The following is a 278,480-nucleotide window of genomic DNA, read 5'->3' as shown; positions in this document are numbered from 1 at the left end:
GAAAGTCTTTTGAGACTCCTATCTTCATAAACCACCAGAAGACCGCAGTAGCCCTGTGGCTCCAGTGGTAGAGCACTAGCCTTGAGCTGATAGAACTCGGAGACAGCACCCAGGCCCATAGTTCAAGCCCCTCGACCAACAAGAAAAGACAAACCGAAAAAGACAACAAAAAGATGACCAATTGTTAAAAAACAAAAGATTTAAAGATTTCTTTTGTCAAAACTACGTGGACCATTCTAGATGCATAAGCTCATTCCTCTCAAAAAATAACCAGACAGGATTGTTATTTTTTATTTATTTATTTATTTATTGCCAGTCCTGGGCCTTGGACTCAGGGCCTGACCACTGTCCCTGGCTTCCTTTTGCTCAAGGCTAGCACTCTGCCACTCGAGCCACAGGGCCACTTCTGGCCATTTTCTATATATGTGGTGCTGGGGAATCGAACCCAGGGCTTCATGTATACGAGGCAAGCACTCTTGCCACTAGGCCATATCCCCAGCCCCAGGATTGTTATTTTTAAAGAAAGTAAAAAGTGGGTCTGGGAATGTGGCTTAGCAGTAGAGTGCTTGCCTTGCATGCATGAGGCCCTGCTTTGGATTCCTCAATACCACATAAGCAGAAAAGGTCAGAAGTGGCGCTGTGGCTCAGATGGTAGAGTGCTAGCAAAAAGAAGCCAAAGTCAGGCCAAGTCCCAAGCCCCAGGACTGCCAAAAAGAAAGTAAAAAGTATACAGGTGCTGGTGCCTGGTGCTTACACCTGTAATGCTAGCTAAAGATAGCGATTTCCAGGAGGCAGGAAAGTCCATGAGAAACAGTTCCAATTAACCACCAAAAAAACAGAAATTATGTTGCGGCTCAAGGTGATAGAACACTAGCCTTGAACAAAAGAGCTGAGGGACCAGCACCAAATTAAAGCCCCACAACCAACCAAAAATAAAAAATAAAATAAATAGTGGCAAACAAGCTAGGTGTCTCACAACTGTAATCCCATTTAGTCCCAGATCTCAGAACAGGGAAAGTGTGGGGAGGAGAGGTGTTTAAGAAGTGACATAATGTATATCTATCATCCTAGAATTACTGGAGGCAATTTCTGAAAAAACAAAAAGGGCCTAGGAATATGGCTAGTGAGTGGGAGGCCTTGAGTTTAAATGTCAATACTAAAAAAGATAAAACAACAGCAAGTACTAAGCTTTAGCAACTGTTTTATAGCCAGGATCAAGGAACTTGTCTGGATATTATAATTAAGTCAAAATTAAGGAGCCAGACAATAATTCTTTCATGCACTGTAGATAAAAACTATTTAGTAGATGGTAGAAAGATATAAGCAGAATTTAAAAAGGAAACCTGACCTAAGTATCAGAAAATAATTTTCTGATATTCTGGACTTTTCCTTGTATCCCAAAGAAAATTATAAAATCAACTTATTATTTACTTGGTAGGCCTATTGTCAAATACTAGAATATTGAGAGAGAGTGAAATTTTAGTATCCCTACACATTGATCTATTCCATTTCAAATTACGTAAAGTATACTAAGCATTGGAAATATAGCTCTTGGTTAAGTGATTAAGTAAAATTAAAGTGTAAGGCTCCGCACAGTGGATAAGGCATGTAAACTTGGTTACACCAGAGACTGAGGTAGGTAGGAGGATCAATTAAGCCAAAAAATTGAATTCAAATTTTTTTCTTTCTCCTTCCTTTTTTGACTGGTCAACTGATTTAGTGATTGGTACTGGGAATTGAACCCAAGGCCTTGCATATGCTGGGCAAGCTGTCACTTGAGTTAACCTGATCTCCTTTTTTGCTTGGTTTTGGTTTTGAGAGAGAGTTTCATCCTTACATTTACACAGGCTAGCCTCAAATTTGTGATCTTCCTGCTTCTGGATTATAGTCATATACTGCTGGGCTTGGCTCCAAAAACTATTTAGAGTCAAATACTCCTTAAAAAAAAAATATTGTTATGAAGGTGATATACAGAGGGGTAAACGGTTACACAGGTCAGGTAAAAAGTACATTTCTTTTTTAACAGTGTCACATCTTTCCTTGCTAATTCCCAGTTTCAAATACTCTTTTTGTGCATCAGTAGAGAAAGGTATAATATCAATTACCAATATAATGGTACCTGGCACATACCATTACTGGCAGGCCATGGAGGCTGTTCCTTGGGGATTTAGGAGGCCATGCCCAAAGCTACACAGACCAGCTAGGTCAAAAAGCAGAGTGAGGCTGGGAATATGGCCTAGTGGCAAGAGTGCTTATTCGTATACATGAAGCCCTAGGTTCGATTCCCCAGCACCACATATATAGAAAATGGTCAGAAGTGGCGCTGTGGCTCAAGCCCTGAGTCCAAGGCCCAGGACTGGCAAAAAAAAAAAAGCAGAGTGAGAGGCTGGAAATGTGGCTTAGTGGTAGAGTGCTTGCCTAGCATGCATGAAGCCCTGGGTTCAATTCCTTAGTACCACATACATAGAAAAAAACCGGAAGTGGTGCCATGGCTCAAGTGGTAGAATGCTAGCCTTGAGGAAAAGAAGCTCAGGGACAGTGCTCGGGCCTTGGGTTCAAGGCCCAGGACTTGAAAAAAGGAAAAAAAAAAAAAAAAGCAGAGTGAGTAAGACACTGGATTGTGGTTTGGGGTGTGGTTTCAAAGTAAGCTGTGTTAAAAATGCTAAATATGATTGGAAGGAAACCGGCAGCCACAGGGTGTGGACTTTCATGTTGGGGAGGTGGAGAGGTTAGATAATCTCCTAGACCTTTTCCTTGAATTAGCTTCCCTTGGAACAACTTAAATGCCACCTGTTCAGTGAGCTCTTTTCTGATACCCAATTAAATCTGAAGACCATCTTCTTTTAATGCCCAAAGAAATAAGTTGTTTTTCTCATTTTGTCACAGCAAGAAAAAGTTAACTAATACACAGGCTTAGAAAAACAACAAATTTCTATTGAAGCTGGGTCAGTGCTCACATCTGTAATCCTAGCTATTCAGGAGGCAGAAATCAAGAGGATGGCAATTCCAGGCCAACTCTTGCAAAAAGTTCAAGAGAGTCAATAAAGCTGTGTATTGTGGTACTTGCCTGTCATCCCAGCTACCCAGGAAACATAAGAAGGAGGATTGTGGTCCAGGCGATCTACTAATAAATACAACATCCTATGGCTCAAATAGTAGAACACCTACCTAAGAATTGTATATTGCTGGGCTGGGGATATAGCCTAGTGGCAAGAGTGCCTGCCTCGGATACACGAGGCCCTAGGTTCAATTCCCCAGCACCACATATACAGAAAACGGCCAGAAGCGGCGCTGTGGCTCAAGTGGCAGAGTGCTAGCCTTGAGCGGGAAGAAGCCAGGGACAGTGCTCAGGCCCTGAGTCCAAGGCCCAGGACTGGCCAAAAAAAAAGAATTGTATATTGCTGAGTTCAAACCCTAGTATAAAAAAAAAAAAGTGGGGGCTAGGAATATAGCCTAGTGGTAGAGTGATTGCCTTGTATTCATGAAGCCCTGGGTTTGATTCCTCAACACCACTTATATAGAAAAAGCCAAAAGTGGTGCTGTGGCTCAAGTGGTAGAGTGCTAGCCTTGAGCAAAAGCTCAGGGACAGTGCCTAGGCAAGCCCCAGGACTGTCAAAAAAAAATAAAATAAAAATCCCAAATAAGAAGATTGGCCATAAAAAAAAAAAAGATTGGCCAAACAGCAGAGCATAGCAGCATATCTCACTAAGGAGGCTGAAGCAGGAGGATCACCTGTTTGGGCTACCTAATGAGTTTAAGGTTGTAATGGGGTCCCAGGGAGGAGACAGTCTCAAGCAAAAAGATGATAAAAAGATGAATTTATTGAGGAAGTAAAAGGCAAACTGAGCAGCCAGGGTCACAGCCCAGACGCGGGAGCTGAAACAGTGACCATACAAAAGCAGCCCAGACCTGGGGTCCGGTTATAAAGACAAAGACCACATGGTCACGCTGCCACACGCAGGTGGCCAATGAGGTTACAACACTTATAGAGCATGCCAGGCCACACGCAAGTGGTCAGTGGAGTTACAACCTGCCTTATAGCAACTGTTTGAGCCAACCTATCATTTTAGTTAGACTTGGCACATGGATTTGGCGGGGCTCACATGATGCAGGCAGATTTGCCTACTCATGGGAGGGCACAGGTTTAACCTTGAAGGTTCCACTACTCAGGTGGTCAAGCAGTTCACACAATCTTATCACAGCGAAGGGGAACTTCCCTGGATAGGGCCGGGGAAATCTTAGTGAAGATGGAGTCGGCTTCTGCTCTCTTTAACTAATCTGAGATGGAGTCAATCTGACACCCCTCAACAACCAATGATGGCGCTGGCCAGATCTGACCTCCAGGCCAACCAGTCTAAGCTACAAAGTGAAATCTTGTAAGGGGGGGCGGGGGCAGAGGTGGTCACTCACTGTTATCCTGTGAAAACCAGGTGAAAGGTGTAGGTGAACCCCTTTTTTGTGTCTCTAGAAACAGCAGGCTTAGACAAAGTAGTGGGCCTGGTGAGGGGCAAACCTAAGCCGAATGACAGGAGCCCAAAGCAGACATAGAGCTCCTGGACCTTGGCAAAAGGAATGAGGAAGACCACTCGGTTCAGGAGAAGTTCCAAGAAGATAAAGATTTAAGGCTAATTAACACCAGTCACACCCAGAACCAAGAATTGTATTGCTTTGATTGCTTTGTTTATGGAGTTTACTGGAATTGTGATTACTAACAACAATTCTGTTTCTGTGTGTCTGCCTGCATGCTTTGTCTAACTTGCCAAGACCACCTGTGAGTGGTACACATGATACTTGTCCTTAAAAGCCCAGCCCTATTTGGCCCCAGTGCTGTTTGTCACCATCCCGGTGGTGTGAGCAGATGACATGCACAGCTAAATAAAGACTCCTAGCCCAAAGAACTCAGTGCTGGTGACTATTGTCGTAGGTTCAAGGCCCATCTGGGTATCCGCTATCCAACACTTTTTTTTTTTTTTTGCCAGTTGTGGAGCTTGAACTCAAGGCCTGAGCACTGTCCCTGGCTGCTTTTTGCTCAAGGCTAGCACTCTGCCACTTGGGCCACAGCACCACTTCTGGCTTTTTCCATATATGTTGTGCTGAGGAATTAAACCCAGGGCTTCATGTGTACAAGGCAAGCACTGTTGCCACTAGGCCATATTCCCAGCCCCAACATTTTCTAACTACTCAAAAGGCTGAGATCTAAGATTCTTGGTTCAGCCAGACCAAGCAGAAAAGTTTATGAAACTCTTATCTCCAGTTAGCCACCAAAAAGTGGGAAGTAGACCTGTGGCTCAAGTGATGAGCAACTAGCATTGAGCAAGAAAAGAAAAGTTTAGGGACAGCTCCCAGGCTCCGAGTTCAAGCCCCAAGAATAGCACAAGAAAAAAAAAACTGACAACGTAAGTACACCACGAGTAATAAGGCTGCCCGGGTAAGCTGGGGTTTGAACTCAGTGTGTTCCTACAGCCCAGCTAGCTCCAAGTGTGATGGCACTGAGGTCAGTCATGGCTGAAATTTGCTTCTCGCCCCTGTCTCTGCCCTCTGCTCCTTTCCTCTTAACTCTGTGGACCTGTCTGGCAGGTCTGATGGCACAAAGTGATGAAATAGTGAAGGGGGGAAATGAAGAGCCAGACTTTGAAGTCAGGCCCCACTTTACCACGCGAACCCCACTTTACCACGTAAACCTGAGATAAGCAGGCCCTGTGAGCAAACCCAGGACAAGCTTATTAGGGCCCAGCCGGTCAAGAACTCTTAACGACTGGGAATGCTTAACTCTAACCACCCCTAGAATGCCTCGAGCCCTGAGCCAATCGGATTTGTACTCGTAATCTTGCTTGCTTAAACTTAAACACCTGATTGCTGTAACTTTGTCTTTTGCCTTTATAAGCTCTGTGTAATCGCAGCTGGGGGCTGCCTCCTAACCTCCATCGTGTCGGTGGGTAGGACAAGGCCCGGGCCACGGCCCCGCTTGAAGAAAGTCTTGCCTTGCTATTGCATTTCGGAATGTCTGAGTCTTGGTGGTCTTCTTGGTGGTGGTCTCACAACTTGGCACAACAATAAGAGGGAGGGAGTCATTCATTTCAGTCATCCATCTCCCTATAAATAATGTCTCCACCTCTACTTATTGTCACCCCCCCTCCCCATCAAACTTACACAGCCTTCCTTATCCATCTCTCCTTGTACCCAGCACCATATCCCTCAAACCCTTTATCTTGTTATTTATCCGTCATCTTCACTCATTTTTTTTCTGAATGCTGCTTATATGTCAGAGACAAAAAAGGCCCCTGGGGGCCTTGGTGCAAGAGCTTAGTCCCTGAGTTTCTCTTAAGGATATATATGAGGTATTACTTGAGGCCAGGGACAAGGAGCAAGGAGAAGCAATAAACCTAATACTTTCATCTTGTTTTACCTCTGTGGTATTTTACCTTTTATCTCTTTCCTCGAATTTGAATCTCAGGATCTGATTTTTTTTTTTTTTTTTGTCATGGGGCTTGAACTCAGGCCCTAGGTGAGCGCTTCAGTTCAAGACTAGTGCTCTACCATTTGAGTCACAGTGTTTTTCTGGTGGTTAATTGGGGAATACGTCTCATGGACTTTCATGCATGAGCTGGCTTTGAACACGATCTTCAGATCTCAACCTACTGAGTAGCTAGGATTACAGAAGTGAGCAACCAGCACCTGGCAGGATCTGAATTTTGAGAAGCAAATAAATCTGGTCCTGAATTCTCCCTTCCAGTTTTCTGTCTTGCCACCTGATTGCAAGAAGATTACAGGCAAGAACTTGCTTTAGATTATCTCTGTATTTGTCTTCTCATCATTCAGCCGTGTCACAGTATGTTTTGGGGAATGTTTGCACAGTGCATGTGGTATGAAGGAAGTTAAGGCATACTAATACCATATTTCTGCTGACTTAGTGGAAAATGATTCCCTAAGCCCAAATACCACACAAAGCTATATTTTGGATTGAATGTATCTATCAGCCTCAGTCAATGACCTTGCTGAAGTGGAAAGAACAGATCTATAGTCTATGGGTACCCTTCGAAGAACAGCTTTATAGATGAAAGAGGTTACATATTTTCTTTTCTTTACCACTCTTTTTTTTTTTTTTTAACACGGAAGCAAAGCAAGCTAGGTGGAACTATCAGGGCTTAGGGCACTAATTCCCCGGAGCAAGACTTTCCTGGAGCTAAAACACATAACATATCTGCAATTCACAGAATGACCTATTTCACCTATAGGGATTTCGAACTCCTCTAGGTGCTTGAACTCAGGACTTGGGTGCTTTCCCTTAGCCTGTTTGTGCTCTAGGCAAGCGCTCTACTACTTGAGCCATAGCACCACTTCTGCCTTTTTCTGAGTAGTCTCCCAGACTTTCCTGCCTGGGATGGCTTCAAATGGAGATCCTCAGATCTCTGTCTCCCGAGTTAGCTAAGATGACAGGTTTGAGCCACCAGGACCTGGCTCCAGTTACACCTTTTCTGCAGGCAGAGGAAGGGTTACTTTTGGTGACTCAAAAGTAATTTTTTGAACTAATCTTTTTCAAGAGAAGAAGGAAAACCACGGAGCCGGGGATATGGCCTAGTGGCAAGAGTGCTTGCCTTGTATACATGAGGCCCTGGGTTCGATTCCCCAGCACCACATATACAGAAAATGGCCAGAAGTGGCGCTGTGGCTCAAGTGGCAGAGTGCTAGCCTTGAGCAAAAAGAATCCAGGGACAGTGCTCAGGCCTGAGTTCAAGGCCCAGGACTGGCCAAAAAAAAAAAAAAAAAAAAAGAAGAAGAAGGAAAACCACAAAGAAATATAATCGGTGGCAAGGGTTCCATATACACCAAAAACGTTTTGTCTAGAGTAGCTAGATTGGTTTGCTAGGGCTTCATAACAAAGCACCAGACACACTGGGTAGTTTAACAGAAATTTGTCACAGCTCTGGATGCTAGAAGTCTTAAGATAATGTGTTGGCAGGTTTGATTTCTTCTGCAACTTTGTGTGTGTGCGCGCACGTGTGTGTGTGTGTGTGTGTGTGTGTGTGTGTGTGTGTGTGTGTGTGTGTACCAATCCTGGGCTTGAATTCAGAGCCTGAGTGCTCTCTAATTTTGTTTGCAAGGCTAGCACTCTACCACTTGAGCCACAGCTCCACTTCTGGCTTTTATTGGAGATAAGCTTCTCACAGACTTTCTTTTTTTTCTTTTTCTTTTTGGCCAGTCGTGAGCCTTGGACTCAGGGCTTGAGCACTGTCCCTGGCTTCTTTTTGCCCAGGGATAGCACTCTACCACTTGGGCCACAGTGCCACTACTGGTCATTTTCTATATATGTGGTGCTGGGGAATCGAACCCAGGGCTTCATGTATGCGAGGCAAGCACTCTTGCCATATTCCCAGCCCCTCACAGACTTTCTTGCTCAGGTTGGCTTCAAACTGCAATCCTCAAATCTCAGCCTCCTGAGTAGCTAGGATTACAGGCATGAGTTACCACTGCCAGGCTCTTCTGCACTTTTCTTTCTTTCTTTCTCTCTCCTTCCTTCCTTGCTTGCTTTCAGCCTGGACACTGTCCTGAGCTTCTTTTGCTCAAGGCTAGCACTCTACCACTTGAGCCATAGCACCACTTCTGGCTTTTTCTGTTTATGTGGTGCTGAGGAATTGAACCCAGGGCTTCATGCATGCTAGGCAAGCACTCTTCCTCTAAGCCACATTCTCTGAATTGCAGATGTGTCAAGTAGTTTAACTCCAGGAAAATTTTGCTCCAGGGAATTAGTGCCCTAAGCCCTGGTAGGTCCAGAGAGCTTGCTTTGCTCCTGTAAATACACTTTTGATAGGTTTAGTTCCCTACCTGAATCATGTGATTTTTGCCTTTATAAGCTGCATTTTGGAGCTGCAGGTTCTCTGGGATATGAGTCCATCTGCAGTCTTTGGCTTTCTAATAAAGGTTCGAGATTTAACCTCTCAAAATGTGGCTTTTCGGTATCTCCCAATCCAATTCTTGTATAACAGTATGAACAATTATTAAGTTGAGGGCTTCCAGAGAAGTTGGGTTTTGCTCTCAATGAATCACCCTAAGAAAGTCACTGTTGTCTGAGGGTCAGTTTCAAGTCTTGTCAGATGTTTCTCCATCATTCTGTTCTACCTGCTTTCCAGGGTGATTGAAGGGAAAATTCAGAGTAGACAAATGTAGTCAAGGAGGCTAGGTTTTTGTCCTGCTTTTAGTTTCCCTTTGGACATTTGGAGCCCACATGAGGAGGCTGTGTTTCAGCAAAAGAAATTTCTATATCTCTGTTATACTATGAAATAGTATACATGTGGAGGAGGTAACAAGTTTGATAAGAAACTGTCTTATGTATGTAACTGTAACTCCTCTGTACATCATCTTGACAATAAAAAAATTTTAATGAAAAAAAATTGTATGCATGCATGTACCAACTTTGTGGGGGTGGGGGTGATGAGGTGCGTCTTTTTTTTTTTTTTTTTTTTTTTTTTTGCCAGTCCTGGTGCTTGGGCTCAGGGCCTGAGCACTGCACCTGGCTTCTTTTTACTGAAAGCTAGCCCTCTAGTTCTTAAGCCACAGAGCCACTTCTGACTTTTTTCTATTTACGTGGTGCTGGGGAATTGAACCCAGGGCTTCATGTATGTGAGGCAAGCACTCTACCACTAGGCCATATTCCCAGCCCTGGGGTGTATCTTTGAGTTTTTCTGCTCAAAGCTATTACTCTACCACTACCACAGAGCCACTTCTGGTTTTCTGGTGGTTAATTGGAGATAGGGTCTTTGAACCAAGATCCTCATATCTCCGTTTCCTGAATAGCTAGGATTACAGCCTGGAGCCACCGGTTCCTGGCACATATCAACTTTTTTTTTCTCTTCTGTGCCAGGCTTGAACTCATGGCCTAGGCACTGTCCCTGAGCTTCTTTTCTTCAAGGCTAGCACTCTACCACTTGAACCACAGCACCCCTTCTGGCTTCTTCTGTTTATGTGGTACTGAGGAATGGAACCCAGGGCTTCATGCATGCGAAGCAAACACTCTACCACTAGGCCACATTCCCAGCCCCGTGTATAAGACAAAAGTTCTAACAAAGTTAAAGATCGTCTTGGCTTTTGAGCTGAGAACAGTTTGGTTTTATAGGCAGAAAGAGGGTAGAAAAAGTAGAGCTAGAATGCGGAGGCAGAGGTAGAAGGAGGAAAAAGTCAGGAGGGGAAGGAAGACTAGAGTGGAATGTGGAGAAGGCCTGGGACCAGGCCGGATGCTTGGTGTGCCGCGGTAAGGGTGCGGTGTCCAAGGAGTTCGTAGGAAGTCCTGGCGTGGTGGGCGGGGCTAGGGAGGGTCGGGGCCCTGGGTGGGCGGGCCCGGCCCGGAGGTGGGCGGGGCCTGCGCCTCAGAGCCGGGGCGGCGGCGGCGGAAGATGGCTGCGGCTGAGGCGACCGACACCCAGCTGATGCTCGGAGTCGGGCTGATCGGTGAGGACGCAGGCACCCTGCCCGGCAGGCCCGCACCCCAGTTCCGTCTCGGTCCCCAGCGCCGCCCGCGAAGGGAGGGTGGGGCACCCTCGTGTTGAGCCGGGGCCTGCCCAGCCTGGGCCGGCCTCCTGGTCTCCCTGGCCGGGGGCTGCGCGCGGGGCCTGCGGCAACTACGGCCGTCCACATGCGGGACGGGGGCTCCTGCTCGCCCGGGGTTGCCCCGCGGAGCCGGAGGCCCAGGGTCTGCCCGAGGCCGAGAGGCTGCGCGGGGCGGCAGCGCCGGCGGAGCCCGCGGCCTCCGGGGAGCGGGGGGACCCCGCGTGACTGTCGCCTCGGCGCCCGCTCGCTCTATTGTGCAACCGGGGTGGGGACCTTGGTGGGGGCTGAGGACGCCGGCCCGGGAAGCGGGGGTAACGTCAGGCGAAGGCCCTGGGCGTCACTCATGCAGGATACACTCTCGGAAATGGCTGAGCCAGGACTAGATCCTTGCGGGGTAACCCCCAAACCTCCACTCCTAGCAGAGGTGAACGTCTGTCAGGTCCCTTTGGAAAAAGTCTTAATTCTCCTGCTACTTGAACACACCCCTGAACGCTGTCCTCTAGTGTACAAGAACATTGCTTAGGCTTAGCCAAACTGGAATTCTCAATGTCTCTAAAGGGTGAATCTGGGAATGGCTTCCTGTGTTCATTTCTGATGTGATTTTAAAACCGCTTCAAAACAGAGCCATGAATCTGAGTCTTGTTAGAAGGTACTCCTGAATTAAGGTCCAGTTAAATTCTGACTTAAGTAACTGAACAAGATGACTTAGTAGTAGTAGTACAAAGTACTTACAATTCCTAAATGCTTCTTGGTCAGTGTTACCCCTTCCTTCATCCTCCTCCATTTCCCCCCTCCTGTCTTTTTTTTGTTGTTGTTGCCAGTCCAGGGGCTTGAACTCAGGGCCTGGGCACTGTCCCTGTTTTTTTTTTGTTTTTTGTTTTTTGCTCAAGGTTAGCACTCTACCACTTGGGCCACAGTGTCACTTCTGGCTTTTTCTGTTTATGTGGTGCTGAGGAATGGAACAGAGAGCTTCATGCATGCTAGGCAAGCACTCTACTGCTAAGCCACGTTCCCAGCCCCACTCCTGTTCTTTTGATGATATATTTTGTGTGTATGTGTGCTGGTCCTGGGACTTGTACTCAGTACTGGGTGCTGTTCCAGTTTTTTTGTTTGAGGCTAGCACTCTACCACTTGAGCCACAGTGAAGTACAGAGGGGTTACAGTTTCATACTAAGGCAGTTACATTAAACATACAGTTTCGTGTAAGGCAGTGATTACATTTCTTGTGCAACTGGCTACTCCTTCATTTTTCCCTTGCCTTCCCCCTCCCCATTTTCCTCTCCCCGTGAGTTGTACAATTGGTTTACACCATATAGTTTTTATAAGTATTGCTGTTGCATTGGTTTGTCTTTTTATCCCTTGTCTCTTGATTTTGGTATTCCCTTTCCCCTTCCTAGTTCCAATACACATATATACAATATCCAAGGTACTAAAATCAGTTACAGTGTTATTAAGGGTAAAACCACCAGAAGGGAATACAGAAAAAAGAGGGAAAAAGGGCATGGTTTCACGTGGCATGTTGAAAATAACTACAACAGTGATATACCACTTGTTTCCATAACTTGAAGTTCATTTCTCTTAGCATCATCCTATGTGTTCATACGGGCATAGCTCTTGAGCTATTGTGATCTTCTGCTAGGACAATCCTAGACCTTCCTTTCTTTTTCTTTCCTCCCTTCCTCCCTCCATTCCTTCCTCCCTTCCATATACATACATATATAGAAAGAAAGATACACACACAGAGATGTTTAATGGCACACATAGGACTGGATAACCTTTATAAATATTTTAAAAGTTTTTAGGGACTGCCTATGTAGTGGTAGAGTATTTGTCTAGTTTGCAGGATGCCCTGGGTTCAAGCCCCCCAAAAGTAAATTAAGGAAAAATTTCAGTGCAGTATTTGCACAATTGATGTGTGACATGTTTTGAAAAAATTTACATCATATCCAATTATTTTGTGTTCCCCCAGCGCTAGGGATGGAAACCAGGGATTGCTTTATATTTGCACTCTGTTGGTAGGCTTTACCACTCAGTCCTCTTTCTTTCTTTCTTTTTTTAATTAAAAAAATTTTTTTTTGCCAGTCCTGGGGCTTGAACCCAGGGCCTGGGCCCTGTCCCTGAGCCTCTCTTTGCTCAAGGCTAGCACTCTTTATCACTTAAGCCACAGCACCACTTCTGGCTTTTTTCTGTTTATGTGGTACCAAGGAATTAAACCCAAGGCTTTATGCATGCTAGGCAAGCACTTTCCACTAAGCCACATTCCCAGCCCTCTTTTTTTTTCTTTAACAAACTTTTCTATATATTTATAACAGATTTTTCTCACAAGATAAAAACTTAGGTAGTTACAAATTAGTAAACATTTATGTGGCAGAAGATAGGGAGGAATTCTATCATATCTAAGGGCTAAAGTGTATATTTTTTCTTTTCTTTTTTCTGGTACAAGGATTTTGAACTTAGTCTTACAGTCTCAGCTTGTTTGGTCAGAGCTGGTACTCAACTACTTGAGCCATACTTCCAGTTCCTCTTTTTGCTGGTTAATTGGAAATAGAATCTGGGAACTCTTTTCTTCCCGAGCTGGCTTCAACCTGTGATCTTCCAGGTCTTAGCCTTCTGAGTATGTGGGAATTCAGGTGTGAGTCACTAGTGCCCAGGTAAGGCTAGATTATCATTTATGGTTTGTTATAAAAACCTATTTACTTAAAAAAAAAAAGCTATTTACTGAAGTGGGCTAAAATTCAAAATCATGGCTTCATGGGATTTGGGGTCTCAAGTACCCTAGGTTGCTTTATAAAATGAGTTATTAAAACTGACTCCACTTAGTGTTTCTCAGTAACCAATCAATTCACTTCCTTGCTGCTGTTTGACATTCTCACAGTGACCATCTTTCCACCATAGAAAAGGACACAAATGGAGAAGTTCTGTGGGTCTGGTGTTATCCTTCCACGACAGCTGCATTAAGGAATCTGCTGCTCAGAAAATGCTGCCTTACAGATGAAAGCAAACTTCTCCATCCCTTTGTCTTTGGTCAGTACAGACGAACATGGTTTTATATCACAACAACTGAAGTTCCAGATTCTTCTGTCTTGCAAAAGGTATTTAAAGTGAGATAAGAGTATTCCCATAACCTTTCGCTGCAGACCTTATGAAATATTAGTTTCAGTATGAATTTTCTTTTGTCACACTCATTCCTTTTATAACTGCGTGGTTGGTAGAGTTGTGATTAGTACAGAAATTTGCAGTGTACTCCCCTTTATCAAGTTTATAGTATGATGAAGTAGAGATGTAAATTTAGCTTAAAGCCATAGCTGATTAAAAGTGACAAGTATTTTCATCATAACTACAAACTATTGTAGCTAGGTGATAGGCTCACATCTGTAATCCCAATTACCCAGGAGGCTAAGATCTGAGGATCAAAGGTTGAAACCAGCCAGGGTAGACAAAACCACAAAACTCTTCTTTCGAACTAGACAGCAAGGGGGCTGGGAATATGGCCTAATGGCAAGAGTGCTTACATGAAACCCTAGGTTTGATTCCTCAGCACCACATATATAGACAATGGCCAGAAGTGGCACTGTGGCCCAAGTGGCAGAGTGCTAGCCTCGAGCATAAAAGGAAGCCAGGTACAGTGCTCAGGCCCTGAGTTCAAGGCCCAGGACTGGCAAAAAAAAACACACACACACACACACACAAAAAAAAAAACTAGACAGCAAAAAGCAGAAATAGAGCTGTGGCTCAACTGGTAGAGAATCAGCCTTGAGCAAAAAAGCTGATTAAGAGCTGAAAGCCCTGAGTTTAAGCCCCAGTATTGGCACAAAATAAAATAACTATTGTAGAGGACGTAATTATTCTTGGCAGAGTTAAGAATTTGTGTGTGTGTGCATGTGTGAGCACATGCGCACACAAGCACACACCAGTTCTAAAGCTTGAATGTGTGTATGTGCACACACGCACCAGTTCTAAAGCTTGAACTCAGGGCATAGGCACTATCCCTGAGCTTTTTTGGTCAAATCTAGTGCTCTACCATTTGAGCTGCAGCTCATCTTCCAGTTTTTGGTGGTTAATTGGACATAAGAGTCTCCTGGACTTTCTTGCCCTGGCTGGGGGCTGGCTTCAAAACATGATCCTCAGATCTCAGCCTCCTGAGTAGCTAGGATTACAGGCAAGAACCACCAGTACCTAGCTAAGAAAAGGTTTTTTATTTGCTTATGAATGATAAGAATTGTAGAAGTTTGAGAGCTACAAATAGCTCTTACCTGTGGTCCTAGCTACTCTGGTAGTTGAAATCTAAGGTTCAAAGTTCATTCAAAAGCCAGCTTAGGCCGACAAATTCTGGAGACTCTCATCTCTAATTAACCAGCAAAAAGCCAAAGTGGAGGTAGATTGCTAGCCTTAGGCAGAAAAGCTAAGGGACAGCGTGAGACCCCGAGTACAAGCCCTAATAATGGGAATGGAGGGAGGGAGGAAGGGGAGTTATACAGACACGTATATATATATGATAGAAGCATGTGAAAATCTAAATTTAGTTTTTTGCTTTTTAGTGCTGGTTATCTTGTATGCGAGGTTTGTTAGAATAATAAAATTACTATTCTATCACAGTATCTGTTAAATTCTATTAAAGTACCTTTAAAAAGTGTACCTTTTTTTTTGTTTGTTTCTTTTGGACAGGTGACTCATTTTTCTATTGTTCTGACCGCCAAAGATTTTAACCCAGAGAAATATGCTGCCTTCACTAGGATATTGTGTAGGTCTGTATAAAACTGTTAAATGCTAATATACCAAAATGGAAATCTCACTCAGTAGTGGCACAACAGATTTCTTCACAGAGGAAGTAGATTTCATCCCTCTGTCTCTCAGCTGTACAGCTTTATCTGTAGCAGCTATTTAGGGCTGTTCTGTAGAGAGAACCTTTTTTTTCTGCTTTGTTGACTTCTGTTCTGATTTGGGAAAGTGGGCTGGGAGAAGAGAAAAAGCAGTTTGCCGGCTGTTATACTTCCTGGGTATCTGGGGCACTTGCCACTTTTGGTCTGTTACTTCTCCTTACCTCCTGTCTAGGAATTTCCCTAGTAAAATGAGTAAGTTAAGTGCCTTAGGAACTGACCAGCTGCTTCATATATATCAAGGTCTGTGTGTGACATTTTGAGTAAACTTTTTTTTTTTTTTTTTTTTGCCAGTCCTGGTGCTTGGACTCAGGGCCTGAGCACTGTCCCTGGCTTCTCTTTTGCTCAAGGCTAGCACTCTACCACTGGAGCCACAGTGTCACTTCTGGCCATTTTCTATATATGTGGTGTTGAGGAATCGAACCCAGGGCTTCATGTATATGAGGCAAGCACTCTTGCCACTAGGCCATATTCCCAGCCCCATTTTGAGTAAACTTAATGGAGATTCAACCATGACTAAAGTAGACTCAGTTTCAGCTGAACTATAAAAAATATTGATTGAGCTCTCTATCTCTTTTATCTCTTTTTCTTCTTCTTCTCTTCTTCCTTCCCCTTTGTCCTCTGAGCGCCTCCATATTGTCTGGGCCAGCAGTTTACTCTCCCCCCAATAAACTCTTTTCTGCCTGAAAAAAAAAATTTATTGAGCCAGGTGCTGGTGGCTCATGCCTGTAATCCTAGCTACTCAGGACGCTGAAATCTAAGGATCATGGTTTGAAGCCAGCTGGAGCAGGAAAGTCTGTCTATGAAGACTCTTATCTCCAATTAACCACCAGAAAACTGTGGCTCAAAATGGTAGAGCATTAGCCTTGAGTAGAAAGCTCAGAGACAGTGCTCAGACTCTAAGCTCAAGCCCTATGACCAACAAAGTGTGTGTATATACATATATGTGTATGGAATATACTAATTCAGTTAGACATAGTTGCTCATGCTTATAATCATAGCTGCTTGGTGGCAGAGATCAAAGGCATTACAACTTAATGCTAGTCCATGTGAGATTCCATCTTGACCAGTGGCTGGATATAGTGGTATGTACGTGTCACTCTAAGGACATGCAGTAGTGCAAATGGGGTGGGGGGATCACAATCCAAGCCAGCTTAAGCACAAAGTGAGACCATATCTCAAGAAATAACCAACACAGAGCCAGGTGTGGTGGCTCATACCTTTAATCCTAACCACTCAGTAGGCTGAGATCTGAGGACCATGGTACAAAGCCAGCTTGAGCAGGAAAGGCCATGAGATTTTTCTCTCTAGTTAACCACCAAAAATCCAGAAGTGAAGCTGTGGTTCAAGTAGTAGAGTGCTAGCTTTGAGTAAAAAATGTAAGAAACAGTACTCAGGCCTTGAGCTCAAGACCTGGTACTGGTACAAAAGTAAAAGAAAGGGGCTGGAATGTAGCTTAGTGGTAGAGTGCTTGCCTAGCATGCATGAAGCCCTAGGTTCAATTCCTTAGTACCACATAAACGGAAAAGGCCAGACGTGGCGCTGTGGCTCAAGTGGTAGAGTGCTTTGAGCAAAAGATGCTCAGAGACGGTGCCCAGGCTGTGAGTTCAAGTCCCAGGATTGGCAGGAAAGGAAAGGAAGGAAAGAAGGAAGAACATAAAAGATCTTGCAGATGGCTCAAGTAGTATAGTGTCCACCTTTCACCAAAGTGTAAGTGTGAGGCCCTAAGTTAAAATCTTAGTACCACCAAAAAAATAAAACGTACCAGTCCACTCTTTTGTCTAATGGGCTTAAAATCTTTTTTTTCCCTAGTACTGGGGGGTTTGGCTTTTAATATTTCCATTAGGTAAAATTGTAATTCTAGATGCTATGTATAACCCTTGACCTATTATTGGTTCCAGTGATTTTATGGGAAAGGAAAGGAATTGTGTACGTTTTCAACACTGTAGGCTTAGGAAATGGATGCCTTTTGTCTTTTTGTAGGTGTGGGTTGGTACTGAGGCTTGAACTTGGGGCCTCCCACTCTCCCTTAGCTTTTTCACTCAAGGTTGGTGCTCTACCACTTGAGCCACCCCTCCACTTCTAGAATTTTTTTTGGATAGTTAGAGATAAAATTCTTACAGACTTCTTCCCTGGGCTAGCTTTGAATCATGATCCTCAATCTCATCCTTCTGAGTAGTCAGGATTACAGGTGAACCACCAACACTCCCAACTTTTTCCCTTTTTTAATACATGCATACTCCCCCACACACACCCACACCCCATGGTACACCAGAGCAGAAAACAAGAAGCAAACAAAATCTTCTCATTACCTAAAAGTTAGATTGTATTTTGAGTAAGCTCTTACAGGTTATGCAGCTAGCACAGTACAAAAACCTTCTTGATATCTGATGACAAATTCCAGGCATGTGGCTCACTTTAGAATATAAACAACTATCTGCTGATGTGGCACTGACACAGGGGAGGTTGTTACTACTTGAAGAGACTCTTTCTAGAAGCCACAAACTAAAATCACAGCAGACGTGTTTTTGAATAAACACTGGACTCCACTGCACTTGATTGCGTCAGGATTAGGTTACTCAGCAGAATTCCCTGGGAAATATTCTGAGCCCCCGAAGGCAGGGTTGCTTCAGACCCTACCTTCTGCCCAGGTGGAAGCCCAGAGGTTTTCTAGCTTCTGCAGAATGCATTATAGTATTCTGGATTCTCCTGTCACAGGGAAGAAATGAGGCCTCTGCTATTGCCACCCTCCTCCTGCCCTTTCTGCCCTCAGCCTGCATGTATATACCCACACGCCCACGCACACCTACACACACAAGCATGTACACACTCAGAGAAATCACTTTTTCATCAGAGAGAGGATAACATGGTGCACCTTTATGGCATGCTGCTCACTGTGATGCACTTCCTCCTCTTCTTCCCCTCCTTCCCTCCTTCCTTCTTTCCCTCCTATCTTCTCCTTCCTTCCTTCTTTCCTTCCTTCTTTTCTTCCTTCATGCTGTGTGTGTGTGTGTGTGTGTGTGTGTGTGTGTGTGTGTGTGTATGTGTATGTGTGTGTATCTCTGTACTGGGGCTTGAACTCAGGGCCTGGATGCTATCTCTGAGTTTTTGGCTCCAGGCTCATGCTTGACCTCTTGAGCCACATCTCCACTTCCACTTTTTGGATAGTTTATTGGAAAGTCTTATGGACTTCAGGCTGACTTCAAACCACAGTCCTAAGATCTCTTTTCTCTCTCTCTCTCTCTCTGTATCTCTCTCTCTCTGCCAGCCCTTGGGTTTGAAAAATATGGTCTGGGCACTCTCCCTGAGCTTCTTTTGCTTAAGGCTAGCACTCTACCACTTGAGCCACAGCACCACTTCCGGATTTTTTCTATTTATGTGGTTCTGAACTGAACCCAGGGCTTCATGCATGCTAGACAAGCACTCTACCACTAAACCACATTCCCAGTCCAGATTTCAGCCTCTTGAGTAGGTAGGATCACTGGCATGAGCCACCAACAGCTAGCTTTCTCTCTTCTTTTTTTGGTGCTGCATATGAAACCCAAGGCCTCCTGCAGGCAAGACACCCTTCCTACCATTGAGCTCCACCACCAGCTCCCAGTGGTATTTGGTTTTATTTGTTCTGACGAATTTTCAAGGGGAAGAGAACAGTGCTACACTTGAGCTATAAATGCGATCAGTTTCCTGTCAGCATTTTTTTTTTCCAGAAGTCTTAACTTGAAAAATGTTTCTACTGTGCATTTATCACTGGAAACTTGAAAGAGCTTGGATTTCTTAATTATCTAAATATAGCTACCTCTGGGAGCTCTGATAATAAGTATGGGCTCTACAGCTAATTACTGCTTTTGCTGTGAACAATGCATAAAACTTCCTGCCAAAGGAAATCGCAGCAGTAAAACAGAGTTGTATGACTAAGAACATTATTCGAGAACATTTGACATAAAAAGACATAATGCAATATTGCTGGGAATAATGAGCCTCAGAAAGCCCATAGTTAATTCTCTTTTGATAGGGAAGTTCTATAGTCTTCTCCATATGTAAAGAGAGAGCTGCCTTCAGAGAATTATGGTAGATCTGGCAGGTGTTTTCTAACTTCATGAGAGAAGAAATACATTTGGGAAGGTTTAGACATGCAGAAGTACATTAGCAGGCTGGCTTTAGACTGTGTAGAAAGTACCACTCCCTAACCTCGCCATGTGATTCACACCAAGGGAAGGCATGGCCACTTCTTACCCTTTCTTACAGAATGTACCTGAAACATGGGAGCCCAGTTAAAATGATGGAGAGTTACATTGCCGTTCTCACCAAGGGGATATGCCAGAGTGAAGAAAATGGGTCATTCCTTAGTAAGGACTTCGATGTTCGAAAGGCATACCTGGCAGGTTCCATCAAAGGTAAGAAAAGGCAAAGAAAGAAGAAACAAAACCCAGGCCAATAACAAAAGGTCTCCTTTTCATCTCCATATTGTGTTTTCTACACAGGAGGACACTTTAACCCCATACATCCCTATCAAAATGTTCTTTCACCAGTAAGCTGAATTTCTTGGCTTGAGGGCTCCCCTGACTTTCATAGTTATTCTTTTCTTCTTAGCAGCTCTTCCATCTAGAGCCCTCAAACTGCTGGTCCAGAGTCCCTAATTGAAAAATCCAACGTGGCAGAGGTTACTCTGTAAATCTAGAAGAAGGAAAAGGGGAACTCTGAAGATGAGGCTGTCCTCCATTCCTCCATGTCCTTCCACAGCACCTGACTGCTTTTATTTGTGTGTGTGTGCCAGTCCTGGGGCTTGAACTCAGGGGCCTTTTTTGCTCAAGGCTAGTGCTCTACTACTTGAGCCACTTCCAGATTTTTGGTGGTTAATTAGTCTTAGAGACTTTCCTATGCAGATTGGCTTTGAACCATGATCCTCAGATCTTAACCACTGATGCCACCACGCTATACCCTACCTGCCATCCTTTGTGTTTTCTGGGAATGTTGAGATGTTTAGTGCTCCTTCAAGTTAGCTGGTAAGGAGCTAAGTAATGTCCCGGGTGGGGGGTTCATGAATTTTTACATAAGGAGTAAGAAAGATATTGGTTCTTCACATCATTTATTTCATTTTACTTCCTTGTTGGTCCGGCTTCTCTGTATATCCATCCTAGAGCCCCTTCTGGGCCAGTTATCAGCAGCTAAGAATCACCTTGGCATGCAGACACATATGGATAATATACCTACCCACAAAATAAGGTCTTCTGTGCTTAACATCTGCTTAAGTCTATCTTCTATATTAAAAATGAGTTTTGTATTTGTATGATGAGAATTCTTTTTGTTAAAAGTCCTGTGCCATTACATAATACTTAATGCAGTAACATGCTAATTTCTGTTTATTTTTAGACATTGTATCCCAATTTGGAATGGAAACTGTTATATTACACACTGCACTGATGCTAAAAAAACGAATTGTCATCTATCACCCCAAAATAGAAGCTGTCCAAGAGTTCACCAGGTATCCTCATTAATTATTTAAACAGTGAATTTTCTTGGGAGATTGAGATACTACATGCTGCTGTGTGCTGTGTTCTATTGCATATTTGGTATAAATAGTGTGTACTAGCCTGGCCCCATGGCTCATACTTAAAATTCTAGCTACTTACATGATTGAGATCTGAGGCTCATAGTCTGAAGCCATCCTGGATGGAAAAGCTTGAGATTCTTTCTGTAATTAACCAGCAAAATGCTGCACTGGTAGCATGGCTCAAGTAGCCGAGCTCCAGTTGTAAGTGGAAAGAAAAGAAACAAATGAGAGCACAAGACCCTGGGTTCAGGCACTAGGACAAGCACACACATACATGTACACACACACACACACACACACCATTTTGGTCTGATGGTTCAGTTTAAATCTAGTGGCTCAAGGTCACTGACTTTGGACTGATTCTTCTTCAGCATTAGAAATAGGGAGTTAGGGGGCTTGGGATATGGCCTAGTGGCAAGAGAGCTTGCCTTGTATACATGAGGCCCTGGGTTCAATTCCCCAGCACCACATATACAGAAAACGGCCAGAAGTGGCACTGTGGCTCAAGTGGTAGAGTGCTGGCCTTGAGCAAAAGGAAGCCAGGGACAGTGCTCAGGCCCTGAGTTCAAGGCCCAGGACTGTCCAAAAAAAAAAAAAGAAAGAAATAGGGAGTTAACAAACTTTTCTTTCTGTAGAATAAATATATAAGGCTTTGAGCTATATGGTCTTTGTCCCAACTTCTTAGCTGCCTGAGTAACAGGAAAGTAACCATATACAATACATATGTAGTGAATGAGTATGGCTCTGTTAATAAAATTTTATACACAAAGACAGACAGCTGGCCCACAGTTCACAGTTTGTTGATCTCTGGGTTTTTGTTTGTTTGTTTGTTCCTATCCTGAGGCTTGAATTCAGGGCCTGCACACTGTCCAAGCTTTTTGTGCTTAAGGCTAGCACTCTACCATTTTTTTTTTTTTGGCCAGTCCTGGGCCTTGGACTCAGGGCCTGAGCACTGTCCCTGGCTTCTTCCCGCTCTAGGCTAGCACTCTGCCACCTGAGCCACAGCGCCCTTTCTGGCCGTTTTCCATATATGTGGTGCTGGGGAATTGAACCGAGAGTTTCATGTGTAGGAGGCAAGCACTCTTGCTACTAGGCCATATTCCCAGCCCCAGCACTCTACCATTTGAGCCATGGCTCCAGTTCTGGTTTTTTGAGTATTAATTTGGGATCAGAGTCAGACAGACCTTCCTGCTTGGGCTGGCTCAAACTGCAGTCCTCTGATCGTAACTTCCTTGAGTAGCTGGCATTCCAGTCAGGAGCCACCAGCACCTGGCCTTAATCTCTGCAGTGTGTTGTTTTCTCGACTCCATTTTACCATACTTTCTCATTATAATACAGTGAGTTTTTATTTACTAAATCTAACTTGTCCTTCAATTCTTTTTGAAAAGTTAAGATGAGTTAGCATTTGTGCTGAGTTTATTGCATCATGAGCATTATCTAAGACATCTTAAATTATTAAGCTTCTTCAAGGAAGCATCATTACTCTGTTTTATGAATGAGAAAATTGAGGGCTGGCAAAGGGTAAGTGGGAAGCTAATAAAAAGGAGAAGGGCTTTATAGACAGAAAGGCCTAGGTATCAATTCTTCAGAGGGAAGTTTGTTAGCTCTGTGACCACGTAAAACAGTGAGTGTCCCTAACCCTCAATGTCTTTATTTATAAAATGAAGATTATAAGACTTGCTTCTTAAGTTTAGTTTTGAGACTAGGAATATGTAATGTGCTTAATCATGTGCTTTGCCCTTAATATCTGTTTTAGGAATGATGGTTAGGATTATAATTGTTTTACCTTAAGTGAGAGCACCAGAATTTTCACCCTCCCTGTCTGGCCTCCAAACTCTGTATTTTGCTACAGCATGACCTAATGCTTTTTTTTTTTTTTTTTTTTGCCAGTCCTGGGGCTTGGACTCAGGGCCTGAGCACTGTCCCTGGCTTCTTTTTACTCAAGGCTAGCACTCTGCCACTTGAGCCACAGCGCCACTTCTGGCCAGTTTCTGTATATGTGGTGCTGGGGAATCGAACCCAGGGCCTCATGTATATGAGGCAGGCACTCTTGCCACTAGGCCATATCCCCAGCCCACCTAATGCTTTTTAAACTGCGTGTTCTTAGCTGCTGAGCTGTTACCTCATACCAGGGATTTCCAGAGCTACAGACAAATTCTGTATATCTTCCTACAGTACCTGTGCTGCCTTTAGAATTTTTATGGAAACTCATGTCTGAAAACAAACATGACATGATTTGCAAGTATGGCCAGAATCTTAAGTATAAATGGGAGACTTCTATAGAATTTCTTGCTCACAGGGACTACTTGGGTTATTAGTAGCTTTTTGTAGCTGATCTTACCCAAAAAGTAGAGTTTAAAATTTGACATTGTTAGCCAGATGCCAGTGGCTCACACCTGTAATGTTAGTTACTCAGAAGCTTGAGGTCTGAGGTTCAAGACTCAAAGCCAGTCAAAGCAGGAAGGTCCTTGAGACTCTTATCTCCAATTAATCACCAAAAAGCCAAAAGTGGAGCATGTGGCTCAAGTGGTAGAGCGCTAACCTTGAGCAAAAAACCCTCAGGGACAATGTGCAGGCCCTAAGTTCAAGCCCTAGTACACATAGATATGACATTTTAACTATTTTTTTTTTGTCTTTTCTTTTTTGGTACTGGGGATCGAACCCAGGATGTTGCACTTGCTAGGCAAGTGCTTTGCCACTGAGGTACATCGGTCTGTCCTCTGCCCCTGAGTAGCCACAGGACTCTACTCCTTTGTTTCCTCTCAGGATGAGGAAGTGAGCACCCAAGGTGTGGGCCAGCAACCATAGAGTTCTTGCTTTGATTCCCCAGGACTCTGCCTGCCTTGGTGTGGCATCGACAGGACTGGACTATCCTGCATTCCTATGTGCACCTCAGTGCCGATGAGCTGGAAGCCCTGCAGATGTGCACAGGTAGGCGGCAGCATCTGGGGGAGGAGAAGCTGTGCTTATTTGTTTGTTTATTTTTATTTTCTGGTGCCAGGGATTGAACTCAAGGGCCTCACACTTGCTAGGCTTGCTTCTCACAATTGACTCTCTATCCCTTGAGCCATGCCTCCAACCTAGCTTTCTGCTGATTACCTGGAAATGAAATCTCAAGGACTTTTCTATTCAGGTTGGACTCAAACTGCAAACCTCTAGAATAGCCTCTCTAATAGCTAGGATTACAAGTGTAAGCCATTGATGCCTAGCTAAAAATACTTCTAACTTAAAATTTGTGGTAAAATTCACATAAAACTTACTATCTGGGATCCAGCCCAGAGCCCTGTGCATGCTAGTAAAGCATTCTACCACTGACCTGGTCCCCACCCCTAAATTCAATCTAAGATTCTTTTTTTTTTTTTTTTTTTTGGCCAGTCCTGGGCCTTGGACTCAGGGCCTGAGCACTGTCCCTGGCTTCTTCCCACTCAAGGCTAGCACTCTGCCACTTGAGCCACAGCGCCCCTTCTGGCCGTTTTCCATATATGTGGTGCTGGGGAATCAAACCGAGAGCTTCATATGTAGGAGGCAAGCACTCTTGCCACTAGGCCATATTCCCAGCCCTCAATCTAAGATTCTTTAGAAGTGATTTGATTTTTAAACTCCAGACATTATCTTAAGCCTTCTCATATTTTTTTCCCCAAGGAAAGCTATTTTTTTTGTGTGTGTGTGTGGCCAGTCCTGGGCCTTGAACTCAAGGCCTAAGCACTGTCCCTGGCTTCCTTTTGCTCAAGGCTAGCACTCTGCCACTTGAGCCACAGCGCCACTTCTGGCCGTTTTCTATATATGTGGTGCTGGGGGATCGAACCCAGGGCTTCGTGTATACGAGGCAAGTGCTCTTGCCACTAGGCCATATTCCCAGCCCTAGGAAAGCTATTTTTAAATGATATTTTTATACTTGTATAATAGTAAGATTCTGAAAATAATGTAGTAATACAGTAGAACTGATAGTGTCTAATACATCCCTCAGAGATTGTGCCAGTTTGCCTTTGGTATAACATAGAGGAGAGGGTCTGGTTTTCCATGCCCCTTAACACCAAGTAGTGTTATCAAACTTCAAACTGTTTGCCAACTTGAATTGTATGTAGGGGTATTCCACTGTAGCGTTAACCTGACATTTCCTGATTCCTAACAAGGTTGTTTTATGTTGCTTATGTATTTGTCATTTGTGTTCCTTTACTGCAACATGACTTTTTTTGTCGGTCGTGGGGCTTGAACTCAGGTCCTGGGTGCTGTCACTGAGCTTCTTTTTGCTCAAGGCTAGCACTCTACCACTTGAGCCACAGCACCACTTCTGTTTTTTTCTGTTTATGTGGTGCTGAGGAATCAACCCAGGGCTTCATGCATGTTAGGCAAGCACTCCACCACTAAGCCACATTCCCAGCCCCTCCTCAGGCATTCTTGACCCAAATAACAATGACAAAAAAGCAAATGCTTTCCTTCAACCCTGCTCTTTGACACTGAAGTCAAACTTTGGAACATTTTGAGCTGTGCAGATTTCTTCCAGCAGTTAACATTAATATAATTTTAATCAGTGCCATAAGGTACAGCAAATATTCCTGCATAAGTAAGACTATGAAGAAAAGTAGATAACCTGTGAGACTCAGTTCTCTCTTGATACATTCAAATCATGATTTCTTCCTGCTCCAATAATTTGATCATCTTTGTAATACAGGTTACATTGCGGGCTTTGTAGATTTGGAGGTGAACAATAGACCAGACCTGTATGATGTGTTCGTGAATCTGGCCGATAGTGAGATCAGCATTGCTCCACTTGCAAAAGGTTAGTTCTCTATTCTATTCTGTTTGTCTCTGTGCTGTTATTGGCATGTATTTAGATACAAGCCAAGCAGTTTTTGTTGTTGTTTTGTTTTGTTTTGGTTGTTCATTGGGCTTGAACTCAGTGCCTGGGCACTGACCCTGAGCCTTTTCACTCAAAGCTAATGGTCTACTACTTTGAGCGGTAGCACCACTTCTGGTGGCTCACTCCTGTAATCCTAGCTACTCAGGAGGCTGAGATCTGAAGATCAAGGTTCAAAACCAACCTGGGCAGGAAAGTCCATGTGACTCATGTCCATAAGAAAACCGCAAGTGGTGCTGTGGCTTAATGTGGTAGAGCACTAGCCTTAAGCAAAAAAGCTCAGGGACAGTGCCCAAGCCCTGAGGTGAGGTCAAGCCCTACCACTACCACCACCAACAATAACAAATGGAGTCCAGTTCTGTCTGGCTTTGAACTCTGATCCTCAGATCTTACCTACCGAGTAGCTATGATTAGAGGCGTGAAGCAATAGCACCTGGCTTATTTTTAGGATGATATTTGGAAACCAGTACTTAAGAGCCCTCTTAAGCTGGTCTGTGGAAGCTGGAGACATTTTTCAGTGTCTAGAACATGTCATTTGTTCTTTCATACTTAGACATGTTTGCAATACAGACAAGATTAATGGTAATAGCTTTGTGTGGTCATCAACTTTTTCCTAAAAGCATGAACAGCTGAACGCTAGCATGTTAGGAATCTGTTTTAGATTCTGGCTCTGTGAGGTTTTATCTAGCAACTTCAAATTAAGAAAGCCAGCATTGGGCTGGGTGCCCATAGTTCATTCTCGGGAGGCTGAGATCTGAGGATCACTGTTTGAAGCCAACCCAGGCAAGAAAGTTTGTGAGACTATTATCTTCAATTAACTACCAAAAGAAAAGCCAGCAGCGGCGCTGTGTCTCAAGTGGTGGAGTGCTAGCCTTGAGCAATAAAAGCTCAGAGACAGCACTGAGGCCCTAAGTTCAAGCCCCAGAACTGGCATGCGTGTGTGTGCGCAAGCGCACACACACACACACATACACACACACACACACTCTCTCTCTCTCTCTTCTCTCTCTCTCTCTCAAAAAAAAAGAAGGAAAAAAGAACAAAAGAGAGAGAAAGGGAAAAAAGGAAGGAAGGACAGAAGGAAGGAAGGAAGGGAGGGAGGGAGAGAGAGAGAGAGAGGGAAGGAGGGAGGAAGAGGAAGGTAATTTTTTTTTTCCAGTCCTGGGGCTTGAACTCAGGGCCTGAGCACTGTCCCTGGCTTCTTTTTGCTCAAGGCTAGCACTCTGCCACTTGAGCCACAGCACCACTTCCTGCTTTTTCTGTTTATGTGGTGCCGAGGAATTGAACCTAGGGTTTCATGCATGCTAGGTAAGCACTCAACCACTAAGCCAAGTTCTTGGCCCAGATTACTTACTTTCTTTGTTGAGACAGGGATTTACTATGTAGTCTAGCTAGCCTCAGATTTTCAATCCTCCTTCCTCAGCTTCTCGGGTACTGGGATTAAAAATGTTACCACATCTGGCTCAGATACTGCCTTTTGTAAAGCCAAAGAGAGAGAAAACTAGCTGTGGCCAAGGCCACTTAAACTGAGGCTTGAGGCCAGAGGCATCTCTTCTCTGCTGGTGTAAAGCAAGCGCATCCCTGTTGGCACCATTTGAATGGAGTTTGTCCCTGGAGGTGACAAGAACTCTGTCAGCCTGTTGCAGACAGCAGTCTGGCTGTGGTTATGTGCTGTTTCCTCCACTGGTGGCAAAGGGCCTGAGCCCACGTGGTTCTCAGCAGTTCCCCGCCACACTGACAGGAAGCACGTCCTTCGCAACCTTCCCCACAAAGATTCGCTCAAGTTCTTCACTGTGAACGACTGGCTCTTGCCTTCCAGTTGCTGCTGATGTGTAGTCAGGGGTTTTTTTGCTCAGTTTTTTTTTCTGGAAAAATAGTAATTCTTGGCCTGGGAATATGGCCTAGTGGTAGAGTGCTTGCCTCATATACATGAAGCCCTAGGTTCGATTCCCCAGCACCACATATATAGAAAAGGCCAGAAGTGGCACTGTGGCTCAGGTGGCAGAGTGCTAGCCTTGAGCAAAAAGAAGCCAGGGACAGTGCTCAGGCCCTGAGTCCAAGCCCCAGGACTGGCCAAAAAAAAAAAAAAAAAGTAATTCTTATCAGGTAGGTGTGAAGGGGAAGTTCAATTCGGTGTTGGTGTATTATTATTATTATTATGTTTGGCCCACGGAGAGTATAAGTTATGCTCATGCCTTACCTCCAGTATGCCATTCCTTTTTATGTTTGTTTGTTTGTTGCCAGTCCTGGGGCTTGAACTCAGGGCCTGAGCACTGTCCCTGGCTTCTTTTTGCTCAAGGTTTGCACTCTACCACTTGAGCTCTAGCGCCACTTCTGGCCTTTTCTATATATGTGGTCCTGAGGAATCAAACCCAGGGCTTCATGCATGCGAGGCAAGTACTCTACCACTAGGCCATATTCTCAGCCCCGTGTCGTTCCATTTGTGTTTAGTAATCAACACCCTGTAGGAATGGTCTTCCGTTTCTAGTTAGACGGCATGGTTATTTCTAATTACGTAAAGTTGTAAATATTCACCCAGCACCTTTTTCTTACTCTCACAGAGGCCATGACAATGGGCAAACTACACAAAGAGATTGGCCAGCTCATTGTTCAGTCTGCAGAAGACCCGGAGAAGTCAGATAGCCAGGTTATTCAGGTAACTCCCTGATCCCATTCGTCACCTTTGTAGGCGTCCCAGCAGCACAGTGCCGAGGCAGAGGGAGGTGCCTGGGACAGGCCACCAGCATGCCGGGCTGTGATGGGCACAGTGATGACGGACACAGGTGCAGGCCAACGTGGGCATGGCTGTCGCTGGCCGGTGCTGAAGCCAACCCCTGGCGGTGAGACACGCAGTTGGACGAATGCTTCTCCAGGCCTGCCCAGAGCACTCTCTGCTAAGAGAGTTTTCACAGAGGCACGATGTAAACAGATTGCTGCCTGAGCCTGAGGAGGTAGATAGGTGGTCATCATCTAGCTTTGCTAGCTGGTCCTTTTCTATAAATACAAGTATAAATACATGCATTTACTTATGTATTTGTGTATATAATCTGAATTTGTGGAGACTAGCTATGCTGTCAATTTTGGGAAAAAAGTACTTGTTTACGATGTTGAGTTGACATGGTCCAGAAATTAATACCATATTGATATAGAAATGGCACTTATTTTTCTACTTGTACTAGAGTCGAGCCCTTTGTTAACAGCTACGGTCTTACCTATGTGGATTTGACTTCAGAAACAAAGTACTCTCTAAGGACTGCTGCCGGGGCTGGGGATATGGCCTAGTGGCAAGAGTGCTTGCCTTGTATACATGAGGACCTGGGTTCAATTCCCCAGCACCACATATACAGAAAATGGCCAGAAGTGGCGCTGTGGCTCAAGTGGCAGAGTGCTAGCCTTGAGTGGGAAGAAGCCAGGGACAGTGCTCAGGCCCTGAGCCCAAGGCCCAGGACTGGCAAAAAAAAAAAAAAAGGACTGCTGCCATGGCCCGCAGGGCAGCGCCTCCTGGAGTCTGTCTGCCAAGCGGACAGAATATCCAAGTGCGGGGCTGGGGATATGGCCTAGTGGCAAGAGTGCTTGCCTCCTATATATGAAGCCCTGGGTTCATTTCCCCAACACCACATGTATAGGAAACAGCCAGAAGTGGCGCTGTGGCTCAAGTGGTAGAGTGCTAGCCTTGAGCAAAAAGAAGCCAGGGACAGTGCTCAGGCCCTGAGTCCAAGCCCCAGGACTGGCAAAAAAAAGAATATCCAAGTACACCTGCAGGCGCCCTCCCTCTGCCCTTGCCAGGCTGGCGGACTGGGCCTTTCCATGGGTATCAGAACCCTTCTGGCTCCATCTCTTCTCTTTGCTGCCCCTATGCCTCTGGCTTGTTCCCAGCTCCTTGTTTCTCTTCTCAGGGGTCCAGCCTTGCCTCTCCCTGCCCATCCAAACCCATCTTAGACACTAGGGCCTGAGCAACTGCCTACTTTGTCTTCACCTATGCCACCAGGGCACTTCTGGGAAGCAGGCTGTCCTCAAACAGTCCTCCCATACATTTCTTCATGTGTGCACTTGCAGACTCAGTGCGCGCTCCATGGGCGCCGGCAGTACAAAACAGCAGGAGCCAAGGCCTGCTGTCATAGGACCTGTTTTAGTGGAGCAGATACATAGATAAGTGCTGTGACAGAAGCAAGGGGTTGAGATGGAGAATGTTGAGGAGGGGTAAAAGAGCTTTCTGAGATAGTGAGATGAGCAGAAGGTCAGGCTTCTGGCAGGGACTGGCTAACAGCACTTCCTGTTCAGTGTAAGTGGCCTGTCTACCCATGGCCAGGGAGAACGGCTAGCATTTCTCCTAAGGATCTGGACATTTGTGTCCATGTAAATAAGAATCACTAATCCTTTGCCCACCCCTTGCCAACATTAGAAAAGAATCACTCATTTTTACAGCGTTGGTCACATATGGAGGTTTGAGTTCCAGATTATTTAGGTTTGGGTTCTGCTTCACAGACTAGAAATGATGACATACGTGGCTGCATAATGTCTGAAATCGTGGGAAGGAATGTGAAGGAGTTAAGCAGGTTGTGGGGTTGAAAAATACTTAAATGAGTAAAGGATGTCAGCCAACCAGGCCCCAAAACATGACTTTGCGAGAGCTCTGGTGAGTCGTCAGGCGCACGCAGTCAGGGGCGGTGCAGTGGGGCTTTTAGGAAGAGAGGCCTTCCAACAGTAAACACCTAGGCATATGCCCACGGCACTGAAGGCAGGCTCAGATGTCTGCATGTCTGTGGTCACAGCAGCATTGATCAGAGTCAGCAAAAGGAGGAAGTCACCCAAGTGTCTAACAAACGAATGGGCAAACAAAACGTAGTGTGCACCAAGACAATAGAAATTATTCAGCCTTAGGAAAATAAAACTGAAGCCGGGTGCTAGTGGCTCACGCCAGTAATCCTAGCTACTCAGGAGGCTGAGATCTGAGGGTTGCAGTTAGAGTCAGCCTAGGCAGGAAAGTCTGTGAGATTTTTTTCTCCAGTTAGCCACCAGAAAACTATAAGTGGTGGTGTAACTCAAAGTGGTAGAACACTAGCATTGAGCAAAAGAGCTCAGAGACAGCATGTAGGCCTGAATTTAAGCCTCATGACTGACAAAAAAAAAAAGATGTTTTATTCATACTACAAAATGAATGGGAATTATGCTAATGATACAATAATGAATGGCATAATGATATTAAGGGTAAGAATGCACTTACTCAGAATGGGCAGATTTAATAGGAAGTAGAGGAAGGGGATTCTGAGGGTTAGAGATGAACAGGTACTGCTATGGTGTAGTTTCTCTTTGGGAAGGTGAAAAGATTCTGGAAATTGGGCTGGGGATATGGCCTAGTGGCAAGAGTGCTTGCCTCGTATACTTGAAGCCCTGGGTTCGATTCCCCAGCACTACATATACAGAAAATGGCCAGAAGTGGCACTGTGACTCAAGTGGCAGAGTGCTAGCCTTGAGCAAAAAGAAGCCGGGGGGGAGGGGGGGGGCTGGGGATATGGCCTAGTGGCAAGAGAGCTTGCTTCGTATACATGAGGCCCTGGGTTCGATTCCCCAGCACCACATATACAGAAAACGGCCAGAAGTGGTGCTGTGGCTCAAGTGGCAGAGTGCTAGCCTTGAGCAAAAGGAAGCCAGGGACAGTGCTCAGGCCCTGAGTCCAAGGCCCAGGACTGGCCCCCCCCCAAAAAAAAAAAAAAAAAGAAGCCAGGGACAGTGCTCAGGCCTTGAGTCCAAGGACCAGGACTGGCAAAAAAAAAAAAAAAAGATTCTGGAAATTGATGAGTTGTTCACACCATGATTACACTCAATGCTGCTTTAAAATGATTTTACAGGGCATTAAAAATACCTGTGATGCTGATTTTTCCAAGTCATTTTGTTTTCATAACTTGTAAAGTTAAGTCTGATTAACAGCTGAATTCTAGAGGAAAAATTTCAGATTTTTAGGTACCAATAACATACTGCTTTGTATTCTGCTCTATTGAAGGATATTGCCCTGAAAACAAAAGAAATCTTCACCAACCTAGCACCATTTTCTGAAGTCTCCAACGATGGAGGGAAGAGAGTCCTCAACTTGGAGGCCCTAAAGCAGAAACGATTTCCCCCAGCAACCGAAAACTATCTATACCATCTAGCAGCGGCTGAGCAAATGCTGAAAATCTGACTGTGAGCCGCACTGTCTGGTTGGCTGACATCAAGCTTTCCTTTCACCCTGATTTTCCATTAACGACGTAAATTACTGAAGATTACAGAGGAAATGTTATATTTTTTAGCCATTTATTTGAAAGTACTGAGATCTGACCCCAAAAGCCCTGAAATCCCACTGTGATTTCGTCCCTGCCTGCTGTCCGTGTGAGAGCGCTGTTTCCACTACACACGGTGTGAGCCAGCACTGTCCGGAGCGAGGGAAGAGCCTCAGTAACGCATTCCCCTGTGCCTCCTCGCGTAGCCATAAACTAACATTGATTTTCAGAAAGCTGCCTGAAGTTTTGGTTTGTATTCTTCCGGGAAGAACTGTAATGCCTCACGAGGAACTCTACTTTCTGAGCCAAACTGCTAAGCTTTCTGCAGAACTGTCTAGATCATTCAAGAGGCTCTGCAGTTGCACTTTCTTGTAAAAGATCCCCCCCCCCACCCCGGGCCTTTGAATGTTTTGCTTATATTATGAGGGTTTTGCAGAGATTTTATACTTTAGACAATTTTAAGAATCCATATTTATACTGCACAGAATGTAGGCATTTGGCAGATTTAAGCCATCGGCACTCTTCATTAGCCCCGCCCTGGCAATATTTAGGAAAGAAACCAGTCCTTATCTGGTAGCATCCATAGACGCCCCTTTCAGTATGAATCTCTGGGCCTTAAACAAAGCCTTCACAGGATTGGTAAGGGAGTGGATCGGCTTCTTGCAGGGGCCTAGACCAGAGAACGTAAGCATCTTGAAAGGCTTCAGTGAAAGTAGTCTGACCATGTGTACCTTTTTCATCGTTGATGTTACAGATGCCTAATAAGCACAGAGGTCTACATTAGATACTCATTTCATTATGTCTACTCATATTAATTAGGAAAGATTACTTTTCACTCAGCACTGCTGTCCTTCAAAAATCTTACCTGGAAACATGTTGGCAGGAAGTTTGTATTGGATCTTTTTTTCCCCTTGTTCTTATACATTTGTTAAGTAAAACAAACAAAATAAGCTTTCCCCTCCTTCCTGGTGGGCACAGTGAGGACCTGGAATGAGATGATGTTTACTGAGGCCAACAAGTGAGAATTAAATTTGCACTTTGTGACAAACAATACTAACGTCTTTTTCTCCATCATTTTTCTCATAATGTCCTTAGCTATTGATCAAGGTTGTTAAAATCACAAAGTTATGATACAGAAATTAAAGTGTTTTCATAGTCATGAAAAAAGAAAACCACCCTTTTCTCCAGCCCTGAAGGCGTCAGGGATCACGTGACCTGAGAGCTAAAGCCTTCTCCATGTTCTCCATCTGCCTGCTCCTGTCCACACACCTATTAGATGATGTCAGCCTTTGCCCATCCTTCTCTACCACTAATTTTGCTTAGTGTAAACCTGTGGCCAGACAAGCCATCTGGTAGATAATTATGGGTTCATTTGGGGCTGCTCTGAAAGTCCTTCTTATGAAAATTGGAAATAACCCTTCATTTGGCCTAAGAAAAACAGAAAGGTTACAAGGTTCAGTCTTTGGTGATATGAGTAGGGTGTATTGGAAACATTGCTCCAGTGTCCAAACAGGGACCCACCTTCTGCTCTGACCTGGAGCTACCTGAAGGGAAAATGCTGCCTTGAAGAGTCTACTGGGGAACTAATGCAGCCAAGGCTATACCTGATGGGGGTTCGGGGTAAAATGGGATCCTATGGCAAGGGCACCTTGTTCAGTCCTGTGAACCCTGGAGACCTGAAAACAATGATTAATGTACAAGTCAGTCCAGAGAAGAAGGGACAGCTTATAGGAAGGCCCGGAGAAGCCCATAGCCTAGGTGTAGATCCAGATGTTGGTTCAGAATGAGGAAAGGGAACTACCAAGGAAGGCCAAGCTCTTCCAGGGCCACGTGAGGAATTGACTTGGTCACCTGGCACCAGGAGTCCATTTCAATCTTGTCCACAGGTTTGTGAAGAGCAGCACCAGCAGGGGGCGCTATTGTGCCGAGCTGGATGGCAGCTAAGGCCATGGTTTTCTGGACAGTTGAGTAGATGAGGCATCCTGTAGATGAGGTGGGGTAAGGGTGTCCCCAACACTGCTCTCTGATGTGGATAAGTAGCACCATTCTGGACAGTGACACCAGACCCAGGGAGCTGAGCCCAGGTTTGAGTGGGCTGGCTTTGTGTCTGTGGGACCTAATAGCCTAATAAGGTCTGTTGCTCAAAGCCAGGGTGGGCCTAGGGGCCCATCGGGGGACCCTGTAGCCTTGGAATAGGGTACAAGTGGGAACAATTCTCTGCAAAACAATGTGGACCAAGCCTGAGGCCCAGTGCTTACTGAGTCTGCCTCTAAAGGGCTTTTGCTGCTTTCTTGATGCAAATGGCTTGGGAGGAACCAACTGAGAGGGAAGCCCTGGGTTCGATTCCTCCCCACCACATAAACAGAAAAAGCCGGAAGTGGCACTGTGGCTCAAGTGGTAGAGCGCTGGCCTTGAGCAAAAAGAAGCCAGGGACAGTGCTTAGGCCCTGATCCAAGCCCCAGGACTGCCCCCCCCAAAAAATTAACATTTCCTAATGTCAACATCTCCAATGCCAAATAGTCCCACAAAAATGGCTGTACTGGCTGACAGGTAGCCAGCCCCTCCTGGCCTTGGACAGAATTATGTCCAAATACAGTTGCTCTCCTTTATAATTTTTACAAACAGATTAAAAATAATTTAGCTGGGCACCAGATGCTCACCTGTGTAATCCTAGCTACTCTAGAGGCTGAGATATGGGTATCATGGTTTGAAGCCAGCCCTGGCAGAAAAGTCTTTGAGACTCTTATTTCCAGTTGGCCACCAAGAAAAGCCATGAGTGGAGCTGTGGTTCAAGTGGTAGTGAAGCAGCCTGCAGTGAAAAGGCTGAGCAAGAGCACAAGGCTCTGAGTTCAAGCCTCGATATGGCTTTTAAAAATTTACTGTAGGTACTGTCTACATATTGTCCAATATCGACATTACATTTAAAGCCCTAAGCGAATTGTCTTGGGCTTGGCCACGTGGCTACTGTATATGTTCTTGATACATTGTATATTGTATATATGTCTACCTGACCTAGAGACGGGAAAGAAAAACAGGGCGTAAGATATCACAAGAAATGTACACACTGCCCTACTATGTAACTGTACCCTTTTTGCACAACACCTTGTCAAAAAAATTTGTGTTCAATTAATAAATAAAATTAAATTAAAAATTTACTGTAGGGGGGCTGGGAATATGGCCTAGTGGCAAGAGTGCCTGTCTTGTATACATGAAGCCCTGGGTTCAATTTCCCAGCACCACATATATAGAAAAAGCCAGAAGTGGTGCTGTGGCTCAAGTGACAGAGTGCTAGCCTTGAGCAAAAGGAAGCCAAGGGGGGGCTGGGAATATGGCCTAGTGGCAAGAGTGCCTGTCTTGTATACATGAGGCCCTGGGTTCGATTCCCCAGCACCACATATACAGAAAATGGCCAGAAGTGGTGCTGTGGCTCAAGTGGCAGAGTGCTAGCCTTGAGCAAGAAGAAGCCAGGGACAGTGCTCAGGCCCTGAGTCCAAGCCCCAGGACTGGCCAAAAAAAAAAAAAAAAAAAAAAAGGAAGCCAAGGGCAGTGCTCAAGCCCTGAGTTCAAGCCCCAGGACTGGCAAAAAAAAAAAATACTGTATCCTTATCAACATGAAATAAAGTCCATTCCTCCTGAGATGAAGGGGGACACTTACCCATCCGACTTGAGGAAACATGCTCCGTCCCGTCACCAGAACAGTACGAGAGAATTTGGCCATCCATATTGACCATGGGGTTTTAACTGTTCTCATGTTTCTCCCTATCTGGGGAAAGAAGGGACACTTCTTTGCCTTTTGTGAAAGTGGGTGAAGACTTCCAGGATCAAAGCTGAGATCCCAAATAATGCCACCCTGGCGCACAGTGTTTCCCTAACAGCCTGGAGAAAATGCAAAAAAAATAGGCAGCTGACTGCATGGAGTGAGATGAAGCCAGGGATCCTACAGCTCCATCCACACTGAGAACATGTGTTGGCCAGAGGTGGAGCTGACATGTCCCAGGGGCCTTTCCAGATGTGGGGCCAAAGGAGGACGGCTGGGGCTGGCACCAAGAGCACCGACTCCACCGTGGTCTCCATCTCCTGTGTATAAGCCCAGGGATCTAGACAAAGCCTTGCTTGGAACCTACAGTCCCTTGGGAGGAGACATGAAATTTGCCACTGAAGTTGGCTCCGCATCTCCTTTCAACTAGGCCTGTGCCACTGGCCTCTGACCGTGACCCTGACCCCAGTCATTCCCGCACTGTCCATGGCGCATTACCACGTGACCTCACTGTCCATACCCAGCTTCCATCTGTGGAGTTAAAGTGGATTGCTATAAAATCGTATTTCGCATAGGTACATATTTACAGTTTGTAACATTCTCCTACCTTTACTAGAGCTTTGTCCATATACTAGGACAGTGAACATCTAACACATCAATTTGCTGTATGAATTATATGCACACACTGTCTCCTCCCCGAGGGCAACGTAGGGATTGTGAATGAAGAGAACGATGTTTTCATTTTGCCGGCACTGACGTTTGGATGCAGGGCCCCACACTTGTCCAGCTTGCTTGGTCAACCTGCTTGCTCCGCTGGTTCTCTACCATTGAGCCATGCCTCCAACCCAGCTTTCTGCTGGTCCCTTAGGAGATGGAAACCACATGGACTTTTCTGTCGGGACAGGCTTTGAACTGTGATCCTTCAGATCTCAGCCTCCTGGGTAGGCAAGATGAAAGGCATGAACCACCAGCGCTTGGCTTGGGACATTGTGACTCTTTTGGCTCACATCTGAACTTTAGACCCCAGCCGAAATAGATATAACTCCACAAGCAAGCGGAACAGGCAGGAACTGGAGGTGTGGCAACTTGGGTCCCAGCCCATCCCTATGGCGGTAGAACATTTACACTGCATTCAGGAGGCCCTGCATTACTAAAGTCCTCACGGGTACCCTTTGTGTTTCCTAGCTCCTGTGACCAGCCCACACTCTCTCGCTTCCTTCCCGGGTCAGTAGCCACGCTGCAGCCGGGTCCTCTGGAGAGAATGCCTTTCCCTGCACAAGAATGGGAAGAGGCCGGAGGAGTGTTTCAAACAAAGCTTTCAGGAGAACAGAGTAAAACCTCTGTGGTTTAGAACCAGAGCAAGGGCTGCCTACAGAGCCCGTGGTGTTTCCTCACGGATGGGCGAGGCTGTGTCTCTGTCTGGTCCATGGGTGAGGGGAAGATTCCCCCCCACCCAAGGGCCCCCTCCCCCTCGTCCGGGGCACTGGGTGGCGCCTGGCCGCTTGCAAGGGCTCACTTGGCTGATGTGGTCAGTGGGGAAAGCCGGCCCACGGTGCCCTATTACAATCAGATACTGCTGGTTACGCACGTTCTGAAATTTTAACCCAAGAAAATAGAGCTTTCAGCAACAGGGAAAAGGGAAAAGAATGCGTATGCTTACGCACAGCCGGGGACACTGCATTCGTAAGAGAAAGACCAACTTTTTTTTTTTTTTTCTAAAGCAGACCATCACCCTAAACTGGCCACCTGCAAGAAACCAGGTTCCCACTGGTGAGAAGGGCCACAGGCTTCACAAAGTTTCTCTGGGGCTTGAGGTGGACTGAGGACGTGGGCAGATGGGAAACTTTTAGGGAAATAAAAATGTTCCAACATTGGGCTGGGCAATGGTCACCCAACCATGGAGCTGTGGGAAATTCATCCAACTATATATACATAAACCTATATATATATACACACATATGTGTATAGAGTGCCAGTTTCACTTCTGGCATTTTGCTGGTTAATTGGAGATAAGAATCTCACGGACTTTTGCTGCTTAGATTGGACTCAAACTGGGATCTTTAGATCTCAGCCTCCTGAGCAGCTAAGATTACAGGTGTGAGCCACTGGCACCCGGCACTAAAACCTTACAATGGGTAAAATTTATAGTATATACGTTTTGTTTTGTTTTGTTTTGTTTTTGGCCAGTCCTGGGCCTTGGACTCAGGGCCTGAGCACTGTCCCTGGCTTCTTCCCACTCAAGGCTAGCACTCTGCCACTTGAGCCACAGCGCCGCTTCTGGCCGTTTTCTGGATATGTGGTGCTGGGGAATCGAACCTAGGGCCTCGTGTATCCGAGGCAGGCACTCTTGCCACTAGGCTATATCCCCAGCCCAGTATATACGTTATTTATCACTAAAACTATAAAAAAAAAGAACCCAATCTTTCTTATTAAGGTCGTTTTTCAGGGCCAGAACTTGCCCATCCATCTCAAGACATTTCCTTCCTGGCTGCAACTCCTCTTCTTGTCCTTCCTGTGCTCTGAGTCGTGCTACTAGATGGCCCAGCGGAAGCACTGCAGCTCGCACCTGCTATAATTCATGCTTATAATTCAGCTGTTGATCACGAGAATGTGTGTTTACCAACTACATGAGTGGCCATCGTGATCTGCTCTCCAACCACCACGATGGTGAGTGGTGTCTCTCCATATAATGACACACGAAGAAGCCTAGTTACTCCCTTTGCTTCCTGAAAGGGTCTGGTCTATGTTGTTCCTCATGTCACAAACATCTGCTCACATACACCTTCAGCTGAAGTCATTTACATAAATTCCATTTAAATAAATACCATTTTAAAAGTTCACAGCCAGCTGGGCACCGGTGGCTCACACCTATCATCCTAGCTACCCGGAAAGCTGAGATCTGGAGGACTGTGGTTCAAGGTTAACCCTTGGGTAGAAAAGTCCTTGAGATTCCATCTTAATGGAAGAAGTTGAGCACTGTGGTGCTCCTTAGAATGCAGCAGGGGTACTCACTGAACACTATGTTGAAATGAACTATACAACTTGTGGGTGGAATGGGAGGGAAAAACTGGGAGAGAATAAGGGAAGGAGTGACACTGTCCAAAAAGAAATGTATTCTTTACCTGACTTATATAACTGTAACACCTCTGTATATCACCTTTACAATAACAATAAAAATATTTCAAAAAAATGCCTGCCTAGAAAATGAGTGGTCCTGAGTTCAAGCCTCAGTACAGCCAAATGAAACAAAAAGTTCACAGACAAAATGAGACTACTGTAGGCTATACAATGATTTCTATGAGAGATCAGAGTATGGGATTTCCTATCTGTACTTGACAAGAAAGTGACCCACCCTCTGAAAGACTTTTTGGAGGAAAACAGGTTTCCTAAAGAAATTTTTCTATGGCTGGGAATGTGGCTTAGCATGCATAAAGCCCTGGGTTTGATTTCTCAGTACCGCATAGATAGAAAAAGCCAGAAGTGGCACTGTGGCTCAAGTGGTAGAGAGCTAGCCTTGAAGAAAAGAAGCCAGGGACAGTGCTCAGGCCTTGAGTTCAAGCCCTAGGACTGGCAAAAATAAATAAATAAATAAACACCACCAGATGGACAGTCTTCCTGGGGGCAGTTCCAGATCCGGTACCAAAATAAATAAAACCAAAAATTATTAGCACAAGTTATATAAATGGTTATAATAGTTACATACAGGTATATAATGTAGCTTAATCAAAGTCACCCATGTATATTACTCTTAACTCTTCTCCCTCCTCCCTCCTCCTTTTACCAATGTTAATGGGTTTCATTATGCTTTCATACATATGTTTAATGTATTTCTATAGTATCTAACCCCACCACCACTCTCTACTACCCCTCTTCCTTCCTCAGATCCCTCTCAACAGTATCCTTTTTACAGTCATGTCACATTATGATTAAGGTTAAACTCTAGGGTCTACACAGGAGCAAAAACATGTGCCAATCTGTTTTTCGGATCTTGGCTTATCTAAACACCATGATCTGTAGTTCCATTTTTCCTATGAATGACAAAATTTCAGTCTCTTTTATTGTCAAATAACAAGCCATACAGATGTAGCACATTTTCTTTATCCAATCATCAGTAGTAGGACGAGGCTGATTCCACAGCTTGGCAATGGTGACAAATTCTACAAGAAATAGGAGTCTCAATGATCTCTATTGTACGTTGACTTACATTCCTTTGGATACGTGCCTGGAGTGGTTAAGAAGGGCCACAGACTAGTTCTACTTTTAGTTTAGTTTTGTTTGTTTGTTTTTGGTGCTGGTCCTTGAACTAGGGCCTGGGTGCTATCCCTGGATTTTTATTTTTTTTTTGGCTCAAGGCTAGTACTCTACCACTTGAGCCATAGCTCCAGTTACAGCTTTTTGCTGCTTCATAACTGGAGATAAGAGTCTCATGGACTTTCCTTTCCAGGCTTGCTTCAAACCACGATCCTTAGATCTGAGCCTCCTGAGTTGTTAGGATTACAGGTGTGAGACACCAGTGCCCAGCTTACTTTTAGTTTCTTCAGAAAGCTCCACATTGGTTGCCATAGTGGCTACATTAATTTGCATGCACCCTGAGCAGTCTTCTCTTCCTCCTCCTCCTCCTCCTCCTCCTCCTCCTCCTCCTCCTCCTCCTCCTCCTCCTCCTCCTCCTCCTCCTCCTCTTCCTTCTTACTTTTCTTCTTCCTCCTGTTCCTTCCCCTCCTCCTCCGCTCTCTCTTTTTTTCTTTTTTGCCAGTCTGGGACTTGAACTCAGAGCCCGGGCACTGTTCCTGAACCTCTCTGTGCTCAAGGCTAGCGCTTTACCACTTGAGCCACAGCCCCACTTCTGACTTTTTCTGCTTATGTGGTACTGAGGAATTGAACCCAGGGCTTCATGCATGCTAGGCAAGCATTCTACTGCTAAGCCACATTCCCAGCCCACAGTCTAACTTCTGATGATACCTTTCTTTGCCTTGCCAGGAAGACAGGACAGACCAGAGCTGTTTTCTACTATGTGGATGGAGCAAATCAAAAGGAATGAATCAAACAGACCAAATAAACAAATGAAGTAATGATAAGAGATGATCCTTATAAAGAAACTGCTCAGAATATTAAAAAGCCCTATATAAACTTGGAATGGACCAACACCTAATTTATCCTTTAGGCAAATCCAGAATCCAGCTTGCTCAGAACGATTCGTGCTGGCTGCATGCACAGTTCACATGGCACCACTGACCACATCATTTGTAACAGAGTCGACCTGTCAGCCCCGAGGCCACAAGAAGTTCTTAGAAAAACCAAGTTAAATACGTGAACTTGCCCTGGGCTCCCTCGAGGGACTGACGTGTGTGAGTTCTGGAAATCTCCCTCTGCTGCCCACAGGCAAGAATATAACCCTGTCCCAGAACACAGCCTGTGATGGAAAATAGATTCTGACTTGAGAGGGCCAGCCTGAATTCTGGAGTTTACCATGAGGTTCCAGGAATCAGCTATAAAGAATTTCACTAATATTCACCACATAGGAAGAATACTTCTCTTGCTGGTTTATGTGACGGAATTCTAACTGCACCTAAAAAAGCCAAACCAGTTTACTAAGCTGTTCCCCTTTACGCAGTATGTCTGTCCAATGACAGGATTATTGCTACCTGGTTTCTCTCCATGCAAAGGAAAACTATCTGATGGTAACTTCAGCCAGCCTTGAACCTGTGCACATCTGCATTCACAAGACATGCCCTTTGCTTATCCAGGTTTGTCTGGCTGCATCTTCATTGGTGAACAATAGTTCTCTTGATTTTTCTATTTTTTCCTATAATCAAATATGGAGAAATCCAGCAACAGTAAGCACTGTTCAGATTTATGCACACATTTAAGAATCACAAGTCAGGGGCTGGGGATATGGCCTAGTGGCAAGAGTGCTTGCCTCATATACATGAGGCCCGGGGTTCAATTCCCCAGCACCACATATACAGAAAATGACCAGAAGTGGCGCTGTGGCTCAAGTGGCAGAGTGCTAGCCTTGAGCAAAAAGAAGCCAGGGACAGTGCTCAGGCCCTGAGTCCAAGCCCAGGACTGGCCAAAAAAATTTAAAAAATAAAATAAAATAAAGTGAGCTTTAAAAAAAAAAAAGAATCACAAGTCAGTCTCCCAAATACACTACTGCAGCTGTAAACCTGATTTCAAGGTTAGCATTGCCTGAAGCTCTCCACTCCCTGAGAATATCCATGAGGAAGCCCCAAGTGGTACATAAACAAGTGAACAAATTCTTCCAGATTCCCCCAGCTCCACTATGACACACTAAAATCACCTCAACCAGAATTAGTAACTGTGAATCTGAATATATCTGCTTCTCAATTTGCTTTTCAGAAGGAACCATTACGCGGTCTCATCCCTTCCCCATCCTACCAGATCTATATCAAGCCTCAGCTCTGTTTCTCCACTGAACACCACATTTCCATTAGTTGCTTGTAACTAGTTCATACATCCAGTGCGACTCAACACTTCACTGTGAGTACATCACCTTACCTATTTTTCTGCTCATCAGCACTGGGTTCTTTTCTAGTTTTTATGATTCCCATAATTGTAAGGACAACCATGAGCAAAAGAAGGACAAGTCCATTACAGTCTGGCCCTAAAGGTTTTCTGGTGGTCAAAGAGCAGCTAGCTCCTCTTCATCCTCTTCCTTTACGGAGAGACTGAGCCACCCCCAATTGAATGTTCTTGCCCAAAGGCAGCTGGTCACTCAGCACACAACTACCGAAAGATTCTTTGACACACAAACAAACCTCAGTATCTCTCTTGGTGAAGACCTGAACCTTCAAGATCGCCCTGGTTCCCTGCCCTAAAACCAAGTGACGGATGGAGGGCCCACTTTCTCACACCTGTCTTTGTTTATCCAATCCCCTTTAGGGCCTCAGTTAAAGTCTCTAATTTGCCATAGGCCCTGTTACAAGGCTTTTGGGGGAGCAGTAATGGGTTTGAGGTCAGGACTTCCCACTTGCTACACAGGCTCTCTATCACTTGAACCACCTCCTCAGCTCTTTTTTGCCTTCTTTGTCAGGTAGTGTTATCAGGCTTTTTGTTCGGGCTAGCCTGACTTCATTCCTTCCATCAGACCTTCTGCATTGCTAGGATGAGAGGCGCATGCTACCATACCCAGTTTCTGTTGTTGTTGAGATCAGTACCAATAACTTCTGCCGGGGCCATCGTGAGCTGTGATCATTCTAGTCTCTAACTTTCAAGTAGCTTGAATTACAGGCCTAAGCCAACATCCTTGACCTTTACTTCTGTTTTGAGACAGGATCTCACTTTTGTAGCCCAGGCTTAGAACTTGCTCCTGCTTCTTACTTCTCAAATGCCAAGGTTATAGATGTACACCACCTTGCCCAACTGAAAAACTGGTTTTTATTCTCTTTGAATCACCAGCACTTAGACTAGGCCTGGAGTGTACACCATGCCCCCTACAGACAGGTACTTTTATAACTCTTCTAACCTAATAAGCTCAAGCAAGGAGAATACAAATATAATTTCTGTTATTTCAACTATGTTCAAAAGGGGCACACAATCTTCAAATTTCAATATCGAATGTGAAATTTTCTCTGAAAACAAGAAAATACTTACAATTGAAACGATCAGATTTGTAGGATCTAATAATTCTGCCCAGTGAAGAAATCTTTGAATAAAAGACTAAAGTAGGAGAAAAGCACCAGAGAAATTAAGAAAACAAGACACACAGCAGTGGTAACAATTCACTTTATTCACTTTCATTTCTAACTTTGAGTGTTTTGGACTTTTTTTCCCCCTGCCTAGCTTTGAACTGCAATTCTGGACTTTTTTTCCCCCTGCCTAGCTTTGAACTGCAATTCCCAGCTCTCAACCTCCAGAGTAGCTAGGATTACAGGTATGAGTCACCAGCTTTTAGAATATTCTCAACAAAGTGTGTATGTGTGTGTGTGTGTGTATGTGTGTGTGTGTGTGTGTGTGTGTGTGTGTGTGTGTGTCTGTCCTGGGGCTTGAACTCAGGGTTTGAGCCCTATCCCTGAGGTCTTTGTTTTGTTTTTTAGCTCAAGGCTACAATCTACTGGAGCCACAGCTCCATTTCTGGCTTTTGGATAGATAATTGAAGATAAAAGTCTCAAGGACTTTCCTGACTGGACTGGCTTTAAACCTTGATGCTCAGATCTCAGCCACCTGAGTAGCTAGGCTTACAGGCACGGGCGACCAGTACTCAGCTTTCAACACACTCAGTTTGCAGGTAAGGAAGCAGAGGCTGAGTGAGAAGCGGACCTAAGTGTGCTCAAGGGGTTCTGGCTTGTATCAGGAGCCATTCAGCCCTCTGTGCTCATTACCAAGCTGCCCTTGAGGGATGTAAGCCCAGTCTTTGGGGCTCAAAGTGCCTATATTCCCATCACTGGAAGCAATGAGCTCCAAAAGCCTCAGACTATTTCCGGGCTCTCAGGGCTAAGTTAACACTAGCAAGGGCTCAGTACTACAGCCCAGCCTGGTTTGTCTCAACAAGCCCCCCACCCCTACACTCACTGGGACCACTGAAGACGCCCATCTCAACATCCTACCCTAGAAAAGGCCCAACCTAAACCATGATCTTCAAAAGAACACTAGAGCTGTGCTGTCCGGCTGAGCAGTTGAGCAGTGAAATGGAGCCAGGCTAAGCGGACACAGGCTGGCTGTAGGTCTATCACACAGGAGGGCCTCAAAGAGCATAGCAAAAGTAGGTGGAAATTATCTCATTAGTTTTTCTAGACTATATGTTGAAATATTACTCTTTGGCAACTGCTAGGCTAAAACAATGTATTGTTAAAATTAATACACTATTATTATTATTGTTTCTTCTTGCCATTTTAGTGTGCGTGGGAGCATGTGTCAGTCCTGAGGTTTGAACTCCGGACCTGGACCCTGTTTCTGAGCTTTTGTGATCTAACACTTAACCAGTAGCTAGGATTACAAGTGTGGGCCACCGGCCTAGGGCGGGCGGTTAGTGGTTCCCAGGGCTCCGCTGCCGGGAGGGAGGCGTGGCCGGCGACCTCAGGCCGAGGTGGCTGCCCAGGGACCCCGCAGTGTGCTTGTCAAGGAGGGAGGCCCGCTCCTCTCCCCTCCCAGCGGCGGCTCAGGCGGATGTACCTGGGAGGTCGGGCCTCCGGTCAGGGCGCCCAGCGAGGGTGGCCTGCGGGAGACCCTCCCCGGCCCAGCCCCGGGCCTGAGGGATGGCGGGCTGCAGCCGCGCCCTGCGCAGGCGTGGTCCCCTCCAAGGGTGGGAGGGCGAGGAAGGCGCTCACCGGAGCCCCCTCTGGGGGATTGGGGGGGGGGGATCGGAGGCCAGGGCCTGTCAAGGTCACCGGGCCAGCCTGACCCCACACGGGGCGCGCGCCCCCGCAGCCCCGCCGCCCCGGCCCCGGGGGCACTTGACGCCAAAGCGCAGGTTGGGTTCCCCATGGCCACGGGCGCCGCTGCAGGCTGCGGAGCGGCCAGCCCTGCACTTCCTCCTCTTCCGGGCGCCTAAGCGAGGGCCGCGGGAGCTGTAGCCACGCCGCCGCGGGGCCAGGAGAAGAAGCGGCCTTGCACCTCGGCTCCCGCCCGCCCGCCCTCCTTCCCTCCGGCCGCCCGGGGTAGGGGTAGCCGCGCGCGCGCCGGGCTCCGAGTCCCAGCTCGCAGACTCCGCCCCTGGCCCTCCCCCGCCCCTCCCCGGAGCCCGCCTTCCGCAGGGGCGAGTTCTTTCGACCCCGTTCTCAGGAGCCGCCGTGGGATTCCCTCGTCACGCGTGGCTCCCCTGTGGAGACCCGGGGCCGCTCCATACTTGGTCCTGACCTCGCGCCTTCCCGTCAGGCACGCAGGGGCTCGCAAGGCTTCTTGAGCAGTACCCTCGAACGAGGCTTGAAAGCTGGGAACGTGGCTTAGGTAGAGCGCTGGCCCAGCACGCATGAAGCCCTGGGTTCGATTCCCCAGCACCACATAAACAGAAAAGGCCGGAAGCGGCGCTGTGGCTCAAGTGGCAGAGTGCTAACCTTGAGCAAAAAGAAGCCAGGGACAGTGCTCAGGCCCTGAGTTCAAGCCCCAGGACTGGCAAAAAACAACATACGGCTGGGCGCGGGTGGCTCACGCTGGGATCTGAGGATCCGGGTGACCCCGGGAAAGGAAAGTTCCCGAGACTCTTATCGCCCATTAATCACCAGGAAACCGGGAGTGGTGCTGAGGAGTTCATGCCCCATAGAAGAAAGAAAAAGAACAGTGTACATAGTTTTGGGTAAAGTCAGAGCCAGCACCATAATTTGCAAGACCCATGGGAAAGCAGAGCTCAACAGTCTTTATTCAGAAATGACCGAAAAGCTTTTAAAGAACACTAAAGTGTCCTTGCTGCCTGCCTTGGCAGCTGCACTGTTGCACTGTGTAGTGTGTCACCCATCAGCCAGACAGGCCCCCCTCCCCCATTTCCTTGTCGAATACTAGATCAATTAGGGGGCATTTGTAGAGGAAAAAATAGGCCTTCCACCCCATCCCTCCAGCATCCAGGTGCGCACAGGGCCAGCACTCAGGAACTTATCCCAGTACTATCTCCCTATCCCATTGCCCTCTAGACTGACTTCCATGGCCGGAGGCAACGCGTGTGTCAGTGCCCACAAAGTGTGGATGGAATCAGAGAAAAGCAGAGCCCAGATCAAGCTGATTCAATAGTGCATGATATGAAAGCTTCAAGTATTTTAAGGTATGTTTATTTTCATGATATGTCAAGCACTTGAATCAAAATTCAATCTCCGGATTTAATATATATCCTTTATAATTACATCTAATCATTATCTGAAAATACACACTGAACTAAGTCAGCTAGTGAAACTGTAAACTATAAACCTCAGGGGCAGGGTCATGCATGATCAGTTCAGTCACGATGCCACCGTGTTTTAGTCTGGATTCACATTTGTTTCCATCACATAGACATCCATTTGGAGTTAGCTCAGACAGCAGAGCCTAACAACATAAAGGTATGTTGTCTTAGAGGAAATTCAGTTTACTACAAAAAACTTCAGGAAGAAAAATCAGGACTCTTGATCAGAAGCATTCGGTGCTTGTGTTACGCTGGTGCAGCAAAGGTCTGGAAGGTAAGGAGGAGGCGTTTCCTTTGCCCACTGAAGACATAATCAATAATGACATTGCCAATAAAGGATTACCTGGACACAGTTTTAGCCAGTGTTACAAAAAGAAAACATTAAGAGTAGTATCACTCCAGGAAATGGAAACAAGAGTTTTCTTTGTTAAAAAAAATAGAGTAATATCTATAAATACAAGCATGATTGGGTTTTTTCCTTCTATAAATAATCTTTGAAATGCTAAAAGGGCGCCAGCTGAGGTTCTTTTCTGTAGTGAAGCTTCTGGTGCACACAGATCATCTACTGATGGACCTTCTCGAAGTATTCTTTGGAAGCTGTCGGACTTGGCTTGATCTGAAAATATAATGCCAGTTAACTAGCTAGTGGTGACTTTGTGATAACAGTTTCACAAGGAAGCTGAAAGTTCCCAATTTTGAACTAAAGTTCCTTTTCAGATTGGTCTGTTTCCTTCAAAAGATATGGAGGGCAAGTTACCCCATACAAAGTGTGCATCACCCTACAGCCCATCCCCGACCCACAACTCACCCATGAGTGCTAGCTGCACCCTTGCTTCGAGTGGGCTCCTCTGGTAGCAGAGAAGACCTCAGACTGTCTACTAAAGTCCTACCGCTTTGGGGAGAACTTACTGTAGGAGAATCTGGTGTCCAGTTTGCTGGGCAGACTTCTCCATGGGCTTCCACAAACTGGAATGCTTTCACCAAGCGGAGGGTCTCTTCCACACTCCGGCCAACTGGCAGGTCATTGACACTCAGATGCTTGATGACTCCATTGGGGTCAATTATGAAGAGACCTCTGTGTCAGATTTATTCTCATTAGTACATCAACAGCGCTGGATGTTATAACAAGTCAACACATACCCTTCTGTTTTTGGTTCTCTTTCAGCATTCATAAAATTAAGCCTTTATTAGAATTGGAGGCTTGGCTCAAGTGTTGAGCCCCAGCCTTGAGTACAAAAGCCAAAAATGGAGTTTTCACTATTTTACAAAAAGCTTACCAGCTCTTATTAATGACAGATGTCTTAATAATGGCAGGATGGGACTAGGCCACCACAGAAAACATAAAATATGGTCACATGTGTAAATCCACCAATGTGCCCCAAATGTCACACATTATCTGAAAGGCATGAACTCAAGAGTAAGACTGGTTGGGGCGGGGAATGTGGCTTTGTGGTAGAGTGCCTGCCTAGCACTCATGAAGGCCTGGGTTCAATTGCTCAGTACCACACAGACAGAAAAAGCCAGAAGTGGTGCTGTGGCTCAAGTGGTAGAGAGCTTCTAGCCTTGAGAACAGAGAGGCTCAGGAACAGACACCAGGCCCTGAGTTCAAGCCGTGGACTGACCAAAAAAAAAAAAAAAAAAAGAGAGAGTAAGACTTCTTTACTCAGTGACTTGGCAAGCATTCTTCGGACTGTTATATCAAAACCTGGCAAGAAACCCTAGGCAAATGAGAAGGGACATGGATGTATCTTATTGTGAGCAATAAATACTTAGAATATGCTGGTCCTGAGTTCACGTAATAGAAACCTGGGTTCACATACCAGCAGTCATCATCTAAGATGACCTGACCCCCACGGCCCCACCCCTAAGCCTGTTCTTCTGGGTAGCTGTTAGACACCAATAGGAATCTTTAGCTCAGAGCTCCCCCGCCCCTCCTCCCAGTGCATGCTCAGCCCATGCTGCTTTACAGCTAAAAGTGCACTCACACACACGTGCAGAGTTTCCAAACTCATACATTTCCTTTTTGCATCAAGGAATACCATTTCTTCATCAAAATACCTGAAGATGCATAGATTAAAAAAGCGAGCTGCCTTTTCTAACACTTCAAACATAACCAATACAATTCATTTAGCATTATCTTCTGTACCAGTGGCGCAAGGGAGAACATGTAGACCAGGTGCAGGCAGCGAGCGAGTCAGTACTGAGAGGACAGTAAATTAAACCTATATGAAAGGTACTCCAGTGTTGATCCTTTGAATTACAGAGAGGCGAGTTGTTTTTTTCTCAAAAAGTAGAATTCCTTTCTTAACTCAGTGAGGACCCATGTTGGGGTCAAACCTATTGCTTTACACATGGAAGGCAGGTGTTCTACAGGTGCACTACACCCCCAGTGCAAAAACATTTTAATTGATGACAACATACTGCCAGCAAAGAAGACAGTGTGTTTTCAAAATGGTAGAGAGACAGCTATGAGAGAGAGAGAGAGAAAAGCCAGGACCGCACACACACAGCTTTAAAGACAAAAAATTGTGCAATCTAACCAATTCATCAACAATAAAGCTCTGGTTATAAAACAAAACACAGTAATGAGAGAAACCAGACTGCAGATGAACCCAGAGCTTTTGTCTCTTAAAGGCTGTGGAAAGGCCTGATGTCAACCCTTCAGGGAAAAGGCAAGTTAAAGGCAGGAGGCACCAGGGCCTCACGCCTGTTATCTTAGCCACTTGGGAGGCTGAGATGGGGAGAATCACAGTGCAAGGCTAACCTGGCAGAGAAGTAGAACGCTAAGGTATAAAGAACCTCTCCCTCTCTGCCTGGCTCTAGTGCTGCTCCAGGAGGGAGCCAGCTGGGTAGATGAGGCAGACATACAAGGAACGGGGTTCACAGACTCCAGAAAGAGACTGAAATGCCAGCCAGACTCTAGACTCAATGTTTCTTCTCCATTAATCCCAATACTAAGACTACTAGGGGTGATTGCAAAATTATTGGGATCCCCCAAGTGGAAAACCTCTTCATGCTTTTCTCTCCCAATGCCAACTCTGAGACATAAGCTTACTAAAGGAAGACAGGAAACAGGTCAACAAAGAACAAGCTCCAACGGGTGTCCAAGTGCTGAGCTCCCAGGGATAGGCCAAGAGGACAGCACAGTGGCCACAGGCAGGGCAGGCGAGCTGGCCCACGCACCCCCAGCAAAACCACAAGGCACCTGAAGTCAGCTTCCACAAATCCCTCCTTCACGTTCATTCTCAGCAAACATCAAGAGCCCAGTGTCACCCTCCAAAGAACGATGGAGTGCGCAAATAATTTTCAGAAACAGAAGGCTTGGGGCTGGGAATGTGGCTTAGTGGTGGAGTGCTTGCCTAGCATTCATGAAGCTCTGGGTTTGGTTCCTCAGTACCACATACACAGAAAAAGCCAAATGTGGCGCTGTGGCTCAAGTGGTAGAGTGCTTTGTGCAAAAGAAGCTCAGGGACAGTGCCCAGGCCCTGGCAAGAAGAGAAAGAAACAGAAGGCTAACTACCTGGAACTTTGGCCAAAACTCTAGCACCTCCACCATTTAATCCTTCCTACCAACCTATAAGGTCCATCTTTACTTGTGTTCTGAGAAAACAGGAGAAAAGTACCTCACTTTTCCCAAATCACCCAGCATCTAAGCAGGAGAGTAAAAAACATAGATCACTAAATCCAAGTCTGTTTGATCCTAAGGCTTGACAGGACCAATACCAATCCAGGAGACGCCTCAGACAGGCCTGAAACCCTCCTCCAAACTGGCTGACTGCTTCCCTGCCAGCAGTGGCCTGAATTGTATGGGGAGAATAGACCAGGGTGACCATCAATACATGAACAGCATTCTGTAAGAGGAGCTGGCGGACAGGGCCCATACATGTTGGCCATTCATGAAAGGTGCCCATGCTCACAGGAGGTATTTCACCAACATCTATACAGACTAAAATTGAGGATGTTTTGTTGTTGTTTCAGGTTTTTTTGGGGGGGAATGGTAGGGGCTCAGGTTTGAATTCAGGCCACTGTACCTGCTATGGAGGCATTTTAGCCCCTAAGCCACCCTGCCAGCCCCTTTTGTGTTGGTTATTTTCAAGAACAGACTCTCTCGGTTTCTCCTGTGGCCAGGCTGGACTGTGGTCCTCCTATCTGTGCCTCTCCTATCATGTTGGCCTCTGCAGCCAGGCCCTGTGTTTTGCCCCGTAGCTTGAGATGACAGACACGCATCACTACGCACAGCAAGCACTTGCTCGCTCCAACTGTAGTCTCCCATTTCTGCTTCCCAGGAGCTTGAGTCACCGCGTACAGCCATGTTTTTTTGCTTTTAAAAATGCTTTGCCTGGAAGTGGCCCTGTGGCTCAAGTAGTAGAGCGCTAACCTTAAGCACAAAGAGTCTCACAGACAGAGCCCAGGCCCTGAGTTCAAGCCCTACAACTGACAAAAATAAATTAAATAAAAATAAATAGGTATTAAAAAAAAATGTTTTCCTAGCCAGGTGCTGGTGGCTCACACCTGTAATTCTATCTACTTAGGAGGCTGAGATCTGAGGATGGTGGTTCAAAACCATCCTAGGAAGACAAATCAGAGATTTAGCTCTAATTAACCAGCAAAATACTGAAAGTAGGAATGTAACCCAAGTGGTAAAATGCCAGCCTTGAGCAAAAAAGCCAAGCAAGAGCATGAGACCTTAAGTTCAAACTCCAGTACCGGCACCAAAAAAACCTTTTCCAAAATAAATTACAAAAATTTCAGCCAGTAGTGGTAGCTCACACCAGTAATCCTAGCTACTAAGGAGGCTGAGTTTGAAGCCAGTCTGGGCAGGAAAATCTGTGAGACTCCTATCTCCAAATAACCACCAAAAAGCTGAAGGTGGAGCTGTGGCCCAAGTGGTAGCAAGCTAACCTTGAGCAAGAAAGCTCAAGAACAGTATCAAGGCCCTGAATTCAAGCCCCAGGATGAGGAAGGAAGGGGAAGTAGGGAGAGGGGAGGGAAGGAAGGAAGGAAAAAAGGAAAGAAGGAAGGAGAGAGAAATAGAGAGGGAGGGAAAGAGGAAAAGGATAGGGAAGGAAACTAATTTAAAAGACGGACTAAAAGAGCCAAAAAAAGAAAAACAAAAAAACAAACAAAAACACCACCACCACAACAAAAAAAGGGTTTCTAAAATCCATACAAGTGCCTTAAGAGGTTGGATAACACTAAATACAGCAAACCATGTTCAGGAGGAACAGGATCTTACCTGAGTGCCAGACCAGGACCTTCTAACAGCACACCGTAGTCCCGGGAAATCTGTTTGGTTAAATCCGACAAGAGTGCGATATTCATGTGGCCCAAGCCTCCATTCTAATAAAAAATGCAAACATAAAATGACTGTCTGGGGCAGTCACACAGCTCTGGACCATGTAACAATGTTTGAAACCAACAATAATGGCAACATGTAAACATGTAACAGTAACTGCACATGTAACAGCAAATGCACACTAAAAAATTCTTCCTGCTAACTAATCATGACCATTTTATAAATAAGGTACTCAGCAGAAAGGTTAAGTTCCTTTTTTCAGTTCACAGCTAGCAAGAGTCAGAGCAAGGATTTAAACCCAGCTGATATTGTTGGCCTTTTTCTAACTTTTTTTTTGGCCAGTCCTGGGCTTGAACTCAGGGACTGAGCACTGTCCCTGGCTTCTTTTCGCTCAAGGTTAGCACTCTATCACTTGAGCCACAGTGCCGCTTCTGGCTTTTTCTATATATGTGGTGCTGGGGAATTGAACCCAGAGCCTCATGTATAGGAGACAAGCACTCTTGCCACTAGGCCATATCTCCAGCCCCAGAATCTTTATTTTTTGTCTGAATGGATCCCAGGCTTGCTCTCTACCCACCTATAGACAACTGTGAGCTTCTCAGCTCTCCCCTTTGCCTTTGCTTTAGAAAATTCTTTTTTTTTTTGGCCAGTCCTGGGCCTTGGACTCAGGGCCTGAGCACTGTCCCTGGCTTCCTTTTGCTCAAGGCTAGCACTCTGCCACTTGAACCACAGCGCCACTTCTGGCCATTTTCTGTATATGTGGTGCTGGGGAATCGAACCCAGGGCCTCATGTATACGAGGCAAGCACTCTTGCCACTAGGCCATATCCCCAGCCCCCATGCCCCCTTTATCTACTTTTTAAAGCATTCTTTGAGTTAAAGATACCTTTCTGAAATTTAAATATGGAAGAGAAATAAACACTGAATAATTTGATATTGATAGTCCTGCAGCATCGCCAGAAACACTGATCATGCAGAACAGTGAAACAAAGTACAGTGCAGTTAACATACACGCAGCGTCGGGGGCGGGGGAAGGGGGCGCACAGGGGAAAATAGACTGCCAGTAGGCACAAACCTACAAATAGTCCACATTAGACTGGTCGTGCTTTGGCAACCTTTAGGTCGGTCTTTCTGGGATCTGTGTGTTAAGTTGCTGGGGAAGGGTGAGGTGTTGGGCAGTAGGTACACAGTTAAAAGCAGATGGGAGGAAGAAGCTTTTGGCTTCCATGGAAAAGCAAGGTGACCACAAAGACAAAAAAGATTTTTTGGGGGGAGGGGGAGGGGGTTGCCAGTCTTGGGGCTTAAACTCAAGGACTAGGGCACTGTCCTTGAGCTTTTGTGCTCAAAGCTAGCACTTTATGAGTCACAGCTCCACTTCTGGCTTTTTTTTTGGCAGTTAATTGGAGATGAGAGTTTCAGACTTTCCTGCCCAAGGCCGGCTTTACACCAGATCCTCAGGCCTCAGCCTCCTAAGTAACCAGGATTTTAAGCACAAGCTACGGGTGCCTGACTAAAAGAGAGGATTTTCAATGCCTACAGCACAAAGAAGTGATCAGCATTTGAGCTGATACAAGTGTCAATTAGTCTAATTTGATCACCTGACAACGCATGTGTCTATTTCAAACGATCACAATGTATCTCATACACAACAGAATGTTTCTACTGCAGATTATACACTATTGGCCAACTAAAACATAAAACAAAAAAGGTCAGGAGTACACAGCGTGGTGACTGGTGATGTACCTTCCTTGGTGTATTGATCCAGGCAAGATGGCTAAAGTGGGAGTCCACCGAAACTGCGATGACCTCACAGTTCACGTCATGAAACTCATTGGCTTTGTCACTAAAAGCAACAATTTCTGTAGGACACACAAAGGTGCTTGGAGGAAAAAAAAAGAGCTTCATCAGATAATTTAGAAATAAGAATCTAAAGTGTGAATATTAAATATACTAAAAACTAGTTCAATTTGCTTAAAGGTGAAAATGCAAACCGAATAAGCATCCTCAAGGGATTCCAGTGTCATGTCACATTAGAGAAACCATTACCTCCTATTACTCGCTTTTTAAAAAATTTTGTGCTCATAGTGGGCCTTGAGCTCAGGAGTTTACAATCTTGCTTAGACTTTTCACTCAAAGTTGTCACTTTACAACTTGAGCCACACCTCTACTTCAGCTTTTTGCTAGTTAACTGGCAATCAGAGCCTCAGTGTCTCATCGATTTTTCTGTCCAAGCTGTCTTCAAACCACAACCCTCTCGAGATCTCAGCCTCCTGAACAGCTAGTTATAAGGCATGAGCCACCAGTTCCCGGCCCCTTTCACACCTTCTTAATGAAAGAATTATACCAAAAAACAAGGAAGGCCATTCTATTTTTTAATCTGTTTACCCTTATTTAAAACAAAACAAAACCATTCAATTTCATATCCTTACTTTTTTTTTTTTTTTTGCCAGTCTTGGGGCTTGAACTCGGGGCCTGAGCACTGTCCCTGGATTCTTTTTGCTGAAGGCTAGCACTCTGTCACTTGAGCCACAGCACCACTTCTGGCTTTTTCTATATATGTGGTGCTGAGGAATCAAACCCAGGGCTTCTTGTATACGAGGCAAGCACTCTACCACTAGGCCACATTCCCAGTCACTACTTTTCTCATTTTTCCCCAAAGTTTCCCGGACTGTTTTAGGGGACCACAGCTGCAGAGTACTGAGACAGGGTCATACTCAACTCCACACATTCTTCCCACTAAATTAATCATTCCTAAGTGATTAGCAAGGTCATCAGTGACAAGGGGTCAGAAAGAACTCCCTCCCTGACTAGAAGATAAAGTACAAATGGGGGGCTGGGAATATGGCCTAGTGGCAAGAGTGCTTGTCATAGAAATCACTTACAAATCCAAAGGATAGAAGAAAAGCACCAAGTATTTCCCCTTAAAGTCATCCAGGCTAAGCTCTTTGAACTCTCCATTGACAACAGCTGTGCCTTTAAAGTAAGGTGCATGTTGGGTAACAGCAGGAGCGTAAGATGAGGAACCTAGGAAAAGTAAAAATAAAGAACACACATCCATAGTAATTTATCATTTGTAAGCACTATGTGACTTTTTTTAAACTCTCATAATCATTAGTAATACAAATTTAGTTCAATTGTCCATTTTTGGTACAGCAATTTTTCTGCACAAGGTTCTAAATTGGGCACAAATTCAACTCAAACTAAAAGAAGATAGTAGGGAGGACTTAAGGAAGTTGTGAGACTTGGAGATGAATTCTAAACATGGTTCAGGTTTTGTCAAGCAGAGACAGGACATGCTAAGAAGCATGGAGGACGGGCAGGAAGAGACAGGGCAGAGAGGTGCTCATGGTACAGTCTGATTACAATGCACAGGACCTTTGAGTAAGGTGGGAAGAGCATAAGACAAAGTAGGTAAGAACTGGTTGAAGGCCAGGCCACACAGGTCCTCCAGTGTCAGACAACAGAGTCTGTACTTCACAGGAGATAAGGGAATCAGGCAGGAGTGGACTTTATGGCTGTTCTGGGGAAGATTAGTAAGGAAGGAGCATAAGACTAATGTCAGGAGGTGATTTCAGTTATCTCAGTGAGTGGTACTTAGGTGTGGCAGGGAACAGAAAGAAAAGAACAGACACAGAGCTGTATCAAGACTGGAAATGAGGGCTAGGATGGTAGACCATTTGCCTAGCAAGTATGAATACCTGGTTCTACCCGAGCACAAATTTCCTACTCTCACCAAAACCAACCAACCAAAAAGCCTGGAAATGAGGGACAAAGGGGTTCAGTATCACACTGCCTAGGACACCCTTTACACACAGCAAGCCTAGAAGGAATCTGACAGGCCCTCTTCCCCCTCCTCCCTCCTAAACAGTTTAAAAATCTCTGGCAACCAATAAAGAAATGAAAGGGGGGGAGGGCTGGGAATATGGCCTAGTGGCAAGAGTGCTCACTTCAGCACCACATATATAGAAAAAGCCAGAAGTGGCACTGTGGCTCAAGTAGTAGAGTGCTAGCCTTGAGCAAAAAGAAGCCAGGGACAGTGCTCAGGCCCTGAGTTGAAGGCCCAGGCCTGGCCAAACTAAAAAAAAAAAAAAGAAGAAGAAATGAAAGGGGTATAATGCAGCTGAGTGATTCTCAACCCTGGCTGCACATTACATTTATCCAGTGAACTTTTAAAAACTGATCCCTGGTTTCACCACCGAAATTGCCTTGCTTGGGATGGGGCATAGTTTACACTTTACCCAGTTTCTTTTCTTTTCTTTTTCTGTTTTGTTTTTTGCCAGTCCTGGGGCTTGAACTCAGAGCCTGAGCACTGTCCCTGGCTTCTTTTTGCTCAAGGCTAGCACTCTGCCACTTGAGCCACAGCGCCACTTCTGGCTTTTGCTATATATGTGTTGCTGAGGAATCGAACCCAGAGCTTCATGCATACTAGGCAAGTACTCTACCACTAAGCCACATTCCCAGTCTTTTTTTGTTGTTGTTTTCTCATGACTAGATCTTAACGTTTTGATGAGGACAACAAAGCGCTATTTGCTGATGATTCCTCATAGAGCTGTTATTTCAGTATATCTTCATTCTAGGTTTCAAAAGTTCCAAGGGAGAGTCAGGATTCAGAGATGCTGTATTGTCCAAAGAAATGTTTCCTTTACATGGGAAGCATAATAACACTTACTAGTACTAAAGGCGAATTTTGCTTGAGTAGAGCCAGACCACAATGTATTTGTCAAGCAAGTTCTTCTAGAAGCAACATGCCTAAGGGCTGCAGAGGCAGAAATGCCCCGAGAGATGGTGCTTGCATGTCGGGTAACCTGTAAAGAGAAGTTTAATATTAGGAAGACTCTAGCAGAGTGACGAGTCTGGCCTATTGAAAGGGCATCAGGCCAATTATGGCCTTGGCTGTCCTAGGCTTTGTAAACCAAATTCCAAATCCCCAAATCTGAGTAAGGATTGGATCGCCCCATTCTTATCATTCCCTTTTGCTTCCTTCTCCCTCAAGATCGCAAGGAGGGCAACTGGAATGACAGCAAGATTCAGTCTCTGTCCCGGAAGCCAACAGAGGAAGACCCGGCTGTCGCAGAGTACAAGCCATTTCCCTGCACCAAGTATCGCCACGTTCCAACCATCAAGGTTTCCTCAGAAACAAGCAAACAAGTAGAGCAAAGTTCACGGTCTGGGAGAGCTTGGAGAGGTTTCAAGGGAAGTGTTTGCTCAACTTTAACGTCGGGCATGACGCAGGAAGCAGAAGGGCCTGCCTTGAACCCCAGGATGAGAAAGGGCTGGGGGGGTAGCAAGGGGGCACTAGGTCGCGCCTTACAGAAAAGCGGGCAGCGGTAGCGGTGCTAGGGAAGAAAGCGGCTTTTGTTACAGTAGCACTGGTTCCACCCGGCATTTAAGAGTGTGCCCAGAGCAACACACCGAGGCAGACATCAATCTTTCCTTAGGATTCGAGTAAATGGAAGCTCAGAAAGGAGAGAAGTCACGGGCAAGGTCAAAGTTAGTGACCGAGGCAGGGTCGGGACGCCCGATTCCAGCTCCAGGACCAGGTGCTTTGGTGGAGATGGGGCACCGGGCACGGGGCAAGGGGCAGAGACTCCGCGGAGGGACGCAGGGATCTGTGGGGGGGGGGGGGGGGGGCGTAGAGAGAGGGAGGGGGCTGATATGCGCAAGCGCACTGGGCGTCCGTGGAGGAGGCCTCTGGATCCGTCACCCGCCCATACCCGCCAAGAAGGGCGAAGAGCCCCCAGGCCCGAGCGCGAGACTGTCTGGGAAGCAGTGCCCACGGCCGTGGCAGTGTTTCCGCGCCTGTGCCCAGCCGACAGCCACTCACCGAGGCCCGGAGCAACCTCCCGGCAGCCGCCGCCATCTTCAAGCGCACGCGGGAACCGCGGGGCGGGGCGGAGACGCGAGCCTCGGAGGGGCGGGGCTTCGGCGGGTGGGCGTGGCCTGCACGGGGCGGAGCCAGCAGCTCCTTTTTCCCCGGTCTTGGGAGGACCCGGGGTGGAAAGTTACTTTTACACTTTCTCAACGAGCAAAATACCGGTCCTGCTTGCTGCCCCCGACCTAAAGATCTAACTGAGCGCTAGGTATAGAGTTGCGTATTTCCTACTACTGATTTACTGTTTCTGTTAACTTTGTTTGGATTATGGTTTCTGCCTGTGGATAAACCCACTTCCTATTTCCGCCCGAGGCAGAGTCTTTTGGCTGCTACATGAAAAGGAACTAATTATTAATTCAGTTTTTAGTCGTTAATAAGCTAAGTGGCTCGGATACATCAAAGCTTTGTTGGCCTGAAAACATTTAGGGATTGTGTGTGGGCTTCCACTTTGGCCTCTCTTCTCAAAATTGGGAAAATTAGGACAAATTCAAAATGCTTGTTTTAATTTTTTTAACCAATTAATAAAACCAAGAGCTTAGTGGTGAGCACAGTATTTTGAAGCAGCACATCAAAGATAAAACTTACATGGTGGTCTCACAGTATATGTGAGAAATTTCCATCTCTACGTTGTTTTTTGTTTTTATTCTCTTATTTTGGTTGTACTGGGATTTGAACCTAGTGTGCTTCATACAACCATTTGAACCACGCCTCCACATCCTCTTTTTGCTAGTTAGTAGATGGAATCCAGGGAACTTTTCTGCCTGGGATGACCTCAAACTGTAATTGTCTAGATCTCAGCTTCCTGAGCAGCTAGGATTACAGGCATGAGCCACTGGCACTAAGCTGTGAGATTATAACATGAATTTTAAAAGACAAAAACTAGCTAGGTGCCTGTGGCCCACACCTGTAATCCTAGATACTTGAGAAGCTGGGGATCAAGGTTCAAATCCAGCCCCAACAGAAAAATCCATGGGAATCTTATCTTCAATTAATTACCAAAAAGCCAGAAGTAAAGCTGTGGCTTAAATGGTAGAGTGCCAGCCTTGAGTGAAAAAGCTAAAGGACAGCATCCAGGCACTAACTTTTTTTTTTTTTTTTTGCCAGTCCTGGGGCTTGGACTCAGGGCCTGAGCACTGTCCCTGGCTTCTATCTGCTCAAGGCTAGCATTCTACCACTTGAGACACAGCGCCACTTCTGGCTTTTTCTGTATATGTGGTGCTGAGGAATCAAACCCAGGGCTTCATATATGCTAGACAAGCACTCTGCCACTAGGCCATATTCCTAGCCCCCAGGCCCTAAATTTAAGCTCCTGTACATCTCTCTCTCTCTCTCTGTCACACACACACACACACACACACACACACACTAACTTCACGATGTTCACCCTTAATATCTATTTTGCTACCCATGCTCCCAGCAGTGTATTTTCCTAAACAACCCCAAGTACCACTATTTGCCACTCTGAATAGGTACCATTCTGAATACCTGCCTGATGTTCTGGGGACAGTCACCTTAGATGCAAAGAGATATGTGATTCTTTATCACTTGTCCTTAGCAACTACTTCATGCTTAACTGGAGCTCATTATGTGTGGGTTGAGCAAAAGCTTAAAAATCAAAGGGGATGGCGCCAGTGGCTCACCCTTGTAATGTGAGCTACTGAGGAGGCTAAGATCAGAGGATCACAGTTTGAAGCCAGCCCAGGCAGAAGAGTCCATGAGACTCGTATCTCCACTTAACCACTCAAAAAACCGGAAGTAGCGCTGTGGCTCAAAGTGATAGAACCTTGAATGAAAGAGCTCAAGGGCACCACCCAGGCCCTGAATTCCTGAGTTCATGCCCCTCCACTGACAACAAAAGGGGATCATAATGTTGGAGCTCAACATCATGAAGGCAAGACACAAGAATACATGCAGGATACAATGTGGATGGATCTTGAGAACATTATTCTAAGTGAAAAAGGCCAGACAGAATGTATGGTTCTTTTTTGTTTCTTCCCATTTTAATGAAGTATCTAGAATAAGTAAGGCATAGAGACAAAAAACAAGAAGTGCTTAGGGGGAGGAGGTATGTGATGAAAATATTTCAGAACTAGATAGAGATGGGAATTGTACAACATTATGAATTTGCTAAATACTACTGAGTTGTACTCTTTAGAGTAGCTAATTTTATGTTATATGAATTTCACTCATCTCAATTTAAAAAAAAAGAAACAGATTTACAACAATAAAATTATATACTGTAGCCCAGACCACTAATTTAATGACAAGAAAATGAAGACTGTTAGAAATGAAAAGACCTTCCCAAAACCACACAGATGGTTAGATACAGAAGAGGACAAGAACTCCTAACTTCCTCTTGTTTGAGAAGCCACTATTTATGGCTGGCTGGAAGCAGCTTCAGCCCCATGCCTGTCACTAGCCACATGTGAGATAAATCAGGATTATTTAGGCTTAATAGTAGCATGGCTCTGCTTTCTGCCTTGCATTTAGCCAGCCCATCCTCCCTCCTGCAGCTACATCTTTGAGCATGCATTCCCTGCGTCTTCCTTTCCTCTACCACTTGAGCTACAGCGCCACTTCCAGCTTTTTCTGTTTATGTGAAACTGAGGAATTGAACCCAGGGCTTCATGCATATTGGGAAAGTACTCTACCACTAAGCTACATTCCCAGATTTTTTGGTAGTTAATTGGAGACAAGAATTGCATGGACTTTCCAGGCTGGTTTGGAACTGTGATCCTCAGGTCTCAGCATCCTGAGCAGCTACGATCACAGGCCTGAGCCACCAGCACCGAACCCAGCTCATTGGCCATTCTTGTCATTGTTTTATTGAGTTCATTGAACTTTCTTTCCCTTCACTACCACGTAAGTCCTTTATTGTGGAGTTGCTGGCTTTTGAGGGAGACATGTTGTCTTGTGCCTGGGTGCTGTCCCCGAGCTCTTCAGCTCAAGGCTGGTGCTCTACCACTTAAGCCACAGCACCACTTCTGGTTGTTCTGATAGTTAATTGAAAATAAGTGTCTAACAGACTGTCCTGCTCAGGCTGGCTTTGAACTGTGATCCTCAGATCTCAGCCTCCTGAGAAGCTAGGATTACAGGTGTGAGCCACCAGCACCCAGCTGGTGATTTCTTTTTTTTTTTTTTAATTTAATTTATTTATTAATTGAACACAAATTTTTTTACAAGGTGTTGTGCAAAACAGCTGGTGATTTCTTAAAAGATTACTTAAGACTGAGTAATGAATTGTAGTGTATTTTCCTGCTACTAGATTGGAGGGTCAGGTCAGTTTCACTTATCAAATGATCGATCTTAATGCTCAAGACACTATGTGTGGGGCTGGGGATATAGCCTAGTGGCAAGAGTGCCTGCCTCGGATACATGAGGCCCTAGGTTCGATTCCACAGCACCACATATACAGAAAACGGCCAGAAGCGGCGCTGTGGCTCAAGTGGCAGAGTGGTAGCCTTGAGCGGGAAGAAGCCAGGGACAGTGCTCAGGCCCTGAGTCCAAGGCCCAGGACTGGCCAAAAAAAAAAAATTAAAAAAAAAAAAAAGACACTATGTGTGGAGCTCTTCTCCAGACAGGGTGGAAAAGCTTGCCTACAAAAGCTATTGTAGCTGATAAACACAACTTTGTACTTGTGGCAATTCCTAAGAAAGACTAGTGACCACTACTGTTCCAGTACTGTTTGATGAATACAGAAGCAAAGATGTGTCTGCATGGTCTCAGAAGACTTTAGTTAATAGATAGATAGATGATAGAAAGGAGGTAGGTGTATAGCAGTGACTAATACAAGGTCTATGATTACAAACTGAAGGGAGAGGTGGCAGCTAAGTTTAATAGAAGAATCTTTTAATGAAAAAGTGGAGCAAGGTAGTAGAAAATAATCTAGCTAACATGTTGGGGTAAGGAAAAAATGGGGGCAAAATGAAAAGCATATAATATATATATATATATATATATATATATATATCAAGTGCATGTGCGTGCACACACAAAATAAACTGAAGAAACTTTAAAAAGAGGTAGAGTGCTAATTTTGAGCAAAAGGAGTTTAGGGACAGTGCCCAGCCCCAGAAATCAAGTCCCAGGACTGGCAACGAAATAGATAAAATAGTGAAGCCAGGCACTAGTGTCTCACTCCTATAATCCCTACTCAGGAGGCTGAAATATAATGACTCTTATCTCTAATTAATCACCAAAAAGCTGGAAGTGGAGCTGAGGCTTGGCTTAAGGCGGTATACATTAGGTTCTTTAGATCTTTGTATAAGGGCTCTGTCTTCCTTGGCCAGCAGCACTTAGAGCCAGGAGCCAGGCTACAGACTTCCCACTCGAAAGGTTCAGGTCTCCACCCTCCAGCTGTTCAGTTCTCTCCTGGACAGAGTAGAGTCCAGGAGTGCTTCCATGTCCCCTCCCTCAAAGTCCCAGCTGCCAGTTATTCCAGAATTGGCTTAACTCATCTGCTATTGTTGGAATTTGTGTTGCTTCAACTTTTTCTTCATATTATAACCAGTGATGGGATCTTTATATATTTTTATGGCCAAATTTTTTGCATACATTTGATCTATTTATAGATGGATAGAAACCTTCTACAAAGATGGTGTTTTCATGATTTTGGATATACATTGCCAAAATATCTTCCAGAAAGGCTGTGCCAATTTACCCTCCCTCCATATGAGTATCAGTGGCAGTTTCTGAGAGATCTTGTCCATACTGCATCCAGTTTTGAATATCCTTCTTACTGCTATCTGTACTTCTCAGGTTGATCTGTCTTCTGTTCTACTGTCTTAGATACGTGACTGGCTGGTCCTAAATGCCCAGAGCTGCTTAAAAAGAAGACTTCATGTCTTACTCATCTTTGTGGTCTCCCCTCATGCCCAACTATGTTTCTTACTAAGCGGTAACTTAATGTCAGAGGAAGTAATGAATGATTGAATAATGACAAATAGCCATGAGATTCTGCATTAACATTCTGGGCTGCTGTCTTAGCTCAAGCTGATAAAACAAAGTACCATTCACTGGGTGACTTATAAATAAAATTTTGTTCCCCACAGTTCTCAGAGCTGAGGACTGAGATGAAGGAGCCAGTGTGGTTGGGTTCTGGGTTGCAGACAGCCAACTTGTCATTGTTTCTTCACATGGCAGAGAGAGGGCAAGAGAACATTCTGGGATCCCTTTACAATGGCAGTAATCCCATTCAGGAGGGCTCTGCCCTCGTGATCTAATCACCTTCCAAAGGCCCCACTTCCAAGTAACATAACATTGGCACTTAGGACTTCAACTTATGAATTGTGAAGAACACATGCAATACACCAAAGCTACCACAAATGTACCAACACTGAGATTCCAAAGCACAACAACCAGAGCCTCTATTAGCCTAGATGGGCAAGTGGCCCAGTATTCCAGAGTCTTCACACCTAGGATCTGCCAAGAGCCCTACAGAATCTTTATTTTATTTTATTTTTGGCCAGTCCTGGGGCTTGGACTCAGGGCCTGAGCACTGTCCCTGGCTTCTTTTTTTTTGCTCAAGGCTAGCACTCTGCCACTTGAGCCACAGCGCCACTCCTGGCCATTTTCTATATATGTGGTGCTGGGGAATTGAACCCAGAGCCTCATGTATAGGAGACAAGCACTCTTGCCACTAGGCCATATCCCCAGCCCCAGAATCTTTATTTTTTGTCTGAATAGATCCCAGGCTTGCTCTCTACCCACCTATAGACAACTGTGAGCTTCTCAGCTCTCCCCTTTGCCTTTGCTTTAGAAAATTCTTTTGGTCTTATACATACCTTAGTGTCCCAGTGTCTCTATCTTCCAATCCCAACTAAGACAGGCAATGATCTTAAACTAAAGAATGTCAATTCAGAAAGTCAAGGTACATAGCAGGATGGCTCTCATACTGTCAGTACTTTCTATAACCTTCCTGGCTTTTTAGGAATACCTTAAAGACCATTTCTCCTCCATAGTGCAGAATGTGCTCACCTGAGACACTGCTATGTGAAGCACCCTGGACATCCCTCTCTGGAGGCATGCTGCTCTTCCTACTCCAATCCTGGAGGAGCAAAACCTCCGGACACCACCCTTCTTCTGATGAATACATACTTTCTAGATTACTCTGTAGCACATTGTTTTTGTGTTCACTGCTATTCTGGGGATAGAACTCAAGCTTTCACATGTGCAAGCAGGAACTCTACCATTGAGCTCTAGCCCTAGTCCTTGCAGCAGTTAAAATCATTATTCCCAACTTCCCCATTTCAGAGTAAGAAGCTGGCTTGATTTTCAAGTAACTAAAAGCACTTAAAATTGTCTTCCCTAAACAAAAGAGCCTTCCTCTTGCCCTCCGAGGACTTTTTTCCTCTACTCCCACTGCTTCAGAAAAAAAAAGTTGGCCTAAATAGTTGACCCCTTTTACATTTCAATATTTCATAATCATGAGCATCTAGTCACAAAGCATGCAAAAGAAACACAAGAAGTTAACAGTTTTCAAAGACACTTTATGGCCTCCATCTCGCTGCTCTAGACTTAAGTGAGGGCCCCAAATGTCAAGCAGGGAAAACTGTTCTCTGTTCCCACAAAGACTGGAGATTCTGGGGCCTGGGAGAGAGGTGAGAAGAGGTTGAGTAAGACACTGTGTTGAAAATGAAGATGTTGTTCAGTTTTGGCCCTTCCCAAGTACAAAATAAAGATGTGTCTCAGAAGCCAAGATGAAAGTGACAAGGTAAGCCCTCCAGGACACTGGGGGTGGCCAAGGCCCTAGTTTGGAACCTTTAAATGGGGAGCACTTACAGTGACTCCTTCCTTCTCAGGATCCTATCCCATTGTGACGCACAGCATCCTGTTTCCCTGGTCCTGTTTCTGTTCTGCATGTGAACACTGGGATCTACCATTTAGCAATTACTTCTCTCTCCTCTGTCTGTCCCTTGGACTCCAAGCCTCCTGCTATATTCTCTCTTTCCAGCAAAAGCAGTGCTAGAGAATAAAAGTGCTATCACTATTCTCATCATTGTAGAATACCTTGCAGTTGAATGGGGACAATGCTGCTTATGGACTCGAGGAATCCTGACTCTGTGACTTTCTGGTTATGGATCTTTTGTTTATTATTTCTTTGACCTATATCCTTATCTTTAAATTTGAATAATACTACCACCTGTTCATCAGGGGGGTCCGTTATTCATCACATTGATATCACCCATTTAGTCTAATGTAAGAATTTAGTCTAAGAGAATTTAGTTAAGAGTTTAGTCTAATGTAAGAATTCCTGGCTGGGTATTGATGGCTCACACCTGTAATCCTAGCTACTCAGGAGGCTGAGATCTGAAGATCACAGATTGAAGCCAGCCAGGGAAGGAAAGTCCACGAGACTCTTATTTCCAATTAACCACCAAAAATACCAGAAGTGGTGCTATGGCTCAAGTGGTAGTGTACTAGCCTTGAGCACAAAAGCTTAGGGATAGCACCCTAGGACCTGAGCTCAAGCTCCAGGACCAGCACCAAAAAGAAAAAGAATCAATAGTGATTACATTATTCTATATCCGAGTGTGCTAGTGAGTATACAACTATATACTTGTGTCTAAACTAAATCAAACACTAAACAGTGTGAACTGTATCTCACCTACCTGACAAGTACAAGGCTCTGAGTTTGGTCCTAAGCTTAAAAAAAAAAAATTAGGGTCAAGTAACCAGCTGCAACCCTAGCTACTCAGGAGGCTGAGACATGAGAATTGCAGCTCAAAGCCTGTGAGGGCAGGAAAGCCCTTGAGACCTCTTTTTGTGTGTGTGTGTGGGGGGGGGGGAAGGGGGTCATAGGATTTGAATTCAAGGCCTGAGCACTGTCCCTGGCTTCTTTTTGCTCAAGGCCAGCACTCTGCCACTTGAGCCACAGCGCCACTTCTGGACTTTTCTATATATGTGGTGCTGAGGAATTGAACCCAAGGCTTCATGTATACGAGGCAAGCACTCTACTACCAGGTCATATTCCCAGCCCCTGCTTCCTTTTTTATAGAGAATATATGCATATGTGTTTGTAAACTCATGGGTTGTCTTTGGGATGATACACAGGAGAGTAAGAAGACAATCCACCCCTGCAGCAGGTAACTGGGCCACTGGAGCTTCTGCCTTCCTCTGTGCTTATACTGTGCACCCTTTGTGCCTTCTGAGATCTGTATCCAGTACTTCTATTACCTATTTAACATGTTATGGTCTAGTCAGGGCTGCTGATACAGACCAATAGTCCCAGCACTCAGGAAACTAAGGCATGATTTTGAGTTTGAGGCCAGCTTAGGCTACACAGAGAGATCTTATCTCAAATGAAACAAGAAAAAATAAAAACCAGGAAAAAAAACACACCCAGAAAACAATGTTAAATCTGAATGGCTATAAACCTTCATGTTGGTATTAAGAGGTGGGGCTTCTGGGGAGGTAACTACGGCATGAGGGTAGGGTTCTCATGAATGGGATTAGTACCCTTATTTAAGAAGTCAGAGCAAGCTTGTGTGTCCCTTCAGCGGTGTGGGGATGCCTACAGAAGTATGGGAAATAATTTTTTATGGTTCACAATTAACCAGTAAGGTGTGTATTTTGTTAGAGCAGCCAGAAGGACTGAGACAAACCATAACCAGTATCTCTTAACCTCTCTCCTAACCACAGAGGCCAGATTCAAGCTGGAGAGGGCAGACTCATGGGCATCCCAGTCAGATCCCGGAGCACATGTGGGTTGTGGAGCTTGAGCAATAAGAGGCACCTCAAGAGCAGAATCTCCTTCTAGTAATTGGGATCTGGCCTATCATATTCATATCCCTAATTTAACTATGATGCCTGAGGTCTGGTTGCCATGTGGGGGCTGGCTGCAGCTCCCAGAGTCCATGCTAGATGGCAATCTCTCTCCATGGAAGAGACTGGCATCTCCAGGGACCAAGAACTCCACTGTACCTGCATGCTCCTGGACAGTTCGTTTCTGTGGCATGCTAGTCCATGCCTTGGCTTTGAGATGTCACTCTAGGAGGGAATGGCTTGCTCAAATCAACTAGATGAATTAAGATACTATAGCCTATTTTATGTCACTATAAAACAAAAAAATCCATCTGTGTAAAGCATTATGTTTTTGCAATGTCCAAGTATTTATTAGATTTCATTTAGTATATAACTAGCTAGATGAACTTTAATGAAGGAAGAGTAGGATCTTGGGGGGGGGGTGGCTCATTTAAATATTCATATATCTGTGATGGCTTGTCTTAAACCTTTATTCTAAGGTTTCCAAGACAATTAGGCCCAGAGGCTCTGGAGCAAGTGTGCTTTACTGCAGCATGAAAGTAGCTGTTCAGAGTCATCTGGTTCTAAGGGTTCTTAGGAGCCTTTGCAACCAGCTATCCTCCTACCCATTTCAGAACACTTCTTTAGCTACTTTTGTCAACACTGTGTCCATTCTGGCTTTACCTTGCTCTCACTCTGGGATGTTGGTCAGCATAACCACAAGGTGGTGTCCTGGATTTTTTTCCTTACCTATATTAAGAGAAAAATCATTGGCTTTTAATTAAATTACTAGGGAAGAGGCTATTTTTCCTTCCCTACTCTGAATGTAGAGAATCTTTATACTTTCACCATGTACCATTCTACACCATCTCAGGACTCTGCCAGCTAGAAGGCCAACACTGAATGCTGCCCCCAACTTTGGATCTCCAGAAGTGGGAGCTGAGATAAACTACTTTTCATTAAAATTTACCCAGTCTGTATAATTGTGTTATTGGCAGAAGAATCTGGACTAATACAGATAAAGGCTCTTTTTTTTAAACTAAATGACTTTAATACTATTGTTACTCGAAGAATGATAGGTGTACCGACACATTTTAAATGTCAAATGTGGTCATCACTGGGACTCATTAGGAAAGGACTTGAGGAGCAGAGGGAATGTTAGTGGGAAGCCTCATGCCTCAACATTCTTCCAGCCTGAAACCACTTCTTTCTCTCTGCTTGCAAAATTCTTTGTATATGTCTTCATGATGGCTTTATTTATTTGGTGGTACTGGGATCAAACTCGGGGCCTCATGTTTGCTAGGCAGGCCCTTTATCACTCTACCACTTGAACCACGGCCCACATCTACACACAATAGTTCTTATTCCAACAGGCAGATGGTTTGCCTCCCATCTTGCTTTCATGCCCAACAAGATTCCTGGGAAACTGCTTGTACTCCATGAAGTGACTGGCATGTAAAGGTAGCCTTTGAAGAAGAGAATGAATGAAAGAATGACATCTCAATCACTAGGTGAGGATGTGCAAACTGAGGGTACACTAGGGGTAAAAACTTTGGCTCTACCAGCATTTGGAAAGCCAATATAATTACTTGGGCAAAAGATTTTAGGATGAAAATAGAGCTTCCTAGATAGCAGGTTTTTACTTACCTGAACTCTGACCAGCAGTTTTATCCATAGGAGATAGAGGTGCCTTGGGAATATAGATTCCTTGTTTGTTTTGCATTTGTGGCTCAGCTCATCCTGAGCATGCTCTGTGTTGGTCTTCCATATAGTCCCATCCCTCTCATCCTTTAGGAGTCTCTATTTGGATTTCTATCCTTGTTCTTAGCTGTTAACCATTCCCTACTCCAATATAGGTACTCAATACCTCCTTTTCCCACTGGTGTAGAAGCTCATGCCTATAATCCTAGCTACTTAGGAGGCTAAAATCAAGAGTATTACAGTTCAAGGTCAGCTGGGGCATGGGGGGGGGTATAAATTCATGAGACCCCATCTCAACCAAATAGCTGGGTATAGTACTGTGCTTGTCAACTCAGTTCTGAAGCATAAATAGGAAGATCAGAGTCCAGGCTGGCTGTAGGCATAAGTGCCAGATCCAAAATGAAAAAAAACTAAAAGCTAAAAGGTCAGTGGTGGCTCATGCCTGTAATCCTAACACTTGGGATGTTGAGATTTGAGGATCATAATTCAAAGCCAGTCTAGGCATGAAAGTCCTGGGACTCTTTTTTTTGCCCCCCTTCGGTTGTAGGGCTTGAATTCAGGGCCTGGCACTGTCCCTCAGTGTTTTTGCTTGAGGATAGCATTCTATGACTTTGAGCCACAGCTCTACTTTTGGTGGTTAACTGGAGATAAGAGTTTCACAGAGACTTTTCTGCCTGGGTTAGCTTCAAACTGTGATCCTCAGATCTCAGCCTCCTGAGTAGCTAGGATTATAGGCAGGAGCTATCAGCGCCTGGCCTGTGAGACTCTTATCTCCAATTAATCACCAAATAGCTCCAGGACTGGTACAAAATAAAATAAAAGGGCTGGTGGAGGGGGCATGAGCAAAGAAGTGGCAGCACATCTGCTTCTTTAAGTGCAAGGCCCAGAGTTCAAAGCCTAGTATTACAACAAAACAAAACACCTCACCATTCTTCCTTGAAATAGACCCTTTTAAAAAGCAGACTTCAAACTACTGTTAATGTAGTTAATTGAATAAGGCTACAGTGATGGAATTATGGACTAGAATGGAAATCCCCCGAAAGTCTTAACCACTATGTCAACCAACTGATTTGTCTTCTTACGAGTTCATTCTGACAACCAAACAGAGCACTCACAACCAAGTCATTCTGTCTAGCCTGGCCAGGCAGAAACTAAGTGCATAAACTCTGAGTCAGCCTGCTGGGTTCAAACCCCAGGTCCTTTACTTGCTGGTTATGTGATCACAGGCAAATTATAAAACCTCACTTTATCTAGAAAATAGAGCTATGTTCCCTATCTCATCCGGATGTTGTGTTCACCAAGATAATCCATGTCAAACAGTTAGCACAGAGCCTGGCCCCCAGTTGGGAGTTGAGTAAATGCTAGCCATTGTTCCATTCTTGTGTTGGAATGTCCTAATTTCCTTACAGAGGCACAGATACTTGACCTACAACTATTTATTTTGTAGGCAGGATGCATCATCCCGTAGTGGATAGAGAACTGGATACCTACCTGCTGCGTGCCCAGATGGAGTCACTGATGCCCTCTGGATCTGTTTCACAGTCCATAAAATGAGGGAGACAGGTTCAACTTTACAGGATTGCAAGTGTCTAGACTTGAGACCAGATAAGTAAAATCATTGGCAGTCTGAACTGGGTATACAATAGTGGCAAGTAGGAGGATCATAGTTTAACTGTAGTGCTTCACTACTTAAGGGACTGTGGTATGTGGACCCTAACTGAAGTTTGTTGTAAATAGGAGAAGCTCAGGACCAGCCTCAGACCTAGGTCTGCACTTTAACCAGAATCTGAATTGCTACAAGATTCTCAGGATTGGTAAGCACAGAAAGGCTGCTTTATAGGATGAGCCATTTAAAGATATTCCAATGTAGTTATTATTACTAAATTTGTACTGGGTTTGAACACAGAGCCTTACATTTGTTAGGCAGATGCTTTACTACTGGAGCAATGCTCCAACCCTTTTTGCTTTCATTATTCTTCAGGTAAGGTTTCACATATAGCCCCCTGAGCTGGCCTGGACTGTCATCTTCTCTTTTCTTTTAAAAATAAGATCTTCCTTTTAATGATTTATTTTTTATACATGGCATGACAGGTGCTTGTCACCATACCCAGCTTTTTTATTGGATGAGATGGGATCACATGCCCTTTTCATTAGGTTTGGCCTCAAACTTGTATCCTCCTGATCTCTACCTCTTGAGGCATAAGCCAATGACCCAGCCTTAGTTATTAGTTTTTAGATGTCAGTCAAGTAAACCAGCACTGAGTTGTATCAGGCCAGAGGCTGCTAAAACTGAACAGTGTAGTTGGGGCTTCCATGATGCTGCTACCTCTAAGAGTCTCCTTCTAGCCAAGCACCAGTGGCTCAGATATGTAATCCTACCTACTCAAGAGGCTGAGATCTGAAGGTCACGGTTCTAAGCCACCTCAGGCAGGAAAATCCATGAGACTTTTATCTCCCATTAATCTCCCCAACAGCTGGAAATGGAGCTGGGGCTCAAGGGGCAGAGTGTTAGCCTTGAGCAAAAGAGCTCAAGGACAGCACCCAGGCCTTGAGTTCAAGCCCCAAGACTCATACCACTCTTTCAGAGACAGGCCTTTTCACCACAGGTTAGGGCTCTGAGCACACACACACACACATACATATGTGTGTATATGTATATGTGTATATACATACACACGGGTTGCTTAGAACAATACATTGTGGAATGCAAGGTGCCTTGGACATTATCTGCTTTGTTCTTGGTCCCACTTTACAGACAATCGAGGTCCAGGAATACCTAAATCCAGCCACTAGGAAGTGGTGGTGGCTGCTATGTCCACCAGAAAAGAAGACAACCCACAGTTGTTGGAATCTCCTGTGTCTAAGGCCTGGAAATAAATTAATTTCTTTAGTCTTCAATGTATAATAACTGTTGAGCATTTCTCCTTGCACCTCTCTGCTACTTCCTGGCAGTCTTAAGGACAGAAGGTTTCCTCCTTTTGAACAGAGAAGGCCTAGAGCTGGATTCAGAAAGGATATCCGGCCTGAATGATGCAGAGGAGGCAAAGGTCTTATTGTTCCTGGGGCCTATCAGCCGCGCCCCACATCCCAGGTGGCCAGAGATCCCATTTCTCAGGAGTGGGGCTTGGGGCATGGGGGCGGGGAGGGCGCTGCTGAACCCAGGTCTGAAGTCTGATATTCTGAGCCTAACAGTGGAAGGAGCTAAGAACCCCATGAGAAACCAGCCCGGAATTTGAACGCATTTCCACGCCGGCTGGGCGCCGGCCAGGCTGTTTCTCATTAAGACTTCCCACCGCGGACTCGAGCGAGAATAACTTAATCCGAATGAGTCGGTTTGGGATGAGGATCGCTGGCTGGGGGCCTCCCGCACCAGGCGGCTGGTGAACAGAGCGCGCGCGGCTTCCCACGCTCGGATCCCCGGCATCGGCGGCGCCGTCCGCCCGGATCCGCCGCTGCTGCCGCCGCCGCCGCCGCCGCCTGGGGGCGCCCGGGCCCCATGGCCGCAGAGCGCGGCGCGGGCTCGCGGACCTTCCCGCCCTCGCGGAAACAAAGTGCACCTTTGTGAGCGCCCTGGCGCACGTGCGCGGGCGCCGGCCGTGGCGGCCCAGAGTGAGGTCGCCGTCCCGAGGCTCCCGCTCGTGGCCCGGCTAGGCCCCCGGGAAGCGAGCTGCAGCCGGCCGGCCGGACAGTTCTCTCACCCCAGCGCCCCACTGCCGTGGTCCTGTGGACTCCGCTTTCCAGGCTCCTGGGGGATCGGAATAGGCTCGAGCATGGCCCACGCCTCGTGATCCCGGGCTCCCACTCGCCAATGGTGAGCCCAAACAGGACTCTCGGGACCGTCCCGGGCGGTTGTGAGGCTTCACAGCCCGGCGGCGTCGGCCCCGCCCCGTGCGACCCTGAACTACAAATCCCAGCAGGCTCCTGGCCACGAGCGCGAGTCGGGAGGCGCGTCCGGACCTGCGCCTGCGTGGTGCGGCGGCCGGAGCCCGGAGTACCACACCCCCGGGAGGGACGGAGGGGAGGCTGAAGCATCCGAGGCATTAAAGCATCCGAGGGAGCCGGAGGGGAGGAGAATGGAGTGACAGAGACACGCGGAGGGTGGGGGGTGGGGGGGAGAGCGTTGAGGGAGGGGGGAGGGGGGACACAGAGGGAGGAAGAAGCGGCGGCGGCGGCTCCTCGGTGCAGAGGGGGAAACTCCGAGGGCTCCGACAGGAATAATGCGGTAGCCCGGCGGGCGGCTGGCTCCCGGCTCCGGCAGCAGCGGCGGCGGCCCGAGCGGCGGCAGCCCGAGCAGCGGCAGCGCCCCGGGCGCTGACAGCCCCGCCGACCGGCCCCCTCCCTGACCGCCGGCTGTCAATGGAGCTGGAAAACATCGTGGCCAACACGGTCTTGCTGAAAGCCCGGGAAGGTAAGCGGCCGGGGCGGGTGCGCGCCGGGCGCGTTCGCCGCGGGCCGGGGTGCGGGTGTGTCGGACGCGGTGCGGCTGGGGCTGTGCGTGTGCAGGATGCCCGCAGTGAGTTGGTCGGGAGCAGGACAGCTCACGGGGCTGTCTGTGAATGTTTGCGTGTTTTGCCCTTATACTCAGAGGATGAAGACTTGGGGGAGAGAAGGTGAAGAAGGTTGCCGAGGTCAGAGTGCTAAAATAAAACAATCCCGCAGTTTCCCAGCTCTTAACCCGACGGAGCGTGCGATCTCCGCCGCTGTTGAAAGGTTAGTTGGAAAAAAAAAGCATTCTTCCAGGGAGAGAGGGGCAAACGTGCTAATAAAATAGCTTTCGGAGTCGGCGCCGGAATGGTTCTGTGAATGCAAATTGTGCGTGTGTGTGTGTGTGTGTGTGTGTGTGTGTGTGTGTGTGTGGTGGGGTGATGGAATTAGCAGAAGCCAAGTCTTTGCCTGCGCAGGCTGAGTTGGTAGAGACTATTGCTGGAAACCATCCTCTGGGAATGTTTCTGAGGGAAATCCCGTCGTGTGGAAGGAAGCCTTTCTAGAGGCAAAGTAAGATGTTGAGGGATTATCCTGTTCACAGAATAATGAAAGGATGGCTGTACAGATCACCTAGGAAATTTAAGCATTTCAGAGCTGGTTGCTTTGCTCCCCTGACTCACACTCACACACACTCGGATTGGAGGCAGATAACTGAACTGTTTGGTTTTGGCTCGGTTAAGCAAGGTAAGTATGTTGGCACTTAGATGCATTTTGGATGCAAACCATTAGAATTCCTGCATTTGGCCTGCAGGAAGTGTCGTCCAAGTGGAGTGAGCAAGATTCTAAATCTTCCCTATAAACACTTATTTTAACTCTTCCTTGCAAGAAAAACAACAACAACAACAAAAAAACCTGACCTAGAAACTTAGATGTTTCCTAAAGGGATTGTGTTGTGTGTATATAAACTCATATATTTAAGAATACCTGGAATTTATGTAACATCTCTTTTGCCAAGATTTGGATTCCTGTTCGCAGTTGTTGTTTTTTTTAAGTAAAAGAAAAAAGGGAGGGGGGAATTCCCTTTCCTGGGAGGAGGCTTTATTTGATACCTAAGGTGGAAGGCAGACTAAAGTTGACTTTAGAAGGATCCTTGGTAAGCAGCCCATGAAAATGCCATAACTACTTCTTAATATTTTCATTCACCCACTTTGATGAATGAGGGAAGAATTTCTGGCTAGCAATAAAACGACTCATGTTTATCCAGCCCATTCCTTCACCTTGCGGCTCGGTACACACTGTGCAGGCCAGTGATGCACAGCCCACCGTGGGCTGAGTTTCAGCAGCTCAACCTAGTGTTCATGATGCACTTTTGGTCACTTGTCATTCTAAAGCAACTACCCGGAATGTTTGTTTTGAAAGCCCAGAAGGAAACACTGAACAGAGTTTAACACACTCCCCCCCACCCCCAATTTGTCATGAACAGATTTTTAGGGAAAACTTTAACTTGGTGACTTCAGTTCCTAAAGCCTGTAGGGTATTCTGTTTCTTTGTTTTCCCTTAACCTGACGTTTTTAGTGAACTGGATCAAAGGAGTTGGTGGGTTCTCTTGTGGGCTGAGCAGGGCAGTCCTGGAGAAAGACCTGGTCTGTAGCCTTCAAAGCAAGCCACCTAGTGGTGGGAAGTGATTGCACAACTCAGGGCCTGGGGGCTGGGAAAGTTGTCCCTCCATTCTGAAATTACTTCTTGGGAAATCTCTGGCCATGATGGTGTTGGAGGCCTGCAAATTTCACTGGTTCCTCCTGTGCCTAGGGAATCTGCTTCCCAGATTTGTTGTGCTAGATATTTGTCTGCCTAGAGGGATTTCTTTTTCTTCCCTCAACATTTGGTTGCTTCTTTTAAAATGTTTTACTTAGACTGGGCAAAGTGGTATCAATTATCTCCCCTTCTCGGTTGTTCTTCCCAGTGCTTTTCACTGAATTGACTGGCTGATGTTTTTGCTTGTCAGGTTAGCAAATGTTTCTTTTTTTTCCAAAGCCTTAGGGAGGAGAGCCCCAGAGTGGAAGTGTGTGGAATGGTGGACTCCCATTAGGGCAGAATTACAGTGACTTAGAAGTGCTCAAGAATGTGCCTTTCACTCTTTTTCCTTTTAAAGGCTTTCCATTTTCTGTGAGAGTTTGGTAGTCATCTGGTGGTGAGAAACAGCTCTTCAGGGTGACTGCAGAATAGGGAGGACTTGACCTGTAAGGAAACATGGAGAGATTGGTACAAGGATGAGAATAAGTCATTTATGTGGACATTATCTTCTTCTTTTTTTTTTTGCCAGTACTGGGGCTTGGACTCAGGGCCTGAGCACTGTCCCTGGCTTCTTCCCGCTCAAGGCTAGCACTCTGCCACTTGAGCCACAGCGCCCCTTCTGGCTGTTTTCTGTATATGTGGTGGTGGGGAATCGAACCTAGGGCTTCATGTATGGGAGGCAAGCACTCTTGCCACTGGGCCATATCCCCAGCCCCGACATTATCTTCTTAAATTTGCATTTCCCCCTTTTCTCTCATGTCTACAGAGAATCCATAATTTTTAAGTCCTACTTAACAAAGAATGAGCCTTTATTAAGGATCTGAATCCATGTAGCCTAATTACTTTGGAAATAAATTACTTTGAAATAAAATAAAATTTTATTTTTATTTCCATTAAGTTTTTTCTTTTCAGTTATCCTCCTGAAATAATCCCCCCCACCTCCAGTCCTTGGGCTTGAACTCAGGGCCTAGGCTTTGTCCCTGAGACTCTCTGTGCTCAAGGTTAGCACTATACCAGTTGAGCCACAGTGCCGCTCCTAGGTTTTTCCTGTTTATGCAGTACTTAGGAATGGAACCCAGGGATCCACACATGCTAGGCAAGCACTCTACCACTAAGCCACATTTCCAGCCTCTTGAAATAATTCTAGTAGAGTCAATTATTCTCTAAATAACTATGAAATGAAAGCCTAAAGAGATTGAGCCATGGCTGGGAATATGGCCTAGTGGCAAGAGTGCTTGCCTCGTATACATGAGGCCCTGGGTTCGATTCCTCAGCACCACATATAAGAAAATGGCCAGAAGGGGCGCTGTGGCTCAAGTGGCAGAGTGCTAGCCTTGAGCAAAAAGAAGCTCAGGGACAGTGCTCAGGCCCTGAGTTCACGACCTAGGACTGGCCAAAAAAAAAAAAAAAAAAAAAAAAGAGAGATTGAGCCATGCCTTTCTTACATAAGGGTTGATCCTCAAGACGGCCCCATCCCCAGAAAAAAGAAAATAAGCTTTAACTAGTGAAGTAGTTAACTTTATGATAAATTTAAAAAAATATGAATTGCTTAACATGTTTAAAAGCACTTTAAAAGATTCTTGTGAATGATTACAGATGAGAAATATAACCGGTGAATGTGAAATTCAATTTAGTTAACAAAATACTTTGTAAACTATTTTTTGTTTTGTGGTACTGGGGATTGACCTCAGGGCCTCAGACTTGCTAGACAAGGGTTCTACCACTTGAGCTATGCCTCTAGTCCTATTGTAAGCAAGTTTAAATGTGGCTTTCAAGTAAAAGTCACATATATCCCAAACAATAGAGAGACAGACCTTGAAGAAACACAGACCTACTTTGTGAATGCTATAATTTATAGTTATCTGTGTTAGCGGGTAACTTGGGGAACTATCATTTGATATTATATACTCTTAAAAGCAGATGGCTTATATATTTATCATACATACAAATTCTTACTATATTAAAGTATGTACGCTGGGTACTGGTGGCTCAAAGTTAACAATCCTAGCTACTAAAGAAGTTGAGATCTGAAGATGGAGGTACAAAGCCCTCCTGTATGGAAAAGTCTGTGAGACTCTTATCTCCAATTAACCACCAAAAAGCTGGAAATGAAGTTGTAGCTCAAATGGGAGAGTACCAACCTTGAGTGAAAAAGCCAGGTGAGACCATGGGACTCTGAGTTAAAATTCTAATACCAGCAAAAACAAACCCCTAAACCCCCAGACAAACAACAAAGCAAATGTATAGGCTTGGAAAACAATGAAATAGAATGAAATGAAATAAAAATGGCTTGTTACAAAGAATTAGAAAATATAGTAGGCAAGTTACACTTTTGTGACAATTCTCTTTAAATAAAAGATGGTGATTTAAAGCTGGGGCCAGTGGTTCACATCTGTAATCCTAGCTATTCAGGAAGCTGAGATCTGAGGATTGCTGTTCTAAGCCAGCCCAACTAGGAAAGTTCATGACACTCTTATCTCCAATTAATCACCAAAAAGCTGGAAGTGGAGCTGTGCCTCAAGTGATAGGGCACCAGCCTTGTGCTGAAAACGCTTAGGGATAGTGCCAAGGTTCTGAGTTCAAGCTGAGGACTAGGGGTAGGGGGGTGGAAATATAGTGATTTAAGTTCAAAATTCTCAACTGCCTGCAGTATATTTTGGAATCTTTATTTGTCTTGATCTCATGAGCAAGCATTAGTTGGTCATTTTTAAGGACATCAGATTACACTCCTAAAAATTATTGAGGAAAAAAGGTTGAGACTGAATTCATGCCAATTTATGGAAATGAGCTAAGTGATTAAGCATTTAATGAAAAGGAGACCCAGACTAACTCTTCTATCTATTTACATTTCAGAATCTCAGGAAATTGGCAGGCAGCTAGTGTTGAAATAAGGGCAGTGAGAAAGAGTGTTTGTAGAGTGCTTTTTGTGAGTTTCTTTTTTGCTTTATTGCTGCAGTTGAAAGTTTTTGACTTCTCTCAGTCTGGATCTGTGGTCTCACTACAGGGAGAATGCTGGTAAGAAAAAATTTTTGCAAGTTGCCAACCTTTCCATTCTTCCCAGGCCAGGAGTAGCTGTATCTGATCAATAAAGACGTCAGAGGGAGTATTTAAGCATATTTTTTCTGAGTTTGAGGCTAGCAATCACAAAGTACAGGAACTGAGAAGTTAGGAACATAATGACTTTGCCATTTGTCACAGTTGTTGAAAACCAGAATGTGCAAGAACCATTTTGTCAGATAACACTGTGACTTGTCTTCCTGATGATCGAGATAGGGGACCTGGGAGAAGGTGAAGCCAGGGCTGTTGGAGGCTGGGGAGGATAGCAGGAGGAAATGAGCTGGCAGCAGCCCTGGGAAGGGCAGGCTTTGCTTTGGCTGGACCTGGCATTCCATAGCAGGTTCGAAGCCAGAGCTCGTTCCACCTCTTTCCCTCATCCCCCTAGTTCACCATACTGAAACTGAAATGTGGCTGTGTTGTTAGAAATTAGCAATGTCTGAAGCTTGCAGCCCTCTTTCTCTGACAGCTCTGGGGAAACTGACTTATTTTGCCCAGAGCTTCTCCCTTTAACTTTAGGGTACCAAGAGTAGCTTTCAGTCTGGAAGAGGCAGGTAATGTGTGGCCTATTAAATACAAGGCTGTTAAAGGAAACTGCCTTTTAGTTTGTGTAGTTTCTTTTTCAGTACTGACAGCACGGGAGTAGAGCAACCAAGAGCTGTATTTCAGAAGGCCTTCTTACTGAAAGTTTTCAAATGATGATAGTAGTTAATCTTGCTGCCTGTTTTTATAATCATCAGATAAATGCCCACAAGACTCTCATCTTTCAGTAGCTTAGCTGCTTCTTGTCAGATCCTGAACTCTAAAGAGCATGATTCTTCCAGTGCCCAAACTAATCCTTGTTTAAATTATGTCTTCAGAAGCCATAACTCTTGTAGTGGCTTGCAAAATAATAGCTTTGGATCGGTGCTGAAGGCTGCAGGAAAGCTCAAGTGAATTTTAGGAACAGGCTCTCCATTTGACTAAGTTCACCTTTAGCAAGGGCCATTTGAAACAGACCCAAGGACTTCTATGTTCTTATGAAACCTCCAGGTCTGCAGGTGATATTTAAAGCTAGTAGGTGTGGCCAATAGATTTGTGGCTCCAGTTAAAACATAATATCTAAATCAGTAATCAGAGTTACAGAAAGGTGGTGTTGTCATACGTCTTATCAGTCACAAGTGAAACCTGAGAAAACAAGTGTTGAGAAGAGCATTGGGAACGTCCTCAGTCCTACCACGCTCAGCCCCCACTTCTCACATCAGAGACAGCAGGTCCTAAGATGTGATTTTAAATAATTAGAATGGATTATATAGACTTAAATCATAGGGGGTGATTTATATTTCAAAACATATCCTATTATATGTAAGCAAAAAGTTTTAGGACTATCTTAAATATTCACAACATTTATTTTTAGAGGGTTAAGACAATGTTGTTCCTTTTACTGCCAATCAGACACTGGGGGAAGCATTCCATTTTGTATAAATCATCCTCCGTTTTAAAGAGAAAGCAGTTACTTTCTGACTGGCCTCTGCCCCCACACCCATTTGTCTTTTGAGAAAATGATTCATGTGTCTTCTGAAACTCTTCCAAGGGTATTCATTCATTCACATTTCATTATTGAAAGATCCTGGGCAGAGGTGATGCTTGCATGTTGGCCTTGGATAGATGCATGGAGATGGATTAAGAGATGGAATGGTATTCCACTATTATCTTTTAAGGCTCCGTTTTTGCTTTTTTGTGGTGGGGGACTCAAACTGAAGGCCTTGTGCATGATAGATAGTTAAGTGCTCTCTACCTGAGTCTTTCTCATGGTTTTTGCTTTTGCTTTTTTTTTTGGCATTGGTCCTGGGGCTTGAACTCTGCCTGGGCTCTCTCTCTGAATGTTTGTGCTCAAGGCTAGTGTTCTACCACTTGAGCCACAGTTCTATAGCCTTTTTGGTAATTACTTGGAGATAAATATCTCGTGGACTTTCCTGCGCAGGCTGGCTTTGAACTGTGATCCCCAGATCTCACATTCTTGAGTAGTTAGGATTAAAGGTGTGAGCCACCAGTGCCTGGGTTTAAGTTTTTTTTTTTTTATTAACTGACAAACTAGATACCAACAGAACTGGATTCTTCCTTCTCTACCTCTCCAAAGAGCTAAGACTGTAGTGTGAGATGGGTAGATCAAGAACAAACCCTGTAGCTGGTGGATTACTCTGTGAACTCCTTAGTTAATGAACTGTGGTAGAATACCCATAACCAGTGTGAATTTCATAGCTGGCAGATCTGTGTGAAACCTAGACCTGGGTAGACTGAGATGGGAACTTATGGCTAGGTGGCCCACAGTGTGACTCCTGAAAACTATTGACTCCAAAGTGCCTGGACTTTGGACTATAGGCTGAGAGACCAGTTTGTGATTGTAAGAATAATTAAGAGGGCTGGGAATGTGGCCTAGTGGTAGAGTGCTTGCCTCGTATATGTGAAGCCCTGGGTTCGATTCCTCAGCACCACATACACAGAAAAAGCTGGAAGTGGTGCTGTGTCTCAAGTGGTAGAGTGCTAGCCTTGAGCAGAAAGATGCCAGGGACAGTGCTCAGGCCCTGAGTTCACGTCCCAGGACTAGCAAAAAAAAAAAAAGAATAATTAAGAGTTTCTACTTGAGAGATATGTCTGGAAGACAGGACAAGTCTGGAAGACAGGTGCTCATTTTTTAGGAAGTGGTGGTGTTTTTATGAATGTCACTTCCTACAGAGGGAAAGCACTAAGGACAGGACAGGAAGAGTCTTTGCCGCTGGAAGACTGAATCCTTCAGGTTTTGCTGTCTTTCCAGAGCAAGATCTGGGCCATTGATGGGCTACAGTTCTGGAGAAGAAAGGCAGGGACTGCTTCCTTGCTGACTTTTTGTTGGGATTGGGTTGTGGTGTCCTCTAACATGGTCTGTCCCTGGGAATGACCTGAAAGGTTGTTTTTTTTTTTTTTTTTGGCCAGTCCTGGGCCTTGGACTCAGGGCCTGATTACTGTCCCTGGCTTCCTTTTTGCTCAAGGCTAGCACTCTGCCACTTGAGCCACAGCGCCACTTCTGGCCATTTTCTGTATATGTGGTGCTGGGGAATCGAACCCAGGCTCTCTTGCCACTAGGCCATATTCCCAGCCCTGAAAGGTTGTTTTGTTATTTAGTTCTCTTAAGGGACTCTAACATGGAAACTGCTGGCTGCACATCACTATTTATATTTAAATTAGTTAAAAAACTTTAGTTTTTGTACATGTAGGCACATTTATTTCATTGATCAAAAGCTAGTGGCTGCTTACTGGATAGTAGAATCTAGAACATTCCTGTCATAGCACGAAGTGCATTCCATCAGAGCAGTTCTGCAGAGTTCTACACAGTAAGTAAGTGCGATACCTCATAATCGCTGACATGAACGATGAGGGGAGTGTGAAAGAAAGGCAGAAGATCAGGAGACAAAGAATAGGGCAGAAAAAGGGAGAGAGGAAGAAAGAAATATGAAACAAAAATGGGTGGGAGGCGCCGGGTGCCTGTGATTCATGCCTGTAATCCTAGCTACTCAGGAGACAGATCTGAGGATTGAGGTTCAAAGCCAGCCTGGGTAGGAAAGCCTATGAGACTCTTATCTCCAATCAACCACCAGAAAACCAGAAGTGGCTCTGTGGCTCAAGTGGTAGAGCGTTAGCCTTGAGCTGAAGAGTTCAGGGACAGTGCCCAGGCCCAGAGTTCAAGCCCCATGATTGAACCCCATCCCCCCAAAAATGGGTGGGAGGAAGAAAGACCCTGAGAGTCGGAGAGGGAAAAGGAAAAGGACCAGGAGAGAGCGATTGATCAGCCCAGGCACTGACTCAGTTTGGTTCAGGGACAATCCTGGATGTTGGTGAGGGTGGTAAGGAGCCAGCATGCCCCTTATTTATATATCTTATTGGGAAATTTGTCTAAATTAAGCAATTGACTTTCCTGATTCAAATTAAGTGCATGGTCCAGACACATATAAAGCCTATATACCTCTTGAAACTCTTAATGTGAGAGTACCTTCAAATATTAAGAAAAAAATAAGTCATGAAAGAATCGCAGATCCACAGAAAGAAGAAAAAGAAACTTCCACAGGCTTCATAAAAGCTTCTGACCTGAGAGTAAAAATAAGCCAAACAATTTGAAGTGTTTCCACTTCTTCTGGACAGAACAAACTAAAATGAGAAAAGATATATTTAAAAATGTCAAAGACAGACTAATTACTTCAACATGGATTCAGCTGTTTCTTGTAAGATTTGAAACATTTTAACAGTAACTGAGTTAGAGCACACTTGTGAAGGAAAGATAGCATTTGAAACAATGAAAGTTAGGTGCTTGCTTGTCCCGGTCTGGAGAAGGAACACTATTAGGCTATTTGAAGTAGCCAGAGTCAGCTGATGACATCCTTCTGACAGAAGGCAGTCATCAGCTACAACAACACTTGTGATAGGGCCAGCTTGGTCTCCAGGAACTTGTAATCTTTGGAGGATCAATCTTTTTTAAAAAGGCAAGAAGGAAATGAATCTCAAAGGATATCTTCCGGGGCCTGTGCAGAAAGCAAAAGAAGCTGAGATAAACAGATAACATTCCTGTGTTGGGAAGTAGGAGAGGCCACAGGCTTGCCAGTGCCTTGATGGAGCCCAGCCTTCTCAGTCTTTCTTCATTTCCAGAAGGAAGATGACCCCTGACTTAATGGCTAGGGAAACTGTGAGGAAAGAAAGGGTAGCATGTGTTCAGGGTCCTTTGAGCTGTGGATTTTGGGGGAGCAATCACAGGTAGATCAGCCCCCTACCCTTCACAGTGTTTTCACATTCCACAACAAGCCTTTCTTCTCCTTTGTAGTAATGGAAACTAGTGCCAGACGTGTTTCTCCGGGTGGAGCGGCTTTTAAATGTGTACACCCATGCGGTAACAGAGAAAGTTTGTCTCTATCAGATAAAAGGGGCAAACAGGGCATTCAACTTCCCTCTCAGACTCTGACTTCAGAGACGTGCCCATTTGACAGTGGTTGAATAGTTGGATAAAGTAATTCCTTTTAGGAGATGAATGACTGATAGGTGAACTTTTTCTGTCCGTGATCCTACTTAACATAATACTGATGTGTCAACTCAGGTGATTGAGTGGCTGAGGGGTGGGTGGGATACGGACCTACTGTGCACATGTCCTTATATGCATGCACCCCCCCCCCCACTTTTTATTATTATTATTTTTTAGACTAACCAAACATTTTATTTACTTGTTGAAGTTTTGTGCCGGTACTGGGGCTTGAACTCAGGGTTTGGATACTGTGTTCATGGTTAGTACTCTACCACTTGAGCCACTGCTCTACTTCTGGCTTTTTTGTGGTTAACTGGAGATAGGAGTCTCATATACTTTCCTGCCTGGGCTGGCTTTGAACCCTGATCCTCAGATATCAGCCTCTTGAGTAGCTAGGATGACAGGTGTGAGCCACTGGTGCCCAGCCTTAACCGAACATTCTTTTTTTTGGCCAGTCGTGGGGCTTGGACTCAGGGCCTGAGCACTGTCCCTGGCTTCTTTTTGCTCAAGGCTAGCACTCTGCCACTTGAGCCACAGCGCCACTTCTGGCCATTTTCTGTATATGTGGTGCTGGGGAATTGAACCCAGGGCCTCATGTATACGAGACAAGCACTCTTGCCACTAGGCCATATCCCCAGCCCTTAACCGAACATTCTAAATATGCTTTTCCCGCCATATTTTTAGAGCTGTATTGAAGACATACTTTCTTGGGAGTTTGCGCGCAAGGGCAAACACGGGCCCAGCAGGCGCTGGCTGCATAAAGATTGACTGACAGCCTGGCACCCGCTGGGTCTGGCTCCCTCCCAGTGTGTGTGTGGCGGTTGGGGGGAAGCCTGGTCCTGAATGCTAGGGGATCCCAGTGCCTGGTGAAAGGTGTTTTCTAGTCTATTCCATTAAAACAAAGACTGCCCATTTTTCCTCAAGAGAGTCAGAAGATTCATGTTACCTATGACGCCTGCTGCGTGACACACCCACTTTTTAAAACTCCCTTCCTTCCTTCCTTCCTTCCTTCCTTCCTTCCCCCCCTCCCCCGTCTCTCTGTCTCTCTCTCTTTCTCTTTCTTTCTGCCAGTCCTAGGACTTAGGTCCTGAGCACTGTCCCTGGCTTCCTTTTGCTCAAGGCTAGCACTCTACCACTTGAGCCTCAGCGCCACTTCTGGCCTTTTCTGTTTATGTGGTGCTGAGGAATCAAACCCAGGGCTTCATGCATGCTAGGCAAGCACTCTACCACTAAGCCACATTCCCAGTCCCACACACCCACTTTTATGGATCCCTGTTACCTGCATTCTCCCCCTCCACCTGTGCCTCACCCACAGACCCATCAAGTGAGCAAAATTAGCCTTGTATTTCCTCCCTCCTCATAGAGATAGTGGACAGAGACTTGTCCCTAAGGGGCAGGATATTAAAGCAAATGGAGGGGGGCGGTTGTAAGGATGGTGACAGGAAGCCCCCATCATTGGGCGTGGCACTACATTTTCTTGGCAGAGCAAGAGCTAGGGAGTAGATGGGCCTATTCCAGCTGTGTTGGCTTTTCCTGTGCAGGGCCTGCATGCTCTGTGCTCCCTTCTTACTCCATTTATCCTTGCTTTCAGGCATGTCTGCTGATGGTGGGACTTCAGTTGTGTGCATCTAGTTCTCTACAGTTTCTTAACACAAAACCGGAGGTCTAGGTCTAAATTCAGGGCACCTTGCCTTCTTTTGCAGATGGGCCATGAAGTGGCATTTTATTTTTCCCCCAGAAAAATCTCTTTCAGGTTAATCCTTTTCCAGTTTTCAGCGAGTGTTTTCATTTACAAACCATGTTAATGTAGGGGTGTGTGTGTGCGCGCGTGTGTGTTGCATCAATTTGGTGATTTTACTTTGGGAGGTAATGGAATCTCTAAGAGCCATGGCTGTACTTGAGGGTCTGCTGTTGGACATGGGCTCCTGGCCAGGAGGCAGCATGATGTCACTTACCGAGAATAAGGGAACAGGAAGCCATGCCTTTGATCTGCTGCTCCAAAGGAGATGTAGCTCTGAACTTACCCATCCCAGGAAGGAAATGGGGGGGGGGGATAGAATTACCCAACTACAGGATGGAGAGAGCCCAGCTAGTGTCATTGGCCTGCATAGTTGATAAAAAGTCTTGTGAAACCTCATTTGAAAATGGAATTCCATCTTGGCTGAGTCTTCGGCAGCACTTCTGGAATGGAAACAAGCTGAGAAGGGTCAGCAAGTGGCCCAGGAAGAGCAGCTTTTAGTAACTAATGCAGAACATGTTCTGCCTTCTCTTAATGTCATCTATTAATGTGCCCGCGATGAGCAGGGTACGATGTGCAGCAACATCCCATGAGAAACAAACTTTAAGAGTCAGGGATGGAGCCGGGACAAAGAATTTGGCCGTTGACTTGAATGGCAAAGGATGCTCCAACAGTGTCATTTTCCCAGGCTGGAGTTGTTGTGGGAATAAATGAGCCCATAGTTACAGATGAAGATGAGTGTCATGGAAGGGTGTGGCTGGAACATCATGGATGTTCATGAGTATTTCTAGAATGAATGGCTAATATTATGTCTATGTTATGGGAAGGAGAGAGGGAGAGCAGAGAAAGCAAGACCTTGATGTCACTGTAGCTGGCAAATTAGGAAATGCTCCAACATGGCTAAGGAAGATTAACTAAGGGTGGAGGGCCAATAGGAAAAAATGTTTTCCAAATGTTTTTCTTAACTGTGAAAAACGTTTGGCAAGCTTCCCCTCCCCCCTAAGTTGGAAGTGGTTTGTTGTCGTTTTGGCAGAAATAAATATTTGCATTAGACCAAATGTTCGGGGCAAGTGCTTCTCTCCAATTTTGAGGCCCAGCCTGTTGGAGGAAATGCTTTGTGTTGAAAACACTCATCCTTTTCTCGCAAACTGAAGGTAGCTAAGGATAAGAGCTCTGCATGCTTTGCTTATCATTAGTAGCCTGAGTAGCAGGTGGAAAGAAAATAAGAAACCAGGCAATGATCTTTCTAGACCTAGGAATGACCTGGTATCTGAAGAGTGCAATCACTAAAGAAAATTTGCCTTTCTGCTCATAGGCAGGGAGGCTGGATCCAGTCAAAACAAAGAAAATGTATGTTACCTTGGAGGAAAACTTTCTAAACAGTCAATTTTGCAATCTCTCTGAAGAGGAAAAGGCGAACCTGCTAGAGCTTTAAGGGTAATGCCAAACCCTGTGATATATAATAATTAGTAACCACTGGTTATTCTGCCACATACTCATTTCCCAAACCACTAACCACCACTTGGGATGGAATGCATCAGGCCTAGATGTTTGCCTCAGATGTCTTCCCATCAGTACTATCTAATTAGATAGGGTTTTCAAAATCGAAGCTTAATTTTCTGTAACAGATTGCAAAATGCAAAATTAAGGAAGAGAAAGCTCAGTATCTTTGAATGATTAAGTCGGTTATCAGGGTGAAGGTTCGTCTTCAGGTACACTCCTTAGTTACCTCTCTGTAACTATTGGGTGGCTGACTGTTTTCTTACACAGAGCCTGGTATTCTTACTATGATTTTTGGTAGCCTGAAAACATTTCAGAAATGACTCTGATGTGCAGAGGATGGAACCAGGCCTATGAAGAGTCAAGTTCTTCCTTGGTAAAGGATCAAGCCCCTGTGGATGTCATTTTGCTTCTTCATTCTGATCCTGTGATTTCTTCTCCATTCCTACTAATGATGAATCTAGGCTAGAGAGGTAAACTACTTACTTGGAGCACCCAGCTGTCTTCATGTCTGATTCTTTCTGTTCCCACACAGCTGCGTTCCTCAGAAATCTGATCGGCTATTTCATCAACACTAACATATATAAGACCTTAAAAATGAATAGAGCATGCAGCTGTGACTCACAGTAAATCGGAGGAATTCTGTCTAATTTTTAAGATTGCAAAAAATGTGCACAGATAACACTTGGTCTTAAGAAAATTCAAACTAGGGACAAAACATCAAGAAAAAAGTAAAAAAAAGAATCTCCCTTTCATGCACACCTGCTACCAGTCTCACCATTGAGATGGTGATTACTGTCTGCATTTAGGTGGCCATTTCCCCAGCTTTTATGTATGTACAAGTGAACTCAGATCTTATTCTCCCTGCCTCTTGTGGAATGAAATGTAAGATCAGGGCCTTGTCTAATGGGCAAGTTTAGAGTGCTTGCTCCCCCTCCAGTCCTGTTTATTTTAGTTATTTTTAAAATAGGGTCTCATGTTTTTGCCCTAACTGACCTGGACTACAATTGTCCTGTTTATGCTTCCCATGTAAGCTAAAGTGACAGATGTGCCCTATCATGCCCAATTTTTATTGGTTGAGATGGGCAGTTGAGAACTTTTTGTTCAGACTGGCCTCCATCTACAATCCTCCCCATCTCTGCCTTCCGAGTAGCTGAGTTGTATACTGGAGCCACCACGCCTGGCTAGAGATCTCATCTAATGTAAGTGGGAGCCTCTTATTTATGTTGTTCTAAGCCATTTTCAGGCAGCACTGTGTGGCAGAGCCTTCTTGTATCTGCTTTTAGTGTTCTACAGAATGTATGGGTGTTAGAGACTTTGGAAGCTGAGTATGTTTCAATGGCATGCTAGGTATTTTCTAGCAGACCCTTAGGGGTTGCATGGTTCTAAAGAGGTCTATGTCTTTGTCTTTGTTGAGTTTTGTATTTAACCAATCCCTTGTTTGAGGACATTTAGGCTTTCCACTGTTTTACCAGCAGTGTAGGAAGTCTATTCCTTGTGTATCTTCTTCTGAACTTAAGGACTTAGTTTTTTTTCTCCTGTGGGAGTGTCTGCCTAGTAACATCCTCCTCCCCTTTGGGAAGAATGGTAATGATTTCTGAAATAGAATTCGGGTCAGCCTTCGTGACCCTAGAGATGTCCCAAGGACATTTTCTTATGAGAAAGGAGCGTGACACATGTGATGTGATGTTTTTTGAGACCTTTGGGATTTAGCATCCCTCTCTTCTGAATTATCAGTCATCTTCCCTAGGCCATTTAAAGCTTGGGGTGGAGAAAAGTTAAGGTTGAGTTCATTATAGACTTTACTTGTCAGAGACTATTTTTGCATGTGTAAATCAGTCCAGAAATAACAGGCTCAGACAAGCTTATATTTTGTGAAGGAAGCACAACTTTTTCTTTGAGATCGGTGTCTCACTGGATAGCCCAGGATAACCTGGAATTGCACATGACTGGCTCATTTGTTCATCACCTTGTGGGATGACCTGGGAGTTGTTCTTGTTACTTTTATGCCAACTTGACAAAAGAATCAGGCTCAGAGAACAAAAGCAAGGACTTACTTCCCTTCTAGTGTTAACCAGTTGCTCCGTTCTCATATTTTAGGGCTCTTGGTTTTAGTTGTGCAGTTCTACAGCACAGGTACTAGTGTGTAATGGATCAGACCTTAGCTCAGAAAGTGTTCTGAGGACCAGAAGCCCTTCTGATCCCCCCAGCTTCCTCCAGCTGCTGCATGGCTTTGGCTCTCTCTACTCAGGATTATTCCCTGCTTTTTTTTTTTTTTTTCAACTCCTATACAGTATTTTCCATGGTGGGGTTTTGTTCTATCACTGGTAACTGCTTTGGTTGAGAGTTTGCATGTGATTTACTCTGGTGAGGCCTGCATGGTTCCCACCTGGAGAATAAAGAAGCTCAAGGACAGTGCACAGCCCTGAGTTCAAGCTCTAGGACTGGCCAGACAAACAACCGGTCCAAAGGCTGATGCTGGTGGCCCATGCCTATAATCCTAGCTACTCAGGAGGCTGAAATTTGAGGGTTGCAGTTTGAAGCCAGCAGAGCAGGAAAGTCCATAAGACTTTTTATAAAACTCCAGTTAATTACAAGAAAGCTGGAAGTGGAGCTGTGGCTCAAAGTGGCAGAGTGCTAGCCTTGAGCATAAAAGCTCAGGGACAGCACCCAGGCTGTTGGAGGGGAGAGTGGTGTTTTCTCCCTAGAAACATTTGTAGGTGTGTGATCTCATATTTGGCACTCACAGCTGCCTAGAAGGCTGTTCTTACCAGACGTGGCCGTACAGCTGCCTAGAAGGCTGTTCTTACCGGACGTGGCCGTGAGTTCCATTGCAGGAAGGATTGTCCCACCCACAGCCAGCACCTTCCTGCCCAGGAGGATGGACCTAGGTCCAAAGGAAACCCACATGGGTGGCAGTGCCAGGGCTAAAACAGCCTCCAATGTTGGACAGTCCCCATGCCTGGATCTTTGAGCTCATTAGTGGCCGACTCCCAGGCTGCTCTGGTATCCTGTGGTTATACAGTGTTCCATAAATGGAGTGGCTTAGAAATTTGTTGTCTCACACTTCTGGAGATCAGACATCCAAAATCAAGGTGGAAGCAGGGTCCTCCTCCCCTGGAAAATGCTAGAACGATCAGTTCCAGACCTCACTCCTTATAGATAATCATCTTGTATCTCTTCATATCATCCATCTTTTTCTGTTTCTCATAATGGTTCTGTACCCTCCACCCTGTTGTAGTTTTATCAAAGTGTTGTAGTTTATCAAAGTGAGACAGGGTCTCACTTTGTAGCCCAGGCTAGCCTGAGCTTTTATTTATTTGTTATTATCATTTTATTTTGCCACCCCTGGGACTTGAACTCAGGACCTGTCCTTGAGCTTCTTTTGCACAAGGCTAGCACTCTACCACTTGAGCCACAGTGCCATTTCTGGCTTTTTCTGTTTATGTGGTACCGAGGACTCGAACCCAGGGCTTCATGCATGCTAGGCAAGCACTCTACCACTATGCTATATTCCCAGCCCTTGCCTGAGACTCCTCTTGATCTTCCTGTCTCTACCTCCCAAGGGCTGTGCTGGGATTACAGGTATACACCACCATGCCTGGGGCATTCTTTCCTCTTGTTTGTGGGTACCAAGGATTTAACTCATTCTTCATGCTTGCTAGTCAGGCACTCTGCTGCTTGAGCTATGCCACCAGCCCTTTTGCCTTTTAGTTATTCTCCAGTTAGGTTCCTATGTTTTTTTCATGGGGCTAGACTTACTTACCTTTTACTTGCTGTCTCCCTTGTAGCTGGGATGACAAGCATGAGCTATCTATCTATCATGCTTGTTGGTTGAGGTGGTGGTCTATTTGCCTAGGCTGGCCTCAAACCATGATCATTCTGATTTCTACCTCCCAAATAGCTGGGATTCCAAGTGTGAGCCACTAAGCCCAGTTGATTTCTCTTTTTTAAAAAATAAGGATACCAGTCACATTGGAGCAGGACCTTCCCTAAGGCCTTATTGGAACTTGATGGCTTCTGTAAAAAAAATCCTATTTTCAAGCCAGGCACTGTGGTTCATACTTGTAATCCTAGGTACCCAGGAGGCTGAGATCATAGTTTGAAGCCAGCTAAGCTGGCTTATCATGAGACTCTTATCACCAATTAACCACCAAAACCTCAGAAGTGGGGCTGTGGTTCAAGTGGCAGAATGCTGTCCTTGAGCAAAAGAATTCAGGGACAGCACCCAGGTCCTGAGTTCAAGCCCCAGGGCTGGCACACAAATCTATTTCCAAACGAGGTCACACTCTAGTGCACTGGAGGTTAGGAATTCAACTTAGGAATCTTAAGGAGAGGGAAACACAGTAGAACCCATAACACAGGCCCTGCTCATGACACACTCCATCAGAAGCTCTTGGGAAAAGTCTGGGAATCTGTGTTTGAGGAACTCACTGAGAGTTCCTGTGTGTGTGCCAGGCGTAGAAACCACAGGACCTAACAGCTTCTCACTCTTCTGCATCTCCTCTGTGATTGTGTCAGAGTCTCCGCTCCAGCCTGGTCCTGAATACAGGACTTCCTCTGCGGCACCCCACAGCTGGTGTCTACTCTCATTGCCACTCATTCCATTCAACTCACTGCATTAAAGAAAAATATATACTAGATAGGCTCCTTGCTCCCCCCCCCCCGCCCCCAGGGCTGGGATAAGGGCTTCACTGGATGCTAAAGGTGCCCCACGTGTCAGCCTGTGAAGGCCAAGTACACTGCCTAGTATCACCCTGGAAGTTCTGTTTCTGCATCTGGGATGAATGCATTCATCTTTGCTGAAGGAGCCTCTAGTATTGGGAGACACTTGTGATGCTCCCTGGGAGGATGGAAGTCAGAACCCAACCCCAAAAGGGAGATGGTGTCACCAACATCCTGTGTGACCTTAGGCATATGGCTTGACCCCTCTGACCCAAAGCTGTGTAAGTGTGTAAGTTGGCCCAGGTTCTCTGAGCTTCTTTTCATCTTCCTAATCTTGAGAATTTGCTGGTGCATTTTCTACTGATAGTAACTCAACTGTGGGCACGTCCTAACAGAATTTGATGTTAATTTGAAGAGCAGGCAGTACACATTAAAATGAAAATTACCCCCAGAGAAAAGAGTTAGAGTCAGGAGGGACTACATGCATGTACAAACAAACAGAACAAAAACCTGCTGCTTCTAATTTAACTGCTGCCTGCAACTTAAGAAAGGGAAATACATGATGCTAGTATTTTCTTTGGTGGGTTATACAAAGGAAAATTAAATAAAAAATAAAAAGTAAACAGTTTGATTGTTCTGTACTGTATTGTCTTTCCGGAAAAAGTTTAAAAATACATGGTTCTCCATCTGGCCAAAGAAAACAATTAAGTGAAGATTGTTGAGAAAATCTAAGAATTTCGCATCCTGACATGACTGCTAGATGTATTGCAGGGTAGGCATGCAGACATTTCCAAGGAGTCAGAGGCCAAGAGGCATCACCTGCTTTTCAAGTAGGACGGATGATGTTGGGATACACTGTTTCCACCCTGAAGGAAAGAAGCAGAGACTTGAATGGGCTCAGCTAGCACTCCAGCGGGGTCCTGGCAGATCCTTGCTGATCAGTTGCTCTGTAGCTGCACTGCTAGGTCTAGATACCTGCCTTATCTGTCTGGATATTGTAGGGTGATCCACAGGCTGCTGCTCTTCCCAGATTACTGCAGTTGAAGTCCCAGAAAGAAGAGATTGGTGATTTGCACCAAGTTAGCTAACTTGTCTGAGGCCAGTATGCAAGGACCTTTATTTCCTAGGTCTCTGGCTGATGGGGCAGTGGTCAGATGTGGCTCAATCTCACTAGTAATCACAGATTACATAATATTGCAGTCTCCTTTATTCCCAAACACTTCAGACATTGATAATGTTCCATTAAGGGGCTAGGGGCTGGTATGGATGAATTTATAATCCCACTTACTTGGGAGGTTGAGGCAGGAAGATTATGAGTTCAAGGTCAGCTTGGGCTAATTAATTAGGGAGACCTTGTCTTTTTAAAAAGTAATAGACTTTTTTTTTCCCTCTCAAACCATACACTTTCATTGCTGATAGGGGTGAAAATGGATGAATCTTTCTCAAGGACAGTTTAGCAATGCAAACACCAAAAAAATGTAAAATTGTAGCCCTTGACCGTGAAACTCCACTTCTAAGACTTTACCTTAAGGAAAGGCCAATGTACAAATGAAATGCAAGATGTTCAGTAGCTGGGGTGTATAATAAAGGTAAGTTAGAAACAAAGTTGGGTGTACTGGCATGCGCCTGTAATCTCAGCACTTGAGAGGCTAGGGGAGGATGAGGAAGAAGAGGAGGGGAGGGGGGGGGATTACGGGAATCTAGATGTGGGAATTTAGCACATTGATAGAGCACTGTTTTTGCTTGACCAGCGGGAAGGCTGCTAGACACAGCTTCTAGAGTCTCTAACTAGGGACAGCTCTGGGGAGTCTGGGTTCCTGTCAGCACTGTCTAGTGAACTCACAATAAGCAGGGCTGCTTGGGGGGGGGCAACCATTTGAGTCCACTGCACCAGTAAGATCTAAGACCTCCTGGAGTGCTAGGAGGAGCAGAACTCTTCTGGAATGCAAAGATTAGAGACACTGCTTGTCCCCCTCAGGGCAGACCTCTACTCTCCTTGAGGGATAGATAGGAATGTGACCCAGTCCGTTACAAGGTGCACTTTAAGAACAAAGGCAGTCTTGATGGGCAGAGAAGTGGCATTGGGGCTGGGTCTTGAAGATAGGTAGCTAATGTGTGAAGTGCCTTTCATGGAGCCAGGCACTGTGAGAGAGAAATGTGTCTTTCCCTATAGCCTGATATATTAAGGATTCTTGTCTTTTGCACAAAAGAATTTGACCAGAGAGGCTGAAGTACTTGGTCAAGGTCTCAGCTAGTAAGTGTTACAGCTTGGACTTGACCCTCCAGCCTGCATTGTGGAGCGAGTTCCCCTGTTTGAGGTTACTGGATAGCCTGAGATGGAGACCCTGTATCTTGGCAGTACAGGAGGGTAGATCCCAGTAGTCACTATAACTGGGGTGGGGAAGCTTGAGGTCTGGAGTATGTAGTTTAGAGGAGAGAGAACAAGGCAGGCTGGAGATGAAGATGGTCTACAGAGAGATCTTCAAATGCTGAGATGTGGGGAATTCATCTGAGCAGAGCTTCTGATACTGGCTGTGATTCAAGATACCAGGCTCTGGGGGCCAAGGGCAGAAATTCTGGGAAGTATACAAGATCCCCAGAGTCCTGCAAAAAGCAAGGTGGGAGGATAGGAGAGAGCACGCTGGGGAAGCTGAATCTATAGAACTTGCACCTTTTGGAGATGGAGATAGGTGGAAGAACCCACTTAGGATTGCAAGGCAGTCAGTCCAGAGATACTTCTGGTTCTGGGGAAAGGCAGGCTTGGTTCAGGCCACTGTGAGTGGCAGATTGGCCAGCATGGAGCCTCAGAGGACACAGGGTTCCTGCAGGCCAGAGATGGGGGCCTAGCAACTGCTCTGAAGAAACAGAGAAGAGGGTGGGGACATGATGTCTGCTGTTTTTCGCTGCCCATCAGACACTTCATCTGCTATCAGCAACCTATTTTGGAGTGCTGCTCCCTCTTATACTGAATTCTCAAGGTTAGGTAGGGGTGACTTCTCATTGGCTCTCTCAGTGACTATGTGAACCACTTCGGGCCACTCAGAGCCCATATTGTCTGACTCCAGGGATGGGTTCAGGGATGAAGAAGTGATTCTTGGGCTAGAGAAGGCTGCCATTCTGCTGCCAGGTTGGAGGAAGGGAAGCCCTGAGCCACTGGAGGTCCTTGCCACAGCCTATGGGAAAATGAAAGGCCAAAGGGGTGGGGATGAGGAGACTGAGACAGAGTGACTGAGGGGCTGGGGATATGGCCTAGTGGCAAGAGTGCTTGCCTCATATATTTGAGGCCCTGGGTTCAATTCCCCAGCACCACTTATACAGAAAATGGCCAGAAGTGGCACTGTGGCTCAAGTGGCAGAGTGCTAGCTTTGAGCAAAAAGAAGCCAGGGATAGTGCTCAGGCCCTGAGTCCAAGCCCCAGGACTGGCCAAAAAAACAAAAAACAAAACAGAGTGACTGAGATTAACTGAGAGATTGAGATTCCTTATTGTATTGTTTGATTGATTTTGGTCTCCAGCCATCCTGGGAGCCAGGTATGCTTCCCTGGTTTCCTCCTTGTGCAAACTGATGTCCTGATTCGCTTAGGAGTAGGAACAGTACTTACCAGGCCAGAAACTGTAGGCCCAAAAAGACAGAACATGGATAAGAGGGAAAAGTCCCTGAGACAAATTTGAGCCTGGATAGGACATGGGTAAGAGGAAACCTAAGGTTCCTTGAGATAAGTGTGAGCATTTGTCTCAGGCTTTGCATGGTCCAGGTGCATTTGATGCTTGCCACAAACAGACAGTACAGTCTCTAGCCTGTCTGCCCTTATGGGACCCCAGCTGTGGCAAAGGAGAAAAAGATTAGGAAATAGATAAACAACAATTTTAGCCCCCATGGAAATGGAAACTCAAGGTGTTAGGAACAATAGCTGGGTGTGAGTCTGGAAGTGGATTCTGTCCACACACATTGGTTTAATCCCAAATCTGTTTCCCCATGGAAGCCTGTACATGTCCATAAATCCATTCCATAGCCAGCTTCTCCAGGGCTGGATGACCCCTCCCCTGGCTTCCTCATGGGAGCCTTGGTCTCACCATAATAAGAAGAGCTATAAACTGAATCCACAGTTTATGTGTAGGGACCTCACAGCCTCCCTTTGGGGTATATGCTATTTTTACCCAGCTCTACAGATAAGAAGATGGAGGCCCAGAGAGACTCTTAACTTTCCCCAAGGTCACAGAAAGGAGTGGAAGAGCTTGGATTTGAACCCAGACCATTAACTGTTAACCACTATGTTCTACTATGTCATGTGGGTGGGAAAAAAATACTAGTACAAGACGTTCATGTTTTACGCATCTGATTTTATTTACCCACTGCCATAAACTTAGTAGGCAAGTACAACTGGCTAATCTCATTTTATAAGTGAGGAAACTGAGGCATTCAGGAATCTTGCCCAAATTCTACTGTCTGTAGGAGGCAGAAATATATTTTAGGATTATCTTTTTCAGATGGATTTGAAATGCTAATGTGCCTTGAGTTTAATTTGGAAGCTTGGGATGGGTGATAACTGTAATGTCTAAATCTGGCTTTCATCAATCATGATGTTCTTCATGTGCAAATTTATATTAGATCAGGAGCGGGAACATGAAAAATGAAGAATGATGGCACCTTGATCGTTCTATTGTTGGAAAGCCATTTTCTGGGGTTCACAGACACCTAAGAAATTGGACAATGTTAGAGCCAAAGATCGAGGTTTAAAAACAAAAATCACACCATTCTCTATGTAAATTGGTTCCTTGGTGAAAAAAGAAACCAAATGTACTACTGTTTGTGGGCTGTCTGGATGTGTTACAAATGCTGTAGAGTGGGAGTGTGTGATAATTTTTTTTTTTTAAATTGAGGGCCCATTACAAGACATACTTGGGTTGTTTCAACTCCCTGAAGCTCATGAATTGGTTCAAGAACAAAAAGCATGAATCACTTTAATGTGGTGGTACAGGGACATCTGCCTGGATAATTTCTGACCTTTTTCTTTTTGGTTGTGGTTATATATAGGAATTGCTGCTTGATCAAAGGTGGGCTTGGGGAACTATAGCCTCTAAGTTTTGTGAGAACAGGATCTGTGTGTTTATTGCTTTTTATTTCATGTATAAACCAGAGGTACACAGTAAATTGTGGGGTATTTTGTTTTTGTTTTTGTTTTGAGACAAGGTTGCTATGTAGTCAAGGCTAACCTTGAACTTGGAGTCCTCTTGTTTCAGCCACTGGAGTGCTGGGCTTACAGGTGTGTGCTACTATGCCCAGCTTGTTATAAATGGTTAAAATTTAACAGTGAACCTAGGAATACTTGAATTCTCTTCCATGCCAGGTCTGTTTCTTTCTTTTTTTTTTTAAATTAAATTTTATTGACAAGGTGGTGTACAGAGGGGGTACAATTACTTAGTAAGGTAGTGAGTACATTTCTTGTCATATCAGGTCTGCTTCTTTCTAGGATGATCCTAAAGGCTTGGGAGGTCGCTAAACACTAATGAGGTCTTTTTTTTTTTTTTTTTGCCAGTCCTGGGCCTTGGACTCAGGGCCAGAGCACTGTCCCTGGCTTCTTTTTGCTTAAGGCTAGCACTCTGCCACTTGAGCCACAGCGCCACTTCTGGCCATTTTCTATATATGTGGTGCTGGGGAATCAAACCCAGGGCTTCATGTATACAAGGCAAGCGCTCTTGCCACTAGGCCATATTCCCAGCCCCACTAATGAGGTCTTATAGCAAGGGTCCATCTGGTTTGGGGCCTGCAACCAGGGTAAAACTCAGCCAGGTAGAGGAAGTAGCCTAGTCTGAGAGTCTAAACAGCCCCGTTCCCTATTGTAGCTCAGTTCTTACCATCCTTCCAGAATGGCAGAGAGTGGCACTAGGCCTGGTGACCTCAGGAGGAAGGTATGAATTGGGTATCATGATGGCCTGTTCAGAAGAGATTCTGCTTTTACTCAGGGAAGACTCAAGGAAAATAGATCCTGGGTAATACAGATCTCCATAGGAGTGTGATTTCTATTTTTGGCAGTACTTTATGGATTCAGGGCTTCATAATTCCTTAGTAGGTACTCTTACTTCTGAGCTATACCTGTTATTTTTCCTGCCCAGATGAGTGCCTAGGCACCATCTATCTGTTAAGCTTTCTTATATTTAGGATGACAGGCCCACACCACAAAGTTTACCTTTTTGTTGAGAAGGAGTCTCACAAACTTTTTTCTGCATAGGCTGGTCTTGAACCATGATCCCAACAATCTCAAATTCAAAATACACGTGTGAGCCATAGCAACTGGCTATGTTCTGATTTTTTTTTGTACTAGTACTGGGGTTTGAACTCAGTGCCTCTTACTCTCATTCACAGCTGATACTCTACAGATTGAGCTGCACCTCCAGCTTTTTTTTTTCCTCCAGTTAATTGGAGATGAAATCTAGTGTGCTGTTTTGCTCAGGCTCACTTTGAACCTCAGATTTCCAGGTTTTAGCCTCCTAAGTAGCTCGGATTATCTATAGGAGCTGCCTGTGACCTGTATAGGCTCTGAGTGTTCTTTTGGCCAGTCCTGGGGCTTGGACTCAGGGCCTGAGCACTGTCCCTGGCTTCTTTTTGCTCAAGGCTAGCACTCTGCCACTTGAGCCACAGCGCCACTCCTGGCCATTTTCTGTATATGTGGTGCTGGGGAATTGAACCCAGGGCCTCATGTATATGAGGCAAGCACTCTTGCCACTAGGCCATATCACCAGCCCCCAAGCTCTGAGTTTTAATTGACTATTTGAGATGTGCATATTGTACTAAGTATTCTGTGCTCTTCACTGGTATTTTCTCTGTTTCCTGTTTCCTTTCTGTTGTACAGGGGATGTTAACAACCCACCCATCGTCTATAGTACACACCATCTATAGGCATAGCATGCTTTGTCTCTTTATCCTTAGACAGTTCTTAGCTGTGTAGCACCATTACCCTCATTTTACAGGTGAGGAAATCAAGGACTCCAGACAGTGTCATGTGACTTCTCAGTTGTCTAAGCTAAATACAGGAACATGACTCCACCTCCCCCTTTTTGGTGCTGTCCTAGGGCTTGAACTCAGGGTCTGGATACTATGCCTGAGCTTTGTTGCTAAAGGCTGGTGCTGTGGGCCACACCTCTACTGCTAGCTTTCTGATGGTTAACTGGTGATAAGACACTCACAGACTTTCCTGGCGAGGCTGGCTTTGAACCAGGATCCTCAGACCTGAGCCTCCTGAGTAGGATTACAGGAGTTAGTCCCCAGAACTCACCTGGAACAGGACTCTTCAACACCTGTTTCTTCTACACTGTGTCTCTGACCCATCCCTGTTTTGAGTTTGGGAAGGAAGGCTTAGACCTTTGTTTAGTGGGCCTGTTACTATTTTAGTTACTGGTTTTGCTGTACTTTGTATATATATTTTGTGTAGTGTTATAACTAGAAAAGGGCTACGGTCCATTGTACCTTTCAACAAGGCTGATAGTAAAGGGAATTTCTGTAAAGTGAGTTTGAATGAAGTGAAACCTATTTCCTGCTTGAAAAATAAGATTGCTTCCAGAAAGCTCCCAGGAGACCATAGCCCCTCAAAGAGTTGGGCTGTAAGGAATGGAGGCCTGAGCCTGCTGTTGGCCATATCCTATCATCATGCCAGGCTTTTCCCACCCACTAGGCCATGGCCATGGATGCTGCTTCTGGCACCGTGTGTGTGTACAGCTGTTGCTGGTGCCTGCAAGTGTAGTCTGGGTGGCAGCATATGCTAAGAGGATACAAACAAATTTCACTTGACCTTTCTGATTTAAGTCTTTTGTTAGAAGATTTCATGTTTTGGCAATAACGGGTGAATTTTTGTATAGTAATATTGTCTACAATTAAAGAGACAAGTCTAATAGTAGTTAGAGCCTGTACTCCCAGCTGTTTAGGAGGCTGAAGCAGCATGATTGCAAGTTCAAGACCAGCTTGGGCTATAGCAACAACTTTATAATTGAATGTTGGTTTATCATTTCTGGGCCAAAGGGCCAGGCTCTTCATTTCACCATACCTCTTGCTGTGCCTTCTTGCATCACACCATGTCTTCTTTTACTCAATTCTGTCACCTGACCGACCAACCGCTGGTTTCCGGGCCAGTCTTCTTCCATAGTGTATTTGCTTTGCAAACTCTGTATGCAAAAGAACACATTCCCTTTTTGACAGGCATAGGACTGACTTGAGATGTCATTTCAATTGATATTAATTTTATTCCCCTAAGTCTGAGAATAGACTAAGGCCTTGTGTGGATACTTGGCAGCAAGAAACATCTGTGGATGGAGTGACCACCAGCCATTAACCAAGTCTCCAGCGGACTAAGTGGATGGGCTGCCTTCAAGGAAGTAATTCACCAAGCTGAATGGTAGAAGCAGTATTAGCTACAGGGAACTTGGGCTCCAAGGAGGTAGGAAGGGTAGAAGAGAGATGGATGGGGGACTAGGTAGGCTAGGGTAGTGTGGAGAGACCCTACTGTCAGTTTTCCCTACCCTCCTAGGACCAAGGAAGTGGAGAGCAAGGAGGTGAGAAATCTCTAGGCTTAGCTAGAAAGGTGCCCTGTGTGTACAGGAAAGACTATTTCTGTCCTTTGGGAGTGCTGGGCACAAGGAGGCTGGGCTAGAGGGTTGGAAATGGCTCTAAACTTTGCTTCTTCCATTTCCTGCCCTTCCTTCTACGATCTGGATTAGAGGCCCTGGGGTAATGTGTGGATTAGGTCTGAAAGGCAGTTTCTTGGGGTGTGTCTCTCTTGTGTATTTGAGTGTTTCCTGAACAGAGAGAGGGTTTCCTGGTCCGCAGGAGACAGGAAGCTTGATCTACCAGGGTCTGCCCTTCTTAGTTCTGCAGGTAGGAGGGCAGACACTCCAGTTTCCTGGGTGGAGAGCCCGCCCTGCAGATCTTAATTGAACTTTGGACTGGCTCATTTTGGGAGGTGGTGAGATTTCCTCTGGAGATTTAAAATAAAGAGTGGAGATTGGATTTCATCTGGAACACTGGGTGTGTCATGCCTGGTACTTGGGTGGGCCCCAAGATCTCTACAGCCTTTTTAGACACTCTACTCCTCCCTCTTGGGTCCTCGGAGGATTCCCAGGACTGGAGAGGTTTCTTTTCACTGCTGTAAAAGAAAGCATCACAGAGCCTTTGACTTCTTGGGCACTAAACAGGAGAACACCAGGCTTCTTGCCTTTCTTATGGTGCTCACATGGTGACTTAAATATGCTCATCAGAGTGGAGCACAGCAGACTCATGCTTCCTATGTAGCTAAGAATTGTGACTTCTCTAGGCCTGAGATTGACATGCCCTGTTTGCTTTCTGACATGGTCAGCTACATCCAGAGAAATAGTGACCATCCTCCCACCCCTTAAAAGAAGGGTGATCTTACACCTGGATTAGGGTTAGTAGTGTCCCCTTCTATTCTTGGAATGGCTCTTGTTTGGGCAATACATAGTCACTATGCCATGAAAGAATGGAAGAACTCAGTAGAACATTTTATTTTGGAAGAAGAAGGACATTGAAACCAAGACATTAAAAATACATTTTAGCCGGGCACTGGTGGCTCATGCCTATGATCCTAACTTCTCAGGAGTCTGAAATATGAAGATCACATTTCATAGCCAGTCTAGGCAGGAAACTCTATGAGATTCTTTTTTTTTTTGGCCAGTCCTGGGGCTTGGACTCAGGGCCTGAGCACTGTCTCTGGCTTCTTTTTTCTCAAGGCTAGCACTCTGCCACTTGAGCCACAGCGCCACTTCTGGCCATTTTCTGTATATGTGGTGCTGGGGAATCGAGCCCAGGGCCTCATGTATACGAGGCAAGCACTCTTGCCACTAGGCCATATCCCCAGCCCCTCTATGAGATTCTTATCTCCAGTTAGCCATCAGAAAACCGGAACTGGTGTTGTGACTCAAAGTAGAGTGCTAGCCTTGAGCAAAAGAGCTCTGGGACCATGTCCAGGACCTGAGTTCAAGCCCCACAACCACCACCACCAACAAAATTACATTTAAATATGTATATAGCCATGTTCTGATGGCTAATGCCTGTAGACCAAGTGGCTCAAGCTACTCAAGAGGCTGAGATCTGAGAATCCCAGTTTGAAGCCAGGCTGGGCAGGAAAGACTGTGAAGACTCAAGAGTTTCTGCTGCCCCTGTTGGAAGGGACTGTCAGCCCCTTGGGAACTGGCTCCACACTGCGTATCTTAAACACCCAGTAATGCAGATGCTTAGGCCCGAAGGCCAGTGGCAGTAGGACTTTGCCTAGGCTTTCGGCCCTTTGCTGAGGACCACTTGGTCTACCTGTGTGATCTGACTGATTGAGAAGAATGGAAGAGGGACTTGAATAGACCTTATGTCCTAAACTGAGTCCACTATTTTCTGAGTGGCAGAAACCAGAAAGTGGGAGAGGTACCACCACTTATCTTAGGGCTCCTGTGAGAGCCAATGAAGAGGGGAGATGAAGAATGACTGGTAGGGCTTGGCCTGTGTAGGCCCTGTGTGTCCATAAGGACACACTGTCATTTTTGGGTAGAAGAGGGAAGTGTCATCTGGGAACCTACATGTCAGGGTGGTCTTCACTGAACTCTGTTCCCAGCCCTGTCTACAATTAACAGATTCATGGGGCTTGTCTACAGTGTTCAGCAGTCTGACTCTCTCTCTCTGTCTCTCTCTCCTTCCCTTCCTCCCTCTCTCTCTTTCCTTCCTTCCCTCTTTCTCTCTCTTGCTCTCTTTCTTTTCCAGTCTTGGGCTTGAGCTCTGGGATTGGGCATTGTCCCTAATCTAAGCATTTTTGTGCTCAAGGTTAGTGTTCCACTACTTACTTGAGCCACAGCTCATTTCCAGTTTTCTGGTGGTTGGTTGGAGATTAAAGTCTCAGACTGTCTTGCCTGGGTGGCCTTCAAATCACAACCCTCAGATCTCAGCCTTAAGCTTACAGGCATGAGCCATTGGCACCTGGCATTTAGCAGCTTTTCTTAATTCAGGTCTGTCTTCATTTCTACTCTACCCTTCTAACCACAGACTTCTAAGGGGGTGCAGATGTTTTGCCAAGATGAGCTAGTATAGGCTGTGGAAAGAAGTTTTATGGAAGAGTTATGTGTAATTGTAAAAATGTCATCATGGCTGGTCAGCATCATGGCTGGCTCACAGGCTTCTTTACTCATTGACTCAGTAAATGAGCATTGGTTGCAAGAAGCAATTAGATTAGATTAGAAGTAGATTGCCTTGATGCTAGAACTGGCCTCCTTAAAGGTTACCCTACAAAATGATACAGGTGTAGTGGTAGAAGAAACATTGTTTTCTGTATAAGTACCACATGCTAACCAATTGTGCCACTGGAGCTCCATAGAAACATTGTCTTCTAACCTTCTAGGGTCTGTGCCTGAGGGGCAACAAATTAAATGGACAAAATATAGATTGACAAGAGAAAACAAAACATCTTATTCATACTTAAGCATAGGAGTCCACAAAGAAACTGAACTTGAGGAGGTGGTTACAATTTGGAGCTTATATGCCATCTTAGACCAAACAGAGGAAACGAAGATTGGGATTCCTGTAGCTGGAGAAATGTATGGTAAATAAGGAATGTTTAGGAAGGGACAATTGTCTATGGTGTGCTAAGAGTTGGCTAGTTTTTTGCTTTCTCTGATGTGGGAGAGGAGGGAGAGAGCTTTACAAATGGAAATTTATGTCTTGCTTTTAGGCAGAAAATGGGAGGGCATAGTTCTAATTGCTTTCAGTTGAAAATAATCCTTATGCCATAATGGGTGGCAAGTTCTGGTCTCCTTCATTAGTAACTTAGACATGCCATTAGAGAAAAATAAAGATGAAGAGACCAAAGATTAGGCACTGAGTGGAAAGTTTTACTGCCAGGTGGGGAGCCAGATCTAGCATAGTGTCCAAGCTCTGAGGGAAGGGGTCAGTCTGGGCAGGGGGAGTGGCATAGGTCGTAGAGCTCATTGCCCATTGGCTGTGTCTCATCCGCATTGAGGAGGCCCTGACCCTTGACTGGCTAGTGGCAGTCTCCTGTATATAAAGGTGTTCCTGGCATGAAGGTGCTCAGCCGTGTCTGTTAACAGAAAAGATACACTGTCAGGATTGGGGGCACCTGGTGAGTCCTGTGCTGGGCCTATTGGGTAGCCCTAGGTCAGGTTTGTTCCATCTGTGGGGAATGAAAGTTAGTTAAATAATGTCAAAACATGAAAAGTAATATGTAAACTCTTAAAAAGGAACAGAACATTAAAAAATTCCAATTGTAGTACTCAGACTTTGGCAGTATGTGATATAAACTCTAATTAGTTTAAATAAAGAGGAAAACTTGCATATTGATGTATCTAAGAATCTAGATCTATCCCTGGATTTCTGAGTAGAAGGATTTAAAAAAAAAATGGCCTTCAAGTTCTTCCTGTTCCCATCTCACTCAGTTCTTCCATCCTTCCCTTACTTCTTGGCTTGGCCAAGGGATTAAATAACAGCTGGCTTACAACTTCTCAGCAAATAGAGCATCTCTTCTGAAGCAGCAGGAAGTTCTACAAGCGACTGGTTTTGGTGTCACTGTCATTTGTTTGCCTCATGGTTAGAACTAGACAGAGAGAAGCCTTTATAGGTGGTGGCCATGTAGAATATCTGTTACTGGAGCAGGGAATGACGGAGTAATACTCTGTGAAAATGCCAAGTGTCTGTTCCAAACCATGTAAGAATGAGGTCACTTGTAGGAGGACCTAGAGATACACTGGGTCATAGGAGCATGGATTTTAAAGTTGCTTTTACTCTACAAAATCATAGTGTTTAGAAAAGAATAATGTGGATTATTGATGTCCTTCAAGTCACAATATGGTTAGAGATGTAACCAGTTCTAGGCCAGAGGCCCAATTGCAGAGGCTCAATTGCCCCACAAGGGCAGCCTGGCCACTTGCCTCTATATGCCTCTATATACCTTGGGATGAGGCAGAAAGAGCACCGTCAACCCATCTTCAGGGTGTAGAGATGAGCTTTAGGTTTAACTAGAAGAATTTGGGCAAAGGTGAAAGGGACATTCAGCCTCCTACTCTGGCTTGACTTTTGTATTCATTGCTGATGCTCTATCACCTGAACCACATTTCTAGTTCCAGCTTTATGCTGGTAACTGGAAATAAGAGTCTCTTGGATTTGTCTTTCCTGGCTGGCTTTGAACCTCCATCCTCAGAATTTAGTCTCCTGAATAGCTAGCATTGTAGGTGTCAGCCCCTTGCACCCAGGTAGGCATAATTACTAAACAGTCCCAGTCACAGATGTAGTCTAGTTGATCATCATCTGAGGTTTGTAAGGCAAGGCTTGGTGATTATACGAAAGGCATTGTTGCTTTCAATCATTAGATGTTCTCAGTCAGTTCTGTCCTTTCTGGATTCCAAGGTGGCTGCAGAGAGAATGGCTCCAAATAGAAAAGACAGTTACAAAATGGAGACAAGAATGCCAGGTTTTCCTCTTTTCAGTTACTACTTGGACATTTGCAGCAGTCTGTGCCTTTAGCAACAGCTGTTTCTAAGTAAATACCTGTTACAGGGCCCAAATCAACATATGTATTAAACCTCTATCATATATCCCAGGGTTAGTGCACTTTCTCCGTAAAGGGTAGATAATAAATAATAGGCTGTGGGCAATATAGCTCTGTTGCAGTCACTCAACCATAGCAGCTCAAAGGCAGAACATTTAGGTATAGTTGTGTATCAATAAAACTTTTGGAAGTGGAGCTGTGACTAAAGTGGTAGAGTCCTAGCCTTATGCAAAAAAAGCTCAGAGACAGCACCCAGGCTGTGAGATCAAGCCCCATGACTGACAATAAACAAACAAACAAATAAATAATCACACTTTCTCTATAAAACTAATATCCAGGAAGATTTGACACCCAGATCTGGTGGCCTATGCCTATAATCCTAGCTACTCAGGTGGTTGAGATCTGAGGATCATAGTTTGAAGCCAGCTCTGGGAAGCAAAGTTGGTGAGATTTTTATATCCATTTAACCACCAGAAAGCTGGAAGTAAAGATGTGGCTCAATTACTAGAATATCAGTTCTGAGTAGAAAAAGCTAAGAGACAGTGCTCAGGCCACAAGTTCAAGCCCCAGTACCAGCTCACTTGCACAAGCACATGTACACACACACACACACACACACACACACGTGCGCGCGCAAGCCCGTGCGATTTAAAACAATTTAACCCACAGATATATTGCCAATCCCTTGATGTGTGTGTTGTTGGGGATCAAACTCAGGGCATCTTGCTTTTATTCTAATAGTCTCTAAGATATTGCTCTAAATTGTATATTTACAAACAAACCATGTGTCTGCAAAGGGGTTAATATCATAAATATAGGGTCTGGGAGCATAGCTCAGTGAAGTGCTTGCCTAATATGAGGATCTGGGTTCATTCCCCAGTCCTACCCCCCCCAAAACCAAAACCAAAAACCCCCCAATGTATACAAGGAACGCCTACAACTCAGAAGTAAAACCTGGTCACAAAATTGGCAAAGAACTTGGATAGACATGTGTGTGTGTGTGTGTGTGTGTGTGTGTGTGTGTGTCTGTGTCTGTGTCTGTGTGTGAGTGTGTCAGTCTAGAGGCTTGAACTCAGGGCCTGGACACCGTCTCTTAGCTTTTTTATTCAAGGCTGGTGTTCTTATCAATTGAGCTACAGCTCTACTTGTGGCTTTTTGCTGGTTAATTACTGATGAGAGACTCATGGACTTTATATTTTCCAGGCTGGCTTTGAATTTCAATCCTTAGATCTCAGCCTCCTGAGTAGTTTGGATTATAGGCATGAGCCGCTGGTGCCTAGCTCTTAGGCATTTATACAAAGAAGACATACCAGTGGGCAATAGATATCAGAAAAAAAGATGCTCAACTAATCATCAGGGAAGCCCATGTTAAAATAACAATAATGTGTGACCTCATTTTTGTTAGATGGCCACTATAAAAAACACACAAATCAACAAAAATATCAAATACTGGCAAAGATGTGGAGAAACTGAATCCCTTGTGCATTGTTGGTAGGTGTAAAATGGTATAGATGCTGTGGAAAATAGGAATTTCCTAAAAAAAAGCTAACAATAACTATAAATAGATTTACCATATGTTACAACAACCCCATTTCTGGGAATTTATCCAGAAGAATTGAAATCAGGATCTTGAAGGAATATTTTGTCCTTACATTCTTTGCAGTATTACTTACAATAGCCAAAAGGTGGAAACAACCTAAATGTCTATTGATGGATAACTGCAACTGGATGAAGTTGTATATACATATAATAGAGTATTATTCAGCTTTGAAAAGGAAATCCTGCCCATAGTTACAACATGGATGACCCTTGAGCACATTCTGCTAGGTGAGTAAGACAGTCCTAAAAGACAAATATACTGCCTGATACCATTTATATGAGAAATTGGAAGTTATTCAGGTTCATAGAGAATTGGTGATTGATTTCCAGGGACTGGAAAGAAAGATAATTCGTGTTCATGAAGTTTCAGTTATAGATAATGAGAAGGTTCTAGAAGCCTGCTTTTACAACATTGTGTTTACAGGTTTGTTTTTTGTTGTTGTTTTTCCTTTTTTACTGGTCCTGGGGCTTGAACTCAGGACCAAGGCACTGTCCCTGAGCCTTTGTGCTTAAGGTTAGTGCTTAGTACTCTACCACTTGAGCCACAGTGCCACTTCTGGATTTTTTGAGTAGTTATGGAGACTATTGGAGATAAGAGTCACGTGGGGACTTTTCGACCTGGGCTGGCTTTGAACCATGATCCTCAGATCTCAGCCTCCTAAGTAGGTAGGATTACAGACATGAGCCACTGGTGCCTGGCTTGTTTCCAGTTTTAATTCTGTATTATACACTAAAAAATGTTGGGGGACAGACTTCACATTTTATGAAACAAAGTTTGTAAGAGTTTATTTTTTATTACTACTATATAGGTATTGGCAAACATAAGATGGATCCTATCACAGAAGTGAGGAGTTAGGGTATCTGTGTCTGAAGGGATATGTGTTGTTCCATCACAGATTGGTTTACTGAAGATGTCATGGCCACAGCAAAGAAGTGACATTCAGAGGCCACAATGAGATGACCACCTCATACCTTGGCCAGGACAGTGTTGTTTTGACATTTTGGTAATGCATGCATTTTTAGAATTATGGCTTTGGGATTACTGTAGTGTGCCTAGTTGAGGTCAAAGCTCCCTTTCACACCCTCCAAAGAAAGTGTTGCTTGGGACTGAAATTATCCACCGTTTGGTCAACAGAAGGCTCTTCTAGCATCAACAGAAGTTCTGACGGGTAGGTCACTAGATAAGAGCTGTCTCCTCACAGATGTGCATTTCAGTACCTTCAGACTGTCTCTGCCAGGTGCTGTTTTAACTGGCAAGAGGGGTTGGCCATGAGTCCCCTGGGGTAGTCTGCCCAGAGTTGAGAAAGGATCTGGGCCCTTAGGGTCAGGTCTCTATCCTGGTCCTGCCTGGGGAAGTAGGATTTGGATCCTCTGTTTTCCCTGATTAGATGGCTTGCAGAGGTGGCCTGGAGCTTGAGCCTGTGTGACCGTCCCAGGGCATGGGACTCCAGGACTGGAAAGGGCGGAAACTCTGAGAACATTCCATTTGAATAAGATGCATTTAATAAGAGCAATGGAAAATGGCAAACCTGGCTTGGGGAAAGGGAATGTGCTCTTTCATGTAAAACAAACAAACAAAAAATGTAACTGTGGGAAGCTTCCAACAAAATAAGATGACCTGGAGGCTGGATTTAAAAATTGGCACAGAAGGAAATCTCATTTCCACTGTGATGACTCCCCCTTCAGCTATGCTCAAGCTGGTGGAGCAAACCAAAATAACTTCATAAATGAGAGTTGCTACAGTCAGGAAAGCTGTGCCTGGACTGTTGCACACCAGATGAAAACCTTGGCGGCTGTGTTTACGACCCATGTCCTGGGTTTGAAGGTTGATAGTGTCTGCCGAGGGTTAGGTCACACCCAAGTGCAATTTAAAAAAATCCACTGTAGATAGTCAAAGAGAGTCATAGAGAGCTGTGTTTAGGTTCTGTGCTTTATGTCACCTTTGTTTGTTAGTTTTTCTGTTTGGGGAAGAATGTCTTTGCCCTGTGTGATTAATCGTAACCAGCTTTTGTTTAGATTTGGATACATGGAAACTGCTCCAAGTATGTTCCCCATGGTGTTTTGTAACTAGGATTTAAAGTTTTCTTTCTTTTATTCCACTAGAAAGAGAAAAATGTATTTGGGATGTAAGAGGCCCAAATTATAGAGCCAAATACGTATACAGGCAAGCATGAAGTCTTTATTCGTCCTTTTGATGGCTGACCTTTGATGTCTGGTTTATATGGTTGTGAACATGTGTAAATGTGTATTTTGAACAGTTTGTGTTTTTTTTCAGCCCAGTTCTGGGGACGGAATCAGGGACTTCTTGATGTCTAAGCAAGCCATTTACCATCCTTAGTTCTAGCTTTATCATAATGTATGTGTTGGTGCACAGTTTACTTAAGTGAAATATCAGCTCAAATGTGTATATCTTTTAATGCTGTGAAACATTCTATAATATGAATTACATTAATAATTAATTGAACTATTTCCTCTTCCTTTTTTATTTTTTAGTACCAGGGTTTGAACTTAGGGCTTCATGCTTACTAAGCTTGCCAGCACTCTCCCATTGAGTCATGCCTCAGCTCTTTCCCTCCCTCCCTCCCTTCCTCCTTCTTTTCCACCTTGGGACTGAGGGACTATACCCAGGGCTTTGTGCTTGCAGTGCTAGGAAAGCACTTGAGCCATTCTCCTTCTCCTCTTCCTTGTATTTTCCCTTCTTCCCTCCCTCCCTCCTTTCCTTCCCCCTTTCTTTCTATGTTGGGATTGGACTCAAAGCTTCACACTCACACATGCTAGGCAAACACTCTGTTACTGAGCTATATCCTGGTCCCCTTATGCTTTTATTTTGCTGTTAAAGGAAGTAATGATTGCATGACATTGTGCACATGCCCTGTGGAACTTCAATTACCTGGCTTTGAATGAGGCTTCATCTGAATGAACTTGGCAGAGTTGGCAAACTGCAGCATTCTGGCCAGATCTACCTTCTTCATATTTTTGTATGACTTACAAACCAAGAATGATTTGTTCATTTGTCAATGGTCACAGAAAAAATATCAAAGAAATGGTTCCTGACACATAGAAGGTATATGAAACTCAGAACTCAGCCTTATGAGTGCAGCTTGGTTGGGAGAGAGCCATGCTTACTTGTTGACCTGTTGTCCATGGCTGCTTTCCTGTTTCAGCAACAGAGTTGAGTAGTTGGAACAGAGACCATATGGCCCACCTAAAATATTTACCATCTGGCTTGTTACAGAAAACATTTGCTGACCCCTGACCTGGGGCAAGTTACTAATCTCTCTGTGTCTGTCTTAGCCTTCTGTTCTTTAAAATGGAGATCATAATAGCTTTGTCCTGCAATTCTGTGACTTAATGCATCTATCAAATCAATATCATTCGTTGAATATACCACATGTATCCTGTCAAGTGTGTGTGTATGTGTATAAATTACATGCAAAACTATGAACCTTTTAATGCTACTGTTATTATACTATGGTTATTACTGTCTCGATGCTTACATTTAAGGATATCACACATGAGAAGTTGGCTTACTGGTGAGGGGTGTATTGCTGGCTGCTGTCAAAATCCCTTCCAGATGGTGTTGCCAGTCTATTTCTCTATTTTTCCATGTTGTGGACAGTGCTGGGTAGGGATACAGGCCTTAGAGAAGAAATCTACGTCATGGAAGAGCTGGGTCTTGACCTCCAGGCTTCTCAGGGACAGAATTGCCCCTAAAAGGACTATACCCCAACCTCAAGATAAATTTCCCCAGAGAGCTGTCTCCTCCAGTCAGAATCCACTCATCCTTTGTTGAGGGAGGACTTTATCTATCTATGATCAGTAATTTTCATTTCACACATGAAGAAGCTGAAGGACTCAGAGACATTTACCTTGTTCAATGTCTGGGAGCTTGATGTCAAAGTGGCCTTTGGACCCAGCAGTGGAGGCCCTTGAGATACTTTCCACTCCACTCCCAACTTCCAGTGAGGTTGGAGGAGATGTTAGACATACTACATTTTTTTATCTGCACATGTACATCTCGATAAGTGGGTCAGAGCTACATGAAAAAGTGCTAGTGAGTTTTGGAGGATGTGGCTTGTTTCTGCTCATTCTAAGTGGAGAAGATGTGGAATGGCACCTGTTGCTATATGTTTGGTATCCTGGTGTCTTAGTCTGTGCTGCTCAGTCACCTAGAGCTTGAGGCAATTCCAATAGATAACCCTCTTTGGGATGGAATGTCTATTCTTAGTCTTCTCCCTGGGCACCTATCAAGGCCCTTTTCAACAGCACTTCCCATGTCCCATCCACACGTCTGTGAAATGCTAAGTGAATTTACCCACATGTTCCTGACCTTGGGAACGTGGGGAAAATGTTTCTGGTTTTGTGTGTGCTTTCAGTGACGAACATTTGCATTCTTTCCTCCCCCTTAATTGACATTAAGAAACAACAAAATGCTGTTCTCCCCAAAACTGTTTGAATTTACAATTTGGACTCTTAACTTTGCATAGACAGTAGTTCTCCAACAGGAATGTGAAACATTTGACAGAATTTCCTGAAGGAACAATGAGCCACGATTTCGTGATTAAAACCACATTAAAACAAAAAGCAGGCTATATCAACAGACCCTGCAAGGTTACCTCTTATTTGGCTACATTTTGAAGGCAGTCTGAACTGGATGCTGATAGTATCACAAGGTCTTTCTGGTGCTTAAGCTAATTAAGAGCAGGCCCAGAACGTCATCTTAAGCCTGTCTTTAAGCTGTTTTCCCAGAGGGTGGGTCTTTCCTGTCTGCAGCCCAGTCACCAAGAGTCATTGTAGCAGAGGAAAAACCAACACTTGATCTGACAGGCTGTGAGCCTTTATCTGGAACTATAATTGTCATACTCCCACATTATTTTCTTGCTATCTTACAGGGCAATGATGAAAGGTGTCTGAGGGAAAGAAAACAAAAGAAGGAAAACCTTCGAGAAGATAAATGCCTAAGCAGGTTTTGTTAACCTTGATGCCATTGGTATTTGGTACCATGTAATCCTTTGTCATTGAGAGCGGGTGTGTACATCGTAGGAGGTTTACCATTGCTTCTGGTCTTTACCCACTCGATGCCAGAAGTATGCCTGTAGTTATGACAACCAGAAATGTCTCTAGATATTGTCACATGGCCCCAGAGGACAAAATCACAGAGTGGGGGTTATTGAGAACCACTGGGCTAGATTTGGGTGATCTCAAATTTGTACCCTGTTGTACTGCTTCTTGCCTCTCCAACCCTCAGTCCTCTCACCAGTGAGGGGTACTTCATCTCTTCACTCACCCTCCCTGCCTAGTGGTATTGCTGCATGTGGACAGCTGTGCCAATTGCCCTCTGGCCTACCAGATGAAGTAAAGCATATTGTGGGGAGGCAGTGAGCACTGTGTGTCAGGTCTGCATGGTCTGGGGGCCAGCAGCCATTCTAAGGAAAGCTTTTGAGCAGGGGCTCAGAAAAGATTGGGTGGTACCCGGCAGCCCCAGTGCTGTTCCTGGGCATATAGGTTGCTGCTGGGTTTTGGGACTGTGATTTCTGGGAACTCAGGTTTGGGAGGGGCATAGAGCTACTTTTACTGTTTCTTCTTTGGGACTCTGCTGGACAGAGATGGTGAAGTTCTGGGAGAGGCTGTCACCTGGATCCTGGTGGCTGGAGCATGGCTGCTTCCCAGTGAAAACTCAGAATGTCTGTTTCTAGGATGTATGGATCTTCCAAAGCCTTACTCCCAGGTGCAGTGCACCAAATCTGGGAGGAAGGGTCCTGGTCCAGGTGTGTCAAGACCCTTACACCCCAGGTGGCAGCATGGCTTTGAACAACTAGTATCTTCCTTCTGGTCCTTGGGCTTCCCCAAAAGCCACCCTCTAGGGCAGACATTCTCCCTTTCTCATTCCACCTGATTTACCTGTAGAGGAATACTGATAAGAGGTGGGAGTGTGGTGTGGTCTTCTCACATTCATTTAGTTTTGACTTCTTTTTTTTTTTTTTTGGCCAGTCCTGGGCCTTGGACTCAGGGCCTAAGCACTGTCCCTGGCTTCTTCCCGCTCAAGGCTGACACTCTGCCACTTGAGCCACAGCGCCACTTCTGGCCGTTTTCTGTATATGTGGTGCTGGGGAATCGAACCTAGGGCCTCGGGTATACCGAGGCAGGCACTCTTGCCACTAGGCTATATCCCCAGCCCTAGTTTTGACTTCTTGACTGAGAGTCAGTGGCTGTTGCCTCATAGTTGTCAGGTTCTAAAAGAGACCCTAGTAAAATAGCATTCCTCTTCCTCAAACTCATTGAGAGCCGAGGCCACGATGGAAGGTTTGGACTGAGTGATTTGCCCAGGTGTATCTGTGTAGTCATCTTCCCCACTGGGACCAGTGAACTAAGTATCTGGAAGATGGAAGGTTTCAGAAAGTACAGGTCTGGCCCCACACAGGTAGGAGATAGGTCTGGCTTTTCCAACATTTCCTTAGGATCCCAGGCTGATGAGGATGTCACTGGCTTCGCCCAGAGCCAGCTCAGCAAGGACATCCCAAGGTGATACAGTAGGGGCTATTTAGATCATGGTGACCTGGACAGAGGCTCTCAGCTTCAAGGAGACATGCCCATGGATGGTCACAAATTTAGCTTTGTCATTGAGCTCTGCTTCCCCTCACTCAGGGGTCTTAGGGGGTCTTCATGGCCTCTGGTCCCTGTCAGGCTCTTGGAGGAGGATAAACCTGTTGGTACCCCTTTATTTATTTACTTATATAGAATTTTATTTTATTTTTAATCCAGTAGCTTGGACTTCTCCATGTAGCTGCCCTATTTTATATACATACTGACTAAGCCCAGTCCCTACATAGGCTTGTTTCCTAAGTGGTCTCTCCAACTTGTCACGCTAGGCCAGTGGGCTGAGCTCTATCCCTGCACTGCCCCAGCTCATTTGGAAGTCACAACTTGCCTTAAGAATGGTGTGAGTGGTGAGCTCCTTCCTCACTGGGGCTCTGGGCAGCTCCACCCAGCTCTGGGGTGGATGCAAGGCCTGAGATGAGCTGTTGTGAATGATGACACAATTCTGGAAAAATGCAGCATCTCCCAGAGAGGATTTTGGAGCTCTGCTGGAGAGGGCTGGGGGTGGGGGGGTGGGAGAGGGATTTTTGTTTTTGTGGGTTTTTTTTGTCTTAGAGGAGTGTATGTGCTTGCATGTGTGTGGGGGTGTGCTTTTATGGAACACACTTATTTAGATATTCAGTGGGGTCTTTTTAAAGAGTTGCTTGGGAAAAGGAGAAAGGTCAGCAGGCTGGATACCTGGTTGGAAAAGCTTAGCCTTAGTTGATGGGTCTCCTCTGAGACTCTTGCACTTAAAACAAAACCACAAAGGGGGTGGAATGAGCCATGCTAGGGGCCTTCTGGGCTGGAGACTGTCCCTTGTAGTGACTCTAAGTGCTTTGGAGAAATGCTGTCAGAATGATCCAGTGTTTGGACACTGGAAGTTATTGTTACCAAAATGACCCATTCTAAAGGGGAAACTGAGGACCCTGGAGGACCATGACTTACCCAGAGTGGTACAGCTAGTACTTGGATGGTCTCACGGCTAAGGAAAGGTGTTGTCTATTCTGCCCTTGCCTCTTTTCTTTTTCTTTGGCACTGGGGATCAAACCCAGGACATTATATTTGCTAGGTAAGTGCTTTGTCACTGAGCTACATCGCAACCCTCTGCTCACTTTTCACATGGTGTATTGTGTGGGTTTATACCATCAGTGTTTTGTACTCTGCTCTTATTCATTCAGCAACTTAGAGTGTTACACACTGTTCCAGGAGCTGGGGATAGAGTAGGTGGTGAGCAAGCAAATCTAGTTCTGGCACTCAGGACTGCAGTCTAATGGGGAAGATGGCCTGGAAAAGGCAACGGTGCATGGGCTGCCATGAGAGCGCCAGTCGGGTGCTGACCTGGGAACTGATATCCTTGGGAACGCATACAGGGGGGCAGAAGAGTGGGAGTTGGTGACAGGGGACCAAGGATATCATTCCAGCTTTGGAATCTGGCCTCCTCACCACGGTCTGATTCCAAAGTGATTTCATCACCTCCCATAAGAAACCCCTTGTTACCAGGCCCTACTGGCGCATGCCTATAATCCTAGCTGCTCGGGAGACTGAGATCTGAGGATGCCAGTTTGAAACTTCCAGGTCAAGAGAGCCTGTGGGCCTCCAGTCTCCAATTAACCACTAAAAAAGCCAGAAGTAACCATGTGGCTCATGTGGTAGAACACTAGCCTTGAGCATATAAAGCTCAAGGACAGTGCTCAGGCTCCAAGTTCAAGCCCTCCTATTGGCACCAAAAAAAATAAAAATAAAAAAGATAAAACCCTGCATCTATTAATAGTCACTCCTCATTTGCCCTGCCATAGCCCGTCTGCTCTGCCTCTGTGTATTTTCTTTGTGGACATTTCACACAAAGGGAATCCTACAATACGGAGTCTTTTGAATCAGGCCTATTCCACTTATCCTGTTGTCAGGGTTTGTCCATGTTGTGACATGTGCCAGTCCTGTAAACCCCTTTGTGGCCACATAAGATACCATGGTATGGATGTGCTGTATTTTGTTTATCCGTTCATCCATTGGAACCCTCTTCATTTAAATTCCAGTCGTACTCCTCTGAGGCCTCCTGGAGTTCTCTGGTGACTGAATGTTATTTCTAGTTTCCCTAATGGAGCTTGGATCAACATTCTCCACCTGGTAGGCTGGCAGTATTTGACACATTTTCCAGGTGGCCTTAGAAGACACTAAAGCAGTGGTTCTGAACTGGCAAAAAGAATGTTTTCTTCCCTAGCCCTCCTAGATCTGATATGACTTCCATGGGGGCATTGCCCAGTGAGGGTGGCACCATTACAAGTGGGAGTAGATCACTGGAGAATGTTGGGGAAGGTGGCTGAGTCCACTGATGGAAGGCGGCTGGAGAGGAGCAGCTTCCAGAAATGGTTCCCAGTCAGGAAATAGCAGCTGAGGATGGGCTAAGACTCAACCAGTAAGAGCATGTCTGGTATCCTCATTGGCCTTTTGTTGTCCTTTATTTTTTCCCATTTATTTAACTGATGTGTAACTTACATACTGTAGCATTTACCTTTTTAAAGTCACAGCTCTGTGTGTTTTCACAAGTGGGCATACTTGTGTGACTGCTGTGACAATCAGAAACACTTTGCCCCTGCTCTCACATTTCTGCAGACCCCTTTGTGGTCAGCTCCTATCCCCAGCCCTTGTCAATCACTGGTCTATTTTCTTGTCCTGCTTGTCTTTATACCAATGTCTTAGAATAGGAATCATACAGAACATGACCTCTGAATCTTCTTTTACTTAGCACAACACATTTGAGATTTGTGCATGCTCTCATGTGTATTAGTCCTTTTTTGATTCTGAGTTGTAGTTCATTGCTTGTTTATCTGTTCCTTAGCTGAAAGACATTTGGGTTGTTTCCAACTTTTGGTGACTATAAACATTCACAAACAGCTTTTTTGTGTGTGTGAATATAAGTGTTCATTTTGCCTGTGTAAATACCTAGGAGTAGGATGCTGGGTCGTATGGTAGGTGGATGTTTAACTTTATAAGAAACCTCCAAGCTGTTTCCCAAAGAGCTGGACCATTTTGCATGTCTATCAATGATGTATGAGCATTTGTTTTCTCACATTATGTTCTTGTCCCCTGAATCCAGCACAGCAAATATATGCTTGGTTCGTTAGCTTCAAGAACAAAGATGCACTCTTTCTGCCTGCCATACTTGTTTTAGTTTGGGTTTCCTAGAAGTGGGCTGTGAGTTTACGATTTAAATGTAAGGTAATGTATTTGGGTGGTGGTCCCAGGAAAACACCATCAGGGAGTGACAGGAAAAGGAAGACTGCTAGCAAACTGTGTGTCAGTAAGTCCCCTACCATTCAGGGTAACTAGCCCCTGGGATCTGAGAAACAGCACAGAGCACACCTTTGAGTCATGTCCATTCTTGTCAAGGACCTGGAACTGGGGTTTCTGTAAACCTTTTCCCAATAGCTGTCCACTGAGAGCTGCTGTACCTCTTCATTCCTTGGTCTTCTCACCATGCCCATGTGTAGGGAACTGTTTTTGGTAGTCAAAGTCACAGGAAAGGGCTTTGGAAGCAGGGAAGGGTTCTATCAGATAATACACTATTCCTTCCACCTGCTCTGCATTCTTCTTCCTCTTTCATCATGGCTCTGTCCACTCATTGCTTTTTCTATCTTTGCCTCATTGTTTCTGTTGATCTTATGTCTTTTCTTACCCCTTTACTGCTAGGTGGCAGAATGTTGATTTCCAGTTCTCCCAGGGGGAACATTGATGAATGAATTATTCACTGCCTTTCTATTGGACAGAACCATCAGGTCTAGGTCATTGGTAGCCACACTGGCCCTTTGGTTAGATGGTCTTCCCTGAACCAGAGAGGTAGGTCAAGCTGAGAACAGCTGTCCAATAGACCCTTCTGCGGTGATGGGATGTTCTGGGTCTGCCCTGACCATTCTGGCAGCCACTAACTGGCCTGGTGTGGCTGCTGAGTGCTTGGAGTATGGCTACAAGAAACTGAAGTCTTAATTTAATTTAGGATTTAAATTCATTAGCCACATGTGGCTAGTGGCTACTATAATGGATGGGATCTTGACCTCTTTCCCCAACGTATAATCCTTAGTACTGCAAAGAAAAAAGGACTTGGGATTTTTTTTAAAAGCCAATTGATGAGAACTTTGTGACCTTTGAATCTTTAGGATTTTTTCCCCCTCTCTCTTTGCTTCAGAAATTAGATCCAGGCAGATGTGGTAGTGATACTTATAACCAACCTACCTTCCTTTCTTTTCTTTCCTTTTTTCTTCTTTTCTTTTTGCTTTCTGGTACCAGTCCTGGGGCTTGAACTCAAAGACTGGGCACTGTCCCTGAGCTTTTTTGCTTAAAGCTGAGCCACAACTCTACTTCCAGCTTTTTTGGTAGTTTGTTGGAGATAAAAATCTCATGGTCTTTCCTGCCCAGGCTAGCTTTGAACTTCAATCCTTAGATCTCAGCCTCCTGAGTAGCTAGGATTGCAGGGGTCAGCCATCAGCACCTGGTATGGGTATGATTTTGCATTTTTAATATCAGGGACATACACATTCTATACACTGGTGCTATCCCTATTTTATGTTGTCAGACATATGTGTATGAGTCAGTGACTTTCCCCTTAATACATGGCTCTTGACAGTGGGTCAGGCCCACTTGAATGTAGGGCCTCCCTTGGAACTGGAAAGAGCATGCTGCCCTGACTGCAGTCCATAGGTAAGTTCCTCGAAGTCAGAGCCAAATTAGGTTCTGCACAGCATGAAGATCTTGAGCTTTTGTTTTCCTAGGCTTCAGGAAATGACCAAGTGATACCTAATTAGAATTCTTTTGGCTGCCTGCCAGTGACTCACGCCTGTAATCCTAGCTACTCTGGAGGCTGAGATCTGAGGATTGCTGCTCAAAGCTGGCTGGGGCAGGAAAGTCTGTGAGACTCTTATCTCTAAATAACCACTGGAAAACTGGAAGTGGTGCTGTGGCTTAAGTGGTAGAGTGCTAGCCTTGAGCTGAAGCCAAGAGTTAAGCCCCATGACTGGGAGATGTTGTCAGGTTATCTGAAAAACAATTCTTTTTTTTTTTTTGCCAGTCCTGGGCCTTGGACTCAGGGCCTGAGCACTGTCCCTGGCTTCTTTTTGCTCAAGGCTAGCACTCTGCCACTTGAGTCACAGCGCCATTTCTGGCCATTTTCTCTATATGTGGTGCTGGGGAATCGAACCCAGGTCTTCATGTATATGAGGCAAGCGCTCTTGCCACTAGGCTATATCCCCAGCCCCTGAAAAACAATTCTTTGGTCAAACATGCTAGAGCATATTTCTTATTCTACCTCCTATGGTGGTCACAATACACACTCTTAGTGTTTGTTTTCAGTGCTAGAGATCAGAACCAGAGCCTCTCACATATGAGGTAAGTGCTCTACCACTGAGCCACACCACCTCAATGCACATTTTTATGCCAAAGATGGTGAGCAGTTGTGCAGGATGTGTGTGTGTGTGTGTATGTGTGTGTTTTCACTGTATAAATCTTTGAGCAAGGAATCTCCTTCCTTCTTGTGTGTGTATGTGTGTGTGTATATATGTGTGTGTGTATGTGTGTGTGTGCTGGTATTGGGGCTTAGATTCCAGTCTGTGAGCTGTCTCTTGGCTTTTTCACCAAGGTTGGTGCTCTACCATGTGAGTTACAGCTCTACTTCTGGCTTTTTGTTGTTGTTATTGTTGTTCGGTTCTGGAGCTTGAACTCAGGGCCTGGGTGCTGTCCCTAAGCCTCTTTGTGCTCAGGGCTACTGCTCTACCGCTTGAGCCACAACGCCACTTCTGGTTTCTGGTGGTTAATTGGAGATAAAAGGCTCAGGGGGACTTTTCTTCCTGGACTGGCTTTGAACCACGATCCTCAGATCTTAGCCTCCTGAGTAGCTAGGATTACAGGTGTGAGCTACCAGGGCCTGGCTTCTACTTCTGGCTTTTTGCTGGTTAATTGGAAGTAAGAGTCTCACAGACTTCCCTGCCAGTCAGGTTTTGAATCTTTTTTCTTTTTGGACTCAGGGCCTGAGCAATGTCCCTGGCTTCTTTCTGCTCAAGGCTAATACTCTACCACTTGAGCCACAGCGCCACTTGTGGCGTTTTTCTATATATGTGATGCTGAGGAATCTAACCCAGGGCTTCATGTATTCGAGGCAAGCACTCTTGCCTCTAGGCCATATTCCCAGCCCCAGGTTTTGAATCTGAATCCTCAGATTTCAGCCTCTTGGGTAGCTAGGATTATAGATGTGAGCCACCTGTACCCAGCTCTTTTTATTTTTTAAAACATTTTTCAAAACAGTTTTGGCATTTCCTGGAATAATGTTCTATAAGCCTATCTGCTAAATAGAGTGGAGAGGAAGGAGGGAGAGAGATTTTCACTTAAAATTTTTTTTTCTTCTGGTACTCTGATTTAAACTCAGGGCTTCACACTTGCTCCTCTTGTTCTGCTGGCTCTCTACCACTTGAGGCACATATCCAGCCTGTTTTTTTTCTGATTATTTTGAAGTTGGGAGTTTCTTGGACTTTTCTGTCCAGGCCTGTTTCAAACTGATTCTCCAGGTCTCAGTTTCCTGAGTAGTTAGGATTACAGGCATAAGCCACCATTGCCTAGCAGCTCCACTTTTCTAACTTAAGTTGTTCTAGGCTAAGGGGAAGTTAAATCTTTTTGGTCATATTCTTCTTTTCCTCTCTTCTTTTCCCCTTTCTATCCCGCTTCCCCAAGTATCTAAAACCAGTAGGTTAATTACTGTTGACCTTTTCCTTTTTGGTAACACACACTTCAGAGAGAGAGAAGACAGATGGCAGGCAGAAGGCAAGTTGGAGAGAGTCAGCATTGCTTATCTGTTATCACTGCCTGCCCACCACCCTGGGTATTTGTTATGGGCGTCTGCATCTTGTTTCTGTGTCATTTTGCAGCCTGGCACTTCTGGAGTCCAGCAAGATGACTGTGATTAGGTAAGGATCTTTCCATTACCCCAGACAGAAGCTCAACTCCTGCTAGCTTGAGTAAACAAACAAACAACTTCAGGGAATTTATTGGCCCACGTGTTTGGGAAGTTTAGTCCTGGGCGGGGCTCTTATGAGAGCAGCAGCTCCTCTGCTGTTTACCTTAATCTGTTTCCTGCCTTCCTCTCCCTGAAGTTCCTGGTTCTCCCTTTCTCTGCCTTGGCCTCTTTCTGTCCTGCTCTTGCTCATCTTTTTTTTTTTCCCCCAATCATGAGAAAGATGACCAGTTGCTATACATCCTTACATCTTGGTTCTGAACTCTAGCATCTAGAACTATGAGCAAAAACTTCCTATGATTTAAGTTCCCAGTATACAATAGTTTGATACAGCAGCCCTGGTGACCACGGCAGCTGGGTTCTGCTGAGCTGGAATCAAGGTCAATCCTGGAGATCCTGGGTCCCTGCAGTTATGGTATAGAGCACCAACTTTGTCCCTTCAGTTACTCACAATGCAGACGCCCCTGAAGCTGCCAGGGGCAAGTCCCTGCCGAGGGCTGAAGTCTGGGTTGTGTTATAGGGTTCCAGGGAGGATTCCACCACGTCCCTTCAGGAGTCCACCACTCAGAGACAGTCTCAAGCAAAAAGGCGAATTTATTGGGGAAGCAAAAAGCGAACTGATGGGCTGGGGATATAGCCTAGTGGCAAGAGTGCCTGCCTCGGATACACGAGGCCCTAGGTTCGATTCCCCAGCACCACATATACAGAAAACGGCCAGAAGCGGCGCTGTGGCTCAAGTGGCAGAGTGCTAGCCTTGAGCGTGAGCGGGAAGAAGCCAGGGACAGTGCTCAGGCCCTGAGTCCAAGGCCCAGGACTGGCCAAAAAAAAAAAACAAAAAAAAAAAAAGCGAACTGACCATCCAGGGACACAGCACAGACTCAGGAGCGGAAACTGCCACAGTGAAAAGTGGGCTGACCAGCCAGGGGCACAGCACAGACTCGGGCGCTGACACTGTGACCCCGAGCAGTCCTCAAATTGGGGTTTATAAAGGTAAAAGCGTAGCACAGATGTAGGGGGTTGATGCAGGGGTAGAGCAAGCAACAAACAAGTTAAGCAAGCATGGCACAGATGTAGGAGGGTGACGCAGGGGGTAGAGCAAGCAACAAACAAGTTAAGCAAGCCATTTACAGAAGCAGAATTTTGCGGTCAGGTTGACCTAATAATCAAGATGGAGTCAGCTGTACTCCCCCCAACATTTCCTACTATGTTTCCCTCGTCAAGATGGAGTCAGCTGTACTCCCTGCAACAGTTGGGATTTGTATCAGGTCCTACTCTTATTCTGGGGCTTAACTGCTGCGATTCCCTCTCTGGGCCCAACAGTGAGACTCTCTGGGAGCCCCCTGCTCCCTAGGGAAGTTTATTTGATGCTGCTCTGGTCCTGAGCAGTCTGATTTCTTAAGTACTTTTAGAAACAATGCTTGTTGTTGTTTTTAGCAGTGCCCTTCAAACATTCAGCCACCCTCCAACAAGCTTTTTCTTCCCTTTCTAACTTGTGGGTTTTGATGGATGAGGAAGTGGAATAGTAAAGCCAGAAGGTCAGCCCCGGGGAGTGTGCTATCTAACTCTTCCATCTAGGGCAGGAGGTGAACATAGATTCTATTCAGACCTAAAAAGGACTTCCAAGCGTTTTCTGTTGCTTAGTGGTAGGGGAAGCAGGGCACCTTCCTCCACTTGTCCCCTGCTTGTGGATCTGGTGGTATAATGAGGTGACTGGGGAGATATGCTCCATCCTCTAGCATTGGTGAGGGTGGTCCTTCTTGTCAGTCTGGTGTCACCAGTCCGGTGTCTGGGGCCATAATTGCTGGGCAGGCTGGACATTGGGTTCCTGGCTCATGGGTCACCATGGCAAGTAAGGTATTTCATGCTGGGAAGGCGGCAAGGGGCTGGAGGCCAAGTTAATGTACTTTGATTCAGGGAGTGAGGAGAGTGGCAAGTGGAGACAAAAAGTGCCAAGGACTAGCCATATTAGTGCCAGAGCCTCTTTCACTCTTCCACTCCCTTGTCACATGAGATTGAGTAGGATGTGAGTGCTGGACTCTTGCTTCCTCTGGGGTCAAGAAGGATAGGACCCTGGGCCATTTATCTGTGTTGTCATTGGTAAAATGGGGACAATAATAGGGCTGCTGAGATTGAAATCCTGAGTACCTGGCTCACAAGTGGTGCTGATTGTTCGTTGTTTCAGTAATGGTTACTATGGCGTAGGTGGCAGTGGTCCTCATCCCATTGTCATCATCATGATTAACCCATCACAGGACACTTAGGGAATGGAGTCATGAATAGGGTTTTATCATGTTTGGTTCCTATAAAATGCTACCCAGGCCCTGTCCATGAGTCTTTGATTTGTAGGTGGGATTCATCAGCTAGCATCACTCTGGGGGTGACTTGGGAATGGCTAACACAGGCTGCCCTCAGCTGGGAGCAGCAAAAGGCCGCCCTTCAGCCAGTGTTTGGCCTCTCCTTGAGTAGAATTGTGGGCCTTGGCCACTGGCTTATTGCCACACTCCAGACCCTTCCGGACAGCTTTGTTTGTCCCCTAATAGAAACACAGAAACAAGCCGGCATCGTTTCTAAACAAAGGGGGACTTTTCACAGGAAGTTAGACGACCCGACATGTTCTCCCTGCTTGTTGAAGCATGTGGCCTCTTCTCCAACAATCAGGACAACTTTGTTGCAGAACAATAGACAATGATTGTGCTGCTTCCTGTAAGGAGGAAGAATGGGTACAGGTGGGTGTCCAGAGCCCCATTCCCATGGAAGGGGTTTCCTGAGAATAACCCCTTAACATGTGCCCAAAGATTCATCTGGGTAGTGGTGCTGTGTTCTGCCCTGTAAGGAGACCAGCGAAGACTAGTGTTCCTGAGACTTCCCACAGGCCAGGCCTGCTCAAAGAACATTACACATCCTGAAGATGCGATCATGACGGATGCAAGTTGCTAATTCTCCTCTCCAGGCCTCCTCTGCAGAACCACCGGCTCTGAACCTGGGATATTGGCCTTGCTGGCCCTGCCTGCTCTGCCAGCTGCTCCCATGCCAACTTCCCTTGTTTTGTCTGCCCTGCCATTTGACCTTTGAGTTCCTTGAATGTGACTGGATCCCATTCTCCCCTCTCCCTTGCCCTCTTCACCCACTTGATTGTTCATTGACCTTCAGTGCCTGGCACAAACACCTCCTCAGGGAGGCTTGCATTTGCCATCCCGAGTAGCTGGCCTCAGTTATGGGAAACTCCCCACCCTCAAAGGTTGGTCTTTATTATAGCCTCTTGTTCCTAAGCTTTTGTACCCAGCACTCCACAATTCCAGTCATGGCACAGTCAATAGCAGACTTACATGCTGCTTAGCCCTGGCTTGACCATCTCTGCAGGACACCACCCACAGCCTTCCTGGCTACACAGTCTCAAATGCCACGTGAATGCATGAGTTAGTTGGGAAAGTCTTTAGAGATTTCAGTAGTTTCTTGGGAGAAATATTAAGTTGAGAGGTAAGTCTGGCTTTTTTAGGTAACAAAAGGCATTTTCCTTCCAGCAGCTCAAACCGCAGTATGCCTGGCACACTAGTTCAAAGACAAAAAGGAATCCACTGCGTTCTTAAGAAAGCTCTGGAAATTTCATCTATGTTTGAGTGAAATGAAGCCTCTGGAGGAACACAAATGTGGAACTTGAACTCTTCCCTACCTTAGAGAGCTAGGCTGAAGGGTAGGACCGAATGCATTCAAATGTCACGAGTGTTATTATTAGTCATAATCTTATCTTGGTTAATAATAATAACAGGACCCACCTAGAAGTTACCAAATAGCAGACTTCCGTAAGCTAGGCTGTCAGATAGCTCTGAAGACCTGGGGAGGCGCCAGGGTGAGGATGGAGTGTTTGCCGGAAACCCTGCCCTGCTCACACGTGTGCAGCTACATCCTCCACGCCCTTTGGGGGCACTGGTCATACAGAGAGACTCCCTGGACAGCGGTGGCCCTGTTCAGACACTTACACGGCCTCCTTGAGGCCTCTTTCATTGAATGCAGCTGCCCACACAATAGGGTCTGCAGGTTTGGGAACTCCAGGATCCAAGACAGCTTCTCCTTATAGCATTTTCTGCTGCCTTTTCCTCTCTATTGTCTGCTGCCCCAGAGGCTGGCTGAAACAATGTGTTTCCTACAGATTTTGTTTGCCTGCCTTGGCCTCTTTGTTTTTGCTTTAGTAAACAGACATTTAGCATATACAGATCTGTACACTTGACAAAGAGAAATCTGGAACTGGTCAGGATGGCTGCACTGAGTCACCAACTCTTGAACTTGAAGACCTTGAACAGCCCAGAGCTTCTAAATGACTCATATCATCAGCCCTGGGCCGAGAATGGGGCTTCCGTTGCAACTGCAGCAGCAGAGGCAGCATTGGGCCTCTGACTACTCAGGGGAAGCAGATGTTTGGGTGCTAGGTTATTGTGAGGTGCAGCATGTGGACTCTGGACTTGACTCCGAGGAGTTCAAGTCTTAGCTCCAGTACTGCATTGGCTGTGTGGCCTGGGGGAAGTGAGCTCACTTAATAGAACCTACCTCGCAGGTTATTGAGAGGAGAAAAACAATTATATTTGGAATTCAATTGGCACAAACTTGCTGTTGTCACTTGTCTGCTAGGCCAGTCAAACCCCCCCCCCCCCAACCCCCTAGTCTCAGGTCCTTCTGGAAGGAGCTTTCATGAGGACTCACCTGGCCTACAGTGCAATCGATGTCCATCTCCATTGACTGATTTGATCCTTGTGGGTGTAAAATGGATCTGAATGTCCTGCAGTTCTGCTTTCTACGGAGCCCTGGACCAGCTGAACAAGGTGGTAGCCAAGGCCACAGATACTGAATGTGACAGACCTGGGTTCACCCATCTTGTGTGTGAACCTGAGTGTGAGTGCTCAAAAATCTGTCTTCAGCTATGAGCATACTTGCACCAAAGGTTAGGAGCGTCTGGCATGGAGCCAGCTCAGCTTCGGTGGTATTTCCTGGCACATGAGTGGGCAATTAAGATGTCACACGGCTAGAGGGGCAGCAGAGGCGATTGTGGTCCTTAACTTCCCAATGCCTGACCCTGTCTGATACTCAGGATTTTATCTGTCCTTTGAGGTTCTGTGGGTAAACCCAGCGCTATCCAGAGCCTAGAGCTGGCTGGCCAGAGCAATTTCTGTCAGGGGAGAGCTTCACATAGAAGCTGATGAGTGCTTTGTCAGGAGTCAGTAGTTCTGCTCCTATAGCCTTCAGAGACCTTCCCAATGCTTTAAGAATTTACACAAGAACAAAAATACTCCTCTTTGAATCTGAGTGAAAAAGGAGGACTGTCTAGGAAGAGGGTCAGTGGAAGGGGGAGAGGGAAAGGAAGGGATCCTAAGGGTGATAAGAATTTTATGTGTATACAAAGAGAGCATAATGAACTCTGTCAAATGTTGTTTCAAAAGCAGGGAGGGGCTGGGAATATGGCCTAGTGGCAAGAGTGCTTGCCTCGTATACATGAAGCCCTGGGTTCGATTCCCCAGCACCACATATATAGAAAACGGCCAGAAGTGGTGCTGTGGTTCAAGTGGCAGACTGCTAGCCTTGAGCAAAAAGAAGCCAGGGACAGTGCTCCGGCCCTGAGTCCAAGGCCCAGGACTGGGGGAAAAAAAAAGTCAAAAGCAGGGAGGGAGAAGGAATGAGAACTTGGTGGAGGAAGTGAATTTGTCCACAGTTCATTGTGTGTATGTATGGAAAACTCACAATGGCATTCCCTCATACTATAAAGATACACTAACTTGAAAAGAAAACAAGTTAAATAACAACAAGAAAGAGATAAGGAAATACTCCCCTTTGATGCCATGTGTACAGCCCATGCCCCAGCATCGAACAAAACTGGACTGGGGATGGCTTTACCTTTGAGCAGTTCAGTGGATGAGGAGGGGCTGTGGATATAAGTGAACAGAATGTGGATTTCTGGAAAGGTCCTTAGGAGTTCTGTTCTAAATACAAGGAGCTGCATCCACCAGCACCTGTTCTAAGGCCAGGATATGCTTGTGCAAGGGTATGGTGGGTACTGGTGGGACTAGGCAGACTTTTATGGGGGGCTCTCTAGTGATCCTGCTGCCTGACATGATGCAGCAGGTTATAAATATCAGGAGCAGGTGAGAAGGATTTCAAGTAAATTCACCTGTGGGTATTGCATGGGGTGATGGATGCTTGGGGTAGAGTGCCAGCCTCCAGTGTTCCAGACACCAATACCCTCAGGCCACAGGGTGGGACTCTTTTCTCCAGGCTTTGTACTATCAGCCTGCTTTTTAAGCTTTTTAAGCCTTTTGGGCGAGTTTGTTTAATGTTAGGTAAGTTGCTGAGCCCATACCTAGGTGTGTTTTTGTTTTGTTTTTGTGATGTCATCCTTTTTCTTTCATCCACCCTATTTTCTTTTTCTTCAGTCAGCTAGAGCTAAATTTACATCTTGATTGAGATGCATTTTTGAATAATCGTTAATAACCAGTTGGGAACTGGTTCTGCCCAGCTGTGCTGCCAAGGATGGAGACCCAGGCACTGGCCAGCATCCTGATTCTAACACTCACCTGCCAGACACACAAGACCTGTGGTTTTCTTCAGCACAGAAATATAAACCATGCAGACCTTTGAGATGTTAGACCACTATAAGACTAATGAACTTGTGCTAGCAAGTGGTTAATGTGGGCTGCACCCATATATTAAGGAAGCTCCCTGGTAGAGACAGGTAGAGAAAGATTCCAGGGGTTCACTTTGGATTCCTGAACTTTTCTGCACATCCCTCAGAAGGCTGTCAGCCCATTAGCCCTGCCTGCCAACCCTGGCTTATGAAGGGTGTTCGGGATGTCAGAGACCTGGGAGGTTGCGACAGTGGACTTAAAGAGGCTGTTCTAAGCTGTTCAATCATCTGACACTAGTATGCCTTCTGAAGTATAAGCTAGATATTTCTCCTCCGGACTGTTGCCAGTGGCTGGAGGAAGGGGCCATTTGTTTGCTGGCTCAATAACATAACACCATCCTGACATCATTTAACAGAGCAGCACCCCCTGGGTGGACTTTGAGGCCCAGGTCCTGGGGTCAGCAATCAAGGACCCTAGCCTCAGCTCCAGCTCTTGCTGCTAGGTGGCTCTCAGCAAGGCTCTTTTCCCCTGTGAAGGGTGCAAAGATCCTTCCTGTTTAAAGTTTTTCTGAGAGAACAACATTGCTAAAAACAGTTAAGACCCCGGGGCTCGAATGATGATCTGTCCACATGCTAGCTTCTCAACGGTCTTGGTCTTCTCACCTGTAAAACTGGCTAATGATAGTCTCTACGTCATTAGTGCGGGGAAGAGGAGAGTGTGTTGGCACTGGAGCACAGTTTCTGACTCATTGGTCTGGCTCAGAGTCTGGCTGTCCTGGGAATGGAGGCTGCTGCCTGTGGCTGAGGAGACACTGGGGTGAGCACCCGAACAATAGGATGAGGAACACAGTCGGTCAGCATCCTTCTTCCAGCAGTGGCCAGGTTGTGGAATGTGAGCTGCCCCCTGGCCCGTTAAAAAGGCAACCAGGGCCACCTAGGAGAGGAAGTACCCTGGTTCTCTGCTCTGGACAGGCTGGAGCTGAGGTTGCCAGGTGACCAGGCTGATGGCATTTTCCATTCTTTTACTTTTCTGTTGCCACCATGAGGGAGCCTTGATAAGTAGGAAGCAAAACATAGTGTGAACCCTTAGTTGAAACAGTGACCTTTGGAGCTTGAGTCTAGTCTGAAATCTCCAAAAGACTCTGTCCCCTCCCTCCCCTCTCCCTCCTCTCTTCTTCCCTTCCCCTTCCCTTTCCTCTTCCCCTTCTCCTTCCCTTCCCCTTCCCCTTCCCCTTCCCTTCTTCATTCTCTCCCTCCCTCCCAACTTCTCCCCACTGCAGTGGGTTTAGAGTTATGACACACACTGCTTTTGGCTGATGCTGTTTCTGGTTGATGACCCCAATAAGATGCTAGGAAACTAGGTGGGTGACTTTGGAAGGTATTCAGAAATTACTCATGGGAATAAAACTACAAAAGTGAGTGGGTAGGGAATATGGCCTATTGGTAGAGTGCTTGCCCTGCGTACAGGAAGCCCTGGGTTCGATTCCTAGCACCACATATATAGAAAAAGACAGAAGTGGCGCTGTGGCTCAAGTGGTAGAGTGCTAGCCTTGAGCCAAACGAAGCCGGGGACAGTGCTCAGGCCCTGAGTCCAAGCCCCAGGACTGACAAAAAAACAAAACAAAAACAAAAACAAAACTACAAAAGTGAGGGAGGGCGGCTGGGAATATGGCCTAGTGGCAAGAGTACTTGCCTCCTACACATGAAGCTCTTGGTTTGATTCCCCAGCACCACATATATGGAAAAACGGCCAGAAGGGGCGCTGTGGCTCAGGTGGCAGAGTGCTAGCCTTGAGCGGGAAGAAGCCAGGGAAGGTGATCAGGCCCTGAGTCCAAGGCCCAGGACTGGCCAAAAAAACCCCAAAAAACCAAAAGTGAGGGTGGGCGGCGCATGTGTAAACTCCGGTATTAATTGTTTAGTGTTCTGAATTAATATCAGCAAGGATGGGAAGGGCTTCCTTCAGGAGACCGAGGACTTTCTTGCTGGGCAGTACTACAGCAGTTGGGTTTGTGTGTCCACAGCTGTCCTAGGTCAGCAGTAGGTTTCAAGAATCCCCCTGACTGAAGGATTCTTTTGACATTTCAGAAACATGATTAGCAGAAGGGGCAGAAGCCTCAATAGGCTCCAAATGAGCCCCAGCCTTTTAGTCAATGAATGAAGTCCAGAAGAGATGGGTCTGAGGTCCCCCCACGCCCCAGCCTTCTTCCCTTCACCTTTTATTGCTAGCTCCCCACCTTCTAGAATTGTATCATTCCTTAATGTAGTGCCATGGACAGGCTGGCCTGAATAGCAGAATTTTATATGGAGCTGCCCAGAAAACTTCTCCGTGGCTGGTAGATGGTCTTGTTCTTGCTGTAGCCTGTGTCCTTTCTCTGTTTCTATGCACCCATTTCTCCTCTCTCATCTTAACATAGTGTCCTCTTTAAAACACCCTCTCTCCAAATAAAGCTACATTTGGAGGTGCTGTGGGCTAGGATTTCAACATAGGAAGTTTTGGGAGGAGGGGGTGATTCAGGCTATAACAGGTGTTGATCCGGAGCTAGATGCTCCTGATAGAAAGATGAGCTACGTCTTCCTTTGTGGAGCTCAGCATCTTGAGGGAGAGAGGGCACAAGGACTTGATGTTCCGATCACGGAGGACACCAAGGAGGTAGGCTTGGGGTTCCTGGGAGGGAGGGATGGTTAAGACAAACTTGACTTTGGTGACAAAGGGAAAGGCTCTGCTGTTTGTCCACAGCACACACTGCAAAGCACACAGTAGTTCTTGAGGAGCAAGCAGCAGTGACTGCTCGCCAAGGCCAGCTCCAGCTTTGCAGGGAACATCACGCAAGGCTCAGTGAGATTTCAGGAGAAATAGAGCAGCCACAGGTAAGAGTGGAGCCTGGCTTGTTGCTGGAGTTGTTACCACCTGGTTTGCGATCGTCCTGTGGTGGTGGTGGTAGTAGTGGTGATTGTTGTGGTTGTGGTAGTCATGGTAGGAGGGGCATGAATGCCATAGGCTTGTTATTACACTGGCTTTTTTACTCCTTGGATTCCTGAGTCTAGAACCCTGTAAACCTACTGCCTGGTGTGCTGGACTGACGCCGGACCGCAAAAGCTCCAAGGGCACAGGTGGGCAGTGTTGGCACTTTGCCCAAGGCAAGAAGTCCCTCATCTGTCCCAGGGTGTTGGAGACCTTGAACCTTCGATTCCAGAGAGAACAGTTGTAGTTTAGGCGAATAAGTTGATGCAGGGATAAATTTTGTCCTGCATTAGAAAATAAATTCTCCCCAGCAGGGTCCATCAGCAGTACTGATGAGCAGTTAGTGTTAGAAATCACACAAAATCGATTGTGGGCCTATGCACTTATCACCACACCTCACAGATGGGATTTAAACTCTGTTGGCTGTGCTACCTTCAGAAATGTGAGCATCAGTTTTCTCTGGCAGCCGAGCTGATGGCCACCGTCCATCCCTCTACCATTCAGAAATACTCTGACAGCTCTGTTCTGTTGTCACCCGCTCTCTAGGTCCCTCTGCCTCTGCAGATTGATACCCGTTTTATTCTTTTACTGTTATTTTAGCAGCCTCAGGAAAGGTGGAAAGACATGGGTGTGGAAGAGTCTGTTTGATTCCCTGTTTTTAATTCACTTGGGTATAGACCTTGAAATGAAATTGCTAAGTGAAATAGTAATTCCATATTGAATATTTTGAGGAGCTGCCAAACTATTTTTTCCTCCAAGAATTCTTTGGAGGCTGTGACTTCCTGTAGCCTACAGGATGAAGCCCCATGGCTGCCTCTTACATTAAGCACTTCTCTCACTCTGGCACAAGGCTCTGCTCCTTCCAGACTGATTTGCCACCCAGTACTAACTACACATTTGGGCCAGGTCATTCCTCCCACCCCTGAATCCCTATCCAGGGGATTCAGGATAAATTTGCTTTGGTGGCTCCTCCCTGCTCTTCTGAAGACAGATCTCATGGGTCTGGCCAGTGACCCCGACCCTAGTTTACTAACTAACTGGTTGGCAGTCTCTGCCCTGCGCTCTCGTGTGCCTCTCCCGTGACCTTCAGCTTCCACTGGGTGAAGAGCACCTGTTCACTATGGCAGTGCCTGGCTCACGCCAGGCCTGTGCACGACTGCCTGTGACTCTACTGGCCATATTCAAGCTGCTCTTTGCCATCAGCCTCCCCTGAGGTGGCATCTTTTTCACAGGGAGGGATCTGGCTGGCCTCTGGTGTCAGTGTATTTGAGCCCTCCATGTTGGCAGGCTGCCTTGGGCTCCCAGGGTGGTGGTGATTGGCCACCTCCTCTCTTGGGCCTCTGCCCATTTGGAAACAGGCCCTTGAATGCTGCCATCTCTGATCCAGGCCATCAGGTCATCCGATCCCCTGAGGTGGCTAGAAGCCTGGTCCAATGCCCCTGTGGTGAGCTGGTATCAGAAAAGCAGAGAGCACTTCCTGAGCTTTGTACACCGATTCAGTAGAGACCGTTGAGTTGTCTCACTGAGTAGCTATCTCCCAAATTGGGACCAGAGGCCTCATCTCTTGGGCCCCTACTTCTCACTCATATCAGTGGTCCTTGCTCCTGAATAGCTATGTAAGTTTCTCCCCTGACTTGGACCACATCTCTTGTTTCCTGTGTGATCTCTCCACTCCACTTTGCCTCTCCCCTGTGATCTGCCCTTTCCCAGAGCACTGACTTCCTCCTGTCCAATCTGTGCTGCATGTTCCAAGCTGTGATGTCACTAGCAGGAGTGCTGTAAAGGACTGACTCTCACTGTCCTTTGGGTCCAGATTTCTCACCTGGCACCTGATAGGTTGGCCCAGGTAGTCTTGACAGATTTTCTGAGAGTCGTTGGTAGAGTCCAGAGGTTTCGAGGTACTGGAGGCTTTGGGGGTGGGGGGGAGCCTTCTGGAAGCCTTTGAACTATTTTCTCTCTTTTTTTTTTTTTTTTTTTGGCCAGTCCTGGGCCTTGGACTCAGGGCCCGAGCACCGTCCCTGGCTTCTTCAGCTCAAGGCTAGCACTCTGCCACTTGAGCCACAGCGCCACTTCTGGCCGTTTTCTGTATATGTGGTGCTGGGGAATCGAACCTAGGGCCTCGTGTATATGAGGCAGGCACTCTTGCCACTAGGCTATATCCCCAGCCCCGAACTATTTTCTCTTAAGTGAACAAATGTATGATTTTAAAGCTGAGTCCTTGTAAGATGGCAGGACTAAGCGAAGTTAGGAGGACCTCAGTCACTCCAGTTGGCTGAGGTCACATTAACCAAACTGCTGACCTGCTCCCGTCCCCACCCAGCCTGGATCACTGCCCACTGTCACAGTGCCCATTGATTGGCCTTTCCGACTCAGTCCATACCTTTTCAGGCCTTGCAAGTCTTTCTCCCAGACTGGGAAATGAGGACATAAGAATGAAGTTTGTGGGAGAAGTATGACACCCACTTCTAGGGCTTTGCACTGATTTCAGGAATGCTTATCCCTCAGCAACCTGGCCACCAGCAGATGGTACCTCTGGAAAAGATGGTCCAATTAAATGAGGTCTGATTAAGTATTTCCAGCATCCAGGAGGCCGAGGTGCTCGGAGGATTATGAAGTCAAAGCAAGCCTGAGCTACATAGCAAGAATTTATCTCCAATCCCCTCCCCCCATCCCCACCCCTTCCCTCTCTTCCCCTCCCCCTCCCCTTCCTTTCCCTTCCCCCTCCCCCTCCTCCTCCTCTTCTTCCTGAATCCAATATTTAGGGAGGCTTGTTCTTGGGGTATAGCTGACTCAATTGACCTCCCCCCCAAGCTGTGATTGCACTAATGGCTTCTTCTTCTTCTTTTTTTTTTTTTTTTTTGGCCAGTCCTGGGGATTGAACTCAGGGCCTGAGCACTGTCCCTGGCTTCTTTTTGCTCAAGGCTAGTACTCTGCCACTTGAGCCACAGCACCCCTTCTGGCCTTTTCTATATATGTGGTGCTGAGGAATCAAACCTAGGGCTTCATGAATATGAGGCGATCACTCTTGCCACTAGGCCATATTCCTAGCGCATCAACATGAAACTTCTTTTTTTTTGGCCAGTCCTGGGCCTTGGACTCAGGGCCTGAGCACTGTCCCTGGCTTCTTCCCGCTCAAGGCTAGCACTCTGCCACTTGAGCCACAGCGCCGCTTCTGGCCGTTTTCTGTATATGTGGTGCTGGAGAATTGAACCTAGGGCCTCGGGTATCCAAGGCAGGCACTCTTGCCACTAGGCTATATCCCCAGCCAACATGAAACTTCTTAATGAGGTATTTTACGTGATTTTTTTTCATGCTGTTGAAAATCCAGTGTTCTATTTTTGGCTCTGGTGTTGGGGTTTGAGCCCAGGGCCTCACATCCCATCAAATGGGTGACTCTAGGTGTTGGGCATTTGGAACTGAAAGAAGCATTAGGAAATGTTAATGGGGATTGGGACAGGTCTGAGCATAGGGGCTCCCCCCAAAGCACCAGAAGCTTCCCCACGCATGACTGCAGTGGAAGGGAGCGACCTTGGCAAAGCCGTGCCTCGGTAGTGGCTGTCCCTGGGCTGAAGAGCTCTCAAGCCCCGGCGCTGGAGCTGTGGGGAGGGCATGCCATCTGCCTGGGGATCTGGCTTGGAGCTCTGTTGCTTTTGGCTAAAGGCTGTTGCAAAACTCCAGAGCAGAGAGCAGGTACGGTGTGTTCCTCAGGAACGGTTAAGAGCTTTCAGACATGACAGAGGTTCTGAGTATACAAAGAAAGGCCATCTCAGGGCCCAGGTCTGGAGTGAAGTCCTCAGAGTCATCCATCATGGGGGTCGTGTTGAAGGAAACCTCTAAGGCTCTCTCAGACACAGAGGCATCTTGAAGAGAGGAGACTAGAAAGAAGTTGCAGGCTGGGGTGGCCAGTAAGGAGAAGTGTTTTTCTTTTTTTCTTTTTTTTTGCTTGGACTCAGGGCCTGAGCACTGTCCTTGGCTTCTTTTTGCTCAAGGCTAGCACTCTACCACTTGAACCACAGTGCTACTTCTGACTTTTTCTGTTTATGTGGTGCTTAGGGATTTGAACCCAGGGCTTCATGCATGCTAAGCAAGCACTTTACTACTACTAAGCCACATTCCCACTTCTGGTAGGCAAAACTTTTTAACATAAAAAAAGACCCTAGTTTGATGGCGCCAATGCCACACACCTGTAACTTTAGCTACTCAGGAGGCTGAGATCTGAGGATCATGGTTCAAAACTAGCTCACGCAGGAAACTTCTTGAGATTCTTATCCCCAATGAACCACTAAAAAGCTGGAAGTGGATCTGTGGCTCAAGTGGTAGAGTACTAGCCTTGAGTAAAAATGCTAAGGAACAGCACCAAGGCCCTGAATTCAATCCCTAGGACTGTAACAACAAAAAAGTCCTTATTTGATTCCAGCCACATTCACAGGCTAGGGGTGAGGAGCAGGGAGGTGCCGAGTGTGGGGGGCTCCGGATGGAACAGAGGCTCTGCGGTGAACCCTGTGACCAAGGTCCAGTCCCCATTTCATAGCTTTCTGGCAAGAAGTCTTGAGGCAAGCCTGAGCCTCAGATTCCCTATCTGTAAAACGCGACCCCTTCTTTCCTTGTGAGCTTAATTAGATGTTGCACATGAATGTACTTAATAGAACAAATCTTCTCACAGATTCAGAAGGGTATTCATTTTTATTAACCCTGCTGTAAATATTCCAGATTTATTTATTTTGTGGCCTCTAGGTATGATATTTTACTAGGATTTAAAAAAAAAACCTTTTCATTATGAAAAAAATTTAAATTATTCGGAAATAGAGGATAGTATAAAAATAATGAGCTGCCTGTGCCCAGCAGCCAGCATCAGCAACCGTTAATATTTCATCAGGCCATTTTAGCTCATTTTATAACAATTTCTTCGTTAATTGAGTTTTCAAAGTGCTTTCAGTTTTTTGAAATAAAACCTTTCAGGACAAGTTACTACTACAGGCACTGCATCCTGCTTAAAATAATTTTTTTGTGTGTGTTAGAGTTTTTTTTAACTAACATTCTTGCTGCAATCTGTGATTTGACTCTTCAGCGATGTCCAGTTGTGGAAGGAGCAACCTTTTCTTTAAACAAGGCTTTGCAACCCTTGCGGCTCTCCAGGTCACATTCCCAGAGAGCCTTCCGAGGAGGCTTAAGTCTGTTTATTTTCTGAGATTTCAAAAAACATGCCTTCCCCGCCCCTGACCTTAAACAAAACTTTTTCCCTCCTAACACTTGTATTTTTAACTTCATGAGAAAATATGGTAAAGGAGCAAATTTCATTTTCAGAAACTATTTTTTTTAACTTAAAAAACAGTTCTGGGGGATGGGGCCAGCAAAGGTGTTTGGTTTTTTGTTTTGGTGCTGTGGGGGCTGCTTGGAGCTCTTTTCCCGTAGTACTGTGTATATACGGTCGGACCCCTGCTCTTTCAGTGCTTTCTGCTTGTTGAACCCACAGCCCTTTTGATCATTGCCCAGGATTTCTGGGCATCTTTCTTCTCCATTTTAAGGTGTAGGTCTGGACTGATTGAGAGCTGTAAGCAAGTCTTTCCCTCCCAGGCAGGAAGTACTTAATGTCTTTGCATTAGGGCAATGTGTGTGTGTGTATGTGTGTGTGTGTGTATGTGTTGTATGTGCACGCATGCACACACACACACACACACACACATGCACTCATGCATATGCATGTTCAGCCTGAAGGCATTTTGTAGAGCCTGAATTCATTTCCAGTGGATAGATGTAGAATCTGAGACCTGCAGAGGTCTGGTGTGTTGGCCAATGTTACACAGCTACACAGTGATAGGTAGAGTGGAGAGTGGCTCCCGTCATCCTTGGCCTTCAGGCCCAGTGGCCCCTTCCTGAGTGTCTGTGACCCAGGCTGGCTTGTCCATGGCCCTCCTGGACGCCGTTTTGGCACCAGCTCTTTCTGGCCTGACTTGGATGGGCTCCATGGGGTTCCTTTGTTTTTGGTCTGTGCAACTAAGTTCTGTGCAGCCCTTGACAGGGTCAGAGAGGTCACAGGCCTGTATTTCAGGACATTCAGTACATAAAACTAGGAATTCTAGAAAGGCTAATTGATTCAGAGTGGCCTCAAGTGGATAACCTAGGGGCTACTCTCAAGTAGCACGTGCTTATTAGCAGGGCTGGTGGAATAGTAAGACCCCCGCCCCCCCCGCCCATGCTGCCCAGCTCCTAGAAGACTATCTCTGTCATCCCTGTCCCCTGCTCCTGCCTTGGCCCCTCCTTACCACTTCCACCCCTGCTCTCACTTCTGCTGCTCCTATCCCCAGTCTCAGCCCTTGTCCTCTGAGACTTGATAATACCTCCCATAAGCTACTTTCTGCTTCTGCTTCTCCTCCTTCCCCTTCCCAGGCACGCCTCACCCAAGGACCCCCTAGCCCTTCCTCTGTGTCCACCTACCCATCCTTCTGAGTCATACTGAGACCACCTTCTCCTGCACTCCTTCTGCCCACACATGTTTCTGCCTGGTGCTGGAGCCTTGCTCCTCCTTGTCTGTCCATTCTACAACCAGACTTTAAAGAGGGGCGGTTTCCAGCCCTCTGTGCCTGGCAGCAAGCCAGCGTGTGCCTCAGTCAGAAGGGATCGGAGATGTGAATGAGCCCAGGGTAGCGGGAGGCATGGGAAAACCAGGCAGGATGGGACAAGTGTCCTGTGGTGGTGGGATGGGATTTGAGGTGGCCGTGAGGTGAGTTAGGTGACAGGAGCAGTTGTAGGCAGTGGAAGCAGAAACACGGAGGTCTCTGCACTGGCTCCGGGCAGATGGTGGCCAGGCAGCTGGGTTGATGCGGCACCAAGGCTGGGGATGACGTGGTGGAGAGTTACTCCCTGCTCTTCCAGTTTCTCTTACACGCTGAAAGCTGTCTCGGGAGGCAGAGGAGGGTTCCTCAGAGCTTCCAAAGTGTCACCAATGCAGCGGGAAAGTCAGAGTAGTCTAGGCCCCTTTTTAGCCGTACCCAGGATTGGGTTCAGCCTGGTAACTTCAGAAAAGCAGGTGTCAGGGAGCAGGCTCTCCTAGGCCACTGGTGGTTCTGTTTGTCCAGTCTGGTGCTGGTGCGAGGGTGTCACCGAAGCACTGGGCTGCTCCCCAGCCCTGAAGGAAATGTTGGCTCAATGACTCCTCCTCCTCTCCCCCTCCTTCCTTGCCTCTTCTCTCCCCCATCTCTCTGGCTTTCATTCTCACCGGGCATCTTGGCTTCAGGGAATGCTCCATGCCCACCCTCACTTGTTCAGTTGTGTTGGGATTTCTGTCTTTGGATGGTAGTTCTGGGATAGGAGCATTCTTTCAGAGAATTCTAAACAAAAACAAAAACATACTGCAAAAACATACTGTTACCCTCAGGAAACAAGAAGCACCGGTTCCTGTCATCTGACTCAGTAACAAGCTAATAAGGCAGGGTAGAGGTGCAGGGATGGGGCTTTCCAATAATACTGACTGACTTTGTAGTTAAAGCAGCTTTTAGTCACCTGGTCCTGGGTTACTTTGAGCTATCTCTGGGCCAGGAATTGCACCAAGTACTCTGGGACATTATTTTTGCCATCTTCTGGGATCCTTATGGGCAAGTATGATCCCATTAAGACAAAGGAACTAAGACCTGAAGAAGTTATGTTTAAACTATTGCTGGAGATTATATGGGTTGGGCATTTAACTCATGCCTGTAATCCCAGTTTCTTAGGAGGTACTGAGGAGAGGCTTGCAGTTTGAGGCCAGCTAGCCTGGGTTAGCAAGATCCCATCTCACTTAGTAAGCTGGGCTTGGTGGTACATACCTGTGTATATATCTGTGTAGGAGGCCCTAGGTAGGAGGATCTCAGTCTAAGACTGACAAAAGGCAGAGGTGTAAGACTATTAGAAGAAGAAGAAGAAGAAGAAGAAGAAGAAGAAGAAGAAGAAGAGCAAAAAAAAAAAAAAGGCTGGAGGTTTGGTTTAAGCAGTCTAGCAAGCAGTTGGCCTGAGTTCAAACCCCAGGTTATAATGGTAGGAAATGAATATGCGTCTGGCTTCCTCTCTCCTTTGAATCTTCCTGTAACCTGTATACCAGGTCGGGGATGTATTTTGATCTACCACTAACAGACAAGAAACTGGAGACCCTAAGACTCATGCAGAGATGCACTTAGGCTGAACCCAGGATCTCCATCCTCTGCTATGCTTTAACTGGCTAGGAGAGATGCCCAGCAGGCCCTGTGGATAATTGTAAAGCCCCAGTGGAGGGTTGGCATTCCTTGAGGGCAGTTATCATTATACCGGTGTCCACTGTGAAGATTAAGCAGGTATTTCGTGGCCACCCTTTGTCCTCCACTCACCCTCCCAGTGCCCTGCCTACTGGGCTGTATGGACCGTGATGTTTGGCAGGCCTAGTAGCTTCAGTTGATCTTCTGAGTGCCAGGCACAAGTTGCCCAGTGAATCCACTTGTTTTTGACAAGGTAGACCGTGCACTCATCTCCTCATTGCCTGGAAGATTGGCTGGTGGATTCCCTGGAGTGCTAATAGTGGCCTGGAGTAAAGCCCTAAGGTGCAGTCAGTGCCAGGAAAGGGGGTGAGGGGGTGGGAGCCATACCTCATTAGTGACTCTGCTGGTGGCACTCCAGGGAGGAGTGGGAACAATATTCTATTGTTGTGTTAAACCTGAGAAGTAGATGCCAGGGTGAATGTGACTCTCTTGGTCTACTGGTGACAGCAGCACTCTGTGTCTTTTCAGAGGCTTGACAGCCACCTGCTAATCCCCAGGGCCCAGAGAGAAGTATCCTTACCCTCCCGCTCTGCCTTGAAGAGCCAGAGAGACACAGAGCTCCATTGTTCTCAGCTTGAGTGTATGGCAGGGTGTTTGCTCCTGACCCTTCTTGAGGACCCCAGGGGCATGTGGGCCTGGGTGACAAATGGATGGTACCTAGAGAACATTGCACAGATCAAGGTTTGAATCCCAGCTGTTACTGGGGCATGTTTCTGTGCTGTCCCTGAGCTTTTTTGCTCAAGGCTAGCCCTCTACCACTTAAGCCACAGCTCCACTTCCAGCTTCTGGGTGGTTAATTGGAGATAAGAGTCTCAAGGACTTTCCTGCCTGGCTTGGCTTTGAATTGCAATCCTCAGATCTCAGTCTCCTGAGTAGTTAGGATTATAGGCACGAGCCACGAACATCAATTATGTTTTTAAAATTGAGAAGTGTGCGGGAAGTGGGTCTGCGGTATAGACTTGACATTTGATTTGCTCGATTACTGATGTGTTGTTACCTTCTAAAGGGCTGGCCATAGGGTTCGACCCTTAAGCTGGGTGGTGTCAGCCTGAGTGTGTCACTGGGAACAATGCACGTATGGGTGTAAGGTGAAGGGTCAAAGTGCGTATTATGGGGGACAGTAAAGGGGCAGCTCAGTCTGGGGAAAAGGTGTCCATGTGCGGTTGGCAAAGAACAGAGCTACCCTCTGGCACTGTGCTGTGGCAAGGTTCCCCTGACTTCCCCCAAGTCCCAGTGTGAACCAGGAGTTGAGGAGACTGTCTCACCTTCCTTTCATTGAAGACATTACTTCTCCTGTTAATGTCTTAGCAAGGTTCACAAAACACAGCCTGTGCTGGGGGTGAGCTTTGGATGGCTGAGTACTCTACATAGAAAAGTACAGAGACCGCAGAGGCCTACTCAGGGAGCAGTGCCCCAGTTGAGTCTGGCTACATCATGGCTTTGCCCATCTGTGACCCTGTTGCTGTGTATCATCCAGTGGTGGCTCTGGTTTTCACTCCTTCCTTCTTGCTGTGGAATACACACACATGCACACACACACACACACACACACACACACACGCATGCCTTTCCACACACCCCCTATGATGCATGGGGGGAAGGGGTGTTGGTTCCTGGAGCTTTATAGAGAAGTCCAGGTGGGCTGCCTCCCAAGGTCACAAGGTCAGCAGAGGTTGGGCTGGACTATCTTGAGAGCCCCAAGATTCCCACATGTCAGAGTCTGAGTGTGTATGGAGAGCTGTTTCTTCCAGCTTTCTGAAATACATTCTGGAACATTCCAAAGTCTCCTATAAGTCTGTGCTGTTGTAAAAATGAATGTCCACGTAGGGTCTTCTGTAGAAATAGGAAATCTCCTGCCTTTCCCTTTTGCACCTTCTAGGTGTTACCCCTTGCACCACAGACAAAGGGACACTAGCCTCCTTGAGAGCACCCACTTTTCAGCTCAGTATTTATCCGTGCTCCTCAAGCTGTGAACCTGGGTAGAAAACTTGTGGCAGGGCAGTGTTTCCAAGAGATCATCCAGCCATCCTGCTGCCCTCAGCACTCATGTTAAGACAAGAACATAAAGGCAAAGTCGGTCTCTGCTGAGGGAGCTGCTGTCCATCTGTGCCCCTTCAGCTTCGTGCTCCCCTCTTTATAGGTGGGACTTCTGTCTCCAGGGAGACACATATCCCCCATTGCAACAACAAACCGCTATATTTTTCTAGGCCCTAAAGTTCGAGTGCTGTCCTCTCTGCTGGCACAGTTCTGTTAGGTAATGTGCTGCTCCAAACAGCTAGGAGTGGCTTGTGACATCTCAGATGCAGGTAGGAGGTACTCATACTTTGAGGTGGCTTTGGGACACAAACTAGCTGATAGCCACTATGGAGGTGACTTGATCTCTCTGGGAGTGATTTGATCCTCTGCCCTAGAAATTGGCAACAGCTCCATATGAACCCTGTTTTCTAACCAACAGAATCCTGGGTTTTCTGAATTCTGTTGTTTTTGCTGTTGCTCAGGAGGTGGCAAGAACCTTCCGCAGAGGCAGAATGCCTATCTCCAGAGTACCCAGTGGGGTCTCCCCCCCTCCCCGCAGCCACATCTTCTTCTCTCATTCCTTGACACACACCCCTCCCCCAGCCAGTGAGGGAAGGTGGCCTAGAAGTTGCCTGCTTCAACTTGGCGCTGAGTACAAGAGGGGTCCTGGAGGCTCAGAGAGGGCGTGTGACCCTCCCCAGGTTATATAGCAAAGAGGATGGGAATGGCTCATGGAGGGTGCTAAGTGTATGTCCACAGTGATCAAGGAAGTGGGCAGGGATGGTGCACTGAGTGGGGCAGGAAGTGAATGTGATCAGCCATATACATAAATACCCATCTATCAATATATAAATGAATGACTTCAGATCAACCCTGAAGTCAGTGAGCTACAGCAGATGAGGCTTGAGGAGGTACAGCCTCTGTAGATGAAAGCATTAGCTTCCACCCACAGTGGAATCCAGAACCCCCGGATTCTGTATGTGGATGGCCTCCAGGGGGTGGCGTATGTGTGTGTGTCTGTGGGCAGGGGGCATCCCAACAGGGCCTAACCAGCAGGGTGAGTCTACTTGTGACTTGTTAGTCTAAGCTTAGGAGAGCTCTTTGAGGCACTTTCAGTGAAAGAATCGCAAGATTTGATCTGGATTTCAATCGCCTTGGCTTCTGGGTGGAGAGGGCTTGCTGGGAGAAGAGCAGAGGTGGGAGAGGAGAAGGTGGGCCTGGTCCAGGTGGCAGCCACTACAGACACCGGGGGAGGGAATGATGTGCAGACAGGAGTGGATGCAGTGTGGAACGAAGGGGAGAGAGGGGGATGTGGTGTCACCTTGCTTGGGAGCACTGCCAGGGCTCTCATAATCCCTTTGCATTGCTGGGCATCCCCTCCCTAGCCAGACCCAGGGTGTGGCTTAGCCATGGTGCCAGCCAACACAGCCCAGCCCAGCCCAGGCCCTGCTGCTCTCATTTCTGCCCTGGAGTCGCTGACTCACCGCCTTACTGGATCCAGAAGGGAGAGGGTGTGGTGTTACCTGGAACCCGAGAGCCTGGAAAACTCCAGTTTGGGCTTTGTCTTTTCTGTCTTTTGTGACCTAGCAAAATTGTAGGTGTGGCCAAGAGGCAGCTTTGAGTAGTGCTGGCTTCTAGGTGGTGTAGCAGGGCATGAGCATGGGAGAGGGAGCATCTAGCTGTTGGAGGGTCTTTCTGGGCATCCTGTGGTCAGCTGGTGGACTGTGGTGGTGGTGGTGGTGGTGGTGGTGGTGGTGGTGTCCTGTCACTGGGGGAAGTCCCATCGGGCTAGACTATGAGAAGGGGAAGCCTTGTGGGCAGGTCAGCCCTCTGTGGTAGGAGGCTACAGAGTCCAGCTGGAGCTCTGCCAAGGCCTGAGGTGGTTCCCCACTTCTTTGGGGGCAGACTGTCTGCTAACTGGCCACCTGTGAGGTGAGTCACTGTTTTTACTCACCTGCTAATCAGACACCTATGAGCAGGCAGCCCCTTTATCCTGAGCTGCACACACTACAAACATCACAGCCCAACAAAGAGCTGAGTGTGCACATGACTCCTCTGGAGTTGGCTGAGACTTGGGGTTTGGTCTGACAGCCACTCAGCTAGTCCAGGACACTCTCTTCTTGTGTAGAGAGTTGACCTTTCCAACACAGAGGAGCAAGACCCGGCTGACACTTGGCGCTGAGTACCTTCCCTTGACCCTGAGCAGGAGGCTCAGTGTTCCTCACCAAGTTGACTCTTGCTGGCTCCTCCCCTGGGGGATTGAAGTATCTAATGGGCTCCGAGCCTGCTGGATGGTGTGGGAACTGTGGTGAGAATCTGGCTGGCTTCTACCCCTGCAGGTGTTTCCTGTTGGCCTTGTTGCCCCCCTCCCCAACTCCTGCCTTACAGTACCCTCTACCTGCTGCCAAGTACAGGGAGCTAGAAACATGTGTGACCTTTTCAGGTTGCTCTGAGCTGGGTAGGGGTGCCTGAGAATCTGGCCTGTGACTTGTGTCACTCTGGGCCTCTGTACATACCCCCCAGCTGTTCACTGAGAGTGAAGCTGATGATCTGCCCCATTCCTAGGTCTGATGTCCAATTGTTAGCCTGGTAGAGAAAGAAGGGGACAGTCATAGCCTTCATTCTTAGAGCTTTTGCACACTCCTTAGCTTATTATCACCTGTCTGCACAGTTACACAGGAGCCAGTTGAAGTCCGTGGAGTTAACTTGCTCACACAGCTAGGAAATGACACAGCTGGAATTTGAACTCAGACAGTCTGACTCTAGAGCAATTGTGGTCTACTATGATAGGCTGGGTAATGGTTCTCCAAAGCTGACACATGAACCTTGCAGCTTGTAGATGTGTTATATACATGACAAAAAGGACTGTAGGTGTGACCAAATGGAGGATGTTGAGCTGGGGCAGTTATGGTGCATTATCCATGTGTGCCACATGTATAAGGGCCCTTCGGAGAGAGAGACAGAGGGAAATTTGACTACAGAAAAGGCAGTCAAATGATGTAACTCAGGCCAGATGTGGGCAGTGACCACTGGTTAGGATGGAGGAAGGGCTACAAACCAAGGATGGTAGGTGGCCCAGACGATCAGGAAAAGATGAGGACCTGGGTCCTCTGGAGAGGTTCCTCTCCAGAGTCTCTGGAAGGAACCCACCCTGCCCATACCTTGACTTAAGCCCAGGGAATCTGGTTGCAGGCTTCTGACTTCCAGATCTCATAGATAATAATTTTGTGTTGTTTTAATACATTCAACCTATGGCAATTTGCTGTTGCAGCCATGGGAAACGAATGGGACTGAGTTCTGCTCACTGGTCTCCTGGTGGCTGGCTTGCCTTTCTGTACACAAATTGGATTTTGAATTCCATGGGGTGAGACTTAATCTTCTATTTTACAACTGAGGAAGACCTTGGAGCCCAGTGCTTGGCTCTGCTCACTCTGTAGTAGGGGAAGAAGGGAGAGAGGAGGGGCAAGTATGGAGGGCAAAGAGTCACAGGGGCCTGGGTCCCGAGCATCCTCTTCTGTTAGACTCCAGCTGGGCACACTGTGCAGGTATTGCTCCCTGTAAGTGTCCCCTGTGGTGGGGCCTGTACGGGGTCTCAGCACAACTTGGTAGACAGAGCCATCATTGCCTGACAGCCCCTGAGGCCACGCTTGCAGGGGAGACAGGTGTCCTAGTTCCTCTGGGCACCAAAGTGGTACCCACAGCACTTTTTTTTTTTTTTGCCAGTCCTGGGGCTTGAACTCAGGGCCTGAGCACTGTCCCTGGCTTCTTTTTGCTCAAGGCTAGCATTCTGCCAACTTGAGCTACAGCGCCACTTGTGGCCTTTTTTTTTTTTCTTCTATATATGTGGTGCTGATGAATCGAACCTGAGGCTTCATGTATATGAGGCAAAGCACTCTTGCCACTAGGCCAGATTCCCAGCCCCCCATAGCACTTCTTATTCAGTGACTTTAGGAGTTTGGATGAGGGAGACACATGGTTGTTGACAGTGTACCCCAAATGTGCCCCCATTTTTCCTGTGGCCTCAGTCTCTCCGTCTATGTGATGGGTATGGTTCTGCACCAGGTTGAAAATGTGTGTGTGACAGAAGTGGCCCATGGCCAGGAAGAGCTTGGGCGTTGTGAATCCCCTTATGTGCACCAGGCCTGTAGTCCCCCAGACTCCTCCCTGCACCCCTGACTCCTTTCCAGACCACTCCAGGGGCTTCCCTTGAACCCATGCAGGTGGACAGGAAGAGGAACACAGGGAAGAAGGTGTGGATGGGGCACATGTTTTTCTTCCAGGTGACCTAGGGTCACAGTCTGCTGCCTCATAGTTTCTGTGGTCTTCACACATGCTGTGGAAGACTCTCTCTCAAGTCGTTCTGAGAACTAGAGGGAGACAAGCTGACAGTGTGACCAATGCCTGGCACCTAGCAGCCTGCCCCAAGGCCCTCAGCCACTTGCTGCTTCCTGCAGACCCATGACCCTGCTGGCTCCTGGGGAAGACCCCTCGTGAGCAGCGGCAGCCTGTCAGAGAAGGCTGGTGGGACCGGGCAAGGGGAGAGGTCCCTGAGGAAGGCAGGTCCCCAGAGCCCCTTGGGAGCTTCTTTCAGGGAAGAAACAGCCTTGGTGGGTGGGCATTCCAGGGACTCGGGCTCTGAACCCCCCGGTGAAACTTGGCACCAGCTGAAGGCATGTGGGGCCTACTGAGAGGGTCCAGACTAAGGGGTGACCTCATGGACTGGGTCAGGTGACCCCACCCTGTGCCTACAGGCCTTCCTGTGGAGACCATGTGCAGGCACGAGTGGACCTGGTCATGAGTGCTGATTGAGGGAGACATGGGGATGAGGGGGCAGAGATGAACTCTGTTCAGTCTTGGAGGTGTCATGCTGGGCATGCAAAGTCCGATGTGAGGGAGCATTGGGGAAGTCAATCAGCGCACATGAAGACCCTTCCAACCCAAAGTCCTGGACCATCAGGGAAGGTTAAGTATTAGGGACGAGAATACTGGTGGCAGCTCACATTTACAGAGGGCCAACTAGTGCCAGTTGTTTTCTGTTAATGATCTCACGTAGTCTCCCTGGCAGCCTTCCAATGAGGAGGGCATAACCCTTACGTTGTTTAGTTTAGTTTAGTTTGTCTCAGACAAACAGCCTGAGGCTGTTCTGGGGACCACTTACTTCCAAGGCCTGGGCAGGACACAACGCGAGTCGCCGTCAGGTTCTTAGCCTGCAGGATTGGGGTGACTGGTGTCCATTTATTGGAGGCCCTGAGAGTGAGATGTTCGAAATAAAGCAGGTGGGAGACTTTGTCTCTGCGCTGCAAAGTTCCTCTTTCGGTGCCTCTGGGATGCTTGGGGAAACGTTCTCAGGGCTCAGCTCTCAGCAATCTCTTGTGCTAACTCCCTCTATCAGCCTTGTGGACTGGGAGCTAGAACCAGGCTTTGTTAGGTCAAAATCCTACCTCAGGCACTTATCAGCTGTGTGACCTTGGGACAGATACTTGATGTCTCTGGGCTCATTTCCACACCTCTGCTTTGCCATGCTGATATGAGGCTCTGAGATCACGGTGCTGATTATGGTGCAGCCAGGTCCTGATTGTCCCTTATCTCTTCCTGCCTCAGAGGCCCCAAGTCATATCTACACCGTAATGTACTCGGGGGCTGGTAGATTATGACTAGGAAAGATGTCTAAAGAGTTTGCTGGCCTCTTTTGAATAGGTGATGCAAGAACGATGAGAGGAGCAGCAGTAATTATTACTCACAGGGAATGCGAATATTTCTGTGACTATACTATGAAAAAGCGGGGCATTTTTCCCGAGCAAATAGTCCTGTTTATTTCTCCAACAAAATAGCCCCAGCTATGTGGTGGGGCCAGCCCGCAGCTGCCAGGGGCATTTCTCAGGGGACAGCCCTCCTTCCCCCGACTTTCTCTTCTCTTCTGGCCCAGAGGAAATATAATAAAGTCATAAGCAGCCGAGGTTGGGCCCTGCTGAGAGAAAGGGATTACTTTTGTAGTGAAGAGTTAGTTTTTGTGGCCAGACTTTCTCAACTGTGAAAACCAGTGTGGGCAAAACCATAGTAGCTCAAAAATATGTTTAAAAATTATTTTCCTTGGAAAGGATGTCTTAAAGCAGGTCAGTGCAGTCGTGTTGAAAAACGACAGAGTCTGCTTCCTGCTGAAGGAAATGATTTTTTAATGCACAGAGAAAGGTAGAGAGATAGAGGAGCAAAGGAGTCCTCAGGGGAGGGTGGATGGGGGAGCAAGGAGGCTTAGTGTTGGGTTCTGCCTGTGCTGGCCTGGTACCATATAAGAGCTTTGATTGAGCCTTACTCAGTGAGGAAACTGGCTCAGAGAGGCTGAGAAGAGAGCCTGTGGTCACTCAGCCCTACCCATTTGGTGAGGATCTTGTTCTTTCCGTACTGCACTAGGAGAAGGACCTTTGAATTTGGCATCAGAAGTGACACCGTAATACGGCAAGGTACACCTGGAGGTGACAGGGAAGGTGTGTCCTACCCCTCACTGGGAGGCTGGTATGTTCCTACTTTCAGGGGAAAATGGAGGCTCAGGGAAGACCAGGGTTTGCTTCTATGTCCATGGAAGTCCTTCCTTCCCTTCTATTCTGCCTCCCTGTCTGTTTATCCATCCACTTACCAGAAACTCACTGGGCAGTTACCCTGTCCAAGCCCTACATTGGACTTAATGGACTGAGTTCAGGTAGATGCCTGCCCACAGCAAGTCTACTTCTAATGGAGGTGGGGCCCGGTCGGCAGGCAGGAGGAGTGAGCTGCATATCTCTGTAAGCCAAGCACGTACAATGCTACAAGGTGACACATGCAACAGGAACTAACTTGCAGGCCCAAGAAGTTGAAGGCCTCACCAACACCAAGGCAGAGGAGGGCAGAGGTAGAATTAGAAAGGGAAATTGGAGGGGTTCACCGTGGACTGATAATGTTTTAGAACTGAGGTTGGTAGTACTATATTGTGAATGCAGCAAAAGCCAGTGAATTGTTCACAGTGGTTATGAACATATGAACATCTCACTTCAGTAAATCGTTTCTGTTTTAAAAAGGTCGTAAAGGTCAACCTCCTGGAGAAACGTGGAGCTGTGCAAAGCATAAAAGGGGCAGAACTGTTTACCTTGGGGCTCTGTGGCAGAGAGTGGCCAGAGCAGACAAACTAGGACAACTGAGTGCCTGCTGGCTCAAATCTCGTATTGTCTGTTTTTGTAAATAAAGTTTTATTGGAAAACAGTACCCATTTGTTTACATATTACCTATGTAAACAAAGCCACAGAAAAAGGTTATTGACTCCTGAGCCAGAGCAAAGTTCTCAGGTGGGAACACACGTGTGTGTGTGCGTGTGCGTGCGTGGGCATGCGTGCACATACATGTGTGGTATTGAGAAGCAGTGAGGAGGTGCTGGAATGGGGTTATCTGTTGAGAGTAGGCTGAGGAGATGGTTGGAGAAGTAGCAGCCCAACATTCCTTCTTGCGGTACCTGTGGTAGAGTTAGGATGGAGAAGTATGTGTGCACATGTAGGTGCACATGCACGTGCATGTGATTGGGGGATGTCATAGAGACACAACTAACTTTGGAATCAAGACCTATACTTGAGACCTATCATTTTTCCACGCCGGCACTGTGTCCTTCATTCTGCCATCCACAAAGAGCCTGATAATGGTGGTACTGGTAGGATGGTGGTGGTAGTGGTATTGGTGTGATGGTGGTGATAGTAGTGGGGATGATGGTGGTTGTGATAATGACAGTGGTGATGGCAGGTAGTGGTAAAGGTGCTGGTGGGTATGGTGGTGGGAAGAGATGGAGATGGTGGTAGTTGAGATGATGATAGGGTGGTAGGGAAGTGGTTGTGATGATGGTGGTGGTTGTAGTGATAGAGATGGTAAGATACAGGTCATGAGGATGGTGATGGCAGTGATGATGATGATGATAATGATGATGATGGAGGTGGTGGAGATGGTGCTTTGTGGTATTGAAGATGTTATTGAGGATGGTAGTTTTCATGAATGGTAGTGTTAGTTAAAGATGATGGTGGTGAGAGTGATTGCTACATTCAGTGGCATCTATGCTGTGCTAGATACTTGGCACACAAGGTGCTCATCTTCAGCTCAGCAATGTGAGGACAATACAGTCAGTGTTTTGACAGTATATGGCAGGCACAGGTGACAGTATGACTACCACCTATTTATACTGCAGTTAAGTTGAGGAGCAGTGGATTTAAGAACCCCTAGAAATCATTGTGACTGGAACTCAGAGGACCCAGCCTTCAGGGAGAGGTGTCCTGGCATCCGCATATAAGTCTCAGTGTGAGAGTATCTAAGTGGAGCTGTCTTCAGGCTGTGTGCCTCCCCCAAGCCACGTCTGAACTCTGTCTCGGGCTCAGTGTGCTGGGGAGGTCCTGACTTCTTGTCCCCATGGTGACCAGTCACTGGGCCTGGTGTTGGTTTTGGTTTTCCTAATTTGAGGTTGTGGGATCCTTTCGTTGTGGCTGAGGTTTTTCTGCTCTGGAAATCCCAGCTGTGGCCATGAGATGGGGCCTGGAGGTGCTGGAACCTGCCCACAGACCACAGCCCTCACACGCCCCGGGCCACGCCCCAGGCCTTCCCTACCCTGCCTGGAAGGTGCTTCTATTGGAGATTTGTGGCACCATGGAATTTTTCTAGGGCCAGAATTACATGCATTCACCCTCTACACACACACACACACACACACACACACACACACACACACACACACACACACACACACACACACACACACACACACACACACACACACACACACACACACACACACCCTAGTGATATGGGGGGCAGGCTGCTGGAAACCTTCGAGGTGTCAAGGCTTCCAGTTCTCCTCTGCTTCCTACAGCCCTTACCCACTCATATAGTGGGTCCTCTATCACAGTAGAAGCCCCCAGTGAAGCAGCCAGGCAGTTAATAGAATCTGGAAAGGCCTCCAGTTCTTCTTTCTCCTTCCTGTGCCCTCCTTTCTTCTTCCTCCTCCTCCTCCTCCATCTCCATCTTCCTCCTCCTCCTCCTCCTCCTCCTCCTCCTCCTCCTCCTCCTCCTCCTCCTCCTCCTCCTCCATCTTTCTCCTCCTCCTCCATCTTCCTCCTCCTCCTCCTCCTCCTCCTCCATCTTTCTCCTCCTCCTCCATCTTTCTCCTCTTCCATCTTTCTCCTGCCATCCTGACTTTGACAGGCAGCTTCTTAGCCTGGCTCTTCCCATGTGAGAACATCAGCCATTTGAACAGAGCTTGCATGACTTGATCCTTCATGATGAGGGCCCTTCCTGGTCTCTGGGCTGCAATTCCTGTGTGCAAATGCTCAGTTTCTACCACATGGGGAAGTTGGTAGTGGGGACAGACTGTGCAAAGCATCTTTGACAGGAAGGCACTCCGTGCCAGGAAGGAAGGTGCCTCTAACCTTCCCATTCCCTTCCGGGCCCAGCTGGGAAGGCCCTGGTCACATCTGCAGACACCAGGGCTATGGCTCCTAAACACTTCTGGTGGTCCCTGCCCCAGAGCACAGTGGCCTCAGGTCTGCCAGAGGCCATCTCACAGTCTCCTCTCAGGAGGCTGTGGGTCCCTGAGACTTTCTGTAGACCCTTTTTAGAAGAAATCAGTACAGCAGAGATAAATCAGGGAAAAGTTCCCAGGACGAGTATCTATCACCCCATATTTCTGGTGATGTTCAGGGACTTTCTCTTATTTTAGAACAGTTCTCAGCTTGAAGGAGTTCCTCATCAGAATCATCACCAAGTTCTTAAAAACAGACTACTCGAGAGACTCTCAGGTAGATCCACCAGGCCTTAGCCCCTTGTAGGCCTGCTACTTGTCCCAGGTGGGGCACTTATCCAAAGGCAGCTGGAGCCAGGGTGAGGGCAAAATTTCACTAGCAGTGTGACTGGGTCTGGCCACCTCGCAGGATACAGAGAACAATTAAAACCTATTGAAATAATAAACAGTGGCAACACTTGAATTGTCAGATGCGACTTAACTTCACAGTACACTGAGCCATGTCCGTGTCTACAAGTGGTGTCTTTATTAAGATATGAAGCAGTGCTTCAACTCATTTCAGTTATGGAGAGCTAGGTTTATCATGGACATTAGAGGAGATGGAGGCAAGACATGAAATAGGAGGCGTTCAGGCTGAGAGCATCTTGTATCATACTGTTATTAGCTGCTGCAACAAACTAAGTGGATGGAAACAACACATGTTATTCTTTACAGCCCGGGAAGCCCGAAATCTGACACTGCTTTCTGTGAATTAAAATCAAGGTGTACCACCAGCACAACAATGTTCATTGCAGCACAATTTGTCATAGCGAGAATCTGGAACCAACCCAGATGCCCCTCAGTAGACGAATGGATCAGGAAAATGTGGTACATATACACAATGGAATTTTATGCCTCTATCAGAAAGAATTACATTGCCCCATTTGTAAGGAAATGGAAGGACTTGGAAAAAATTATACTAAGTGAAGTGAGCCAGACCCAAAGAAACATGGACTCTATGGTCTCCCTTATTGGGAATAATTAGTACAGGTTTAGGCAAGTCATAGCAGAGCATCACAAGGCCCAATAGCTATGCCCTTATGAACACCTAAGATGATGTTAAGTGAAATGAACTCCATGTTATGGAGACAATTGTTATATCACAGTTGTAACTACTTTCAACGTCCCATGTGTATCTGTAGCTTCTATTATTGACGATGTTCTTGTATCACCTTCCTGTGGTTGTACCTACACTATCTCTGTAATCTTATCTGAGTATATTGGAAACCGTGTATACTGGTATTGGAACTAGGAAATTGAAAGGGAATACCAAAATTGAGAGACACAGGGTAAAAAAAGACAACTACAAAAGCAATACTTGCAAAACTGTTTGGTGTAAGTGAAATGAACACCTGGGGGGGGGGGGAGGGAAAGGAGGAGGAGGGAGGGGGGTATGAGGGACAAGGTAACAAACAGTACAAGAAATGTATCTAATGCCTAACGTATGAAACTGTAACCTCTCTGTACATCAGTTTGATAATAAAAATTTGAAAAAAAATCAAGGTGTGATCTTGGGTGCATTCCCTCTGGATGCTCATGGGCAGAATTGGGTTCCTGGCCTTTGCCAGTTTCTAGAGGCTTCTGGCATTCCTTGGTTTGGGGCTCCTTTCATGTTTATCACCCACAACAGCTGGGCTGGGCTTTCTCACATTTTGTCATACTGACCTGACATATCCGTTTCCCTTGTCCACCGTGAAGGATGCTTATGGTTCCATTGAGCCTTCCTGGGTAATTCAGGAAAACATACCTGCAATTCCATCTAGATCCTGGACTCCCTCCTTGCCATGTTACTTCATATAGTCACAGATTTTGAGGAGCAGCCATTATTTTGTCTCTCACAGTCCTTCTTTTCTATTCTGGAAGTTTAAGAATAATGTTCCAGACAATGTCTGTAAAGCCTGCACCTTGGGCCTGGGCAGCCTTCAAGTGTCTGTGCATGGCCTGCTTGCCTTCCAGAATTCCACCTCAGTTTTTGGCCTCCTTCCTGCCTCTGCCATTCCCACTACATCTGCCCTCAGATTTAAAAAGTCTTCCCAACCTAAGTATTGGTCAAAACTATCATTAAATAATCCAGCGTTTTTGTTGTTGTTGATCGTGGGGCTTGAACTCTTGGCCTGGGCACTGTCCCTGAGCTCTTCAGCTCAAGGTTAACACTCTATTACTTAAGCCACAGTGCCACTTCCATAATCCAGCATTTTTTCCACATTCACTACTGCTGACATTTTAGAACTGATTGTTCTTTGCCCTGGGGTGGTGATCTTGTGCATGGTGTGATATCTAACCACATCCCTAGACTGTACCTTCCAGCTACCATTAGCAGGTTGTGACAATTAAAAACCATCTTTAGTCACTGCTGGATGTTTCCTGGGAGAAACTGTCACTTAAGCAAATACTTCTGGAATGAATCAGTGAATGTGTGTGAATTTTCTTAATGATTAGGTCAGCTTTAAAGCAATGCAGGTGTAGATGTGGATGTGGATGTGGATGTGGATGTGGATGTGGATGTGGATGTGGATGTGGATGTAGACTCCTGGCTGCCATAGCTTGGCTACCTGAGCAACATGTAGAATATTGTAAGAAATCATTCCTGCCGGGCGTTGGTGGCTACTTAGGAGGCTGAGGTCTGAGGATTGAGGTTGGCAGCCAGCCTGGGTGGGAAAGTTGGTGAGATTATTATATCCAGTTAACCACAAGAAAACCAGAAGTGGTGCTGTGGTTCAAAGTGGTAGAGTACTAGCCGTGAGCAAGAAGCTCAGGGACAGTGTCCAGGTCCTGAGTTCAAGCTCCATGACTCATAAAAAAGAAAGCGAGGAAGGGAGAAATAATTCCTGGTATGCATTAGAGGGTGGGGCTATAGCCTAGGAATTTGCATCATCAAAAGTGCATCATTAAGCCAGGCAGTAGGTCAGTGATGGCTTATCCTTTTAATCCTAGCTACTCAGGAGGATGAAATCTGAGGAACATGGTTTGAAGCCAGCTTGGGGAAGAAAGTCTGTGAGACTCTTATTTCCAATTAACCAGAAAAAAGCCAAAAGTAGAACTGTGGCTCCAGTGGTAGAATGCTAGCCTTGAGTAAAGGACTTCAAGTGGTAGAATGCTAGTCTTGAGCAAAGGACTGGCATGCGCCCCCCCCCCATAAAGGGCATTATTGGTTCCTCAAAAAGCTGAACATTAGCTAGGCACCAGTGGCTTACTCTTGTAATTCTAGCTACTTAGGAAGCTGAAATCTCAGGATCGTGCTTTGAAGCCAGTCCTGGCAGGAAAGTCAGTGAGACTTTTATCTCCAGTTAACTGTAAAAAGCCAGAAATGGAGCTGTGGATTAAGTAGTAGGATACCAGCCTTGAGCTGAAAAACTAGGGGACAGTGCCCAAATTCAGAGTTCAAGCAGGCACGCGTGCACACACACACACACACACACACACACACACACACAGAGAGAGAGAGAGAGAGAGAGAGAGAGAATGAATTGACTTACCATGTGACCCAGCAATTCCTTCCCTAGTTACATATCCAAAGGCATTGAAAGCAGGTACTCAGATTTGCGTGTGCACATGCCAAACAAGCACATTATTCACCACACCCCCAAAGTAAGAACAACTCCAGTGTCCAATGACAGCTGAGTAGATAAACAAAATGCTGTTTATCTATACAACCAGGAAGGATATTGTGACATGTGCCACAGCCTGGGTAAACCTTGGAGGCATTATGCTAGGTGAATTAAGCCATACACAAAAGGACATATATCATATAATTCTTCTTATAGGAGGTTCTTTGTCATATTCACAGAATCATGAAGTGGAATAGAGATAGAGGTGATTGGAGCTGTGGCAGCAAGAATGAGAGCTACTGATTAATGGGCACAGAGTACATTTGAAGTGGTGAAACATGGGTGACAGTGAGGAATATGGATGATTATGGATGGTAGTAATGATTGTCTGCCACTGTGAATGCTCCTAACCACTGCACTGTATACCAAAAGTGATTAAAACAAAAATTAGTGTTATACATATATTATTGCTTGAGGGCTGGGAATGTGGCTTAGCGGTAGAGTGCTTGCCTAGCATGCATGAAGGCCTGGGTTTGATTCCTCAGCACCACATAAACAGGAAAAGCAAGAAGTGGTGCTGTGGCTCAAGAGGTAGAGTGCTAGCCTTGAGCAAAAAGAAGCCAGGAACAGTACTCAGGCTCTGAGTTCCAAGCCCTCAGGACTGGCCCAAAACAAAACAAAACAAAACACATGTTATTGCTTGGAACCGGTGCTTTGTGCCAGCCACATACAGTCAGTAACATGGGAATGGGGAATGGGAGTGATGCCACTAAGAGTGGTTCTGATGACTTCCATGGCTGGGATGGCCCACCTGACTGGCCCACTCAACATTTAGGCTAATTTCTAGAGGACGGCTCTACCCTGGGTGCAGGTAAGAGGACCCTGTATAGAGGCTGGGCAGGTTACCTGATTGAGTGTCCCAGCAACTGGAGACAGGCTCGTCTGGAGGCCATATGTTCTGTCCACAGCACAGCTGCTGCCCAGCTCCAGCTGGTTCTTGCCCTGTGGGAAGCCTGATTGTGGGCGAAAGATCCAGAATCTGGATTTGTATGTGAAGCTTCCTAATGTTTAAATGTTGTCACCTGGTTCACTGAACCAGCAAGCAAGCAAATAAGCCACATGTGGGTCATACAGAAGGACCTTTCAGGCTCTAGTCCGGTCTTCAGTATTTCTGGGAGCTCACAAGCTTGGGCCTCAGCTGGATCGCCATTTCTGCTCCTGTTACCAGATGCCGTGCCATCTCTGAGGTCCAACACTCGCTCTTTTGATCCTCTCGTCCTCACAGAGGATCCAGCCTACTGTTTATACACAGAGCAGTGAGGGTCAGAGCTCGGGATCAGGATTCCACTTGGGCTAGAGTGTCCACTCTGCCATTTATGTGAACAATGTGACTATAGGCGACTTCTTTTCTGTGCCTCAGTTTCCTCTTCTGTCAAGTGAGAGTATAATGGTTCCTGCTGCGTAGAGTGAGGGCAGCATACAGGAAGGTGGTTCATCTAGATGGCAAGAGTCCCTGCAAGTTCACAGTGCAAAACACTGGTGGGCTCATGGCTACCCATACCCCCAGAAGCCGTGCTGTATTACTGACTTCTCACCTGAGTGTTTCTATACTCAGGAATGTGTGTGTGTGTGTGTGTGTGTGTGTGTGTGTGTGTGTGTGTCGCAAGAAGAGTAATAGGACTCCCTTGGGTTTGCCCCTCACTCTGCTGTGAGTGCTCATTCCTCATGCCTGTTCATCACAGGTTTTCCTGTGAGCATGTTCATTACATGGGCACATTGAGGGACATGATGCAGGACCTTCCTTTACAACCACTTCCTCTCAGCCTTGGGAAATGCATCCTCAAGGATTGGAGAACAAAGACATGCAGGAATTGAAGTCCTGGTACTTCCGACTCTGGCCTACAGTTGAAGAAAGGCAAGAAGAGGACACAATGAGAGCAGCTAGGGCTAAAGTACTGACTTGTGAATTTGCTCCAGGAAGACTGCCTAGGCCCTCAGGGAAGATAAAGATGTAGTAGTCCTAGCTTCTACATGGAAGGTTATGGTCTAGTGTCGGGAGCAAATTCTAGGCACTGAGTGAGTTGAACAGCATGGGAGATACTGAGGAAGAGCAGAGTGTAGGGTACTGATGTGGATGTAAATGGGTGCAAGACCATGCAGGAAACTCTGAGGCTTGCTGTCTACCTAGAAGAGTGTGTGTGTGTCGAAGGGGGGCTGGGGGAGAGACTTGGAGATGTGTCGCTGCTTTACTTAGAGCCCCCAGTGCTCCAGTGCTGGAAACTGGCAGACAGGTTCCTTGGGATGGGACACAGGCCCTGTATCTTGGGCATTACCCACATCAGCCACCATCTTTCTTCCTTATTTCTCCAGGGGGTGGAGGAAAACGTAAAGGGAAAAGCAAGAAGTGGAAGGAAATCCTGAAATTTCCTCACATCAGCCAGTGTGAAGACCTCCGAAGGACCATAGGTAAGCCAACTAACTCCACCCTCTTAGTGGTATGGGAGTCAGGAGGGGTTGATGTCAAGTCTGTGTAGCAAATCCAATGAGATTCATCTAACTCAGTATGGTGATTCCAAAGACTCCCATCTTTGCCGGTGGGTGTAAACATACAACCCGCATTTGTTGACTTTTTGGTGTACACCAGGCTGAATTGTTGCTTCCAAGTTACCCTTTGAGGTACATCCTCTTATGTTATTCCAGTAAGGGAAACTGAGATACAATTATGCTGTGACTGACAAGAGTCACACAGCTCATAGGAGGGCAGTGGAGATAGTCCAGGCCAGGCACTTATTCCCTAGCAGAGATTTTCTACTCTTCCATCCTGGAGCTAGTGCTTCCTGTCCTCAGGAAGCAGCCATCCTTGGGCTCTTCCTTCTTTTGGGAATGTTGCTGCTCACCAGGGATCTGCCATCCCAGTGGTGTAGCCCAGTCCTCTTTCTGTAGTCCCTCACGAGCATCTCTACCAATAGCACAGGGCTGGGAATGCACATTATAGGGGAGGGTCTTCTGTTCTCCTTAGGGCCCTGTGGACACTATGGTGACTATCAGAGTTTATGCATGGGCTAAACACATTTTCTATTTCTCAGACACACAGGGCTAAATGCAATGTGGCTCTGTTACTCAAAACTCTACAGGCTCAGCTGCAGACTTGTTTCCAGGGCTTTGGGTTACTACTCCACTTTTGCCAGAAATGTGAAGTCATGGAAGGCCATTTCTTTAGATTTCCTGAATGGTTTCACCATGTGACCTGGCTTCCAGCAGTTTCTAGGCACGTGAGACTTACATGTAATCCCCAATGAGGGCAGGCAACAGCTGTGTGCTCTGTGTGTCTGGTATCGGGGAAGAGCTTGCTTATGAATGAAAAGAAGCTGCCTGTTCCCCATGAAGGGAGATGTGAGCAGATGAGGCAAGGCTTGGGTGCCGAAGGATGGAGAAGGTATCCTTTGAGGCTCACCTTCCATGCCGGACATCTCAGTGAGATGAGAGTCTCCATGAGAGTTTATGGGCCAACAGTGGAGCTAGGTTCAAACTTCACTCTCCCTGTTGGCCATGGGACAAGTTATTTAATCTTGCTGAGCCTCAGCTTCCCCAATTGTAACACAGTGGAATGGGTCCAATGGACCATGTATAAAGGACTTACCTGGAACCTCCTCAAGAGCTCTGGAGCTCACTCTTCTCAGCTCTCCATCTTTCTTTCCTGGAATTCCCCAGGTTTTATGGCCTTGGATGCTCTCAAAGAGCTTGCCCTTTAGGACTAGAAAGTTGCCTTTAGAGAAGGAAAACAGGGAAAGCCCTGGTGACTGGTCATTACCCTCCTGTGGTCATTTTGTTCTGTGTAATTCAGGTTTGGAGAGATGTGGGCTCAGTGGTATGGACCTCAGTTGCCATTGGGCCTCAGGGTCTAGAGAGGAGTAATTGTGTATTCGGTTTTTGTCACTATGATGCAATACTTGAGCAAAGCAACTTTGGGGAAGTAAGATTTACTCTGGTTCACAGTTTCAGAGGTGTCAGTTTATGGCCAGTTGGCTCCATTGTCATGAGCCTGTGATGAACAAAGCTGAAGCACTGTGACAGAAGGACACAGCAGAGGAAAGCTGCTCACCTGGTGGGAAGAAAGGAAGCAGAACGAAAGAGAGGGACTGAGGGCAAGGTTTACTCTTCAAGAGTGTACCTCCAGTGACCTGCCCCAGGACACCCACTTTCTTAGATTGACTTGGCTCAATCTGCTGTTACAATTGCATAGGCTGGAGGTCTAAACAACAGACATTTATTCATTACAGTTCTGGAGGCTGGAAATCCAAGATAAAGGCCTGCTTCCTGGTATGCAGATGGTCCCATTGTATCCTTGCAAAATGGAGAGAGAGGAAACCAGTTCACTCATGCCTCTTCCTATAAGGGCACCAGTCCCCTTCATGAGTGCTTAGGACCAAGTCCCCTCCTGAGACTGCCACTTTGGGGGTTTGATGAAGATAGGTATTCAGTCCACAGCAACCTAGTACAGGCTTCAAAGACCCAGCTAACCCTTCCTCTCTTCTTGTCTGCTTTGAAGGAGAGTCTTGACCCCTGCCAAGGCTTCATGTCCACCCAGCAATTCCTTCCAAGTCCACACGTTCGGATCCTTTCTCCCCTGGGGCTTCCAGACATTCCGGAAGCACTTGGATGTCCCCGAGCTTCTCTTGGTCCGTCAACAGGCCTCTTGGCAAGCCTATACTCCCTCCCCCGGAGGTGGGGGGGGGGGTAAGAGCCATGCATGCTCTGTTCTGGTGTGTGGGAACTATGCTTCTGTCCTCCCAGAGGGTGTTGAAAAGGTTCCGTGTGTGTGTGTGTGTGTGTGTGTGTGTGTATGTGTGTGTGTTCAGTGTGAAGAGAGGCCCAGGGAAAACAGGAAGGCCCATGGAAACTGAGGGGCTGGTGCGCGTGGACCAGGGCCCAGGGCTTGGACCTTCTGCCTGTTTACAGTCCGTCTCCGTGGTGTTTGCCCAGCCTCTGCTGGGGTCCTGTTGGAAGGCCTTCTTCAATAAAAATCTCATTTGTTTTCTAGACCAATACACAAACCAAACAGTGACAAACACCGCATTTGCTTTTCTTGTGGACACATGAGCTCACTTTCTGAAGCTCTTTTGGAGGATGTCTTGGGACTGGCTTCATGCTCAGGTTCCAGGGCCCCTTTGGGCCCAGCAGTGGTGGTACAGTGAAGGGGGGAAGGCTCTGGATCAGAGGCAAGGGCAGAACCTGGGGGGACCTGGAGCCCTGGCCCCGTAGGATCACTCAGAGCAGTGGTCAGGTAAAGCCATGCCCTATCTGCTTCTTCAGCACTGCCCTGGGCCAGCCACAGGCGTTTCTACCCAGAAGTGGGGGTGACTTTAAAAGAAAAAGTCCTGTGGACCATTTCCCTGCTGAAACCACCCTATGCTGCTTAGAGCAAACCAACAGTTCCTCCTCCCGAGTGCTGCGGCTGTGGGCGAAGCCTACGGACCCCTTCTCAGAATAATGCTTTCACATAAGTAAAATGAAACACACAGGGTTACCAAGGAAACCAATTCATTTCAAACAGTTATTAAGTACTTTTTAAATGTAAAATATAGAAATGTATGTGCTTCTTTGTTAATTCTTTAAATAACAAGGTCTACCAGCCAGTCCTAATAGCTATTGTAATTTTGAATTTGTGATGAGCATTCGTGGTATTTTTGGGTATGTGCAATAACTGGGATCAGAATGGATCTGAGAGTTCTACAGGTGATGAGTCCCAGACTCTGCTAACATTGTGGGCCACTGCCTAATTTTTAATGGCTTTCTCGGTCCAAGTCTGTGGACTCCTGGTAGTGCTCTTCCTGCCCCGCCCACCCTATGATCCATCCTTGGTTTCCTCGGGTCTCTCCCCTTTTCCTCAGTTCATAGGTGCTCTGGTCACTGTTTTGCTTTGTGAATTCCACAAGTTTGTCTCCATCCAGAAGCCTTTGCACCTATTACTAGTCCCTCTACCAGGGAAGTTCTTCCTATCCACCCCCACCCCATCCTCTGGGAAGGGGGACATTTAGGTATCAGTTCAAATATCACCTTCAAAGACAAACCTTCTAGAAAGGAGATGTTTACCACACTATTTATTGAATGTTCTCTGCCCTAAAGTGGCTCCATCTGAAGCCATCTTTTCTTTAGCCATTTACTGGTATATTTTCTGTCCCTTGAACTGAACTGGATGTTCTGTGTTAGAAGTGCCTGTGTCTTGCCTGATTCCCTCTTGGAACAGTGCCTGCCACATAATAAGGCTTATTAAATAGTAAGTGAATGAGGAATTGAATGAAGTAAAACATCTGAAATTAGAGCTTTAGAAAGAAAAAAAGCTGTGACATGTGTTTGCCATATCTAAATTGAAATTCAGTCAATGGTTTCGGTAATGAAAGTTTAGCCTGAGGCAGTTTCTTGGAAAGCATCTACCTTAACACCTCTCTTTCCCTCATCCTTTCCATATAGATGAATGACAAGATTCCTGCCTGTTTCCTGTGGAGTAGGTGTAGAAGGCATTCTGGTGCTCCTGGCCCAACTTGTCCCTCAGTTCATAGTTTGAGCACTTACTAGAGTGATGGTAGGTTTGGGTAGAATCCTTAACTCAAGGAATTCCCTCCTATCCCCACATCAGAAGTGAGTACACAGGTTCCCAGAGCAGACTGGTTTGCCTAGGACCATTCAGTTTGGTCTTGAGATACAGCCTTTCACTGCCAGTGTCATTACTAATTCATAACTGCTTGGGATATTAGCTCCAGACAGGACTCAGAGCAGAGAGGCTCATTATGTGCTCAAAGGGGTAGACCTTTCTGTCTCTTTGTTTAGTGTATAACTATGTGCTGCATATCCATCTGCTTATTCAATACAGTTCTTACTAAGAAGTTTCTATATGCCACCCACAGGGGAAATAGAGCAGATTCTTGCTCTCTTGGAGTTCAGTCATAGTTGAATCTAGGATAATGACTGAAATAGAGGTACGATGGCTGACTGAGAATGTTCCATGATGGTGAGGAACAGAATGCAGAACTGGAGAAGAGTGGCAAGGGTCCATGTCTATCGGAATGTCCATGGACCACATGCATGCCATTGGAGAGATTTCTGCACAGGAGGGAGTTGGTGTCTAGTTGTAGGATGGATGGATGTGGAATGGATGGATAGATAGTGTGGCTGGCTGGATGTTTTCTCCTCAGCCTTGAAACCAGAAACAGCAATGTAATACGTTTTAAGAGAGATTTCCTACTATACAGATCTGCTTCCAGTGTGAGCCCTAGACATGAGCTAATGTATGTTAGACAGAACTGGCAGAGAGCAGACAGACAGTGAGAGGAAGAAGGGATCCAATAATGATATTATTGGTTAATAGGTTAATTGTTCACATAAGATTATTAGAGGACCCAAATCAAAGCAGTTCTCAGAATGCCTAAAGTTTGAAAGAGTAGAAACGTCATTGTGAAGATAAAAGATTGTTGAGGTCTGCAAATATTTCTCAGTGACGCAGAAAGTTCTGTTGGGCAAAAGTGTGGCATTTTTATTTATTTAGCTCAGGCTCATTGCGTACTTTATTCTCTCATTAAAAAAAAGTCGGAGGGGGCTTGAGTGAAAGGGCTGATTATTCTACTGTTTGGCAGTATTTCTGTAGGAACTGTCCAAAAGCTATATAATAAATCAAGGCCCCTCCACATCCCCCAGTGAGAGTGACGCTTATGTGGAGGAGGCTGTTCGCAGAGAGTGGTTGCTATGCCTGGCATGTCACCATGTGCCCAGCCCTCACCGGCAGGAGGGACTGGGAAGATTGAGTTACGTTGTGGGAACATCACTTGCCAAAGATTTAACTCTTTCCAAATGAGCAGAACCACTTGGCCAAGAGTGATTCCTAGAGGAAAATGTAGAATCAAAATGTGGGGAAAGCCCTCAAATTGTAACAATGTGAGTAGTTCCTCGAACTAGCCTCACACTGGCTTTTTCACTCAGCCTTAGACATCAAAATACTTGTGGCATCCCTGTTGTGCTAAGGGCATTGTTTGCAGGTGCTGAGCTAGATCCCTGGCCACCTCTGGGGAGTGGTGATCTCTTGGCATGATCTCAGTAAGTGTCAGCAAGGTCCAATTGAGATTAGCTGCTTCCAGCCATGTAACTTTAAGTTACCTAGTTTCTTTGCAAACATTTATGCCAACTTGGTAGAGCCATTAAGAGGGAAGCTCCCTCAGCATTGCACTGGTCATGGTTTGAAGACAGGGGTGAGGACCCCTTGAGAGTGCTTGAGTTTCCACAAAAAGCTGAGTTGGCTGCAGGTGCTCTGGCCAGCTATTTCTCTGCTGATATGAAGTGGGTCCAGAGTCCCAAGGACCCTTGCCTTAGAGTCATCCAAATTGTACTCTTCCTTGAACACCTGCCTCCAGCTCCCTTCCCCTTATAGGAGCCTTTTAGAAATCCCCCGTTCTTCATCCCTTAGCCTCTGTACTCCCTTCAGCTGCACAGCATACGCTGGAGAGCTGGTTGCATTGCACTCTAGTCAGACCCCTTTTTTGACCTTCTTTGCAGGATTTATAAGTATGTTCTGGAAGGCTGCAGCCTAGAGTCCTATCACTGATTTTGCCTGGGGTAGACCTAGAGATTCAGTAGAAACCCCAACTTTATCTATAAGGTAGCTCTGGGAAAGGAATTTATTGGTGTAATTAAAAATTCAATGAGTAAAGACTGATTTTTCAGAAGATGCTGATGCTGTCTTTCTTTTCTTGTTGACTTTTGCCATGTGAGGAATCTGTGGGCCCTAGAGGATGGCGGGTGTTTCTTGCACATTTCTTATGACTCAGTCCCCTTCATGTGCGCCAGGTTGGCAGGTCAGCTCTTGGTTTCATTGGTAGGGAAACCAAGTCTCCGTAGACGTCACTGCTGTCCTTGGGGTGATAAGGGTGTATCACGTCTGCTGTTCTGCCACTTAACTGTGCTCTGATAAGCCACAGCATCTGCTTGTCCTTGGAGGGCAAGATAAATTTAGATGTGGCTCTGGAGTGTCAGGTGACCCATGCAGTTAGCACTCTCAGAGGGGACAGGGGTCATCTGGCCTGGTTGTGTAGTATTTGGGCTGGCCACAGCTACCCTGCTCACTGCCCTACAGCCTTTGTTGATAGCACCAGCTCTGCACGGGAGCTGCTTCACAGCCCTTGTCTATGGAATGAGGCAATGGCAGCTCTGATCTGGTCTGATCATCCACACGTCACACGAGAATGAAAGAAACCCTGCTTACAGTTCATTTGGCCTGTGGTTTTCATAGCTCTTCTGTAGAATGGGTTGTGATCTAGCTCAGGCTTCTTTCTATATTAGGCCTTCTAGGTAAGATTTTTCTTCTAGCGCTAAAACTAACACCATGGTTGAAACCTATTGTTTCCATTTTCCAGATAAGTAAACTGAGTTCTGGGGTCCAAGTGACTTGCCCCGGTCTCCCCATGTCCTGACTTCAAGGCAGGCTTTCCCCTTTTTATTAGTTACTAGGATAGTAAAGTGTCACATTCTAGGCAGCATAGATAACAGAACTTATTCCCTCACAGTTCTGGAGACTGGAAATCCAAGTCCAAGATGTCAGCTGGCTTGATTCCTGCTGATGCTGTGAGGAGAATCTGTCCACGCCTCTCCGCCAGATGCTTGGCTTGTGGATGTTTCCCTCCAGTCTCTACTTTATCTTCATGGTGCTCTGCTTGTGTGCATGTCTATCTTCAAGTTTCCCCTTTTTATAAAGATGTTAATCCTGCTGGCTTAGAGCCAACCCTAATAACATTGTTTTAACTTGCCCCCCCCCCAAAAAAAAACTGTTTCCAAGGAAGGATACATTATGGAGTACTTGGGGTTAGGACTGCAGCCTACCTTCTCAGAAGGACATGTGGTCTGTGGAGCTCAAGGGTAGGTAGGTAGGGGTTTTTGGTTCCTACTTCTACAGGTCTGAGAGTGGACCCAGTCCTGTTTTCCTCAGATCCATCCTATTGCTTCCTCAGCATGTTCTACCAGTGTCTGTGATAGGACCAGTGGTACATTACTGCTAACAAAACAAAACAACTCCCCTGTTTTCAGGGGAGACCCTTGTGTAGGTGGGTGGCTGTATGGATAGAGGGTGCTCCTCTCACCCAGCATCAATCCAGATAGCCAGCCTTCCCCCACTGAGTGCTTAGTTCCTGTGGGTTAATTCTTTCTTTAAGCTACTTCGGAATTAAGCCCTTGGCCACAGCCCAGCATCAACCTGAGTTTTACTAGTTTCATGGCTATCCCATGTGTATATTGTACTTGGACTTTTTCCCTCTTTAATTTGGCAATTACAGTTAGTGCTCACAGAACATCTTTGCATTTCATTGTGACATTTAAGACTTCAGCCCAAAGGCAAAAAAGTGTATAATGTACTTCCCCCTGTCCCTCCGAAGCTGAGGCCCCTAGGACCTTTTGCATGCTGGACAAATCCTTATCCCTGAGTTCCAGCCCACCACATTGTCGTTTTGAAGGTCACAGTGCATTTAGCTATACCTGAGCATTCTGTATAGGGCTCTTTCTGCCTCCTTTCTTCTTCTGGAATGTTCCAGGTCCAGCTTTGCACTTGCATCTGAGGACACCGTAAAGCTGACGTAGGTTGTAGTGGAGGGAGGAAGCAGGTGACTGGGGTGAACGGCTTCTGGCCCAGTGGCAGCCCTGCCCCTTCAGCTCACAGGCAAGAGAAGGGCTTTCTGTCTGCTTTAGGGTTTAGTTGCGGAAAGCAGGGAAAAAACAAGCTGGTTTATACAGCAACAGGGACCTGAAACTAGCACAAGGAGCCAGCCAACCTGCAATAGCCTGAGCATGACAGCGTTGTGGCCCATAAAGAGACTCTGGCCAACACTTTTAATGGTCTCTGCCCAGACTCTATTTACGGAATTTATTTCTCAGGGCTCGGTCTGTGCAGCAAGACCTTGGCAGTGGGGCTCAGTAAAGTGGCTGCTTCTGTCTCCCTTAGCGTCTGCCCCAGTGAATTAAACATCCCTTGTTCTGAGCATCCCAAAAATGAGGGACAGAGGGACAGAGGGAGGGAGGGAGGGGGAGGGAGGGGGAGAGAGGTAGGGAGAAGTATGGATAGATGAATATTTGGGGTTAATGTAAACTTTTGAAATTAAAAACGAAACATAACAACAACCAAATGGTCCCCCAAATAGCTCCTAGGGCAGAGCTCTTACTGGCTTCTGGCTGTGGCCTTTCCCAGCTGGGAACAGAAAGGAGATGTACAATCCGTGAACACCTCGAGCGCTGCATTTAAATTGTCTTTCTGTTTCTCTGTTGTGCTGTCCTTGTACCATCTTTAAAAAATTATTTTTGAATGATCATTTAGTTCTTTTTTTTTATTACAAAAACACTGTACATCCATGGATGAACTTTCCAAAACAAAGTGAAAAAGAAAAGAAGAATTGCCGGTGTGATGAACCAGTTCTGTCATCCTTTCCTGTGTCATCTGGTGGATGGAGGGGGGGGGGGGGGACTGCATACCTCTGACTGTCATCTCTGTCCTGGCCCGGGAGTCAGACGTTACTTTAAACGAAGTATCTGCTTATGGAATCCTCTCTGGACTGGGAGACACAGGATACCTTGTAACTAACTACCCCCTGCCTTTGAGTAAGTCACTTAGCCCCAGTTTGCTTATCTTTTTTTTTGGGGGGGCGGGCAGTCCTGGCCCATGAACTCAGGGCCTGAGCACTGTCCCTGGCTTCTTTTTTGCTCAAGGCTATCACTCTGCCACTTGAGCCACAGCGCCACTTCTGGCCATTTTCTGTATATGTGGTGCTGAGGAATCGAACCCAGGGCCTCATGTATACGAGGCAAGCACTCTTGCCACTAGGCCATATTCCCAGCCCCTGCTTATCTTAAAATTGGGGGTTCGTAACTCTACCTTAGAGGATGAGTGGCCAAAGGAGTTCCTGGTGGATAGAGCTCTGCCCATGGTTGCTGGCCATTTTCACCCCTTTAATTGGACCAAGAACTGGAGTTAATTTTCCTGTGTTCCTAGTGAACTGTGACCCTTTGTCCTAAATCCATTCCTGTCTCTAAGCTTGGTGAAGTTTTCCACCTCCTTCCAGCTTTCAAGGGACCTGGGCCTCCCTTCCCCTCTGCCCTGCTCTACTTCGTATGTGCTAGTGCACACATTCATTTCCCATCCATGCCTGTGATCCAGCCCTTTTTTCCCTGGCCACAACATTGTTGTCTGCTCCCAGCAACCTTCAGCCAAGCTCTGTGCTACCAGGATCACTTTGTAAAATAAATGTTGCTCTGTTCTTATCATTCATGACTGTCCAGATAGAGCCCACAGGTCTTGTTAAAGCTGACTGGACGTTGCCTTGCCTGCCCCACAGCTGGCCCCTCCAGCCCTAGCCTTCCTACCAATCCCTTGCTTAGCCATTTCTTTGTTCTTTAATTCTCCAGACCTTTGGGCATTCCCTTCTCCCTTATAGGTTACCTCCTCTTAGGAAGCCTTCTCTGATGATGTCACCTGCTCAAGACTTGCCCCTACCTTCCTGCTGCTGCTGATCCTACCATGGTAGTCTGATGACTCATCTCTGTGCTCTGCCCAACTGTGAGGATGGAGCTGGTCTGCATGGCTCTGCTTTTTCCCCCAGTGCCCACTGTATATGTCTGCTAGCCACTGCTTTTTCAGAAGCCTGCTTTCTTTCCTTCCTTAGACATCTTTGTTCTCCCCTGAAGACAGAAAAACCACTTAATCTTCCTGTCCTAGATGGATTGCTGGTGGGTCTTGTGTCTCTCCAAGTGCTTTTAGAAGGCCTGAATGTATGGACTGAGAGGCACGGATATAGTGTCAGCACTGAAGTCATTGCTTTTGTCAGAAATGGCTCCATGTCCAGGCCCAATGCCTCTAATATGCCCCCAGCTGTTCCCAAGAGGAGGAGTGGGAGAATGGGGTGGGGATGGGGGGTTCCTGACAGCTCAGCTGTCACATTGGATGATGGGTAATATTGCTCAAGGCCGTTGTCTGAGCCTAGCTTAGAGCAGAGTAGGAGGGCTCAAGAGAGTGGCTTTGCTGAAAGATCCCTACCAAGACTTGTGTGTCAGCTACTTGGAAAGGTGACCAGTGGGGACACTATCCAATTGCATCCCAACGCACTAGCAGCTCAGCTGGTGAGACAGAGCTGGTGAGTTGCTAAACCCAACAAGTGCAGCAAGGTGGGGAAGAAAGTGGTGAGAAATAGGAGCTCTAGCGGCAGAGGGACCTGGGGTTGAGCCAGGCCCTTGTTGACTTGGATGAGGGGTGAGACTTCCCTAATCCTTCATTGCTTCATGTGCAAAATGGGAACAGGACTGTTGCAAAGTTCGAATGAATAAGCCCATGGGAAAGGTTCTGTACAGACTTGGTCTGGAGTGGGTACGCACGCTCAGTTGTTTCATCATCATCTTCCTCATCATCCCTATCTCTGCATGTCATCGGTGCCAGTCAGTGTAGAGTGGTCTCTCTTGGTTCCCCTGGCTGGTGGTTGCCAGGTCCTGCTGGTGAAGTTTATCTGCTCATTCATTCATCCCTTCATCTGCTAAGCCATTCCTCCCTGCCAGAGACCCTGGGAGCGGCCAGGTGGTGGGGCCTGGCCTTTAGAAAAAGGCCTTGGCAGCCTGGGCTAAGCCATACTCATCGCCTTTATGTAACCTGAATGTAACCCGTTTCCTTTACCCAGTTCCAGCCCCTCAGCTCTGTATTCACTAACAGCTGATGTGGAGGTCCTAGATTGACCTCACCCCATCTTATCATTTCTCTGTCTCCAGGCAAGAGGAGCCTCACCCACCATTGACCTGAGCAGCGATGGCCACTCCTATCCATGGCTCACATTCAGCATTTACTCTTAGCAAAGTCTTTCCAGGAATATCATCCAGAGGGCTTCTTATGAAGCCATTCCACCTTGGGAAAACACAGAAAGCACACCTGACACTGGTTGACAGCCCGAGGAGGAAGGGTAGCTGCCGCATGTCTGTTCTCAGTTACCAGGTGCCCAGAAGAAGAGCAGGGAAGGCCACAGAGGCAGCCATGTGGGGTAGCAGGTGCCAGCTGACTGGATGAGAGAACAGGTCCTGGGGTCAGCAGGTCCAACAGCATCAGCCAGCTGGTGTTCCCAGGTGACCTGCCTGACAGACACACTCTCCTCTAATCACTACAAAACCCTGTGGGTCAGGCTCTCCAGCCCTACCTTTGACATGAGGAGGTAGAGAGACTCAGAGATTGCTAAGTAACTCAAAGCTCCAGAGCTGTACAGAGGCGGAGCCCAAGGCAAGCCCATGATGCCTTCAGAGTTTTCATGTGGGAGACGTGCTTTCCCCATAAAGATGGTTGAGTGGGGGCATGTTTGGGAGTGACATGTATGCTGTGAGCTTGGTGAGCTTGGTGCTGAGAAGCCATTAGGCAGAAGGCCAAACAGCGGCACCACCCATGCCTCCAGCCTAAACGGTGAGGTTTTATTCCATGCGGAAAGTAGGGAGCCATGTCATCTCTGATGGCTCCTGAAGCCACCATTGTGGTAAGAGTAAAGAGTAAGAGAGATTACCCCACACTCATTCTGACTCCATTAGCTGGGGCAGGTGAGCCAGCCTGTGCCCGGCACAGGCAAAGAGATGGCCAGTGTGACATTCATGCCCATCTGCTCCCTTCCAAAAACGCTGTAGGGGGAGCAGGGTGAGAAGACAGGCAGCAGGCGGGTGAGAAACCATCTCCAAAGAGAACAGAAAGAGACAGGTGGATAGCAGGAGCAGCTGCCAGCCTAGAGACTTCTGACAGGTGGCACCAAAAGGCTCCTGTGACCAGTGTCACACAGTCAGCTTAACTGGTCTGGCACCACAGGTAGAAAATATCTCCAGCTACTCCTGCCTCCCCATGGCACCACCTGAATCTTGGTGCCAGTATTGTCAGAAGTGGAGGCAGTTTATGGTCCATTCCTGGTCCTAACTGGAGACCCGAAAAACATCATCCCCTTCTTTCCTGCTCCACAGCAGGCCAATAGTTAATATCTAGAGAGGAAATGAATGAGCCTCACACAGCCGTGGAAGCCCAGCCGAGAAGCTCAGATATGATAGCAGGTTGGAATCCATCCTGTGTTGTGCACTGCTTGGCACCAGTAGACCAGTGTTTTCTGGCTTCTCCATCTTTGTTCAGCCTGCATTTTTGGTTTTGTTTACCTGGCCAAATCCCACCTCTGATGTCAATGAGCCTTTGCTTGAAGTAGCTGTGCCTCGACTGCCCAGTCTCCTCCTGTGCCCACTGCTGCACTCCACACAGGCTGCTGCCAAGATCTCTCTCACTTCGCAGCCCTTGCCTACAAAGGACTAGGCTTCAGGTTTGTTTATTTTCCTGAGTATATGGTTTCTCTACCTTCGAGATCCAGCTTCTGTCCAGAGCTGGGCCTCTAGAGGGGCTGAGAACATGTGCATAAAACCTGTGCTCCAGCAAGGACATCAGTGACACATGACCAAGAATGAGACAGGGACGGAGAAGGGTCCGCTGGAGCAAACAGAGCCTTCTGGGTCAGGAACTCCTAGCCCTGGTGGATCCCGCCCATTCTGGGCCCCGGTCCTCACGCCTCTGCAGCCTGCAGTCTTAGCTAGCTAGCTTCCAGCTATGGAAGGCTACAGTCAGGCCTCAGGCCTATCTCTAGCAATACTGGCTTCTTGAGAGTGCCTTGAGTCTCAGGGACATGTGGGCTGGGATGCCTTCTCCCACTTGCTCACTGAGTCAGTTGTCAGAGAGGTCTGGCCTTAACCCAGACCCACTCCTGCCCCCTCATATCCTGCTTTAGAGATGACCCATTTAGGGGAAGGCAGGCCTGGCAGTCTGCATTTGGGAAAAGCTTTCTCCCGGGACCAGACCCTGGTGACACAGGCATCTTGGTAGAAAGAAAAACTCCACCTATAGCCACAGGGCAGCCAAACAAATGCCACCCTAGTGGCACTGCCACTGTGTCTTCCTGCTTCAGTGCCCATTCTTTCCTTCTGTTTGAGGATGGCAGAATGAAGTCCCACATACGTGAGACCCAGCCCTGTCCTCAAAGGGAGACAGGAATAGAACTTGTGTGTGTGTGTGTGTGACTTCACTCTGCCTTCCTCACACACACAGAGCAGGCGTCTATTGTATGTGTGTTGAATGAGACACTGGAGGCTAGCTCTGAGATGGCGCGCCACCACCAGCCCCCACCTGTTCCCTCTTTGTTTACACATTGGGATGCCCATGGCCTAGGATGATGCCCAAAGCAAAACTCTTCTAGCTGCCTGGGGAACTCATCTGACTTTCCCTTGCTCTTTGCCACATACTTCCTTCTCTGAATTTTCTGAAACATGCACATTGAACATGCACTTTCAGGGGAAGATGCTGTATGTGCATTGGGAAACAATATATATAAATCTCAGTTGGAAATGGGAGGGAAGAGGCTCCCAGCCTGGCCATGGAAGTAGGTGTGTCTGAGCTTTATCTTCCTCACTACAGAATGGACCATTGAGTACCTGCCTGCTGGCCAGGAACACAGGAGCACACTGAGCACTGCCAGCCTGGTCTCTTCCCCAGTGCCTGAGGCCCAGATCACTCAGGAGGGAGATGCCCTGTGCTTCTGTGAGTCATTTGGATGACAGACAGTGGGGGAGGGGGAGCACCACAGGTGGGCACAGCTGGCCAGCTCCCCATTCCCAAGTAACTGGCCAATAGCTTGGCCAGCTAATCCCTGGGAAAGTGCCCTGGTGGCAGACACATATTGCTTTGCTTCTTCATCCCTGGTAGATACAGTGACTGAGGATCCTCAGAGCTCCAAGATAGTGACATTGGCCCAAGAAAGAGATGACTTTGTGGAGAGGCATGTAGGAGGACTGAGATGTAGAAGTGATCTCCCCTGTTCTCTGGTGTCTTCCCCATCATAAAGAATAGGAGATCAAAAAAAAAAAAAAAAAAGAATAGGAGATCATGAGCTCAAAAACGGACTACTGCTGCATTCAAGGCAGAACTTGCGGCTCTTGGCCAGAGGGAGAAGCAGAAAGCAGAGAAGAGTGGACAGGCTGGGCAATCAGTGACCAAGCCTGGCCTCATTAGCTTAACTGTTGCCAAGGCACAGGCAGGAGCAGCAGCGTGGCTATAAGAGGTGGGATGTGGGGGTAGGAGAGGGTTGCTGCATCACACTTGGTCTCAGGGGCTCTGGAAGGAGGGCAGTCAGTGACTTTTAGGCCAAGCCTGGATTCAGTTTTTTGCCAGATGGCCTTGAACAGGCCTAGCTCCCAGGAGGAGATCCTCACCTGTGTCATGGTATGAATAATCCCTCTCAAGGAGTCTTCAGTATCACTAGTTAATTGTGTAGTTGAGGCCTGGGGTGTACAGGTATGGGAGGCATTTTGCTAGGACTCAAGATGATACTAAGAGGCGAGCGCTGGACCTTTCTATAGTCCTGATGGCAGTTCTTTTTGGGGACATTAGCCAGTAGTCCTGTCATGTCCCAGGTAAGACTCCTGCCTGCTGAAAGCCAGCCCTGGTCCAGGGCTGTTTCAGGGGCTACCATCATTCCTCTGAGATCCAGGGACTCCTGTAATCCTTCAAACCACCACCAGCCTTGGTGGTTCCTCAGAGCTGTCCTGCTTTAGCCATTGCTGAGTATAGAGGCTGAGGCTGCCCAATGGCTTGCAAAGCTTGGTTGGCACTCAAGCTCACATAGCACCCCAACAATCCACCCAGCTAAGTGCCTCCCTCCCTCCCTTCCTTCCCTCCCTCCTTCCCTCTCTTTTTTTCTTTCTCTCTTTCTTCTCTCTCTTTCCACTCCAGGCTTATACTCTACCGCTTGAGCCATATCCCTGTTTCTGGCATTTTGCTAGTTCATTGGAGATGAGAGTCTGGGATTTGTATGTCTAGGCTGGCTTTGAATGTTGATCCTTGAATCCCAACCTCCTGAGTAGTTAGGGTTACAGGCGTGAGCCACTGACACCTGTCTTAAGTTCAATTTTTTAAAAGAAATAAACACACTTGTTTATTTATTTATTGTCAAAGTGATGTACAGAGGATAAAACTCAATTTTTGTGGGTGCTAGGAAAGCACCCTTCTACTGAGCCACATCCCCATCCCTAAGTGATATTTTCATTTGTATATTACAAAGAAGGCTCTCAAAAGTGTACAGGCCATGCCTAACCCACGACAGCTCAGCCTTGCTCAGGTTACTTCCTTTTCTTTTCTTTTTTTAAAAAATTTGAACTCTAGGTCCAGACTCTTCTGTCCCTGAGCTTTTGTGCTCAAGGCTAGTGCTCTACCACTTGAGCCACAGTTCAATTTCTAGCTTTTTGTTGTTAATTAGAGATATGAACTTCAGACTTTCCTGCCTGGGCTAACTTTGAACTGGGATCCTTAGCTCTCAGCCTCTTGAGTAGGATTGTAGGTGTGAGTCACTGGCACCCAGCCTCAGGTTACTTTCAATGCTAATCACTAGAGAGTCCGGCTTGTGACGGGCTGACGACCCATGCCCATGAGGGGCTGGAGGGCACAGCCCATTGTTGGTGGGTGTCTCCTGTCCACCCTCTCTGACAGGAAGTGCCCAGCTCTAGCACTGTTGGCACCTAGATCCTGAGTAGCTGCTGCCTACACCTGTCTCATTTTCAGCCTGGCATTTGGCCACAGGAAGGTGAGGTGGTGGGAGAAGTAAATTACCTTCCAGTCTGAGGTAGTGTGAATTTGCCAAATGCAACACTTAGTAAATGCCAAAACACATTTTACGTGGTTGCTTCTTAACAGGCCAAATGCATAATTTTCCATCAGACGTTTCCATGGCTCAGAAGTGTGTGACACAGGAGCCGGGCGTCTGCAACCCTGTCACAGCTCACATTTTATTTGCGCTCTGCTGTTTTCAGCATGTCACCACTCCTTTGCCTGAGGACCAAACTGCCCTATGGAAATGCTCCCCAAGAACATTTTCAGCTGCCAAAAAGGTGCAGAACTCTTTCTGAAGATTTTCTTTGTCCAGTTGAGAAAAGACCCTTCCCTCCTTTCTGAGAAGGCCCTACTTGGCAAGGATCTTGCCAGGATGCTATGAAATGAAATCAAATCCCATCATAGCTAAAGCTGTTTAAATTCTGTGGAAAAGTGTGGACACAGTTGCATACTCTCCTCCTCACAGCCCCCCTTCTAGTGTGGAATTTTTGATAAAACATAACTCAAGAAGAATGTGGACAGCCCTTGGAATGTGCTGGAGTAGAATTTTCCTGGGCACTCTATCCAGGTCTCTGATACAGCTGGGAAAGAACACGAGGCCATTAATTAGGCAGATATTTAATGGAATCCTAGCTTCCTGATGCTGGCTACCCACAGAGATAAGTGCACTCCAGCCCCACCCTAGAGAGCCTTGCTGGTAGGGAATAGATGGTTCAGGTGTATTTGGTTCCGAAGTGCCTACATTTGACCCATGATGTGGTAGCAGCCACACCTCCGGGAAGTGAGATGATTTGGGGTCATACCTATGAGGGTGGATTGTGTTAGGCTTTTATTTTAATGTATGCCATAAAAAAGAAAACAGTAATGTTGACATAGTTCCCATATGGCATTGCTAAGAAAGGCGAAGGCTGAACAGAGGTGGGAGGGGGCATTGATGAAAGTCCAGGCTGAAGACAAATATCAAGTAAGTATAATCAGGAGTCACAGATGGACAGGACATGTTTTGAGAACTGTGTCATTAGCTGTGTCCATGTGAATACCATAATGTGTGCTCACATAAACATATACAGTGAGGATATCACTTGGCCATGTGGTCTTCTGACACTACCATCCTTCCTGTATGTGACTGTCACTGGGCAGCATGCTGTGACTACAGCAGCTGTAGGGAATGGTGAAAGTGATTTCTGGAGTGGCTGGTGCCGGGAGAAGTTCAGGTGTATTGCATGCTCATGCTCCCTGTCCCCCCAGCCCATGGCTGAGAAAGGTGATGTTCACAGAAATGAAATGGTTTGCCCAACTGCCTCGTGAGAGAGCTAGACAGGAACCTAGGTCTGCCTGATTCCTGATCCTAAACTGTACTACATGGCCACTGAATAAATCAAGAAGCCTCTATTTCCTTCTTCCAGGAAGCTTCCTAGAGGAGACGGCCTTGGCTAAGTGGCATGATTTAGCCAGGAGAGTTTGAGTAGTAAGGCAGAATATTCTATACACCAGACACCAATGCTTATTGACTGGGTGGTTTGAGTTGGTGTGACTTAAACATTTTCTCCTCATACAAACGAAATCTTGAGTTAGGCTTATAGGTTGGCTTTTCCTTATCACTGGGAGCGGGGAAGGGGGGCATGCGGGGGGGGGGATACCCAGGTTACTCTCTCTACTCCAGCAAATGTTTCCTGGTTTCATATTGCTGATGTCGCTTCAGCAACCCCACTTTATTTTCAAAGAGTTGAAAGAAGGAAAGTAGAGGCAAAGGTACGCATGGTCTCTCCCCAGGGATCTGCCCTGAAGGCATTTCTCTGGAGCATATCTGGCCTCATTGCTCACCAACCAGCCCAGTTCTTAGGGAGGCTGCCTACTTACCAGGTATGTGTGGGTGAGGATAAAAGCCCTGCCCTCAAGCTGCTTCCAGTGGGTCTGGCTGCTTTCTGTTGAGGCTGTGGGGTGGGGAGAGAGAAAAGGCCTCCTTTGAACTGGGGTTTGACTGTTGTTCAGACATTTATTTGTGTTTGAGTGTACAGTTGTAGCATAAGGCCACAGAAGGCAGGCTCTGCCCACCATACCATCAGCTCTTCTGAAAAGAGGAGAGTCACGCTTGGGTGCCAACCAATCCAGTTTCCCTGATGCCCCCCTTCTGGCGTAGTTTGAGCAGGACTCAGAGCTAGAACCTCCCCAAGTCTTAGGCTCATGGAGCCCTTCACCGTAGAACCTGGCCCAGAGGGGGCGGGGTTCAGTGCAGTCCCTGTAAGAGAGTAGGATCTGGGCACCATATGTGGTGGTCTCTGCCTTCCTTCCTTTCTTTTCTGCTTTTGCCTTGCAGGGTCTGGCCTTGCCCTGTACCTCTCGTCCTTCAACAATGCCCAGCACTGGCCTCCTGCCAGGAAGTTCTTAAAGCCAAGGGTAGATAGTCGCGGGAGCTACTGACCTCATCCTGGGGCTAGTTCAGAGATCAACCTTTGTTCTTAGAAAGCCCCTTCTTAAGATGAAGGTTGCCATCTGGGTCTGAAATGAGCTTTTCATGTTGGAGAAATCAGAATGGCAGGGTATGGAAAGAATGTTAGGGTAAAATGGATGCTGGGGGTGGAATGCACCCCCACTCTCCCCTTTTCTTTCTCAGGAAGCTGCTCCAGGTGGCTGAAGCAGCACTGGGGGTTGCTGGCTTATTATGCTCCTTATCCTGCTTTTTGTTCTGTAATTACCTCCAAGCAGAATGTGATTTGGAGATTGGAGAGATGCTTCATGGGGCGATAGAAATCAAACTGCTATTAATATGCTAATTACAACAGATTTGTATTTACCATTAAAGCTGGTCCTGCCGAGCCTCCCCCTAACAACACAGTTAGACATTCTGTTCTTGAAAAAGAAAGCCCTGTTTATTTTTGGTGAGCGTTCTCTATCCAAGCTTTCCCTATGATCAGCCAGCCCATTTCCCATGGACTTAGCAGATCCAGACAGGACCCAGGGAGTGAGGGATGGGTGAAATGGGCAAGGAAGATAGTCATTCCTCAAAAAACTAGCAGCTTCTCAGGGAGGCAGGCATGTCACAGGTCCTAGATGAGTTACCTGCCAATGTCATTGCACATCTAAGCATTGTTCTTCACCATGGCATCATGGCTGCCGGCTTTATTTTTAGATTAATAGTACAGATACCATTTGGAAAAAATTGTTTTTCTCCCACATCACTTTTGTCCTTGAAGTACCTGGTAAATGAGAAAAACAAGATGGCAGCTACCCAGCCCAAGGCAATATAAATATTTGTTTGGAAAACTGAGAGATGAGTGGCCTATTTACTTTGAGGGTGGATCCTAGAAGGCAGGAAGCAACATTGCACACCTCTTGGTTTTCCTAGGAACTGGGCGGGGCTGACCCTCTCTGAGACCACTCTTCATTCACAAGGCAACAATCCGGGATTGGGGATATATCATGACAGACATGGAACTTTTCTGAAGAGGAGGCTGTGGATTCTAGGAAAACAATGTATTGCTAAGGTGTTTTATAAATCCAACCAATATTTATTAAGCATGTGTGAGACTGAAATTGTATGCTGGAGATGCATGAATAAACTTTCTAATTTACTATATTTGAGTGGCATTGTAGCACAAAGCAACCACACACTGAATTTACAGAGTCTGTGGGCTAGGAATTTAAGCAGAGTAAACAAAGATACTTTTTTCCCACTGCATATTTGTTTGAGCCCTCATTTGCAAGACGAAGGCTGGGAGCTAGAAGACTTAATTTAGTAATTCAGCCACGTTTCTGGCAATTAATGTTTTGTTTTTGTTTTTTCCCCCACTAATACTAGAGATTGACCACTGGGCCTTGGCCTTGTGCTTGCCAAGTAGGTACTATACCATGTAAGCCATACCGCTAGCCCTGATGTTGGCTTTTCATTGGTCCTTAGTACCTCTTCAATTGGCTTTACCATATATCCTGGGCTTCCCTGCAACATGGTAGCCAGTTGCAAGAAAGCATCCCAAGCGATGGAAAAGCTATAATCTTTGTGTGACACAGCATTAGAAGTCACAAAGCATTACATTTCACTCTGTTACAATGGTTAGAATAGTGAAAGACCAGCCTGGGAAGCATGGTAATACCCTATGGTAAAAGAAGGAAAAGAGGAGAGGAGGGGGAGCAAGAAAACCTTGTTTAAGCTCTATACAACATGCTGTTTTGTTCTATGTACACAGTGACTGTAGCTGAACAATACACTTTCAGAAGTGTATATGTGAGTGTGTGCTTTGAAGAACTTCCTCTAGAAGATTCCCACTATATAATACAATATTATCAACTCCAGTCTTCATGCTACACATTTCCCTCTGGTCTTACCGTATACATAACTGCAACTATGTACACTTTCACCTGTTATCACCCCATTCCCAGCCCTTGGTAATCACTGTTCTCATTTTTTCTATATATTTGATTTTAAAAGGAAACGATTCTGAAGTTCATATTGAGCTCATGGCACCCAGGTGTCAAAACAAAAGAAAAAATATTTCATATATGAGAGAGATAATTCAGAGATTGTGTGTAGGTATCTATGTTCCTTAGTTCACTTAGCATAGTATCTTACAGGTTCCTCCATATGTTGAAAATGGCAGAGTCTACTTTGTTAAGGCTAAATAGTATTATACTATATATACTACATTTTTTACATACTTATCTGCCATTAGACATGTTATATACACATCTTGACAGTTGTGAATAATGCTCAGTGAACATAGGTATGCAGGCTCTCTTAATTTCTTTCAGGATAAAACCCAGAAGAGGAACCCAGAAGAGGATAGTTACAGTCACTAGTATGGGAAGTAGCAATAGATAAACACCCATAGACGAAAGCTATGAGGGGTCTTTGGTAATTTTTAGAGGTGACCCAAGTCTAAAAGATTTGAGAATCATTGAGAAGAGGAAAGAAATAGTGACGTTTTAAAGAAATCTTTGTAAATGCATTTCCTGAAACCTGAGGACCAACTAGTGCTCTATAGTTACCCTTAATTCTGAGAGAGGGTAGAAACATAAATCTAGAGAACTAATGGAGTCAAGTACTAAGTTATTGACAGTACCAGGCCTAGGACACCTGATCTGAAGGCATTGGAAGAATGAGTCATCTCATCCTGTTACACAGCGACAACTACTGATTAACATAGACATTACAACCCAGCTCTATGAAACAAAGGACTAACAAGTAAATGCTGGACTCAGACTAAAGAGCACAGAAAAGACATTTTATTAGGCACTGTGTAATAGCTTTAGACAAAGCAGAGGGCAACTCAAAAACATATGAGAACAGTTCCTTTGCTTGTGTACCCTTTTCCACGGTTGGAAAGTTAATGGTCCAGCAGGGAGTCCACAGCAGAGAGTAGACTCAGAATCACTTTGGAACTTAAGCAATAATTCTAGGACTTTGCACTGAGTCTCTGATCCAGAATTTTAGATTTTAAATGTTTTTTAGAGAGCATACATGTGGTTCCCCACTTGGCTGAAAATTTTTTGACATGGTAATGGTAAAATTCATGTAGCAGAAACCATACTTGGAACTTTGATCTTTTCTTGGTCTAGCAATATGCATTCTGATACTCCTACTTTAAATGTGTAGAGAAGGCTAAGTTGTGATGTTTACTGGGTATTTATTACAGACATTTTCATCTAAAGATACTTTTTAACCTCTGTGGCCCCCATCATAAGTTGAGTATATTCTGTAACAATATCTGGGCCAGGATCTCTGCTGAGCATGAGTTCTGCCCCACAGGAACCATATTAGGACTAGAAGGCAGGGCTCTACACCACACCTGTGCCAGTGCCTACTGCCTGTGCTTCCATTGCTTGTTGCCACCTTCCTCCCACTACTCAATGTCCAGGTTTTGGCTCTAAGCCCTGGGCTTTAGAACCATCTTCATCAATAGGATCTCATCTCATTACTTCTGAGAGCTGATCTCAGGGATTGACAAGCTAGAGTCCATGTGTCTATCCTCTTCATCCAATGAAATTAGCCCCTGAACTGAACCTGTATTTCTGCTCCCAATACTACCTAAATTCAACTTGAATAGGCCTTGGGCTCTTGTAGCTCCTTCTCTATCCCTGAATTCGACTTGTGTCTCAGGATTATCAATAGGGAAGATCCTAGAAGAGGAAAAAAAATCTATAAAAGATAAACGAAACCATGAAACGTTGTCAATGCTCCTCTCACAGCTTTTCCATATAGTCTGTAGGAGGATTTCTCTTCTCAGGTGGGAATTCTTTTGAAAATTGATAGAGAAAGGCATTGCTTTACCAAGTGTAGCTCTGCCAGCCTCTCTCCCCACCATCAATGGGGTGTAAGTGGGTGAGCAGTATGCTTCTTGACTTAACCACCTTTGCCCTGGGAACTAGATTTTGGACAAAATATGAGACCACTTCCCAAGTCAGTGTGGAAAATGTCTGCTTGGATGTCCTAGTTCTCTTGGGGAGAATGGACCATCACACCGAGAGGAGACCTTGGGGTGGGAAATATGCGAGCCTTGAATGGTACCACAAATACTTGGATGGCTTGACTTTTCCTTGCAAAGACCTTGTTGTTTTCCACCTTGTGTTGTGGCAGGGGATCAAAGGGTTGTTTGTGCAAGTTCCCAGAGCACCAGTGAGAGTTACTGGGCCTTGGGCAATGTTTCTGGCAGGGGCAGTGTTCTGCTGTGGATGGCCAGCAGCTGTCCTCTTTTCTTGACAGTATAAATGTGGCTGGTCAAGGGATTCTCTAAAGCTTAGAGAATTTAAATCTCTGCAGTCTCTTGTATTTCTGAAATTAGGGAGATTCTAATGGCAGAGGTTTGAGTTTATGCAGTGAGTGCCTCCAGGAGTTCAGAGCAGATTCAATCTCCAGGTGAGGTCACGATGGGTATGACCAATAGGCAGGAAGGAATGCTGGGGGGAGGGAGCTGGGGAGATTGGGAGAGTCTGCTTTTTTCTGTAGAGCTTCCTGTTCTCATGTTTCCTCTGTAGAGGCTGCAGGGCCTGGCCCTGCCCCAAAGCTGAGTGTGGGAGTTTATGTCCCTTTCTTGGGTGCAGAGCCTATCTCTGGCTTCTCCTCGAACTGGGCAGACTGGAGCTGGTAGAGCTCTGAAGGTGTTCAGTAGGTGTAGGCTACAGCCTGACTGGGTGGGAAAGGCCCCTCTTGCAGCTCCACAGTGAAGTACTTGTAGCTATGTTAGAGGAAAATGAACTCTGCTTGCCTCCATCTCTCATGCCCTTACCCTCTTCCTCTGCACCAGTCCAGGGCCCTGAGCTTTTGGTTATGCTCTGTTCCCAGGGCCCACAGGGGATTTTGGAAATGAGTCCCTTCCTGCCAGAGAGAGGGCCCCTGTGTGTTTCTAGGCCACTGCATCTCTGGTGAGAAAAATGGTTATATCTTGAGGTAGGCATAAGGTGCTGCCTTTCCCTCCCTCTGCTTCCCAAGGACTGGTCTCTCTGGGACCGCAGAGGCCTCTGGGAAGCCCTCCTAGGCAGGTGGGGTTGGGCATCTTGGGATATACTGTGGACTTTGGGACCCAAAGACCTACATGAATCTGGGTGCTAGTGGCTCACGCCTGTATCCTAGCTGGAAGCTGAAATCTGAGGATCACTGTTCCAAGCCAGCCCGGGCAAGTCGGTGAGATTTTTATCTCCAGTTAACCAGCAGAATACCAGAAGTGGTGCTGTGGCTCAAAAGTAGTTGAGCACTAGCCTTGAGCAAAAGAGCTCAGGGACAGTGCCCAGGCCCTGGGTTCAGGCCCCCCCCAACTGACCAAAAAAACTTAGTGCTCAGCCCCTCTGAGCTGCATTGACACTTCCCCCGTTCTTCTGTCTGACAGGATGAACTGAGATATTGGAGCACAGTAGCATATGGCTCATGTAGCATATGATGGGTGAGGTCTGGGTGACACTGGTCAGCATGTGTGGACACACACACACACACACACACACACACACCCCAGTATGTGGCCTTTGTTGCTCTCAGACTGCCTACATAGGAGGCCGCATCTTTATCATGACTGAAACCTCTTATTTTTCAGCATGTCTGATGTCTGCCCATCCATTCATTCTAAGAAAATGCCATGTGCCTTGTTCTTGGCACTGGGGCAGCAGCCATGAAAAAGACAGACCAGGACACCTCTCCAGCCTGAGGTTGATCAGTCAAGCAGATTTTACAGGACATCTGTGTTGGAGGCCTCTGAGGAGAGGTAAAGGAGCCCTAGTCAGGGCCAGTACAGAAACATGGAATTACAAGGTGGCCATGCCCTGAGGAAGTGTAGGCACCCATTACAGCTGTCCTCACTCTGCATTCATGGGAGACCATGATGCTGTATGCAAAAATAGTCAATATGCAGAAAAATAAATAAATGTCAATTCTTAGGAAGCCTTTACTAGATTTTGAAATGATAGCCTGGGGTCAAATACCTGACATCTCTCTTCTTGTGTGTGTTTACACCAGAAAGCTTGCCTGCCCTCTGTGAGCAAAGTCATTGTCCTTTGTTATGCCCTTGAAGAATTGCAGGACACTTGTGTCTGGGTGACTTGATGTGGCCAGGAAAAGGGCTGCCTTGCACCACATTTGCATTCTGGGAAAGCAGTGTGATTCCTGATGTGCTGCCGTAACTTCCTGGAACCAGGGTGTTTCTTTTATGTAATATGCCACAGAAACAGATCTGTTGACTTCACAATCTTCTAACATCTAAAATGAACCTCTTAATGAAATGTTTTCTCAACACAGATATTGCAGGGAAGGAAGACTAAGCTGCACTGTGCAGGAAAGAGAAATGTTCTTCAGGTTAGCATCTTGAGATTGAATATGGGCTTTTTGAGATCTGGGGACCTTAATCCACCAGGGAAACAGCCCTCTTATTTGTACAAGTGCAGGCAGAGGCTTTGCAAGGAGCATGAGACCCTGGTAACCTATTAGCACTTGGAGTCCAGCTGTGGAAGGTCAGTGGATAACTGTGTCTGAAGCAACATCTAGGGCTCACACTCTGGGCAAAGGAGCACCCAGAACTATCCAGAGTGTGTAAGAGATGCAAGCAGGTGAACATTTGGAACCAGTTCACCCATGTGGGGCAGCCTATGCTCCAATACTTTTCTCAGTGGTGAGAGAAAGGGTGGTGTAGAGGATTTGGACAAGAATGTCCAGTGTATGGGCTGGGGATATGGCCTAGTGGCAAGAGTGCCTGCCTCGGATACACGAGGCCCTAGGTTCAATTCCCCAGCACCACATATACAGAAAACCGCCAGAAGCGGTGCTGTGGCTCAAGCGGCAGAGTGCTAGCCTTGAGCGAGAAGAAGCCAGGGACAGTGCTCAGGCCCTGAGTTCAAGGCCCAGGACTGGCAAAAAAAAAAAAAAAAAAAAAAAGAATGTCCAGTGGCTGCTCCTTATAATCACAGTGGATAAGTGGTGTTTACTGAGGACCTGCCATGTGCCAGGCACTGAACTGAGCATGTTGATGCATACCTCCAGGGGAGGTCAAATTGTTATCATCTCTAGGTTAGGACCAAGAAAGTAAGTCTCTGAGGTGGTCATATAGGTGGTAGTACATGGTGCGTCGGGCAGTGGAGGTTCAGCAGCTATAACAAAGACACACAATAATGCTAGTTTCAACAGGGGAGAAGTTTTTCTTCCTTAAGGAGCAGTGTGGGGCATGGCCTAGGGATGTTATATATATTCTTATCTCTGTGGTCATTCAATTCCCAGGGCTTTCTGGCCTTAGGATGTTGCTCTCGTTGATGTAGCCCAAGATGGCTCCACTCTGCATTCTAGTCAGTAGGAGAGAAAAAGAAGGAGTTACACTTTAAAGTAGTAACCCAGAATTGACATGGACCCATTGTGTCTGCTTGCATTTCATTGGTCAAAACTCGATTCACTGAGCCACAGCCAGCTGCAGAAGTGATAGGAAATGTAGTATTCTGATGGTCAGGTGCCTCCTAGGGAGAACTATTCCTATAGAAAGAGAGGTGATGCTGGGCTCTAGAGGCTCACCCCTAGCTACTCAGGAGGCTACATTCTGAGGATTGAGGTTTAAAGCCAGCCCAGGCAGGAAAGTCTATGAGATTTTTTAAAATTTAATTTTATTGTCAAGGTGATATACAGAGGGGTTACAGTTACATACGTAGTAAGGTAGTGAGTACATTTCTTGTCATACTTGTTACCCCCTCCCTTGTTTTTCTCCCACCTTCCCCACTCTCAAGTCTGTGAGATTCTTACCTCCAATTAACCACTGGAAAACCAGAAGTGGTAGTGTGGCTCAAAGTGGTAGAGTGCTAGCCTTGAGCAAAAAGAGCTCAAGGACAGCTCCTGGGCCCTAAGTTCAAGCCCAATGACCGACAAGAAAAGAAAACAAAGATGACTATCCATTGTAGGACAACTACTGTCCCAGCTGTAGAGTTTGTGATATGAGTATGAATGGTGTACAGTGGCTTTATGTGCCTGTCTCCTTACTGCTTTATTGCTGTCGAGTGCCAGGGCAGCAGTAGGGAAGAGTCCAGAGCCAGGTGTGGGTCCTTGCACAGAGCACTGGATGTTTCTGTATATCTGTTGATCTTCTAGGTCTAGCATGGTGCAGATCATGAAGCAGGTCTTCAGTAAGTCAGTATTAAAGGCAGGGAGGGAGAGATTCAGCAAAAAAATTACTGAGCAAACCCGGCTGCCAGAGTGAGTAGCCTGGAAACTCTGGGTGCAGAGGGATCATCCCTTCTGGGGTAGAGCTACACAACTGCTTGGATCTAGCCCAAAGGGTCAGTGTGTCCTGTTGGCTCCCCAGGCTTAACCTGAGCTTTGAATGTGAGCAGTGCTTCCAGAATGGAGACTCGGCTAGCTGCCTTTCTGAGGAACAGAATGCTCAGGGCACGTTCTTTCCCGTTGTTGGCTGATTGCGCCATGCAATGCACATTTCTCCATTCTATTCCAGCTGCACATAGGTCTGTGTTGGTCAGCTGCCCTAAGTCAGAACCTTCAAGGAAAGGTGTCTGCTTCCCTCCTGCAGAGGGCTAGCCACCTACTTTGGCTAACCCTAACACACTGAATACAAAGCACAGTGACAGCCTGACCTTCAGAACCCAGACGCGGTGAGGACATCATGGAGGGCTTTCTGAAGTTCCACACCGGAGTGTGAGGGGCCCAGAGTTTTCCTGCCTTTATTGTATGTCCTGAGCAAAGCTCCTCTCCAGGCAGGTAGGTGCTCAGAAGGAAAAACAAGAACACACCAGAGGTTCCAGTCTGGAATTTTTCAATCATCTCAACATTGTTCTTGGCAGGAAATAATTTAAAACAAACAGCCATTATGGGTTACATTTGTAGACCAGTTAGAAATGAAATTTCACCACAATTGTATCCTTTGATCATCTCAGTCACTTTGTTTTGTTTTGTTTTTCTTTTTCCCAGTAATCTGTGTTGTGCTAAGTCACTGAGGAGGACTCCTATCAGATTTTGCATCACTTAAGTATCTGTCAAAAATGCCTGCTTCAAGCCTGGCAGTCAGAGGAAAGAGAAGCCGTGGGACCAGGGAGTAAGAAGCACCCCAGGCTGTGGTGGGCTTACTGGATCGAGACAGTTATGAGATAGGCAGGACTACTAAGAAAAGAAAGAAGCAAAGAGAAGCATGTGTTTTGTGTTCAGCATGTGTCTATTCTGTGTTTGTGTAGCTGAGAAAGCTTTAGTTTAAAATAAGTGGTATTTGGCAAGAAGTGGTGCTGCATGCAGACAAATTGATTGTGCTTTTACTTAGATAAAAATGAAAATGCATGAGGCATTTTGCTCTCTTTCCTCCTGATGATTAAAAGCAACTAGGAGGCTCCGTGCAGAGAAAGCTCTTGAAGATTTATATGAGACACCTGTGTGGCATACATCACAGGCCCTCAGGCAGACAGAGAAGCACCACTTTGTGGAAGAAGAGAGAAGGGAGTTTAGGAAGGTCTCCCTCCTGGGGAATCTCTCTAGGGGTCTCTGTGCCAGGCCTGGGTGGGACCCTTCAATAAGAGTCTTTGAATTGTAATAAAGAACTTGCTCTGTCTCATTCCCTGTTCACCTCAGAGGCTCTCCACTTCAGCCCAGCGAGGGAGAAATGTGGGAACTTGCATGTTCGAGTACAGTAATTGACCAGCCCCTCTTGCATCAGTTCACCTGCCCATCCATCCATCTATTCATTCATCATGGTGTTGCCACTTTGTGTTGGGTGCAGGGAACAAAGCAGTCTGCTCCAAGGTGGGCTGACCCTGTTTGGACTCCCATTCTTTTGTCTTAAAGACTCACTTCCATATAGGTCCTAGCAGAGGAATGTGTTATGAAAGACAGTTCTAACACCATGTTAATACCAAGCATTTACTCTGGACACAGAACTTTAAGCCTCCCCCCCCCCCCCATTAAAGGAGCACCAGATTTATTCAGACCAAAGAAGTGTACACATGGTCCTGGTGAAGAGCAATTCTAATGGCTGCTCCTGCTTTAATCAGTTATATATTTATTGATGACCACTAAGTGTCTAGATTGTCCCAGGCTATGTAGGGGAGAGACAGGGTGGTATGGGGGAGAGAACCGACAGCATCGCTGAGGAAGCGAAGACTACTCTCAGCAGCCAGTAGTGGCACAACACAGCACATAAGTGACACAGCCACATGTATAGTGAGGCCTACAGAGCTGAGCATGCAGGTCAGTGTCTCAGGTCCTGCTTTTTGTGAGGAAGACTAGAGGGGCATTCTGAGTCATTTTCCCCCAGCCCTGCCTGTGTGGGTTGTACCTGGCTGTCAGCTGGTACTGAATGGCCATACTTCCCCAGGCCTCATCTCCTGGAGGCTGGAGGCCTGGACTCCATGGGCAGAGCAGCCTGGACCTGGAAGCTGGATGACCAAGAGCTACCTGGTTCACAGGTGCTTCCTCTTTCTCATGGCTGTTTGTGGGATGGAGTTCCTCACTGCTCCTCACTGTTGGGGATACTGAGAAGCCAACAGTTCTGCCACTGGCAGGAGCTACATTCAAATTGCAACACCGCCTCTTCTAGCTCTGTGGCCTTGTTTTGTTTCAGGGTCTGATTTTTAAGCATCTAAAATAGGCTGCATTTGAGAGACTGGGGTAGGATGATCATAAGTTTGAGACGTGCTTGGGTTACATAGTGAGTTCTGGGCCAGCCAGACCCCCCAGAACTAAAAAATTATATATATATATAATATATATATATATATATATATATTATATATATATACACTCGTGTGTGTGTGTGTGTGCACGCTAATGGTGTTTCCTGCCTCTTAGGCAGTTGTGAGGACTGCACGAGTCTTGTATGTTGAAGCCTAGTAGTAGTAGTAATATAACAACTGAATAATAACCAAAGTATCGTCACACACTGGTGGCAAAGTAGGAAGGCTACTGGCCTAAAACTTATCTCTTCCTGAAAACTACCTCTGCCAAATAACAGAAACTTGTGTCTAAAATCCCAACACCACAGAGTGGTCATTGTGGTGCAGGCCATGATCCCTGTGCTAGATGTGCTGGCACCTTGTGCTCACTGCTTATGTGGATCATGCCTAGTGGCTGAGCTCTTGTGCCTATGAATGCACCTGCTCTTCCCGCTTTATCATCCCCAGTCCCTTGTGAGACCAAGGCTGGTTAAGCAAACACAGAAGGAAGCTTGATGAAGGTTGACGTAGTTTGACATTTAATCACCAAAGATCCAGATTGGGTTCCAGCAGACCAAACCCTTAGTGCTCATTGTCTTGGGGAATGTTGGGTGTGGTCTGGTGACTAGTTAAAGGAACTGGAGTCTGATAAGAGAGGAGGCTAGGAATTCACAAGAGTGGTCTTCAAACACTTGCATCCCAAGAATGAGGACCAAGGGGCTGGAGGCATGGCCTGGTTGGTAGACTGCTAGCCACTGAGCCAAAGCGTCAGGTACCAAGTTTGAGTCTCATCCTTGGACCTTTAAAAAAAAATGAGGACCGAGGCACAGAAAGGCTTAGTTTAGAATAAGCCTGGCCTTTTTACACAGTATTGAAAAAACACACTGGACACTGGGAGATGAAGTGCTCCCGGAAGTGAATGGCTGAGCCCTAGATGGGAATTACATCAAGAGGCTTGGCGGTAGCCCCCGATGCACCAGGAGATTATCATTGTGTCCACTTATCAGGCATTTGCTTCTCAAGCTGCTCTTGGCTGCTAGTGAGTGGCCCAGGAAGAAATGGGGCTACTTCACCAGGGCAGGGAGGTTCAGCCAGGTCTGCTCATGAAGGCTGCTGTTTGCATTGGGCCCCCCTTTCTGGTTCTATCCTCTTGTGGCTGGTAATTTCTTAGCTCATAGCTCCAGATGAAGCTAGTCCCAGACTCCCGACAACAAGGTGGACTGGGCCTCTAAGGTCCCAGAGCCCTGCCCTGGCTTTCCTGGCAGGCTGAGATTACTTTCAGGAAGGGTGGCAGGGTGTTGCTATGCAAGGGCCTGAAAATGCTTGGAGAGATACTTCATTAAGAGGTATAGTAGCTACCCCCCAGGCTCTGCAGCGAACAGTGCTGGGCTGAGGGGGGGGGATATGTATGTGTGTGGGGGGTTGCTCCAGACCTTTGGAACATGCTGCCTACCTTTGAGCTCAGGCTTGCAGGGAGGAAGGCGGCTGGGTGGGCTTAGAGACCCCAGAGATGGTACCTCTACTTGGGGCTCTGATGTCTCCATTTACACTAGGCCCACAACTTCCATGTAGAGATCTCAAAATAGGAAGCAAGGATGTTAAGCTTTAAAAGGGAAAAGCAAAGACTAGAGAGAATAATCTGAGGGTATACAAGGTCAGAAGTGGAACTGGAGGAAAGTCCAGCCCTCCACTGCTTAAAAGCAATGAGCCAGGCTGGGGCCTGAGACTAGCTGTGCCTCACCTATTTTGGGCACCAGGATCCCAGCAAGCCCAAGTCACGGTGGCTTTAATGCTCTTGGATGGAGCAGCTCAGGAGGAGCTGGGTGAAGAGGGATGCTTGTGAGGAGCAGCTCTTCATTGTGCAGGACTTCCCAAGACCCTCATCTCTGGCATTTTGACCATGAGAGGAGCCATTATGAGAGAATGGGGGCCTGAAAGTTGGAAGTTTGTACTCGTCCCTCATCACACTAATGTGTTGGTTACTTTATTTAATCGTTTGTTTTATGTATATACCTGTGCACCTGCTTGTCCCAGGTGCTTGCTTCAGATATTGAGGACAAAATGGCGAACCAGACCTTACAGTGAATTCAGAACTGGGATCACCGGGGGAGCTTGGAAAGATACTCATGCTGCCATCCATTTGGGTATGGTGTGTGCATGGCAATGTCAGAAACTGCACACATCTGCAGAAATTCCAAGGAGAAATAGAAGGTGTACAAAGAATGCCCATGGAAGTACGTGTGTCCCAGAATGAATGTACACAGGGCATGAGTGAAGACAGTAGTCAGCACCAACCTAGGCTTTCCTAGTTTGCTGTGCAGCAGGCCCCATCCTGGATCATTGGAGCATTCTGCCTTGAGCCCTGCAGGAGTGAACACCGAGTTCCAGGCACCACCCATTCCCCAGTCCCTGCACGGAAGGGGATGTCTGGCCGTCACAGGCCTTTGCTTTCCAGGCTCTTCAGTGATTTTGCACCTGTGCTTTTAGAATAGTTGTTTTCCCTCATTTGTAAAAACTTCAACATCTACAGAAATAGAGCAGCCCAGGTCACGCGTCAGTGTGTTTCCTCTTTGCCCCACATTTTAGAGAACCAACAGGGTAATGTGCCAGGTGCATTTTCTACTGGTGCCGCTTGGTTGCTATGCCCTCTTTGTGCTAGTGTGAGGTGAGGTTTACAGTCATAGACCAAGGGGCTTCTGGACAGAGGAGAGCACATTGAGCCCAGGTCCTCTTGTTTAGAAACAGCAAGTAGGAGGGCCAAGCCTGCTACCTGGATCCTGACACTGTGCAACTCTCCCTAGTATGCCAGGCCCATTCCAGCTGTTGCTTACATCATATGTGAACCCATCTGTGTGTCCTGGCTGTTCTCTCCATCTACCCACCCTGTCCTCCATTTACCCACCCAATTCTTCATCTTATTCCAACTGCAGGGAATCTCTAAGATCTAAGGCCTTGCTGGTCTTTAAGAATGAGAGTGAGGTCACTCTCATTATTGCAGATGTCCCTGTAGTTCTGGCTTGTGTCCTGTGCCCCATCCATCAGCCCCAGCACTTCTCAGGATGCTTGGGTAGAAGTTACCTGTGGGGCATCTGAGGAGTTCAAGGCAGAGACTTGGACTCTCATCAGAGAGGCTGCTTCACAGGGCCTCCCACCAGCGTTCTCAGCCCACCTCTCCTTTTCCTTCTACAAACCAGACACTTCATTTCCCCCTATTCCCTCCCTTGCCCCTCCCACTTGGCTCCGTCTGACAGCCCAGACTCAGACACCCAGCAGCTCAGTGGTTTTGACATGTGGCTTGTCCAGGTGCCACTAACCTTGTAAGACTTTTATATTATTGATGTTGCAGAGACATGGAACAAGCACATAATATTAGTAAAACTAGAAATGGGAATGAGGGGACTAGAGGCCCAGGAACATAGGATTTGGTTTGGGTGCATTAGTGTAATGTGCCAGGTGCCATTTTCCATATGAAAACATCATTCTTGAGGTAATCAGAACCCACTCAGCTGCTGCTAACCACATAGCAAGTGTTTCCCTTTCCTCTCCTGCTCCTTCCTAGGGGCGGGTCCTGAGGAATGGCCCTCATCCATGATGCTGTTGTGCCTCTCACACGGCAGAGCCTTTCCCCTCAGAGCCAGGGCCTGATTGTTTTCTTCAGCTTTGGCAGAAAACTGTAAGAGAAGGTTGATTCCAGATCACTTTGTCTGTTCACTGTTTCAGACTGGACTATGGCTGCGTGGAGATTCGTGGCCTCTACTCCAGTCTCCTCACATGTTTCCTACATTGCCTTAGAATCCATAAGGAACTCCTCCTTTCTCCAACAGCCAGGCACTTCAGGGAAACAAAGTTAAATAAAATAAATGAACTAAGCTCCCAGTTGGTAGAGAGATGGCCACAGGAGAGCCCCCTCACCCCCTGCGTGCCATTTACCATAAACATGTGGTTTCATTTCCAAGGGCTCCGGTGTTAGCATTTCCATTTCCTCAGGAAGCCGCGTTTCGTTCTTGCTCTTATTTCTGAAATGGAACGTACATTTTCCTTGGCTCGGGTTCAAGGAGTGCCTGGGGCAACAATGAAAACAGTCCCAATCAGGTTCAGTCATGGTCGCCCCTCCCCACGACGCCATCATGGCTGCTCCTTGCTCCCCTCCAGAAGGACTGATGCCAACTCTGAGAGCGGAGATGAGCAGGCTGGGCCAGCTCCCTGCACTCAGGGTTTGTGGCCATGCAAGGGAGGGGGGGGGGCCTTCTGTCCTGTCTGCCTGTGTTCTGGCCTTCCACTGGGAAGATCTGGTTGCCCTCCAAGCGTCCACATACCACAGACTCTTAATTAAGAAAGTATGTTCTCATTTCATGTCACTGGAGAAGAATGAAAACAATGACAGCATTTATTTATCTTCACTATCAATATCATTCCTGTTTCTAAGTCTACTGGGGGTTATAAGTCTTGAAGGAATTGCCTGGGTTGTGAGATTTTAACCTCAGGCTTGTGCTGTTGGGACACATGTAGCTTTTCGGGGGGGGGGGCTGGGGGGGTGGAGGGGTGCTCAGTACAAGGCAGAGCTGGCCTCAGAGCCCTGCCTGGGTCTCCCAGAACTCAGAGCCCCGCAGCTCATGGAGAGGAACATTCTGTTATTTTTCTGAATCTTTAGAGAAGCGAAAGCCATCATTTCTGGAGTCTGGTAGAGGGCATATGATCTGTCTGTGAGGACCAAAAGGGTGCTAGGACTGAGCTCATTGCTTGCCTGTGTTGCTGGTAATCCTGGCAGCAGCAGGCTGACTCTGATTGCCCATTTGCTGCCAGAGGCAGCTAAGCCTCAGGTAAAGGGACTTGCCTAGGATTGCTTACCCATGGGTGGCACTTTCACCATGGGAGCCAGCATGTTGTAGGGGACTGTTCTGTGCACTGTGGGGTATGTAGCTATACCTCTGGCCTCTGCCCACTCAGTCTCTGGGCAAACCAAAGCGGTCTGTAGACATTGCCAACAGGGCCCCCTGCTGAGGGCCTCTGAGCCAGAGAATAGAGGGCAGGCTCAGACCTCAGGGTGTGCTAGCTCGGGGCATCCTTGCCCAAGTGAGGCGGTCTTGCCTGCTTCTGGGATACAGGCAGGACGGGGAGTGCGTTGGTGTTTGTGAGGTGTTCTCATCAGTTGTGGTTACCTCCTGGAATACACATGAGGACTCGGCTTCCTGGAGGAACAAAGAGTAAGAGTTTCTTGTGAGTACTGCAGAAGCTTGCTGTTGAGCTATACAGCTGTGCAAAGTGCTTGCACATAGGTTTTCATTTGGAGTCTTTTGAGGCAGGAGAAAAACCTCAAAGAAGCATATGGCCCAAAGCAGGATTTCTTGGTATTAGAAGAATCTATATGTAAAGCCCCCTAGGTCCTTCCATCTAGGAATACAGAATTATTTGTAGGCTTCTCTCTTCGCACTTGTCCTCGATGGTCTTAACGGGTCTTAAGTGAGTTTCATCTGTGGGTGGGGACATGGATTGTGGTGGGGCCCTTACAACCTGCATGTCAGCAGTATGGCCAGTCTGCTGAGATGGATCACAGAGGTTCTACCCCATGGCTGTTATAGGGTTCCTCATGCCTCCAACTTCAGTGTCACCTGACTTTGCTGAAGCCCCTCTGCCTCAAGTTGGGCCTCAACCCATCTAGAACTTTGATTTGCACTTTATCCATCACCTTAATCTTTCCCAAATTCATATTCTTTTTCCTATGACTCCTCCATGTCTAAAGGAAATGCAAACCTGCCATCTTGTTCTTGTGGTTGTCTTGGAGCTTTATTGGAGGCTGAGGACAATGGTTACTGGTTCTCTTTTTCCTTCTTTGCTACCCAGCGAGAGGCTTTCTGGGTCCTGTCTCCTCTCTACAGCTAGGAGAGGCAGGGAGCTGAGGTGCCAACAGCTTATGTCAGAATCCCATGGTGTTTACTGTGCTGTGAGTTTATATCAGCTTTGTTTCCATACTGACAGCAAATGCCATATGGAGAGGAAGAAATCCTCTCAGATGAACTCTTAAAGAATCACAATATGGTACATGAAATCTCATAATTGCTTTTGAAAATGGTAAGAGGTTACCTTGCTCAAATCACATAAGAGGGATTGTGCTATCTTTCCATAATTGAATGAAACTGAAGTCTGACACAAGGTTATATGCTTTGGTTCTGTGTTTGTGCTGAAAAGCTCTCTGTTTGAGGAAGGATGTTAAGGCTTGTTTTCCTCCCCCTGGGTGTCGAGTCGAGTGGGAGGCAGCAAGCAGGTGGATTGTATACAGGGCCTCATGCTAACAGGTGCAGGCGGCAGACCTGTCACAGACCATGGAGACCAGAGTCCCTCCTGGGCTGACAATAACACTTCTCTAACTTGACATTTCATAACTGTCACTTGGGATCTTATCTGCTCACCCACACACACCCCTGCTGTCCTCTCCAGCCGTGTAGCCCACCTCCTTGCCCCTTTAGAAGCTGGCACACGCTGAGGCTAAACGCTTGTTGGTATACCTATTGTGAACCATCTGTGCCTGAGAGGTGGAGCTTATGCCCTGCTGCAGAGTAAAGGTGAGAGGCCACTGCTAGCCTAGCCTCCAAAGCACTGGGGAACGAGCCAAGTGGAGGGGACTTGGCACTTGGCTCATCAGTGTAAATTGAAGTATCCACTTGAGAGAAGGTGACATTTTTGAGTGACTTCTATATAAGATATTTAGAGCTAGTGCGTTTGTATAAAAGAAGTTCCTGCCGTGGTCACTTTGCCCATGAAAGGAGCAGTGTGTCTGTCTACTCAGTGGTCTCATGGTTCCTAGAGACAGACATCAACACCACTGCAGAAGCAGCATCTTTGTCAGGTAGACAGACATCCAGGCCGGGGACAGCTTTCTGGGACCTCTGGCTACTCAGCTCTTTCCTTGTGCAACATTTTCCATGGACTCCTGTGGCCTGGAAAGAGACACCCTGACCTGATCTATGGCATTTGTCAGCCAGAGATGGGCAAGTATCTTTCCAGGAAGTTTTAGCAGAAGCCCTGCAATCCTTGCAAGGCTTGGAATCACAAGCCTTGGCCTCATTAGCTCCCACCAAGTAAGAAACTATCACTGCAGTCAGAAGATGGAGATCTCCAATTGACTATGACTGAATCATAAGCCCACCTTTACCTTCTGCCTATGACTAGAAGGCCAAAGCTCTGATAGGCTGAGTCACATGCCCATCAAAAACCTCTCCCCCCAAACCACAACTCAGTTCCCTCTAAATCCAGGTCAGTCGGTCTAGATATGTTCAGACTTGGGGAGTGTAAGTGCCCTAGATGAAGGGAGATGGAACAGACCAAATACTACCCACTTCCAGGATGACAATGGGTAGTGTTTACTAAGCATTTCTCAGGCACAGGCTCTGATCCGAGTACTTTCTCTGTGTTATCTTATTCAGCCTCTATAGACAGGTACCAGGCCTGCAACCAGCTGACAGATGAGGAAATATGTGGGGCAAAGTGTCAGTTTCCCCAGATCACACTGATAGTGAGCTAGATTGGAATCTTGATCCTACACACAGCACTCATAAAGTGTTCCCTCCCTCAAGTAATAGCTTTTTGCATCTTGTGGACACACTCTGGAATGCAAAAGTGAAAGTGAGTGGGTGGGATGTGTGTCCCATATTCCCGGAGAAACCGTACCTGGGGGACATTTTCCCTGCACCTGGCAAGGTGGGGTCCCTCCGTTCCACCATGTCATTTTCCTCCAGCTCTCAGTTTCCTGAGCAGCTGCAAAATGGAAGGCTTGTTGCTCTGAGCTCAGGAGACGCTGAGTTAGTCTCTCTGTCTGTGCTTTGAACATCTTTCTGGCTGGAGAAGACATCATACAAAGACTCTAGCCTCGTTTAATTGTAGGAAAAGCCAGAAAGGGTCCTGTCTCAATCCAAACATGTGCTTTTGGTTTTTAGGGAAGAAACTGAGGCTCAGAAAGTATGAGCTGTTTGAAGTAGCAATGCAGCTCAAGGCTAGCAGTCCATCCTCTGGCCTTGGATCTGGGAGTCTTGTTCTTTCCTCTGTAGAACTTTTTGGCTTGCTAAGTGGCTGAGGGCAAGTCACTTCCTGTCCCTGTGCTTGTAACTCATAATGCGAAGCATCCGAAGAGTGGGCTTTGCTCCAATTGGGTAAAAATGAATCTTAAAAAACAAACAAACAAAAAAAACCCAACACTGTGTCCACTAGGATGCTTTGAATTATAAGTAATTTAATTTTTTCAAACTGCTCTAAACAAAGGGAATGTGTTGTTTCATAAGTAAGTTTTTCATATGTGGTTTGGGCTTCGGGCATGGTTTGATCCAGAGATCTGGACATCAGTCTGCTTTTCGTCATTTTCCCAAGCTCTGTCCTTCCTGGTGGTCATCCTTACAGCAGCTTTCCATGTCATGCAAAGGCCCTGCTGAAGACCCAGGCCCCACACCCACACACTGGCCTCTGCAAGAAGAGAGCTTTTCTGCCCCTGCTGATTGGCCTGGCTTAGGTCATATGCTGGCTACCCTAGCCCAGTTGCCAGAACCAGGAAATGTGTTGTGCTGATTGGCCAGCCAGTTGCTTGAGCTACAGTCCCACAACCACTGGCACCTCATTACAGAAATCTGGGCATTGGAAAGGTGGAGTGTGTGGGGAATAGATGCTGGGTGGTGACTGGCACCACACTCAGCAGTACTGGCCTTGTCTCTCTGGGTCTGCAGACCTGTGAGATGCATAAGGACCCCAAGACTTCACCTCTACCTTGCTCCATGCAGCCAGGACTCTGGACCAAGTGCTGGGTGAGCTGTTGAACCTGCCTGGCCCTCTCTTGGTCTCACCATGCTCCTCTTGTCTTGTTTCCAGACAGAGATTACTGCAGTTTGTGTGACAAGCAGCCAATTGGGAGGCTGCTTTTCCGTCAGTTCTGTGAAACCAGGCCTGGGCTGGAGTGCTACATTCAGTTCCTGGACTCAGTGGTAAGTCCCTGCCCCTTGGGGGGGTGGGGGCGGGCAGGGGGATCAGCCCTTGGGTCTTCTTTGATCAGAAATTTTGTTCAAAGAAAAGAAAGATAGACTTCATGGCTTAGAAGACCAAAGAAGAACCTGGGAAGTTTCTTAACACACCAAGGTAGCTCTTGGATTCTTACTGTCTTTCACCAGGCTGAAAACCCACTTGATAAAACCCCAGCCTAACCAGGCGCTGATGGCCCACACCTGTAATCCTAGCAATTCAAGAGGCTGAGGTCTGTAGATCCCCATAATCTGTGAGACTCTTACCTCCAATTAACCCAGAAATCTGCAAGTGAAGCTGTTGCTCAAATCGTACAGCTCTAGCCTTGAGCAAACTAAGGGACAGTGCTCAGGCCCTGAGTTCAGGCCCTAGTACTGGCATGTGTGTACATGCACACACATACAAAGTTGTTAGCAGGGCCTTGTTTACTGGCTTACAGTCTGCTTCCCCATGAGAATACAAGCCCCAGGCGCTGGGCTTCCGGATCACCCTGACCCACCTGCCACAGCTCTGGAGCACAGCTGAAGCCTGGAGCACAAGCATGCATTGGCTGTTGTAGCCGTTCCGATGGTGGACGGATTGGTTTGGCCCTGGCTTGTGTGGCCATGCCTGATGCTGTTGGGACTATTATGTTGGGGCTGTTATGCTTTTGTTTAACAAACACCTTGATCTACATAAGCTTTTAGAATTGGATATAGAAGTATGCATGTCTCTCAGGCCTTACTTAGGAAGGACCAGCCTCACAGCCTGGCCAAGCACCTTTTCAGTTTCCGCCTGAGGAAGGAGAGTAAGAGGTAGGGAGGCAAGGTTTAGAGACCGGTTGTGAAAAGAATGGAGTCATCTGGCCTTCAGGGGCATAGTCATTGTGCTCTGGATTCCTAGAAACACCAGGCTGCTCTTGGTGCAGCCACTCCTCCTCTGTCCTGGTTTGGGGGATGGCCTGGCCAGGCTCAAGTTTCTATGTCTCTTCAGGGTTTCTCTATGGCTTTCTAAGCTTATAAATCATCTGCCCACTAGATGTCCCTACCCAAATCACATAGGCTCTCTCAAGGTCTGTGCTCTCAACTACTTCTTCCAGGCCCTGAAAGCACCCTGCCCTGATAGATACCCCATTCCAGCTATGAGCACCCCCTAGTCCTCCAAGCCCGAAGTCTCTGTGTGTCCTCAACCTTCTTCCCTCCTCACCTTCCTCCATGTTAGAGATCATGGGCTTAGCTCCATGACCTGCTAACCAGTTCCCTCCCCCATAGCTTCTGCTTTGGTCTTGGGCCTGGTCCTAGCACAGGTTCTGGCATCTCTTGCATGAGCGATTATAATCTTTCTCAACCTTTGCTGAGGATTAAAAAAAAACACCAGGGGAGCCTTAAAAACTACCAGTGCTTGAGCTGAAGCCTAGACTAATGAACTTGAATCTCTGGGGACCTAGTGTTTTTATAACTTTTTATTATGGAAAGTTTCAAACTATAAAAAGTAAAAGTCAGTCGAATAGTATAATGAACCTCCATGTACCCATTAGCCCAGTTCAGCAATTATCAACTCATGGCCAATCTTGTCTCACTAGGCCTCCACCCGCTATCATATCATTTCATCTATGAACTTTACAGTGTGTATTTCTGAACAATTAGAGCTCTTTGACGCAATAGCAACCACTACTAATGTCTGAGGATGCTTAGTGGTAGCAGGTCTAACTACCACTAGGGGTGTTTGATCCCCAAGAGCATAAGAAGCAAACAAACAAGCAAGTAAGCAAACAACAACTAACCATAATACTGTTGTCACAGCTGAAAAAAGGAGTCTTTACTGTCATCAGATATCAGTCAGTATTCAGATTTCTGATTTTCTCATGTATTTTGTAAATTTGTGTTTATACTATGTGTGGGACTGGTCTAAGTAGGACTCCTTACTTTAGGGAGACTCCCAATAGCCATTTTCCCATGATAGGCTTGTTGTCCTCAAATTCCTTATTAATAGGCTTCCCAATGTTTCTTGTGAATTACTAGTGAGTCAAGGAATATGAGCAGATTTGTAAGTGGCTTTCTGGTTGTCTTTCAAAAATGTCTGGTAGCAGCCATTGATATCTAGTACCTCAATCTATTGATTAATGAAGGTTGCTAGATGGCAACATTATCATTCTAACCATTCTTATTCACTTGCTAACCAGCACACTTCCTTCCGTTACTCTTTGGTTACCCAGCAGTAAAGTTCATATAAGGACCAACTGATTTGTTCCTTGTAATTATATTTTCAAGGTACTAAACTGGCTCACTCACATCCTCTAGTGTGGTAACTCATGAGAATTTTAAACTTGTAGATTTGAGAGTGTTGAATATATGTCAGTGCACAGAGTCCTAGTGCTTATTGACTTCTGAATGTTATGGTTGGCCCATGGGAGCCCCTTCAGAGGGCTTCTGAGTCTTCATGACACCCAGGATTTGTGGGCAGCACCTTCTCGTCTGGTATGACCATATCTTGGACTCGTTTTGTTCCTTTTCCTGGAAAATGGAACATGAGGGTCATGGTATGGTATTACAGGACATTCATTGTCCCTAGATTAGCCATCATTTACTAGCAGATGATATTTTTCAAATCTTCAAGAACTTTGATGTAGATCTGGGACTGAGAAACATGGACTTCCAGAATAAAGCCCAGTTCTGAGGATGACTCATTGTATCAACCATCCCTTACCTGCCCTTTTGTTGTTAGCCTTCACGGGAGTCTCCCTTGCCCCTCTAAGCCACCTGCTTGTAGGGGCTCTAACTAGCTTAAGCCTTGCCCTGACTGGATCTACTCTCCTGCCTGAAAGGCCTCCATAATAGTCCCATCTGCCTAGTAGATGCCTGCTATCCTCCTGCACCCCCTCTTAGGACCTCCTCATTTCCTTTTTCCTCTCCTGTGTCCCTGTGCTCCAGGTACTTGCTTCCTACCAGCACCTGTATCACCATGCTGGCCGATCAGTCATTGAAGGAAAGCACAGAGATGAGCTTCAGGGCAGTGCTGGCCTTGCCACCATCACTTGTGAGACCATAGGCAGGTGCTGGCCCCTGTGTGCCTTCTGTCTTCATCAGTAGATGGGATGTATTTGGGCATGATGGGTTTGTGTTGCTCAGAGTGGTATCTGGAATGTCACAGGTACTCATCAAGGGAGGCTGTTATGTGCTTCATTTGTGTCCAGATTTTTATTTTTTTTTTGGCCAGTCCTGGGCCTTGAACTCAGGGCCTGAGCACTGTCCCTCGCTTCCTTTTGCTCAAGGCTAGCACTCTGCCACTTGAGCCACAGCACCACTTCCGGCCGTTTTCTGTATATGTGGTGCTGGGGAATCGAACCCAGGGCCTCATGTATATGAGGCAGGCTCTCCTGCCACTAGGCCATATCCCCAGCCCTGTGTCCAGATCTTTACCATCAGCCAGAAACCTCTGGGGCACAGATGGGCCCATGGTTTCTGAATGCTTAGCCAACAATGATGTACCTGAAAGACTGTCAGCACTTAGGACCCGGGCCCAGTGGGAACTGATGACCTGCCCAGAGCCACAGAGCAAGTGAGGAGCAGAGGTTGGCGCTGGCTCCCAGTCCAGGGCTTTTGTTCTACAAGGCTGCCTCTGATGCCAGAGGAGTCTAACAAACTGGATCGGGATTTGTAATGTCTATGGTGAAGAGTAGGCCCCTTATTTCATGGAACCCTACCAAGAATCCTGCAAAATAAGCTGCCAGCCCTACCATGAGCCTATCTAATCATGCAATGTTTTTCCCATATAGGATTTTTTTAGAACAAGAATCAGAAGCCTGAAAAGCCAAGTGTCTGATTCTGTCTTCAGTGTCACACTACTGATGAGGCTGGGAGAGCATTTTGTTGCTATGTTGTTTGTGAACTGGCAAGTTTGGACATGTTAGACATCGCAGAGAATTCACCTCTGTAAGGGTCTTTGTTTAGGGACTTTAAGTTTGAGGACCACTGGGGACATTCAAACCCCCATTGTAGCCTACCTGCAGTCATCTGGAGTGTTCACAACCCCATGTGCCTTGCAGCACCCTAAACAGGATTTGGTCTTGGGTCCCTATCTCTAGGTGTCAGAGCACCATGGATCATGCCAGAACCTCACTTGAAGAAAGATGAGAAGCCCAGCACCAAGCTCTTGACCATTCTTTCAGCCTTTCATTCATTTAATAAAAGTCCTCTCTGCCAGACATAGTTCCAAGCCTTTGGGGCAAATAGGTGAACAAAATGGACCAAGAACTTTGCCTTCATATCATTTAAATTCTAGTCAAGGAAGAGTGTGCGCATATGCAATAAGTAAAATAAGCCAAGGATATGAAGTTTAAGACGTGAGGTAGAGCAAAAGAGCAGTTCAGGGGATGGAAGTGAGGGAAGGAGAGAGCCTGTCTGTATTAGGAGTAATCAGCACAGTCTAAAGACTAGAAGTAGCTGGGGGGGGGGGGGCTATGGATAGAAGATGCTGCTGGCAGGGAACCACCAGTGCAAAGGCGAGAGTATCTGTGGCTGGCGTGGAGGGAGGGAGGAAGGGCAGAGGGCAGGTAAGACCTGGAGACACTGCAGAACTTAGGCTTTTACTTGGAAGGAAGGAAGCCTCTGGAGGGTTTCAGCAAGGCCAGGGATGGCCTGGTTGGACTTGAGATCCTTACAGGATCCTGGTGGTTTCCCTGTTGGGAACAGGCTTTGGGTGATCTGTTAGGAGGCAATGGCAGAGGTCCAGGGGAAGCTGATGGTGGTTGAGCCAGTGTGGGAGCATGGTGAGAAGTAATTGGCCTGTGACATGTTTTGTTTTTGTTTTTGGTGCTCGTCCTGGAGCTTGAACTCAGGGCCTGGGCACTGTCGCTGGGCTCTTTTGCTCCAGGATAGTGCTCTACTATGTGAGCCACACACAGCTTCACTTCTGGCTTTTTGGTGGTTACTTAGACATAAGAGTCTCTTAGACTTTCCTGCCCAGGCTGGCTTTGAACCGTGACCCTGGGCTGGGAATATGGCCTAGTGGCAAGAGTACTTGCCTCGTATACATGAAGCCCTGGGTTCGATTCCCCAGCACCACATATATAGAAAAAACCAGAAGTGTCACTATGGCTCAAGTGGTATAGTGCTAGCCTTGAGCAAAAAGCCAGGGACAGTGTTCAGGCCCTGAGTTCAAGCCCCAGGACTGGCAAAAAAAAAAGAGAAAGAAACACTGAACTGTGACCCTCAGATTTCAACCTCCTGAGTAGCTGAGCTTACAGGAATGAACCATAGATGTGTGGCTTGGGGATTAAAAAAAATTATTTAAAAAAATTGTTTTTATTATAAAGGTGATGTACAGAGGCGTTATATAAGTCAGATAAAGAGTAGAGGATGTATTTTTAAAGACGAGTTGCCAGTATTCTCCGATGGAGAGAGAAGATCTGAGGATGACTTCAAAGCTCTGGCCTGAGCAATGGGGAGAACAGATAAATGGAGGACAAGGCTGCGGAAAGACCATGTGTGGAAAGATCAGCAACTTCATGCTATGCTCTCAGCTTCTTCAACTTCTTCTAGGCTTAATTAGAAGTCTAGCGACATCCAAGTGGAGATGTTCCAGGGGAGATGAGTATCCAAGTCGAGCTCGTGAGGATGGTCTGGGCTAGGAATGTCAACATGTAGCTGGGAGGTAAAGCTATGAGCTCACCTAGGAGGCACATGTAGATGGAGAAGTGACGAGGGCCAGAGGCTGCGTGAGATCCGGAGCCATGCTCCATCTAAAAGAGATGAGGTGGCAGCAGCTTTGGGACCTGTCTAAAGAGTTGATGAAGCAGAGCAGGGTGAAGCTGAGCCCAGGAGCCGGTGGAATTTTCCAGCCACGTGTTCTGTTAGACACTTCTAGTCCATTTGAGAAGGGAAAAATAAAGTGCAATGGATGCCCATTTTCATTCTGGTTGTGAGTCCTTCCCTTCCGCTGGGCTGGTACCAAGAACTGTTTATTGGAAAAGAAACAGGAGCCTGGCTCCTGTGTTAAAGTGTCAAATACTCTGCATGGGCCTTGACTGAGCTGCTGTTCTGAGAGGCTGACCCGTTGTCCCCTCCACACTTTTATCTGCATCCCTGGGAATTAGTGGAGTCTTTTCATTGCCGCCTTGACGTCAGAACACCAGCCTCTGGACACCTCTTTTATGCATGAAGACTTTATTGAGTTTTCCAGGGCTGGCGTAACTTCTCGTCTGAAAACCGTTTTTTCTTCCATCCTTACTGGAACTCAGAGGAGGTGGCACTATCCTTAGGAACACCCTGGTGCCCCCCAGCTCAGCCAACACCATCTGTGCCATTCCCACCTCTGCAAAATTCTCACCAAGTGAAGCTTCTTAAAAATAACCTGTGTTGTCAGGCTTTAACAGCCCCCTGGAAAGGCTTGTTCTACTGTCTGCATTTCTCAAGTCCAGCAGAAGCTCTGGCTGTTTTAAAGTGGGGCCTCAATGTGTGCTAACAAGGGACTTCCCTTGCCCTCCCAGAGAAAAGAAGGTAGTGGCCTCAGTGGAGTTGGGGCTACGTCTGGTTTCTGGAGGGCAAGGAGGGTTTGACCATTTAGCCAGGGGATGGAAAGGTGCTCAGGCTAATGTCAACCCCATAGGGACCTGAAGGGTGAATGTCTCTTTTCTTTAGTAGTAAAGTCATTGACTTCCCCTTTCTCCGGAAGATTTGATAGATACTGATCCAAATTCACTCAGCAAGTATTTATTGTCTCCATTGAGCTAAGAACTCTTCTCATAGTTGGGGGATGAGAACAGGAGAGGCAAGTTCTTGACCCGAAGAGTTTCCCTTTCTGATCAAATGAAAAGCTGAAGATAAACAAGGAAAAGGTTTAGCAACACTATGTGTTCAGATACCTTTTAAGTGTTTATTATTACCTCCCAGTCCAGTGGTTCAAAACAATAAACAGCTCATTATCTCATGGTTTTGTGGGTCAGGAACTTGGGGGAGGGTGTAGCAGGTGCTCCTGGCTCAAGGCCTCTGGCAGGCTTTCATCAGAATGTTGGCTGGGTCTGCTCCCCACTCATTCACATGGCTGGCAGGTTGGTGCAAGCTGTTGGCAGGAGGCCTCAACTGTTCTCCTGGTGGCCTGTCCTTGGGACTGCTTGGCTGTCCTCATACCATGGCTGGCTCTCTCTAGTGTGGGCAACCCAATAGCACAATGGAGCTGCTGTGCCTTTTATGACACTGTCTTACAGCTTCCACCCTACCATTTCCCTACTATCGACTGGAACACAGGTTAGCTTCATTCCTGGCCATTTAGGCTATGGAGAAAATCCTCAGTGGCCAAGACTAGAGTTTCTGGGGCCGTATTGGAGGTTGGCCACAACACATGAGAGTATAGCAAACAAGATCTCCCACCACGAAAGGCAAAAAGACATTCCAGGCCATTCAGTGGCCTAGACCACACTAGGCTTCCCACTGGCTTGAACTGTGCCTGACTAGCTGGAATTTTACTGTAAAATGGTATGTTCTGACTCACCAGGGGCAGAAAGGATTCTACTTCTCTTATTTATGGGCCACATCCAGTATTTGTCCTTTTATCCTTCTATTCTCTGATGCCCCAAAATGGGGAGAGGAGGGTGGTAATAATTCTCTAGATACACACAGAAACCTCAGAACTATTGGTAAAGCCAAACCTCTGGGCTCAAGGCCATCTTGAAAAAGTAGCCACTTCTAGAATGGGTTTATCTAGTAGACTTTGTGGCATTGTCAGTCTCCTGGGTGCCCCACCACATTCCCAAATTATGTGGCTATTCTAGGAGCTTCCAAGAGATAAATGACATTCTTACCTGAACAAGATTAGGTTGGAGTTCTCTTCACTTAGAACCAAAGAGTCACAGAGAAAGGTAAAAAGACTTTTACATGGTAGTTTGATAAGCTTTGGTTGAGGTGAGGATGGGAAAATGTTTCTGGGGGAGGAAGAAAAGCAGTTAGGGTGATGACCAAGGCTCAGAATGGCAGAGCAGGTGGGAAGTGCAATTGCAGAGCCCTTCTACCCACTATGATTCTTGCTATGATTCTGATACCCACTATGCTTCCTGCTGACCTCTGCCCCAAAGGTGTAGGAACCACCTTCCTTCTTCTGTTAATATCTGCTATGGTCAGGGCATGAGTCATAAGCTAGGATCTGTAGTGCTGTCAGTGAATGACCTTGGGGGTCACTCCTGCCACTCTCAGTCTATTTATTTTTTTTTTCCAGTCCTGGGCTTGAACTCAGGGCCTGAGCACTGTCCCTGGCTTCTTTTTGCTCAAGGCTAGTAGCACTCTGCCAGTTGAGCCACAGCGCCACTTCTGGCCGTTTTCTATATATGTGGTGCTGGGGAATTGAACCCAGGGCTTCATGTATAGGAGGCAAGCACTCTTGCCACTAGGCCATATTCCCAGCCCCACTCTCAGTCTAGATCCCAGCATGGACAGGCATTATTCTTCCCTTCTTTCTCTGGCCCTGTGCCATACATATGTTGCCCTCAGATGGTTAGAGAATCCCTGTGCTCCAAGCCTGAGAGGGATATTCGGATGGGAACAGGGCAGGAGGACAGGTAGCTGAGGTTTACACAAGATATGGGTTGGCCAGGCCCATCTGATCTGGGTCTCTGTGGAATGCTATTCATGCAGTGATTCTACATTCTTGCTGGGGAGCAGAGAGGAAGCCAAGTCACTGCTGGACCTGCAGCATGTGACGGGCTGTTGACCAGATCCTGGCAGGATGAATGCCTACCCAAAGCCTGATGGTGGGGCTTGCTAAAGGGTAGTTTACAAAATGCTTACAGGATGTGGAAGTCAGCAGTGCCTGATAGCAGTGCCCAGGGGTTTTCAAAAGAGGGGCCAGGGGCCTGAGGTGCTGGGTAGGGAAGAGTAGAGGAAACCAGGCCTGCATTCATGCCTCAGCCCCCACCACTGGGCCGGCAGGATTCAGAGTGGCTCAGAGGGCAGCTTCTTTGGTCAGCACAGGCAAGACACCAAGCAGGATGGATGAATGGGGTGTTTCTCCAGAAAGGACCATGGGAGCTATGCTGCCGGCCAGGCCTTGAGGAGTCTGGGAAAACTTACCACACCAGGCCACCTGACTTCTCTGACTTCATCTTCCTGCCAGCGTATGAGAGCATCTGCAGGGAGAGGGTGACACCAAGTCAGTCAGGGCTGAGCAGAATCCAGCATGGCTCCTTTGAACACGTGGCGAGTTCTAAAAATCACCTGAGGGGGAGGCATTTTCACAGCCAGGGCCTGTTTTCTCTGGCATTTTCTGAGATTGATGATGCAATTAGAGCAAGCCCAGAGCGTGAAATGCCAGGTTTGTAAACTGCAATGTCCAGAGATGTTTATGCTCTTTGGCAGCACAGATAGATGACTAATCCTTTGTTCCCTGAGCTCAGTGGAGCGTTTTGCTCCTTGTGAGGGCAGCACCTGCTCCTCAAGGCTGTCCTTACATATGTCATAAATCACAGCATGGAGATGCCCACAAATGGTACCTGCCTTAGTTGGCACCTTCCAAGGGCACTGAGTTCTGGGAAGGAAGAAAGGGTCAATGGGCAGGGGTGCAGAGAGGACCTGTTGAGGGAGGGGATCTTCCTCGATGGTGGGAATGCACTGTCTTACAGATGGAGCTGAGGGGACACTCATTTGCATTATTAGACTTCTTTTCTTTTTTTCCCTAAAACAAACAACAACAAAAAAAACCACTGTGAGTTAGGATGATTCAGGATGCTATGTAGCCCAGGCTGGCATCAAACTCTTGATCCTCCTGCCTCAGCCACCCTTGTCCTGGAATTCCTGTAAAGCATCACCATTCCCGGCTCCATCTCTTTTATCATCATCTACCAGTTTTTTCTTTTCTTTTCTTTCCTTTTTAAAATTGTACAAGTACTGGGACTTAGACTCAGGGCCTGAGTACTGTCTCATACGTTTCTTTGCTCAAGGCCGGAGCTCTACTTTTAGAATCACACCTCCACTTTCAGATTTTTGCTAGTTAACTAAAGATGAGAGGCTCCTGAACTTTCCTATCTGGGCTGGCTTAGAACCAAGATCTTCAGAGCTCAGCTTCCTCAGTAACTAGAATTACAGGTGTGAGGCACTGGCGTCCAGCTTCATCTGCATTTTCTTAAACCAAATCTGATTGTAAAATTCTGAATGATTGGCACAAACTCTTATTTGCTGCTTCCACTGTGGTTTTAAGCTGATTTAAGCTGGTTTATCTCCCACAACTGAGCAAAGGTGTTCACAGAGCCCTGGTTTTCCAGGGTGGTCCCCGCCTTGGGTGTGTGATCTGCCTTAAGCTTGTCTGCTATGGGTCCTCTTCTCTGTAGGTGGTCTCCCCAGACTCATCCCCCACAAACCCCAGCTCCTCTTGGGGGTCACTGTGGAGACATGACCCGCCACTTCAGGTGACTTAATAAGTATAGCCTTCTGGCAGCCTCCTGGTGGTTTTCTGCCTCCCAATACTAATGCTCCTCAAGTGGTGGTGGCCTGACATGGTCTCTTCAAAGAAAGGCCCTTTGATCCCAGGCTGGGGAGGCCTGTCCCGGCGTGCTCCCGGTGCCTCCCTGCGGAGCTGTGCACCCACTCAGCCTCTGATGGGAGGAGGCAGCTGACCTGAAAGTAATGTTTAAAAAAAAACAACAAAAAACACCGTGGCTTTTAGAGCCCAGAGCAATAATATTTTCAGCTGGTTATTGAGACTGATCAAGGAGCCCCAGGGCTCCGTTTGGTTAAATAAAACCGCTTTTGCAAATGTATTTTGGGACAGGACAAATTTCAGTGTTCTGGGTGGGATTAAGTTACCCCAAATGGTGGTCGGCCATTTGCCCAGGGCTTGGGCCCTGCAATGCCATGGCTGTATCTCCTGTGCCAGACCACAAGTGGGGCTTCTAGAGACACAGAACACTTGATGCTTTTCTGCTTCCCTTGGAAAAGGGCAGTTGGTGCTAGAATGTACAGCCCCTTTAGGGGTATTGCTGCTTAACAAGCTCTATTGTATATGAACCTTTTATTTGACCACTCAGAGCCTCAGTGTCTTCATCGGTAACTTGGGAACAGTCATACCTTCTGCGTAGGGCAGATTTATCATCAGTGCCCCATTGGTATGTCTGTATGTGTGTGTGCACATGTGTGAGTGTGTGTGAGTGTGTGTGTGCTTGTGAATTTTAAGTGGCTCTTCCTTTTTGATTTCTTCCTCTGGGCTCCCCAGTGTCTCAAGAAAGCTTTAAAAGTCAAATCAAGTCAAAGGAAAGCCTCAGTTGTTCAGGGTTCCTCTTGATGGTCAAGAGGAATTTGCTCCTGGAGGGAGGCTGTGGCCAGGTGGCGCAGTGGGACTTGGAGGCCAGTGGGCCCATCCTTGCTCTGCTGGTGACCTTGGTAATCCCCCTACTTCTCTGAGCCTCTGTAAAATAAGGGGTTGGATTCCTTCTGGAACCATCACCCCATAGCCCTAGGATCCAAATGGTGGTAGGTTTTGTATTTCTCCCCTGGATAAAGTTGTAGCTCTTGGCACTGTCATTAGAAGAGAGATGGCAAGACAGGAAGTTCACTTGCTTTGGATGGAAACATGCCCAGCTCTCCATGTGGCTCTTCCAAGGTTCTGCCTGACCTTTCCCTGGTCCAGGAGGGAAAAGATCGCCCAGCTGGCCTGGAAGCATCAAGCCTAGGACCCTGAACTGTGAGATTGCTTTGGATTGGCCCCACAGAGGGTTTGACCCCATTGTGCCGGGCATTCCTGTTTGTTCCTCTCTCTCCGTTGGCTCTATTATACAACCCACATGGAGAGCATCTCCATGGGAGAGTAAGGGACAGTTTGGAGTGGATGGGGGGCTCTTTGGCCATTTCTCCAGCCTACCCCCTATAGAAGTAGGGGGTTGGTTAGGTGGCCTCCAGGGCAGGGGGGTCCAAGGCTCTGTAACTGTATGAATTTCACGAGTAAATCTGTTATTGTTCATTTTCTTCTATCATAGGCAGAATATGAAGTTACTCCAGATGAAAAACTTGGAGAGAAAGGGAAAGAAATTATGACCAAGTACTTCACCCCAAAGGTAAGAGACATGGGAGGCCCAATCCAGAAATAGAGGTCTCAGACCCCATCTGGGCCATGTGGGAAGCAAATAGAGGAGTCAGAAGTGCCCAGAATAAAGGGCTCATCAGGGTGCAGTGCTGGCCTGTTGGAGAGGGCAGGGCAGGATGGTCAGAAGGGAAAGGTATCGTACACATCACAGAGGGGTGTGGAACACATAAGAGAAAGGCGGAGAATTCTGAAGAATGTTTTAGAGAACACAGAAGGGCAAGGGGCCATCCTGACCCACCTCAGTATCCACCCATTGGTTGAAGCAATCAGAAAAGTGTCGTCTTCTCTGCCCTAGCAATCTGGGTTCCCTGGGTCTGTGGCCTCTTGGCCCAACATAACAGAAAGAAATTCTTGACCCATTTAGCGTCCTGAACCCAGCTTTTCCATCCATGCAGACAAGCTGCTTTCCCTCATTGGGCCTCAGTTACCCTCTTCTAAAAGTGGCCTTTCTGCTAGACTCACTAGGTAGAAACTGTAAAAGCCAGTGTGGAGACATAAATGTGAACAACTCTGTGGGCACCCCAGGTCCCTGGGGGCAATGACAGCTTCATCTTGCTCAGGCCCCAGACACTGTGGACTCCAGTCCCCCAGTAGAGCATACTTGATAGAGGCCATCCAGGCTGTGTGTGGACTGTGACACCATGCCTGCAGAACATGGTCCCAGCTATCAGTTTCACATACACACATTTGGCCTCAGTTCTGGAGCAGGTATACTCTCCACCTGCACTTCAGCACCAAGCCTTTGGTGTTAGTGGGTCCTCAGGGCACAGGTGTCAAGAAGGACCATCGTGAGCAGGGTCTCTGATCACCCACAGTCACAGCAATGATGTATAGTGAGACCAGAACATGTAGCTAGAGCTCAGAGAAGATGCCACCAGAGAGGAGGAAGTACCTGAGAGAGGCTGGTGGTGATAGAACAGCAACCTGGCTGAGTGCCTTGTGTACCAGGCTCTCCCAGATGTTACCACTGATTGTGCCAGTACCCGTGAGATGTCCTGTTAACAGACAGGCACCAGGGTCCACACAGCCTTGTGTAGGCTGCTAGCCGGTGAACTCTGCACTGCCCTCTTCCAAGGTCTTTTCTCACCACATCTCCATCTATAACCCCTTTGAAGTTGCCATATGCTGTTTCTCAAAAATAATGGCACTTACTAGACACTGAAGGCCCTCCATGTCCATGTCAGGCACTGCCACAGAGTCCTTGAAGTGGCTACAGACACTGTCTGACAGCTCAAGAGGGGAGGGTTCTAGCTACGCAGGAGGCTGAGATCTGAGGATCACCTTTGGAGGCCAGCCTGGGCAGAAAAGTCCCCATGAGACTCTTATCTCCAGTTAACCACCAGAAAACCAGAAGTAGCGCTGTGGCTCAGTGGTAGAGCAGTAGTCTTGGGCAAAAAGGAGCTCAGGGACAAGCCTAGGTTCTGATTCAAGGCCCATGACCAACAGGAAAGAGGGAGGGGGGGTGTTGAAAGGGTTGTCACCTCTCCAGACACACAGCTAGTCACTAGCAGAACTAGGACTTGAACTCAAGTCTGGGTGATTTGGAGGTCCTTGGCCTTTCCCCTTGGTGAACTGTTACCCCCGTCATTGCCCTCCTACAGCTGGTGAGGGTGGGATACTCTCTTCACCAAGCTGGAATAGGCTCTTTCGGCCCATCTGAGGGAGTTGGGGCATGGGCAGGCATCCAGGCTGCCACGGGGTACCACTCCCTTCCCTTCCCTCCTTTGCCAGCAGACCCTGCTCAGGTCCCTGCAGCCTTTCTACCTCTGCTCACATCGCTTCATCTCCTTGAGGCCCCAGGCCCAGATTTCCCATCAGCTCAGATGGTTTTACAAGTGCCTCCATGCCTGCCAACATTTTTCCTTAAGTACTCCTCAATTTTTGAAATTTAAACTGTACCATCTGTTGCCACCCAGGGCCTGGGAGAGGCCGTCCCTTGGGGTTGATTGTTTTCTTACAATAAATCTTACACTGCCCTTCCAGCCTGCTTGACTTTTCAGGGCTGTGGAGTCCCACAAGGGGCTCAGCTAGTGGCTGCTGCTCCAGCCAAACCCCCACCCCTACTCACAGCCATTCTCAAACCCACACCATCTTTGCCCTGGGCTCTTCCTCAGGATGTGGCTCATGTGTTGGCTCCGGGCCATTATCTGAGCATAGCTGTATTACACTGACCGGTGGAGAAGCCATGTTGTCAGTATTCCATTCAAAGTGCCCAGTGCCACTGGTAAAGTCCCACCTGGCATGTGAGCATGTTCAAGTCTCTGAGAGGGCCTGCAAGGAGAAAATCTGTTTAACTGCTAACAGAGCATTTCCCAAACTTATTTGGCCACAAAACCTTTTCTCTTTCTTTTTTCTTTTTATATCCAAGGGCTGCCATGACCACACCTACTCTGACTCCTCTTCCCCGCCTCCTGTCTCTTTAGGACCTCTACCACCCCATCTTGATTTCCATGCCTTGTTTCATTTCTGTGCTGTCTTGCCTGTTCCCTAGGAGGTACTGATCCTACCCTACCTTTGCATTTCCTGTCTCTGTCTGTGCCCAGGATCTCATGCCTCCTGCTGCACAGGGGTCTCCTCAGCCTCTGGTCAGAGCCATGGATGCTGAATGCATGCACGCATGTGCGTGCATGCGCACATACACACACACACACACACACACACACACACAGCAGCCCTCACATTGAATGACTGGGAACCCTCAGTACAGAGAAGGGTTCAGGGCATGGATGGCCAATGTGGTAGGAGGGGAAGGAAAGAAGGAAGGAAGGGAGGGACAGAGGGAGGGAGGGAGAGAGAGGGAGGGAAGGAAGGAAGGAAGGAAGGAAGGAAGGAAGGAAGGAAGGAAGGAAGGAAGGAAGGAAGGAAGGAATCCACCCTCCAGGCTACTGGACCCAGGGAGCCATGTTGAGGGGGTTGACACTATGACATTGCACCAAGAGTCACAGTCAAGACTTTGGACAATGTATATATTTTAGGGTTCATTTTATGTCTCTGGACATGTGGAGGAGTAAAAGAGAAGGAAGAAGGGCTGTGGGTGGGGACCCTTTCAGGAGGAACTGTTGCTAGAACCGTGGGGGGATGTGGGGTGGGGAGGAGGGTGCTGAGCAGTCACACAGAGGTGAGGAGAGAGCGCCGGGCTTGAAAGTGACTCCCTGGCTTTTGTCTTGGATCTCAGAGATGGCAGGTGAGGGTGGCTGCTGCCTTTCTGTTTTGCAGTCAGGGTTGTAGCCATTACCAGAGGTGAGGGCATGGGGCTGGGAATATGGCCTAGTGCTAAAGTGCTCGCCTCCTATACATGAAGCCCTGGGTTCAATTCCTCAGCACCACATATATAGAAAAAGCCAGAAGTGGCGCTGTGGCTCAAGTGGCAGAGTGCTAGCCTTGAACAAAATGAAGCCAGGGACAGTGCTCAGGCCCTGAGTCCGAGGCCCAGGACTGGCAACAAAAACAAAACAAATAAACAGAGGTGAGGGCGTGTGCGGTGTGCCTGCTGGGCACGGTGCTGGACACCTGCTCTCAAGGGTCGAGAGTCCATTCCAGTGAAATATGAGGGGACTCAAGGAGAACTTCCACTCACAGGCCCTTTACCTCTCCTGCTTCGTGGCCTGGCCACATCCTTTCTTCTGTGGAACTGCATTCTCCCATGGGAGGCTCTTCGCAGCCTTGTTCAAAGCTTGCGTCCTAAGAGGCAGCTTGGCTTTGCACGGCCGGTCAAAGGCACCGTCCATGGGGGTACTCCGGGGTGGATTGACAGCTTTTAGAGATGTAGTTGAGGGCTGGGGATATGGCCTAGTGGCAAGGGTGCTTGCCTCCTATACATGAAGCCCTGGGTTCAATTCCCCAGCACCACATATACAGAAAATGGCCAGAAGCGGCGCTGTGGCTCAAGTGGCAGAGTGCTAGCCATGAGCAAAAAGAAGCCAGGGACAGTGCTCAGGCCCTGAGTCCAAGGCCCAGGACTGGCCAAAAACAAACAAAATAAAATAAAATATGAGTCTCAGCGTTACCATTAAAAAAAAAAAAAAGTGAGATGTAGTTGAAGGCAGAGGAGTGAAAAGGTGAGTTTGGGGGTTTGGAAGACCTTGATCCCAAACCAGGCAGGTCCTCTTAGCACAGCCCTGGTGGAGCTGTGTGAGAACAAGGACCAGTCTGAAGGGCCTCCCTGCTGAGGGCTCCACACTCGTGAAAAGGCCATGTATTACTCAGGATGATTAATACGAGCTGCCACAACGACAACACAACCCCCAAATCTCGGGGGCTTCACAAACACAGATTTGTCTCTTTGTTGTATTCGGATCCAATCCTAACACACCTCATTTTCTGTTGATGATTCATGGATCCTAGCTGCTTTTATAGCTCTAAATCAACAATCTTGAACAGTTTGTCCATGGCCCTTACCAAAGAGGACAGGGATAAAGAGGCACACAAGTTTTCAACTGCCTTGACCCGGAAGTGACACACAATACTTCCTCCCAAGGTTATCGGTCAGAAGAAAGGCTAGAGAAAGTGGAGACACATCCGAAAGATTGGGTGAGCTCACTGCTAGATCCTCCTCCCTCTATTCTCATCCCTCAGACCCCAGGCTGTAGACGTGTGTGACAGTCTGGTCTCAGTTGCTTGTTTGACAACCATGAACTTGGTGTGTCACATAGCTGCTCTCAGAGGAGGTGGCCAGAGAGAGCCCGGACCAATCATGTGTGGCTTCCATAGAGATCTAGACTCGCAGGCCAGAAGAGATACAGATGACAGGGGAAGGGAGGGTCGCTAAGTGGAGATGGGCCAGGAAATAGGCCTAACTATAATTAGTAACTGACTATGGACACAGTGTTACATACCTAACTCACCACTATAGACTTACGTTTTCTTAATAACAGCTTTTTTTTTTTTTTTTTTTGGTCAGTCCTGGGCCTTGGACTCAGAGCCTGAGCACTGTCCCTGGCTTCCTTTTGCTCAAGGCTAGCACTCTGCCACTTGAGCCACAGCGCCACTTCTGGCCGTTTTCTGTATATGTGGTGCTGGGGAATCGAACCCAGGGCCTCATGTATACGAGGCAAGCTCTCTTGCCACTAGGCCATATCCCCAGCCCCACTTAATAACAGCTTTATTGAGATCTAAATCACATATGATAAAGTTCATCCAAAGGATCCAATGGTTTTGAAAAAATTTAGTCATAGCCAGGTACCCATGGCTCCTGCCTGTAATCCTAGATACTTTAGAAGGCAGAGATAAGAGGTTCATGGTTTGAGGTCAACCTGGGCTCCATCTCCAGTTAACCAGCAGAAGGCCATGCTGGAGACATGAATTAAGTGGTAGAGCACCAAGCCATGAGCAAGCATGCAAGCTAAGCAAGATTGCGAAGCCCTGAGTTCAAACCCCAGTGCTCTCTCTCTCTCTCTCTCACACACACACACAACACACACACACACACACATATACATACATATGCACATACACAAATTTAGTCCTATAACATCATCCCTACCCAATTCTAGGACATTTGATTACCCCACAAAGAAATTCTATACCCATTGGTAGTCACTCTCTGTTCATTCGCCCACCTGGTCTCTAGCCATCACTAACTTCTTTTGTGTCTTTTTCCTGTTTTGGACATTCCATATAAAAATAATAAGAATTATGTGGCCCCATTGTGTCTGGCTTCTTTCCCATACTATTTTCAAGGCTCATCCATGTTGTACTATGTATTAGCACTTTTTCCCTTTTCATAGCCAAATAACATTTCAATTTATGGGTATGCCGTATGTTAAGTTTTCATCAGTTGATGAACAGTTTGGTTGTTTATATGTATAGTTTTGACTAGTATGAATAATAATTGAATAATAATATTGAATATTATGAATAATACTATGAACAAGCATGTATGAGGTTTTGGGGGGTTTTTTTTTGCCAGACCTGAGGCTTGGATTCAGGGCCTTGGGCGCTATCCCTGAGCTTCTTTTGCTCAAGGCTAGCGCTCTACCACTTGAGCTACAGCCCCACTTCTGGTCTTTTCTGTTTATGTGGTGCTGAGGAGTTGAACCCAGAGCTTCATGCATGCTAGGCAAACACTCTACCACTAGGCCACATTCCCAGGCCCGCATGTAGGCGTATTGTGTACACACACATCTTCATCTCTCTTGGTAATAAATAGAAATGGAATTACCACATTGTACGGCTATTTCCTATTGAGTTATTTGAGGATCTGATAGGTCATTTCCCAAAGTGCCACACCATTTACATTCCTAGCAACATCCAGTTTTCAGCATCCCAGGGTTCCAGTTTCTTCACATCCTCACCAGCACTTACGATTTTCCATCTTTATTATTTTATCCATCTTCATTGGGTATGCGTATGTCATGGTATCTTGGTGTGAGTTTGCCCTCCATTTTTCTTTTTTTCTTTTTGTTTTGGTCATAAGTCTTGAATTCGGGGCCTGGGCGCTGTCCCTAAGCCCTTTTGCTCAAGGTTAGTGTTCTACTACTTTGAGCCACAGCACCACTTCTGATTTTCTGGTGATTAATTGGAGATGAGAGTCTCATGGCTTTTCCTGCCTTGGCTGGCTTTGAACCATGATCCTCGGATCTTAGCCTCTTGAATAGCTAGGACTATAGGTGTGAGCCACCAGCACTGGGCTTTGACCTCCATTTTCCTAGTGAATGATAAGGTTGAACATTGTGTGCTTACTGTTTATCTTCTTCGAACAATGTCTATTTGAATCCTCTCCCCATTGTGTGTGTGTGTGTGTGTGTGTGTGTGTGTGTGTGTGTGTGTGTGTGTGTGTGTGTCAGTTCTGAGGCAGGAATTCTGGGCCTGGATACCATCCCTAAACTCCTTTAGTTCAAGGCTAGCTCTCTACACTAGAACCACAGCTCTTCCAGCTTTTTCTATGATTAATTGGAGATAAGAGTCTCATGGACTTCCTCCCCCAGCTGGCTTTGAACTGTGATCTTCAGATCTCAGAGTAGCTTGGATTACAGGCATGAGCCACTGGCGCCCTGCTCCCTTTTTCAAATGGAGTTGTCTTTTTAAGGTTGAATTATAAGAGTTCTTTAATTATGTGTCTGGTTACAAGTCTCCTCAGCTATATAATTTGCAAATATTTTCTTCCTGTCTGTGGTTTGTTTGTCAAGGGGTGCTCTGCCACTCCAAGCCCTTTTTGCTTTAGTTTGTTTTTATGTAGGGTCTTGTGATCCTCCAATCTCTGTTTTCTGGGTAATAGTTGGGATTACAAGTATGTACCACCATGCCCAGCTGTCCTTTTGTTTTCTTGATGATGCTTTTTGAAGCACAAAGCGTTTTAATTTTGATGAAATTCAGACTTGTTTTTTGATACTTCTTTTTAAGTAGCTTGTTTTAACTTTGTCTTATGTCTTTGTAAGAGGGCCTTGGTCCATGCAAACAGGTGTGCACAGGGAGAAAAGAAATGAATCCTGTTGCTCAGAGCCAGTCCTCCTCTGGAGAGCCCAAAGCCTTGCCTGTCAGGAAGTGAGGACCAGGCCTTCATGCCATGCCATTGACACGCAGCACTCTCTACCCTTTGAGCCCCTGTGATACCAGCGTGGCACTGGCTTCTTACAGACCTTCTTGTTGATTCCCAGTGACTCCCCAGGAGAGGGCATTAGCCCATTCTATAGAGCAGGCATCTGAGCACTGGGTAGAAGAGGTTGATCCAGAATCAAGGGGCTGGGGCTTACGTGGAGCCCCGAGTGGTGTGAGTCCAGAATGCCCTCTGTAGAGCATTTTCTTATGCCTCATTTTAACTGGGCCCTGGAGCCATCACCCCGAAGACCAAGGCACAGTGAGTGGCTCCCAGTTTCAACGTGTTTTCCAGGTCCTGTCAGTAGTTTCCAAAGCAAGCTCAAACCTTGGAAGTGGTTTCTCTTGTGCATGCCTGCATGTGGTTGACTTGGACAGTGGAGATGGACAGGAGGGACAGGCAGGTTTCCGAGGAGATGACTCCTCTGCAATGCGAGGAGCTCGCAGCTCAGGCAGCCCTTGGAGTGTATTTCTTGCCAGAGGTCTGCAGGCCAGATAAACAATGGGAGGGTAGACGGAGAAGTTAGTTCCTCTGAATGGGCAACCTACCCATCTAGTGGCTATCTCCGCTTCTTGTTTGGCTCTGGAAAAACATCTGAGAGTGAACAGCTTGAATATAAGGAAATAATTATTACAAGTTCACTTTCTCCCCCACCTCCCACTTCTAGAACCCTTACCTGGGCTCATTGCACCGCCTCAGAAGTCTCTCCTCCCCCACTGCAGGTGCCAGCACCAGGGCACGGAGCAAGCCAGAGCCGGCCGGTTCCCAGCACATTCCTGGTACCCAGGACCACATGAAAGTCCAGTCTTTCCATGGCCAGCTAGTAACCTAGGATCCTCAGGATTAAAAAAAAAAAATGACACTTATCTGGGTGTTCTGGATTATCAACTATCTCCTAAAACCTTCATGGCCTTTGACGTTTCTGCATTTACCTACACAACATTTTCCTTTAAATCAGTTCATGTTTCCACTTCAAATAATGATTGTGAAAAGGAAATCTTGTATTTCATTCTTGGAAAATCAATATTCATTAATCATGCATAAACATAGCTTGGAAAATTGGCATCGTTTTTTGCCTGTCTGACGATCAGAAGCCTTCTTTCTTATTTTAGTGTGTGTCAGAAACATGTTAATAACACGCTGACTGGAGGCTTGCAGGAGAATTGAACAGAATAAACTTTTCTCTGAGTGATTCGTTACCATTTAATTTTGTTCCCAAGCCTTCTAAGTCTTCCCATCATCTCTGAAAATCCTGATTTAACTCTTGACTTCCCATCCATGATTTTTTTTTTTTTTTTGGCCAGTCCTGGGCCTTGGACTCAGGGCCTGAGCACTGTCCCTGGCTTCTTTTTGCTCAAGGCTAGCACTCTTACCACTTGAGCCACAGCGCCACTTCTGGCCGTTTTCTGTATATGTGGTGCTGGGGAATCGAACCCAGGGCCTCCTGTATACGAGGCGAGCTCTCTTGCCACTAGGCCATATCCCCAGCCCCCCATCCATGATTCTTTATGCAAAAGATGGCTCATTGGTGGTGGAGACTGTGTGGCCAGGGGCAGAGAGCACTGGACTAGGAGTCAGGCCCCTTCCTGGAGATTGTAGCCTTGGAGGAGGTATTAGAGGTCCACTTAACCATCTAATCAACAGATGATCTCCAGGGCAACCAAGGGAATGAAATGTGGGGTGCTTGAGCAAACCCCTTCCTTATAAGTACTGCTGTGTCCCTGTGGAGCCTGGAATCCAGCTTCAGGCCTTGGGCCTGGCCTCTTATCTCCACTGAGATCCTTCTCACCCAGTCTCAGAACAGATCTCTGCCCTGTTGCCAAGGAATCCAGTGGACTGAGAATCTAGGGTCACCTGCATAAAGACTCTGGCTAAGTGGCTGGCAGAAATGGGAGAACAGCTAGGCCTTGTACTTTGTTTCTTCAGCTTCCTGTCATAGCCCTGTCATAGAGGTTCAAGGGTGGAAGAGGGCTGGAAAGAAAGCTCAAGAAGCCAAGTGTGGCGATTCATGCCTGTAATCCTGGCTACTTGGGAGGCCGACATCAAGAGGGTCACAATTCAAGGCCAACCTGGACAGAAAGGGTGCACAGGACCCCTTTTCAACTGGTAGCTGTGAACAGTGACACACGCCTATTATTCCCGCTGTGGTAGGAAACATAAAATAGGAGGATTGCAGTCCAGGTACAAAGTGATACCCTACCTCAAAAGTAACCAGTGCAAAAAAAAAAAAAAATGCTGCGAGTGGAGCCATAGCTGAAGTGGAAGAGCAAAAATCACAAGACTGAGTTCAAGCCCCAGGACTGGTACACATTACACACACACACACACACACACACACACACACACACACACACACACACACACACACACACACACACACACACACACACACACACACACACACACACACACACACACACACACACACACACACACACACACACACACACACACACACACACACACACACACACACACACACACACACCCAAAAGCTAGAGGCTTATCAAGTAGACTTATCTCTCTTCCATTTTGGAGAAACAGCAAGAGAAAGAACTCAAAAGAAATGAAGCCATAGTTGTGCTTGCTGGGTGTCCTGGGGAAAGACAAAGGGCCTAACATTTATTGAGCAACTACTGCATACCTGGAACTTCACATTCCCTATTTTCCTAAGTCCTCTTACAGTGAAGTGATGACAGACAGGCTTACCTAGGAGAGGCTGCAGCTCACCCGCATGTCCCAGGGCCACCTCGCCTGGGACTTGCCCACAATTCGTGTACAAGTTTCTAGAGTACAAACAGATAAAAGATCTGCTGTCACTGACCAGCCTGAGAGCCAGACACCTCTTTTGTCTCCCTCCCTCCCCCAGTCAGGCACAGATGATAAGTATAATTAGGGTTCTGTGGCGCCCACGTTGAAAAATTACTAAGCTAAGCCCAAACACTTCACTTCCTAGATGAAGAAAGAGAGGCCCAGGGAGGATTGGATCCCCACCGTGACACAGTTGGGAAAAAAACAAAAAACAAAAAATGAGAACATTACTTACCGGGGTCTCCACAAACCCCATGGCTATGACCCCAAATGGAATACTTCTGCATTCATTTTCCTCTTGGTTGCACCATGGCTGACCTGCCGCCGGGCCCAGAGTCCCCGAAGGATGTTAGTCTTTGTGGGGCAGGAAGCGTCTAAATGCTGAGACATTGAGATCCTTCAGTAAAGCCAAGAAGGTGGCCCGTGCCAGACGTCCACCACTTCAGCAGGCAATTATTAACTCTCCCATTCTTCTTTACTGAAAGTGGGCTTTAATGTAGGGTGTGGGAGATTAGCAGTAATTGAGCACCTGCTGTATGCTATCTGACTTACACTTCTGGATCATTCTGTCTCCGCTACAGTCCTGGGTTGGAGACATAATTGTCTCCATTTTATCCTGATAATAGGAAAACAAGTGACAATGAGGGACAAGCAGAAAGAACTCAATAGATACTTATATGCAAATATTCATATAAAAGCATTATTCACAATAGCTCAAAGTGTCCATTACCATATGAATAAGCAAATGCAATGGAATATTATTCAGCCATAAAAAAGAAAGTTTTTTTTTTTTGGTCAGTCATGAGCTTGAACTCTGGGCCTAGGAGTTGTCCCTGATCGCTTGAGCTCAAGGCTAGCACTCTACCACTTGAGCCACATGCCAAAAAGAAAGTTCTTACACATGTCACACCACAGACACGCTTTGAAAACATTATGCTACGTGAAAGAAGCCAGCCCTATTTTACTTAGATGAGATGGCCAAAAATAGGCAAAGCCACAGACAGAAAGAAGATGTAGAGATTTGTTGCTTAATGGGTACAGTTTCTGTATAACTGTGATCAACATTTTGGGGAACAGATAGTAATGATGGGTGACATGATTCACTCAGTGCCCCTGAATTGTACATTTTATAAAGTGGTTATAATGTCACTTGTATATTTTGCCATATATAAGAAAACAAATAAGACTGAGGATGGATCTGACCGGAGTCCAATCAAGTCTAGAGGCTGTAGTCTTTCTCCTTCACTGTGTGGTCTTTTCAGAGTTTAACCAGAGACAAAATATCTTCTTGAATCAGCTTCCCAGGGGAAGGCAGGAGGACAAGGCTGAAAGAATGAGTTAGCCCCTGGGTGAGGCAGGACTGGTGTCTGAAGCATGTCTCAGCTGGGTGGACTCTTCTTGGCCCCAGCCTGGGTCCTGGTCTCCGGTCTCCTTGTGTGCTGTCATCAGCATTCTCTCGCATCCCAAGCTACCTATGCAGCGTTTTCAATGGCTATGTAATTGTCCTTCCATTAGGCATGCTCCTCACCTTCCTTTCCTGGAAACTGAATAGTCTTTGCCTACAGCCTGATTTCATTTCAGCCCCTTGTCCTCTGCTGCCACCCCCCCCCACCCCTCCCCACCCACCCCATGTCCTGGAGCCTGCCAGGCCCAGCTGAGGCTCCTCACAGCAGGCTCTTCCAGGTTCCCTTCCACACTGGTAGAGCTAGCCCTGCTTCTGATGGCTGTTCTATGTATATTGTATTTCCTGCCCCCAGTTCCTCTCTTTGGAGTGGCTGGAGGTCAGTTACCAGCGTCCTGAAGACACCCCTGACCCGAACCTCACTTGAATAGTCCAAACACTGGTAGTGCCTGTACTTGGCCAACTTTCTGTGTGGCCTTTCTCATCCATGGTATACCTGTGTCCCACCAACCTCTTCTGTGGTGCTACATATCCATGATGTCTGCGCCAGCTAACTTCCTGTGTGTCCCTTCTCATTCGTGGTGCCTATGCCTGGCTAATTTCCCATGTGCTGCCACCCACCCATGGTGCTTGTGCTTGGGCAACTTCCTGTGTGGCCTATCTTATCCATAGTGCCTGTGCTTGGCCAACTTCCTGTGTGGCCCCTCTCATCCATGGTGCCTATGCTCAGCTAACATGCTGTGTGGTGCTGCCCATCTATGGTACCTGTTCCTGGCCAACTTCCTATGTGGCCCTTCTCATCCATGGTGCCTGTGTTTTTCCAACCTCCTCTGTGGCACCACCCACCTGTGGTACTCAAATGCCACCAACCTCCTGTGTGCCCCTCTCCACCCATGGTGCCTGGGCTTGGCTGCTTGTGTGGCTCTCTCCATCCATGGGCAGAGAAATATCTCATGGGGATAAAGGGATCCTAGGTAAATTCCTTGGATCTTAGGCCCATTATTCATCCTCAAGACTCATGGAATGAAATCTTAACGAGAGAAAAGCTGGTTTGGGAGCCGTGGAATATGAAGGCAGTGGACATTCTAGAAAGTAATGGCTGGCTATGCCCTTGTTGCCCATTCACGAAAAGCCTGCGCGTTACTATCTTCCTGCTATACGCATTCTGTACTCAGCCCCGGGGACCTGCACTGCGTGTGTGAAGTCCCTATACATGATAGCATTGGCCTGAGTGGAGCTAGCAGGATGCAAAAACCACTGTCTGGGAAAGTCCTCTGGGTTACAGTCCTGCATGGAGGGCTGTGTGAATAGCATGCCATCTCAGGTCACAGACTTTGGGCCCACAGGTCACGACCAGGAATTATCACATTGACAAAGCTCAGCTGGCCCCTTGCTCCATGTCTGGCACATTGCATTTTATTCATTATCATCTTTTGCTTTGACGTAAAGGGTTGAGATCTGGGTCAGGGTCATCGTGTCATTTCCTTTCTAGTGTCTAGCTCTCAGGCCCCTGGCTAAAGTCTGTGGTTGTTTAAAGCCCCTAATTCCTCATCCTTTCTGTGGACAACAGAGGAAATGTGGGCCTAGGTCTTTTAAGCACAGTCTTCTTTCCCCTGTCCCCCTTTTGAGGACATGGCTCTTTCTCAAGGATTCTGTCTCCACGTTGTTGATGCCAGGGATGTTGTGGGCCGCCGTGGGTTAGGTCAGCAGGGCTGGCACGTGCCCCCAGCATCAGGGCTCATTGCACACACTTCCTGACCACGCGGCCTGTCGTGCAGTTGCTGCTACCCATCAGCTCACTGTCTCTTTGGGGTCCTCGGAGGTAGTTGTATGCTCTGAAAGCTATGAAAAGCTCTCATTTTATCATAAAGAAAATTTGAATTTTTTTTCTATGCCCTGGTCTTTTGGATGATTTCCTAGTGTCTATACACTAGGAGTAAAAGATGGAAGGGTCTCCTCACTGCCTTTCCAGACTTCTTTCGTGGCATTGGTGAAACCTGAGCTCAGTCATCAAGGCATCTGTGCCTTATGACTGAGGGACCATGAGGCTGCCCACAGTTGGTCACCCATGGTCCTCACTGACCTCAAACACCTGCCATCGGCCAGTTGGGTTGGCCTTTTTGAAGTCCTTGATCTGGAGTTCATGACTTGGGCAGAGAATGAACACTCAGGGAATAGGGAACCTCGACTCTATCCACAAGGACAGTTCCCATCCTTGGTAATCCCTTGGCAGAATCCAGCTATCCTTGGGGTTAGCTCCACCACTGTCAAAGAAGTACAGAGGATGCCACTCTTTAATACCCAAGGGAGTTAAAAGAGTTTCCGGAGTACTAGCCAAGTACCTGTGCTGTAATGCAGTTAGGAGCGTTACATTAAACACTCGCTGATTTCCACACACAGTGCCAGCCTGCTGGTCCCACCTTCCCTCCACTAACCACTTGAAACACTATAGAGAGCTCACACTCCAGGTCTTCAGAATTTTCGGTGAAGAAGGCCAAAGATAGCAGATCCAATGCAGAACCATTCTAGGGTCTTGGTGGCCAACAGAGGAAGGAGACAGACTCTGGGCGGCCCACTGGAAAAGGGCCCATGTGACAGGCACTCTGCATTGGGTTGGCAACAAAGACCTGGGGGCTAAAGCTTAAATGATGTGGGGAATGACTTCTCTTTAGGGAAAAGAATGGTATGTACAAAAGGGCATTTGAGGTCAAAGCCTTAGAATATTTAAGAACCGCAGGTTCTTTTCATCTGTGGTTTCGATGTGCTGGATGTGTAGAACACCTTGTAGCTTGCAGGACTGTGAGTGGAGAGCCCCAAAGCCTGAGCTTCCTCAGCTTCAGATACCTCTGCTGATTGGTGACCAGGCCCACCTTTATGGCAAGCTTTAAGCCTCATAATGAACTACCCAATGGCAAAAGACATGCCATCTTCCCGGCCTCCAGCACGAGAACCTCCACTCACTGTCTGCCTGTCCAGCCGAGCTTCTGTCCAACAGGGCTGCGAGGGACAGCACTGTGCACAGGCCTTTTAACGCATCCCCCACTGGACTGACTGCAGGACCCTGCGGGGAGCAGGTATTGACATCAGGTCTAGAGTGAAGGGAACTTGGCCTGTAAGCGCAGGGCTGGGCTGATTCAGCTTCCCTGCAGTAACCCAGAAAACAAAACTCCCCTCTTTTGCCTTTGATCTGGTCTTGTTTAGAGCAATGGACTGTGTCTCTTGTCTGGCCATGGACAGGGAGGAACTGCTCCAGACAGACCCGAGGGCGTACAGCACTGATCTAACACATGGCCCTAAGGTTTTGATTTAAAAGGTGGAAGAATGGCGCTTTTTCTTCCTGTCAGCCAGACCTTAACCCCAAGCAAGGAAATGCTCTCTGCGGCTGCTGGTCAACAAACTTTCCCCTTTGTCTTCTGGTTGTGATTGTACTGTGTATTTAACCCTAAGCCAGAAGTTGGAGTTGGAAGAAGTTTTCCCTGCCCTACATACATACATACATACACACACACACACACACACACACACACACACACACACACACACACACTCCTCACTCTGGTTCCACGTTCAAGTTACTGGAAAGCTGGAGGCAAGAGAGTCTTCGTATGGTAAATGAAACCATGAGAGATAGGGCCCAGAAAGCATCTCCCAAGGGCACTTCAAGTTCTCCCCAATGCAGCCTCAGAGTCTTTAGCCCACAGTTTCTACCCAAGATATGCCTTGACCTAGCTTGTCACCAAGGCTCAGGGGTAGACCAGATGATTCCATGAGGTACTTCAGGGACATAAAGAAGCCACTTACACACTATGCACACACAGAATGATATTGAGCACCTACTGTATGCTAAGAACATCATTAGTTCATTCTAGCAAAGAGAAGTAACGAGATTATGGATTTTGGAGCAGAGAGGCCTACCATTGCTGACTGCTGTCTGCACTTACAGAGCATCCACTGCACACAGAACCTGCACTCCATTCTGTGAGATGGCCATGAAACTGTCTGCTCTTCGCCTGCTCTGAGGCCCAGTTTCCATCTCTCTAGCCCTGGAATAACAAGCCCACCTCACAGCATTCTTCCCAACAGAACAGAAACACAGATCTGTGGGGGAAAACCCCCACAGAGGGCCTAGCACATGCCCAGCTCTGCCCAGGCCAGTGACTGTCAGGCCTGCCTGTCTCTCTGGCACCGAGAGCTGCCTCCAGCTCTGGCTCCTGCCGGGACTCTGATTCCCACCCCTGTCCCCACCCACGGCCAGGCTGACGCAGATCCCTTCATGAAGGGCCAAGGGGTTGCTAGGGTACATTTGTGGGAGGGCCCCTCCCCTGTCCTCTTCCTGGAAGAGAAGTGGAGGTCCCCAAGAAGTGGCTGCCTCCACCTTGGTCCAGCAAGACATGACAACCCCCTTTGCTGGGAAGGAAGAGAACCCCGTGAACCCCTTGTTCCTCCACAGCCTTGCCTCCCGTTCAGCCTTTCCTAAAAGCCCAGTTTATCTACATTGGGAAATTGCAAATAGTTTACATGGGGAATGTCAGCTGCCCACATATGAAAACATACACATCATTAAGGCCTAAGTGCTTGCGTCTGGAAATAGAGCGGACAGTCTCCTGGCCGACCTTTTGTCCACTAGCAGAACCACTGCTAATGAGCACTTAGCTCTTGGGGAGGTTTCTGTATGTTGAAGCAAAGCATATGTTGGCGTTGGACATTAGCTTGTGCGTGCATGTGCATATGTGCATGTTACATGCGACAGTACTGTACAAACAGAATTTGTCAAAATTTGCAAGATCTGCTGCACTTCATCATTCAGCCCCAATGGGCCGCCAAACAGGGCTTTCTCTTCAAGACCAAAGTTATCTCCTGCGCACGATCTAGGAAGGAACAAGGTATCCTTAAAGGACATGACACTGCTTAGGAATAAGGCTCCAAACCAGATTGCCAGGGTCTGAATCTCATCTTTGCCCTCAAACCAGCTATGTGACGTAGGGAAAGTCACTTAACGTCTGCATTTGAAAAGTGGAGCTCATGGTCATAAAACCCACCCTGAGAAAGCCAAACGAACAATCCCATGTAAACCTAGAAACTTGGCGTGTAGTAAGCAGGTGCCGATGGTGACTCTGATGATGGCAGTCATCACTGGGAGGTGGAATTGGGTCCTAACTGCCCTGCCTGGGCGTTATCTTGAATGTGGTTATATTGGAGGCAGGTCCTGAAGGATAGGTGGGATTCAAACACACCACAATGAATGGAAAGAGCTCTTGTCTAGAGGGAGTAAGGAGAGGCCTTGGAGCTAAATAGCCAGAGTCACCCAGGAACAGCACCAGCATTGAAAGCAGAAGGCAGAGAAAGGAAGAAGCAAGGAAGGCTGTTTGGGGTAAGGTCCACGAAGGCACTGGACTTAGTCCTGAAGGCAGTGAGAACCATCATTGCTGTGGGGTGCAGACAGACTTCTTTGGAGGTCATGATTCCAAACACAAGGCAAGTAGAAACAAGGACTTGTGAGGGGGCTTCTGAACAGCCTGGGAAGGAGGGGGAAATTCTTGAACCTATGGTAGCAAGGTGGGGACAAAGAGAGAGATTCCAGAGCCAGTCTAGCTGACAGTGCATCCTTTCCTCTGAAATTGGGATGAATTGTGTTCTTCCCCCCTCCCCTCACAAGGGCAACAAGGATGGTTGGCTGCTACTGAAGAGGTATGGGAGGGACTTAACTTGAGGAGCCACTTTTGGCCCTGCAGTTTCACTCCAGCCCTAGATGTCTCAAAGGACACCAGCCAGGACAATTGACCCCACTTCCATTCTGACCTCTTGAAATAAGAGACAGACGCAGGAACAAGAGCCTCACATCTGGGATTTCTCACCAACTCAGGTGCAGCCATGGAGACCACGATGGCAGCAGCCTTCCCAATGTTCTCTGTAGGGCCGATGATGCTATAGCCTTAAAGACGGTGTTAGCTTCCACCATAGCACACCTTTAGGCCATCCCTGTAGTTCTGACATCTAGTCTCGCCCATGCAGCGCCTTCCTCAAATTGCACTCATTTACCCCCTCAACTGTTAGTGTGGAAGTTGAACTTTCTAGTCTGAGAACACTGCAGTGGTGCCTGTTTCAAGTGTGCTCCCTGTGAAGGCTCTGGGCCAGTCTCCCTGTGGGATGTCTCTCTCTCTCTCTCTCTCTCTCTCTCTCTCTCTCTCTCTCTCTCTCTCTCTCTCTCTCTCTCTCTCTCTCTCTTCGGGCTGCAAAAGGAAGCTCATAGCTCAGGGACCCAATAGTGCCACCTCCTGGACTGTCTGCTCCACCACTTAACTGAATGGGCCAAGGCTGGTCTGGGATTGGGCTAGCAGCCTGCCCTTGGCCCTCTCTCTATAAGGGTGGGTGTTTAAGCGTCAGACAGAGACCTTGGAGTGGGAGTGTTCTGTCCATGCTTCTGGGACTGAGTACTGAGTAAAGCACCATCTGGTCGACACATCCCTTACCACCACCCACTGTCCTGGGCCTGCATCAGTGCCTGAAAGTCCCTGGTTTAGTCCTGTTCTATGATCCTGTAGTCAAAACTTGGGAGGGGAGAAGCATTGCTGAATCTAAGAGTGCTTGGGGGGAGGGGAAACATTAGCTTTTCCTTGAGGGCCCTCTCAGCTAGCAAGTCATCCCAAACTCATTATACATTCACACCAAATCCAGTGCTGTACAAACACAGCTTCAAGACTGCCAGCTTCTTCTATGAGCAAGACCACCATCCTGACCTATGTCTAGCAGCAGTTCTGTGGACTCCAGATCCCCAATTGCTACCAATCACCAATACTATTCCTGGACATTGCTGAGTCCTGTTTCTTGTTGAGCAGAAGACAAGACCTCTGGCCTAGCTGGCATGTTGAAGATTAGGGTGACACAGTATAGGGCGGAGGAGAGGAGGACAAAGGAAGGAGGAGCAGAGCTTCAGAACAGCCATGGGCCTGGCCTGTTTCAGAGTGGCTTGGAGGGCTTTTCTGTGTCTAGCAGTCCCCACGAAACGACCCATGGACAATGGACATTTCAGCTCTTCCTGCTAGAAAGGCACATTTTGATTAATGGACTTCAGAAACTGCCTGGGTCGCCAGACCCAACGGCAGGAAGAGCAGAGTGGGTCTGGAAGAGGAGGCAGCAAGCCCCAGCTCTGCAGGGGAGAGTCAGGGGCCAACACTGTGTCTTTTTTCATGTCTCTTGGCAGATTCAGGTTTTCATCCCAATCTTGTTGGCGAAGTTGGCACTCCCTGGAGTCACTATTAAGGGAATCTGGTTGTAATCACTTAATCTCTCATGTCAAGCCGGAAGGCTGATTTTAAAGCCATGGTCACTAAACCAGTGGCATTATGGTCAGCTCTCTAACTTCCTGCTTTGCCTGGGCAGCTGGGACACCCCTGGATTCCAGGAAGAACAGTAGGGACAGCAAGAGCAGTTGGACAGTTGGCTCTCCACATGAAGGTTGGAGAGAGCTGAGAAGTCTGGGCCAATGTCTGCTTTGCCTGTGACTCTGTCCTCCATGGAGCCATTCCCAGATGCCCTCTACCTATAACGATCTTGTGTGAGCAGGGCTTGTCTACATGAGCTGTACCACCTGCCTCTGCCAGTCTTCGCTCTGATCCCGCAGGCACGGCAGCTAAGGTAGAGGGGTAGGAGGGGACTGAGGGGCCAGACAGCTTACCAGCTTCAATCAGTCTCACTTGAGACTCAGCCACCCTGGGTTCAAATCCTCTTTCTTCCACTTCCTAGCTGGGTGATCTTGGGAAACTTTTTTACCTTTCTGAAATTGTGTTTCCTCATCTGCAAAATTAGCATCCTGATAATACCTCCTAGAGCCATCTTGTTCCACGCTTTAGGGTTGGTCTTCAATGTATGTGAATCACTGTTACCAATTATTTATCTTACTTTTCCATGTTGGATCTATTTGAATTTCATTTGGCAGTGAAGATAAGTTTGGTGTTAAGGAAAAGAAAATGGAAAGCTATTGAGGTCTAGCTAGCCCATTTTATACATCACCACACATCGCCAAAGGCTGCGAGAACGTCTCTGTCAGGATATTTCCTTATATATCACTTATGCCTTGCTGGGGGCCAGGTGTTGAAGTCAAGGACCACGCTGGCTTTACCTGCCCCTGCCAGCCCCCAGCTGGGTCTGTGCTGGGTGGGTTGGTTCCTCTTGGGTGAGCACAAAGGCAGATCCCTGGCAAAGTTGTGCCTCCGAGGGCAGACAGGTGGGCAATTCTTGTCCTTCCTCCTCAGGTCCAAAAAATGGTTGCATCCATCCCTACACAGCCCACGCACTCAGCATCGCTGTGTGGTCTCAGCTGACTCACACCGAGCTCAAGGTTGTATCCTGCTCAACACATTCTATCATCTTGTTGGTTAACAAATACTCTGTACGTTTCACTTGGTGCCAGGCAAAATGCCCTCCCTTCCAGACTTTCTCCTGAGAATTTGCCCACAGCCATGATTTGTCTTCACGCCTGACTGCTTTAAGGCAGCCTGGAGTCACTGGTTCCCAAGAGAGTGAAAACTGCCACAACCCCGGCACATTCCCTCCCATCATAGAAGCAAACAACCCCAGACTTCACGTTTCAGATCTAAAGGAGCCCTTGGCTGTCTCTGGAGAGCTCCTACCTTGTGCCCAGGCTAGGGGGCTATTGGTTGGGAGGCCCAGGTTCTTAGCACTGGGGGGCAAGAACAGTCCAGGGCAGGGTGGACAGAAGGCAGGACGGAGCTGCCACCCCACAGGACAGTCATGGCAAAGTGATGAGCCAAATGCTTGGTAGAAATGGCATGGCAACCCTACCAGAATCACGCCCACCAGGCTGGAGCCTCTCAGGCTCCGCTGAGGAGGGAAACTCAAGGGTGCAATAAGCCCACAGAGAGGGTGGGGCTGGAAAAGGAATTTGGGCATTCAGAGCCACGGGGAATAGAAAATGAGCCTGATTTCATTCAGCAAGGACCTGCCAACTGCAGCCGCCTCCCCCGCCGCCCCTGGCACGGAGCCCCTTGCAGGCACCACCCAGTAGACTTAGGCCAGTCCTTAGCCCCGTAGTGGGAGGGCAAGCCAGCCTCGCTGCTTTCAGCATCCTTTGGGGAGAAAGTCATGTTTATGCCTGTCTTTCTGAGCCCACTCCTGGCAATTTTCTCAAGTTTTCCCTGCAATTTATTAAAAACTCACCCCTGAAGCCAGCCGCTGAGTCAGACCCTGGGAGCAGCTGGCCAGGCTGAATGGCGAGGGGATGGCTGGTGAGGCCGTCCTGGGGGGAGCGCCGCCCCCAGGTGGCTTGCCGCACCTGCGTGGGACACAGACTCCGAGCCATCCTTCCCAACCTCAGATGCTCTGGACACAGCCTAGCCTAGAAGAGTGAGATCACAGTGGTGACGCGGAGGTCATGCTTGCTGCTGCGTGCCAGGCGGGATCTGGACCTGATGTTGTGCCTGAAACTGTCATTGTGTTGGTTGTTTTTTTGTGTGTGTTTTTTTCTTGGAAAGAAACATACTCCCTAGTATCCTCCTGAGAACAGAGACCAAGCAGGGAAGACGAAGGCCCCAGAGCCTTTGTAGCAGAGCTGGGATTCAAGCCATGTCTGCCAACTTCAGAGCGGAACCAAAAACTCCATCCTCCCTCGCTAGTGAGCACCCCACTCCCTCACACTCTAGCCCCGTCCTGAACCTCACGCCGAGCTAGGTACTCACCTTGAGTGGGAGCCTGTGGATGAACCGTGAGCCTTTGTACACCTTGTCAGTTCTGAATATGGGCCTGGACCACAAACACCATCACGGTGCAGAGGAGAAACAGGCTCAGAGGGGCCACATGACCTCCAAGAATTCGCATAGCCTGCTAGTGGCAGGGCAAGAAATCTCACTATCATGGCTCCTGCACATCCTTTTGCCTTATTAGCAACCTCCCCATGCCACCAAACGCTGTCCACATACAGCCTAGGCCAGGGGTGGGGACAGGAGGTAGAGGGCCACAGCTGTGGGCCATAGCTGTCACCTTGGGTCCGACTGATCCTTGGGCTGGCACCTGTGGGGCAGCTCCAGCCTCTCAGTTACTTGTGCTTCTCTGACTGCTTCCGTTTCTTTCTGCCTTCCAGTCCCCAGTTTTCATCACCCAAGTTGATCAAGACCTGATCTCCCAGACAGAGGCGAAGCTCCTGCAGAGACCCTGCAAAGAACTCTTCTCCCCCTCTGCACAGTAAGTTCTCCGCCCACCTGGCAGGCCCTGCTTTCCTCCTCAGGCTGCGGCATGAGGCTGTCCCTAACTTTCCGCCTGACAGCTGGGGCACCAGGGCGGGTCTTCAGGCTCTCACCAAGCTGCGGAGCTCCTTGTGTGCAGCACTCTTTCCATACAAGGCTTCGCTTCCCACGGTTTTAGTGACCCTCAGTCAACTGGGGTCTGAAAATAGTCAATGGAAAATTCCAGAACCAACCAATTCTTAAGTTTTAAATAACTTCCACTGTAGTATATTACGACAGTCGTCCTATTAGTCATTAGTTATTGTCATTAGGCCCTTATGGTAACTAATTGATAAGCTGAACTTGATCACAGGTGTTCACATCTAGAGAGGGGTGTGGTACATAGGTTTGGTGCTGTCTGTGGCTCCAGGCACTTGCTATATATACGTGTTGCAACAGAGTCTCTATGGATAAGGAGGACCCTGTGCTTCTCGAGAGGGAAGAAGATACCAGAGCACCAGGTCCCCAAATGATGCTGAAAGCAAGTGGCGAGTGGTTCTCTGGGCTGTTGAGACAGAGGCATGTGCAATGCCTTGATTCTGAGTGGGTGGCTTGGAGGGCACTCCCCAGATCCCTGGTCCCCAATATTGCACCAGTCAGAGCTGGGTGGAATTGATACTCGATGAAGCCACAGGATGCTGGCTCTGCTATCCACTTTATCTGCAGCCACTATATCCCACGAGGGAGTGAGACAGCCAATGGGTGTGGGGTTCACAGAGCACCAACTAAGCCCCCAACGCCCTGTACACATGCACACACACAACTCCACTTACCTCCCTGAGCTGACACAATGCAGGCACACACACATACGTCTTTTTGTATGCCTTTATTCAGCGCCAAGGACACTGAGTACCTGCTGTGTACCAGGCAGGTACTGGGGGATATCAGGTAAACCAGGCCCTGCCCTGGCCTTCATGGAATGTATGTGATAAAACCAGGAATCTTGCAAAGGAAGAGCTGGGGGACAACAGGGAGAGCTGATGTTTTGGGAGGACCACCCTGTGTGAGGCCAGTGGGTAGGATCTGGTTGGTGACCATGTACCCGAGACAAGGGCCACATGGCCCCAAATACATGCATACTGGCTTTCAGGTTTAGCAAGGCACTGCCTCTGGAACCTCCCCAGCCTGCCACAATACCTTCTCTTTCCCATGAGCCAAGTACGAGATTGTTCAGTGAAGTCTAAGGTACACAGGAGTCTCAGGTGTCTCAGAACCTGGCCTGGCCAGTAGCAAATCAGCAGTAAATTCTGCTGCACACACACACAGAAAATTCCTAGTAGCTTTGCAGGGCCTGAACCACATCCCTAGCATAGGCACCAGGGGTTGTGTATTGCTCTGCACCCACCCCACTTCTGAATCCATTACCTGAGGGAAGCCACTCCCTCACCTCAGCCTTGGATCCTATATCCATTCCACCTCAACTCACGGTCACGCCTTCAGAGACCTCATCGACCCCAAATGTGTGATGGTACAGCCCTGGGGTCATTGATTTAACACTGTGAGCTACTAATGTATTCACCATTACAGTGTCTGCACTGCACACTGCATTCACTCTAGGCCCCAGGGCCTAGAACAGTGCCCATTGGATGGCAAGCAGTCTGTTTTCAGGAGTGACTAATTTCAGATAGCAGATGCTCAGCGCCTGTTGCAAAGCCTCTTGGTGTGCCTTTCCAGAGGCTGTAACCTGCTGGTACAGCTGTGTCTGGATGCTTCGAGGTGGGGACTGCGACATGCTCATCCTTCTGTCCCTCTGAGCTAGGTCTGTCCATGACTACCTGAAGGGAGAACCATTCCACGAATACCTGGACAGCATGTATTTTGACCGATTTCTGCAGTGGAAGTGGTTGGAAAGGTAAGCAGTGCACACCCTTGCCTCGAGGGGAGGACTGTGGGGGAGGGGAGCGCAGAGCTCATCTGAGAATTCATTTTAGAGGCAGTTACTTGTCACAGGCCCACAGTGGCAAGAAAATAACCATCTTCTCTCTGCTAATTAAGTTCATGGGTAGCCTAGAAATGCTGTGTTTGTTAAAGGACACACAGAATCACACAATACACACATACACACAGCATCTTATTCTTGCTTCTTTGGCTCAATGTCTTTGGGAATTCTTCCGTGCTAGCAAATTAAAGTTACCATAATCTTTAGGTGACAGATTTTGAGACTCCCCCCCCTTTTTTTTCCCATGTTGAGAATTAAACCCAAGGTTTATACCTGCTGAGCACATAATCTATCACTGAGTTACATGCCAGTCCCTAGTCTCCATTTTTTTGTGCAACCTCTCCTAAGTAATGGTTAGTTTTATACTAAGTTTTTATGTGTTTTTGCAAGTACATCTGTAGAAATTCCTAGCAAAAGAAGTTCTGAGTCAAAGGCACCTGATTGGAAACTGTGAGGGAGTATTAAATCACCCTATAAAACAGCACCCCCAATTTCTAGTCCCTGCAGCTCCTGAGCCCCTGCTTCTCCAGTTTCGCCAACAGCGTTCTTCTGTTTTCCTCCCTTTGAGTGAGCAGCGGGGCTTCCTTACTGCTGATTTTTCATCTCTCTAATGAGTGACATTGGCTATCCATGCATGGCTTATTTGCTGCCCCGTGCTCTTCAGAGTGCTCTCACAGCAGGGCTGTCACTTAGACAGATGTGGCCTCCCTGTGAGGGGGGAGAAAGCAGAGACAGAGCAGGAACATGACTTGCCCTCCCCCTCAGCAAGCAAGTGGCCCAGGACCCCCCCTCCCCACACCCCGAGTCCTGGTACTCATAGCTATCAGGGTGATCCAAGCTTGAAGACCAGGGAGCCATGGTGCTCCTGGGGCCTGTGTGCCAGCTTTCCACGAGAGCCAGGCTCCCCTGCAGATATGCGGGAGCTTCAGGCCAAGACCCCCAAGTATAGCCCTATACTGCCCATTTCAGGAAGCCTAGCAGGAAAGCAACGTGCTTACAGCTGCTGGACAGACCATTTCTCTCCACTCTAATGAGTGTGTGTGTAGCAAGGGGGCGGGGAGGGGGGCGGGTGATAGAGTGACCAGAGGATGCTCACCATGTTGCTGCGAGGGCAGCCCAGAGGACCGGCCTGGCAGAGTCACACCTCGCTGTCTTCATTGATAAAATGGAGACAGTGATGCCTGTCTCGTGTGCTCGTGCCCGGTCATGGGCTGAGGGTCGCAACATGAGCTGGCACATTCTGGAGCTCTGGGCTGTGTAACACACGACCCCAATCTCTACCTTCTTGCCGAGGTGGCATGGAAAGGCTAGAACTCAGGGCTGGAGTTCTGTAGCAGGCTGCATAGACCCCAGTCTCAGCCCCACCAGTTACTGGACAGGAACTTAGCAAGCAGCTCATTCCACCTCTTGAAGCCTAAGTATTTTTTTCTCATCTGCAGAATGGGGACAGAAGGGCCTGAAGCCAGTGCCAAGTTGCCATGAATCAGGGGCTTGTAGCAGAACTCTGTTACTGTAGAGACTTCTAAAGAGCCATGGCCTTTATGCCAAGGAGTTCAGATAATCACATCTACACCACAGCAGCTGAAAGGTGCCTTGGGACGGATGCAGCAGATGCACATTCTTTCTCATCATTTCCATCTCACTGAGGATGGGAAGGTTGATGGTAGTCCCTCCACACAGCAAAGGCTTACCAAGCCTGACGCCTGAGCCCCAGTGTCTCACTAAAGTTCTGGCCCTTAGTCTACCCAGAACTTCAACTCCAGTCTTACTCGTGGCAACTGGGTTTTGTTTCACAGACCTGTTCCAAGTGCACCAAAATGAACATTTTAAATCTATATACCAATTGCAAAGATGCTAGGAGTTCATCCTTTTAGAAGGCATTACTGTTCTGGATCCAAGAGGCCAGGATCCTGGCCTAGGACTGCCCTAAATGACTGAGAGCACCTTGCCTTCCCATTTTTTCCTTCCCTCCCTTCCTCCTCCCCGCCCCAATGAGATCGCAGCCTGTTAGTACTGTACTGTTGAAATATTAAAGGGATTTTTTTTTTCCCTTCCAAGGTTAACCAAGAAATTCCTGGGAAATTGCATTACGCTCATTTCCCCTAGCAGAGGGTTTCTGCGGCAGCGTCAACCAACTGTTTGTTCTCTGTGTATCATAAACTGTGAGGCCTGGGCCGCCTTCATGTGGTTTCAAGAGAGGCTGTAGGAAAGGCTCCCAGGCCACGTGGTGGACACTGGCGCATGGCAGATTTGTCTAGGCCATCTGGGCTGCTCTTGTGCGTAAGGAAGGAGCAGAGCCCTGGGCGGTCCTGCAGAGGGGCAGCTGCGTGTGCCCCCAGGGATCGGGCCACTTCCTACCTGTAACAACACCAGCACAGCATGTGAACTGAAGGCACGAGTGCCTGCAGGGCCCTGTCCCGGGGCCAGCCGCTGTGGGGCTGGTGATGTGATTTCCAGTGAGAGCCCCAGGCCCCTCAGGCCCCAGCAGCCAGAAGGATCTCCAGGAGGAGACTTGTGTCCCTGTGTCCTGGGTGACCACAGGCCTACTGGCCCTTTCCAAGATGACCCAGTTTGGACCCAATTTGGTCTCTTCCATTCCTGTGAGGTGATAGAGTGCTTAAACATAATCATGGGGCTCCCAGAGTTAATTTTATTATATTAAGCTGACCATTCATAGCCAACCAGACCAGAGATCAAAAGCAAGTACTGTGGAGTCCGTGGTAGTCTTAAACAACTGATTATTTGTTGACTCCCAGAAGTCTTGTCCCTGCCTCATGATCAGAAGCCCTGTCTGATTAGACATAATAAATGGTCTTGGCTAATTAAAATGGGTAGTCGGGAGACGCAACATGATAATTACTTCATAAATGCTACTTTGGACATTCAAAGTCTTCTGGCATTCTGGGGGAAATAAAGAGGTCTTCTTTGGTGGGAAGGTTGGAAACTGATGACTAAAGTCTACCTGGATCGGACCTGCCACTGGCATTCTTTGTCCCTAGCAAGGCAAAGTCTGCTCTGGGCCATAAGAACACAGAACAAGAAGTACAAAACCCTTGCTGGGCAGGCCCTGCAGGTGTACAGCCCGCTCTGGTCTCTGCAGTGGACACCCACCCCTCTCCCTGCACAAGGGCACAGCTTCCTCCAGTTGGAGCAGGGCAGCTGCAAAAGGGCGAACATTCTGGATTCCTTCTTCTAAGCCCACTGCCCAGCCCTCCAGGGCAGCTCAGCTCCTGTGGGCTGATGACCTGAGAGTCGCATGCTTAGAGACAGTCCTGGAAGGTCTGTCTGTAATTGTGTCCACAGCAGCCTTCAGTGGCACCTTCCTCTGTTTCTTCTGCATCCTGAATCTTAGTTCCAAGAGGCCAATGTTGGATTCTTGCTTTTTTCCCAGGCAACCGGTGACCAAAAACACATTCCGGCAGTATCGAGTACTTGGAAAAGGGGGCTTTGGAGAGGTGAGTGGACTGAAAGTTCCCGGCTCTGCTCCCTTCTGTCCCTCCTGAGTGTCTCCCAAGCCTGGCACCCAAGGGCGCCCCTAGTTCGGTGCAGGCTCCCTAGTTGCAGCACAGGAATGTGAGGGGCAGGACTTGGGATACTGAGGTGTGTGTGAAGCAGGGAAGAGGTGGGCTGCTGGGTTAGGCTGGAGGAAGGAGAGTGTGGGCACGAGGGGGCTGAGTGACTCACTTAGGGGTCTGGTGATGCTGTTAGCATTTCGTGCTACATGGAAAGAGAGATCTCATTGAACACTGACCTCTTGACTCATGGGGTTGGCCTTGTTGCTTCCATTTTGGAAATGGGAAAAATGGGGGATCTGAAGGGTGAAGTAATCCAGCCAAGATCACAGGGCCAGTAAGGACAGAACAAGGCCCAAATGCCCTGATCGCATTCCCCTGAATTATAAAACAGCTCAGGTTCTTGCAGTTCGCACTTCATTGCCACCCCTAAAAGCAAACCTCTTCTGTCTTATTGAGGGAGCAAATTCACTTGCCCCGAGAGGGAGATAGCACGTGAAGCCACCTCCAGTCATCTAGCCTTGTATGAGTGGTTGATTCTGTACCTTTGAGGCCAGAAGGAGGGTCAGCAAGGTGGCACTGTAGCTAGCCCATAAGGGCCCAGGGCAGCTGTGGGTACATGGAAGGCGGTGTGGATTCCGTAGCACCCACAGACCAAGCCTGTGCAAGTCTAACCATGTCTGACCAGGGCAGATGTGGCTCTGGCCATATCAGTTCCGTCCCCAGAGACCTGACATCCTAGAGGAACTTGATGGGCCTTGGGGCAGGCCAACACTGTAGCCTTGACCTTGTATCTTTCTTATACATCAGGTCTGTGCCTGCCAGGTGCGGGCCACAGGTAAAATGTATGCCTGCAAGCGCTTGGAGAAGAAGAGGATCAAGAAGCGGAAAGGGGAATCCATGGCACTCAATGAGAAGCAGATTCTCGAGAAGGTCAACAGTCAGTTTGTGGTGAGTTTCTGGGGCCTGGTGACAGGCCCAGCCTTCTGGTGACTGTAATGTGGCACTTCCCTAAGGAAGTGCAATACCGGTGAGGAGCCAGTGTCAGAAAGGCAGCCAGACCTTCCCCGGTCATGTGGCAGCCCCAGGTCCACTCTGGTTGAGTAGACTTTGTCATGGCACTGGAGTCGACTACTGCCTGGCCCCTTGTCATGTGTGAGCCTTAAATATCCGCTCTCCAGAACCACCTTGTAAAGCCCTCAGTGAACAACACTGGTTCACCTTAGCAGCCACGGAGCTCTAGTCTCCATAGACCTGCTAGGCCACTTCCATCTTGATGGAGACCAACCCGGTGGAACACATCAAATCCAGTCAGATTGGAACACCCTCTTCTGTCTAACATTTACTACAACCAGAGGCAGAAGCGAGACTGTTGGAGGTCTCCACAGGCGGGGAATTTGCACTGCCTGTGCTAGACTGACATTCTATGTTTCCACACATATCCATTGGCCACAACTAGGAACCTCAAGGAACAAGCTAGCTACAAAGAAGACTGGGAAGTATGAAGGAGGGTATTTGTTCATTTCTAAGTGTCTCTGTCCCATGTTACTACAAAAACTACATGCACAAGGTAAAATTTAAGAAGCACAGAAGAGTATGCCATAAAAAGTAATGCCTCCTTCTTTCAGTAATCATCTACACATTTTTATTCATGTACAGGCTTTATTATTTTTAGGCAACAGGATTTTCCTATACATATTATATATACTACATGATTTTTCCCCTCAAATTATAGATCTTTTCTCCGTCCAGACTTAGCCTTTTTCTCTGTGTGTGCCAGTCCTGGTGCTTGAATCCAGGACCTGGACATTGTCCCTGAGCCTCTTTTGCACAAGGTTAGTGCTCTACTACTTGAGCCTCAGCTCTGCTTCCAGCCTAAAATTATTCCAGAACTCTTTGACTTATTGGTTTTGTTTTAGCAGTACTAGGGATTTAACTCAGAGCCTTATGCTTGCCAAGCAGGTACTCTTACCACTTGAGCCACACCTCAGCCCTTGTGCCCCATTTTTGAAAGATATGTATCATTGCTCTGAAGAGGTGAGTCATGATTTGTATAGCCAATCCCTGTGGATGGAAATTGCATCTCATTTTAAAGCCATGCAAGCCATGTTGTGATATACACTTTAGACATTTCCTTGGTATGTTTCTGTGAATGCATTCTGAGGATATATTTGTAGTAGAGGAACTGTTGTAGCAAAGGGTGTGAGCATATTTCATCTGACAGCTATCCATCAAGCTTGCCCCAGTTAAACTCCTACAGCTATGTGAGAGGAGACTGCTTTCATCACTTCCTGGAGGATGGTTTTATGAAACAATGCTCAAAGGAGAGGGATGTTGAGGTTTCTGGGTCTCATTCCAGGCTGTCCCAGATGCCAGCCTTATCCAGGAGAGGGGCATTGCTGCCACTCGGGAGTAGGTGGACGATGCTAACACCAGTTGGTTTTAGCTAATGCCTCTTTACTGCTCATAGAGCCCTAATCCGTGACAGGAAGTGCTGGTGGGTCCTTCTCAGGGAGAACTATCATATGCTTGTTAAACCTGAACTGCCACATCTTCACGCCATTGGTGTCTGAACCTTCTTTCACCCTGCCCCATCCACTGCCCCTGGGAGGAGTTCTTACAGTGACATATCAGTAAGCTTTTCGTTACTCTAAGGAAATGCCCAAGGCACTTAACTCATGAACAGAAAAGGTTTATTTTAGCTCATGGTTCTGAAAGTTCCACTCCAAGATTAGGTGGGTGCATGGTTTGGGTCTCTGGCAGAGGCGCCACATCATTGTGGGAATATGAAGCAACGCAAATACAGTTATGGGTCGAGGGCCTCCCACTAGGTCCCTCTTCTAAAGGTCCCACCACCTCTCAATAGCACCACCCTGAGGACCTGTCCCTTAACACAAGCACCTTAAGAGGACACCCATCCAATGGAAGTGTCCTCCTGGAATCCTCCTTTGAGATGACCTGGGTAGATGTGGCAAGAAGAGAATGGATAGCAGAAGAAACACAGTCCTCGTAAGCTCGCTCAACCTCAACTGTCATTTTGTCTCCTTTCCTCAGAAATAGCCACTGCTGTCCCTAATGTTTCCACTCAAGTTTAGTGTTCAGCCTGTCTCCAGTTGGTGGTGGCCAGATTTCATTTGTGTAATCTCCTTAAAATGGAGAAGGGGGCTGGGGATATGGCCTAGTGGCAAGAGTGCCTGCCTCATATACATGAGGCCCTGGGTTCGATTCCCTAGCACCATATATACAGAAAATAGCCAGAAGTGGCGCTGTGGCTCAAGTGGCAGAGTGCTAGCCTTGAGCAAAAAGAAGCCAGGGACAGTGCTCAGGCCCTGAGTCCAAGCCCCAGGACTGGCAAAAAAAAAAAAAAAAAAAAAAAAAATGGAGAAGGAACAACTCTCAGTGGGATTTACCTCCGCCCAGTACCGCCTGTCTCTCCTGATAACTCCGTAGCATAGCTTCAAGTGTCATTCCACTGAGCGGCTCGCAAGCTGCTTCAAGTGTCTTGGATCCCCTAGTAAGTGGCCAGTTGTCCACTTCCGTTGTGGACCCCTTTATGTCCTGTATGCTAATGAAAATCTTGGCCAGACCATGAACCACTCTGCCAAAGCCCAATTGGTTACCTCCCAGCCCATGCATCTTGAGCTAATGAGTCCACAGCCCAAAGGGCAGCCACATCTTGCCTTTGTGACCAAGAAACAAATGAGGCAACATCCAGAAGTAACCAGCTGATCCCCACATGTTTGCTTTGAAAGCAGATAGCACGTAGTAGGACGATGGGAAGATCAGAGTACTGCCTGCCCCTGCCCACTTTGCCCTCACCCTAAGTGACTTGTTAGAAGGAGCTGGGTGTGAGTCCTTCACCTCAGGGTCCCTGAGATGCTGCCTGGGCTCTGGGGAGCAGAGTAGAGCTGCTGTGTCCCCTCTCTGTCCTCTGGCTCCAGTCTCAAGGGTCCTGCGGAGGGGAGCAGGAGGGGAGGTGGTTGTCCTCATTTCACCATGGTGCCGCCCTTATGTGCCTAGGTCAACCTGGCCTATGCCTATGAGACCAAGGATGCACTGTGCCTCGTCCTGACCATCATGAATGGGGGTGACCTGAAGTTCCACATCTACAACATGGGCAACCCCGGCTTTGAGGAGGAGCGAGCCTTGTTTTACGCCGCTGAGATCCTCTGTGGCTTAGAAGACCTGCACCGGGAGAACACTGTGTACAGGTAAACAGCGCTCTTGGAGTCCGTGGGGGGGTGGGAGGGATGAGCTGGCCCTGCATCCCTCTAGCTGAGCAGTTATATCACACTTGCCAAACACCGTGGAATCCAACTGCTGTGCCAGAGTGATTTCCATCATCATCCATGTGAAGAGGCTCTTGAAAGGCAAGGATGATGTCAAGCAATCCACTCTCCTGACACTGTGGAACAACCCAGTCCCATGGACCCCTGGAGCAATCGAAGCTCATGCAGACAGGAGTGCTGGGCAGAGCTTATCTTGGGAGCCCAAGAGGGCGTTAGGAACCAGAAAGAAAGGTCTTGGCATGTCCTTCTCTCAGGCTCCCCCTCACTTTTGCTTTATTTTCATTCATGAGAAAAGAGAATATTCTTCCCTAAAAGAAGAATCCACTTGAGTGCCTTTTGCTTACAAAAAGAGAAAGAGAGCCCTTGGGGGTGTCACCCAGCTCCCTTGTCTAGAGAGCTGGGAACCGAGGTGCCTCTGCCCCACCCTGACTACCTGCCTTGGCCTCTCCTGAGTTTGGTGCAAGCCTGGGGCCTCGTGTGAGCTTGCCTTCCAACCCCATGGCTGCTGGTTGATTAGTATTGAGCTCGTGGCTCTTGCCCTTATTTGGAATTGTTTCCACATCAAAAGAAGGCCATGCAAATAACAACAGCACAAAAGTGGTCTTAATAAATGAGTATACACAAACACCAGTCATCACTGTGGGAGACTGCACAGGACGCGTGCGTGAACCACGCCCCACGAGGACAGCTGCCATCCATTAAGTAAATGTGTTGGGAACTGGAGCCGCCATCCAGATGCTGTATTGTTTGCCTCTTGGCATAACTGAGTGGCGCACTTGCCCCCCCCTCCCCCACACATATATTCTGGATTGGTCTTGGACCCACAGAGAAGACCTTCCACTAGCCTGCGCCCTTCCTGTGAAGGCAGAGGTCCCCCTTATTATGAGTGAGGTCCTATCTACAAAGAGAAGGGACGGGATAGGATGCCGTGGCCTCACCTGCCTGCGGAGTAGCAGGATAGGGGCGGTGCCCGCCTCCTGGCGTCCCTGTGCAGGGCATCTTTTTCCTATGGCCCATTCTCTCCCTGCAGCTCTCGCTTCCTGATCGTACCGCGGGTGCCCTGAGCTCAATGGCATCGCTTCCTTCCTTCCCCCAACTTGCTCTGCCTTCAGCCCTGGGGTCTGTCACCCCACCAGCCCACCCCCTCCCTCAGCCTCCCCAGCCCCACTCTGGGCCTGGAGGATGCCTGTATGAAACAGCAGCATGCATTTGGAATGAGCTCAAGGTGATCTGGACCCAGGGAAGCCAGCCGGCCTGAGCCCGGAGGTGGGGAAGATTTCCCGCATGGCGGCCTGCTCGCCCCTGAGAGGCCGCACTCAGATCCCTACTGTCCTTCTCTTGCAGAGACCTGAAACCTGAAAACATCTTGTTGGATGATTACGGTAAGTCGGAGAGCAGCTTGTCAAGGCTGGCGGGGCTCTAGCGGAATGGGCCCGTGGGGGAGGGGGCAGAAGCCCGCTCCGCTCCTCTGTCATGGCCCCGGGGGAGATGCTGGCATGGAGGAAGCTGCTACTTGGTGTAAATGCTGCGTAGATCCGCGGGAGAGACGGTTAGGTGCAGCCTTGAGTCAGGAGTGTGGTGTTTCAGAGACACCGAGCATCCGTGCCACTCCCCTGGCCTGACATGGACATCATGTTGTCACCCTGCCTGCAAGAGCCGTCTGAGGGAAAGTTTAGCTGTTGACCCCAGCCAGCTGTGACCCTGGTTGCCGTTATGTGTGGGTTACCATCATTATCTCCTCTTGGAAGAGCAAGCTCAGGGTCCTCCCCGCCTTTAGCCTTCCCCTGTTAAACAGGTTTCACGCCTTCCCCCTGACCAGACCCCTTCCTGTCTGCGAAGGGGGATGGACGAGGGTTGCTTGCAGGCGCCCATCTTGCAGATGACATGACAGTGATAAGGAGCAGAGACCAGAAACCACAGGCCTCAACAGAGGGAGAGGCAAAGGGGGGCAGGCCTCAGTGGCCTAGGGAGAGGTTTGCAGGGGGGCAGGGCATGGAGGTACAGGGTGCGAGGCCCTGTCACCCTCTCTGGAGGGCCCAGACCACACTGCAGTCTCAGCACTGAGTCTGTACCAGGGTCCTGGGGCACTCTCCTTTCCTGACTACCAGTTACCACACAGCTGGGAGAGTCTACGCCACTCCCGCCTGGTCTAGGCCGCAGGGGTCCTGGTGGCCACAGGCAAGGAAGCAAAGGGGAGCCGGTTTGCTCCTGGGGCGAGATGGAACCCTGACCCTGTCTGGTGGGAGAGGCGCAGGCGGAAGTGCGCTCTTAGCACAGGGCTTCCTGGGCCTTCAGGGTCGGCCCTAGACTCTGGCTCGGACTCTGTCTTCACACAAGACAAGCCAGGGTAGACACAGGCCCTTTCCGTTTCTCCAAGGGAAAAAACAAACCGCCTCCAAAGCCCATTGAGGCCGAGCAGGGAGTGGCTTCCCAAATTGCTTTACAGTTTTTCCCCTGAAGCAAATTGTTGCGAAATGTCAGGAGAATCTCATATTTTTCCCGTGAAGCAGTCCCAGAGTCGGGCCAGGACATTTTAAACTCGGTGACCTCAGCCTTCCAGGAAGCTCATTAGAGCGTTTCATGAGGTGTCATGAGGCAGTCAGCCAGTGGCCAGCCGGAGCCCGGCGTGCGTTGGCATCCCCGTGTTTACTCCTCAGACGTACGGCTTGCCCGCACTGTGGACCTGGCTCTCCTGGGGTCGCCTGGGAGGACGGCTGCAGTCCTGCTTCGTTGGGCAGAAGGAAATGTTCAAAGCTCACAAGTCCTGCCAATGCGTGGCGCTGGTCAGGCCGTTCCCAGGGCCCTGCTGACCCTGCTGTCCCCCCACAGGCCACATCAGGATCTCAGACCTGGGGCTGGCCGTGAAGATCCCCGAGGGAGACCTGATTCGAGGCCGGGTGGGCACCGTTGGTTACATGGGTGAGTGTGAACCTGAGCCCCCAAGTCTGCCTCTCAGTCTCAGGGCTGGGAGGGGGGAGCTTAAGCCAAGTGGGGGGACCCACACTGGGACCCATGGTGTGACCTGACTCGCTGAGCTCTCTGCCACTCACCCCCGCACCCCATGTCTCAAGGCAAGCCACTGCAGAGGTTGGCGCTCTGAAGCAGGGTGGGGGTCTCTCCCTTCCCACTGGGAAGGGTTCAACAATGAGAGGAGCTTGCTGTCACCAACCATGATGCCAAAGAGAAGCCAGCCTGGCCTCCCGCAGCCTCCCCCTCCAAGACCAGCAGCCCTCCAGGGCTGCGGGGAAGGGCGGCGGCAGTGGTGGTGGTGGTGTGTGTGTGTTCACTTGATGGACCTATACCTAGATGATGGATGGATCTCTTCTTTTGCACACAGTGCTGCACATTCTGTCTGCCCTGCCTCCGTCACGTGCACACTGATACATGCATACGTGCATTTGCCTCTGTCATCCTGACCAGAGGACATAGGAGAGTTCATTTGAAGTCCAGATAAATTTGATAGAAGTTTTCTTTTTTGATAGTTCTGATATTTGAACCCAAGGTCTTGTGCACCTGGCTTAAGCCTCCTGCCAAGTAGCCCTGAGAGAGACCAGGATGCCGTTTCTGCCCACAAAAGCTCTACCACTTGAGCCATGCTTCTAGCCCTCTTCTGCTTTAGTTATTTCTCAGAATTCAGTCTTTCATTTTTTCTGGACCAGCCTGGACTGTGATCCTCCTGTTTATACCTTTCATGTAGCTGTGATGACAGGTGCGTACCATGTGCTCCCCTTTATTGGTTAAGCCTGAGCTTTTTGCTCAGGCTGGCCCCAGACTTCATTTCTCCACAATCTCTACTCATGACTAGCTGGGGTTACAAGTATGAACTACCACACCACACCCAGCTAATAGAATTCTTCTTTTAAGTTATTATAAACATGACATACAGTGAGAGGTAACTGTTATGTAAGTCGGGTAGAGAATACATTTCTTTTTGGACAGTATTGCCCCTTCCTTCTCTCTCCTAGTTTTTCCCTCCTATCCCACCCACAAATTATATAGTTCATTTTCAACATAGTGTCCAGTGAGTACCTCTGCTGAATTTGTTCACCCTTTGTCCCTCTATTTCCATGCCCCCCTCACCCTCCCAAATACAGATTTTTAAAAAACCAAGACAAAAAGAAATTAAAAATCAGCAGCAAAGAAAACAACTCTTGAGCTGGGGATGTGGCTTAGTGGTAGAGTGCTTGCCTAGCACGCATGAAGCCCTGCGTTCGATTCCTCAGCACCACATAGACAGAAAAAGCCAGCAGTGGCGCTGTGACTCAAGTGGTAGCCTGGCAGCTTTGAGCAAAAAGAAGCCAGGGACGGTGCTCAGGCCCTGAGTTCAAGCCCCAGGACTGGCAAAAAAAAAAATAATTTTTGTTTCTATTTCCTGGAGTTCATGTCAGTAAATATTATTTTGTATATTCAGAGCCACACAGGCATTGCACCTTGGTGCTCCCCACACCAGCCATCCTCTCACAGTGTGTGAATGCCTAGAGTCCCAGAACTCTTCAGTTGCTTGGGTACAACTGTATTCACTGAGTGCCATATGCTAGGTGGAGTGTCAGGAGTCACTGGGGGACTCAGAAGTGAAGAGAGAAGCATGTGCTGTCATTGGGGAGAGATCAGGGGGACAGGACAGTGCCATCCCCTGGAGTCAGCCTATAGTGCCCTTCTGGAAGGCCTCAGAGAGGCCTGGTCACAGCCCGTGGCCCAGAGGCGATGGAGTTTATAGTAACTAGTAGGTAGCATTTGGAGGCGGGCTTTGTCCCGAGGGGTGCAATTCCAGCCTGTCCTTGAACAACACCATCACCCTTGGGTTTGAGAAACCTCAAGCCAGTTGGGATGAGGAACTGGCCCGCCACCTTGCTTCTCACCCTCCTTGCCCCTCCTCCTACCCCCAGCTCCAGAGGTCCTGAACAACCAGCGCTACGGCCTGAGCCCTGACTACTGGGGCCTGGGCTGCCTCATCTACGAGATGATCGAGGGCCAGTCGCCGTTCCGCGGCCGCAAGGAGAAGGTGAAGCGGGAAGAGGTGGACCGCCGGGTCCTGGAGACCGAGGAGGCGTACTCACACAAGTTCTCCGAGGAGGCCAAGTCCATCTGCAAGATGGTGAGCTCCTGGGAGCCAGCTGCGGGCCCCAGCCTGTCCCCAGGGTGCCCCAAGGGCTGAAGGGGCAAGGGCAGGGCGTGCGAGGCGTGGGGGTCAGCAGAGGCCTCTGGAGGGGCCTTGAGCCGGGCGTCCCCTGAACGGAGGGCCACGTGAACAGCGAGGCAACCTCACATCACATTCAGCTTCCTGTAGAGATCCACACGGGGCAGAGCGTGTGGCCTGGCCGGTGCACCGATATAGAAGGACCAAGAGGCAAACCAGCCCCTGCCCTGTACTTTGGGCTTCCTGCTCCCCCCAGCTCTGGACCTCCAGACACCAGACCCGGGGTGGGGGGAGGTGCCGGTGGTAATGTCTTTGAACAAAACAACAGTTTTCCGTCTGCTGCATGCATGCTGTTCACACCAGGGCTGGCTCTGCACGACAGTGTTAGGGACAGTGAGCTCTGTTCCACCCGAGGCCAGAACACGTGTGAGAGCCGCAGGTGGGCAGGGCCAGGTACTGGGCAGCCAGAGAGAGGACGGAGTGGTACAGCCCTCCGGCCCCCGAGCCCCCCCCCCCCCGGGCTGCATTACTTCTGTCAGCCAGGGCCCCACTCCAGGGCTGACCGTTGGACCCCTCCTTTGGCTTTGTGCTTCCTGCTCCCGCCTGGCCCTTGGGCTCCCAAGTCCTGGTGCTGCCACGGGGCACAGGCAAGGTCTGAGCAGCCAGCCCTGCATACCCGTGCGCCCACCACTGCCTCCCCACGAGTCTCCTGCACCTGGAAATGGGCGGGCGCGGCTGTGACAGCGGCCTCTCAGTCCACGGCAGCCCCAGGGCAGCGTGGGCACTGGGACTCAGGAGCCCCGGCTGGAACTTAGCCCCAGGAGCGGATGGAAAGCAGCTAAGCTTCTGCCTCTGGGAATCCCGGGCTGCACTCGGGTGGCGCTTAGATCCCCGTGGGCAGGAGGTCCCGGCCCAGTCACCCCCACCCTGTGCTCGGCCACTTCCTCTTTCCAGCCTCACCCCCGCATCGCAGGGCTGTGGGAGGAGGATTTGGCTCCGGATCTCTCCAACGGAAGAGGAGTGGTAGGTCTGTCAGTGACACGGGAGAGGGAGGCGCCGAAGAAGGAACCGTGTAAGAGCCTGGTGGCCCCCGGAGGTCCCGGTAGTAAGTGGAGGTGGAGATGAGACAGGCCGGGCAGCAGACGCTGGGGAAGTGGAGACGTGGGTGTGGGGACGGTTAGGCAGGGCGCACTACCCGTGCAGCGTGACCAGGTGCACAAGGCCGGAGATGAGGGCCCCCAACAGCCGCGGCCATGGTATCTCTGAGTGCCCCATGTTGGGGTCAGGAATTCTGAGAAGCAGGTCTCGAGAGACCTGAAGAGAAGCATAAGCAGTGCTGAGAGGATAAGGAGGAAGAAAGGACCCTCCCTCACCCCTGTACCTCAAGCATGCCCCTCAGCCCCACCCTTTGGGCTGGGATTCTCCCCGCTGCGACCCAAGTGCTGTCCCTTTGCTGCCCCCTTGTGGCCACTGAGGGGAAGGGAGGGGCCAAGCCTGCTGCTCTCGTGAACTGGGCCTGCAGGTGCAGTCAGATCATTGGACTGTGGTCTTTGTACCCTGAAAACACTGACAGAGGCCTCAGGCCTTGCTCTGTCATCTCTTACAAATGACCCCAGGGTCTTTGGGAGTTCTGGCTTGGTGCCTTCTTACCTGTTGGCTCTCAGGTCGGGCCGCCAAGCCTGCCTGTAGGCACTGGCACAAACTGCCACAGGGCCTGGCCTGCAGGGAAGCCGGTGGCCAGGGCCGTTGGGGCTATTCCTGGTGCTGGCAGCTCTCCAGACCTGCCTGCTAACAAGGACACAACCGAGACAGCAAGGGAGCCAGCCTCGGGTTCCAGGTGTGCCTCTGTTCTGCCTTGGCAGCCCTAGAGCCCTGCTCGCTGAGCTCCACAAGTTCCTGCATCTCACTGGCCCTGCCGCTGGGCCCATCCCAAGGCCCGGACGTCAGCCTCCACCTCCGGCCCTCCAGCTGTCCTCCTCCCCCGGGGAGTCCTCTGTGCCTGTCGCCCCTCCCCCAGCCCGCGCCTTTTCTCCCTGCAATGCACACCTAATGTCACAGTTGCAGAGTGGGCACGGGTAGATGGGTGTTTTGTTGGTCCTTCTCCAGCATTTCAGAAGGAGGTGGATGGTGAGTTAATTCTCAAGGTTTTAAAATGAAGAAAGTTTACATAAAACCCTAATTTTTCTGGCATCCCTTGAGAAAAGCAGAAGCCCTGGGCCTGGTTAACACTCCTCCTGCCTGGCAGAAGCTGATAAGCAACATGTACTGCCTAGCTTAATCTTCGCCTCTAGCACACCTGTCAGTGCCACCTGCCTGCCCACAGTAGCAGGTCCAGCGGCTGCGCGGAGAGCAAGCCCTGCCTCACTGATATTTCTTGGAATAGCAGGACTAGAACCCAATTCCTTATGAAGAGTTGAGAGGCCAAGGTGTGCGCGCTCACCGGAGCGGACCACAAGGTGACACTGCACTCGGCAAGAATATGACCTGCTTGCCCTGCTGCCACCTTTGGTTCTTTGGGTACGTCCCTGGACCCCCAGGTGACACAGTGAGGCTAGAGGAGGCATCCAGGGAGGCCCGGGGACACAGGACGGCGTCCACAGTGTTCCTGAGCTCCTCTGCATGGCTCCATGGGGCTCTCTCGTCACAGCTGCTCACCAAAGATGCAAAGCAGAGGCTGGGCTGCCAGGAGGAGGGGGCTGGCGAGGTCAAGAGGCACGCCTTCTTCAGGAACATGAACTTCAAGCGCCTGGAGGCTGGGATGTTGGATCCCCCCTTTGTTCCAGACGTGAGTAGCCTCCCCCCGCCCTCCCCACCTTCCCAGCAGGCCTATGGCCCTGACCATGCCTCTCAGCTGGCTGTGCGGGGGTGGGGGGGGGAGGCTTGCTGCTGCCCTCCGGGGGACCAGAACACCCACTGCCTCTTCCCTCTGGCAGTGGAGATGGGGTATGCATAGGGAGCCCCGCAATGGCTATCTAGAGATGTAGGTGTTCACCCAGGATCCCAGGCCCTGGACAAATCCATCCTGTACTTCAGTTCCTTCCCCTGGCAACTGAGGCGATGGTCCCTAGGCCCCCAGCCTGCCAGGGACTTGAAGGATGAAATGACAACTGAATGGGGAGGGCTTTCCTGAGCACTGAGAGCCACAATGTGTAGCTCAGGTTAACCAGCATGCATTGGGCACCTACTGTGTGTGCTAGGGTCTGAGTCAGTCACAGGCAGCTCCAATCATAGGAAGTCCCAGGGTCCTCTAAAGTCTCTTAAGTCAGGGTGGGAGCCAGGAATCTGGTTAAGATGCAGTGGGCCTGAAAGCCTGGGCTCCGTAGAATCAAGGAGCCTGCAGCTACTTCTTGCCCCTGCCCCTTCAACGCCCCCTGTATGGGCTTGTATGGGAGCTTGAACCCGGGTCTGTAGAGGCCACTGGATCATCGGGGAGCAGGAGAGCACGCCAAATGCCTGAAATAGCATCTCATGAGAGATGAAATGTCATCTCATGGGCTGGATGTCGCTCAATGGGAAAGCGCTTGCCTAGCAAGTACAATGTCCTGGGTTCGATCCCCAGCACCAAAAAATAATAGACCAAAAAAAAAATGTCAAATAATTTCACCCCAACTCCATACTTGGCCTGTCCTGCATGGTAGCTTGCGGTATTCCCGGGCGGGGATATTTACACCACAGCAGTTGGCCAGCAAGAGCCATGTGCCATCACAGCACTGCAGACGCTTCCTGGGGGAAGAAGGGAGCCCTGACACCACAAAGTGAAAGTCTCGGGGCACTGATTCCTAACCCCAGAGCAGCTTCAGCAGGTAGCGCAGAGCAGCACTGGCCCCCCCACCCCCTCCCCGCCTGGTTGCCCACTTGGAATCACCTAGGGAGCATGAAAAACACCTGCACCCTTGGGTGCAGGGCCAGGCCTGGGCATGGGGATTCTGAAGCCTCCCAGGTGATGTTGATGCACAGCCTGGGTTGAGGGACACATGTTGAGGGACATGGGAAGGCCACCACGCCGTCTTTGTGTCTCTACGTCACTGCTTCCTGATTGTAGGTGAGGCGGGCACTCGGGCTGGGGGAGGGGCATCGGTCCAGAAGCATCTCCTGGGCCTCGGTCATTACGGTGATGCGATGAGGTCACTCATGACAGGGGACACATTTCTCAACCTCCTGGCATGAATCCAGGCCCCAGGGGACCTGCGGTGAAAACCTCATGGTTGTTTCTGTCTGGAACTTAACGGCTGAAGAGAACGAAATATGTCACCCCTTAAATCCAAGTGGGGGTAGAAGGCACGGGAGGGAAGAATGGGAGGCCTGGGGAAGATGGCACTGGAGGCTTCTGCGTGGCAGGGGCGGGGCCGGGGTGTGGAGGTAGCCCGTGGATGGGGGCGTCTCTGATCATCAGGGTCATCAGCCATCCAGCTTTGCCTGGGACCGTCTTGGCTGCAGCACCGGAAGTCCTGGGTCCTGGGCAGTCAGTTGGTCACCCCGGGTGTGGCTGCAGAATATCGCCCGTGGGGTCAGTGTCCATCTTGCCCCGAGTGCACCGAACCCTGTGCCCACCATCCCGTAGCCTGGGCCCAGGCTTGTGCCCGCAGCGTGGGGAGTGAGCAGAGGGTGCAGATCCTGGAGTGTGAGGCCCCTGGGGGCTGGGGTGGCTCTGGCTCCCGCGCCAGTGTCTCCCTCCTGTTCCTGCCCCGCCAGCCAGTCGTGGTTCACCCCACACCATCTTTAGACAGCAGAACTCACCCCTGCTATCACCGGCTTGGGCGCTTTCATTTCATTTGACTCTTTCCAAAACCCAAATATATGTATTCCAAAAGGAAACAGTTCCAAGGTAATAACGGCCATGAAATGCGAGGTTTGGGCATGCTAGATACACTTCTGTGCCCGTACGGATTTTGTGTTATGTGCTTTGATGTGTATGAGCCCTGGGGATTGAACTCAGGGCCTGGGCGCTGTCCCGGAACTCTCGCGCTCAAGGCTAGCACGCTAGCACTTGAGCCACAGATCTGTGTGTGACTTTGGGGACGTTCGTTGGAGATAGGCTCTCATGAACTTTCCTGTCCGGGCTGGCTTTCACCCAGGATCCTTCGATCTCAGCCTCCCGAGTACCTAGGTTACAGGCGTGAGCCGCCAGTGCCGGCTCATACAGATTTTCCAAGGTACACATTTTGTGGTCGCCTCCCGGGACCAACTTCCTGGCTCGGTGCCGCTGCCCTAACTTGGTGCAGTGACCTGCCATTGCCATCTTGAAACGCTAAGTCTGAGCTCCGTGCGTCCACTTAGCCTTGGGAAGAGAATACAGCTGGTCCCGAAGCCACCTGCCGTTTACCGTGACGGTGTGCACCCCGGCCTTGGGCAGGGGGGAGTGGAGTCACCCCTGACGGTCACCCCTGCCGCAGTCCACGCTCACTGCTGCCCAGTGCTCTGCCCCACAGGGGGCTGCGCAGCCTCACGCCTGCCGCTCGTGCTGTGAGCAGAACGCCACAGTAGATGGGCCGGGGCCCCTGGGTGATCACCACCACCCCCCCCGCCCCCCCCCCCCATGGAGCCAGCGGGCTGCTGCGCGCCCTTCAAATCCACCGCTGTCCGTGCCAGCCCCTGGGCCAGGCTGAGAGGGTTGGGCAGGGGCAGGCATGTCACCAGGTTGGGGGAGGACATCTGCACCCAATCTCATGCCCTCATCTCCACACCACGGGCTCACCTCCGGGAGCCCCGCCCAGGAGCAGGCTCCACCCAGCTTGGGGGGGGGGAGAGCCATAGCCACCCACTGGCAGCTGAGGGAGGTGGGGCCCCTCGGGCCCAGGGGACTTTCCAGGGCTCCTGCAGGACTCTCGCCAGGGCTTGTCAGCTGCAGCATCCAGGCTGATGCCAGGGCCCACTGCTTAGGACGGCTCCGTGTGCGCCCTTGCTCTAATGCTGGGCCTCCAGCCTCATTCTCTCCATGGAGGAGGGGGCTAAAGCCCCCCCCCCGCCCCCGTGGCCGGGGCAGCCCCTCCTCCCACAGCAGTGGCCTTGGGAGCCTTGTCACCTTCCCGATGCCAGGAATCTCAGGATAGCCATAAACACCTGCGGAGTGCGGGGCTCCCCCCAGAGAGAGACCGCCCTCCACGCCCGCCCGCCTGGTGCTGGGGGCCGGGTCAGGAAGCGCCCCGCGTGGCGGCGGGTAGCCTGCCACCTGGGCCACCCCGGGCCCCCTCAGTGGACCCTGGAGGATAGCTCAGGCTTGGGGAACTTGAGGGGAACACCCCCTCTGCTCCCCATGGAGCCCCCCGGCCGGGCTGGGGAGGGTTGGAGCAGCCGAGCCCTCTGCCTTGCAGCCCCGCGCCGTGTACTGTAAGGACGTGCTGGACATCGAGCAGTTCTCCACCGTGAAAGGCGTCAACCTCGACCACACGGACGACGACTTCTACTCCAAGTTCTCCACGGGCTCCGTGTCCATCCCATGGCAAAATGAGGCGAGTGCTAGGCTTCGCTCCGAGACGGAGCGATGCCCAGAAGAGGGGGTACAGCAGCGGTGGCCCCAAGGGCCCAGCAGGGTGCAGGGTGGGGTGGGAAGCTGGCTGGGGGGGCTGGCAGGGCAGGGGACGTGCTCTGGGAAGGAAAAGGTCGCTGGAGCAGCTGGCGGAGGAGCTGGGGGTTGAGTTGGGAAGCTAGAGCTCGTCTGAATGGCCTGGGAAGGGATGGAGGGGTGGTTTGGGGAGGAGGACGAGCTGTACCCAGCGGGTTCTGTTCTTGGTGGAGCTGCGTGGCTCTGCACCCCAGCGACACACGCCCCAGAGGCCCTGTGGGTCAGGGAGGAGGAGGCCCCGGGAGGCCGGGCGGGCCTCCTCCATCCCAGGTGACGGTGTGCTTCTGCTCGGCCTCTCCAGATGATAGAAACAGAATGCTTTAAGGAGCTGAATGTGTTTGGACCTAACGGTACCCTCTCGCCGGATCTGAACAGAAGCCAGCCTCCGGAACCTCCCAAGAAAGGGCTGCTCCACAGACTCTTCCGGCGCCAGGTGAGAGCCCCCGCCGGGCCAGCCCCACCCCCAACCTCAGTTCTGGGACCCCCCGGGCCACTTCCATCGGGAACAGCAAAACCTGAGCTGCAGGAGGCTGCCTGCCTCGGGGGCCCGGAGCCCAGGGCTGCCCGTCTGGGAGCGACAAGCGAGCCCATCCAAAGCCCCTCACCCCCAGGGCTGAGGGGACCCCAGGAACAAGGGGTGTCCACAGAGCCTGAGGGGGCTCGTTCTGTGACTGAAGGGTGACACGCAGCCCTAGGTGCAGTGACCTCTCCTTCCCCTGGGTATGATGGCCAAAAGCATTTCCAGATGTTGCCAGACGCGTCTGGTGGGCAGAGCCTGGTTGAGCAGCGCTGTCTGCCCTACGTGGGCCTGTAAAGACTCGAGTGACGCAGATGGGCATTTGCCTCAGTGCAGACGGAGGCGAGCTGGTGTTGGAAGGTGATCCGGAAAGAGCCCGTGGGGCAGGGCCCCAGTTTTTAATGGGCCCCCTCCACTGATGGCCCCTTCAGAGAAGACTGTTCCCTCAATGCGTGCCCCTGGAGGGAGGTTTAGTGGAGTGTGGACTGAATGGGAGGCCCGGGGTGCGAGAACCTGGAGTCTCCCCGTGGAAACCAAGGGGGTAGATGAGTTACACAAGGCACTCTACTCTGCGGCTGCAGCCTTCACCACGCACGTGCTGAAGGAGAGGCCCCTCCCACCCAGTAGAGTGGCTGGGGGACCCGGATCTGCAGGAGAAAATGCAAAAGGTCCCCAAAGCAAGACAAGGGGGTGGACCAGCCTGGGGCCCTCTGCCCCCCGGCCTTCCAGAGCCCTGTGGATGTGTGAGCCCCAGGTTTGACTTAGCCAACTCTTGCATTCTCTCTTTCTCTCTGTCAGCATCAGAACAATTCCAAGAGTTCACCCAATTCCAGGCCCAGCCATAACCACCACATCAATTCAAACCACATCAGTTCCAACTCCACGGGAAGCAGCTAGTTTCAGCGCAGGCCCGGAAGGCCACATGGAGCCAGACCAAACCCTTCTCCTTGGAAGCAGAACTCATGGCCAGTGGGACTTCCGCTCTAGCTGGGCAGCCAGGGGAGCCCCCGGGAAGCGGGGAAGGAGACCGTCCACCCTCGGGAAGCCTCAAGGTTTCTCAAAGAAATTTCCACTCAGGTCTGTTTTCTAAGGCGGCCCCAAGCCAGATGGATTGGCCTAGCGCTTGTTGAACATTGCAATAGAAACCCAATGGGACCCGACAACTTGCACGCATTTTAATAGCATCCTGACTAGAACTGATTTTGTCCTTATTATTTTTAAAGAAAAGTTTTGTAAATTTCTCTATTGTCTCAGTTTACATTTTGTATATTTGTATTTAAATGAAAGTCAGATTTTGAGGGTGTATATTTTCTGTGCAGCCACTGTTAAAGCCATGTGTTTTAAGACATTTTAGAGGGGCGGGGGGAGGATTTACCAAAAAAAAACAAAACAGAAACAAAAAAAAAAAAAAAAAAAGATGTGACTCCAGACTTCCAGAGCCTCCAATGAGAAAGTGTTTCTATTAAATGTAGAAAATGTTTCACCTTTGACCGTTAAAGGATTGGTCCGTCTCTCCAACCTTTCGTGTATACTGTTTCACTTCTGTTGGCCTGGAAGGGGTGATGCTCTGGGGTCCCCCCCCCCCCACCCTGTGCACTGTGGAGTCCCCCGCGTGCTCGCCTTTCCTACCAGGACAAACCCCGCCAGAAGGCGGCCCGTGCCCAGGGCCGGCCATCTTCAGCCCAGGGGACTCAGCCTGTCTTTCCAAGCGGGTCCTGACTGCTACAGCCAGATGCGTGTGCTCTGTCCGGGGACTTCCGTTTTCTGTAGGGAGCACAGTGGTGCTCCATCAGCGATGGAACCCCACGTGTCCCTGACCTCACGACTCAGGCCGGTGGGAGCATGGGGAAGCGAGTCCATAGGCCATCTGAGGGACCGCCGTGGCGTCGGCGCAGGGTGGGGGAGGCTTGACCAGGGCTCGGCTGGTTCCAGAAGTGGCGACACCTCCACGGGTCCCCACAGACTCACTTGGCCGGGTGGCCTGGATAAGGCGGTCTCCAGCAGATGGGATGCCTGAGGAGAGACCTGGCCAACAAAGCTCCAGGCGGACTCCTAGCACTTCCGGGAGAGCTGGAGGGGAGAAGTTCCGAGGTTATCTCAAAAGTCTCGGGGCGATGAGCACCCCGGAGATGATCTGGCTTTGCAGATCAGGGGCCTCTGAAGGCCTCCCAGACTCTCGCAGGGCCCAATCAGTGAGGAACAGACAGCCCTCACCCCCACCCCAAGAACCGGGTAAGCAGCAGACCTCACCGATGCCTGCTGGCTGCGCCCCTATGTCCAATTCCGCCTCGGAACCAGGCTTAGCCACCCACAGCTGCAGAGTCCAGGCTCTTCCCCAATTGTACCACTTGGGGATCTCCAGGAGTGGGGACCAGGAATCTGCATCTTGTTTATTTAATTACTTGGGAGATGGGAGTCTCTCCACATAGTCCAGGCCAGCCTTGAACTCAAGATCCTTCCTGCTCTGCCTCCCAAAGTGCTGGGATCACAGAGATATGCTACCAAGCAATCTGGATCTTGCAAAAGCCCTCCAGCCGGGTATAATGGCTTAGACCTGTAGTCCCAGCACTCAGGAGGCTGAGGTAGAGGATCATGAGTTCAAGGCTAGCCTCATTGGATAGTGAGACCATCTCAAAAAACAAACAACAGAAGGTAGAGAAGCACCTCGAATTAGCCCAGCAGTGGGCAGAGGGTGTTGGTGTAAGCTCGCATCCTGTTTCCAGACTCACCCTCCAAACTTTGCTGGGGGTCCTGGGTGCACTAATAAAAGGGGTCCGGCCTTTACCACGGGTCATTTATGTTGAGGTTACTTTACCAACACGAGAGAGGAAAACAGCCAGGCTTCCCTAATCCTAGTAATGCGGTGTCACCACCAAGCCCAACCCTCGAGGCGGAATAGGAAGCAGATGCCAGCAGCCATATTGGAGTTCCACCAGGAAGTGGGACTCTTTGACGACTTCTCACGCTCTTGCTGACGTCCTTCTTGGGATGCTCACCAGCACAAGCTACCTCCCCCAGCTGCCGCCCAGAAAGTTCCTTCCTCTTCTCTCCCTTCGTAACCAGGTGGATGGGGTAGGGAAGAAATCTCTCTTTACCCCCTCAGAGCCTAGGTACTGGGGACTTACAGCAAAGGACCCCAAGAAGCAAGCAAGGAAGCAAAGTCTGCCTTCCATCTTGTTCTGAGACACCGGTGGTCCTTCGCATCAACTCCAGTGATCACTCGCCCCTTGCTCGCCCAAGTGCTCATGGGATGTGGCGGCGGCCCACGTGGCCTAGTCCATCCTGTTCCTTTTGGCCCATCCACGGCTTGGCCTCCACAGAAGAGAATCACAGGAACAGTGCCTGAAAACTAGCCCTCCCCACCAAGTCTTCCTTCAACCCTGCTCTCCGTAGCTGCATTTTTAAAAGATGTTTTTAAACTAAATAGCCCTCCTAACCCTTCACAGCTCCAGGAGAGAGTATCGAGACGGTGAATGAATGAAACGTTATCGTGCATTTGAGCTCTTTGCAGAAGAGCCTTTCTTACTCCACGTGTGACATCGCTGTCCCGAGTTCTGTGCCTTTGGGGTGAGAATCGCGTCTCAGAGCATCCGTCTTTGCTCCCAGTATTCAGGGTACAGACTCTTGTCCTCCATACCCAGGGCAGCCTCTGCCGTGGTCACCCTGACTTACAATGTGTTTGTTGAGCCCTTTGAGGTGGGCTCCCAGGATACTACCCAAAATACCAGGAAGGGCCTCCGTGGCTTGCAGCCCCACTCATTCTCGAGTCTGTACCGTGGGCTCCAGAGCCACTCATGTGGCGGCCACAGGACTTGTGGGTCTCCTGAGTGCATCGCAGTCTGAGACAGGCAGGCAGCGGGCGGCCGGCCCACGCGACACCAGCAGGAGGTCTGTGACACCCGTGCCTACGGGGTGATTCTCCATGTGCCGGGGACAACATGAGCATGGACACCTCTTTACATTAGGGGCACACGTCTGTGGTTGCCTGCGCGAGAGCCCAGCCCTGCTTGAAATCCACCCCTTTCATCCTCTGTCCTCTCTCCAAAGGCCAGGGCATCATTCTCCTGCCTCACCAACTTTCTCACCGGCTTCAACACATGGAAAGCAATTCGGCCCCCTGGAGCCCAGCCCCCCCCCAGCCCTGGCCAGATGCCAAGGCACGCCTTGGATAACCAGAAGTCTCTCGAGGAGAGGACCAAGTGCTGGGCCAAGTGACATTTGCCTCTTCCCTTAAGTCTTGTGTGCCTGCTTTGCCCACTGGACGTTTGCACCTGCCCAGTGGCAACCTCTTCAGGTTGTCACCTGTTTTCATCACCTGATACCCTGAGACAGGACCGTCTAAGGTCGTGCCTTTGCTGTAGGAGGCAGGAGGACGTCTTTATACATTTGGAAGCCATATCGCCATGTAGTGGGGAACAGCAGAGAGCTTATTTCTTCTTGGGCACTCCAGGGTACACACACACACACCCCCGCTTGTACAAGCTGATGGAGCTCACAAGTGTGCAGACTAGACTGTGCATAGACCGGGCATTTCCTCTGGCCTAAACCTAGAGGCTTGCTCTGGGATACTAATTTAAAACGTGACGAGCTAGCTCTCCCTAAAGGAAAGACCTTTCCCCCCAGAGAATCTAGGTGTCTTTCCCCAGTCCACAGAGAAGTCATTTTTGTACTAGATTAAAAGTAAATCATTTTAGAAGAGCCTTGTGGCTATTGGCATTGTTACGATAATAATTATAATAATTCTAGTATCCAAAGGTTTCTATTTTTTTTTCAGGGCGATTTTAACTTTGAATGAGTGAAAAATGGTTCCATTTTGGAGGTCACTCCTGAAGGTAACAGTTGTGTTCTGCTGCTCTGAATCCTTATGTTCCGTTTAATACGCCACAGTGCTGCTGTGTCTAGATAGAACCACTGTTGTTATTGTTTTTGAAGAGGAATAAACTCCTTAGTGAAAACAGCTTTGCATTTCTTTCCTTCCGCCAGCTCCTGTCTGCTTCCATCTATGGATGACAGTTGATAACCTGAATGACGCCCAGACCCACTGCTGTGGCCTCTGGTTAACCTTTGCTCAGGTTCACAATCCACACGGCGCCCCACCCCTGAGCTGCCCCAGGCGGCCCCATGCCAGTGGCCAGGGCCTAAGTAGGCCATCCAAACTCTTACCAGGCATCGGCTTCTAAATCCAAACCCAGCAGATGGCTGCAGAGGGCGCCAGCCAGCAGCAGAAGGGGCGGGGTGGGGGGGGCCACAAAGCCAGACAACACAGTTGGACCTGCCACCTGCTGTGTCTACCTACAGGAGAGGCCCTGGTGCTCAGCCTTCGCATGGGTAGCCAGCAAGGCACGTGGCCCTCATGCCACCCATGAGAGGCTTGATCGAAGGCGGAGGACCTCGCAGTTGGAGATTGAGCATGGCTTTGGACTCACTGAATCCCTTACTGTCTGTGAGACCTTGACCTAGCAGCTCTCAGCCAGCTCAGGCTGAGATGTGAGGATCACAGTTCAAAGCCAGCCCAAACAAGAAAGCCCATTAATCACGAGACAGAGAGAGAGAGAGAGAGGAGAGAGAGAGAGAGAGAGAGAGAGAGGAGAGAGAGAGAGAGAGAGAGACTGCACCCAGGCCCTGAGTTCTAGAACTGGCCACAAAATAAAAATCAATGTCCACAGCAAGGAGCCTGGAGAATCCTGTAAGCACACACATGGTGCCTTGTACACAAGCCTGTGCCCTGAGATCACAGTCACCCTAGATGTTTCTAGATCCCTATGATTCTGTAAGCAGGCCCTTGGCCTGACCCCACGCTCCTCTATACCCCGGCCCAGGGTAGAGCCACAGGCCTACTCAGTAAATGGGCAAGCACTGAAGCGTGGGAGTCTAGGCTTAGGCTCATCTCTTCCCCGAGTCAGTACAGAGCCTGGAGTCCATACCACACCTCCTCTGGGGAGGCCTTGCCCCGCTTCCTGGGGACCTGTCCTGTGGCTGGGACGTCCTCTCCCACTGTCCCTCGTAGGCCCCTGACCAATGAGCCACCACCCCGCCTGGCCTGGAGCCGCAGGAGGAACCAGCTCCACAGACTGCTCGCCATGGCCCCGGCCCCCCTCCGTCCAGGCACGAGGGGCACCCCGGGTGGGAGGGCCCCACTCCACCTCGGCCACCCTTCTTTCTCCAGACAGCTGTGGATGTAGGTGGGGGTCTCGGGCACATTTCCAGGGGGTGGGCAGCCCAGGGCACCGGAGCGTCAGGTGCTGCCTTCGGGGGAAGAGGGCCCTTTGGACAGAGATCTACCTGGATTTGGGAGGCACTGGAGAATTTGTACCCTCGGGAGCCCCTCAAGCTACAGCAGGCCCAGCACATGCACCATTCTGCCCTGCAGATGCCCCGGCTCAATGCTAGCCAGCCTGGGCCAATTGTCATGGGGCGCAGGTAGAAGACCCAACTAGCTGTCCTAAAGATGGGCTCCAGAGCCCGCAGACGGGCAGGCACACGGAGGCCTGGGAGACACACGACGGGCCTGCTCTCCCACCCTGCCCAGGCACTGGGATCTGAGACGGAGTCAGCAGGTCGGGGGCAGGTCGGGGGCAGGTGGGGGTCTGCGTTTCTAACAAGCTCCCAGGTGAAGCCACTGCCATGGTGGAGACTGAAGTCGGGAAGCAAAGGAGGACCCGCCCTCCCGGCGTGGCTTCCTTCCCCATCCCACAGACGCTTAGCGCTGGGAGGTGACGTGGTCACGTGACTACAAGAGCCGTGGGAACCCGTGGAAAGCCCGAGTCAGGAACTGGAGGTCTCTTGAAGTCTGGCCCGGGGGACCCCAGCTCTCCACGCTCAACCTGTCTTTTGTAGATGTCTCTGAGCGTCCACGCCCCTTCCTGTAGCCATCCGGCCACCCCGCCCGGGACCTCACGGGTCAGTCTGCTCCTCAGCGACGGATCCCGAGAGCCACAGCCCATCCCTGTCATGGACGCTGATCTTCCCAAGCTTCTCCGGCGCATCACCTGTCAGCCTCTGCTCGTGCTGTTGACCACAGGCCCCTCGCAGGCCCCTGGGGAGGGAGTGCTCTCCGGACACACGCCACTAGAAGCAGCTGCTAATGGAAGCCAGGTGCTCGCTGACACGCCCCCAGGCCATCTCAAAGGGCTGCCAAGCTGTGTGCCCATGCTCTGCCTAGCGCCCCCCCCCCCCCCCCCCAGTGTGGAGAGGGTCAGAGAAAGGGAGCTGCTGCCACGCGGGGCCCATGCGATGCCCGGCACGGGTCCCCCTCCAGCAGAGCTCAGTCCAGTTCTCAGCACGGGCCCGGGCGTCCTGCGCACATCCTCCCACCAGCTCCGCCCGCCACCCGGAGCCAGGACAGAGAGAGGGGCGGACCACGGGGGCGCCGAAGATCCTCAGACTAGGGGCTGGGGATATGGCCTAGTGGCAAGAGTGCCTGCCTCGGATACACGAGGCCCTAAGTTCGATTCCCCAGCACCACATATACAGAAAACGGCCAGAAGCGGCGCTGTGGCTCAAGAGGCAGAGTGCTAGCCTTGAGCAAAAAGAAGCCAGGGACAGTGCTCAGGCCCTGAGTCCAAGGGCCCAGGACTGGCAAAAAAAAAACAAAACAAAAAAAACTATGGGTACAGAGAAGATCCTCAGACTAAGCTTCGTTCCTCTTCCTCTCCTTCCTTCCTCCTTCTCTCCCTCTCCTCTCTTCCCTTCCTTCCTTCCCTTCTCTCCTTCCCTCCTTCCTCCTTTCTTCCTTCCTTTCCACTTCCTTCCTCCCCTCCTTCCTTCCTTCCTTCTCCTCATTCCCTCCCTCTCCCCTCCTACCTTCTCCCTCCTTCCTTCCCTCCTCCTCTCCTTCTCTTCCTTCCTTCCTTCCTTCCTTCCTCCTCTCCCTCCCTCCCTTCCTTCCCTCCCTCCCTTCCCTTCCTTCCTTCCTTCCTTCCTTCCTTCCTTCCTTCCTTCCTCCTTTCCTCCTTCCTTCCTTCTCCTCCTTCCTCCTCCTTCCCTCCTTCTTCTTCTTTTCCTCTTTCTTTCCTCCCCTCCTACCTTCTCCTCCTTCCTTCCTCCTTCTTCCTTCCTTCCTTTCCTTCTTCCCTTCCTTCCCTCCTTCCCTTCTTCTCCTTCTTCCTTCCTCCTTCCTCCTCCTTCCTTCTCTTCCTCTCTCTCTCGCTCTCTCTTTCTCTCTCTTCCTTTCCTTCTTGATACTGCAGTTGGAAGTCAAGGCCTCATCCTGGTAGTTTTTTTCACTCAAAGCGACTGCTCTACCACCTGAGCCACATCTCCACTTTCGGCTTGTTGGTAATTAATCATAGATAAGGGGCCCACCGGACTTTTTAACCAAGCTGGCTTCAAACCAAGACTCTCCGATCTCAGCCTCCTGAGTGGCTAGGGTCGTAGGTTGAGCCACCAATGCCCAGCAATTAAGCTTCTTTCCATTTGTTGTTCTAATTGTTAGGATTTTAACATGTTTTCTCCAGTTTCAAAACTCTTGTCTCCGCTACTCCCTGCCAACACATGGATTTTAGATTTCTGACCCCCAGAACTGTAAGTGGATAAATTTACATTGTGTTAAGCCACTAAATGTGTCATGATTGTTATAGTGACCATAGAAGCTCGTACAACATGCCTTTAAAAAAGAAAGAATAGACTTCATAGTGCGATATTTTGTGAGTTGTCCTTTCCCCCTTGTTTATTTCCTTTGGGCTTTGTGGGTTGTCAGTAAAGTTCCATTTGAGAGTCCTGCCAGAGCCCTTGCAGCCAAGGCAAACACAGAAGCAGGAGCCCGCCTTGCCCGCTTTGGGCCAGAGACCAGTGAGGGCCTGCTATGAGGTTGAGGGCGGGCTTTGAGCCAGGAGGGCTGGGGAAGCCCAGGCTCCACAGCCCGCCAGCTCCGCATCTTGGCACACGTTACTTACGTTCCTCTATGTTGTGGATGTGGGTTTTCCCCCAAATGTTCATTGCCGGCATGTGGTTCCCAGGGTGGCACGGCGGGGGAACGGAGGGCCTTTCCCAGGTGGAGCCTAGCAGCTGGTGGTTGTGTCGTGGTGCTGCACTCTTGGGAGGGGTTCACGTGTCTCTCTCAGGATGAGCTTAGGGGTGGCGGGACTAGATTGGTTACCTGGAGAACAGGTGCTGCAGAGTAAGTTCAGCTTCCTCACTTGCCAGGTGACTCTTCCGTCAGCACCACGTGGCACCCGCAAAGCGGCTCCCCCCAAACAACGCCATTCGCCACGTTATCACAGCCTGAGGCCCTCCCTAGATGGGGCTTCCTGAGCTTGGACCTTTTGACCTCTAAAACTCTGAGCCCAAATAAGCTTTTCTTTACAATGTACCCAGCTTTGGAGCATTTTGCTATAGTAACACATGAGAACTAAGCCCATCCCCTAACTCTAAATCTCTTCCCCTGTAAAATCCATCCAGCATTTACTCCACAAAGGTTTAGTAGGACCTTACTACCTTGCTGTGTCACTTCATGCCATGCCATGCCATGCTGTTTTTGTTACTATGGCTCTGTAGTGTAATTTGAAGTCTGGTGTTGTGATAATGTACATTGCTCTGTGTGCTCAGGATTGCTTTTTTATTTAATTTATTAATTGAACACAAATTTTTTTGGACAGGGTGTTGTGCAAAAAGGGTACAGTTACATAGTAGGGGAGTGTGTACATTTCTTGTGATATCTTATGCCCTGTTTTTCTTTTCAGGATTGCTTTTGATACTCAGGCTCTTTACTGTTTCCCTACAAATTTTAGGATTGACTTTTTGGTGTCTGTGCAGAATGACTTTGGAATTTTGATGGGAATTTCTTTGCATCTGTAGATTGCTTCTGGTAGTGTAGCCTTATTTTTTCAGTGTAGCCATTTTTGCAATATTAATTACCCCAATCCATGAACATGGGGGTATTTTCATTTTCTAGTGTCTTCAATTTCTTAAAGTATTATTATTATTTTGGCACCGATGCTAGGATTTGAACTCAGGACCAAGGCACTGTTTCTGAACTATTTTGCTCAAAGCTGGTGCCCTACCAATTGAGCTATACCTCTACTTCCATATTTTTGGTGATTAAGCAGAAATAAGAGTTTCATGGACTTTTCCTACTTGGGCTAGCTTCAAAATATGATCCTCAGATCTCAGACTCCTGGTTAGGATTATAGGTGTGAACCAGTGACACCCTGATTTTCAAGGTTTTATAGTTTTCATTGTGGAGATTTTTCATCTCCTTAGTTAACTTTACTTTTTTGTATTTTTTCTATCATTGATTGAATTGATTTATCAGCCTGCTCGTTCTTGATATAAAGAAAAGTTACTGATTTTTGTTTGTTTTATTTCTTGCTACATTGCTGAAAGTGTCTGTCAGATCTAGGTTTTGTGTGTGTGTGTGTGTGTGTGTGTGTGTGTGTGTGTGTGTATGTGTGTGTGTGTGGTCGTGGGGGTCTTTTAATCTGCCCTCAATGGTCTTTAGAGGCATTAGAAGCCTGAGAATGCTCGGTGGATGTTATAAGTATGCTTTCCAAGAACCACTGGAGTCACAATGACAGATACAAAAATAAGGAATTGTCTCAGCAGTGCAATATTGACTTCTACAGAAGGGCACAACAACAGCCAAAGCCCTGGCAAGCAAGCCCACAGAGCAGGCAGGCCCCGCCCCTCTGCTGCGATTGGTCGGGCTCAGGTTCACGATCTGCTTGTGGTTGGCTAGTTTGAATAGGGCACAGTGTATTTACATAAGGTGACTTTGAAATAAGAGGAACAGTACCCAAGTCATCTCCACATAGACCCGCACCCTCTGCTATCTTCTGAGGTGTGTCTTCATTCCACCTGGGAAAAACCACTTAAGACAGAAGCTTCCATTTCCAAACCCCTTCCCTGTCCTCATCCCCAAGCGGTTCCTCTTTCCCTGCCAGGCCAAAGCAGGGGCTGGTCCAGCACCCCACGTGCATAGAAAAGACAGTTCTGCTCCCAGTGGTGGGTGCACTGCCCACTTGCACTGCAGCGCCTGAGGGGGCAGGGTGTTCTGTGTGCCCCGTCTGTGGGGTGAGCACCCCTCCCGGTGCTCCAGCTCGCGGCGTGCTGTGTGCATCTGAACGTGGAGATGGGAAGAGAGGCGCACATCTGGCTCTCACGAGCCTGGCCGGTCGCCACGCGCCCCAGGGGACCACCGTGGGATGGATGCTCAGGACCGCCCGGACCACGAGCCCCACCCTTCCCTCTGTCCCCAGGGCTTTGCAGTTCCTGGGGGGAGGGCCCTTTGCTTCAGCCAGCTTGTACCCTTTCCCCCATGCCCGTTCCACTTTCTGCCTCCCCCCTTCCTCCCGGCAGCACAGAGAGAAGGGGGACAGCAGCGGCCACCCTTGTCACCCACACACTGCGCGGCCAGCCGGGCCCGCACACCCTTCTCTTGTTTTGCTCTCAGAACTAGAAATCAAACCAAAAACAAGTATGGGTCTTGGGTTTGTTTTTTTTGCCAGAAATGTAAGAATAGATCTATTTGCTTCTGAATGTAGAAAGCAAGGGACGGAGGGTGGTGGACCTGAAGGACAGATTCCCCCAAAGAGGCCGAGGCGAGGGGCCCAGGGCCCCGGGGCCTGTGGATACAGTGGTGGAGGATGAGGCCCAGGAAAGGAAGGGAGAGGCAAGTGTGGGCCGAGGGGGGCGGTCAGCCTGGCGTCCATGGGAGCAGGAAGCCATGCTGGAAATGGGGGTCCGAGAGAGGACCCCAAGGTAGCATCGGAGGTCTGTGAGTGCAGGGTTTTACCAAAAGCTTGTGTGATGTAGAATCTCACACATTCTAGAACATTCAACACTCAAGTCCACCTGCCTGACAAGGTGGGGGTTTTCTTCTTTTTTTTTCTGTACTGGGATTTGAACTCAAGGCTTCATACATGCTAGGTAGGTGCTCTACCACTTGAGCCATACCTCCAGGTCTCTCTCTCTCTTTCTCTCTCTCTCTCTGTCTGTCTTTCTCTCTCTCCCTCCCTCTCCCCCTCCCTCTTTTCCTCTCTCCCTCCCTTCCTCCCTCCCTCCCTCCTTCCATCTCTTCCTCCCTCCCTCTCTCCCTCTCTCCTTCCACCAGTCTTTGGGCTTGAACTCAGGGCCTGCACTCAGCCCCTGAGCTTTTCTGCTCAAGGCTAGCCCTCTATCACTTTGACCCACAGCACCACTTCTGGCTTTCTGGTGATTAGTTAGAAATAAAGAATCCCATAGACTTGCCTGCCCAGGCTGGCTTCTAACCCCAATCCTTGGATCTCAGCCTCCTGAGTGGCTAGGGTTCCAGGCTTGAGCCACCAGTGTCCAGCTTGGCTAGGGGATTCCAGGCCCTTTCCCACAGGGAGCCTCTTTCTCCGAGTGTGGGCAAGTCGGAGTTGAGTGTCCAGCTGACCAGTTCACTGCCCAGTTTGGGGACAGCACCTTGCCCCTGTCTATGACTCCCGCAAGGCGCTGATGCTAAGGCCTAGGAATCCATCCCACCCTAGAGGAAAAACTGGCCATGAGCCTCTTCAACAGCGTTCCTTTGTGAGATGTTTCCAGAGAAACCTTTGCTGACTCAAGAGACTTGCCTCTGTGAGGCTCCAGACCCTCGGCCCTGAGTGAAGAGGCTCCTCTGGGCCTCTTAGCCAGGGTGGGAAGAACAAGGGAAGGGGGGAACGCCAAGAATGGAAGAGAAAAGATACAGGTGTCATGTCTCCAGATCTCTTGGAGAAAAGCTTGGTCCTCGCTGCATTGAAAGCACCACTGGGTTGACTCTAGGCTTTTCGCTGGCATGGGTGGCTCTCACCTGTAATGCTCGCTACTCAGGAGGCTGAAATCTAAGGAGCACAGTTGAAGGTCAGTCCGTGCAAGGGAGTCCATGAGACACTCATCTCCAATTAACCTCCAAAAACCTACAAGTGGAGCTGTGGTTCAAGTGATAGAGTGCTAGCCTTGAGTAAAAAGAATCTGGGACAGCACCCGGGCCCTAAATTCAAGCCCTAGTTCTGGAAAACAAATTGAAAAAACGGATGGTGCTGCCTGCATGCCTTCTTGGTGATTCTTGGTTGTATCTTGGACAAACTGTGGTCCACCCAAACCATCCTGAATCTCAGCCGTAAGCCTCCTGAGTAGGACTACAGGTGTGAGTGTCCCGCGCCCAGTGGATGATTCCACTTTATTACTATGGTTTGGGTGGGTCACACGTTGTCCAACCATTCACTTAGTGAAGGACATTCGGGTGGTTGTAGTATTTTTGGCTAGAATGAAGTTGTGAATATTCACGTGCAGTGTTTTCTATGAGCATAACTATTCATTTCCTGAGGCTCATGGCCCAGGAGTGAAGATCCTAGGATTGGAGCAGGTACGTGTTTATTTTTAAAGGGGCTGTGACAGTGTTTTCCAGAGTGGTTCTACCCTTTCATGTTCTTACCAAGCGAGCCAGTGTTTTCAAATCCTCACCAGCACTTGATGTTGGCTCTGTTGACCATTTTGGCCATTCTGATAGGCATTATTACTGTTGTTGTTTTAATTTTCACTTCCCTAGTATCTTTTTTTTTTTTTTGCCAGTCCTGGGGCTTGAACTCAGGGCCTGAGCACTGTCCCGGAGCTTCTTTTTGCTCAAAGCTAGCACTCTACCATTTGAGCCACAGCGCCACTTCTGGCTTTTTCTATATATGTGGTGCTGAGGAATCGAACCCAGGGCTTCATGTATACGAGGCAGGCACACTACCACTAGGCCACATGCCCAGCCCCTCATTTTTTTTGGTCAGTAGAGTCTCATGTTTTTGCCCAAGTCAGCCTTTGACCACAATCCTCCTGTCTCTACCTCATGATTGGCTAGAATCATAGTCGTGTGCCATCATGCCTAGCTAACCATCTTTTTGTGTGTTCATTTTCATATGAAGCAAAGCATACCGTCTTTGATGAAACACCTGTAGGGACTTTTGCCTCACAGGCTTTTGTCTGTGTTCTTGCTTTCGTTCTTGGGGATCAAACCCGGAACCTCGTGCCTGCCGGAGCCAGCACTCACTTTACCGCAGCCCTACAACCCAAACGCCAGGATTCTCTTGTCTTCTTGCTGTTGAGGTTTGGGGTTGGCTCTGTATTCTCGGTGCCAGTCCTTGTTCCTGTGTTGGCTGTGGAGACTGGGTGAAGCCTCAGGCCCACTCCTTCCATTTCCCTTGTGAACACAGAACATAGCTCCTGCTTACCCAGTGGCCAAGCAGGTCTCTGGAGAGGAAGTCAGCCATGCTGGGTCACGCCGCAGACAACCTCTGGGGGGGATCCACCTTTTATGGCCCTTAGGTGTCGTCAAGCCCCTGATGGCAATGGCGAGTGTCTAGCCACAGAACCACCTTCCTACGCGTCTCCATCCTCCACACCAGAGATGATCACCGTGCCCTGATGGTGACAAATGACTCTCACTTCTCCCCAGGAGGCGACAGATGCGGCCACGCCGGAAACGATTCCGCCTCCAAGCCCGTGGCGTCATCCCCTGCCTCTCAATTCTTTGCCACAGTCCCCGGCCTAGAGATCCCTGTCATCCATCGTAGATCAAAGCAGTTCCACCGGACACAAAACCAGCAGCAGAAAGGCACCGCCTGTTTGGGAGCACAGCACACCAAGGAAGGAGAGATCGAGGGCTGCAGGTTCCGCAGTAGCTAAGGCGGCTGCTTGCTTGGGAACACGCCTCCGAAACGGAGCTGCTCGGTGGGTCCCGCGGAGGGGGCCTGGGATGGGGTGTGTGCTCAAGGGGTGTGCAAACGACACAGATTGAGAGGTGAAGCGGAAGCGGTGCAGCCTGGGACATCATGGCCCCAAGGCCGCTGCGGCATCTGCAGGAGTACAGGGACAGCGAACGGCAGAGTGCCTGCCCTTGGCAGGCGGAATCCATGTCCAGCCAGCCGCTCCCCTCTCTGAAGTTCTGTGCACAGTTAACAGCATCATGGAGTGAGTTTTTTTTTTCCCCCCCTACATTAAAGAGCAAAAACATGGTCTAGTAAACTGGCTCAACCTCTTAAGAAATTCTAGTTTCTACAGCCTTAACTTGAATAAGCCAGGAACCTAAGAAACCGCATTTACCATCCCCCTTTCTTCCTCCTCCTCTTCCTATTTCCCGGGGGCTCCCCCACAGAGAGGGGTTCTTGTTAGAAAAGGTCATCTCCACACCACGCCTTCTATATGTACCAGACGAGCAGCCAAGTTGGCTCTTGTGTTTCATCTAAACCCCAAATGCCTCCGAAGCAGCACCGGCCCGTTTTCCTAACCCATCCTTTGAACTTGCTGCAAGCGAAGCTGTAGCGGGTTTCAGTTCTCAGTTGCTCTGGAGCCGCCTTCCACCCGGCCAGGCCAAACCAAGGCCAGGCAAGTGCAAGTCAGCTTGCTTCCAAGAAACACCCCGGTACCCCCTTCCTCTCTACTTCCCAATGACCCCCCCAAACAAAGCAAAACCAAACCACCAAACAACTGGAGAGAAGAACTTCTACAGCAGCACCCTCCCTTGGCTCACCCTGAACACAGCAGGAAGAATACAGCTCTTGGCTTCCTCCTCCTCCTCCTCCCTGTCCTCCTCTTCCTCCTCCCTGGCTCGGCTGAGCTGGGAACGCCACCAGCAGGAAGTGCACTGAGGCAGGCGCTGGGCACACCCAGCCGGGACAGATGTAATTAGCAGCCTCGTTCTTTGTGTGCACAGAATAGATAGCAGGATGCCACCACCCACAGGACGCGTTGGCAAATGCGCCATCATTCATCCTCACAAACAGTTCAGTGGATCTTTGAAAAGTGCCTACGACGAGCAAAGAAAGGCCTGGAAAAAAAACACCTCGAATGACGACTCAGCCTGACTTCCAAAGTTCCTTGAGAGTTGCTCTGAGGACAGCAAAGCCAAAGCAAGTCCTTCACTCCCCAAGCCGTGCATGATGGGAAGAGCACCCCGCCCCGGGCTTCCTTATGTAACTGTCACCGAAGTCCTCACTTTCCCCACCTGCTTACTGGGCTCTCCCGTCTGTCTCTGGCCTTGCAGAAGGCTCCGGAGAGGAAGAGGTTGTCTTTGTGACCCCCAGCGTGGGAACCGCTGAGGGGGAGCCTCAGGGACGGCAGCTGCATGCACAGACAGCCCGATTCCTCAGGCAACCCAGGAGAGTGAGCAGATGCTGCCCGCACATCCACACGCCGATCGAATCCCGCCCAAGGAGGATTTCCTACCGTGATAGGACAAAACCACACGGCACAGCCGTTCGGGATCCCAGGTCCATGCTATCTTTCTGTTGTTTTCCTTGAGCCCTGAAAGAGAAGCAAATGTGAACTCAGGGGTCTCCTTGTTCCTCTCCCGTGTCCTTCACACCAGAACCCTCCTTCCCCACTACCCTACAAAGTGTTTTTGTTGTTTGTTTGTTGGCCAATCCTGAGGCTTGAACTCGGGACCTGAGCACTGTCCCTGGCTTCTTTTTGCTCAAGGCTAGCACTCTACCACTTGAGCCACAGCACCTTTTTTGGCTTTTTCTGTTTATGTGGTGCTGAGGAATCGAACCCCAGGCTTCATGCATGCTAGGCAAGCACTCTACCACGAAGCCACATTCCCAGCCCCAGCCCCACTCCTTCTTCTCTGGCTTTCGGTGCTATGGAGAAACTTGGCCTCTCTTGAGCTACAGAGACTCCTTCTTCTGTAATGGGGGGACAGGGGGTAATGAGGGCTGTCAGTGGCCTCGTGAACAGGAATGAGCTAATATTTACTATCCCATTGGACTTGCTAAGTGTGCTGATGTTCTCAAAGTTGGTCTAGGCCTCCGCCACAAAGCTTGTACCTGTGTTGAAGCAAATCGCACTTTTGGGGATTTTTTTTTTTCTCCAATCTTCCTCTAGGCTCATTCAAGCGAAAATGAAGATGGAAGTTCCTGTCTAGTTTTTCAAATGCGAACCACGTTTCAGAGAAGGAGAGGTGAGGAGAACAGGCCGGGCAGCGCGTGGCTAACTGCAGCTTGAAGGCTCTGTCAACTTCCTATACTCCATTGTGTCCAGCGAAGTATTAACCTAAGCCGTTCCACTTTGTGTCTATGTCAACACAGAATGAGCTTGTGCCTTGTTGATGCAAGTAGACAATCACCTTCTGTCAGCCAGCACACCGTAAAGGCCCAAACCAATAATGCACGGGCCTAGGAACAATGATACCAGCAAACGCATCCAATCAGATCAGACATAAGTTCATACCAGATATGAACGAATCGAAGACGCCAGACTCTGAGTTGACACAACCTTCCTCACCTGAACTATATAAAAGGAGAGACTCTCACCACTGGGCCACAGTGGCATTCCCAGGACCTGTGTCCTCACACCACCCAGAAGGGGGGTGGGTCCCCGGTGACTCTGTCCGTGGGGCTTCAGCTCATTCTCTGCTTGACATAACCCCCTGAAATTGCCAACCTTTCAGAGCCACGAAGAATCTATGCCTGGACTCAACCGTGCCTGAAACCAGTGCTGCCCCTGAGCCAGCAGTGTGCTGCACAGACCGCTCTCCCTTTCTTTTTTCTAGTCCTGGGGCTTGAACTCAGGGCCTGGACCTTGTCCCTGAGCTTTTTTGCTCAAGGATAGCACTTTAGCACTTGAGCCACAGCGCCACTTCTGGCTTTTTTGGTGACTAATTGGAGATAAGCGTCTCAGGGACTTTCCAGCCTAGGCTTCAAACTGGGCTCCTCCTATTTCAGCCTCTTGAGTAGCTAGGATTACAAGTGTGAGAGTCTGGGCCTGGGGGGACTCTGCCTTTTAATACCACAAGGACTCAGCAGCTCTGTGTGACCAACATCTTCTCTGCACAGACTCCTTTGGCATCTGTTTCTATCTGGGTTCTTGCCTAAGGCAAGGCCTCTTTGAACCTTGCAGGCTGTTTTAACCCCTCTTAGCTATCCTGCCACCTCTCTATTGATTAAAGTTTACAGTGTGTTCTGAGAGTCTGTGTTAGTAATTAAGATTAGAATGAAGAACCCTGGTCATCGCTGGCCTAAGCTATCAAGTGAGCTTAGTAGTACTTGGTGAATTAATGCCAACACAATTGACATCATTTGTGAGCGTGTTGTTAGTAAGCCCTGACATTGTGTCCGGCTATGTCTCTGGCTTCGCTTGCTCACTACAGCAGGTTTCCAGGTTCTGCAGACCCAGTCCCAGGTGAGGGCTGAATCCCTGGGGCCTTCTGCAGCTGGCCAGCTGGCCATACAGGAATGTTGCAGGGAGTGTGGATGTCCCTCCTGCCCCTCGAGGCTGCGTGGACAATGGCTGACGCCTGCCCAAGCCAGCCGCCCAGGGCCCTGGCTCCCTGTCCCTACCCATCATCCCCCTGCACTGAGGCCATCGGAGTCCAAAGAGATGACCTGGAAGTATCTACACTGGGCCGAGACTACACCAAAACTCTAGAAAATGGAAGGTTTTAAGAAAAATAATCTGCATTTGATCAACCAGAATTGCAATGGCTTCTTTGCAGATCTCAGAGGGTTATCTCCCAGAATAGCATCAGGAAAGTTTTGCGGTCACTGAAGAAGGCCGCAGAGTGGCCCTGGGCTGGGCCTGAGAACACGGCCTGAGCAGGCTGGGCCCAGCTAAGTACCACAGAGTAAAGCTCTGCTTCTCTAAAGCTCTACATTCTCGACTTCATCTGTCAGGCGGAGTGGCTCTGCCAGCCTCACAGGAGTGTTAAGTTTCAGTGGCCCTAAGTACATTCGATCTGGAAAGCACTGTATAAACCCAGGGCTTATTGCTAGTTATGAGGGAATAAGGAAACTGTACGTCTCCAGTATTGCCATTTAAAATTTTAATAACTCACCAAGGAAAGGTGGTCGTTTTCATGGAAAGAGTCCCCAAACGTCTCCAATATTCTGAGCTTTGGAGAAAATGGCTTCATTTGGTGTGCGGTGGGGCAGGGGCCACACCACGGCACTTGTCTGAATCTCGGGAGCACTGTAACGGCGCTCCCAGGCCTGCTGTGCTGTGGCTCAAGCCTGGTGTCCATGACCAATGTCTCTTTCTGCTCAGTTGCTAGAGGAACTTGAGGGCTGGGCTGTTCAACTCTGGGCCAGCACGGCCCTGAGCTCGGTGACCGTCACCCTGGGCTGACCTCAGCCAGCAAGGACTCATGAGAGTGGATTCATTACTGGCCACCAAAGTTATTTGCTGCCTTTGTTCACTGAGCCTTTGCCCTTCCCCTTCTCTGAAAGGTGACCTGGGAGGACTTGTACTAACATAGAGCGGCTACTCAGGGTCAAGATTCGTTTAAAGCTCATTGATGTTTGCCTTGAAGTCCCAACGAGCCACTCCTCTTCCCACAAGATTGCTGTGAAGGCTGTGTGTGTGTGTGTGTGTGTGTGCGTGTGTGTCAGGATTGGGGCTTGAACTTAGGGATTTGCATGCTTGTGTGGCTTTTTCCACTTAAGGCTGGTGCTCCACCCCTTGAACCACGCCCCCACTTCCAGCATTTTGCTGGTTAACTGGAGATGAGAGTTTCTTAGGTTAGTCTGCCGAGTCAGCTTTGAATCAGGAGTCTCCTGAATTGCTGGGCTAGATTTACCTCCCCCGGTGCGGGGATGCTAAGCTTACTCCCTTATCAGTGCTCCCCTTTCCACCCTCTCCCCTGGGCACCCGACCAGCAGGCGGCCAAGGTGGAGTGAAGGGACACGGGCTAGCCTAAGGTGCACGTGGCCGAACGAGATCCCCTTTTCCTCCCTCCTTACCCACCAAGGAAGCCAGGCACACGGAGTCTCGGAAACAGCTTCAAGAGCAAATCTGATTTAATAAGGGAGGGGCTAGCAGTTGATATAGTAGGGGTGACGAGAAAAGGGGTGATTGACCAGGAGCTGGCGATAGGCTGGCGAGCTTGTCATAAGACCCCCTCATGAGCTAACATCACCTGCATAGCACCACCCCATGGGCAAAGCCCACGAAAATGGGGAGCACATGGGCTGGCGAGAAAGTTGGGGGGCTGGTCGCAAAGCCAGTTCTTCTGGTTCCGGACCCAGAGAATTGTGGCCTGCTTCCGCATTCCCCAGGGCTGGGGGAAGGGCGGCGTCTCGGGAGCTCTCCTCTGCCCTTCCCCCTCAAGGCCAAAGCTGAACCCCCACACTGAATGGTTAGGAGGACAGGTGTGAGCCACCAGTGCCCAGCTCTGTGGGGCATCGTGGATGGAGAAGAATGGGTCTGAGCTTGAAGGGGGAGTGAAGGGCCCTCCTAAGAAAGGGCGTGGAGGAGAAGCGGGAGCCGGAAGGACTGGCCCCGCGCCCTCAGCGCTGCTTAAGGATCTACCTTTGTGGGTGCTAAGCTATCGGTGACAACCCCGGGTAGCAACCTCTACAATCACACGCCCGTGGATGAAGCAGAATGGAGATGGCTAAGGAACTCAGAGGGAGAAAAATGGCTTCCGCCACCTAAGCCAAGTCAGGCTCCAGAAGAGGGGCTGGCCTCTTTTTATTTCCACCAGCTGAGGCAGAAAGCAGAATGAAATAAGACAACAACCAAACCCACCCACACGTGCTGCATCATAAACATCACACGCGGACGAACTTCCTTCCCGAGTGGGGACTTGCCTGCCTTGAATGACACCACGCACCAGGCCTGCGACCGCGGGATGATGGGAGACACAGAAATGTGGGGGAGCCAGACGCACCCCTCACCCTCCCAGGGAGGAGCGGAAGGTGCAGCCGCCTTCGTTCTCTATGGAGACTGGCGGAATGCACTGCGGGCTCAGTGCCCCCGGGGGTCTAACCACACGCAGCCCGTCGTAGCTGGGGTCACTCGTTCCGCCGAGTTTCTCAACACGAGGTTGCACAGCGGTAGCTAAGCAGGCTTGGCGCGTCCGAACCCCGCAGGTGCTGAAGCGAGTCTGGCCGCTGAGGGGTGCCTGCGACATCCATTCTAGGCCCTGGCGATGCCTTGCCTGATAAGGCAGCGTCCTTGTGCACCGGGGGTCTTGGTCTGCGGTTTGTGGTGGGAGCATTGGGCCACTGGATACATTTGACCCCTAGAGATTTAATAACGAAGGTCAGCCATGGAGGGCATTCCACGCGTGTGTGACTGGCCCTCAGTACAAAGCCCTGGACATCAAGGGGACATCAAGGCTTGGTGAGCGTCTGGTTGCCTCCTCTGTCATGTGACTCAGAGAACTATGTCCTGCTGACTCCATTGGGAGAGAGCAACTAGAAACTTCCATCTGACCACTCCTAGACTTCACCCTGGCGCTTTGCCTTCAAACAACTTATCATTCCTGCAGCTGGGATGATCAGACACCACACCCCATTCCACCGTCGTCCACGGAGGCACCCAAAGGTCACAGCCAACTCACGGGAGCCCCAGGAAACAGGTGAAATCTTTGAGGACACTTGGTGACAGTCGCCCCCGGGTGAGCGAGCTTAGGGTAGCTCAGTTTCCATAAATGACCGCACTACCTGCCTTTCCAAGGAGTCAGACCTCCTCAAAGCTGTGTTTTCGGTGGCTGCTGTGACTAAAAACCAGCAAATCATGTTACATGCATAGATGTCATTGTTACAGTGCCACCTATTATTTGTGTAATTGGATGGAAAAGTCAGTGGGGCCAGAAATTAGCTGTTGCATACCCATTGTTTCACACATCCCCTTAGTAATTTGGTTTATTTTATTTTAAGATAAAGACACTTTTTCCCCCTTTTGATTTGTGAAAGTTATTCTTTACAAATGACTACTAAGATTTTAAAACAGAAATTCTTGCCAAGACTTTTGGACCTAACCTTTTTTTTTTTTTTTGCCAGTCCTGGCCTTGAACTCAGGGCCTGAGCACTGTCCCTGGCTTCTTTTTGCTCAAAGCTAGCACTCTGCCACTTGAGTCACAGCACCACTTCTGGCCGTTTTCTATATATGTGGTGCTGGGGAATCGAACCCAGGGCTTCATGTATATGAGGCAAGCACTCTTGCCACAAGGTCATATTCCCAGCCCTGGACCTAACTTTTTCTTTAAAAAAAAAACTACTTGGTTCACTTTATTTTGTTCCATTCTTATTTGTTTGATCTAAGGATAAAATTACTGAGACACTGAGAGTGTTACCAACGGAGAAAATTGCCTTTGTACCAACGGGCAAGGTCAACCTAAGTTCTATTATTTCTTTCTCAGAAGTGAGAGAAACACAGTTTAAAAGATACCAAGAAAAAAAAATCCAGAACATAGGGAATTTTATGTTCTGCTTAGCCACTTCAAATAAAAAAAATTAACTTCAAGCCAGTTGTTGGTAGTTTATGCCTGTGATCCTAGATACTCAGGAGGTTGAGAGCTGGAGGGTCTTGGTTTGAAGACAGTCCAGGCAGAACATTTGTGTCTTTGATTAAACTAATCACCCATGAGGCTGACACCCTTCCAAGAGAAATGTGTGCCCGTATAGAAAAGGCCCCAGGTTGCTGCTGGGCCTCTCATAGTATGAGGACACTTGGAGATGTCCACCATAAGAAGTAGATGCTCACCAGTCCCCGGCTCTACCAGTACCTTGAACAGGTGGCTTGGTCTCCAGAACTGTGCCCAATAAGTTTCTGATGTTTACAAGCCACCGTATCTAACATATCTTGTTACAGCTGCCCAAATGGACTAAGACAACAACACTTTAAAAGCTGGGCTCTGGCAGCTCACGCCTGTCATCCTAGCTACGGAGGAGGCTGAGATCTGAGGATCTTGGTTCAAAGCCAGCCTGAACAGGAAAGTCTGTGAAACAACTTATCTCCAATTAACCACAAGAAAGCCAGAGTGGAGCTTTGGCTCAAAGTGATAGAGTCCTAGCCTTGAGTGAAAAAGAAGCTCAGGGATAGTGCCCAAGCCCTGAGTCCAAGTCCCAGGACAAACACACATACAACAAGGTTCTCCACAATGGGAGAAAAAAAAAAATCCTCGTGAACTAATGAAAAAAGAGTGCAATTTCAGCTCCTTATTTTGGAAGCTGCTGAAAGAAGAACTATGTGTCAGAACAATGCTCAAAGTTAAAGGATGAGGACTTGAATATGTACGTTTAAAGTCAGGGAAATTGAGTATCTCACCTGTTTTTAAACCTTTTTGCTTCTGTGTACATGGCTAATCATTTCTTGATCTCTTTAATATAACTCTGGCACAGGAAAGTTTTTGAACAAACTCCTGCTGTTCTTTCAGTAATAAACCTACATCAAAATACTGTATCCAAGCACTGGAAAGAAGTTATTGACTTTTTTGAATGAATGACATGTGCAGACATCTCCCACTCATGGCTCTCTGAGATATTTGGGGTCCGTGGAGCTGGCTGGGGTCCAAGTAGGGATAGGGGGGCAAAAAAAAAAAACAAAACAGCCGAAGGAGTTGGAATAAAACCTCAGGGTGTCTCCGTTCTTTCCAGAACAGCCCTGGAACTGGGGACTGAAGAGGGGCGCACCTCCCCCCCCGCCCCCCCCCCCGCTCCAGCACAGCCTGGGTGCCTGTCACCCCTGGAAGCCAAGCCAGTGGTTTAGGTCACTGGGCAGGGACCTGGCAGTTTCATGGCTGCCCCTCCTGAACCTGAAAAGATGAACACAAAATCCCTCAGCACTGGGCCTGGGAGAGGGCTCCTCTGGACACCTTTCTGGGAAAGAAGGTCTGTCCAGGAAGGTGCCCAGGGTCCTCCCACTTGGAGGAACCTCTCCCCAACCTCCACTCAGGGAGACCAAGCTCTCTCCCTCCACAGCTCACTATCGCCCCCGTGAGGTGGAGCTGGGAACTCCAAGGAGGCAGGGACCTCCTGTATGACCCCCAGGCAGCTCTCTGGGAATTACCCTGCTTGTGCAAGGGAAGTCACAGAAATCCAATGGTTCCTCCAAGGAGCAGTTACTGGATCCTCTTCTCCTCCATCAGAGGCAACAAGTCTGGAGAGGGTGCAGTCTGGCTCCCAGCTTTTCACTACTTCCCCTAAAGCAGCTCTCCCGCCTCTCCCTGTGACCCATCCCTCCCCCTCCCCCTCACCACCCCCAGCCTCCCCTTCTTTCAGCCTGGCCACCTGATGAGGAACCTGATTCCATCAGGTAGAAGTAACTGCCCGGAGCCCCGCCAGCTCTTGCTCTGAGAAGCCAGCGGATCTGGAGACAGGGATATTCTGAATCATATGCACACCTACGCCCTCGCTCACTCTCCACTCTTCCTGGGGGACAAGTGTGTTGCGGAGGGGCAGGTGATGGTGAAAAGAGCCCCAGCCATGCAGAATAGAAATCTCCACCTTGGCCATGTGACACCGAGCTGACCACCCAACCCCTCTGAGGCTGAGTAGCCCCACAACAATCCCCGTTTATTGAGCCACCTGTGGAGTAGCACTGAGGGAATCCAATGGAGTCTTGTGGTTGGAATGTTTGTGTCCTTCTAAACGTCACATGTTCAAATCTGATCGTCCATGTTATGGTGATGGGAGTGGATGGGGACCAGATCAGTCAATGTCATGATCTTGGATTGATGGGTCTCCAAAACATGAACAATGCATTTCTTGTGTTTGTAGACTAGACTGTCTTGTCCTAGCATCCCAAAGAGGTGAAATCATAGCTACCAATATTATCACTACCTAACAGGTGAGGGATGATAGACGACTTTCCCAAGATCACACAGCTACTCAATGATAGAGTCAGATTAGAACTGAGGCCTGATTGTACCCAGAATTCTAGTGATAACCCACAGCAAAGTAACAATGATGTTCAAAGTTATCCGGGCACCATGGTGGCTCACACCTCTAATTCTAGCTAATCAGGAGGCTGAGATCTGAGGATAGTGGTCGAAAGCTAGCCTGGGCAGGGAAGGCTGTGAGACTGTTATCTCCAATTATCCACCTAAAAGCCAGAAGTGAACCTCTGGACTCAAGTGGTAGAGCACTAGCCTTGAGCACAGAAAGCTCAAGGACAGAGCCTAGGCCCTGAGTTCAAGCCCTAGGACCGCCACACTAGATAGATAGATCAATTGATGGATAGATAGACAGATAGATAGACAGATAGAGAGGAATGGTGATAGTAATTGATAGAGGTTCTTTCACTGCTAAGATTTTTGGGGAAACCTGCACATTTACTAAAGATACATGCACATTTCCATATCTTTGTATTGTAGTGACCTTGCACATCCAGGAAAATGCAGAGAAAGCCTCCCCCCAAACCAAGAGAGGCAGGAGACTCTTGGGAAACCAGGGTCTCCCCTCTGTAAACAACCCAGTCTGTAAAGATAGCTAGTTACAAGTCAGCCTGTGGTGTGATATCTGTTCCTCATCCTTAAGAGGGCCAGAAGGGTGACAAGTAGACCAAAAGCCACATATTTGCAAAGTCATCCTTCCTCTAGAGACAAAAAAAAAGCAAATTCTTTTACTGGGAACAGCTCTATCAAGCAGACATCTGTTAGTCTGAGGAGATCTGTATGCCATAACAATTTAAAAAACAGAGTTTAAATGCTTAAATAAGACCAAAACAGTTTGCCTACATTGCAAAACAGCTATAAACTGTGCTGGAATTAGCACAAGGGAAACATTTATCTTCCAGATCATCTTAAAACAGGACTTTTTTCTTTTTTGGATGCTGTGTAATTATGTTTATCGGCATGAAAAGATGTTCATGATCTATCTGTATTGGGGGGGGGGAGTTGCAAACATGAAGATCATTGGCTCCGCCTCCTTGGCTGGGGCCACGCCCCTCCTCCTGTCCTATAGAAGGAAAAATGGATCCTGATTGGGTGGGCGGCAACTTGCTCCAGAAACTGTCACTTCGTGTATAGCATGATCACAGATTTGGCCCCAGCTGAACCTAGCCTGCCTTGGCATAGTGCAGCGGGGTGGGCCCTGGGGTCTAGAGCCGTGAGTGCCCACTGCGGCCGCCATGACCTGTGACCCCGCTCATCATCCCCAGTGACTGCGCGCGGAGGCCCGGCTGGGAGCGTGGATGGGGCTCTGCCTGGAGTGTGATGTGCACGGCCCCTCGCCTCGGCATCCATGTGGGAGGTGCCCGGGGTGTGCAGGATCCTCGGGTCCTCCAGTCCTTATTGTGACGACCATCACAGGGGCTGGCCGTTCCCGAAGAGCAACCATGAGAGGCTGGTGGTGAACGAGGGGGCCTGCAGTTTCAGATCCTAGCCCCTTCCACGCGCCTGCGCTCACTCAGGGCACATTTCCAGTGTCCCTGCAGCAACGCAGTGAGACAGATTCGACCCCGGTCACTGAGGGAGGCAGGTCACAAAGCAGCAACGGTGCCCAGCCCTAGGCCAGCATCTGAGGAGCCAGGAGCAGCTCGCCGGCCAAGGGGTCCTCAGCGATGGATTTTCCTAGGAGCTTTGATGAGAGGGGAAGGAATGGCAGCCAAGATGGGGGGGGGGGGTTGTTCCAGAGCAGAAGATCTCTATCCCCCTGCACTTGGCAAGACTGCCAAGAACACCCTGACACTTGCTTCTCAGATCTGACACAAGGCCCAAGAGGGATAGGGAACTACCTCACGGCCATGGAGGAAGAGTTGGGACCTGAGTTTTCATTCTGAGAATGAGGAAGCGGCACCCAGGGGGTTAAGCAGGTGAGCGGCGGTGCCATCCTTGTGCTTTATGCCGGCTGGTGCTCAAGGCTTGCACCCCCTGCGGAATCCTGGGTGAGTCTTGGCTTCTGCCACGGGTCTGGGGACCATCTCCCCCCCCACCCCGGCCTGGTGAGTCCTTCCCTCCGTGTCCAGCTTCAAACCCTGACTGCATGGTACCCGGACAACCTTGCAAAGAAAAGCAACCTTGAAATCCCTGGACTCTAATGGTATGACATGACCATTTAGCCCAAGTTCTAGAACATGCACAGCCAAAATGAAAGTAAATAACGACACACCGTGAGTCATGGCTGTGCTTGTAAACAAAGTGTCTTCCCAAAGGCAGAGCCGGGGCCTGGGAGCTGGATACCAATTAATCAGTCCCCGACTCTGTAACACATCCAAACATGCGTGGCCTGTGAGCAGAGACCTGGAGGAAACAGCTCACCAACTCTCCCCCCTTATCTAGAGGTCGCCTGAGGCTGGAAGGGCTTATCCTACAACAGATCACTGTGTGCCAGTGTGAACACGAGGCTTCACTTCGCAGGCTGAGGTGGGTCACAGCCCAGAGGCTCTACTCCCGGGATCTGATCCGTTCTTCCTAGAGAAGTCCCAGGCCATTTGCCAGCTTGTTTCCCCAGGGGCGGGGTAGACGGCCATTCTTTTCTGCAGTGATTTGATCCAGAGTGTAGTAGGTGCTGGTTAATTATCAGTTGAGTGAGAAATGTGCATTTATGCCAAAAGGCCAGTATTGATTGCAGCCCAGCCTTGCACCAGTACTGCCCAGGCGGGCGGAGGGGCCACAAAGGTCGGGCACTAGCCTTGGGCTCGTGTGAGTCAAGTCATTCATTTTGGTGTTTTCCTCTCAAAAGTTCTCACCCCAAATGTCTGTGCAGTAGGCAAATGGAAAGAAGCATCTGGAAAAGGGAGCTCTACAATGTAGAAACCAGGATGGTACCAGACCACAGGGAGGAAATGAACCACAGATTGATTACCCTCAGAAAGCAGAGCCGCACAGGAGGGAGAATGAGTAGCTGCAAGTCACAGAGGAAATAGCCACGCGGGATCAGGCTACAAACTAAGAGCCAGCTGATAACAACTATGGAAGCAGGCAACATGGACCAGAGGAGCCTGTGGCAAATGGGTGATGACCCTGGCACTGTGTGTAAGGCATCAACATGGAGACTTCCAACACAGGCCCTACCATACACAACACCACGCATCTGTGGCTGTGGGCTGAGCGCTCCAGACCGCTGCCATCTTTCTTTTATGTCACCTGGCGCTGGCACTAGAGGGACCACCTCTCCCAGGACCAACCAATTCCTAGACCTTAATCAGACCGTCCTTTCCCAGGCAAACTAACCCATCAGATCACATTACCTCCTTTATTAAGCTCTCATACTCCAGCCACCTGCCCTCGTCAGCCCGGACAAATGAGGACAATTCTTATGTTCCAGAGCCCAGGGAATTAAGCCAACTCGTCAATCCCAACCATGCTAACCTCGCAGGCCTTCCACAAGGAAGTCAGTGAAGGCCCCTGCCCACATTTTCCCCTTGCTCTGCCCATGGTGCTCCCCTGCATACCACGGTCTGCTTCTCCTCTCAGGAATGGAGTGGCAAAGTCTCTTTTCAATGGCAAATGCCAGGAGTGACCTGTCTAGTGAGTGGCCTCACTAGACCTAAAAGGATAAAATTGGCATCACACACTTCCACCGGAACATGAATCCATGTGGCTGTTTTATCTGCACACACACACACACACACACGATCCTGGCACCTAACACACTCCCTAGCACACTGCAGACCTGGTTTAAATACACTGGGTAGAAGCATGTATTTGGCTGCATGGATTCTCTACCTGCAAGCGATTCTCACTTCTGCAATGGCTTCAAGGCATTGAAGACCCGTGACTGGCGTAAAATGCAAGCAGGCAGAGGAGGGGGAGCTTTCCTTTAGGTAGACGACCTTCTGGTTAACTCTGGCTATTTCTTATGTTCTGAAAGGGTGTCCAAACACAGTCATGAGAGGGGAGAAGGCAGAGGGAGGCCCCCAGTTCCAGTGCAGCCTCTACCCCAGTGTTCTCTCCACAGGGAGCTGGCCTGCGCCTCTATCCCTCTCCTGCAGCAGTACTGTGCGTGCAGCTCTCTACCCTGCTGGCCAACCAAGTGAAAGCTGAGCTGGGAAACCTGCCTTGAGCGTGCACCACTGTGCCCAGACATTGTGTTCCTGTGTCCCTGGGACATCGACCACGATGAAAACCATCACACACAGCCATAGGTCCTAATGCAGCCTCCAACTTTTGTGTCTTGAGTGGCCTTGAACCATGATCTCCCTAGCTCCATCTCCGAAGCAGCTAAAAGCCAGAGCCCAGCTTAATCTTTACTCTTTAAAAGGCATCCATCCTGCCAGGCACTGGTGGTTCACCCTATAATCCTAGGTACTGAGGAAGCTGACACCTGAAGATCGTGGTTCAAAGCCAGCCTGGGCAGGAAGGTCTGTGAGACGCTTATCTCCAATTAACCACTCAAAAACCAGAAGTGGCACTGTGTCTCAAAGTAGTAGAGTGCTAGCCTTGAGCAAAAGAGCTCAGAGACAGCGCCCAGGGCCCAAGTTCAAGCCCCACGACAGATTCTCTCACACGCGCACACACACACACACCCCCATCTATTCTGCTCAGCAGTGACTACATTTCACTGATGACAGGGCCTTTGTGTGCCATGCTCACTATTACCATCTCATTCCCAAGTTCACAGAAGAGGAAGACGCCGGAGGCTTGTCCAGGCAGTACCTGAGGAGGGCGAGAAACCACCTGACCGATGCTCAATTGGCTGCTCGTGACTGGCTTGCCAAAGGCCATCCCTTCTCCAGGACCGAGAGGAAAAGACAGGAGGAATGGCATCACAATGCTGAGACAGCGTTTGTTTGAGTCTAAGAAGAGTATGGTAGTGGCACCAGGGATCTGGGCAACTGCACGCAAAGTCTTGGTAGGGAAGGTCACTAGAAGGTCACCAGTAGGGTGACTGTGCAAACAGATGTACCCAGAGCAGGGCCAGTTTATACTTTATCATGGGCATTATCACATCATAAATACTAACCCCCCCCCCCACACACATACACCCTTTTCTCTTGAAAGGGTCCTTA

General features: G+C 48.1%; 3 protein-coding genes and 3 long non-coding RNA genes across 10 annotated transcripts; 3 read left to right on the top strand and 3 right to left on the bottom strand.

The window, feature by feature from the left end:
- The first annotated feature begins 10,352 nt into the window (after positions 1-10,352).
- Positions 10,353-33,138, top strand: Dennd10 (DENN domain containing 10). 4 transcript variants are annotated; one of them, XM_048338144.1, is made up of 9 exons: positions 10,359-10,443; positions 13,438-13,634; positions 15,208-15,287; positions 19,665-19,813; positions 20,790-20,901; positions 23,801-23,901; positions 25,655-25,750; positions 28,390-28,484; positions 31,830-33,138. In XM_048338144.1, the coding sequence occupies exons 1-9, from the start codon at positions 10,389-10,391 to the stop codon at positions 32,004-32,006; spliced, it is 1,062 nt and encodes a 353-aa protein (XP_048194101.1). In that variant the 5' UTR covers positions 10,359-10,388; the 3' UTR covers positions 32,007-33,138. The 4 variants fall into 4 exon arrangements, with proteins under 4 accessions (XP_048194102.1, XP_048194101.1, XP_048194100.1 ...); XM_048338143.1 differs by having other exon boundaries at positions 25,643-25,750; XM_048338145.1 differs by lacking the exon at positions 15,208-15,287 and having other exon boundaries at positions 10,353-10,443; positions 25,643-25,750.
- LOC125346004 lies at positions 22,124-23,502 on the bottom strand. The gene is made up of 2 exons (XR_007209836.1): positions 23,049-23,502; positions 22,124-22,828 (listed from the first exon to the last, which is right to left on the bottom strand). It is a non-coding gene; the product is annotated as an uncharacterized LOC125346004 (long non-coding RNA).
- A 13,387-nt stretch (positions 33,139-46,525) lies between the features above and the next one.
- On the bottom strand, positions 46,526-57,899 carry Prdx3 (peroxiredoxin 3). Its single transcript, XM_048338137.1, has 7 exons — positions 57,790-57,899; positions 56,635-56,770; positions 54,848-54,989; positions 53,709-53,844; positions 51,907-52,010; positions 47,580-47,745; positions 46,526-47,286 (listed from the first exon to the last, which is right to left on the bottom strand). The coding sequence occupies exons 1-7, from the start codon at positions 57,823-57,825 to the stop codon at positions 47,233-47,235; spliced, it is 774 nt and encodes a 257-aa protein (XP_048194094.1). The 5' UTR covers positions 57,826-57,899; the 3' UTR covers positions 46,526-47,232.
- Positions 57,900-72,393: 14,494 nt separating this feature from the next.
- Grk5 (G protein-coupled receptor kinase 5) lies at positions 72,394-250,375 on the top strand. 2 transcript variants are annotated; one of them, XM_048338135.1, is made up of 17 exons: positions 72,442-72,688; positions 72,940-72,990; positions 154,514-154,609; positions 192,759-192,871; positions 204,838-204,915; positions 226,788-226,888; positions 228,689-228,781; positions 232,260-232,323; positions 233,191-233,331; positions 236,401-236,591; positions 238,014-238,051; positions 239,499-239,588; positions 241,556-241,764; positions 244,454-244,591; positions 248,118-248,255; positions 248,670-248,801; positions 249,684-250,375. In XM_048338135.1, the coding sequence occupies exons 1-17, from the start codon at positions 72,637-72,639 to the stop codon at positions 249,780-249,782; spliced, it is 1,824 nt and encodes a 607-aa protein (XP_048194092.1). In that variant the 5' UTR covers positions 72,442-72,636; the 3' UTR covers positions 249,783-250,375. The 2 variants fall into 2 exon arrangements, with proteins under 2 accessions (XP_048194093.1, XP_048194092.1); XM_048338136.1 differs by lacking the exon at positions 72,940-72,990 and having other exon boundaries at positions 72,394-72,688.
- LOC125345998 lies at positions 94,092-96,970 on the top strand. Its single transcript, XR_007209834.1, has 3 exons — positions 94,092-95,825; positions 95,933-95,989; positions 96,211-96,970. It is a non-coding gene; the product is annotated as an uncharacterized LOC125345998 (long non-coding RNA).
- Positions 149,773-167,191, bottom strand: LOC125345999. The gene is made up of 3 exons (XR_007209835.1): positions 164,113-167,191; positions 162,195-162,196; positions 149,773-149,783 (listed from the first exon to the last, which is right to left on the bottom strand). It is a non-coding gene; the product is annotated as an uncharacterized LOC125345999 (long non-coding RNA).
- Positions 250,376-278,480: the final 28,105 nt, after the last annotated feature.

This window comes from Perognathus longimembris, chromosome 2 (genome assembly GCF_023159225.1).
Source record: "Perognathus longimembris pacificus isolate PPM17 chromosome 2, ASM2315922v1, whole genome shotgun sequence".
In the NCBI taxonomy this organism is placed as follows: Eukaryota; Metazoa; Chordata; class Mammalia; order Rodentia; family Heteromyidae; genus Perognathus; species Perognathus longimembris.
The sequence above is the reverse complement of the archived record's forward strand: the minus strand, read 5'-3'. Positions and strand labels throughout refer to the sequence as shown.

What these genes read in the sequence shown, in the direction of transcription:
- Dennd10 (XM_048338143.1), top strand. Translation starts at nt 10,389, where the DNA reads ATGGCTGCGGCTGAGGCGACCGACACCCAGCTGATGCTCGGAGTCGGG. An exon ending in GCTCGGAGTCGGGCTGATCG is followed by an intron (nt 10,444 to 13,437) that starts GTGAGGACGCAG and finishes TTTCCACCATAG; the next exon opens with AAAAGGACACAAATGGAGAA. An exon ending in AGCCCTGCAGATGTGCACAG is followed by an intron (nt 23,902 to 25,642) that starts GTAGGCGGCAGC and finishes TTTGTAATACAG; the next exon opens with GTTACATTGCGGGCTTTGTA.
- Grk5 (XM_048338135.1), top strand. Translation starts at nt 72,637, where the DNA reads ATGGAGCTGGAAAACATCGTGGCCAACACGGTCTTGCTGAAAGCCCGG. An exon ending in AGACCTCCGAAGGACCATAG is followed by an intron (nt 154,610 to 192,758) that starts GTAAGCCAACTA and finishes TCTTGTTTCCAG; the next exon opens with ACAGAGATTACTGCAGTTTG. An exon ending in CATCTTGTTGGATGATTACG is followed by an intron (nt 238,052 to 239,498) that starts GTAAGTCGGAGA and finishes GTCCCCCCACAG; the next exon opens with GCCACATCAGGATCTCAGAC.
- Prdx3 (XM_048338137.1), bottom strand. Translation starts at nt 57,825, where the DNA reads ATGGCGGCGGCTGCCGGGAGGTTGCTCCGGGCCTCG. An exon ending in GGAGGTTGCTCCGGGCCTCG is followed by an intron (nt 56,771 to 57,789) that starts GTGAGTGGCTGT and finishes TTCTCTTTACAG; the next exon opens with GTTACCCGACATGCAAGCAC. An exon ending in GGTCCTGGTCTGGCACTCAG is followed by an intron (nt 47,746 to 51,906) that starts GTAAGATCCTGT and finishes AATCTGACACAG; the next exon opens with AGGTCTCTTCATAATTGACC.